The sequence below is a fragment of the Lycorma delicatula genome, chromosome 12 (genome assembly GCF_047948215.1).
Source record: "Lycorma delicatula isolate Av1 chromosome 12, ASM4794821v1, whole genome shotgun sequence".
In the NCBI taxonomy this organism is placed as follows: domain Eukaryota; kingdom Metazoa; phylum Arthropoda; class Insecta; order Hemiptera; family Fulgoridae; genus Lycorma; species Lycorma delicatula.
Window position 1 is genome coordinate 19,277,658 of NC_134466.1, and position 256,179 is coordinate 19,533,836.

The 256,179-nt window shown below is 32.9% G+C and overlaps 4 protein-coding genes and 1 long non-coding RNA gene across 6 annotated transcripts; 4 read left to right on the forward strand and 1 right to left on the reverse strand.

Moving 5' to 3' along the window:
• The first annotated feature begins 1,402 nt into the window (after window positions 1-1,402).
• LOC142333364 (uncharacterized) lies at window positions 1,403-105,450 on the forward strand. Its single transcript, XM_075380386.1, has 12 exons — window positions 1,403-1,480; window positions 2,020-2,169; window positions 3,643-3,795; window positions 11,001-11,150; window positions 21,829-23,440; window positions 62,751-62,769; window positions 64,484-64,490; window positions 67,032-67,181; window positions 70,928-71,077; window positions 71,834-71,986; window positions 75,413-76,217; window positions 105,296-105,450. The coding sequence occupies exons 2-12, from the start codon at window positions 2,023-2,025 to the stop codon at window positions 105,448-105,450; spliced, it is 3,501 nt and encodes a 1,166-aa protein (XP_075236501.1). The 5' UTR covers window positions 1,403-1,480; window positions 2,020-2,022.
• Window positions 105,451-115,175: 9,725 nt separating this feature from the next.
• On the forward strand, window positions 115,176-134,533 carry LOC142333365 (uncharacterized). The gene is made up of 5 exons (XM_075380387.1): window positions 115,176-115,205; window positions 116,037-116,186; window positions 117,673-117,825; window positions 122,093-122,242; window positions 132,000-134,533. Exons 1-5 carry the CDS (start codon window positions 115,176-115,178, stop codon window positions 133,815-133,817), a joined length of 2,301 nt encoding a protein of 766 aa, XP_075236502.1. The 3' UTR covers window positions 133,818-134,533.
• A 16,025-nt stretch (window positions 134,534-150,558) lies between these two features.
• Window positions 150,559-164,469, forward strand: LOC142333264 (uncharacterized). Of its 2 annotated transcripts, none has more exons than XM_075380275.1 (6): window positions 150,559-150,609; window positions 152,056-152,205; window positions 154,398-154,547; window positions 158,736-158,885; window positions 159,641-159,793; window positions 161,119-164,469. In XM_075380275.1, the coding sequence occupies exons 1-6, from the start codon at window positions 150,592-150,594 to the stop codon at window positions 162,682-162,684; spliced, it is 2,187 nt and encodes a 728-aa protein (XP_075236390.1). In that variant the 5' UTR covers window positions 150,559-150,591; the 3' UTR covers window positions 162,685-164,469. The 2 variants fall into 2 exon arrangements, with proteins under 2 accessions (XP_075236390.1, XP_075236391.1); XM_075380276.1 differs by lacking the exon at window positions 150,559-150,609 and adding an exon at window positions 150,748-150,889.
• A 21,240-nt stretch (window positions 164,470-185,709) lies between these two features.
• LOC142333366 (uncharacterized) lies at window positions 185,710-207,607 on the forward strand. The gene is made up of 6 exons (XM_075380388.1): window positions 185,710-185,768; window positions 186,312-186,461; window positions 187,931-188,083; window positions 189,576-189,728; window positions 194,077-194,226; window positions 204,202-207,607. The coding sequence occupies exons 2-6, from the start codon at window positions 186,315-186,317 to the stop codon at window positions 206,434-206,436; spliced, it is 2,838 nt and encodes a 945-aa protein (XP_075236503.1). The 5' UTR covers window positions 185,710-185,768; window positions 186,312-186,314; the 3' UTR covers window positions 206,437-207,607.
• A 10,011-nt stretch (window positions 207,608-217,618) lies between these two features.
• On the reverse strand, window positions 217,619-239,565 carry LOC142333233 (uncharacterized). The gene is made up of 4 exons (XR_012758561.1): window positions 239,428-239,565; window positions 238,368-238,527; window positions 225,414-225,560; window positions 217,619-217,841 (listed from the first exon to the last, which is right to left on the reverse strand). It is a non-coding gene; the product is annotated as an uncharacterized LOC142333233 (long non-coding RNA).
• Window positions 239,566-256,179: the final 16,614 nt, after the last annotated feature.

The window sequence follows — 256,179 nt, forward strand, 5'->3', positions numbered from 1 at the left end:
GACTATCTTTTATAATTTTTGGAAAATCTTTAGTATAAAAAGAAGTTTTAATATCACCACTAGTAATCCTTAACTAACCCAAAAAGAGAAGCAAAAAAATCCTTCAAATGAATGATACTATACTCAAAACCTATATAACAATTTAAACACAAAGTACAAAAAAAGTTATGAATTTTAGTAACAACATTGATTTCTTTACTTACAAGAATACCTGTTAAGAAATTGAACGTCCTATTTCATGTCCGAATAAGGGCATCTCAGAGAAATATGCCTAATTATCCTACTTCACAGGGTATAAGGAAAAGGCCTCACTTTGTCCTTGAACTACCGTATTTGACAAGACAAGAAATTGCATAATCCTAAAACTAGGCCCCTCTCTATCAGGTGTTCTGTCCGATTTATTTTAGGTTAGGCAAGAATATGACACCAGAAGACAATAGTCAGAAGTAAGATTCTTGCATACTTTATTTTAGGAGGGGTACGAGATTACCAGACCCGGAAATGAGCTACTGCGGTGAGGTAAGTCACAGATGTGACACCGAATGAAAACACTGGAAGCTCTGACAGTCAGAACGTAAGATTTTTAAATCCTATATGTTGTACTTGGTGTACAGAGATACAATCAAGTGAGGACACCGGAGAATTTCAAGTTTGACTGCGTGTTAAAAAGGTAAGATTCCAACATTGTGACGAATCGTAAATAAACCTGAAATCAATAATTAAATAATTGTCCCAAAAGTCATCAGGTATCATTTCTTCCCCTCAAAAACAAAAATTTCTGTAATATAAATAAAACAGTTTTTAACAAATGATATTGATATCAAAAAAAGTAAGACATTACATTTCTATTATCAAAATCTGTTATTATTTAGAATTTTGTTTAAAAAAATACATTTTAAATATGTGTAATAGACAATAGATATACAATAATAGATAATAAACAATGTTTAAGCATTCTATGCAAAAAATTGAAAAATTTGTTACAAAACTCTTACCAGTCTGACTTCATTTATTAAACAACGAATAATTGTATTATTTCTGTAAGTGTGATAGGTATTATTCTCTGTTTAATAAATGAAATTAGTTGTAATGATATGAAGTTATGGTGGCGTGGAATGTTGAAAGCCACTTTTATTAATAAGCTACTAAGTACATTCTTGCTTAAGCAGTAATGTTCATAACTATAGCAATTAATGTTTTCGACCAACGAGTAATTTATAATTCTATGTAAAAGCAGTTCATTAGATTGAATTTTTTATGTTGTAAATAATATTATAAGAATGTTAAGTAGTTGACAACTACTAATTTTCAAAAATTGGTCGTTTAATACATATTTGCATGTTGTTAAATAAATCGATTAATTTTAATAATCGAATAGTACGACTAATTTTAGTCGAACTATTCCCATGGTTGTATGTTACCGTGTAAGATTATGTTTAAAGTTTTTACAGAGTGAAAAAAGTTATATTATTTACGTGTCGTAAGTATATTTATATAAATAAAATTCAAAAATATATAATAAAAATAATAACGTAGTAATAATAATAGAAACCTAAAAATAAATATATAGTAATAGGACTAATATTAGTATTGTTCATCCCGCGATTGTTTGCTAGTGGTTAAGATTATGCCTACAGATTTACCAGAGTGAAAGAAGTATTTATTATTTACGTGTTCTAAGCATATTAATGTAACAAAAAATAATAATATAGTAATTTCTACAGTAAATCATTTCTATACGTAACCGACTCAGGTTGGTGCTTTGGAACACTGATCAATAAATTGTCATGAAATATCTTTGATATAATAGTTAGCTCCAAGCTTTCCACTTCATCAGATGTTACATTTCAGTAATTTATCATTAACCACACTATTTAACTATTATTAAATAAATATTACTATTATTTAATATTAGTATAATATTATTATTATTATTGAAACCACGTGGTTTCATTAACCACGTTATTTTAAGTTCCAGTATTATAATAAAATATTATCAAATATTTTTTTTTTTTGCAGAGTATGGATGCACAAACTTGTAATTCATTTTTGGAAGAAGATCCATTTTCCTTGCCTGTTAAAAAAGAAAATGTGCATGAAACAGAGCAGACAGAATATTTGTTTGTACCTCCTGCCAAGACAGATGATGAAGAAACAATATTTAAACAAGTAAGCCATTTTCTATTTTATGTTGATGTAAATTATAAATATAAGACCTAGTTATTGTAAGAATTCTCAATTTTTTATTCATCAGTATATATTTATTTACTGTTTATGGCCCTCATATGGTTTAGCATTCATGTCTGATATGAGATTTTTTGATTTATAAGATTTAAAAAAGTTATTAACGAAGTGTAGGGAGATAAATAGCTATGATAAACAGATTGTTCTTAACATGTTAAGGTAGATAAACATTTTGATGACAGTACATAACAAAGAAAGTACAGTGAGCCTCATGTTGTAAACAAATCTGCCTAAACATTATTCTTTCTAGACCCAGATTCAATGTTTTTTACAAAAACTGTACAAAACTATCCTTGGTTTGGTGAAACATGTTCAGTTACAAGAAGGTTTATTATACTTTTTGATAATCTTCATTTTAGGTCACTGCATAATTATTTTCAAACAAGACTGATTATTTATATATGTTTCCAGCAGTGACATTATTTTATACAAAACCATTTAGATTGCACTTAGGTGCAAACATTTTTCTATTGGTTGATAGCTAAATGCCAATACCTACAATATACGTGTGTTCCAGTGCTATCAAGTCTGATTATATAATGAAAGATGCCAGTTGCAAACTTCGAGGGCAGCTCAGTAAGTAGCTTACATTATTTAATAAAAAAAAATAGTTATCTAGTTGAAAGGGACAATCTTAAAATTGTTCTATATAGTCACCATTTAAATTGCACTTATCATAACAATGCATGAGCTTTCCAAATCCTTCTTTGTAGAAATCTGCTGCCTTAGATTTTTGGCACTTATCTTGCCCAAAAGTTATGATAAGCAAGCTTTCCTGATACAATAAATTGCAGTAGACTTTTGTGAAAATTGAGGTAAATAAAGGGACAGTTCTGTAATCGTAATGCAGCGATTTTCACAAATTTTATCGTAGATTACCATTGTCAGTTCATCAGTCACAAGGCTCGGCCAACCACTGAGGTCCTCATCATGAATATTGGTGCGGCCATTTTTAAACTGAATGCACCACTGCCTCATTCCACCATCACTCATTATTCCATCTCTGTACACCTCATGAAGTTGCAGATGAATTTCAACTCGTTTGAGGTTTTTTGCCAGTAAAAACCTAATCACTGAACACACCTCACAACTTGCAGGATTTTCTGCTGAAGCGCACTTTTTAATAATTCACAACAAATACAGTAGGAAAGTCATAGTCCACAAGGCTATGACAACTTGGTGCGTACTAAGTGTAGGAAGGTTTTGACACCAATGGCAGCTCTATCCCCATCATCTCCATGCTAGACACAAACGTAAGTTACTTTTTGGACCGCTCTCATTGTTACCTCCAAGCTCTTGACTTCGTCAGATGTTACATTTCAGTAATATTTCATTAACCGCACTTATTTTACGTTCCACTATTATAATAAAATATTATTACTTTATATTTTTTTGCAGAGTATGGATGCACAAACTGGTAATTCAGTTTTGGAAGAAGTTCCGTTTTCCTTGCCTATTAAAATAGAAAACATACATGAAACAGAGCAAAAAGAATATTTGTTTGTAACTCTTTCCAAGACAAATGATGATGGACAGACAGTATTTAAACAAGTAAGCTATTTTGTATTTTTTGTTGGTTTAAGTTATAAATATAAGACCTAGTTATTATATGAATTCTCAACTTTTTATTCATCATGATTCATTTATTTACTATTTACGGCACCCATATCTTTAGTAATTGTGTCAGACACAAGATATTTCGATTTATAGTATATAAAACAGTTATTAATGGAGAATAGGGAGAGAAATAGTTATGATAAACAGATTGCCCCTAACACTTTATGGGAGATAAACATTTTGATTACAGTATGTAACAATGGAAATACAGTGTGCTGATGCCTCATGGTATAAACAAAGCTGCCTAAATGTTATTTATTCTATACCCAGATCCAACATTGTTTACGAAAAGAGTACAAAACTATCCTTGCTTTTGTGGAGTATGTTCAGTTACTAAATGGTTTATTATAGTTTTGGATAATCCTCCTTCTAGGTCTCTGTATTTTTTTTTCAAACAACGTTGATATGTTTCCAGCAGTGGCATTGTCTTATACAAAACCATTTAGATTGTGTTTAGGTGGAAACATTTTTTTTGTTGATCGATTTATAAATGCCAATGCCTATAATATCTTTGTATTCCATTGCTATCAAGTCTGATCATATACTGAATGATGCCACTTGCAAACCACGAGGGCAGTTCAGGAAGTAGCTTATGTTCTTTAATAAAATACCAACCAAATGAAAAAAAAGAAATGTTATGTATTTGAAAGGGACAACCTAACAATTTTTCTACATAGTCGCCATTTAAATTGAGGCTTTAATCATAACAATGCATGAGCTTTCCAAATCCTTCTTTGTAGAAATCTGCTGCCTTAGATTTTTGGCACTTATCTTGCCCAAAAGTTATGATAAGCAAGCTTTCCTGATACAATTAATTGCAGTAGACTTTTGTGAAAATTGAGGTAAATAAAGTGACAGTTCTGTAATCGTAATGCAGCGATTTTCACAAATTTTATCATTGATTACCATTGTCAGTTCATCAGTCACAAGGCTCGGCCGACCACTGAGGTCCTCATCATGAATATTGGTGCGGCCATTTTTAAACTGAATGCACCACTGCCGCATTCCACCATCACTCATTATTCCATCTCTGTACACCTCATAAAGTTGCAGATGAATTTCAACTGGTTTGAGGTTTTTTGCCAGTAAAAACCTAATCACTGAACACACCTCACAACTTGCAGGATTTTCTGCTGAAGCGCACTTTTCAATAATTCACAACAAATACATTAGGAAAGTCATAGTCCACAAGGCTATGACAACTTGGTGCGTACTAAGTGTAGGAAGGTTTTGACACCAATGGCAGCTCTATCCCCATCATCTCCATGCTAGACACAAACGTAAGTTACTTTTTGGACCGCTCTCATTGTTACCTCCAAGCTCTTGACTTCGTCAGATGTTACATTTCAGTAATATTTCATTAACCACACTTATTTTAAGTTCCACTATTATAATAAAATATTATTACTTTATATTTTTTTGCAGAGTATGGATGCACAAACTGGTAATTCAGTTTTGGAAGAAGTTCCGTTTTCCTTGCCTATTAAAATAGAAAACATGTATGAAACAGAGCAAAAAGAATATTTGTTTGTAACTCTTTCCAAGACAAATGATGATGGACAGACAGTATTTAAACAAGTAAGCTATTTTGTATTTTATGTTGGTTTAAGTTATAAATATAAGACCTAGTTATTGTATTATGAATTCTCAACTTTTTATTCATCATGATTCATTTATTTACTATTTACGGCACCCATATCTTTAGTAATTGTGTCAGACACAAGATATTTCGATTTACAGTATATAAAACAGTTATTAATGGAGAATAGGGAGAGAAATATTTATGATAAACAGATTGCCCCTAACACTTTATGGGAGATAAACATTTTGATTACAGTATGTAACAATGGAAATACAGTGTGCTGATGCCTCATGGTATAAACAAAGCTGCCTAAATGTTATTTATTCTATACCCAGATCCAACATTGTTTACGAAAAGAGTACAAAACTATCCTTGCTTTTGTGGAGTATGTTCAGTTACTAAATGGTTTATTATAGTTTTTGATAATCCTCATTCTAGGTCTCTGTATTTTTGTTTTCAAACAACGTTGATATGTTTCCAGCAGTGGCATTGTCTTATACAAAACTATTTAGATTGTGTTTAGGTAGAAACATTTTTTTTGTTGATCGATTTATAAATGCCAATGCCTATAATATCTTTGTATTCCATTGCTATCAAGTCTGATCATATACTGAATGATGCCACTTGCAAACCACGAGGGCGGTTCAGGAAGTAGTTTATGATCTTTAATAAAATACCAACCAAATGAAAAAAAAAGAAATGTTATGTATTTGAAAGGGACAACCTAACTATTTTTCTACATAGTCGCCATTTAAATTGAGGCTTTTATCATAGCAATGCATGAGCTTTCCAAATCCTTCTTTGTAGAAATCTGCTGCCTTAGATTTTTGGCACTTATCTTGCCCAAAAGTTATGATAAGCAAGCTTTCCTGATACAATTAATTGCAGTAGACTTTTGTGAAAATTGAGGTAAATAAAGGGACAGTTCTGTAATCATAATGCAGCGATTTTCACAAATTCTATCGTTGATTACCATTGTCAGTTCATCAGTCACAAGGCTCGGCCGACCACTGAGGTCCTCATCATGAATATTGGTGCGGCCATTTTTAAACTGAATGCACCACTGCCTCATTCCACCATCACTCATTATTCCATCTCTGTACACCTCAAAGTTGCCGATGAATTTCAACTGGTTTGAGGTTTTTTGCCAGTAAAAACCTAATCACTGAACACACCTCAAAACTTGCAGGATTTTCTGCTGAAGCGCAATTTTCAATAATTCACAACAAATACAGTAGGAAAGTCATAGTCCACAAGGCTATGACAACTTGGTGCGTACTAAGTGTAGAAAGGTTTTGACACCAATGGCAGCTCTATCCCCATCATCTCCATGCTAGACACAAACGTAAGTTACTTTTTGGACCGCTCTCATTGTTACCTCCAAGCTCTTGACTTCGTCAGATGTTACATTTCGGTAATATTTCATTAACCACACTTATTTTAAGTTCCACTATTATAATAAAATATTATTACTTTATATTTTTTTGCAGAGTATGGATGCACAAACTGGTAATTCAGTTTTGGAAGAAGTTCCGTTTTCCTTGCCTATTAAAATAGAAAATACGCATGAAACAGAGCAAAAAGAATATTTGTTTGTAACTCTTTCCAAGGCAAATGATGATGGACAGACAGTATTTAAACAAGTAAGCTATTTTGTATTTTATGTTGGTTTAAGTTATAAATATAAGACCTAGTTATTGTATGAATTCTCAACTTTTTATTCATCAGAATACATTTATTTACTGTTTATGGCCCTCATATCATTTAGCATTCGTGTCTGATATGTGGTATTTTTATTTATAGTGAAATAAACAGTTACTAATGGAGTGTAATGAGGTAAATAGCTATGATGAACAGATTGTTCCTTACACTTTATGATACATAACCATTTTTCCAACAATACACAATACAGAAAATACAGTGAGTTTGATGCCTGATGGTATAAACAAAACTGCCTAAACATTATCCATTTTATTCCCGGATTCAACATTGTTTACCAAGATAGTAATACAGTACAAAGCTATCCTTTCTTTTGTGAAGCATGTTCAGTTACAATAAGGTTTATTATAGTTTTCGATAATCTTCATTCTTGGTCACTGCATTTTTGTTTACAAAAAAAGATTCGTATGTTTCTTTATGTTTCCAGCAGTGACATTGTCTTATACAAAATGATTTAGATTGTGCTTAGGCACAAACCTTTTTCTATTGATCGATTAATAAATGCCAATGCCTACAACATATTTGTGTTCTGATGTTATCATGTGTGATTGTATACTGAAAGATGCCAGTTGCAAACTGCAAGGGCAGTTCAGGAAGTAGCTTATATTTCTAAGTAAAAAAACCCAACCAAATAAAAAAAAGAAATGTTATCTATTTGAAAGGGACAATCTAACTATTTTTCTACGTAGTCGCCATTTAAATTGAGGCTTTTATCATAACGATGTATGAACTTTCCAAATCCTTCTCTGTAGAAATCTGCTGCCTTAGATTTTTGGCATCCATCTTGCCCAAAACATATGATAAGCAAGCATTCTCAATATAATTTCATGCAGTAGACTTTTGTGAAATTTGGAGTAAATAAAGGGACAGTTCTGTAATCGTAATGCGGCGACTTTCATTAATTTTATTGGTGATTACCTTTGACAGTGCATCAGTCACAAGGGTCGGCCAACCACTGAGGTCCTTATCATGAATATTGGTGCGATCATTTTTTAATGCATCACTGCCTCACTCCATCATCCCTCCTTCCATTTCTGTACATCTCACAAAGTCGATGAATTTTAATTGGTTTGAGGTTTTCTGCTAGTTAAAACGTAATCACTTAATGCACCTCACAACTTGCAGGATTTTCTACTGAAGCGCTTATTTCAATAATACACAACGAACAAAGTAAGAAAAATCATAGTCCACAAGGTTACAACACCTTGATGCGTACTAAGTGTAGAAATGTTTTGACGCCAAGAAGATAGCTCTTTCCCTAACATCTCCTTGATAGGCTCAAATGTAAGTTACTTTCTGGATCACCATTGTAATAATGAATGGAGGCCCTTTTAAACTTATGAGACTTTTTCCCTTCCTTTACTCTGGAAGTAGTACAGACTTTTTCCCCTTGAATAATTGTATAGAAGTTAATAGGTTGAGAGTTAACTTAAGAGTAGCAGATAATTCAGTAGAAGGAAATTCTTATATACTGTTAAGTGCCGGTAGACGAGAAAGTGAATACAATTTAGTGGTAATCATTTTTCATTATACGTCCACATTGTTGAACTACTTTTAACATGCAATAAAGGATGGGTTATATCTATTTTCTTGATAATTTATTTGAATTTTCAAATTAATTTTTAGTAACTAATTTACTTAAGATCTTTATAAAAGCATTCACTTGCTACATTGTTCAAATAGAATGTATAGAAAATTTCAAGCATTATATTTGATAAGTCTTTTTTGATTTATTCTCTAACCAGTACAATAAAGTAATTAACACATTAGGTGTCGCAAGGAACTCATTGATTCTTCACACGACTGTTCAGTACAGGCCTTCAGGATCCATGGTGGTTGCTAACTCAGCCTTATTCATTGCTTTTACATATATTGTGGACTGTGATGTATGATTATGAACACCCCTGTCGCACAGTAGGAATACTAATATATACTCCTTTCACGTGCTGTCATCTTTTGACACCCTCAGTAACCAATATATGAAATCTATTCTGTTAGATGGTGTTTGTTAGTGATTAAGATTATGTTTACAGTTTTTACAGAGTGAGATAAGTGTGCATTATTTCCATGTTTTAAGTATATTAATATATTTAAAAATAATAATATAGTAATTTCTAAAATAACCCATTTAATCATTAATCATATTTGAGGAGCTAGGAGCTAAGTAAACGTTATGTATTTTTTTATGAAATAATGGAATCTCATCTGCTACAGAGTCAGACTCGCCCTGTTAGCAAACAGGAAATTGTTCATGAACAACAGACAGATATTTAGAATGATTCTATAAGCGAAATACGGGGGATATTCAATAATTAAAGAGATAAATTGATGTAGAAGTGAAACAGTTTGTAGGAGGAGTTTTGTATTTTCATGACTTTAGTTTCACATCACTGGGATTATCTGAGAACAGGTGATGGATAAAAATCTTTTTGTTTATAACCTCAAAGTTGCATTTAACAATGGTGTGCCCACTTAAAGTTTCCACATTAGTAAAGAATGTTCAGTGATCTGTTTCTTGAATAATTTTACAGTATGGTGAAAGTTGTATGAACCGCAGATATTTTTGTAAGTGGGTAGAACAGTTAAAAAATGGTCAAACCTCAATGACTGAAGAGCAGTGTCCTGGCCGGCCAGTTGAATTGTCAATTCCTTCACTTGAAACCTGCCATTGATGACATTTTTCGTGAAGACTGACATATTACAGTTGAACAAATAGAAAAAAGTTACAGTACGTGTTGGCACAGTTCATAATGTTTTCAGTAACAAGCTCATGTACAGCAAAACAATTGCAAGGGGGGTCCTGAAGGAGTTAACGCAACAAGGAAACAAGACTCAAAGTGTGTGCTGATTTGAAAAAACATTATGAAAGGGAAGGTGATCCTTTTCTAAACAAGATTTTAACGTGTAATGAAACTTGGGTTCACTATTTTGTACCAGAGTCTAAAAAACAAAGCATGGAATGAAGGCATACCAGCTGACCTGTCCGAAAGAAATTCAGAATGCAAGCATCAGTGGGAAAAGTCATATTGACCGTCTTTTGGGATGCGCAAGCCATCTTTTGTGATTATTTGGAAAATAAGCGTATTTCTGGGAAAACCAGTGTGCCTCCATTCTATGGGCTGTCATTTTGTTTCACAGTTGACATGCTTTACCCAGGTCTCATTTTCTGTTATGTCACGATCAAGCAGTGCATTACCATCCTCGTTGTAGGCTTCGAGGTAATTCAGCGATGCAGCAGGAAGCTATTTTTTTTTGGTCTTTCAAGATTTTTGGCACCCATCTTGCACATAACTTGTGATAGCTAAGCTTCCCTGTTACAATTTCTTGCAGTAAACTTCGTGAAATTTGGGGGGAAATGAGCAATAGTTTTTTGTAATCATAAAATAGTGATTTTCATGAGTTTTATCGTTGATTTTAATTGTCATTTCATCAGTCAAAAGGCTAAGCCGACCACTGCGGTCCTTATCATGAACATTGGTGTGACCATTTATAAACTGAATGCACTACTGCCTCACTCCAATGTTACTCATTATTCCATCTCCATACACCTTACAAAGTTGCTGATGAATTTCAATAGCTTTGAGGTTTTTTGCCAGTAAAATCCTGATAACTGAACGCAACTCGCAGGATTTTCTACCAGATTTTGACCCAGGATAGTCTATCCCCATCAATCTCCATGCTAGGGACAAATGTAAGTTACTTTTTGAACTGCTCTCATAGTTAGCTCCAAGCTCTTGACTTTATCAGATGTTACATTTCAGTAATATTTAATTAACCACACTTATTTTAAGTCCCACTATTATAAAAAAATATTATTATTATTTTATATTTTTTGCAGAATATTGATGCACAGACCGGTAATTCATTTTTAGAAGAAGATCCATTATCATTGCCCGTTAAGAAAGAAAACATGCATGAAACAGAGCAAAAGGACAATTTGTTTGTACCTCTTGCAAAGACAGATGATGAGCAGACAATATTTAAACATGTAAGCTATTTTCTATTTTCTCTTTGTTTATGTTATAATTATAAGATCTAGTTATTGTAAGAATTCTCAATTTTTCTATTCATCAGGATACTTTTATGTAGTGTTTATGGCCCACATATCATGTGGCATTCTTGTCTGACATGAGATATTTTATTTATAATATAAAAAATATATTATATGGAGTATAGGGAGATAAATAGCTATGATGAACAGATTGCCCCTAACACTTTATGGTAGATAAACATTTTTTACAACAGTACAAAACAAAGAAAATACAGTGAGATGATGCCTCATGGTATAAACAAAGCTGCCTAAACATTATTAATTTTATACCCAGATTCAAAATTGTTTAAATTGTACAAAGATAGTAAAACAGCACAAAGCTATCCTTGCTTTTGTGAAACATGTTCAGTTACAAGAAGGTTTGTTATAGTTTTTTATAATCTTCATTTTTTTATATATAAGATTGGTCTGTTTCTTTATGTTTCTATCAGTGACATTGCGTTATACAAAACTATGTAGATTGTGCTTAGGTGAAAATATTTTTCTTTTGATCGATTATTAAATGCCAATGCCTGCAATATATTTGTGTTTTGGTGCTATCAAATGTCATTATATACATAAAGATGCCAGTTGCATACTATTATGGAAGCACTCATACAGATGAGTTATTTGTGTGGAAATCAATTTATTTTATAACTAAGAAATATAGATGTTTTTGGGCTCTTGGATTCTGTATAGCATTGCAATAAATGAATGAATGCAGGCCATGTTTATGAGGCTTTTCACTGCTTTCAGTCTGATAACAGTACAGACTTTCTCCCCTTGAATAATAGTTTTAATAGGTTGATAGATACTAAAACATAAAGAAGAGTAGAAGGAAATCCTTAAGTTCAGATAGACCGGATAATGAATACAATTCTGTGGTATTCATTTTTTAATTGATGTCCACAATGTTGAACTATTTTTTACATGCCATAAAGGATGTGTTATATAAAATCTTTTTTCTCTATAATTTATTTGAAGTTTCAAGTTAATTTTTTTTTCTACAGTCATTTGACTTGTTTGTTGCAGCTCTCCAATATTCCCTGTGTAGTACCAGTTGTTTCATTTTGGTATACTCCCTACATCGCACTTCCCTAACAACTTGGTTTTGATATTCCAACTGTTGCTTCCTGCACAATTTTTCGCATGTACCTGACCCTCCAATATCAAAGCTACTATTCCAGGATGCTGTAATATGTGGTCTGTAAGTCTGTCACTATCCAACCATTTGATTTTTATCATGCTATAGCACCACATTTCAAAAGCTTCTAATCTTTTCTCCTCAAGTAGTTTGATTGTCCAAGTTTCACTTGCATTTAAAGTTATGCTCCAAGCATATACTTTCAGAAATGATTTCCTGATGTTTAAATTAATTTTTGATGTAAGCAAATTATATTTTTGACTGAAAGCTCGTTTGGCTTGTGCTATTTGTCAGTTATCACTGCTGCTTCATCCATCTTTTAGTAATTCTACTTCCCAAATAACAGAAGTCTTTTACCTCCATAATCTTTTCATATTTTTATACTCAGTGGTCCATTTACATTATTTAGACTATATTCCATTACTTTTGTTTTGTTCTTGCTTATTTTCATGCGGTAGTTCTTGCGAAGGACTTCATTCATGCCATTCATTGCCTGTAATAAATCATTCTTACTCTCTGCTAGAATTACTATATCATCAGCAGATCGTAACATCTTTATCTTTTCAACTTGTACTGTTACTCCGGATCTAAATTGTTCTTTAACATCATTAACTGCTAGTTCTATGTACTGACTAAAAAGTAACGGGGATAGGGAACATCCTTGTCAGACTCCCTTTTTTATTACGGTTTTTTTCTTATGTTCTTCAATTATTACTGTTGCTGTTTGGTTCCTGTAAATGTTAGCAATTAATCTTGTATCTCTGTATTTGAACCCTAATTTATTTAAATGCTGAACATATTATTCCAGTGTACGTTATCGAATGCCTTTTCCAGGTATATAAATTCCAAGTATGTTGGTTTGTTTTTCTTTAATCTTCCTTCTACTATTAATCTGAGCTCTAAAATTGTTTCCCTTGTCCCTATACTTTACCTGAAACCAAATTGATCCTTTTCTAATACTTTTATAAAAAGTATATAAATACTTGGTATATAAATTCCAAGTATGTTGGTTTGATTTTCTTTAATCTTCCTTCTACTATTAATCTGAGCTCTAAAATTGTTTCCCTTGTCCCTATACTTTACCTGAAACCAAATTGATCCTTTCCTAATACTGCTAGTTATATGTAAAAATTAAAAAGTAACGGATAGGGAACATCCTTGTCCGACTCTTGTTTTTATTACTGCTTCTTTCTTATGCTCTTTGACTAATAATATTGCAGTTTGGTTTTCCTGTATAATTGTTATCAAATATTCCATTCTTCTATTACTAAACTTGAATCCTAAATGTTTTAAAATGCTGATCATTTTATTTCAGTCTAAGTTATCAAATTGCTATTGCTTTCTCACCTGCGCTGGGCAGTAATTCTGCAGGTATTCCGGCTATCCCAGGAGCCTTTCTTCCATTCATATCTTTTAATGCTCTCTTAAATTCAGATCTCCCCTTTCATCCTCTTTGACTTCCTCTTCTTCCTCATTATCACCATTTTCTAATTCATTTCGTCCGTATAACTCTTCAATATATTCCACCCACCTATTGACTTTTCCTTTCGCATTATAAATCAGTGTATCATCTTTGTTTAACAAATTATTAGATTTTAATTTATGTACCATAAAATTTTCCTTAACTTTTCTGTATGCTCCATCTATTTTACCACAATTATCATTTCTCTTTCCATTTCTGAACATTTTTCTTTAATCCAGTCTTCTTTCACTAGTTTGCACTTCCTGTTAATAGTATTCCTTAATTGTCGATAGTTCCATTTACTTTCTTCATCACTAGCATTCTTATATTTTCTACGTTCATCCATTGGCCGCAATACATTGTCTTGTCAATCTGTTTTTTACTAGTTCTCTTTGTTCCACCTACGTTCACTTCTGCTGATTTAAGAATTTCCTTTTTAACATTCTCCCATTCTTCGTCTACATTTTCTATTTTATGTTTTTTACTCAGATCTCTTGCCACAAATTTTCACCTCAAATTCCACCAATTCATCTGACACTTTTTCTTCACGTTTTTAAACCCCAACCACATTTCATGTTACTAAATTATGGTCGTTATCAATGTCTGCTCTAGGGTAAGCTTTGCAGTCTATGAGTTGATTTCTAAATCTTTGCTTAACCATGATATAATCTATCTGATACCTTGCAGTATCTGTTCGCTCGTGGAAACAGCCTGGTGGCTTTTTCCAAGAGTATATTCTTCTATTATAATTGTTAAACTGGGTGTTGGCAATTACTAAATTTTACTTCATGCAAAACTCAATAACTCAGACCCTTCTTTCATTCATTTTGCCCAGCTCATATCCACCGACAATATTAGGTCAATCAAATTAAATTTTAAGACTTGTATAATCATGTAAAGATATGGTAAGACATGTAAAAAATAGGAAAACCTGTAGAAATGAATGAATGATGAACTACTTTTCCATCTTCTTGTTCTTCAAAATGGCACTCAAAGTTGGAGAAAAACAATTTTTTTTGTTTTAAAGAAAAACTAGATATTTTGCAAAAAAGAGTTTTTGGTTCACAGACTAGCTGAGGACACCAAGCCAAAGTCTATCGTCCCCCACAACACACATCAACGTGCCGAATCTAATAAATATTTTACGGTGTTCAACATGATTTAGCTTACAGAGAAGAAAATGATCGCTGTGGAATAATTTTTATATTAAACTACAAGTATTTGAGTACAACGTGTGTATGTGTATCTGTACGTACTACTGACCAAACCTCCACCCCTTGCTGCCCACCCCCTTCTGGTACCACTAACAAAGAATTTTATCAGGAGGGGGGATCACCCTCACACTCAGTCATACGCTACATCACACTGTGCCAACAGTGACTAACTTCACACAAACTGCACAGCACAACCATGCACACACTAACACACAGCTTACAAACATATACCATTAACTTACCAAAGCCTTCATCAGACCCAGAGGTGGAGTCCCCCCAACCTCATCACACCCAGGTGAACCCTACAAGCTCAGGAAGCTCCCTAGCCACTCAGCCGGGGGCCTGTCTGTCCCCGCGCCCTCCATCACCTCACTCTGCGTGTCTCATCCTAGCTATTCAATTCCTTCATCACTGCTCTAGAGAAATTAGTAATTGCGTTCTAAACTTCCTCCGCATTCAGTAGGAGGTCTTGCACCTCTCAGGTTCAAATAGGTCTTCCCTTTCCATAGTAGTTAACTGATCTTTGTTCACCTCCGTGAATTTAAGGCACTCGAAGAAAACATGAAAGGGCGTTTCCTCCTCCTGACACACAAGGCAGGTCTTTGTGTGGTCCAGGTCAAACCTATACAAGTAGGACCTGAACCCCCCCATGGCCTGCCAGAAACTGAGTTAAGCAGAAATCCAGTGAACCATGGGGTCCCACGGTACTTCACGTAACCGACAGCATCTGCCCATACTTTAGCACTGTACAGAAGCACAGAACAAATCCCGCTTGCTAAAATCTTTTTGTTATGGTTTCTTGGCCTTTCTTTTTCCTGTTTAGCCTCCGGTAACTACCATTTAGATAATATTTCAGAGGATGAATTAGGATGATATGTATGAGTGTAAATGTAGTGTAGTCTTGTACATTCTCAGTTCGACCAATCCACAGATGTGTGGTTAATTGAAACCCAACCACCAAAGAACACCGGTATCCACAATCTAGCATTCAAATCCATGTAAAAATAACTGGCTTTACTAGGACTTGAACGCTGGAACTCTCGGCTTCCAAATCAGCTTATTTGGGAAGACGCGTTCACCACTAGACCAACCCGGTGGGTATGTTTTCTAGGCCTGTAATTATTAGGCAGGAGCATAACAACAAGCTCCATCTCCCTGTCAGCCCTTTTAGCAGCCTCCAGTGCATGTGTTCCAAAATGTGCCCGGGCAAAATCTATCCAAGTACTAAATCTAGCCCAAGTACTCCAACGCCGGGCTAGATTCAACTTGCTGTCCTTCCAGTGTAAGGATCAATCTGAGCCTCTTGGCCACAGTTATAGACACGACCTCTGTTTTCTCCGGGGCCGTCCGCAATTCAACCCCGCTCATCCAGTCTTTAATGATACCATATACGATGCTAACTTTTCCAGCTGCCTCTCTCTTCATAGCCGCATCAACCACAATCATAAGGTCATCAGCTAATGCCATAAGGGTGACCTGGCAGCATTGGGAGGTGGAATACCTTATCATATGCAACATTTCATTGGGTCGGTCCAAGTACCGAGCCCTGAGGGACCCGCCCCTTTTTAGAGCATCCTCTATTAGTTTCCCCTCCACCTCGTAGATCAGTCTGCAACCAGACAAATAAGACAGCATCGGCCTAATCAGATAATCTGGTACTGAGTTCTACCAAGGCACAGAGAATAGCAGCGTGTGTAATGCTATTAAAAGCATTCTGCACTTCGACAGTTACTAGAACACACACATCCTTCTTGCAGTCTGTTCCCCACGACCTTGAATAATGCTGTTCGCCATCTGGCTAACAGCAGAGACAGCATCAAGGGGCGGACCTATGCCAGCAGAACACAAAGTGGCTTGCAGAGAGGCCGTCCACATCCTCCACAGCCCCGGCCAGTCTTCGCACCAGCATTCGCTCGAAAAATTTTGCCAGTGCGTCGATCATAGCCAGAGGCCTATATGATGATGTGTTTCCTTGTAATACACATTATACACCTATTAGGGAGTCTAGGCGCGCACGCATTGTTCTTCTCTTGTGCCGATGGCACTTCTTCCTTTTGCGTCCAATTTCTTCCGTCCACCAATACACAGCTGCGTGGTCTCCACCCACGTACCTGCGGGGGAGTGACCCATTACAGGCGCTAGTGAGGGACTCAACAAGAGAGGCCATCTTCTCCTCGGCTTTCGGGAGTCAAACAACTCCCCAAAGATTGATCACCCCAGCAAATGCCTCTGCATCCATATTTCTGGTACTCTACCTCATTGTCGCAGATCGTCGTACTCGTCACATATCAATCTCCGCAATCACCTTAATAACAGCCCATTGATCACTAGCCGTGAATCCTTCCCATACCTTCCACTTCGAAACCCTGCTAGCCAGATCAGGGGTAGCGAATGTGAGGTCCACCATAGATCCTGTCCCTCCTCTCCTGAAGGTGTATGTGCCCCGCAGTTAGACAAACTAACCCAAGCACCGCCACCGTGTCGTTCAGGGTGGTTCCAACGGCGTTGGTTTTCGTTGAAACCCAGGAGGCCGACCAGTCGTTAAAATATCCCGCCAGCAGTGCAGGACGACACCAAACCACATCTCGGAAAATCGAGGACACCAGTATCTCTCCAGAATGATGTTGGGCCCTCTCCTAGTTTTCTTTGTTGTCCTTCTTCTTTTTAGGGCATGCAGCGCTATCTGTCCTGTGCCCCTCTCCACCAAAGTTGAAACATCAAGCCACCCTGTCTGTGTCCTCACAGTTCCTCGCAAGGTGGCAAGTCTCCAGGCATCTATAACACCGTTGTGGGAGCTCGATGTATTTCCACTCTGTAAGAGACTCTCTCAGCCCAATATTGACTCATCCCTGTTGAGCAACAGCTGCAACGATGGTCGCCGGATGCCACCATGCCAGTCTCCCCATTTCCCGGCCTGACTGCCTACACATAGATCATCTGACAATACCTGCCCAGCGACCGCCACCAGCACCTTGAAATTCTCTCCCTGTTGATGCCTTTCTCCAAATCACGAATCCGGAGAACGGCCAGAATCCTCGTTTTCTTAGCGATAGACCCAACCTTTAAGATGGAAATCAGATTTTGGCTTAGAGTACCAGACTTCTCTCTCAACCTTAACTTTAATTTTCATTCTGTTGTCTGCATTCCTCACAGAAGTCATATCATATTGTCTTTCCTGACCGACTTAATCCGTTCTGCATAGGTAGCCGCAGACTTTACTTAGATCATTTCTCCTCTATTATCCTCTACTGGTTCTCCGTGCTTCCATGCAGAAGGGCGACTTCCAGTCGGAGCGATTATGTGACATCTGTAAGCCAGTCGACCTCCACTCACACCCTAAAATCTTGCACGCATATACGGCAGTGTCCTTCAAATTGATCTCTGCCTGGAGAGGCCCAAGGTCATCTCCACAGTTCTTCTTGATTCTGGCGGATACATGTACTAGGGCCTGTTCAAGGTCCCCTCCATCATCAGAATCAACACATGTTGGAGACCGATGTTTCATCTGTTTCTGTGTCTCCCAACAAGTCTTACCTCTAACATAGCCAGCACTACATTTCCAGCCCTAATGGGAGACTTACTAAGGAGCCAGGCCACCTGCAGGTGCCTGGTGGCCAGGGAATCCAATACCTTACTTTCTGCCAGAGCATTTATTTTGATAACTGCAACCATATTTAGGGCCCTGTATCTCCGATCCAGAGTTCCTACCTGTGTGTTCCTGAAGGACTTTTTAGGCCAGTCCTTAATAAACTCAGTAACCTAGGGTGCAGGCACCTTGTTATCCAGTGCATCCATAGTCGGACACCAAGTAACAACAAGCTTTTGAGCGGTCGCATCCGATGTGATTCTCTTTGTAGTGTCAACAGAGATTTCATTTGCCGTTTTTCTAAGATCTGACACCATTTAGACAGTTTACTGTTTAATGGCATAACTAATATGTGGCAATTCTTGTTTAACATTAGATACTTTGATTAAAAAGAATGATGAAAACAGTATGTGGAGGATTGTAGCTGACATGATACTAGTCATAAGTCACTTTTGAAAAAGAATAAACATTCCGTGCCAGGTTTTATAAAAGGTTTCTTGTTTCTTTCTTCGTAGTCCCAAAATATACTGTTGTTCATCACATAACAAACCTACTGAAATGCAGCTGATAGATTCTTGCAGTGAATTTATAATCTATTCACAGAAACCAGGTATATGATGAACATTGTTGTCCTTACAAAAAAGTACTTTGATGTATCTCTTATGGTGCTGTACATGTGTCAGTTATAACAAATTGTTTATCTTCTAACAGACAGTGTGTTGCATTATTGCTGTTGAAACATTGATGAAACACAGAAATAAATAAATGTAAGAAATATTATACTTCTTTATGCCAATCCTATTGGTCTTTGATAAGAGCCATGAGGCTTCTTTTCCCGGATCTATACTTTATGTGTAGTTTGTAGTGTGAAATTTATGAGGTTTCTGAGGGTTCCTAAGAATTTTTAATGTGGTTTTATGCCATTTCTCTAAGGTTTTCATTACTGATTGATTAGAATCTTTTTTTCATGTACACTAAATTATAATCTGTAATTATAATAAAATGACTATTTAGTATCGTAATATAAGAATTGCATAATATAAATCTGAAAATTATTGGATTGTATTGAAATGTCGCTACTTTTAAGGAAAACAAAATTTGACTTTTTGAAGCTGTAGAGCGCATCAGCTTTCACAAAATAAGGGAAACTTCTTAGTTTCCTTTCACAGAAATTTTAATTCATATTTAAATGGCAGTTTCAATTAAAGTTGTGCTTATAAATCGTTGGCAGTCCATAAATATTCTATAGAAACTGTTGAAACCATTCCTAGTATTGAATTCACTATCCACAGTCTCTGGACAATAACTTTTATCGCTTTATATGGGATAAAACGGAGCTTCTTATAAATTGCCTTGTTGAAGTTGTTTTTTGTGTTGAGCTAACTTTTGCACAGGTTTGTTGAAACTACTTCATATAGTAGTTGATATGTTTTAGTTTTTTCAAATACTGATAGTCTATCATTTCACTCATATATCTTTATTGATCCAATCTTCCAAAAGTCTTCAATTAGTGTTCTTACAGTACATCGATTAGGAACCGGTGTACCTGGAAGTCTAATAAAATACTATTCTTTTACTTTCTGATACTCTCGATGTTTATGAACACCGATTAAATGAGAAATTTTCACTGTTCTGTGTGCACATGGAAAGACAGCCTCAGTCATTCAAAGACAATGAACAAACAGTGACAACAAAGAATCACATCTTCTTATGTTAAGACACATCTTGTCTCAACATCGTGATTGGCTCATGGAAGCTAACTGCACGCAATACAGGATTACCAACCTTTGTGAAAGCATTACTCTTAGTGCATAGAATAAAATTCTTCAGCCTTTAATCATGTTTATATAGGTGTGCAGTTACTTTTTGAATGCACTGGATTATGAACATCCTGTCAGAACTCATGCTTAGAATGATACATTTTCAGGTTAGATGGTAGCAATGAATTTACACTGACAAAATGTGATATTGCTAAATATTTTGTCTACAAAGATGCTAATAATGTCACCAAAATAGCTGTGAAAGAAATAGTCTGTGACTTTGTGCGAGCTATAGAGTAAGAAAAATTCTTCGTCCTTTAAAAATTTACTATATAACATAATCATCAATTCAGTGATTGGTTTGCCCTATTAACCAATTTTAGGGAACTTAGCAGTGAAATTTATAGAATTTATTTATGCTTTCATCATTACTACAAATTTGGTTGATATTGACTGAAGAAGAAAAATAAGTAACTTCATAATCTAGTAATTTTCTCCAAATCATTTCTTATAAAATTTCCATATCAGGTGTAAAATACATGCTAAGTTGCTGCTGTTGTACATTTTATCACATTGTTTGGCCAAAACTGTGCCGGAGTTTTTTTGCCAAACCCTGACACAATGAGCTGCAGCGTTGATGAAAACAAAAATCCACAGATGAGTCGAAATGATGTTCAGTAGGTAACACCAAATGTTTATTGTTAATGCTGCATGTTAATTAATTTTTTTATGCTTGAAACGATCTAAATCTTATTACTCATAGTAGTGTTCTCTTGAAATCAGAAAAATAGTTAAAAAGTTTTTAAATACGACATCTAAAAGTAAATTTTTTTTTATTTTTACCAAACGCTCAGCAATTATCATAAGTATACTTTTCTATTCTGTCACGAAATTAAGTTAAAACCTGGAACCAAAATTTGTCAAAAAATAAATAATTTATAAATTATGCCTCAGCAGGTTATAAATTGCATTACATACTTCTGGTATGAATTTGAATATATGTGATTTAGAAACAAAACATTTCTCAAGAAACATGTAGCTTACTCCTGTAGATAAATACTAAACAATTATTTTAAGTTTCAGCTGACATTGCTTTTCCTATGGCACCCATTTTTTGTGTATCAGAATTGATTAAAAATTTATATATTTTTGGCTAAATTCTTAATTATTTTTTTATAATTTTCTTTTTTTTATTTGTCATAAAATTGTCTGTAGCAGACTAGTTTTAGTTCTATACTATGTAGCACACAGTTTACGGATTGTATTACATTTTGATAATTATTTTTTAACTGCATTTACTAAAGGAATTTTTATTTTTGCTTCGTATAAACAAACATATTGTGCTTGGTTACATATGAAGATGAGATATTTATTATTAGAGTATAAGTTGTCAATTTGTAGTTGTAATTGTTAAAATTAACATAGTTTTCTGATTGATTTTTAAATTAAAAATTATTGTAATTTTTTTAGGATAATGAAAAAACTATTGGTGATGTGGAGGAAAGAAGTACTGAAAGTATTTTACTGACATCAAAATGTATGGTTTGCTTTGAAATAAAAAAAAACTGTATATGTGATAATGTTGTTGGTGAAGAATATGGTAATTTAAACAGTTTTGCTTTTAAAGAAAAATGCTTGCAAATTACTAATAAAACAGATGAAGAAATGAACTTCATAACTTCTCATCTTCCTATTCATAGATGTACTTTTTGTCAGGAGTCTTTTACTCGAAGATGTACCTTAGAGTCACATTTATCTATTCATGTTGTCAAAAAAAACTTAACATGTAATTTTTGTAAAAAAACTTTTAGCAAAAGCAATAATTTAAAGACACACCTCTCTACTCACACTGGTGAGAAAAAATTCACCTGTAATTTTTGTAAAAAAGGTTTTACTCAAAGCAGTCATTTAAAAACACATCTCGCTATTCATACTGGTGAGAAAAAATTCACTTGTAATTTTTGTAAAAAAAACTTTAATCTAAGCAGTAGGTTAAAAACACATCTCGCTATTCATACTGGTGAGAAAAAATTCACTTGTAATTTTTGTAAAAAAACATTTTATCACGGTGGTAATTTAAAAAGACATCTCTCTATTCATACTGGTGAGAAAAAATTCACTTGTAATTTTTGTAAAAAAACATTTAATCAAAGCAGTAGTTTAAAAACACATCTCTCTATTCATACTGGTGAGAAAAAATTCACTTGTAATTTTTGTAAAAAAACCTTTAATCTAAGCAGTAGGTTAAAAACACATCTCTCTATTCATACTGGTGAGAAAAAATTCACTTGTAATTTTTGTAAAAAAACATTTAATCAAAGCGGTAATTTAACAACACATCTCTCTATTCATACTGGTGAAAAAAAATTCACTTGTGATTTTTGTAAGAAAACATTTAATCGAAAGAGTCATTTAATAACACACCTCTCTATTCATACTCGTGAGAAAAAATTCATTTGTAATTTTTGTAAAAAAACATTTAATCAAAGCAGTAGTTTAAAAACACATCTCTCTATTCATACTGGTGAGAAAAAATTCACTTGTAATTTTTGTAAAAAAACCTTTAATCTAAGCAGTAGGTTAAAAACACATCTCTCTATTCATACTGGTGAGAAAAAATTCACTTGTAATTTTTGTAAAAAAACATTTAATGACGGTGGTAATTTAAAAAGTCATCTCTCTCTTCATACTGGTGAGAAAAAATTCACTTGTAATTTTTGTAAAAAAACCTTTAATCTAAGCAGTAGGTTAAAAACACATCTCTCTATTCATACTGGTGAGAAAAAATTCACTTGTAATTTTTGTAAAAAAACATTTAATCACTGTGGTAATTTAAAAAGACATCTCTCTATTCATACTGGTGAGAAAAAATTCACTTGTAATTTTTGTAAAAAAGGTTTTACTCAAAACAGTCATTTAAAAACACATCTCGCTATTCATACTGGTGAGAAAAAATTCACTTGTAATTTTTGTAAAATAACATTTAATCAAAGCAGTAATTTAAAAACACATCTGGCTATTCATACTGGTGAGAAAAATGTTGCATGTAATTTTTATCTAAAAACTTTTACATGCAAGTCAAGTTAAGTTGACAGAGTGATATAAATTGTCTTTATTAATGTTTGTGGTTTTTTTTTTACATTGTTGTATACACTATTCAAAACAAATTAGTTTATAAACAAGATTATTCAGAATCATTTATGTAATTTATGTACAATTCATTAATAAAGTTTTGTAGTAGCTTATATTTTACATGATTCATATTTCCTTTATATCAGGTTGTCTAAAAACTTTTGAGCCGTTGGAGGCTAAAATTGAGAATACATGTATTGTTTTTGAAATATAACATTTTGAGACCACGTGTACAATTTTTTTTGATAACGTTTTCCCATTTTTCCATCAACACCATATACCATGAGCTATGAACGTCTGTGGTTTCTGTTCATAAAATTTCAACACATGGTTTTCACAGGCCTTTTTTGAAACTAATTTAACACCGTTCAGGGAGTTGTTGCATAGATTGAAACAATGATATGCTGATTGTGCTAGGTCTGGGCTATATAATGAATGCATCAAAACCTCCCAGTCAAGTTCTCTGAGTTGCTGACTGGTCGTTAAAGATGTATGCAGTCGGGCAGTCTGGCGTGGTGTATGGCATCCTTTCTGTTGACCAATTCAGGTTGTTTCTTTTGAATTGCTCGCACCTAGCTTTGCATGATTGCACCAAACGCACTAATTGTCGACAGTACATGCCTGAATCTATCATACTTTGTCAGATCATGTGGCACTCAAACGTCTAGCTTCTTTTTGTAGCTAGCTTTATCCGATGGTTTAACAATGTTTGGTGATGGGTGTTAGGTCACTGGCAATGTCATGTAGTTTTGCACGCTTAGACTTAGCCAAAATATCATTCACTTTCTCTGTTTTGGCCATCCGCTGCTAGAAGCATCTTGGACTTCAAAATTCCCAAAACAAAAGCGACTGAACAATCTTTTGGCTGTTGCTCAGCCAGTTCAAAAACAAAAATTATTCAGTTGTTGCTAATATTCTAAATATTCAGTATGTTGATAACACCGATAATTATATTATATTTATTATAATCCTGAAGATTAATCCTGAAGATTCAAGGCGAGTAGACTCGCCTTGAATCTTTTTTGTTCTGTATTTCCTCCTCCATTGTCATCGTACATTGTACGTTACAGATATTTTCATATGTCCAATATCAGTTCACAATGTTTTTTTCTTGTCTCGAATGACAGTCGTGTTTGCAGCATCGCTACACTTTCTCAACTGATTACATCTCATCGCATTGATTAACTATTGTTGACCCGGGTATTGGTTTTTGTAAAAAGAAAACAAAAAATTAAATCCATCACCTGAAAAATAAATTGTACTAAGCTTTCCAAAATGATTGGCAAGAGTGGGGATTCATATGACAAAAGAAAAAACCGAGACAAAGTGAGACAGGTACGAACACTGACTGTTAGAATAGAAAAATTGTTCCACCGTATCAATCTTTTTTATGTCGACAGGGGAAAAATACAAGCCACTGCAACAAATTTTTGAACATTTATCGGAAGACAGTCTTTGATAATTTTTTGAAACTCTAATGGGTATAAAACGAAGTTTCAATATTGCCATCTGCAACCCTTACTAACTCAAAAAAGAAAATCCAAAAAATATCCTTCAAGACGTTACAAAACATTTACATACTAACTTAACCGTGAAGAAAAACATAAACAAGTTAAGAAGTTTTTGTAAACACTTTCAGTGTGAAGTGAAGGACACAAAACTTGAAAGCAACGTAGTAATGTAGCAGAAATTCTCATGTTGAAAAGACTCCATGTCAAGGAGGACACAGAATCAGAGAATAAGAAATCATGACATTATAAGCAAAAGAAAAAAGAAACCTCTCCAATCTAATGGAATGGCTTCAAAATACCCAAGTTTCCAGTATACTATAAACAAAGATGTACTTGTATAGTCTTAAAGCCTATATGGCAATTTCAACAAAAATTACAAAAAAAAAACATACGAACATTAGTAATAAACAAAGCTGATCTCTTTATATTCAAAAATATCTGTGAAGAAATGGACCATTCTATTCCAAAAAAATCCGAATGTTACATTTGTTCTCACACATAGCAGACTCTGGGACAGGTCACCGTATCCGAACACTAGCATTTCAGAGATATCTGCCTACAGGATCCTACCCCCACAAGGTGTAAGGCCTCACGATGTCCTTGATGAACCACTGTGATTGACAAGATGAGAAATCGGATAATCCCAAACTATGTCCAAGGGCCTCCCATCGGCTGTTCTGCTCCTTTTTGGCGGTAGGCCCGAGCATGACACCGGAAGCCTCCAATAGTCAGAAGGTGAGATTCTTACATACGTTCTGTTTGATTTGGTGAACGAGATTATCAGGCCGGGAGCCATGCTATCGCGGTTAGGTAATGGACGGATGTGATACCGAATGAAAACACCGAAAAGACTCCAACAGTCAGAATGTAAAATTTGTAAATCCTTTACATTGTAGATGGTGTACAGAGATACCATTAAGTGAGGACACCAGAGGACTTCAAGTTTGACGGTGAATTTAGTAGGTAAGATCCCAATTCTTTACCAAGAATCTTGAAAAAAAATCTATTTTCGGTCTGTAAGCTGTCTGCGTTCACTGCGTAAACTTAAGTGTTTATTTCATCTATAGTTGATTAATTCATTCATCTCGCCCTTGGCGTTAGGCAATTGTTCCTTTTCTTTTGTTTCATGTCAATTACAGTTGCCCGACTGAAGAGGCCTGTACTTTCCCTTGTGCTGCCTTTTCAGGCATCACAGATGTTTCTAAGGTTACGGTCTGTAATTATTTACAACTGGAAATACGAAAGGCAGACTAAAGAAGAACGAAGAATTAACTACATCCCATGGAATCGAATCAGGTCCAGCCGTGACCGGGACTCGACCGATGCAAGTCGAGGAAAATGGCGAGAGTAAAGAACAGCCTAAGGATGTTAGTTAATTCACAACTAATCGACTTTCCTCTGCCATAGAATTTTGGCTTACTGTTAGGATGCGCGACTCCCTCTGAAGAAGGGAGTACAATGACTAGCAACCCATTTTCATTATATCTCGCTAAAAACGGTTCCTTTGCTTGAAATACTTTGGAATGACTTGGTGATTTACTGTACGGCCTTACAAAATTATCTATTTGATGTAATAATATCAACATTCTAAGACAAATACTGAACAACTGTAAAATTTTTCAGGAGGTAGAGACTACATAATTTATTTCATTTCGAAAACTGATAACATTTTTTTCTAATGAAAATCTGTTGTACATTTACTATGAAACAAACATAGAAATTATTTTACCGAGTAATAATTTAATTAAAAATGTTATACATCTTAATAGATGTAGGCGCCAGAATGATACGTGTGATAGTAATTGGTAATTAATTTAACCAGCTTATTCATTCAACAATTTTCAATTTATTCAATATTTTTTTATTATTCTAAATTCAAGTTCCTGTCATTCTAGATAATTAGAGAAGTGACTTAAAGAAATTTTAATCAATGCTAAAGTAAAGTTCAACAATCCAGAATAATTTTAAAAAACCCACCGGGTTGGTCTAGTGGTGAACACGTCTTCCCAAATCAGCTGATTTGGAAGTCGAGAGTTCCAGCGTTCAAGTCCTAGTAAAGCCAGTTATTTTTACACGGATTTGAATACTATACTTTGGTGGTTGGGTTTCAATTAACCACACATCTTAGGAATGGTCGAACTGAGGAAGTACAACACTACACTTCATTTACACTCATACATATCATCCTCATTCATCCTCTGAAGAATTATCTAAACAGCAGTTACCGGAGGCTAAACAGGAAAAAGATAGAATAATTTTAAAATTCAATTAGTTGAGTGTTAGTTTAAAATCAGAGTAAATATAAAGAAGAGTCTTTATTATTATATTTATTATATCGTTAAAAAATAAAAATTAAATATTCTGCAGGGTTTCTATTAGACTGGTATCAGAAAGTTCTTTATTATTATTTTTTTTTTTTAAAGATGAAGAAATAAGGTGCCAAAAGTTATTCAATTGTAGGACGATGTTATTCCTGGAAATTTAGTTTGTTAAATAGAAAATACATGTAATACCTAATTGAAGCTGATGGTCTGTTCGATTAAAATATTAAATTAACTGAAGTATTAACCTCTAGACGTGAATAGTTCTCGTAATAGATTCATATCTATGAACTTGATTAGTTCAGTATCGAAAAATTATCAGTTATGAAAGTGCTATTTAAATAGAATATAAAAATATAGGGATTGCTACGGTACAAAATGCATAATTTTTCTACCCTGAAGTAGAAAGATAGTTGAAATAATGCTTGCTATGTCGGACAGGTATGAATGTTTTAAAAATAATCTGAATGATTTTCGTTTAATTAATGCGCTTTTATTCAGCCCGAATGATTGAAATCAAGTTTTGTAATAATCTATGTAAAGTGATGAATTATACAAAACAGTTAATTTTCTAGCTGCCAATAAATAAGTTGGCAGCACTGTCTGTTTATTCTCGACTCAATCACTCCACCGATAATTTTTAATTTTACTTAGTTTGATAATTTTTTATCTTGAATTCAGTAAAATTTTAATAAAAAAATTATGTTTAATTACAAACATTTCTCTAAAAATGTGAATACACACTGAACAAATGACAGTCATACACAACTGAACTGATACATCACGATCAAAATTAAAAAATTAAGTTTCAGTTAATAAAACTTAGCTTTATTTATTTATCTTACTGAGTTTTTTTAATTATTTCATTTCAATTACATTATTAATTTTTAAATAAGATAATATTATTAATAATAATGTGAATTTTTCCACCATTCCAAAACAACAGATGTTCAAAATGCTGTGGCAAGGTTCTTAGGCAACATTCCAGAAATGTTAACCAGCAGTGGGTAAAGCGTGGAGTAATGGTGTGTAGGCAAACGGGAACTGCAAGTACTTAGAAGGAAATTACACTACAGCCGATTAAAAACATAAGTAACAATTTTTATCGCATCAGTCTTGTAACTTTATTGTTGCACCTCGTATGATATCAGTTAAAAGTTTCATTAAACCAAAAAATATATTTGAACATAGTAAAACTTATGTAGTAAAGTCTCTATTTAGTGATATTGAAGTTATATTGAATATATTTTTGTAGAAATATAAAGCGATGTAATTCAGTTTTCTTGAATTTAATTGCATTGGGTGAAAAATTTTGAAATTTATTGCATGCAATCCGTGTCCAAGAAGGAACCTTTTACACCCCTCTCGGAATTTTTTTAATTTATTGTTGTTTATTTAAATTTTATACATTTTTTTACTTTTTTTCTTTTAAATAAACTTAACCTTATTAAGTTTCCCGCTATGAATTAATTATACATTTTTTATTGCTATTAGTTTTAAGTTTTTTAGTGATATTTTATCTGTGCTATTAGTTGTAAGATTTAGCTTTTAATTTTTAATATAGGTTTAGTTATTTTTGTTTAAACTTCCCGTTATCCGGGTTAAGGCCCCTTTACACCCTTCTTGGACTTTATTAAATTTTTTTATTTTTAGTTTTACGCTTATATTTTTAATTTTATTTTTACAGCTGTGAAGTGTGACATTATATGTCATACGTTGGGCATTAACGGCTTATATTAAAATTAGATCATTTATATGTGCAGTGCTATTAATAAATGATATTACTGATATGACAGAAGAGGGTTGCTCTAAAATTGCAACTTCAGCAATAGTCTTGTGCTACTTTTGAAAATTAAGACTCTTAAAAAATACTATGCCAAAAATAATTCCGGTTGTTACAATTAAAAGTATGAGGTAAATATACATTTTTTATGGTAAGCATAATTTACCTTACTGCTAAACATAGCGAAGTAAAAACGTAGGAGTAGTACGGAAATGGTGGTACGGCGTCAAAAATGACGTCATTCCAAGATGGCGGCTGTCCGCCATCTTGGATTCCAAGATGGCGGCCGTCCGCCATCTTGGAAACGTCACTTCTGACGTCACTAATTCAAGATGGCTGTGGTCAGCCATCTTGGATTGTGACGTCATTGACGCCGGTACCCCGTCAGTGTTGCCAACTTGATTTATTTTATGTCGACAGCGAGTCAGTGTTACCAACTTGATTTATTTTTTGTTGACATGTTTATATATTGAAGAAATATTTCAAAGGTTGGTATCACTGTTGTGTGGCGGTCGATTTGAATTAAATAAATAATATTTAAAGTGAAAAAAATTCTGTCGGCTAGAGTATTCGAACCCGGTCATGACGGGACGCGACCGACTGACGCCTTAAACCAATCGGCTGCGGTGACTCCCTGATGTAATGAGTGAAAAATGTTCTACGTAAGCTGTGAATTTTAACGTAACATCAGTCTGTACACACACACACATACACATGCACACACACACGCGCACACACATACATATACACACAAGTGAATATAGACGTACCTCGAGGATGATCCTGGTCGTCCAGGCGATGACGTCGGGAGGCGTAACCTCGAAGGAGAGAGGTTCTCGTCGTAGATCGTGCACCGGGAGGCGGTGGCGGCGATGTCTGCTGCGACACACAAACACACACGCACACACACATGCGCACACACATACATATATATACACACAAGTGAATATAGACGTACCTCGAGGATGATCCTGGTCGTCCAGGCGATGGCGTCGGGAGGCGTTACAGGTTCTCGTCATGAATCGTGCACCGGGAGGCGGTGGCGGCGATGTCTGCTGCGACACACAAACACACACGCACACACACACGCGCACACACATACATATACACACAAGTGAATATAGACGTACCTCGAGGATGATCCTGGTCGTCCAGGCGATGGCGTCGGGAGGCGTTACCGCGACGGAGAGAGGTTCTCGTCGTGGATCGTGCACCGGGAGGCGGTGGCGGCTGTGTTTGTGTGCGTGCGTCAGCGGAGTGACGTAGAGGTGTTTACCGTGCGAGATGCGGCGCTCGACTGAAGAATTGTGGGACCGACGTGGTCTGAAGTTGTCCGATTGACCAATCGCAGCGTTGGAATTCGAATCGGCGCATGCGCACTAGCCGGTAGTGCGTACGTGCGAACTCGAACGTCGTCTCTAATAAGAGCGGATGCGATAAGGAAAATGTTTTTTTTAATAATTATCGGATCACTAATACAAAAGTGACTTGAGTTGTTGTAACTGGTTAAATCCGGTTGTGTCTGGATCTGTAAAAGGAAAAAAAAAAGTTATGAAATGAATTTATGTGTTGGAACACTCTCCTCACCATTCGCAAGTGTAATTCGACAACAGATGGTGAATCTGACATCGGATTACACCGCAGGCCTTGGAACCTTCATCCAGTAATGCCGATCGACTAAATTTTATTTCTAAAAAATAGTTTTACATTACTGTATGGGGGTTTAGAGTGTTGTTGCATTTCCACACCACCCCAAAGGTAGCAACCGCGGTGCGTTGAGATTTTTTTTTTAGAGTGATATCTCTCCCCAGTAGGCCTACAAAACACTCGACTATATATATATCTTAAGAAACGTCTTCATGATACTTCTTTACAAGAAAGAACATCTATGTTAAACAAAAAAAAATCCCAAGATAACTCTAATTTATGTTGTAGTCCTTAAAAGAACTTATTTAAACATCGTAGAAATTAAAAAATTCGTTGACGGTTTTCTTTATACTCTTCTTTGCGTTTCGTATTCTTGTATAAAATAAAATAAAGAGAAGCGATGTGACGTCCTTTCATATATCGATTGGTTTTAACGTAATCGAATTCTGAATTTTCATTTGTGTCGTACGCCACCAACAGCGGTTGGGTATCATCGTCACAACCATCGGCAGAACAATCTACCTCATCACGACCTCTGAAGAAAAGTCCTCCGTCCTTCGCTACATTAGCTGTTACTCTTCTTCTTTCGTTTGCAGCAAACACGTTTACAGCGAGTACGTTATTTTTTCGATGCGACGTATTGAGATTTTTTAACACGGACGCATTCAACTTCATATTCGACGAACGATTTAATTTGAACGCCTTTACGTTACCGTCGTCACCGTAGAATCCAGAAAACAGTACTTCTTTGCTGTGAATAAGTGCGATAGCTTGTTCACCGCATTCAAATTCGCAATAATATTTTCGTCCATATCCAAAATCATCATCATTGAAAACCACTCTTATGGTCAAGTTATCACCGTTTTTATCAAAATCATGATCAGATAAATCGACAATATATAGGTAACTGTGTTTTAATTTAAAACACATAGTCGTCAGTTGTTGGTCACCAACGCGCACGCGTACATCTTCTTCACTAAACTGAATCATGTTTACAACTCGAACGTTTCTCAACAAATAAACTGCTTCACTCAGTTACACTGTATTTATAAGCTCCTCCCCACCACCACAACTACCACACCCTACTATCAACGAATCAGAATGTCACATCCTCCCCTCCACAATTCAAAAAAAATTCATCTGATAGGTATGGTGATATCCTGACAAGTGCATTTTGTATGATTTGAAGCTACAATTTTTCAATTTATTGTTAAACACTCTCCTCACCATTTGCAACAAAATCCGATAGTAGATAAATCTATTACCAGATCGTGTCGCGGGCCTTGGAACCACTACATTCAATAAACGTAACTAAATATCGTTTTCTATCTTGTTTACTTTAAAAGAAAACATTTTTTAAAAAACAATAATTAGTTACAAATTTATTGATGGGGGTTTAAAGTGTTTTTTGTTTTGTGTATGTATGTGTAATTTTGTGTTGTTTGTTTAATGTGTTGTTGTCCTGAAAAGGACAGTTTAAATAGCTACCTGGTATTACTCGAATGCTACATCGAAAGCTTTACCAATTAGTCCTTTATATACGAGTTTTAATTTCATAGATACCATTTTTTCTAATTCATCCTCATTAAGCATTTCGGTAAAACGTCTTGGTAAAACAACGTTAAATGGTTGTTCTTCTTCACCATCTCGTAAACGACATACTATGCTCTTCCCATAACGTGTAGCGATTTTCCTTAACCATACAATTTCATAAGGTTTACCGATAGTGAGATCACCAACGCTTTTTGTTTCGAAGTTGGTAGCAACAAGTCGCTTATTCAAATGATGAATAAAATCTTTTCTGTTACCGTCAGTCATGATGATGTTGTTTGTCCAAGAGTTAGCTTTAGAATGAGACTACGGCGATTACAAATGGCTATTTATACCCACACATCTGCTTATCAACATCCGCAATCGGTATTCCAAGAATCGACAATTAATATTTATTTTAATTGCTTAACAACATCTGGTTGAGCCAATTATTTTTTCTTATCAAAGCCATAAATTATTTTTATTTTAAGTTCTTATCTACTAATCACATCCGGTCGAGCCAATTATTTCTTATCAACGCTATAAATAATTTTTTATTGTTATCGTCACGATAAATAATCCCACGTGTCAATTAAAATTATCGTCACGATAATTAATTCCACGAATTGAACCAATTATTTTTTTTATCAAAGTCATAAATTATTCTTATCAATATTTATTTTAATTGCTTAACAACATCTGGTTGAGACAATTATTTTTATTTTAAGTTCTTATCTACTAATCACATCCGGTCGAGCCAATTATTTCTTATCAACGCTATAAATAATTTTTTATTGTTATCGTCATGATAATTAATCCCACGTGCCAATTAAAATTATCGTCACGATAATTAATTCCACGAATTGAACCAATTATTTTTTTTTATCAAAGCCATAAATTATTCTTATCAATATTTATTTTAATTGCTTAACAACATCTGGTTGAGCCAATTATTTTTCTTATCAAAGCCATAAATTATTTTTATTTCTTATCAACGCTATAAATATTTTTTTTTTATTGTTATCGTCACGATAAATAATCCCACGTGCCAATTAAAAATTATATTTTCCTTATAAAACAGTAATCACAAATAAACAAACATTTACCACCACCAAAAAAAAAATACATTTGTTTGAGTTGCGTTTCCACACCACCCAAGAGGTAGCAACTGCAGCGCGTTGAGATTTTTTTTATGCGAGTGATATCTCTCCCCAATAGGCCTACAAACACTCGTGCAAAATTTTACAAACTGATTTTTATATCCTCGTTGAACTCGTCAACGTCACCGTTGGCGAGTTTTTTCTTTCCATAATAAGTTAATTTCATCGAATGATTTTTTACAACGTTCAATTCATCGTCGGTAAATCTGTTTGTATACGTCTTTGGTAATAAGGGTTGAAAGCTGTCCGGTTCATCCGATTCGCTGTCGAACAATATTACGCAAATACGGAGTTCGCCGTATTGAGTAAATATCTTTCTCATTTCCAACAGTACGTAGCTAACACCGATATCAAGATCGGTCAACCTCCTGAACGGTATCTTCTTTAGAAAACAATATTCATCGTTGAAAATGTTAATAAACGCTACGGTGTCCATCTTAACATTCGCAGTGCTCACACTCGAATGGCAATTGCAAGTGTTATTTACCTTCTTACCCCCTATTTCCACGACAATTTTGCAAAACAACCGATAGACTTCGTTACAATCGATAACTGTACAGGCGAACGGACTTTCCCATAACACTTCGTATTTATTTGCACGTACCATAGCGTGCATTCTTTTCACGTTTTCAATAATCAATTCGCACGAACATAAGTATTCTGGTAGACCACGACCGCAGTAGTCGAATTTCTTACAATCGAAAGCATGTATTTCATCATTAACATCGTAGTGGGTGGTAAGCATCATAAAACAATATTTGCAAATATACGATGCAATAAACCTCAATTCGTTTACCGAATCGCTAAACGTTTTCATCGCTGCTATATTGGATCGTCACTATAGTGAATATAATGTCTACACAATCCGTCTACAGTATCTATTTTTAAACTGTCTAAATATTCTTGTAAACCGTCGTGAAGTTCAGCGTAAGTGGCGTCGTAATTGAAAACCACTCTAACCGTATTGAAACGGTGTATGTCTGCGGTAATACTTGTTGCGTGAGGAAACGCAGCAATTGTAAGTTTCATAAGATGACGCAACGTTCTTACGCGACGATTTGGAAAAAATCTAATCGTCCACACCGATGCGGCTATGTCAACGTCCATCGCTAAACTGCGGATGGAATTACACATCGGAAGGTTTTTTAAGGGGAAAAAATAGGTTTACTATAAAACACTCTCCTCACCGTTTGTAACACAATTGATAGTGGATAAATCCAATATCATATCGTGTCACGGGCCTTGGAACCACTACATTCAATAAATGTAAATAAATATCGTTTTTTTTTTTTAAATTAAAAAAACAATAATTAGTTACAATTTATTGTATGGGGGTTTAAAGTGTTTTTTGTTTTGTCTACGCGTGTAATTTTGTGTTGTTTGTGTAATGTGTTGTTGTCCTGAAAAGGACAGTTTGGGAAAGACGGTGAGGTGACTAGTTGAAATAGATTTTTATATAGCCAGTCACCGCTTGTCTACACATCCCACATGGAAGGTTGTGTTGTATTAAATACCGTACACAATCTATGCAGAATGTGTGACCACACGGTAGTATCGTTGCTCCTACACGTCCAATCAGACATATTTTACATCGCAGTGTACTGGTCAAATCTTCATCCCGTATAACACCTCGTTCTACTGCACATTTCACATTTCTTAATGCCTCACTAAGCGATTCTAAAAAGGGTACATCTGCACCTTTCACACTTGAGATACTACGCACCAAGTTTCTAATACTGGTAACCACTCTTGCTTTAGCAAGTTCGAATGATGTCGATGTTCTCTCACCCATGTTCGTCTGATGTGCAGCTGTGTTGTGAAATGAATGATGTAGTGAGCAGAGCGACAAATATATATACCTTATCAGTGCTATGGACCCTGTACTTCCTGTTATTTCCCGCTTGTTATTTTAAATTAAAAAAAAACGGTTACGTTTCCACACCACCCAAGAGGTAGCAACCGTGGCGCGTTGAGATATTTTTTTACATGAGTGAAATCTCTCCCCAATAGGCCTACTGTAAAACACTCGAATCTTTTTTTATATTTTTTTTAATTTTTTTTTTTATTTTATTTATTTTTTATTTTTTTCATCAACATCTTGCAGCAGACTGAGCTCTACAGCGGTATTCGACGTGGAACAACATATTCAAACGAAAGCGGTACGTTTTCCTTGATGCAGTTTTGACAACGAGTTGAGTGGTGATGCACATCCATCCTTTCGTTACACCAACAACATTTTACACACAATTCGTTGAAGGAATAGTAATAACCGTTTTTTGCCAATTCCTCTTTGTTTTCCGCGTTTGTGTTCGCAAACGATCGCAATCGATCGGCTTCTCTCACCAGATCCAACGGCTTTTTACACATCTTCAACCACTCCATGTAGAAACAACCGGTTTGTAACGCACATTTTCCACTCTCCTTGTGCGTGTGGTACGGACAATTTACGATATAATTTGAATTAGGTTTCGGTGCGCCGTCCGGTATCTGACGAACATCGTTATGAAACCGTCGCAAAAATTCCACTTTCTCCAAACCTTTGGTGTGTATTGTGGCAAACTGCGAACATAACGCCTTCATGATATCGTCGTTGTATACGACTTCGCCGTAATTCCAATCGATTTTGTGAAAATTCCTCTCCAACCATCCGACCATCCGTTTGTATTTAGATGTCAACTCAGACTTTGGGTACGGTGATCGAAAGTGAAGAATCATATAGTTTCCATCACCAACAACAGCAAGTTCTTTAACTATAAACTCACCTCGTTTGCCGAGAAAGCCGTGATACTCGATAACTCCTTCCATGACGATCGCTCATCCGTGTATGAGGATGGCGATATGTAACCACCAACGATGTCTATGAAATCACAATGTTGGTGGGGGATATCCCTTCGTTCCCCTTATCCGCCTTCTTTTTGTCCTTCTTCTTCTGCTTCTTATTGGTCTTGGTCTTTGTGATCGTGTGTTCAACTGAAGAAGGTTTATCATAAGATTTTTTACGCGGATTTCTCCTTTTGCGGATCTTCGTTGGTTTCGATTTAACCTCCTTCTCAGTCGGTTTCGTAACTTCAGGATGGTGATTGATGTTATGCAAAGAATCGTTCATGAATAGAAACGATTGAACGTCGTCTGGCGAATATACACCACTTCCTTCCATGACGGATGCTCAACAACTACTGATTTGTATGCGTGCAGTCGGATTAAGCCTTTTTATACTTTCAAAGTAGAAGTGGTGGGGGTTACCCCCTCCACATCTTCTTCTTCCTCGTTTAGAGGACCATCATAGTCATCATCACCATGTGCATGTAACGTCATGTTACGTAATGAGATTTTGGTAGCGTTTACCTTTGGTAACACTGTTGTCCTCGCTGAAGGTAATGATGTCGTTACATTCACTATGTTTTTCCTCTTCAATGCGGTTTTGTCGATGTTTACCTTTGGTAATACTGTCGTCTTCGCTGAAGGTAACGATGTAGTGATGTTGCTAACTACGTCAGCAGACAGGTTTTTTGAAGATGATGGTGGTGATACGGTAGCGTTGTAAAAAATGGACAACACCTCCACAGACGATGAATTACACCATACTAACGGTATGTTAACCGGTGATTGTGTAGAAAAAGTCACTCTACACCGTATCGGTTTGATCGTTGTACAAGATTCATGCGAAAAGTCACCCAGTAACAGTGTTACGATTATTCCAACTGCAATACCCGTTTTAAATATGCTAAATGTTATCAACCATTTCGTAAACTGTCGCCACGTAGCTAATATTTGCTTTTTACCTTCCTCTCCCCGTCCACCACCTAATTGATCCATCTCAAATACCACCGGCATTACATACGTTTTTTCACTATTCCACTGAGCGGAGTGTACGTGACGATGCTATCATGTATAATGAGACAGTAGGCAGTCGTGTTGGTCGGTATATTGTTTTTAGTATCGAAATCGATACGTACATCTACTGTTCCTGTTTTAAGCGATTCGTTCTGACGGGAACAGTCGATAACTATTAACGGTACACTGGTCTTGAAATCCGCCAAACTGTAAGCGGGACATTCGTCCTGCGGTTTGTTATAATACCCGGACCGAAAGCTGGCGAACATTTCATACATCATATTCACATCTCCCTGTAGATTGTCGTACGGATAGTATTGCGAATTCAAATACAGACGAACGTTTACCAACTCGCACATATCGAAGTTCGTCAATGATTTTGTAGCTTTATCTTTTCTGTCGGTCTGTAAACCGAATATCACGTATCTTGGTCTCTCTGTTTGCGCACATGTTTTTACCGTCCATGAATGTATGTTTGTTTGTGGTAGAGCCGGATATTCGTGGATCTGCCATGTACGAAAAGCAATAGCTAACGGTCTATCTCGTTCTACTACCTTCAACAAATGCAATCGCATCGTATCGGCAACGTGAACATACGGAATTTTCCACGCTATCTTAGTCACTTTCAACTTGGAATCAGGCGCCTCTTTTGAAGACACTAATGCGTTCACGTCGTTGGAAGATCTAAGCAAAACCAATTCTTGTTTGACGTTCAATATTATGTGTCTGTAGTCTTCGGCGAAACCCATAAGCATACGCAGCGGTACGTAGAAGCAAAATCTTCCCGTGTTTTCTTCCAAATCGAACTTATCCGACGCTTTGAACTTCCACCCGAAATTTTCCAAAATATTTTCTTCGCTTTTACGCAACGAAAGAATATTCTTTATCGTTGTCGTTATTCCTAGCTTTTGTACGCGACACATTTCCGTACCGTTTATCTCGTATCGTATCTCTTCGAAGAGAAACGGTATCGCGTTGTTTGTTAACCACGATTCCGTTGCCTTTTTATCGCCTGCTTTAGTAGTTAACGCACCTTCGACCATCAAATAGCTTTTATGCGGTAAAGTGTACACATCTTGTTGGTGTATCGGAATCCGGATTTCATCGTTGTTGTTGTAAGTCGACGAAGCGTACGGTAGATGGGTATGATATTCGTACTGTGTGATCGTGTTATCGAACGAAACACTTTCACCGACGTCCAACATATTCGCTCCTGCCATTACTGTTCACCAAAACTGTAAAACCAAGTTTACGAAGAAACAACACGTTACGCGATGTTAACGCTTTGGTGTTTGCACGTCGACTGATCGGTTTGCGTGTCGTTTCGCTACTAGTACCAACGCTGTTGTATATTAACCCCATCTATTGGCTTTCTTTTTTACTTCGTTTTCCTTTGTAAATGCAATCTCACCGTAACGGTTTCACCGCGAAAATTAATCGGTTTTCCGTCTTGATCGGTAAACTTTATAGCGATATCGTCTAAGCTCTTCGTATTCACCGGTAGATAGATTATATTCTTCGGCGATTCGATTATTTTGAAACCTGGCGGTACGCTTAGCGTGAATTCGTGCAACACGTGTCCCTCTGATCCGTTTGTGTAGGAGCCTCGTATAAGGTTGCATTCGACCCGTACGGTGTTCACGTTGTTAATGGCAACTGGCTTCGATGACTCGTGCCATATATTCGCCGTCAGATTAGTTTTCTCGAACCCCAACAACGGTGCTAAACTATCCGTTGATGTCAAATCGATGGCAGCGCTGCATTTAAGTTCGCATTTTAATGTGTTGTTATTCGGACGCATAAGTAAATCTATTTTGCTTTTGTCTTTGAGTTCATCGCTCAAGCGTTTGGCGATATCATCCACTTCGTACGATCCGGTCGCTAGTGTCAGCTTAATCGGTTTTTGAGGTTTCTTTGGTACAACAGTAAATGTGTTGTTGATTCCCTCTTCGACATTTGGAATCGAGTTGTATGTGGTTAAGTTTATCAACGCCAATTCCCAATCGCCATCAGACAAATCCAATGGCGGAAAGAATGTAGCGTGTAAGAACGACGTAGTTCCACTTATGCAAAACATGTTTACCTGTAGGCTGACGAATCACGACTGAGAAATTCAAGACATAAATGACCGCAGATAACCGTGTTTATACTCTGTCTGGCGTTATAATTGAAATTTATAATCGAATCGAGTGGAAAATAACGTATCAATTCGTTAGGTGGACGCAGATTACCGAAACTGTCGAAATAGTCCACCATCCGTCCACGTTTTCTATAACATACCCAGTGTGTTCCATGACCAGTACTGCGGTCAAGATTAACTATCGCAGTTTCGTTAATCTTCGGTTGTGTAGGTAATGCGTCCAACATGAAGACCCCTCGAAAATCGGTTATATTTAGTCTTCTCGCGTACCACATTAGTTCTATGTTCGATAGCGGTCGCACTGGTATTCCCTTTATTGGAGACGACGACGACGGCGACGACGTTTTTTTTTACCGCCCATCCCCGATCCCGTCAAAGGGTAGGGCTTAAGGTATAATCCCTGCCCTGCAGCGTCCGCTTTTCGTTTCATCATTTCGACAAGGCGTTTTATATTATTCCTTTTTGTTCGTCTTCTTCGTCTTCGTACTCTTCCACCGCCGAACTTTGCTTTTAATTTCATCGCGTTTGTAACCGCCAATGCCGTAGCTTTTTCCGCGATACTCGAATCCTTAGCTTTAACTCTTTCCCAAGCGCTTTCGGCTAATTTACGATCTGCTGCCGCTCTTCTTTCGTTGTCGCTGTACGTTGCGTATGCGATATCGTGTTCTTTACAAGCGGCGTCCAACTTGTTTACACCGGGATCGCCTCTCTTTAATCGTTTTTTTAAATTCGTTCCAGGTCCGCAGTACTGATATCCCGGAATATGTAACTCTATCGGTAATAAATCGACCCCTTTGTTTACGACCGTACCCACCACCTTTTTGACACCTTTTAATGCTTTATCACCGATATAGGATCCTAACGCTCCTGCAGCTCCTGCTGTTAGAGTTGTTAACAGTCCACCGCCTCGTTTAAGACTGGCTATTCGTTTAGATCTTCTCACCTTACCCTTTTGAACGGGAGAACATTTTGACCTCCTCACTCTTGCCATGTCGGATAGACAATGAACTTGTTTACAACATTCTACCATCTTACATTGGATCCATGTTCGACAATCATACCATATTTTTATTCACATCATCCGAGACCGGGGGACGTATCATATTTTTATTCACATCCTCATTCTTCAATGTCTTATCAGTGATCGGAGGACGCACCATATTTTTTGTCACATCCTCGTCCTCCGAAACCGGGAGACGTATCGTATTTTTATTCACATCATCATTCTTCATTGTCTTATCAGCGATTGGAGGACGCACCATATTTTTTGTCGCATCCTCATTCTCCTTTGTATCTTTACTATTTAGATCTGTGTTTGCAGAATCGCTTTGGTGATGATTGTCAGCGGTTAATATACGCATAAGCGATATTTGATTTAAGTTTCTGTTAGCGCTGTCATTAATGTTTAATACAAATTTGTAAAAATTAAATAGTGCGCGTGTTAAAAGCAAATTAATTATTTGCTTTTCATCGAAAAGTTTTTTTTGTAAATAGTTGACAGTAACGACGTCCGTCTTTTCGACAGGATCACCGACTCTACATATTCGCTTAATTTGGATATCCACAACACCGTTTTTAATCGTTAAAATCCCATTTGTCAATTTGTCTACGTATGACTTAACCACTTGTAGTGAGATCTGTGGTATTAATTGGTGCACCAGCATTTGCGATAACGCACCCTCTCGCGTTAATTCTCTCATTTGTACCGAAAAGGTTTTTCCGTAAATAGTCGACAGTTACGGCGTCTGTTTTTACAATTGGATCGGCGATATCGCACAATCGCCTCTTTGAAAAGGAGAGTGCGTTGTTGTCCATCGGTGAAACCGTCGGTAAGTATTTATTATTCAACTCGCTTTGCTTTACGAACATTTTCTTAACGTGACCGATTGTTGCACCATCATCATCTTCAACAGGCGGTCCGACGTTGCACAAACGTCTTTTTTTGATATCGAAATCTCCATCGGCGGTTTTGTCAAACGTTTCAACAATCCGAGTTGGTGGTGGTTGGGCGGTTGCACTCCCAACGCGAGAACGTCCGAACTTGTCGATACTCATCTTCAGACTGTTTAAAATAAAAGGTTCCCTGTACTACCTTCCTTTATGTATCCGCCTTCTTGCAGTTCTTCTACGATTGAAACTATTTCGTTATTATGACCGGTATGACCCGCACGTTTCGAAGCCAATAAAAGTCGCAGTCTATCGCACAGTTCATTCGGATCGTCCCAGTAAACGTAATCCGGTCTAACCGTTTTCTTCGCTCTCATCAACAGACCCGATCCAGTTATTGGACTTTCGTCGTCATGACCGCTTTCCGACGAAAGATGCGTACGAGGAAACAGTCTTTTGATAATATTCTTGTACTTTAACGATCGACTGGAAATTATGCGACCGGTATTTTGACTTTTATGCGCCTCAGTAGTTTCTAATATTTTCTTATAGTTATTTAAATCTTTGGTTGTATAATCTACAGGCTCATTCAAAAAAATCAATTGATATAAACCTTTGGAACCGCTATACGTCTTGTTGTCGATAACTATTTTATTTCCTTTGAACTGGAGTGGTTTTGTTCCGATCATCCATTGATCGTCAATGTTTTTAACTCCGTAGACGTTGTCTATTTTTTTACCTTTATCCGTTACGGTAAGATCCAAGAAATGTTTTGCACGAAACCCCATCGTTTTCGGTGTCGACGGGTCTACAGGTTTCACGAACTGTTTTTCCGACGTCGGTGTTTTAAAGAGTCTTCTCATAACCGTTGGTGTCTCTTCCACCTCCTCCTTTGCATTCTCTTCTTGTTCTTTTTTAACATCGTACTTTTGTTTAAACGATTGATTAAGTTCTCGGAGCGGTTCGACAATAGGCTTAAATTCCTTTTCAATATCTTGTTCCGATTCTGTTATTCCTTGCGTAATAGCGCGATGTTTTCGTTTAATCGAATCTCGTATTCTATCGATTTCCATTACCAACTTCGCAGACGACGACGAGGATGGCATATCGACCTCGTTCTTGTTCGACATCGTGGTTACGAATGATCGGAAAACAGTCGATCACATCACCATCCTAGTTCCACCGATCTAAAGAACACTGCATGTTTTTTGGTTCTGCGTAGAAAACGTATAACATCGATTAACGAAACATTCATTCTTGTCAGACGACGATTGGTATTGCACAATTCGCGGTAATATTGTGTCACACCCTGATCGATAGACGGTATCATGAGTTTCGTGCTTGTGTCTTTAAAGACAGCAGCCCTTTTTACATTTCCAACCCACAGCGGAATATCCACAACCGTTGAGTGATCGCGTTGTGGTACCTTTGTCAAGTACCGTGTGGAAAGTCGTCTGATCGGATGACGGTCACCTTCCGAATGTAAATGCAACAGATAGCTATTCAACAACCAAAATTCGTCCGGTTTCGCTCCTGCATATTCGCACCATTTTCGCAGCAGATCTTCGTTTTGGATTTCAAACAGTTCGCGTCGTTCGTTGTACCTCAATCCGAACGAATCGGCGTATAATCGCAACGTAGGTAGCGCTTCGTTTAGAAATTCGCCAGAAAAGAGCGCCTGCGCCCTGTTGTTCACGATGTCGAACGGTAATCCTCCTCGTCTTATCGGTAATGTTTCCGGTACGTCGTCGGTAAATTGTACTCCGTAAGCCGTATCCACAAAACATTTTCTACCGTATGATAACGCTAAGCGGTAAAACGTTTTTGGCGACCTGATCGGAATAGTTCGTTCCGTGATCACTATACAGCATCTCGCTCCTTCTAGACGACTACCGTATTCCAACATGTGCATGTAAACGTTTGTGTAGTCCATAGATGCATGTCGGTTTTGAAGTTCCAATAAAGGCTTTTTGTACACGAGCGGAGAGGGTCTAAATCTTGAAATAAAGTTCCATCCGTGTCGAATTGTGGTGTTGAACATGTTTTTATCGTATATCACCAGTTCAATTGGCATCTCGTATTTGTCACATTCTTCTAAAAATTTTAACCATATACGCTTATTGAAAATCGTACCTTCGCTAGTAATCATCAACAGAACGACCAACGGATAGTCACGATTCATTCTTTTTACATGTCGCCAACATCGTCGGTCTTTATTTTCACAGTAGTTCACTTTACGACAGACGTAGTTACCGCAAAACTTCTGACGGTCGCTAAAATATTTGGAACACAAGTTGTTTTGCGGTTTTTGCCTAAAACGTATCGCGTTAGCGTACGGTGTTCCGTCCTCGTAGGTGTGTATGCTTGCCATTGTTACCGACTATCAACTGATCTCTTTTACAAAATCATCAAAGCCTACTCTATATCGTCCACCGTCGATATCGCTCTCCTTATCCACAACCAAAAATCCATGAGGTTTTCTCCATGCAACACCACACAGACTTTTAAACCGATCGAATTTCATATCGGTATTTACATGATCTTGATATATGTGACGTAAGTTGAGATCGTCTTGTTTGAATATAAGAAGGAGATTTGCGTTGTCCCGTACAAGGTGTTTCCCGACACTGGAATATGTCTGAGTCAAATAAAAGCTATCGATGTTGTTGTGTCGCCCCATCGCAAAGTACTTGCGAATATTATGTTGCTTTTCGCAAGCTACATCGTCGAAAATCATTATCGAGTTCGGTTCCGCTTCGTCGGGTGCCATCACATGATCGTTTTCTGAGTATGCAAAAAAGCCGATCTCCGGGACACCAGTCATGACTTGTTCTAGAAACTTATATTTCGGTTGGTACAGCGATTTAGAAAACACGTAAATATTTCTGAATCGTAAACCGTCCGGTGAGAACAGCAAGTTGAATAGGACATTTGTTTTTCCGCAATTAGACGGTCCACAGATAATACATCTGATTGTATTCGGTAGAAGAGGTCCATGACGAGTCCTTTTTCGCTCTCCACACCCGGCTCCTGTATATTCGTCGAAGTTTTCTAGCGTAATATTACCGACCTGTTGACGTTCCAACTGCATGTTTATGACTGATCGATTCACTACACCAAATCCGCCTTATGTATCCAACTGTTGTGTTTTCCATCGAACCCTTGCCACTTTACAAATAGCCTATCGCCTTTTCTTCGTAAGACTTTCTCGACTAAATAAACATTATTTGTAACGTTAGTTTTAGTGAGCTCTTCAGCGTAAAATTTACCGCTCACCACCTCACCGTGAACATCGATCAACGTGTAAGTACACGGACGCGTATTATCATGTACCTTATGTACGATAAATATTTCATTCGTCCAATTCGGTAGATATCCTTTGGCGAATGTCTTTTTAAATTTGCTTATACGCACTCGATCGCCGACATTGTATTTCGGTAAAGTAGGTTTTCGATAGAGTACCGTATTTAACCGCTGTAAAACAGCGGCTTGGTTTCGCTTATTTACATCTTTCGGTTTCATTCCGATAGTCCGGAGACTGGTGTTGTTGTATTTTGCGATCAATTTCGGTAGTAATTCTAACCACCTGTAGGTTCCTTGTTCGGTAAATTTTCTCCACATCATCGTTTTCAGTGTTCGATTAAACCGTTCGACTATCGACGCTTTTTTATCCGAATGTGTGGAATAGTGATTTATATTGTACGACTGTAATAGTCGTTTAACCGACGGATTGTAAAACTCTTTACCCAAATCGGTTTGAAAATGTCGCATCTTGTGTTTATCCAATATGGGTTTGAGGGCTTTAGCGATCTCCGTACCGGTTTTGGTTTTAATCGGTACGGCAAATGCTAGTTTAGAAAAACAATTTATCATCGTCAGTATGTAACGATAACCTTTGTTCGATTTAGCATACGGTATCATCTCAACAAGGTCAGCTTGATATAGGTCTGAAATACCTTTAAGTTCAACGCGTCTTGTGGGGTAGTTTCGACGCGCCTGTCGATGGAGCTCTTTAGCTATTGACGCCTTGACGTTCATTGTTGTACTGACCGTATTTCGTGTGTGTTTGTTTTTATATTATTAGATATATACTTTATTTCATATTTTTTTACATTAAATTTTTTTGAAAAAAGTGATTTATGTAATAATTTTAAAAAGTCATTTATATTATTAGATATATACTTTATTTCATATTTTTTACTTATAATTTTTTTTTCACTTATAATAATTTATTACATAATGGTTTTATTTTAAATAAAAGAAAGGCAATATATATCCTCATGATAAAAAAATTAACAATAGTCATGATCGTGGGCTATTAGGGTTTCGTTTACGGTTCTTGGTCTACAATAGTCATGACCGTGGGCTATGAGCACTTCGTTTACGGTTCTTGGTCTTTTTTGCGGAGTGTTGTCGTTATTGTTGGGTGGGAGTTTACGTTTCTTTTTGTTTATACTGTAATGTCCGTATGGAACTGTGTTGATTTTATTTTCTAATATGTAACGTTTATCGTCGTAAGGTGAAAGCGATTTCTTTGACTTGTTAATGGAAAATATATTGTGCAAAGTGCTTATGATTCCGTACGCGCTTGTATACGTAACGGAATCATTAAAAAGACTTTTTTTGTACAGATCGTGTCTAAGATCCTTTGCAATGGATACTCTAGGAATACCCTTTGCTACATTCTTCTCTTTCTTGTCGAATTCGAGAATGCTATACATCTTAGCACGAAGTCCGACAAATTCACGAATAGCTTTTCCATTCATTTCGTCTTTGAATTTACCAAGTTTTTTCTTATTGGTATTACTAAAACATGCGTGATCGCGAGGGTAATCTGAAGTATCGAACCGATCGATATCGTGAAGAATATCGTTGTAAACGTTATCGGTCACGATATGATACATCAGACTGTCCGTATCGGTCATTAGAAGATTTATATTATGACCGTACTTTTCCACCATGTAGTCATAGTGGAATTCGTACATGATCATTTTGCTAATGTCCAATACGGTAAATCCGATGTAGATCGGACGATTAAGGAATATCTCCGTTTTCTTTAGACTTACCCCAACGACATCCTTGTTATAGATGTACCAAGCCTTAACTCTCGGTTTTGCAATCACCTTATCCAATTTACGTTCGTTAGTGACCAGTTGGAAGTCTATTCTGTTTCGTACGTTTTCTAAGGACTTACCGTACACCGCGTTGTTCATCAACTTAAAAAAGTCCTTTTCAAAACTGTTTCGTGCTTGTGCACGCTTTTCAGTATTGAAGTCGATGTACGGTTTCAACCAAGGCGACTGGGAGAATTCCAGAACTCTGTGAATGTTTTTCACTTTCAGTCCTAGTCGAGTGTACAACTTTAGGTTTCTGTAATGTAAAACGTATTTTTGTTTGTCGTACAATGTGGTCATTAATTTTTTTACGGGACATCTCTTTATGTCCTTCAAATAGGGGGACAGCATATCATCGGTTGGTACTAATCGTTCTGGTGCAAGAGGGTAATCCTTGTGACGATCGTGCAATTCTTGTGGATACTCAAGATCCACTTCTAAGATGTAGCCCTTTTCACCACGATCGCAAACGCTGTTAATATCGAGATTGTCAATCTCTTCAGTACTCAACCACCTAAAATTAGCGTGTGGCAAGGGCTCAACCATGGCTGTCCCGTAAAGGTTGTTGCAATCGTAATATTGAACCCAGGATGTGGGTTCGGATGGGTCATACTGATCTGGAATGTTGGGATTGTTCGCCTTAGCGTACCTGTTTGAAATCATGGCTACACCACCTCGTGTTCCTTTTTCGACAAACAGATGCATATCTATGTCGGTCAACAGTTCCAATTTTTGTCGGGTAAATTTTAACATGGCATTCCACGTGAAATGGGGGGTGGAGTAAAAGTGACAGGGGTCCAAACCGTAATATTGCATAGACGTACTTCGGAAATTTTCAAAGACGTCTGCCAACAATAATACGTCGCTAAGAAGATAAAGATCGTGGTAATCGCCTAACGTATTGCAGTCAAACGATTCCCACACGTTTTGAGCGTGGACGTAATCATCGTCCGTTATGTTCTCTCTTCTTAGCGTACTGTAGAATGCCGTCTGTGGTGGAAGTTGGGTTTCGAAAAACCTGTTTATATGGGTCATGTACTCGTACGGGTAAACGCCTTTACGGATTAAACAATCTCTTTTCTCGGGTAGCGGGTAACAGTTTGTGAGACGTTTAAATACGGTGTCTTTGTCCTGACAATCTTTTACAAGATTTTCCACAAGTTTTTCGAGCGATGACGAAAGAAATTGTAAAGAGTCCAAGAACCTCAACGGACCGACAGACAGTGACTGTAATCGCTCGGACGTGTTGGCGATACAGTTTATTTTTACATCGTCCTTATATTTTCCCAGAGCTTGAACTATATGATGACTATCGTAACCGCGGAGGTTATGAAAAAATACTGGAATATGCTCGGTGCGCTTACAATTTAAATTGCACTCGTTATGACATGCACCGAGAAACCGTCCTGTGGTATGCGAGTGATGACGTACACGATCGTCGTTCAACTCACAATGACAAAGAAAACACTCGGTAGCCCTTTGAAATGTTTCAGTGTCTTCGGGAGTCATCACCATCGGTTTTTCGGTAATCATAATTTTGTGCAATCTATCGGCGTGATCGAGCAATTCATCCAGCATCTTTTCAACGATATTTTCACCATCGGTTCTCGTTCGGTAGACTACAGGACCTTCACAAATCTCCCCTTCCTCGTCGACGATTACATAGGCGTAACCGGACGGAAGATGATGGGCTACCTCATCGGTAAAACTAGTGTTGGGTTTAGGGGTGGCAGTGTCCATCGGATGTACAAATGATTCAAAGTCTGCATACACCGTATACGGAACGCGTAGCGTGGACGAGTAGTCCCTGAACTTCATCACGCATTCCTTTTCTTTAGCGGGATCGGGTACTCTTATCCTTTGTGCACCGTGTCGCTTACACTCGATCAAATGTTGGTTTAGGTTTTGTGTAGCGACATGTGGGTCTGATGAACTGAAACGGTGCAAACAGTAAGGGCAATATTGGCTGCTACCACCATGTTTTGTAAGACCTGAAAGGAGACGAGATAGCCCATTTTTACCTGGTTTGGTATTTATAAGGCAGTAGTGAAATTTATCTCTCGTCTCCCCTGCAAGCAGCAATAGGTGTATGCAGTGGGTACGATCGCGGTTTTCGGTAACACGCACCGGGTACACGCGATCGTTATCTTCCTCATAGCCGTAAACATTGATGCTTATTGTGGGGTTCAACACCTCGAAGCGATCAATGTCTTTTACCTTTACTGGATATGATATCCCGTTCATGTTAATTTCATGTTCAAAGCGTGCATACCAACTCTGACGATAGTTACGACCTGGTTGGTCATGCAGGTATGCTAGTACGGACTATAGGAAACATTTTTCATCATGCGGATTTTTTACATTAACTATTGCCTCTCTTTTTACAAGTTTTTTTGGTGTTTTTATAAATGTGCTAGAGGCGCCATATAACGGACGGTAACGGATAATATTTAAATCAATATAAATTATTTTATTCATTACCCATCCGCTGCCGTTGTTGATGAATTTGGTTAGTATCTCTATAATTTTCTCCACTGATTCTATCCATGATTCTTCAACAACGTTGGTGTTATCGTCCAAATTTATCACCGTTCTAGTTTTTCCATGCAAGTACAAATTGATGAATGTTGTTTCTACTCCGTCTTCCAGATGTGTCCGCTTCATCAATTCAACATTTGCTGCAACGTACCTGTAGAAACAGAATAATTTTAGTACATATTGACTACTTTAAAAAAAACAGTATTTACAAAAAAAATTAACGTTTTTTTTTAATTACTATTTTATGTTGCCATCAAAGCGTCTGCCTTCTTCCTTCAAACAGTTCAGGATGTTCTTCTGATACCGTAGAAGAGTTGAAAGGAGATACATCTCCTCAGAGTCAGACAGGTCCCATCGAAGACGGATGACGTTGTTATTTATTGCGTGGATAACTACCGGTGATACCATTTTTTTTTTTAATATCTGAAACAAATTAAAATAACATATATCGTAACATTGTTTTTTTGTGTGTTTCAGTGAATAACAGAAGAAGAAGAAATTTTTTTCATTATATATATTATTTATTTTATTTGTTTAAAAGTATTTTTTATTGTATTTATTTTAATTGTATAAAGTATTTTTTTAATTGTATTTATTTTAATTGTTTGAAAGTATTTATTTTTTTAAAGTTATAAAGTATTTTTTTAAATTTAATTAAATAATTTATTTGATTTGATTTGGTTGAAAGTTATTTGATAATACCATACTGTTCCATTAGTATTTATTTTTTTCATTATATATATTATTTATTTTATTTGTTTAAAAGTATTTTTATTGTATTTATTTTAATTGTATAAAGTATTTTTCAATTGTATTTTTTTTAATTGTTTAAAAGTATTAATTTTTTTTAATTTATAAAGTATTTTTTTTTTAATTTAATTAAATAATTTTTTTGATTTGATTGAAAGTTATTTGATAATACCATACTGTTCCATTAGTATTTATTTTTTTAATTAATTAAAGTAAAACTTACCTTGCTAATTAAGATGAAAATGTAATGATCTCTCTCCGATCGATGTATTCACTTTCAATAACAGATTGCGAATGATGAAATCAAATGATCTCTCTGCGATCGATGTATTCACTTTCAATAACAGATTGCGAATGATGAAATTACACAAATTTTTTCACTTATTTACAAACACAACCGGATTTAACCAACACAAGTTATAGATAAGAAATTAAAATAAATACGATTCGTGGAATTATTTATCGTGTCGATAAGAACAAAAAAAAAAAATAATTGGCTTGTGGTTTTAATTATTAAAAAAAAAACATTTTCCTTATCGCATCCGCTCTTATTAGAGACGACGTTCCAGTTCGCACGTGCGCACTAACGGCTACTGCGCATGCGCCGATTCATATACAAAAACGGCTCGAAAGAGAGAAGAGAGAAAATGAAGAGGGAAGGGGCAGGATAGGCAATCGCGTATCGGAGACTGCAACGATGGTATAGAAACGGTGGCTATGTGTGTGTGTATTAATATTACTGTACCATAGCAAATACGATTCTTGGAATTATTTTTCGTGACGATAAGAATATTTTATGGCTTTGATAAAAAAATAATTGGCTCAATTCGCGGAATTAATTATAATGACGATAACAATAAAAAATTATTTATAGCGTTGATAAGAAATAATTGGCTCGACCGGATGTGATTAGTAGATAAGAACTTAAAATAAAAATAATTTATGGCTTTGATAAGAAAAATAATTGACTCAACCAGATGTTGTTAAGCAATTAAAATAAATATTGATAATAATAATTTATGGCTTTGATAAGAAAAAATAATTGGCTCAACCAGATGTTGTTAAGCAATTAAAATAAATATTAATTGTCGATTCTTGGAATACCGATTGCGGATGTTGATAAGCAGATGTGTGGGCACGTACGCACTAACGGCTAGTGCGCATGCGCCGATTCGAATTCCAACGCTGCGATTGGTCAATCGGACAACTTCAGACCACGTCGGTCCCACAATTCTTCAGTCGAGCGCCGCATCTCGCACGGTAAACACCTCTACGTCACTCCGCTGACGCACGCACGCAAACACAGCCGCCACCGCCTCCCGGTGCACGATCCACGACGAGAACCTCTCTCCGTCGCGGTAACGCCTCCCGACGCCATCGCCTGGACGACCAGGATCATCCTCGAGGTACGTCTATATTCACTTGTGTGTATATGTATGTGTGTGCGCGTGTGTGTGTGCGTGTGTGTTTGTGTGTCGCAGCAGACATCGCCGCCACCGCCTCCCGGTGCACGATTCACGACGAGAACCTGTAACGCCTCCCGACGCCATCGCCTGGACGACCAGGATCATCCTCGAGGTACGTCTATATTCACTTGTGTGTATATGTATGTGTGTGCGCGTGTGTGTGTGCATGTGTGTTTGTGTATGTGTGTGTGTGTACAGACTGATGTTACGTTAAAATTCACAGCTTACGTAGAACATTTTTCACTCATTACATCAGGGAGTCACCGCAGCCGATTGGTTTAAGGCGTCAGTCGGTCGCGTCCCGTCATGACCGGGTTCGAATCCTCTAGCCGACAGAATTTTTTTCACTTTAAATATTATTTATTTAATTCAAATCGACCGCCACACAACAGTGATACCAACCTTTGAAATATTTCTTCAATATATAAACATGTCAACAAAAAATAAATCAAGTTGGCAACACTGACTCACTATCGACATAAAATAAATCAAGTTGGCAACACTGACGGGGTACCGGCGTCAATGACGTCACAATCCAAGATGGCTGACCACAGCCATCTTGAATTAGTGACGTCAGAAGTGACGTTTCCAAGATGGCGGACGGCCGCCATCTTGGAATCCAAGATGGCGGACAGCCGCCATCTTGGAATGACGTCATTTTTGACGCCGTACCACCATTTCCGTACTACTCGTAGGCCATGTTTATGAGAAAAGTAGAGATGGATTTTTGTTGTGAAATGCAATATTTTTAAAAATATCATTTGTATTTTTAATTACAACCATATATACATAAGACAATACATAATTTAAAACAGTAATTCACAGTATGGGACATGTATTCCAATAAGACATTGAGTGTGGCAAGACAGCCATACTCAATTGCTGTTGCAGTGGGATATTACAGGTAAGCACGGAACAAAGCTGGATATGATCTTTCTCTACTATATACAAAAGCTATTTGTCTAGAAAACGAAGGAAGCTGGAGAATGGAGCAATATACTATTGTTAAATAACAATAAAAACTAATGAAGATAAATTGTTAAAAATTTGTATATACATTTTTCTTATGGTGCAAGTATGGACTAAGAAAGGATTTTTTGAAATTCAGAGTTTAGAGTTAAACTGGAGCAACAGTAATATATATATATAAATAATATATATCTTTTTAATTCCTACTACTAGATATCACCTTAATTTTTGGTATGTAAAAATCTTCATGTGAATATCTAAAGTGCCGAAGATGTACGGTACGGTGGGTCAACAAATACGCTACTGCCACTGTTATTGTAGGTGCGACGTGCCTAACTGCACCTTCCTTTGATTTATGTAATAAAATAAAAATATTGACTGCAATGTAAAATGCAAATAACCATATAGCGACCGGGATGCTTGTTTAATTTAGTAATAGACTGACGCCCATTAAAAATTACTGAAGAATGATAATAAATTTTATGCAATGAAAAAAATCCAAGCCTGACTGGGATTCAAAACCAGAACCTTCCAAATGAATTTCAGATGCTCCGCCACTGTTATAACAACAGTACTAGTTATAATTTCAGTTCCGGTAATTCAATAAAGTTGGAAGCATAATCTATCCTTAATAACACATTACAAATTAATTGCGTTAAAAGAAATTGAATATTTTAAAAATTGTTCCAATAATTTTTAAGTTTATTATTTTAATTTATTCATATAATATACATTTGAAAATATTCAAGCAGTTTTATTTTACGTCTCGTTTGAGTTTAAAAAATATCTTCAATATCGGCTTGGAAAAAATTATGGATATTGTTTAGCGCGTAGATACAATTTTCGCAGAAGAGAAATTAACTAAAATCGTTATGAAAATCGGTGCAGCAGTTCTGTAGTTACAAAGAATATAAAAATATTAAATGGAGACCCCCCCCCCAAAATCCCCACAGATGCACAGATTTTTTGAAACTGGTGCCAAAAATCTTGGCACCAGTTTCAAAAAATCCCCACAGAATTAGATAACTTACCCGGTAAAATTACGGGTGCAGAGAGTTTTACTCTCAAAGGACTTACTATTTAGGAGAAAATTAAGCGGAACATTCAAGAAGTTTCTTTGCTAGTTATCAGAGAAAGTAATTCACATTATGTATTAAGTATTAAATAAAGTATAAATTGAAATTACCATTTTCATCTAAATCGACTTTATTTTTTCCACTAATCCATCCCGCTATTTCGGCAGATGTCAACATAGAATTTGTCATTGAAAGAGCATTTTTTATAACAGTTGTCACGCCTACATTTCTCACCGAAGCTACTTCGTGCGCGTTAATAAGATATCGTATGTCCTGGAATAAGAAGGCCACACCAAAATTAACTAATTCTGAAGTAGTCGATTTTTTTTCCGTCTGTTCCGACGAGTTTGCCGGAAACAATCAAATAACTTTCACCTGCAACGGTATACACGTCCGGTTGATTTATAGGGATTTTAATCTCCTTTTCGATTTTATTCACTAAGGAATAATGATTGTGAAATTGATTATATGTTAGGGACTCATCTGAACGCGCTACTTTATTAACTGTTAAATAATTCATCTCTATAGACAAAGTTTAATTTCTTATTTTAATAACGTAATGTGGCTTTTAAGTTTCCCGTCGACGATTTCAAAACCTAAAGTCGTAAATTGCTCTCACATCTACCGGCAGAAATTCAATATAAGGAGGATATTCTTCAATCATATCGCCCGGATCTACACTCAGTGTAACTCATGTAAAATGCGGTCTTGATTTTCATTTCTATAATAACTGCCCGAAATAATGTTACATTTCACTCGTACTACATTCACGGGAGCGATATTTATTATTTGATCCGAAAGATGCGTCGTATTCGCTTTCAGAACTCTCGGCGCTTAGCCCAACAGACTGCCGATACTGCATTCTGAATCCGAAAAGTCTATCCATACAGTGCTTTTAATTTCACACTGTAACGTATTTGGGTTTGCTTGCAATGTGATGGTTTGATTAATTTTATTCTGTGTATAGTTACTGATATCTTCAATTTCATAACTACCTGTTGGTATTGTTATGTATTGCTTTTTTGTCAACACATAATTATTATTTTCATCTTTCTTGACATCCTTTTCCAAAGCGAAACAAAATTTGTTATTTTTGTTTTCCTCGACGTTCGGGATAGTGTTGGCAGTCATCAACCATTTGAGACCCAATTCGTATTGACCTTTTGAAAGTTCGATCGGCGGAAAAAATGATTTTTTAATCATCGAACTGTTATCATCAATCGATAATAGACACGACATATCTATTCAGAAAAAATAAAAAACAAAAAACGTATAATTTATTCGGATAAAAATTCTAAACATAATCGACCGCAAACCACATCATCGTCGGTTTGATATCTATTGTAATTGTACGTTACGTTGGAGTTTCTGAAATAATTCATCAGTTCTGGAGGCGGATGCGGATCGCCTATACTATCAAAATAATCTACGTTTTTGTCGATTTTTCGGAAACAAACCCAATGCGTACCGCGGCCGTTTGAAGTGTCTAAATTCTCTATCTAGCATTCATTTTTCCAAATCTTTTTCGGTAAAGCGTCCAACATAAAAACACCGCGGAAGTGTGGAATTTTCAATTGTTTCGCATATTCAATCATTTCGTGATCGTACAAAGCGCGATTTGGTATTGAATTGATTTTTGTTTTCTTAGCCGTACCGCCGCCTTTCTTCAATCTGAATCGACCGCCAAATTTGGATTTAAGTTTCATCGCGTTAGTAGGCGTTAGTAGGCGGCCGCTCTTTCAGTCAAACTGCTATCCGGCGCGAGCACACGTTCAGCAAGCGCTTTATCGGCTTGGGATCTTGTTTTATTCGAATAAGCTATATCGTGCAGTTTACACGCCTCATCTAATTTATTTATGCCTCTATCACCACGCTTCGACCTCTTATCCAAGTTCGTGCCCGGACCGCAATAATTGTAACCTGGAATATGAGCAAACGGTAATAAATCTACAGCCTTATTGATTACTGATCCGATTATACCGCGTCCACCTTTTTTCTTGGAAATATTTTTCTTCTTCACCTTCATATCTCTATATATAAAAAAATTATTTTTTCATTCAAATACATTATTCATCGTGACGAACCAAATTTATTTTTACGCCATTATTATTGTTTTTATAAATCGCTTCCGAAATTTCCTTAATGGCCGTCTCTATCGCATCATCTATATATATCTATCAACTTTTGTTTTAAGCTTGACGTTTTCATCATTTATAAATTGTAAAGTATCGTTAGCAAGCCTTTCCATTTCATCTTCTATGTACTTTCTAATAACCGCATAGTATGCATTTAATCTTTCCAAACGTATAAACTTTTCATAGAAATTGATTGTGTATTCATCAAACATACTTTTGGTTCGACGCAGATTCAACACGTCCGCATCATCGATAGGATCGCACATGTTACACAACCTATGATTTTTTATATCGTAGTTTCCATCGGTTATGATGGGGAAACCCAACGACATTTGTTTGGCATGTTTCAAATTCACCGCATCCGAATCACCGATAGGATCGGACACGTTGCACAATCTATGGTGATTTATATCATAATTTCCATCACTAGTCAACGAAAAACCTTCCCCAGGAGGCCCTCGTTTTCCCGCTGTTCGACGTCCATTACGACCTAATCTTAATCGTGACATTTCTATATTTGCAAAAATTAAAATTAAAAACAAATAATCTATTCTTCAAATTCAACTTGTTTCAATTCTTTAATTATGGATATCAGTTCGTTAGAAACGCCCTTGTTTCCGGCGTCATATTCACCTACAAGAGTATGCAATCTAGCTACCAGATCGTTTGGATCGTGCCAATATAAATAGACCGGATTATAATTGAGTTGCGCGTGCAACAGCCCGGTGCCGCTGAACGATGTTGATGGTGTTTTATATGGTGAAATTGATCTGACGGGTCTTTTTGAAGGGAACAGCTTTCTGATGACTTCGTTGTATTTGGAAGATTTATTCGTTTTTACTGCGCCAGCGTCCGTCAAGTGAGCACCGGTACGCTTCAACATTTCACCATAAGTTTGCATATCTGCCGTGTGAACTTTTGTCAGATCTGGATTTTGAAACAACAACAGCTGGAGGACGCCCGGTGTGGCCGAATATATCATCTCTCCCAAATGCATTTTATCACCGACTAATTCAATTTTAATACCGCCCAATGTAGCCGTATCTGTATTTTTCTCGTATTTCCCACCGTATCTAGAGATACTTTTGGACCAGTCCTCAACATTTGTATGTATGGTTTTATAGCTTCTGAATAATCTTCACTTGTAATTGTTTCTTGCGTCTCAGAAATTTGTGTAGATGGAGTGTCTGGCAAAACATCTATATATTTAACAGGCTCTTCGCCACCTTCATACGCAGTTTGAGTTCGTTCGCATGGTGGAGTTGTTTGTCGAGATAACATGGTAGTAGAAGCTACAAATTCTTCATCATTTGAAAGTTCTAAATCTTGTTCCAATATACTCTCTTCACATCTCTCTTGATGTCTCTCTAAATTACTCATCAGTCTATCGCCCAATTCGCGTCCTACTCTATTTATATCAATTTCTCCATCGGTTGGAGATGAAGGAGACGGTTTTGGTTCATCTATTTTTTCTCTAATTTCTTGGATCGGTTCGATTATCGGTTTGAAACGTTTAGCGAATAAAGCTTCCTCTTCGGCTAAACCCAACATGAAAACCGCATGTTTACGTTTAAAATCTTTATTCAATCTATCAATTTCCATCATTTGTTTCTCCTTCTTATACATTGTTCTATATATAAAAAAATAAAAAAATTGAAACAAATAATCTATTCATGTTCAACGCTGCGTTCAATATAGCATCGCTGCGTTCAATCGATGATGATAAATTTATCCATACCGTTCCGATAGCGACCCTTATTTTTATCGCTTTCTTTATCGATAACTAGAAAACCATACCGATTCGCGTTCCAAACATGTTCGCATTAAGATTTAAAATCGTCAAAGGACATGTCGATGTTTACGTGTTCATCGTAAATGTGTTGTAAATTTAAACCGTCTTGTCTGAACAGAATTAGAAAATTGCAATTGTCCCGCACGAGTTGTTTTGGTATTTTCGAATACGTTTGCGCCAGATAGAAGCAAACAATTTTATTGTGACGACCTCTCGAAAAATAATCACCGATATTGTTTTGCTTTTGTTTGATTACATCGTTGAACACCATTATCGAATGTGGTTGAATCGATCCGGTTGTGGAAACTGATCGTTTTCACTGTATTCATAGTAACCCAATTCTGGATTCAACATTATCAGGTTTGATAACATTCTATATAGCGGTTGATGGAGAGATTTAGAGAAAATGTACAAGTCGTGAAAGCGTACTCCGTTTTCTTGAACTAAAAGATTGAAAACAAGATTTGTTTTACCGCAATTCGATGAGCCGCATACAATACATCTGATAGTGTTTGGCAAGAGGGAACCATGCTTACTTCGTTTTTTCAATCCGTATCCTTTCATTACGTTCATGATGGGAAATTTTGTTTTCTGTTGCACTTCCTTCATATCTCTCTCTTGTAAAAATATTTATGAATTTTTAACAAACTATTAGTTTGTTAAACTCACATCAATTTCGTTGACTTATGATAAAATTATTGTGAAATTTGTTATCATATGTCAAAATCATACGGATAAAACAGTGCTGTTTTATGCGAAATGGAGGCATCTCTATATATACAACATCATTTCATTTGTCATGAAATATTGAAAATCATATCCTAAACATCAGTAAAATCAAAATTACCAAAACAATAAATTCCAACATTATAATCGAATCTATATTATGAAAAAATAATTTTCCACGTAACAATATATTCACACTACATCATTCAAATCTATCCATGAATTGTAAGATTTATCAAAACCTAACCATTTTACATAGGCTTTGTTGCCGTTTCGTTTGAGAATTTTCTCAATTTGATATATGTCTTTGTGTTTTGTTTTTTTGCAATTCGTGTTGATAAAAACGACCTTTTAGAATTTTATTTCTGGAATCGATCAGTTCATAGGTTTCGGGTCGAGATTCCGAGTGAACAGTGTGTATTTTGAATATTTCACTCGTCCAATTGGGCAAATAATCCTTGTCGAATATCTTTTTATGTTTGCTTATACGAACGGGATCGTCGACTTGAAATTTAATCTTAACAATATTCGTTTTCCTGTTGTATTTTTCATATAAATTTGTGAGAACTTGCTGTTCATTTTTTTGATTTACATCTTTCGGTTTAAATTTTGTAGCCGAATGCACCGTATTATTGTATTCATCGACGAGATTTTGCAACATATTAATCCATTTAAAGTTTCCGGTATTTATATAACGGTATAGCGTATGCAAACTTACTAAAACAATCGATAACGGTCAAAAAGTATTTGTAGCCGTTGTTTTGTCGTGAATAAGGTATCATTTTGACTATGTCTGTTTGGACTAAGTAATTTAGACTTTTTAATTCCGTTTTTCTGGATGGATAATTGCATCTGGCAGGCTTGTGGAGTTCTTTCGCCAAAACAGCTTTAATGGACAGCTTTAAAAGAAAAAAAATAATAACATAAATAATAATATATTAAAGCCAAAAAACTGGTATTTGTATCGATAATCACCAAATAGTTGTGTTTTATCTGTTCATAACAAACTCATTTCACATTTAAATAAATATTTTTTAAATTAATAAAATACTAATTCTAAGTTTCATTACTTTTATATATAGAATCATAAAAATGTCTAATATCTTCGATAAATTGAATAGCTTAAATTATAGCAATACTATTAAAAATATCGGTGAATTTGCCTGTAATAAGGAATACAGAATTGAAAAGATGGAGTTTATGAATACTAGAAACGGTAAATCGATTATTGCGTCAATTGAAGGATTCGGGAAAATATTTTTACCACAAAGATTTAATAATCTTACAGAATCGGATTTGGACGAAATCAATAAAAATAAAGAACTTTATATAGTATATAACGGATTAAAGAAAATGAATAATGGACACAATTATCATGACATAGAATTTACATGCGGTATTGACATTGCATATTAAGTTGTACATATTTTAGATGTAATGTATTCGTTTTGTATGAAATGTAGATTTATCTATCTATATCTTTATTCTATCGCGTAATTGCGTCGTTGTTGAAAAAAATAAAATACGATCAAATTGCAGTATTTGTAAGGAAACTAAATTAACGTATATTAAAAAAACTAAACTAATTAACAAAATCGATTGCGGTAACAAAATGACATGAACGGACGTGTGCATGAAAGAAACGCAACGTAATCTCTATACATAGACATTTATTTATTGATATGAAACATGTAATAACATATATAAAATAAAAGAAACATATTTATTGACATACAATATAATATCAAACATTCAATTTTTTCTTTTTTGCTAAATCTGTTTTATTTTTTCATGACCGTATGGAAGTGTACCTATATTATTTTCCAATACAAATCGTTTATCGTCATATGGTGATAGTGCCTTTTTACATTGATCAATCGAGTATATTTTATGCTCAAAACTACGTAATGATTTCGAAGTGGAATATGAAATGTTTCTATTGAACAAACAATCTTTATACATTTTATGGTCTAAAGCAGTCAGACTATTATCTTTATCGAATATGCGAAAACCCTTTTTAATTCCCTTGGCTGTCATTTTTTGACTGAAACCATAAGACTGATGCTTCTTCAAAGTAAAGAATACATTTTAGCTCTTAACCCAACAAATTCGTAGATTGGTTCTCCTTTCATTTCATCCTTATTTATTCCTATTTACTCGATGCGTAAACGTTTTGATCTTGTTCATTCAATCGTTTATTATCATCATCACCAAAAGAATGATCAAAATGTTCCTCTTTTGTTGGTATAATAGAGTATAATAACGAATCTGTATCTGTCATTAGCAGTTTTATGTTTTCATGTCCGTATCTAGATAAGAAATGATTGTAATGATAATCATACATGGTTAATTTTGCTAAATCCGTTACTGTCAAACCTACATATATGGGTTTGTTTAAGTATATATTTTTCTTCAACATTGATATTCCAACCACATCGTTTCCGTAAATATAATAATGTTTAAGTCTTGGACTGGCGTTTAATTTTTTAAATTTTGATTCGTCATTGATCATTGATATCGATTCGTTTTCTTACATTTTCAATAGTTTTACCGTATACACTGTTGATCAGAAGTTTATACCCTTTTTTTTCAATTTCATCTTTTGTTTCACACCATGCATAGAAGTTTTTCTCAACGTAATCTTTCATCCACGGAGATTGCTTGAAGGCTGGTGGGGGATGGCTACTGACATTAACCTTAAGGATTATATATTGTACAGGTATAAAGAAAGAATTCAAGAAAAAAGAACTCATATTAAATGTTGCCGAAGTGGAAGTAGGAGGTACTGCAATTTCACAATTCCTATACGCGAGCCGCCACTGTTCAATTCGTTAAACTTTATGCTTCAACCGGCAAATCTCCACCACTACATGTTGATATATATTTTCGAGATGAAATATATGTAAAAACCTTCTCAGTTATGCCAAGAACCATGGGTAAAAACATGGTCGCGACTGATTTGGTTGTTATGTAGAAGTACAGATAGAGATACATTTAAAGATGATTTCTAAGTCGAGAGTTCTAAGGTACAAATCCTTGTAAAGGCACTTTTATACGGGTTTAAATGCTAAATCGTCGATACCGGTGTTCTATGATGTTGAATTTCAATTAACCACACATCTTAGGAGTGGTCGACTGAGATTGTAGAAGACTACGCTTCATTTACACCATACATATTATCCTCATTCAGGCTCTGAAGTACTATCTGAAAGGTAATTACCGGAGGCTAAACAGGAAAAAATAAAAAAAAGTAGTGGGCAACGACTATTTTCAAAATAAGTCGACTAATATTTTTGTGTTGTTAAATTAGTCGACTAATTTTAATAATCGACTAATACAACTAATTTTGGTCGATCTACTCCCATGATTGTTTGTTAGTGATTAAGATTATATTTACAATTTTTATGGTGCTGAAAGTATGAATTATTTACGTGTTGTAAGTATAGTAATGAACTTGTTAAATCTCTGTTTAAATAAACACACGGATTTTCAAATTATAGAACTATATATATATTTATATTAATTAAAACATAATAAACAATTATAGAAGTGAATATTGAAAGTTCATCTTAATTACTCCAAAACCCAGGTCGATAGTCTACATACATTGATGAATCGAACGTTGTGGTACTGGGTATAACAAAACGTAAAAATTATTATATAGTAATTACTATAATAACGCATTGGATATTGAACCATATTTAAGTAGCCAGGAGGTAAGTTAACCTTACTAATTTTTTTGAAATAATGGGACGGATTCAAACTTGCCTTGTTAGAAAATAGGAAATTAGTCTTTAACAACTACAGACAGGTATTCAAAATGATTCTGAAGGCGAAATACTTTAATATATTCTCAAACAAGTGTAATAAAACTTTTGCTAAAGGTAGTTGTGGAAGGTTCTTGTAAACTTTACATAAGAAGATATCTCGTATTTTTTTGTTAAATTTTTAACATTTTCGTAACGGCCTCTGTGTACCACACAAAATATATCCAGTCCAGCGTAACCAGAAACAGTTATAAATTTAGATGTTTAATTAATTGTTAGCTTCTCCTGAAATCTTCATCCATAAAATCCGTAATTTGTTGATTAATGGTTGATAATGGCATATGAGAGGCTGTAGTTTTACAAGTTTTCACATCACATGTTACTTTAATGAAAAGGAAAAGAAGCTTGTCAATGAAATTAGGCAAGCTGAGTAGCACGCTTGTGTTAAAAACATGGTATAACACTAAAATGTCATGTTATATCATGCTGATCAATAATTATTAACATTTGCATTTATCAGCCCAAGATGGTTGTATAAGGAAGTTATAACTAAAGTCAGGTTAGGATACCCCCATTTGACTTATAATAGCTCATGGAAGACTGCCTTATTTTAGGTTACTGGTGTCATACTTTTTGGTTATTGTTTCTTGTTTCATTTTGTAAAAATTAACTTTTCTTCCTTTTTACAACTACATTGCCTTACATTAATACGTAGAAAAGGTGTAATATTCTATGTTTAATTAAGCATCAAAGTGTATATACCCAGTTAAAACTTTTCTTTTGCCAAAAATGTATCTTTTTAGGCAAAAAAAACAACCTCTACTGTTGATCCATACTTGTGTATATTTTTTGAGATTTAGAAATTCAATGATCATTCAGTTATGACATAGACTCTGGTTTTCTTGTTATAGTAAATCATTTCCTTACATAACTCACATAGGTTGGTGCTTTGGAACGTGCTCCGATCCGTAACATTTCTTAAATTGTGTTTGACATTATTGTTAGCTCCAAGCTCACGGGATCAGATGCTATATTTATGTAATATTTCATTAACTATGCTTATTTTAAGTTCACTATTATAATAAATATTATAATTACTTTATATTTTTTTCAGAGTATGGATACACAAACTGGTACTTCATTTTTGGAAGAAGATCCATTATCGTTACCTATTAAAAAAGAAAATATGCATGAAACAGAGGAAACTGAATATTTTTTTGTACCTCTTGCCAAGACAAATGATGAAGTGACAATATTTAAACAAGTAAGCTATTTTATGTTTTATATTGATTTAAGTTAAAAATATAAAACCTAGTTATTGTAAGAACTCTGAATTTTTTCTATTCATTAATATATTTTTATTTACTTTTGTAGCCAACATAATGTTTAGCATCTATGTCTGACATGAGATGTTTTGATTTATAGTGTAAAGAAACAATTATTAATGAAGTATAAGCAGGTAAATAAATACCTTTGATGAACAGATTGCACCTAATATTTTACAGTAAACATTTTTTGCATATCAAAGAAAATACATTGTACTGATGCTTCATGCTATAAACAAAGCTGCCTAAACATTATTATACCCAGATTCAACATTGTTTACAAAGATAGTAGTAAAACAGTACAATGGTATCCTTGCTTTTATGAAACTTGTTCAGTTATGAGGAAGCTATTTTTATAGTTTTTGATAATCCCTATTCTAGGTTACAGCATTTTTGTTTTCAAACAAGATTGATGTGTATTTTTTTTTACCAGTTATACCAGTGACATGTGACTTACCAAACCAGTTAGAGTGTGTTTTCTATTGATCATATTGTGTGTATTATTCTATTGTGATCGATTAATTAATGCCAGTGCCTACAATACATTTGTGTTCTGGCGGTGTGATATCTGATTATATACTGAAAGATGCCAGTTGCATACTAATATGGAAGCACTCACACAGATGAGTTATTTCTGTGAAAATCAATTTATTTTATGACTTAAAAAAAAATACATGTTTTTGAGCTTTTGGATTCTGTATAGCAGTGCAATAAATGAATGGAGGCCCTCTTAAACCTATGAGGCATTTTTCCCTCCTTTCTTTGTGAAAAGAGTGGACTTTCTCTTCTTGAATACTAGTTCAAAAGTTCATATGTTGATTAGTACAAAAATATAAACAAGAGTAGCAAAAAATTTAGTAGAAGTCAATTCTTATGTAAGGTTAAGTGTTTAGTGCAGATATAATTCAGTAGTATTTTTTTACATGCAATAAAGAATGTGCTATATCTACTTTGTCTATACTTTATTTGAAGTTTCAAATTAATTATTGGAATCTAATTAACTTAAAATTTTTATAAAAGTATTTGCTTGAGTTTATACATTGTTCAAATAGAATGTATAGAAAATTTCAAGCAATATTTTGGATCTGTCTGTTTTGAAATATTTTCTAACCAGTATAATAAAATAATTAACATTAGCTGCTACAAAAAACTGATTGGTTCCTCACATAACTTGCTAGTACTGGCCTTGAGAATCCACGGTAGTTTTTAACTCACAACCTTATTTCATTGTTTTTTACATATATTGTGGACTATGATGTATGATTATGAACACCCCAATAGCACAGTAGAATAATATTACACATTCCTTTCATGTGCTGTCATCTGTTGACACCCACAGTAAGCTATATATGAAATCTGTTATGTCAGATGGGGTTTGTTAGTGATTAAGATGATGTTTACAGTTTTTACAGAGTGAAAGAATTGTTTATTATTTATGTGTAGAAAGTATATTAGTATACCTAAAAATGATGATATATAATTTCTATAATAACTCATTTAATAATTAATTATATTTGTGTAGCCAGGAGGTAAGTAAATCTTATGTATTTTTTGTAAAGTATTGGAACCTCATCCAGGACTGTCATACTCACCCCATAACAAATGTGAAATTAATCATGAACTATAGCAGATAGATATTCAGAATGATTCTGAAGGCGAAATGCTTTGAATTATTCTTAAAAAAGTATAATTAAAACATTAAACATATTTATGGAAATAGGCAGGTTTCCATGTGCGTTTGGTTTTTCAGTTGAAATCATATCATTCATATAAATTACATTTTTGATGAAAATTTGGTGTATTGGTACAGATTATTTAGTTCTCTGTAAGATAGTTGTAGAAGGTTCTTGTGAACTTATGTGTAAGAAGAGATAATCTCATATTTTTCTGTTAAATTTTTAACACGTTTGTTGCGGTATGCCACATATACATGCCATAATAGGAAGTTGTTATGTTATTGTTGTCCTATGCGTAATTTCAGTACTGTCCTGAGCTGTAAGTTATTTAACTTAATTCTTGTGCTGTACAGGCGTCATTGTTGCCATATTGTACTTTACAACTGTGTGTTACAGCTCATAATGTGCTATGTGTAATGAATGCTTTATTTCTCTTTATAATTAAAAGTATTTTTTAAAATGATTTTGTAGTTTACGTTATCTTTCAGGAAACATATGAACTAAGTCTAGTTGAAACAGTTGTTTTATACATATTCTTATTTAGCATCTCTTCATAATAATTATTACAGGTAATTTTGCTGGCTTGTTCCGTGCTATCATCATTTCTTTTGTTAAAATATGACAAATTTTCTAGAAGAAAAAACTTTTTATTGTAATTTATGATTGTGTATAATTAATTTAAGAAAGATGAAAAATAAAATTACGAATTTCAGACTACAAATGATAAAAGAGCATTCGATATTTATGAATTTAAAAAAGCTGTTTTACAATCACATCTTCAAAATGTAATATTATGTTAACAAATAGTAATTAATCAAGTCAAAAGTAAATCAAATTATTAATTAATAATTTGGATGATGTTTATATGAAAGTGTGTAAACATATTATGTGAAGCGATTAAGACCCAAATTATCTGGAAATAAATTGTATGTTTCGTTCAGTACTTATATTATTAAAATATACACTTTAATGGAGGTTTTTTTTTTAAAGAAAAATAAATCAACATTAACTTCATTTAGGAATATTAAGATGACAAATCAAAACAGTGAGTAATGGATTAGAAAATATAGTATAATTTAATTTATAAATAAAAACCAGCATTTATAAAATTAAGTAATATTATGAATGTTTTATTGAAGAATTTATTGAACAACTTATGATAAAGATATATGAAAAGGAAATAAAATTGACAGAAAGAGATTAAAAAACAATGTGATATGTGGTATGGAACAACTGTATACTGAACAAAAATGCAAGGTCAAACAGTTCAGCATATAGAGTAAATTAATGTAAAAACTACACAGTTTTGAACTGTGTATCAGGACGGCCAATATGCCACATAATGCATAATTACCTATCACATAATGCATGGTAGGTAATTACTATACGGCATCATAATAGCCCATACAGCAAGATGGTTAAGATCCTTTATTATATGCCGCAGCAAAATTGGTTCTGTGTACCACAAAAAATATGTGCATCCTGGTATTACCAGAAACAGTATAATAAATTTAGATTAGTTAATTGGTTGCTTCTCCTGAAATCTTCATCCAAAAAATCAGTAATCTGTTTATTAATGGTTGATAATAGCATCTGAGAGGCTGTAGTTTTACAAGTTTTCACATAACATGTTACTGTGTCAGATGCTTGCAAATGAAATTAGGCAAACTCAGTGGTATGCTTGTGTTAAAACCATGACATCACATTGAAATATCATGTCATATTATGTTGATCCATAAGTGTTAATGCTGGCATTTATCACTCTGAGATGTTTGTGTGAGGAAGTTATAACTAGGGCCAGGTTAGGACACCCTCTGTTGACATGTACTTCTAATAGCTCATGGAAGACTGCTTTATTTTATGTTACTGGCATCTTACTCTTAGATTATTGTTTCTTATCTGTAAGAAATAAATTTTCTTCTTTCTTTTTTGCAACTACATTGCCTTATATTAATACTTACAAAATGTGTAAATAATCTTGGTTTATTTAAGCATCAAAGTGTACATACCAGTTAAAACTTTTCTTTTGCCAAAAATTGTATCCTTTTAGGTAATAAAAAACAATGAACTCTACTGTTATTACACACTCATTTATATTTTATTTGAGATGTAGAAATTCAATGATCATTCAGTTATACCATAAGACTGGTTTTCATGTTGTGTTTGTTATTAACATAAATTATATTTATAGTAAGTTACTTCCATACATAACTCACATAGGTTGGTGGTTTGAACATGCTCTGATCCGTAACATGTCTTAAATTATCTTTGACATTATATTTCGCTCTAAGCTCTTGAGATCAGGTGTTACATTTATGTAATATTTCATTAACCACGCTTATTTGAAGTCCCACTTTTATAATAAAATATTATGACTACTTTATATTTTTTCAGACTATGGATTCACAAACTGGTAATTCATTTTTGGAAGAAGATCCATTATTGTTGCCTATTAAAAAAGAAAATATGCATGAAACAGAGGAACCAGAAAATTTGTTTGTACCTCTTGCCAAGGCAGATGATGAAGAGACAATATTTAAACAAGTAAGCTATTTTATCTTGGTTTAAGACATTAATATAAAACCAGTTATTATAAGAACTCTGAATTTCTCTATTCATCAAGATATTTTTATTTACTGTTTATGGCCCACATAGCGTTTAGCATCCATGTCTGAATGAGTTATTTAATTTATAGTGTAAAAAAAACAATTATTAATGAAGTATAGGTAGGTAAATACCTTTGATGAACAAATTGCCCCTAACATTTTACTGTAAACATTTTTTGCAATGATACATATCAAAGAAAATACATCAAACTGATGCTTCATGCTATAAATATAGCTGCCTAAACATTATTCATTTTATACCCAGATTCAACATTGTTTACAATGATAGTAGTAAAACAGTACAAAGTTATCCTTCCATATATGAAGTGTGTCAGTTACGAGGAAGCTTAGTTGTAATTTTTTATAATCTCCATTCTAGGTCACTGCATTTTTTGTTTTCAAACAAGATTGATGTGTACTTTTATGTTTACACCAGTGATGTGTGTCTTTTACCAAACCATGAAGTTTGTGTTTGGGAGGAAATATTTTTCTATTGATCGATTAATTAATGCCAATGTCTACAATATACAGGGCGTTTCATAATGTTCTTCGGCGTTTTGAAAATTCGTTAACAAAAAACTATTTCACTCGTAAGAATAAAACATGTACTGTACGAAAGAGTACTTCAAATAGTTTTTTCAACATATACTTGGCTATTAGTAAACCATTTGCTTGCTAGGCATTGACAGTAGAGAAAATGGCTGCCACGGGAAGCAAGAAGTCGTTATGTCTGTTAGAATTTCACTTGTCAAAGTCAGTAATTTTTGTGCAACGTGTGTTTCGGTTGAAATTTCATAAGGAGCCATCAAGTGACAATTCAATTCGTGCATGGTATAAACAATTCAGTGAATGCTTGTATAAGCGAAAATCAACTGGTCGTCCATCAACCTCAGAAGTCAATGTCGAATGTGTGCGTGCAAGTTTCATTCGCAGCCCGTCAAAATTGACTGCGGCTGCAGGCAGAGAATTAGGAATTCCGAAACGTAAACGTTTATTATGCAAACCGTACCATCTTCAATTAAGCCAGTGTCTTTCTGATGGAGATAAAACATGTAGGCTCGATTTTTGTTTACAGTTACAGGAAAAGATGTTGTTAGATGAAGGTTTTCTAAACAAGATAATTTTCAGCTATGAAGCTACTTTCCATATTAGTGGCAAAGTAAACCCCAAACGTGCGAGTTTGGGGAACTGAAAACCCACACGCTTATGTGGAATACATTCAGGATTCTCTGAAAGTAAACGTTTTTTGTGCGATCTCTCGTGAGGCAGTGTATGGGTCGTTCTTTTTTATAGAAACGACAGTAACCAGCATGATATACCTGGATATGTTACAATTACGGCTTATGCCTCAGCTACTCAACGACTTCATTTTCCAGCAAGATGGTTGTCCTGCCAATTTTCTTAACAAGGTTCGACAGTACCTTAACACAACATTACCTCGGTGCTGGATAGAACGTGCGTCTGAAGAAGACCAACACATTATGGTTTGGCCACCAAGATCACCAGACCTCACGTCATGTGATTTCTTTCTCTGGGGTTACGTGAAAGATAAGGTGTTTATCCCATCAATGCTGCACGATATCTCTGAGGTAAAGGATTGCATAATCAATGCAGTCAACTCTATCGAAAATGACATGTTAGAACAAGTTTGGCAAGAGCTAGACTTTCGTGTTGATATGTGTCATGTCACTAGAGGAGCACATATTGAACATTTATAGATTTTAACAAAAACTGTTTGAGTCCCTGCATCACTTCGTACAACTTTCATTTAGGTAAGTGAAATACTTTTTTTGTATTGACTTTTTTTAACTCCTAAGGACATTATGAATCACTGTATTTGTGTTCTATGCGGTGTCAAGTCTGATTATATAATGAAAGATGCCAGTTGCATACTACTATGGAAACAATAAGACACATGACTTATTTCTGAGAAAATCTATTTATTTTATGACTTTAAAAAAAATTAGATGTTTTTGAGCTCTTGGATTCTGTATAGCATTGCAATAAATGAGTGGAGGCCCTCTTATACTTACAAAGCATTTTTCTCCCCTTTCAGTCTGAAAACAGTGAACTTTCTGTCCTTGCATACTCATTTAAAAGTTAATATGTTGATTGGTACAAAAATATAAAACAAGGATAGCAGAAAATTCAGTATAAGTCAATTCTTATATAAGGTTAAGTGTTTAGTGCAGATAGAATTCAGTGGTATTCACTTAAAATTTTTATAAAAGTATTTGCTTGTGTTTGTACATTCTTCAAATAGAATGTATAGAAAATTTCAAGCAATATTTTGGGTCTGTCTGTTTTGAAATATTTTCTAACCAGTTTAATAAAATAATTAACATTAGCTACTACAAAAAACTGATTGGTTCCTCACATGACTTTTCAGTACTGGCCTTGAGAATCCATGGTGGTTGTTAACTCACAACCTTATTTCATTGTTTTTTATACATATTGTGGACTGTGATGTATGATTTCAAACACCCCAATGGCACAATAGAATAATAATACACATTCCTTGCACGTGCTGTAGTCTGTTGACACCCTCAGTAACGTATATATAAAATCTGTTCTGTCAGATGGTGTTTGTTAGTGATTAAGATGATGTTTACAGTTTTTACAGAGTGAAAGGTTTGTTTATTATTAACGGGTTGTAAGTATATTAATATACCTAAAAATAATAGTATATTAATTTATATAATTACTCACTTAATAATTCATTATATTTGAGTAGCCAGGAGGTAAGTAAATCTTATGTTATTTTTGGGAAATATTGGAACCTCATCCAGGACATCATACTCACCCCGTTAGCAAATGGGAAGTTAGTCATGAACTATAGCAGACAGATATTCAGAATGACTCTGAAGACGAAATGCTTTGTAGTATTCTTAAACTAGTATAATTAAAACATTAAACATATTTATGGAAATAGGCATGTTTCCATAAAATTGTGGTTTTTCAGTTTAAATCATATCCTACATGTAAATTACATTTTTGATGAAATGTTGTGTCAGATTATGGTGATCAATAAGTTTTAATGCTGGCATTTGTGAATCCAAGATGTTTGTGTGAGGAAGTTATAACTATGGCCACGTTAGTTCTTTTGACTAACGTACTTCTAATACCACATGGAAGACTGCTTTATTTTATGTTGCTGGCATCTTACTCTTAGATTATTGTTTCTCATCTGTAAAAATTAACTTTTCTTCTTTCTTTTTTGCAACTACATTGCCTTATATTAATACTTACAAAATGTGTAATTAATCCTGGTTTATTTAAGCATCAAAGTGTACATACCAGTTAAAACTTTTCTTTTGCCAAAAATTGTATCCTTTTAGGTAATAAAAAACAATGAACTCTACTGTTATTACACAGTCATTTATATTTTATTTGAGATGTAGAAATTCAATGATCATTCAGTTATACCATAAGACTGGTTCTCATGTTGTGTTTGTTATTAACATAAATTATTTTTGTAGTAAGTTACTTCCATACATAACTCACATAGGTTGGTGCTTTGGAACATGCTCTGATCCGTAACATGTCTTAAATTATCTTTGACATTATAGTTCGCTCCAAGCTCTTGAGATCAGGTGTTACATTTATGTAATATTTCATTAACCAAGCTTATTTGAAGTCCCACTATTATAATAAACTATTATGATTACTTTATATTTTTTCCAGAGTATGGATTCACAAACTGGTAATTCATTTTTGGAAGAAGATCCATTATTGTTGCCTATTAAAAAAGAAAACATACATGGAATAGAGGAAACAAAATATTTGTTTGTACCTCTTGCCAAGACAGCTGATGAAGTGACAATATTTAAACAAGTAAGCTATTTTCTATTTTATCTTGGTTTAAGTCATTAATATTAAACCAGTTATTGTAAGAACTCTGAATTTCTCTATTCATCAAGATATTTTTATTTACTGTTTATGGCCCCCATAGCGTTTAGCATCCATGTATGAATGAGATATTTTGATTTATAGTGTAAAAAAACAATTATTAATGAAATATAGGTAGGTAAATACCTTTGATGAACAAATTGCCCCTAACATTTTACCGTAAACATTTTTGCAACGATACATATCAAAGAAAATACATCAAACTGATGCTTCATGCTATAAACATAGCTGCCTAAACATTATTCATTTTATACCCAGAAAAAATTATTAAGTCATTTTAAGTAAAACAGTACAAATTTATCATTGCATTTATGAAGCATGTCAGTTAAGAGGAAGTTTTGCTATAATTTTTGATAATATCCATTCTAGGTCACTGCAGTTTTTTTTCAAACAAGATTAATGTGTTTTTTTATGTTTACACCAGCGACTTGTTTCTTTTACCAAACTATTTAGATTATGCTTAGGTGCAAACATTTTTCTATTGAGCTATTAATTTTTTGCCAATGCCTACAATATTTCTGGGTTTTGGCATTATCAACTATTCCAGTTGAATACTATTATAGAAGCACTCATACAGGTGACTTATTTCTGTGAAAATTAATTCATTGTATGATTGTAAGAAAAATTGGTGTTTCTTTTTTTGCCTATAAAGCTTATAAATTATTATTATTATTGTCGCAGAATATGGATGCACAAGGTGGTAGTTCAGTTTTGGGTGAAGATCCATTATCCTCCAGTATTAAAAAAGAAATCAAGCATGAAACAGAGCAAACAGAATATTTGTTTGAACCTGTTGTCATAACAGATGATAAACTGATGACAACATCTAGACAAGTAAGATATTTTCATTTCCTGTTTAATAGTTTACTTAATATTTAGCATACTTGTTTAGAACTAGATATTTTGATTAAAAGTGTAAAACAAATTACAAACAGTTTGTGGAGGATTGCAGCGGATTTGACACAAGTCAGTCCTGAAAACTCATGGCTTTTGAAAAAAAATAAACATTCTGTGCTGGGTTTTTATAAAAGGTTTGTTGTGTCCTTCTTCATAGTGCCAAGGTATACTGTTGCTTATCACACAACAAACCTACTGAAATGCAGCTGATAGATTCTTGCAAGTGAATTTATAATCTATTCATGGAAACCAGGTTTATAATGAACATTGTTTTCATCACAGTAAATAACTTTGATGTTTCTCTTATGGTGCTGTACATGTGTCACAGCGCAAAAAAATTCTGTAACACAACAAATTGTTTATCTCCTCACAGACAGCATGTTGTTATATTACTACTGTAAAAACATCTGTAAAACACAGAAATTAATAAATGTAAGAAATATTGTACGTAACGTAAGTAATATTATATTATTTCTGAGGGTTTCTAGGGATTTTTAATGTGGTTTTATACCATTTCTCTAGGGTTTTTCAATACTCATTGATTAGAATATTTTTTCATGTTTAGAAATTGTAATTGGTAATTATAATAAAATGATTGTAATATAATAATATGAACATTACATAATATAAATCTGAAAATTAGTGGAATATTTGAAATTTCACTACTTTTTAGAAAAAAAACTTGCCCTTTTTAAGCCATAGAGCATATTGACTTTCTCAAAAAATGGAAACTTTTTAGAGTTTCCTTTCACTGAGAATTTAATTTGTATTTAAATGGCAGTTTAAATTAAATTTCTTCTTAAATTGTTGGCAGTCCATAAATATCCATTAGAAAATGCTAAACCATTCCCAGTATTGAATTCACTGTCCACAGTCTGGCCAGTAATCTTTGAATCGCTTTATTTGGGATGAGACTGAGCTTCTTACAAATTGTCTTGTTGCAGTTATTTTTTCTGTTGAGCTAATTTTTGCATGGGTTGTTGAGACTGCATCACATAGTTGTTGGCATGTCTTAGTTTTTTCATCAAAGTGTCTACTACTTCACTCATATTTCTTTACTGATCCAATCTTCCCAAAGTCTTCGATTAGTGTTCTTTCACTATGTCAATTAGGAACCAGTATACCTCTCTTTCTTTTTTCCCGTTTAGCCTCTGGGAATTACCATTAAGATATTACTTTAGTGGATGAAAGAGGATGGTATGTATGAATGTAATCTTGTACAGTCTCAGTTCAACCATTCTTGAGATGTGTTGTTAATTGAAACTCAACCACCAAAGAACACTGGTATCCACCATCTAGTATTCAGATCTGTATAAAAGTAACTGACTCTTCTTGGACTTGAACACTGGAACTCTTGACTTCCAAATCAGCTGATTTGAGAAGACGTGTTCACCACTAGACCAACCTGGTGGGTAGGAACTTGTGGTAGTTCACTATCTGTGTATACTCTTTATGCTTATGAAGATGTATTAAATGAGAAATATTCATTGTTCTGTGTGCACGTGGAAAGACAATGAACAAACAGTGACGACAAAGAATCGCATCTTCTTGTGTTGAGACACTTCTTGTCTCAACATCCTGATTGACTCATGGAAGTTAACTCTACTCAATACAGGATTACAAACTAACCTTTGTAGAAAACGTTACTCATAATGTACAGAATAAAATCCCTCAACCTATGTTCATGTTTATATAGGTGTGTAGTTACTTTTCAAATGCACTGGATTATGAACTTCCTGTTAGATCTAGTGCTTAAGAATGGTACATTTTCATCAAGTTATATGGTAGCAATGAATTTAATTGACATAATGTGATATTTCTGAATATTTTGTCTGCAAAGATGTTAATCATGTTACTCAAAATATTATATATGTATTGTATATATATTATATATAATATAATATTATATATAATATATATATTATATATATTGTGGGAGCTATAAAGAGTGGGAAAAATTCTCCTTCCTTCTTTAACAATTTTACCATAAAGAGTTCAGTGATTGGTTTTCCCTATTAACCAATTTTAGAGATCTTAGCAATGAAATATATTGAATTTATTTATGCTTTCATCATTACTGCAAATAAGATCAATATTGACTGATGAAGAAAAATAAGTAACTTCATAATCAATTAATTTTTTCTAAACGATGTCTTATCGAATTTGGATGTCGGGTGTTAATTTCATACCAACATGCTGTTGTACTGTTTTATCACAATGTTTGGCCAAAACTTTGCAGAAGGTTTTGCCAAACCTTGACACAATGAACTGTGGTTTTGATCCTACAATAAATCCACTATTGATCCGAAATGATTTCACTAACACCAAATGTCAATAGTGCATGTTAATTAATTTTTTTGTTTGCTAAGATCTAAATTCTATTGCTGATAGTATTCTCTTAAAATCAGAAAACAGTTAAAAAGTTTTTAAATAAGACATCTAAAAATTTAAGTTCTTTTACTTTTACTATTTTTACTAAACACTCTGGAATTATCAGAAGTATACTTTTCTATTCTGTTACAAAATTAAGAAGTTAAATCCTAGAACCACAATTTATCAAAAACGAAATAGTTATCTGTAAATTATTTCTTAGCAGATTTTAAATTGCATTACTAACTTCTAGTACGAATCTTTACGTGATTTAGAAACATGATAACATTTCTCAAGAAATGTGTAGCTCACTCCTGTAGGTAAATTATATATATTTATTTCAAGTTTTATTGCAGCACTCGTTGCTTTTCTCATGGTACTCTCATTTTTGTGTAGCAGAATGGATTGAAAGAAATTAAAATTCTTCGTTTGACATTTTCATGGACAATATATATATTTTGGATCTTCAGTGTATAATTCTTTCATTGTTAAGCTGATTCACATATCTAGTACTAAACCTGTTTTCTAATTTTTCATATAAATTGATGTTAATACTGTTCTCTGTGTTTGATTTTGTAAGACGAAATGCAGGGACCAGTAACTTAATCTAGGGATGAGTTAAGGAAATATTTACACTTATTGCCAGATTTCATTTTCATTCAGTTAATATTAACAAAACTAAACTACAGTAATTTTTTTTTTTTTTTTTTTTTATTTGCTATTACAAAAATTGTCTCTAGTCAGTCCAGCTTTAGTTTCTATACTATGTAGCACATAGTTTGGGAATTGTGTTATATTTTGTTCCTTATTTTTTAACTTCTTATACAAATGAAATTTTTATTTTTGCTACTTACAAACAAAGATATTGTGCTTACTTTAATATGAAGATAAGATATTTAATGTTAGAGTGTAAGTTGTCAATTTTTAGTTGGCATTATTAAAATTAACAAAGTTTTCCGATAGATAACTTAACAGTTATGTTAATTTTTTTAGGATCTTAGTGAAAAAGCTATCGATGATGTGGACGAAAGAAGTACTGAAAGTAGTTCACAGAGTTCAAAATGTATGGTTTGCAATAAATTAAAAAATAACTGTATATGTGATAATGGCAATGATAAAGAATATGATGATGTAAACAGTTTCTCTATTAAAGAAAAATACTTGCAAATTACAGAAAAAACCGTTAAAGAAATGGACATAATATCTTCTCATCTTCCTATTCACACATGTGTTTTTTGTCAGGAGTCTTTCACTCAGAGATCTACTTTAGAGTCACACTTAAATATTCATGTTGTCAAAAAAAACTTAATATGTGATTTATGTAAAAAAACGTTTACTCAACGCAGTAGTTTAAAAACACATCTCTCCATTCATACTGGTGAGAAAAAATTCAGTTGTAATTTTTGTAAAAAAGGTTTTACTCAAAGCAGTCATTTAAAAACACATCTCGCTATTCATACTGGTGAGAAGAAATTCACTTGTAATTTTTGTAACAAAACATTTAGTGTCAAGTGCAATTTAAAAACACATCTCTACATTCATACTGATGAGAAAAAGTTCACTTGTAATTTTTGTAAGAAAACATTTAATCAAAGAAGTAATTTAAAAAGACATCTCTCTATTCATACTGGTGAGAAAAAATTCACTTGTAAATTTTGTAAAAAAACTTTTAATCAAAGCGGTAGTTTAAAAACACATCTCTCTATTCATACTGGCGAGAAAAAATTCAGTTGTAAATTTTGTAAAAAAACTTTTAATCAAAGCGGTAGTTTAAAAACACATCTCTCTATTCATACTGGTGAGAAAAAATTCAGTTGTAAATTTTGTAAAAAAACTTTTAATCAAAGCGGTAGTTTAAAAACACATCTCTCTGTTCATACTGGTGAGAAAAAATTCACTTTTGTAAGAAAACATTTAGTGTTAGTGGTAATTTAAAAAAAACATCTTTCTATTCATACTGGTGAGAAGAAATTCACCTGTAATTTTTGTAAAAAAGGTTTTACTCAAAGAAGTCATTTAAAAACACATCTCGCTATTCATACTGGTGAGAAAAAATTCAGTTGTAATTTTTGTGAAAAAACTTTTAATCAAAGCAGTAGTTTAAAAACACATCTCTCTATTCATACTGGTGAAAAAAAATTCATTTGTGATTTTTGTAAGAAAACATTTAATCAAAAGAGTAATTTAATAACACACCTCTCTATTCATACTGGTGAGAAAAAGTTCACTTGTAATTTTTGTAAGAAAACATTTAATCAAAGAAGTAATTTAAAAACACATCTCTCTATTCATACTGGTTAGAGAAATTTCACATGTAATTTTTATCGAAAAACCTTTACACAGAAGTCAAATTAGGTTGACAAAGTGGTATAAATTCTTTATTTGTTATAAAGTCTTTGCAGTTTATTGTGAGTATTTTTTATTTATTTATTTTTTTCATTGTATACAGTATTCAAAACTTTATACAAGTTTATAAATAAGATTTTTTGGAATTATTTGTATAATAGTATCCACTTACCAACAATCTTTTAATGTTATGTTATAGTGCTTTTGGATATTAATCCATTCTTAGGAACACTGATGTCTAATGCATTATATTTCCTTCACATACCATTAAAATACTAAACGAATTTTGAATTTTTAAATAAAAAATTATAAATATAACAATTGATTGTCAAAAGGTAAAAATAATATCAACATTATCTATCATGTCAGTATGAAGGCCTCAATTGTTATGTAACAAATAACAATTGAGTAACCAACCATCAGGACCCTCCATGCTGAATTAATTTATAAAATATTTCAAGTTTTATAATTAAAAATAAAAGAATAAAAAAGTAGAAAATCTTACCTTATGTCAGGAAAAAGAAAACTGATGACCAAAAACATTAAATTTTGATTTTCTGACATTCAATAAAAATTCAGGGTTTTCCGTGACAGTCTAAGATACACCTCACCTTATAAAGCACAAGGCTTGTTTTTCACTGTTTTGTACTAATAAATTCTGACTAGCCACTTCCATCAACAAATTTACTTGTTTTTTGTATATATAATTTTGTAATAAAATTATATATACAAATAATATATAATTATATATTATAATTATAATTATAATATGTCCGTAACAGTAAAAAAGATTACTCTGAATAACTTACACAGTAATATATATTATCATTACCAATAAAATAAGTAATCGGAATATTTCGAGCACAGCAATGACTAAATAATATGGCGCACTCAAAATATTTCGAGCGCAGCAATGATTAAATGATACGAAGCACTCGAAATATTATGAGTGTAGCAATTAAAAGGTTAATGATATGTGAAGGATGTAATTATAATGTATAACACATCAATGTTCCTAAGGATGGATTAATATCTGAAAGCGCTAGAACATAATATTAAAGATTGTTGGTAAACGGATACTATTATATAAATAATTTATAAAAAACCAACGGGCCATGATTAGTAATAAAATTCATTTATATAATGTGTGTACAATTCTATCAATAAAGCTTTGTAATAACTTATGTATTACATGATTTTCTTTATTTCACGTTGTCTAAAAAGTATTAAGCCTTTGGAGGCCAAAATTGAAAATACATTTATTGTTATTGAAAAATAACATTTTGAGACCACATGCACAATTTTTTTTCAATAACCTTCTGCCATTTTTCCTTCACACCATAAACCTTACACTATAGAACTTCTGTGGTTTCATAAAATTGTGACGCATGTTTTTCACAGGCCTTTTTTGAAGCTAATTGAAACCATTCAGAGAGTTGTTGCAGAGACTGAAACAAATGATATTCTGATGGTGCTAAGTCCATTCTATGTGGTGGATGCATCAAAACCTCCCAGTCAAGTTCCCTTAATTGTTGACAGGTCATTAAAGATATACGCGGTCTGGCGGTTTTCCGCATGGTGTATGACATCCTTTCTGTGGACCTATTGAGACTGTTTCTTTTGAATTGCTAGTTGCAATCATGCTAACTGATGACAGTACTGTTCTGAGTCTATCATCTGCCTGGTGGCAGCAGCTTGTGATGCACAATACCCTTCCACTCTCACCAAACACACTGCAAAATTTTCCTGATTCTCCTCGCTTCAGTCACAATCTTTTTTGCATGTTGTTGTCTTAGGATATCCACTTTGCATCACTGGTTATTCATTTGGCTTCAGTGGCTCAATTTCATTACGTTTCAGCCGAGAATCAGAGACAGAAATTCGATCGAGTAAAGTTTTCTCAGTCAGATGATGTGGCACTGAAACGTCGAGCTTCTTTTTGTACCCAGCTTTCTCCAAATGGTTTAACAATGTTAGGTTATGGGTGTTAGGTAATTGGCAATTACATGCCTAGACTATTGGCAGAATATAATTCACTTTCTCTGTAGTTGGTCGTCCACTGCAAGGAGCATCTTGGACATCAGAATTTTGAAAACAAAAGCGACTGAACAATCTTTTGACTGTTGGTTTTGGTAACATATCTTGCCCATAAACAACACAAGTTTCTTCACGGGCCTGCATGGCATTTGCATTTATCAAAATAAAATTGTAAAATGTTCATCAGTTTTGCAGAAAGCCCACTCATCTTCACAGCGCAATACCTTATATCCTAGTATAAGAATTGCAAATTTTTTGCATATCTACTAGTTTCAACTGCCAGCTGTCTAGTGATGTTTGGGCTGACCCACTGCAACTCATATACGCTGAGATTTGGGACACTAAACTATCTAGTGTGCAAAATGCTCAGTACTCTTTAGACTACCTATTATTAATCCCTAACAAACTAAAACTACAAGTTTAAGACATTGTTAGAAAGATATTCATTAAGTTAAGAGTATATTAGATGTAATTGAGAAAGAATATTAAAAACTGTGTGTTTATATATATCTATAAATATAAAATAACATGTGAGTCATTTATAATCAACGTCCAGAAATCACTAATTAAGATTAATTGATGGAAGTTTGTATACACGTTTTTGTTACAGTGTAAGCAAGCACTAACAAAGAATTCTTTGAAATTTCGAGTTTAAAAGTTCAAATCGAGTAACATTGAAATTTACTATTTTTTAAATTTCTCTGTAACAAATGTAGATATCTACTTGATTTCTGGTGTGTGTGTAATCTTCATGTGAATATCAAAAGTGCCGATGATATACAGGGTGGCAGCTCAACAAATACAGCAGCCACTGCCACTCTTATTGTATTTATAATGTGATTGGCTGCACCAGCCTCTGGTTACTTGACTAAAAAACATAAAATTAAAAATAATTGACCGTGATTGGAAAGCAAGTAACCATGATGTGTCGGCAACGACGCGACAGGGATGACACTTAGTACAGTTACTAATGGATGATAATAAATTTTAAGTGTAATGAAAAAAATATAAAGGCTGACTGTGATTCAAAACTAGAACCTTCCCAATGAATTTCAGAGACGTTACCACTTTGTTAGAATGATAACAGCAACACTACTAATAATAATAGTATAAATATAGTTATAAATATTTCAGTTCTGATGATCCAACTAAGTCGAAGAATAATCTGTGTGCAACATCAGATAAAATTAAAAATTGTACAAATAATTTTTAAGCTTAATATTGTTAATTATTTGTTTAATATACATTTGAAATCATTCAGGCAGTTTTTCATTTCATTTAATTCCATTGCAAAAACTTTTTCTACATCGGCTTGGAAATAAATATTGGTGTGTAGTTTAGTCTGTTAGATGTGTACTTCGTGAAAGTGAATTGTTTACAATCTTTATAAAAATTGATGAAGCTGTTCTGTAGTTAAAGAATTTCAAAATTTTAAAAAAGAGACCCCAACATGTTTATCTATAATATTTACTGTCACATTCGAATAAAATTAAAGAAAACATTAGTTTTAAGCTAAATAAATTGAATTTTTTGAAACTGTTCAAATTTAAAAAAAAAAAATCTTTACTACAATTAACTCTGCGCTGATTTCAAGAAATGTTTGCAGAATTGGATAACTTAAAAGGTAAAGCCAATAAAATTCTGCCTACTGAGATTTTTACTCTTAAAAGACTTACTATTCAGAAGAAAATTAAGTTGAACATTGATGTAAGTAAAATAATTATTTGCATTAAATTTAAAAATACAGAACACATGGTGGATCGTAACTTCCTGCACCTTTGACCGATTCTAACAAAGAATGAAATGGCATTAGTGACCCGTATTCAGATTTTCAAATAGGTTTTTCAGAAAATTTTCAAAAAATTGGTTAACTTATTCCGAAGATATCAAGGAAAATAAATAATTCATGAAAAAATTAGGCTTATTACATCCTCAGTAATCCCAAAAAGAAATTTCAAAAATCCATAACCAAAGTGACAATAAAGTAATTGAATTCTCCAATTTGTATAAGAATCTAGAAACTAGAAAAAAAAAATTAAAAAAGGTTTTTTTTATCAGATACCACTTTATTTGGATTTGAAGAAAACTAAACATCATCAGAAAGTATCCTATTGTCAAGGGTAAAAATATTTTTTTTAAATTTAGCTGCCGTTCAGGTAAATGTTGATGTACAAAATATTAACCCCTTCACCTTTTAAGACTACCGAAATTAAATGATATTAATGACCTGTGTACAGAAATTATCATGTGAATTTTCATCCAGATAGGTCCAAGAAGAAAAAGGTAGCTAACGTATACAACCTTCCAAAATTTTTCAATAATAAAATTATGTTTTTATTTTTTGAAATGTAATTGTTGACCTGATCCTTTCTATTATATGGTATACTATATAACTATTTACCGGGGAAACTAAAAAAGGAACAAGTAAAACCATTCCTACAATAAGCTGCATACCTTTTGCTAATGTTTTAAAAAACAATTTTTGATGTAAAAATGGGTAGGGTAACATTCTCCTGATGAATTTTTAAAATGCATTTATTTAAATATTTCAGTAGTTATACATAACAAAAAAGTCTATTTCTGTATACTTACATTATTTTATGACATTCAAGTCAATTCTGGCTATGCCAGTCATGTACCTTGCCTAGCTTTTATTATGTTATATTATTATGTATAATCATTTTTATATTACATAATAATAATAATAATAATAATATTATAATTGTAAGTAAATTAAAAAAATAAAATTTTCAAAAATATTTTCTACATTTTAGGTTTGGGTCTATAATAAAAGTCTTATTAAAATAAAAGTTGTACAAATCTATATATGAAGTGTAAACCTTCAAAAAATTTTGAAAAATATTTAAACCAAAGGGAGGTGGGACATAAGAACAAAAAATATGTATTTCAATTTTAAGAGTTGATTTTTTGAAAAATTTTCCCTAAAATGTCCCTGAACAAAATCGAAATCGGTTTTTCTGTCATATCCCTCTACATTCTGCACAAATTTTCATGTATAGAAGTAAATATTTGAGCCAAATTTGATAAAAATGGTTCAGTCAATTCTAAGATGCAAGGCCAAAATCAGTACGATTCACATGCATAATTATGTTTTTTTAGTCTAAATGAACTAGTTTGACCCTAAAATGTAAAGATATAAAAAAAAACCTGATATCCTATATTTGACATGATCACTGTACGTTCCCTTTTAATACAGTTATTCTAGCCATATTCACTGGAAAAAAAAAAATTCATTTATAAATAACTATAAGTTAAAAACATATTATAGTAAGACCATTGTTGAAAACTTTATAAGTACATGTCTTCGCATAATTTAATTCAACTTTGATAGCTAAGATTCTTTCTAATTGTATTTGATATTGATCAAACCCCTGTAAAGAGATGTGGGGAAAACTTCTTTTGTTTGTTCTTTCTGGGTTCAAATTCTCATCCTTGAATTTTATTACATCAATATATTCTAAAACATTGGCAGGCAGCAGGTACCATATAGTTTATGAAAACAAATTTTATATTGACATATAGTAGTAGTTCATAACACATCAACTAATATTTATTTCTAACTATAATTTTAACTATTAAAATACTTAGAAATTTTTTTGTTAAATGAATGTTTGCAAAGTTCATATTACATAAAAAAAATAAAATAAAAAATATCAATCTAAGAGTGTGATATTTGACATTGCATTTCATCGGCCAGTGCCTCATAATTAGTTCTGTATGATGATATTCCGTTCATAAAAAATCAGCAGGTGCTCATCAGCAAGTCAAGATCTACATATGTTATTATATTTATGGTCAAAGATATGTAGTACCGAAAAACGATTCTGTTTTGTAAGCTGCTTCTTTTAAGAATGAGAATAGTTCAATACAAAAGCTCTTACCTGATATGTAGGATTTAGCATAATGTCATGAAGATCCAAACTTTCTAGCCCCACTTTTTACTTTAAGAAGATAAGAAATGTATGCACTCATTTCTATTATACTCGGCGAGTAAAAGGATCGTTTAAAAAGCCATCGGCTTGATGACAGCCTGTTGAAATCTTTTTTCAAACTGTTCAAGTATTTGAAGAACTTTATGACAGTTAAATTTACTCTGGCCTTTATATTTGGGAAACGCACAAAATATCCCCTTCTAGAATGTAATATTCATAAAATACAGTTTATTTTAATGAGTTTATCGAGCCTATCGTTTTAGCAATATGTGTTTGTCTTCTTTTTTTTGCAATTCTGTGTTTAAAGGATACAATTCTTACATGATGTCTGTGAGAAAGCCTAAATCCACCGGCCAGCAAAAGTCATTTAGTCCATCGAAATTATCATTTTTGTCGATAGGATATTTTTCTATTTCTTCAATCGAGCTTAAAAATCATAAAATGCAGGATAACGAATAACGTCAGCCGTTATCACTACCCTCTTGTAACAAGTTTCTTTATTTTTCTACGCTACTTCATCATCGTAATCTCTTCTAGGCCTTTACATAAAAGATAAGTTTTTTCTTAAGTGTTATAAGATAAGGAAAGGCTGTCTTCATTGTCCTGAATTGAATTGAATTATTAGTATATGGTTACTGGAATGAGATAGTTGGAGTCAGTCGTGAATTTAGCTACACGCATCCTCAAAACTAAAGATCGAGATACTAGAAGTGGGACGGCGTATGATAGATAGGGACTTCGAGGGGAGCTTTGATCAGGAGAAGGTGGATCGCCTTCTGCTGATCAAGATGAGTGCCCAACGTAGTCCCGGCTGGAACTCTCTCACGGGGAGGCAACGGTTAGAGTATGGAGACTCAAATGACCGAGTCCCGGCCAACGAGGTGATCCTCCGTAGGGCACAGCATAGCCGGATCTGACAGGGTCATCGAGGGGGTTAGAGGCCATGGCACCCGCTGAAGATGCGAAATTTTTCGCTTTGCACAACAATTGCACTTGCCATGTTGCCAGATTTTTTTTTTTTTTTTAAAGTAGTAGTATTACATGTTTTGTAAAAGCGGTCAACATTTTTGTGCATTTTAAGTATAAATAAGTAAGATGCCTTGAGAAGATTCGTGTATTAAATGTGATAAATAATTTAACAAGTTACTACATAAATCTACTTTCGTGGTAGTAGAGTAATATTTTACACCCTTTATTATTAAGGACAAATTTTATTTTGTTTGCACCTCAAAAATGCAAATATCAAAATACAGACTACTCTTTAATAGTACTAATTCTAGTTTGATTATATCTCCTGTGTCCATTTTCTTTGATAACTTTATCTCGAAATTATATTTAGTAATTTAGCTGATTACTTAGTATCTAGAAGAAAAGCATATATTTGAAGCGGTCAGAAACGTTAATAAATAACGCATAATCTATATATATATATAAATGTGAAGTTCGTTTGTGTACGGCTTCAAAAACTCAAAAATGTTGTGCACCGATTGAGCTCTAATTTTAGCACGATATATAACCTGCATCAAAGATTGTTTTTATCTATTTTTAATAAATCTATCTATCTATTTTTAATTTGTACATTTTTAATTTGAAAATGTAAACAAAGAAAAACGAATCAGATCAATGCAAGATGGTCGCTGTCAAACACAACGACCAAATTTCTTTGAATTATATTTAACATCTGTCTTTTATTTAAAAAAAAAAAAACACGATAAAAAATTTTTTTCGCACGATATATACCGCATCAAAGTTTGTTTTCATCAATTTTAATAAATCTATCTATTTTTAATTTATACATTTTTAATTTGTAAATGTAAACAAAGGAAAACCAGTCAGATCAATGCAAGATGGCCGCTGTCAAACACAACGACCAATCACAAAAGAGCCCGTATGGCCGTTGCCAATGTAAATAAAATCACAACTGATTAAGTAACAAATTTCTTTGAATTATATTTAACAGCTAAAACATCTGAATTTTATTAAAAAAACACCAAAACAAAAAGAAAAGCCACCAAGGACAACCGCAGTTGGTGATGATATGAATGATTTATAGCGTATGAAAATGCCATGCCTGACCGGGATTCCAACTCGGAACCACCGGATTAAAGTCCGAGACGTTACCACTCGCGTCACGGAGGCCGGCAAACATATTCGTTAGTAGCCGAATAAAAACACGACTTACCAATATGGCGTTGTGTGTCAAACCAATTTTATACGGACTATAATACCTTTTAATGCGCGAAACCCTTTGCAATGATTGAACATTAAATTAAACCTCTTCAAAAATTATTCCTTTTGAACTAAGCCACATTTTGATATCATCGTTTTACTATAACACGGCTGGAATTCTTTTCGTTTAATGATAAGAAGCGTTGTCGAAGACAATAACCGAATTCTCTTCCAAAGGACATAATACACCGCTAAACTATTTCTTAAATAATTCAAATTCGTGTAATTTTTTACGAATTTATCGTTTAAATTCGCTAAAACGAATAAAACGTTTATCGCTAAACGAATTTAGCGTTTTTATCAAAATCTCACTTTTTTCTAATTGACCTGCGGGGTTTTGTTTTCTTTGGAGACCGTAATTGATTTGTAGATTCATACTCAAGAATCACGTTGTACACTGAACCAGCACAACTTCTACTTACGTTAGCAGTTTATTAACATCTGAAATCAACGCCGTTTGATTATTCTGTAATTTGTAAGCATTACTCTGCTTTTGTAAGCATTTAAAATGATGTGTTTTTTCGCACGACAAGGGCTTTTTTCGCAGCCCACAAATCTTTATATATAAAAATGTTAAGTTTGTTTGTGTACGCTTCAAAAACTCAAAATGTTCTACACCGTTTCAGCTCAAATTTCAGCACGATATATAACCAGCATCAAAGATTGTTTTTATCTATTTTCCGCATCAGTCACATACCCGCGACCGCGAGAAAACAGGTTTTTAACGGTCAGTTATGTACCAGTGACCGCGCCATCAGCCGGAAGCGAGGGGAACACTTGCCATACTAGCTAACAACCGCAGTCACATGTGAAACAATACCTGATCCCCAATTAAATATTCACTTTAATCGAGGTACTTTTGTGTGATCGTGTCGTGATTGAGCTGCGCCTTTCACCAAGCACTGAATTTATTAGAAAACGACCAACAGTGGGATATATGTATTAATGACGCGTGCAACAGTGCACATCCAAACCAAATTTGCGCATTATTCACAATTATATTGACCGCTTGCTTCCTTCATCTCCCACAGAGTTACGGGAAAGATATCGATCGCATATGGCTGAGGATATTCTTGCATAGAGTACGCCTACAAAATACCAATATCACCATGGAATTTACAGAAGCCATTTACAACGAAGCATTGATAAATATTGAAGACAAGTGCTTAGCTATTGCAAATAAAGTTCTTAGTCAATTGGGAATGCCAGCACCCACCCGAGCTGCGATTGCTTCATTTGATGTGGATTTACGCCATGAACAGAGTTACAACATCGGTGATCTTCAGTCATATGTCCAATCAAACATTCCCAAATTAACGCGTGAGCAGAAAGGCATTTATGATCGCATAATGCAAATGACGGAGTTGGGGGGGGGGACCTTCTTCTTGGATGCGCCAGGGAGGAATTGGTAAAACATTCCTCATTAGATTGATTCTAGCAACAGTTCGATCAAAAAATGACAATTATCCTGTTGCGGAATATTAATCAGCCAAAACTCTGCAACGGCACGCGACTTGCAGTTAAGAAATTGATGAATAACGTAGTGAAAGCAACGATTTTAACGGGGCCTTTCAAAGGTGAAGATGTCCTCATTCCTCGAATACCCATAATCCCGACCAATACACCATTTTAATTTAAAAGATTACAATTCCCAATTTGATTGGCATTTGCAATCACAATCAATAAAGCTCAAATTGTGTGGTTTAGATTTAGATGCGGATTGCTTCTCACATGGGCAACTGTATGTTGCATGTTCCCGAGTCGGCAAACCAAATAGCCTTTATATCTACGCAGACAGTGGAAAAACAAAAAATATTGTATATCCACAAGTATTGCAAAATTAAACTTCTATGAAATGTATACTTTGTTTTGTTTCTCATTTCTCATCCATGCAATCACAATGTGCTACAGCACAATTGCAACGCAATGTGTAGGGTAGAGCTAGTTAATTTAATAAATGGGCAAACATTTATCACTATTAAGCTGTTTCTACAGCTTTTTCTCCCATGGGAACGCCAACCCCCAAAGTTTAAAAGAATAAGTCTCCCCATCGGGGTGTGTTATATTACTGCTGTAGAAACATCCGTAAAACACAGAAATTAATGAATGTAAGAATTATTATACTTCTTTATACCAATCCTATTAGTCTTTGAGAAGAACCATGAGGCTACTTTTCTAGGATCTGTACTTCATGTATAGTTTTTAATGTGGTGTTTATGATGTTTCTGAGGGTTCCTAGGGAATTTTAATGTGGTTTTATGGCATTACTCTAAGGTTTTGCAGTATACATTGATCAGAATATTTTTTTCATATATATAAAATTCCTCCTCTATGAATCATGAGACCTTGCCGTTGGTGAGGGGGCTTGAGTGCTCAGGGATACAGAGTAGCTGGACCGAAGGTGCAACCATATCGGAGAGGTATCTGTTGAGAGCCAGACTAAGGAATGATTCCTGAAAGAGGGCAGCAGCTCTTTCAGTAGTTGTTAGGGGCGTGAGTCAGGACGACTTAAACGGCCGTATCAACATCACTCAGTCCTCTGAGTACTGCGCAGCTGAATGCAATGGAAAACTACAGCTGCTTTTTTTTTCCAAGAAAATGTGGCTCTGCATTTTCACATAACAATAATGGAGGCGCCTTCCTTGGTAAAATATTCCGGAGGTAAAATAGTCCCCCGTTCGGATCTCCGGGTGGGGACTACTAAGGAAGGGGTCACCAGAAAATTAAAAAATAACATTCTACGAGTCGGAGCGTGGAATGTTAGAAGCTTAAAAAAGGTTGGTAGGCTAGAAAATTTAAAAAGGGAAATGGATAGGGTGAATGTGGATATAGTAGGAATTAGTGAGGTTCGGTGGGAAGAGGAAGGCGACTTTTGGTCAGGTGATTTTAGAGTAATTAACTCAGCGTCAAATAATGGGCAGGCAGGAGTAGGTTTCGTGATGAACAAGAAGATAGGGAGGAGAGTGGAGTATTTCAAAACGCATAGCGATAGAATCATTGTAATAAGGATAAAATCAAAACCTAAACCGACAACGATTGTTAACGTCTATATGCCTACAAGCGCCCATGATGATGATGAGGTAGAGTGTGTATACGAAGAGATTGATGAAGCAATTAAACACGTAAAAGGAGATGAAAATTTAATAATAGTTGGAGATTGGAATGCAAGCATTGGAAAAGGCAAGGAAGGGAATATAGTGGGTGAATACGGGCTGGGCAAAAGGAATGAAAGAGGGGACCTACTTACAGAGTTTTGCACGAAGTATAATTTAGTAATTGCCAACACCCAATTTAAAAATCATAATAGAAGAATATACACTTGGAAAAAGCTAGGCGATACTGCAAGGTATCAGATAGATTATATCATGGTTAAGCAAAGATTTAGAAATCAACTCGTTGACTGCAAAACTTACCCTGGAGCAGACATTGATAGCGACCATAATTTGGTGATAATGAAATGTAGATTGGGGTTTAAAAACCTGAAGAAAAGGTGTCAGATGAATCGGTGGAATTTAGAGAAGCTTGAGGAAGAGGAGGTAAAGAAGATTTTTGAGGAGGACATTGCAAGAGGTCTGAGTAAAAAAGATAAGGTAGAAAATGTAGAAGAAGAATGGGAGAATGTTAAAAAGGAAATTCTTAAATCAGCAGAAGCAAACTTAGGCGGAATAAAGAGAACTGGTAGAAAACCTTGGGTTTCAGACGATATATTGCAGCTGATGGATGAACGTAGAAAATATAAGAATGCTAGTGATGAAGAAAGTAAAAGGAACTATCGGCAATTAAGAAATACTATAAACAGGAAGTGCAAACGGGTGAAAGAAGAGTGGATTAAAGAAAAGTGTTCAGAAGTGGAAAGAGAAATGAACATTGGTAAAATAGACGGAGCATACAGGAAAGTTAAGGAAAATTTTGGGGTACATAAATTAAAATGTAATAATGTGTTAAACAAAGATGGTACACCAATATATAATACGAAAGGTAAAGTCGATAGATGGGTGGAATATATTGAAGAGTTATACGGAGGAAATGAATTAGAAAATGGTGTTATAGAGGAAGAAGAGGAATTTGAGGAGGATGAAATGGGAGAAACAATACTGAGATCTGAATTTAAGAGAGCATTAAAAGATTTAAATGGCAGAAAGGCTCCTGGAATAGACGGAATACCTGTAGAATTACTGCGCAGTGCAGGTGAGGAAGCGATTGATAGATTATACAAACTGGTGTGTAATATTTATGAAAATGGGGAATTTCCATCAGACTTCAAAAAAAGTGTTATAGTTATGATACCAAAGAAAGCAGGGGCAGATAAATGTGAAGAATACAGAACAATTAGTTTAACTAGTCATGCATCAAAAATCTTAACTAGAATTTTATACAGAAGAATTGAGAGGAGAGTGGAAGAAGTGTTAGGAGAAGACCAATTTGGTTTCAGGAAAAGTATAGGGACAAGGGAAGCAATTTTAGGCCTCAGATTAATAGTAGAAGGAAGATTAAAGAAAAACAAACCAACATACTTGGCGTTTATAGACCTAGAAAAGGCTTTCGATAACGTAGACTGGAATAAAATGTTCAGCATTTTAAAAAAATTAGGGTTCAAATACAGAGATAGAAGAACAATTGCTAACATGTACAGGAACCAAACAGCAACAATAACAATTGAAGAACATAAGAAAGAAGCCCTAATAAGAAAGGGAGTCCGACAAGGATGTTCCCTATCGCCGTTACTTTTTAATCTTTACATGGAACTAGCAGTTAATGATGTTAAAGAACAATTTAGATTCGGAGTAACAGTACAAGGTGAAAAGATAACGATGCTACGATTTGCTGATGATATAGTAATTCTAGCCGAGAGTAAAAAGGATTTAGAAGAAACAATGAACGGCATAGATGAAGTCCTACGCAAAAACTATCGCATGAAAATAAACAAGAACAAAACAAAAGTAATGAAATGTAGTAGAAATAACAAAGATGGACCACTGAATGTGAAAATAGGAGGAGAAAAGATTATGGAGGTAGAAGAATTTTGTTATTTGGGAAGTAAAATTACTAAAGATGGACGAAGCAGAAGCGATATAAAATAGGCCACATACTAAGGCATCCTGGAATAGTCGCTTTAATATTGGAAGGACAGGTAGAAGGGAAAAATTGTGTAGGCAGGCCACGTTTGGAGTATGTAAAACAAATTGTTGGGGATGTAGGATGTAGAGGGTATACTGAAATGAAACGACTAGCACTAGATAGGGAATCTTGGAGAGCTGCATCAAACCAGTCAAATGACTGAAGACAAAAAAAAAAAAAAAAAAAAAATATATAAAATTATATTGGTAATTGAAATAAAATGATTATACTATAGTAATATGAATATTGCATAATATAAATCTGAAAATTAGTGGAATGTTTGAAATTTCATTATCTTTTTAGCAAAATAAAACTTGCCCTTTTGAAGCCATAGAGAACATCAACTTTCTCAAAACAAAGGAAACTTCTTAGAGTTTCCTTTCACAGAGAAATTAATTTGTATTTAAATAGCAGTTGAAATTTAATTTCTGCTTAAACTGTTGGCAGTCCATAAACATCAACCAGAAAATGTTAAATCATTCCCTGTATCAAGTTTACTTTCCACAGTCTCTGGCCGATAACATTTGAATCCCTTTATTTGGTACGAGACTGAGCTTCTTACAAATTCTGTTGTTACAGTTGTTTTTTCTGTTGAGCTAACTTTTGCACAAATTTTTAAGACTGCATCACGTAGTAGTAGTAGTTGATATGTCTTAGTTTTTTCTTTATCATGTTGGTTTACCACTTCACTCATATTTCTTTATTGATCCAATCTCCCCAAAGTCTTCGATTAGTTTTCTTTCACTATATCGATTGGAACCAGTGTACCTGGAAATCTAATAAAATACTAGTCTTTCACTGTCAGTGTATACTCTTTATGCTTATGAAGATGTATTAAATGAGAAATATTCATTGTTCTGTGTGCACGTGGAAAGACAGCCTCAATCATTCAGACAATGAACAAACAGTAACAACAAAGAATCACATCTTGTGTTTAGACACTTCTTGTCTCAACATCCTGATTGACTCATGGACATTAGCTGCACTCAATACAGGATTACCAACCAACCTTTGTAGAAGACATTACTCGTAGTGCACAGAATAAAATCCCTCAACCCATTATTTTGTTTATATAGGTGTGTAGTTAGTTTTGAATGCACTGGATTATGAACTTCCTGTTAGAACTAGTACTTTAAAATGGTACATTTTCATCAAGTTAAGTGGTAGCAATAAATTTAATTAACAGAATGTGATGTGCAACAAATCCACAGTTGACCCGAAATGATTTCACTAAGTAACAGCAAATGTCAGTGGTTCTTGTTGATTAATTTTCTTACGTTTGATAAGGTCTAAATTTTATTGCTGATAGTGTTCTCTTAATGTCAGAAAACAGTTAAAAATTTTTTAACTAAGACATCTAAAAGGTTAACATCTTTTTTTACCTTTACTATTTTTACTAAACACTGTGGAATTATAAGTAGTATACTTTTCTATTCTATCACTTAATTAAGTTACATCCTAGAACCAGAATTTTTCAAAAAAGAAATAGTTATCTATAAATTATTTCTCAGCAGTTTTTAAGTGCATTATAAACTTCTGGTATGAATCTGAATATACGTGATTTAGAAACATGATAACATTTCTCAAGATGTGTGCAGCTCACTCCTGAAGATAACTACATATAATTATTTCAGGTTTTATTGCAGCAGACATTGCTATTCTCATGGCACTCTCATTTATGTGTATCAGAATGAATTAAAAAGAAATTAACGTTCTTTGTTAGACATTTTCATGGTCAGTTTATATATTTTTGATTTTCAGTTTATGATTCTTTCTTAATTAAATTTACACGCCCATCCAATACTAAATCGGATTTCTTATTTTTCATTTTCTTTTATTCTTCCAATGCATTAAAATATAATAAAAATTATAAACTGGTCTTTTTATTCTTCTCTGTGTTTGATTTTATAAGAAGAAATGTAATGAACAATATCTTAATCTAGGCATGAGTTTTGAAAATATGTACACTTATTGCCAGATTTCTATTTTCAGTTAATTTTAACAGAACTGAACTACAGTAATCTTTTTTATATTTGTTTTTTTTTTATTTGCCATTTTAAAATGGCAAATAAAAGCTTGTATGTTGTCAGACAAGCTTTGGTTTCTATACTGTGTAGCACATAGTTTGGGTATTGTTGCACTTTTTGTTCCTTATTTTTTTAACTGCTTATACTAATGAAATTTTCATTTTTGCTTGCTAAAATTTTTAAACATATTGTGCTTGCTTAAATATGAAGATATTTAATATTAAAGTTGTAAATTTGTAGTTAGCATCATTAAAATTAACAAAGTTTTCCAATTGATTTTTAACTTAATAGTTCCGTTAATTTTTTTACGATCTTGAAGCTATAGATGATGTGGAGGAAAGAAGTACTGAAAGTAAGTTTACAGACATAAAAATGTGTGGTTTGCAATAAATTAAAAAATAACTGTATATGTGAAAATGTCATAGGTAAAGAATATGATGATTTCAACAGTTTTCCTTTTAAAGAAAAATTCTTGCAAATTACAGAAAAAAAAGTTAAAGTAAGGGACATTATACCTTCTCATTTTCCTATTCACACACGTGTTTTTTGTCAGGATTCTTTCATTCAGAGATCTAATTTAGAGTCACACTTACATATTCATGTCAAAAAAAAACTTAATATGTGATTTTTATAAAAAAACGTTTACTCAACGCAGTAGTTTAAAAACACATCCCTCCATTCATACTGGTGAGAAAAAATTCAGTTGTAATTTTTGTAAAAAAACTTTTAATCAAAACAGTAGTTTAAAAACACATCTATCTATTCATACTGGTGAGAAAAAGTTCACTTATAATTTTTGTAAGAAAACATTTAGTCAAAAGAGTAATTTAAAAACACATCTTTCTATTCATACTGGTTAGAGAAATTTCACATGTAATTTTTATCTAAAAAGTTTTACACAAAAGTCAAATTAGGTTGACAGACTGGTGTAAATTGTCTCTATTTGTTATAAAGTCTGCAGTTTGTGGTGAGTTTTTTTTTTAATTTATTACACTGTATACATTATTAAAAACTAATTAGTCTACAAATAAGATCATTTGGAATTATTTATACAATTATTTATATAATACTATCTCCTTACCAACAATCTTTCAATATTATGTTTGAGCACTTTCGGATATTAATCCATCCTGAGGAACACTGATGTGTTATGAATATATTATAACTTTACGTATATCCTTATATAAATATATTATATCTCCTTATATTATATTTCCTTCACATATTATTAATGTAGTATATAAATTTTGAAATAAAAAATTATAAATAACAACTGATTGTCAAAAGGTAAAAATAATATCTGCATTATCCATCGTGCGAGTATGAAGGTCTTAATTGTTATGTAACAATTGAGACCTTCATACTGACATGATAGGTAACATCGACATTATTTTTACCTTTTTATAATCAATTGTATTTATAATTTTTTATTTTTAAATTCAAAATTCATTTAGTATATTAACCTTTTCATTGTGATATGGTAACCAAACATCAGGACCCTGTGAGCTAAATTAATTTTTTAAATATTTCAAGTTTTATAATTAAAATAAATAAAAGAATAAAAAGTAAAAAAAATTTACCTTATGTTTAGAAAAGAAAACTGATGACTAAAAACATTAAATTTTCACTTTCTGGCACACAATAAATATCCAGGGTAGACCATGACAGTCTAAAATACATACCACCTTATAAAACACAGGTCTTGTTTTTCAGTGTTTTGTACTATAATTTCTGACCAAGCAGTTTCATCAGCAATTTTTTTTTTTTTTAATTATAATTTTATAATAAAATCAGGGTTGTGCATAATGGTAAAAAAATTACTCTGAATAACTTAGACTGTAATATACGTTATCACTACAATAAAATAAATAATCACTACTAATAAACTAAATAATCTGGAATCATATTATTTACAAATTGAAATAAGAATTAGGGTTGTCGAAAATAAAGAAAATAGTATAAAATTTTTTAAAACATTATTAAACATCTCTTTCTATCAGTTTGTATTTACACAATGTTGCGATCGGAATATTTCAAGTGCAGCAATGCCTAAATGTTATGACGCACTCAAAATACTTAAAATATTAAATTAGCAATTAAAATGTTAATGATGTGTAAAGGAAATAATTGTAATGTATAACACATCAATGTTCCTAACGATGGATTAATATCCGAAAGCGCTAGAACATAATATTAAAGATTGTTGGTAAACGGATACTATTATATAATTTATATCAATACCAATAGGCCATGATAAATAATGAAATTCATTTATATAATGTGTATACAATTCTATCAAGAGAGCTTCAAACTAACTTTTATATTACTTGATTCATATTTCCTTTATTTCAGGTTGTCAAAAAGTCCTTTGGAGGCCAAAATTGTGAATACATTTATTGTTATTGAAAAATAACATTTTGAGATCACAAGCACCATTTTTTTCTATAACCTTCTGCCATTTTTCCTTCATCACCATAAACCCTACGCTATAAAACTATGGTTTCTGTTCAAAAAAATTGTGACACATGGTTTTCACAGGCCTTTTTTGAAACTAATTTAAACCATTCAGGGAGTTGTGGCAGAGATGAAACAAATGATATGCTGATGGTGCTAGGTCCAGGCTATATGACGGATGCATCAAAACTTTCCAGTCAAGTTCTCTCAATTGTTGGCAGGTCGTTAAAGATGTAAGCGATCTGGCGGTTAACAGCATAGTGTATGACATCCTTTCTGTTGACCTTTTCAGGGTATTTCTTTTGAATTGTTAGTGCAATTGTGTTAATTGTCAACAGCACTGATCTGACTCTATCATACTGCCTGGGGGCAGCAGCTTGTGATGCACGATGCCCTTCCAGTCTCACCAAACAGAGCAATATCTTCCTGGTCTTCGGTGCAGGCAAGGAGTTTCTCCTCGCTTCAGTCACAATCTTTTTCACACATTGTTGTCTTAGGTTATCCACTTTCCAATACTGATGATCATCTGGTTTCAGTGGCTCAATTTCATTATGTTTCTGTTTCAACAGAGATTCGCAGACAGAAATTCAAACTTTTGCCATAATATCATTCACTTTCTCTGTGGTTGGTCATGCACTGCAAGAAGCGTAACGTGCAATAATAACGGAATTTTAGACCGGATGTTTCTCTTTTTGCATAGTACCAGGTTACTGTAAAGAGTTTAATATTATCATATATATTTTTCTGTAAGAAGAGTTTTTAAATAATTAACCTAATAATAATAATTTTAACCTTTACTTTCAATTTTGATTTTTTTAGTTCTATGTATTTAATTTTACTATCCGGAGAGGGGACTTTTGCACAACCCATCGGAATTATGTAAGTTTTATATAGTTTCTTTATTCGATTATTTTAACTTTTATATTTTATCAACTTCGTCTGTGGTAGTAGTTTTGAGTTTTATTTTGCCTTTTTTGCTTGTTTTAATAAATTTTTATTATATGAATAATATTACGTTTACACCTTATATACTTTATTATTTTGGAGTTATTTTACCCTTTTATTAATAAAATTCAGGGCGATGATAACGCCCAGGTGTTTTTCGCTCACAAACAACAAAAAAAAAAGAAAAAAGAAGCATCTTGGACAACAGAATTTCAAAAACAAAAGTGACTGAACAAACTTTTGGCTGTTGTTTTTGGTAAGATATCTTGCCCGTAAACATCACAAGTTTCTTCATGGGCCTGTGCAGCATTTGCATCTATCGAAATAAAAATATAAATTCTTCATCAGTTTTTCGGCAACTCCACTCATCTTCACAGCACAGTACCTTATGTCCAAGTATTAGAATTGCAAATTTTTTGCACATCTACTAGTTTCAACTGCCTGCTCTCAAACAATGTTTGGCTTGTCCAATTGTGACTCATATACTTGAGATTTGGGACACTAAACTATCTAGTGCGCTAAACGCTCAGTACTCTTTAGACTACTTATTATTATATATATTAAATTATATATTACTATTATATTGTTACGATTTACAAACTAAAACTTCAAAGTTAAGACATAAAGATGATCATTAAGTTAAGAGTATATTACAAGTAATTGAGAAAGAATATTAAAAACTTTGTTCACATATATCTATAAATATAAAATAACATGTGAATCATTTATAATCAACATCTAAAAATCACTAATTAAGATTAATTGATGGAAGTTTGTATACATGGTTTTGTTACAGTTTAAGCAAGCACCAAGAGAATTCTTTGAAATTTTGAGTTTAAAGGTTCAAATTGAGTAACAATGAAATTTATTATTTTTTTAATTTCTCTGTAATAAATGTAGTAGGTATCTACTTGATGTTTGATGCGCGCATGCGTGTGTGGGTGTGTGTGATGAATTTGCGATGTGATTTGCTACACCAGCCTTGGGTTATTCGACTTAAAAACCTAAAATTTAATATAAATGACCATGATGGGAAATGCAAATAATCATGATGCGCCGGTGACGACATGACTGGAATGACAACCACTAACAGTTACTCATTAGTAACTGTTGATAATAAATTTTATATGTAAAAAAAAATTACCAAGCCTGACTGGAATTCGAAACTATTCAGAATTTCAGAGAAGTTACCACTCTGTCACGGAGATTGAATTTTTTAGAATAATAATAACAGCACTAGTAGTAATGATAGAATAAATATTTCAGTTTAATCCAACAAAGTCAAAGCATACTATATCTGTAACAGCAGATAAATTTGTATAGAGATAGATAGAACAGAGATAGATATTATACAGAGATAAGTAGATTATGCAGATATATTAAAACAGAGTTTTCAGACCCATCAAGTTCTTTAATTTTTTAATAATATACAATAGAAATCACATCAATAATAAGTAGAAATTTTAAAACCATGGATACAAAATGAAATTGACAAATCCATTTGGGTGGATGGACCAAGGAATACCAAAGTAAAAAATAAGCAATTTTAATTTACTTACATCTCTGAATTGCTTACAAAATAAATAAATAATAACAGATATTAGATCAAGTTAAGTTTAAAAATTATTAATATTATAAACAAAACAATAATTGTTCATTACATTATAAATAAAATTGTATAGTTTTTTTAATTGAAAGTTGAACTTATGCCTGAATAGGAATTATAACCTACAACATAAAAAGTTAATGAACTTTCTGAATTCAGGTGGTGATTATAATTTTTTCCATGAATAAAACATACTTCATTTAACACAACGGCATATTCTGCTAAAAATGAAAAAAGTGTGTAAATGAAATTTCAACTCTGAATGATAAAACTTATTAAAAAGCCAGTTAAAATAACTTTTCCGTCAATGGCCTTGTCAGATTTTTATTTCAAATACAACATATGGTTTTCCTTCCTTGTATGAAGTAAAGGAAGTATTGTGATGACAAAAAATTCTGGTTTTCAGATTTCAACGAAAATATCCATTTGACCATCCTTGAATCCATTTGACTAGTTTCGGCATGATGTTTGTATGTATGTACATATCTCGCATAACTCAAAAACGATTTGCCGTAGGATGTTGAAATTTTGGATTTAGGACTGTTTTAACATCTAGTTGTGTACATCCCCCTTTGATTGCAATCTACTGAACCAAAAGTATCCAAAAAAGTCCAAAATCCCCAAAAAATTGAATTTTGGACTTTTTTTGCAGTAATGACCTTGTTGAGAGCAAGTGGTACTTATTTTCATTGTTATTTTCCAGAGTTATAGCCAAATAAAATTTTAATTAATGAAATATGTAGATCAAGGGGGAAGGCCACATCAGTTCAAAAAAGACTTCATCTCCTTTTTTTTTATAATTTAAATAGCTTGATTTATTAATAATTATTAACCTGTGATTGTAAAAAATAATTACAATAAATAATAGTTCAGAAATAACAATAAATAAATAAAAAAAATATGTGAAGTTATTACTGAAATAAAATTTTATGTACTTTTCATTAAAAAAATGTGTATATGTAATTTAGTAGGTGTACAAGAAAGTCATTTGGTGTCCACATCAATTTTTTTTTATTGCTATTATTGAAGATTATTAACAGTAATTTTTTTTTTGCAATAATAAGTTAATAATTATCAATAAATCAGTCTATTTAGATTAAAAAAAAAATTAAAAAAAAGAGATGAAGTTGGATTTGAACCAATGAACCGATTCGTTACATAAGACTATAAATTGTGATTGACATAATATGCGAAACCAAACAATAGTCAAATAAACTTTGGAAACATATAATGTGTTATAATCTGAGTTAAGGAGGAAGGAGTATACATTAAAAAGCTATTTTTTTAAATATAAGACTTGTTATACAATTTTTTGTCATACATTTTCAACAGTAGTGAGTAATATATAGCATAATTTTCAACCCCAATTGTTATTTACAAACCCTGATGTAGGGATTGCAGAGGCAGAAACAGTGATTTGCTTGAGAAATCATAATTTCATTGGTATTATATCATTGATATCATAATTTCATAATCATAATTTCATTTCACTTTTTAATCTTTACATGGAACTAGCAGTTAATGATGTTAAAGAACAATTTAGATTCGGAGTAACAGTACAAGGTGAAAAGATAAAGATGCTACGATTTGCTGATGATATAGAAATTCTAGCCGAGAGTAAAAAGGATTTAGAAGAAACAATGAACGGCATAGATGAAGTCCTACGCAAAAACTATCGCATGAAAATAAACAAGAACAAAACAAAAGTAATGAAATGTAGTAGAAATAACAAAGATGGACCACTGAATGTGAAAATAGGAGGAGAAAAGATTATGGAGGTAGAAGAATTTTGTTATTTGGGAAGTAAAATTACTAAAGATGGACGAAGCAGGAGCGATATAAAATGCCGAATAGCACAAGCTAAACGAGCCTTCAGTAAGAAATATAATTTGTTTACATCAAAAATGAATTTAAATGTCAGGAAATGATTTTTGAAAGTGTATGTTTGGAGTGTCGCTTTATATGGAAGTGAAACTTGGACAATCGGAGTATCTGAGAAGAAAAGATTAGAAGCTTTTGAAATGTGGTGCTATAGGAGAATGTTAAAAATCAGATGGGTGGATAAAGTGGCAAATGAAGAGGTATTGCGGCAAATAGATGAAGAAAGTAGCATTTGGAAAAATATAGTTAAAAGAAGAAACAGACTTATAGGCCACATACTAAGGCATCCTGGAATAGTCGCTTTAATATTGGAAGGACAGGTAGAAGGGAAAAATTGTATAGGCAGGCCACGTTTGGAGTATGTAAAACAAATTGTTGGGGATGTAGGATGTAGAGGGTATACTGAAATGAAACGACTAGCACTAGATAGGGAATCTTGGAGAGCTGCATCAAACCAGTCAAATGACTGAAGACAAAAAAAAAAAAAAAAAAATTTCATTGGTCTAGATGCTTTGCTGTTTTGCTTCAGAATTAAAATAAAAATTAAAAAAGAAAGAGAGTTAAAGGATAGTTATTAAAACACTCTCTGTTACTTCTTTTTAAATTTATTGAAACAATAAAGTATTAATTTGCTTTAAAACACTCTCTGTTACTTCTTTTTAAATTTATTGAATCAATAAACTATTAATTTGCTACATAATTACACTTTTCATTTATTTTTATTTTAATTTTTTGGATAACAGCTGTAGGATACTAGCTTCTACTACTAAACAGAATCGTTCATCAATAGCATTTTTAACTCCTTACATAAAAATAATTTCTTTAATTTCTAAGTCATATAAAAAGTCCTTTGAAATCTCGACCTTTGAAGGAAAATCCTAAAATTAAACAAAACACATGTAAAATGAAGTAATGTACAATTTATTATATTGTTTACAATTAATTAAATTAAACTTTTTGATACTGATAAAACCAATACTAATAAGAAATTTAAATGAAAGAAGCATCAAATATAAGTGGTAGAAAATTGTTAGAGTAGTCTGAAAATTTTTCATAATTGATAACGGTAAGGTAACAATTAGTAGACCTTCTTATGTGAAGTTGGATCTTTCATAATCTATTTGCATTGTCTTTAATGTTATATATAGGGTTATGTTAATTTTCAACAGGGTGGGATTTTTTCTGATCGCTTGGAGTTGGAAATTTCCTTGGAGAATGTTGTGTGTAATAATGCTTTGCACTTGTAAATTGATTACTCCTTGAGGAGTTTATGTAATAGCGTGGGGTATTTTTGTTCATTGTTGCCACTCTATGAATGCTGAATCAGTTTCCATGAAATATTTATCAAATTATTCCTACTGTAATTATGTCAGCAATGGAGGATGATGATTTGAAACAAAACAAAGTAGCAGTCATCCGGATGCAAGTTTTTCCTATTACACTTCTCAAAGATTTTATTCTGGCATTTGTAGCTTACTTCTATATTTACTATTTATTTGAATCTATGTTCCAAATTTATATGGCAAGATAACTGACTAGTATGCTTTGTAAGCGGTTTGAAATCTGAAGGCACTTATCTGTGTCTCAACAACTCTTGAAGAATGTTTGAACTGGCTCACCTTTTGTATTCTTGCCCTTTAAACCTTCTTCTATTTTCTGTCATGACTGTATCCAAATATATGAATTCCCCTTTTACATTGCTCTGCCATGTCTACACTATTATTACCTTGCGTATCTTTGTACTAATTTCTTTATTCCAGATGTCCAATACTCTTTGAATTTCCTCTTGACTTTCACAATGTCCATATTATGAAATCAGTAGCAAATAATGTACAAGATGGAATTTCTTTCTTACATTTTTGCTTCAATCTTTTACATATATCATTCATAGCTGTTAAAATAGCAACAAAGTTGACTATTTATAAGCCATGGAATATTACTCTCCTGGACTAAAGTTTGTTAAATCCAAAACTATTCAGTTTCAACTAAATAATTTCATGTCTTTATTTTTATATACAGATAATTATAATTTTTTTCCTAATCTGGTTTTATTTATTTTTTGTCTTTTATGAATAACATTTACTTGGGCAGCAAGTGTAAGCAGCTCCCTTGAATACTTAAAATATATTTTACACAATAGCTACAGATGAAATAAAAATTTTTAAATGTTGTAAATTTTGAAAACTTCATCATTTAAATTACTGAAAATTTTGTCTGATATTAGAATTCGGAAATTTAAATCTGCAAGTACAATGACAATATGCAAAAGGAAGAAGGTTAGCTAAAGCACTGTTACGCAGGTGTTATTTAAAGTGGCTACTACAGGACAAATTCCTTGCCCAAACTGGATGTTATAGGAGGTTATTTATTTTCATTCACTTTAGCATTTTAAATTCTGTTAAAAATATGATTTATTTGTACTGATTCATTTTTGTAAATGCAACTGTTATATTTAATTTTGTAGACATAGAAGTACGCAGTGAATTTGATAAATGTTGCATTGGTACTGTTTTTTTTCTTCAGCTTTTCAAATGAAAGGAACATTACAACATAAAAAGGCATGGCATTCATGAATCTTTATACTATTTCTGAATGATTGTATGTAGTTATATTATAATAATAAAAAACATAATTTATCTTCTTTTATTTTAATAAATGCAATGAATCAATAAAGTTTTGTAATGTTCCTTAGACAGATCAGATAGACATGTGAGCTAATATGATGTGAGCTAATAAGAGTTATTGAATCTGTGATGTAAGTTGAAATCATCTACCTCTAAGGTATGAATCTAATATGTAAAAAAAACGATTCTTCGATTTGAAAAGTGATTTGAACTTTTCACAAAGTTAAATGATAGTGTGAAGGATTTTGGAAGTTTGTAAAATATGAGAAATGAACAAGATATAGCAGAATAAAAGGAATTCTTAAAAATAAAAGGTATTAAAATAATGTTGTTTTAATCTGTTCTTCAATGGCATGCTAGGTTTGAAAGCTAAACTGATGTAATGTTTTCACAGCTCATCATCATTGTCATACCTGCCTGATATACGGTCCTTGCACCATGTATGATTTTTATTGGTTTATATTTTCAACTAAAAATTTTAGTTCTTTGTAGATCCAATGTCTTTTAACTTTTATCATTCTTGATCGTTTAGGTCTCTCATCTTTTCACCTTCTACTGATCCTTCTAGCAATGTTTTAATCAATCTTTCTCATGATATCTCTTAACCGATTAGATTTCCTATTCTGAATTAAGCTTGTCCATATTTTAATTCAGATTCTAAAATTGTTCACTCTCTTCATTACTTTTTCATTTTCTGATTGATGCTCCTATTTCATCCTGTTTCATTTTTACTTGATCTATTATGGGAAAATTATTTGGTTTTCTACTACATCAGTATACTTCTGTATATTTCTTCCACCTTTCAAATTTATCAGTTTCATTTTTTCCTTTTTTTTATACATAGATCACATCATTCATTTTTTTTTTAAATCTTCTCTATCTGATAATTCATCTGCAAGACATTTATCATTTGCTTTTTGAATCTTATTGATTCATTATTCAATTTGCTGTAGAACATCTCAACTTCCTCAACCTTACTGTTATTTTATTGCCTGTTTTTTCTACATGTTCAAACACTATCTGATAACCCACAGCTTCTTTATTCTTCTTCTCTTAATAAAGCTAATTGTTTTATGCCATTGGTGTTTATATGACATCCTTAATATTTAGAAAAAATTCATCTGAACAATGGTCTTGTGCAATTCTTTTTTCTAATTCTTAAGGTAACTTCTTATCCAACTGATGTAATTTATTCAATCCTCCATTTAGTTAATTTCTCAGCTCTTTTAACTAACTGCCTTCAATATTACTTTTATTTCTACTACCAGAAAGAAGTACAGTGCATTAGGAAAGTTGCTGTGCACTGGAATTATGGGAGTTTAATGATGAAACTTTCTTAATTATAACTTTGCATTTTTATTTCATTATTTTATAGAAACAGATATTACAGTAATTGGAATAGTTTATAAAAGGTGTTGAAATTCACCTCTTCAAACATCAATACAACATTGCACATGTTGTAGTTTGTTTTCATACACTGTAACTAACTGATTTATTGGAATGTCTTGTACTTATGCCATTATTGCAGTTTTTAGTTTGTTAATTGTGCATGGTCTGTTGTGATACACTGCTCTTTTTGCAGTCCCCATAGAAAGTAATCTGAGGGAGTCAGATTGGGCTATTGTGCAGGCCAAAAACCCCTCAGAATGATTCGTTTACCAAAGACATTTTATAAAAAAGTCATTGACTTGTTAGCTGTGGCACCATCTTGTTGGAATAACAGTGATTGCTTTCCACTTCTGTTAACTGAGTAATGAAGGTTGTTAAAATATCACAATAATGATCACTGTCAAGTAAAATTTCAAAAACGATTGGACCCACAATGCACATTCTGTTCACATCAAACCAGACTCCAATGTTTGCATCATGTAAAGATTGTTCATGCAATTCATAAGAGGTTACTAGTCAACCACAGTTGTATATTTTGTAATTTAATATATCCTCCCAGTTGAAACCACTCTTTCTGTAAAAAACATAATGTTCTGTATACCTATGCAGTTTTGGTCAATAAAACGTTTAAACCATTGACAATAAATTAGTCTTTTGACGTGATCTGTTGCTTTCAGTTTTTGAACACACATTATTTTGTAGGGGAAGAGTTTCTTTTCCTTTCTTGCACTTTTCTGTGCGGCATCAAGTCTAATATCTAGCTACTGTGGTAACTTACTCATTAGCTTTGGTGGACTTTCAGCCATAGCATCTGAACTTTATGTGGTTTTCTGTTTCGATCAGCATCTTCAACAGAGCCTGTTGCCTGAAACTTTTTGATATTAGTTCAAAATGCATTGTGGTGAGGAACAGCAAGTATTAGCTAATTTTTCAGAAAAATTGTGCTTCACTAAATCACTATAATTGTCGCTTTCACAAAAGGCATATTCAACGTTTTTCGTGAAAAATGTATTCTTCTATAAAAAGAATCATTACTTTTCTCAATACTATTGATTCTGATAAATGAAACAACATAACTCAACATCTAATGTCTTGGTTTATCACTGAACAATACACAATGAACCAAGGGCAACCAATCTAACACCAAAAGACCAGAATGCAGCAACATAATTCTAAAGTATACTGTACAGTGACTTTCTGAACGCACTGTTATGATCACTATCAATAAAAGCACCTGGCCATCTACATATCTGATTCATTGCATTTCTCAATTTCTCTTCTGCAAATATATAGTCAATTTTTTATCTGTTTTTATCTCCATCACATTTCCAAAAACTACCAAAGAATTTGGAGATTTTGAAATCTCCAGCCTCTTTTATAGTTTTTTTACCAGCCTATATTATTACCATTTTCATTAGTCTTTTTTGTAGTATTTATTATCCTTCTTCCACTTTCATTTCATGTTCTCAGTTGTTTCCTTTCACCTTTTCATCCCTCCAAAGTACGTTTGGGTGCCCTACAGCACCAATTTCCTTATTATTATTCTACAACAATGTTTATCTTATTCTTCCATAATTTTCTCTTTCTCTTAATACAGTACTTCAATTGTGTCATCTTCAGATTGATTAGTTGGCATATAAACTTGTATTAAAAGCATGTCCCTGGGTTTATTCTTATTCTGATAGAAATTTTCCTATCATTAGTAAAAACTGTCCTAAGTACAATACTATTTCTTTTTTTTAGAATTTTCTTACATTATGTCTTCCTTTTTATTTCCTGAATTGTAAAATTATCCTCTAATAACTTCATCCTTTCTTTTCATTTCATTTTATTTATCCAATTCCATTACTATTATGTTTATGTTCATCTCTCTTTTAAAATTTTCTAACTTCTTTGTTTGCAAAAATGTTCCTACATTACATATTTCCGTTCCAGTTTTTGCTGATTTCCAGTTGTTGATTACCTCAACCAGGTTGATAAAACATAATATTTGAGTTATTAATTTTTTTAATATCGAAAATGTATTTGAATGAATACAAAATTTTTATATATTTAGATATGAAGGTAAAGAAAAATACGCAGAAAGGAGGTGGTATTATCGGTTCTTTAGTGAATTAGTCTAGATTTATTACCATTTTAAGCACATATCACGGGTTATAATCATGTCGGACCGGGTTCTAAATAAGATAAACGATTGAAACGTGGTGATAAAGGCGTTAATAAATTGGATGATGCATGTAAACTGCATGCTTATTCGAAATATTCAGATAACAAAACCAGATCTCAAGCCGATAAAGCACTTACTGAACGAGCTTGGGAACGTGTAATCGTCCCAGATAACAGTCTAACTGAAAGAGTCGCCGCCTTTGAAGTAACTAACGCGATGAAACTTAAATCTAAATTTGGCGGTAGACAGACTTAAGAAAAGTGGTGGGCAATTAAAATTAAAGAAAGGTGGGGGTACTGCTAATAAAAAGAAAAAATAATCGATTCAATACCATAACGCGCTTTATACGATCACGAATTGATCGAGTACGCGAAACAGTTGAATATTCCACATTTTAGAGGTATTTTATGTTAAACGCTTTACCAAAAAAATTAGTAAAAATGAATGCGTTATAGTTAATTTAGACACTTCAAACAGTCGTGGTACGCATTGGATTTGTTTCTTATTAGTATTACTTTATATTTTTTTGCAGAGTATAGATTCACCAATTGATAATTCATATTTGGATGAAGATCCATTATCGTCCATTATTAAAAAAGAAATCAAGCATGAAACAGAGCAAATAAAATATTTGTTTATACCTGTTGCCATGACATCCATATTTAATATGGGTGTATTATGACAAAGCTTACAAGAAGCTTTGTCGTAGTTTTCAATAATCCCCATTCTAGGTTACTGCATTTTTGTTTTCAAACAGGATTGCTGTGTTTCTTTATGCATCCACCTGTGACCTGGGTCTCTTACCAAATAATTTACGTGGTGCTCAACCCCACACATTTTTCTATTGTTCTATTATTTTTAATGCCTTCAATATTCTTGTGTTCTGGTGCTATCAAGCGTGATTATATTGAAAGATGCTAGTTGTACATTATTAAATAAGCATTCATACAAACCAGTTACTTTGTGAAAATCAATTTATTTTCTGGCCATATGAAAAGTAAGTGTTTCTCAGCCCTTAGAATCTGCATGGCATGGCAATAAATGAACTATGGCCCTCTTAAACTTATGAACTTTTCCCTCTTTCAGTCTGATTACTGAAAAACTGTAAATTCTGAATGCACAGTCTGAACACAGACTTTCTCCCTTTTTGTACTACTATAAAAGTTAATGGATGGATTGGTACATAAAGCATCTAGAGAAGTAGAAAATTCATTGGACTAAGATTGTTTTATACAGTTATCAGGTCAGTGCAGGTAGTCCGGATGGTGAATATAATGCAAAGGTTTTGGTTTTTTTAATTAACCTCCACATTGTAAAATTATTATTTTTTTCACAAAAGGATTTGTTAATTTTATTTTCTCTATGAACTATTTGAACTCTTATGGGCGATTTCATAAACCTCTGTTTTGTCTCTTGTACAAGCCACGATGCAGCACTCGCTGTAAGAAAGATATCGAATCAAGTTTGGCGTGGAACTTGGCAAGTCTGTCAAAGAAACTTTTGCAGTGGTTCAACAGGTCTTTGGGATGAGTGTTTATCATAAAGGCAAGTATACAGATGAAACAAGGAGATTTTGGAAGGCCTTGAAGAGGTTGACGATGAAGCCCACACTTGATGCCCATCAATGAAAATGCCCTCAAACAACAAAAATGGTACTTGTGTAAAAGAACTTTTGCAAGCAGATTATCAGATGGATGTTTGTTTAATGGCCAACATTTTAAATATTCCAAAAATGATCATCTATGTGATTGTGACCAAGGATTTACATATGAGAAATAAGTGCATGAAGCTTGTCCAAGAATTTTGACCGATGACCAACATTCTCGCCGTGGAAATTTTTCAAGACATTTTGGAAAGGTGTGAAATGATCCTCACATTTTGGACAATGTTATGTTTTGGTGATGAAAAATGGATATTCCAGTACAACCCTGAAATGAAAATGCAAAGTGCCGAGTGGCACACCTCGGCATCCCCTCACTCCAAAAAGGCTCAAATTAGCAAATCAAAGATCAAGACCATGCTCATCGTGTTTTTTGACATCAAGGGATCGTCCACCTTGATTTTATACCTCCTGGGACAACCATTAACTCTAAACTTTATGTAGAAGTCCTCAAGAGACTGAGAGCAAGGATCTGGCACATCAGACCAAACATCAGTGGTGACAGGAAACTTCACCATGACAACATGCTAGCCCACACTGCCTTCACCATGAACCACCTATCCGGCCAAATCTAACATGACAATGCTGCCCCAGCCAGCCTACAATCCTGAACCAGCTTTATAATCGTCATTGTGATCCTCGGAGAAAACTACTTCAATGCTTCTCTTACACTACTGTACACATGTCACAGCCATAACAAATTCTGTAACAAATTTTGTAATAAATAGTTTATCTCCCAACAGACGGAATTTTCTATTACAGCTGTTAAAACATCCATAAAACACACAGAAATGAATAAATGTAAAAAATATTATACTTATTAAAACCATTCCTATCAGTCTTTGATAAGAGCCATAAGGCAGCTTTTCCAGGATCTGTACTTTGTGCATAATTTTTATTATTATGTTTATTAGGTTTCTATGAGTTACTAAGCATTTTTAATGTGGTTTTATGGTGTTTCTCTCAGGTTTTTCTGTACTCCCTTGTTGTGAATCATTAATAATATAATTTAATGTACAACACAAACTGATTTACGCAATATATATTAGTACTGGACAAATCATTTTGTTAGCTCCATTTCTGTGGAGTTTTTCAGTACTGGTTTTAATCATTTTGTGTATTATATTATGGGATAATTATATTACAATAAAATGATTATGTTAAGGTAATATAATTATCGCATAATATAAATCTGTAAATGAGTGGAAAATATTGAAATTTATGCATTATTATTTGAAACCATGAAGAATATAGTACTTTTGCTGTTAATACTGTGGACCCAACTGTCACAGAACCAGAGCTGAAAGTAGAAAAACTGAAAGGACAGACTCACCTGTAAACCACCAACTGGTTTTACAGTTACCTCCCAAATAACAAAAAATTTCTAATGAAATTGATGGTTTATTTTCCATCCAAGAAAAGCTTATTTCACTTTTCTTGCTTATTTCACTGTTGATAACAAGAAAACTGCATATCTTAATACAGTATCCAAAAATTGGCAAAACCTGAACCCTAACGCCTGACCTTCCACCTGCTGAGGTGCGGGCACAAGTCTGAGAATCAGTGAAATTTTCAGAACGGTTTCACTCTTGTGCCTAAGAAGTGAACTGGGACTTGCTGTAATTCACTGACAGTGACACCCACTACATTCAACACTGTGAATACACATACCACTCTCTGGTCGTTATAACAGTCATGTGATTAAGTCCCAGTTCTTGTTGACATTCACCAACTGCCAGTAAGCATTCTGAAAGAATATAATTATGGTTTTTGTCGCACACACACTGCCACCTAACTCATTTCAGCTGAACTTACAATCTGAGAATATTATGTTATTCCCATTGGAGGTGACCAGAAATGTATTGGGGATGGAAAGGAATAATGGAGTTCAGCATTTTTTCCCAAACCAAGATGTGTTCCATTACTATTCTAAAGCTTGGAAAGATTTTTTTTTTTGAAGCTGAAAGAATAATTGTTTACATTCTGCACATATGTTACTTGAAAAAGTAATTGATACAAGTTTCTCCACTTCTGTTGATCTTTTATACAATCTTTATAGGGTTCTTTTTTCCCTAATTTATGACACTAACCCTACAGTTCTACATTATTGCAATAAGAAACAAACAATATTTTTGCATAAATTATATAGCTAGTCAACAAAATTTCAAAGGCAAGTGTCAACAGTAGAAGAATATTTTTGCACTGTTTTTATTTTTCACAAAGCTTCCATCTCCAATCCAGTGGCCTTCGGTGTATGTACATACTTTGTACTTCACTGTTTTTTTTTCCTCTTTAAGCACCCCTATGGAAATCGTTCCCCGCCGTTAAGCAAATGCAGTTCCCATAGGCATGCCGTGGCTGCAGACTACCACCCCCTGGCTTGAGTTTTCTACTAGGGCTTCTCCCAACGGGGTCCCCACGGTATCGACAGAGACCATAGACATCCCTCTTCTAGCACGCCCATGATCCCCTCCCCCATAGGACAACCCTTCACATCCTATCCTATAATGGGCGACATGTCCTCATTACCCCTCGCGACCCATCTTCTTACCTCGAATGTCCCTAGTGCTTCATCGAGTAGCGCCGACCCACCTTCCTCTTACATGGCAGGTGGACCTTCACCCTTTCCACAAGAGGGCTGCCTCCCTGTCCCTAGACGTCGCCACGCTTCATCCCCATGCCCTCTCCACTGCTTTTTTTTTAATTTTTTTTGTATATTTTCATATGTTTTTTAATTTTTTTGTATTTTAAGATTTTATATTTTTATTAGATTTGTCTTTTCCTCCTTTTTTTTGTGCAGTGGACCCGGCTTTCTTCCCTCCTGGGTGCGACTTGTAACCCCCCCGTTATAAGTCAATGTCGATTGGGTGGAAGCAACTCGCTTATATCTACCTTAATTCTAATCACACTAATTAGTGCAGCTCGCAGGCCGCCTAACTTAACCTACACACTAATTTAATCTAATCTATGCTTGTTCATTGGTCAGGATGGTGCTCCTGACCAGCACAAGTCCTTTCCTTAAAACCTATTAGAGCTCGCAGGCTCATTACCTAATTGTTATGTCTAACCATGCCTATTGAGTGTGGATGATACGGTCTTCTATCCTTTACACCCAGCACACGTTCATCATAGCACTCTTGCAACTAAGCCACAGCACGCAGGCTGCCTTTTATCTGCTTACCTATTGAGTGGTAGTGAAAGGCATCTTTTCACTATCACTCAGCATAAGTGCTCCACTCCAAACCTAATAATGACACACAGGTCATTAAGGAAGTGCTTACCAATTGAGAACTGCTGAGGATACCCCACAATTCCTAGCACAAATCCTTCCTACCCACTCAAAGCACTCTATTTAACTTTCACACTCGGCATATCCATCGGGATGAACAGGTACCCCTTCCTGCTCAGCCCAGCGTACGTCCATTAGTGCCTATATCTATCCTTATGACTAAATGAAACATGCAGGCTTCCTAATTCTATACTTAACATGCTCGTTGGGAGACCCAGGTACACCTCCCTGTGCCTCCCAGCGCATGTCCTTTGTACTAATACTAGACTTTAATCTAATATTTCTTATGCCTACCCTATCTAAGGGTCATACTCTAAAGTGACCCTTGCGAACATGCTTCTCCTAACAACTAACTAATTTGGGAAAATGGGCTGCCTGCCCATCAGGGCAGGTCTAGCCCCACAGCCAGACTAGCATGACTCTCAGCAAAGAGTCTACTTCGCTAAAACTTTATGTTTCAAACCGGCAATCACCCATACTCATCATCCGCAAAGGTGGACACAAAAAAAATAAAACAAAACAGAAGTAAAACAAAACAACCTTAATGTAAATATAACTTTCGCACCTCATATCTAAGGTGCCTAAAGACCCTGGTTAAGTGGGCGAAGCATGTTCACCCATATTAATCTACTCACATATCATGTCATTACACAATGAGACACCGGCTTCCACCCTTGCACCCTTCATTTGCTTCCGGAAACCACAATTAGAAATACCATAGAGCCCCAGGACCATCCTACCCGGATTCCTACCCGATGGCACCCCTCAAGCAACACAAAGACATATATTAAAATGATTCTTAAACCTAGCATACTTCCAGCCTGAGCCTGGCCTCACGCAGACGTCCCTCACCTTCCTTTGTTCTCAGGATTGTGCATACCAGCTTCTCCACCTGGCTCCACTGCCTATTTCCCGCCAGCATGTACGGTACCGTGTTGTCAGGGGTGAGCCATATCAGGCCCTCTCTCCTCCTGACATGCTCCCACTTCTGACACTCATAGATAGTGTGGTGTACCCTATCAACTACTTCACAATACGGACAATCTGCCAGTATCCTCTTCCCGAACCTGCATAGGTATGCCTCAAAATCAACGTGCCCAGACAAGAACTGTGTGAGGCAGGGTATTACCTCACACAAATGAAGTAACTTGATAGTTTTTTTTGGTTGTTCAGTTTTACTGACAAAGAAATTTGAAAAAAAAAATTGTTTGATGGTGCCTTTTTGGCTTATTATATATAATATATATTATGAAGTTCAATATTATAATATTTTTTAAAGTAACTGACTTTTAAACCAGTTTTAAAAATAACTTTTAGACAAACTACTCAATTTGTCATACTAATAAATAATATAAAAATAAATTTACAGTAGTTATTCTGTTTAATGCCTAAAATAATAAGCTTACAAAAAAAATCAAAAAGGAGGTTTAATTGAGTTAAAATAAATTACATATTTTAAAAATTGTTCCAATAACTTTTAAGTTTAGTATTTTAATTTATTCATATAATATACATTTGAAAATATTCAAGCAGTTTTATTTTACGTCTCGTTTGAGTTTAAAAAATACTTTCAATATCGGCTTGGAAAAAAGTATTGATATTGTTTAGCTTGTAGATACAACTGTCACGGAACAGAAATTAACTAAAATCTTTATGAAACTTTGTGCAGCAGTACTGTAGTTACAAAGAATATAAAAATATTAAATGGAGACCCCCCCCCCCCTCAAATACATGTTACTAAAATTTTTCCTGTCGCACTCGAATAAAACAAAAAAAATTTTTAAACTAAATTAAGTTTTTTGAAAAGCTTTAAATTTAAAAAAAAATTTACTACACTAAATCTTTGCACCAATTTCAAAAAATCCCAACAAATTAGATAACTTATCCGGAAAAGGGAGTAAAATTCTAGCTACAGAGAGTTTTACTCTCAAAAGACTTACTATTTAGGAGAAAATTAAGCAGAAAATTCAAGTAAGTTTCTTTCCTAGTTATCAGTGAAAGTAATTCACATTATGTATTAAGAGCAAAAAGTTAAAATAGAAAAACAAATAAATACATTTAAAAAAATCTATTTAGCGAAATAATCAGGTGACAGTTTAATTTCGATTTGATTTTGTAAGACTTTATTTACAGACACAGGAATTGCTTCCCAAGCCATTTCAATTTCATTGTGTAGTTCCACTAGTGACTGGCTTTTTACTGTACACTACATTCTTGACTGTCCCCCACAAGTAATATTCTTGGGGGGTTAAATTAGGCAAATGGAGGTGTACACAATCGGGTACCTTTGTCCTGTTCATTATGGAACAATATTATCCAGGCAGGTGTGACGCACATCTGAATGAAAGTGTGTCAGCACTTTACAGACATTCTTGAACACCCAATACCAGTTGGTAAAAAAACTGACAAAGTGTTACAAGAACAAATACTGAGAGAGAGAGAGCAGAAAAATTGTTCCAATGTCAATCTGTTGTATGTAAACAAGGAAAAAATACAAGCCACGGCAACAAATATTTGAAAATTGATCGGAAGACTATCTTTTATAATTTTTGGAAAATCTTTAGTATAAAAAGAAGTTTTAATATCACCACTAGTAATCCTTAACTAACCCAAAAAGAGAAGCAAAAAAATCCTTCAAATGAATATCATTGAAGATGTCAATAACTTATGAAGGAAATCACAAACAAGTACTACATGTCAAATAGTACAGCGAGTCTATACTCAAACCCTATATAACAATTTAAACACAAAGTACAAAAAAAGTTATGAATTTTAGTAACAACATTGATTTCTTTACTTACAAGAATACTTGTTAAGAAATTGCACGTCCTATTTCATGTCCGAATAAGGGCATCTCAGAGAAATATGCCTAATTATCCTACTTCACAGGGTATAAGGAAAAGGCCTCACTTTGTCCTTGAACTACGGCATTTGACAAGACAAGAAATTGCATAATCCTAAAACTAGGCCCCTCACTATGAGGTGTTCTGTCCGATTTATTTTAGGTTAGGCAGGAATATGACACCAGAAGACAATAGTCAGAAGTAAGATTCTTGCATACTTTATTATAGGAGGGGTACGAGATTGCCAGACCCGGAGATGAGCTACTGCGGTGAGGTAAGTCACAGATGTGACACCGAATGAAAACACCGGAAGCTCTGACAGTCAGAACGTAAGATTTTTAAATCCTATATGTTGTACTTGGTGTACAGAGATACAATCAAGTGAGGACACCGGAGAATTTCAAGTTTGACTGCGTGTTAAAAAGGTAAGATTCCAACATTGTGACGAATCGTAAATAAACCTGAAATCAATAATTAAATAATTGTCCCAAAAGTCATCAGGTATCATTTCTTCCCCTCAAAAACAAAAATTTCTGTAATATAAATAAAACAGTTTTTAACAAATGATATTGATATCAAAAAAAGTAAGACATTACATTCTAATTCTATGTAAAAGCAGTTCATTAGATTGAATTTTTTATGTTGTAAATAATATTATAAGAAGGTTAAGTAGTTGACAACTACTAATTTTCAAAAATTGGTCGTTTAATACATATTTGCATGTTGTTAAATAAATCGATTAATTTTAATAATCGAATAGTACGACTAATTTTAGTCGAACTATTCCCATGGTTGTATGTTACCGTGTAAGATTATGTTTAAAGTTTTTACAGAGTGAAAAAAATTATATTATTTACGTGTCGTAAGTATATTTATATAAATAAAATTCAAAAATATATAATAAAAATAATAACGTAGTAATAATAATAGAAACCTAAAATTAAATATGTAGTAATAGGACTAATATTAGTATTGTTTATCCCGCGATTGTTTGCTAGTGGTTAAGATTATGCCTACAGATTTACCAGAGTGAAAGAAGTATTTATTATTTACGCGTTCTAAGCATATTAATGTAACAAAAAATAATAATATAGTAATTTCTATAGTAAATCATTTCTATACGTAACCGACTCAGGTTGGTGCTTTGGAACACTGATCAATAAATTGTCATAAAATATCTTTGATATAATAGTTAGCTCCAAACTTTCCACTTCATCAGATGTTACATTTCAGTAATTTATCATTAACCACACTATTTAACTATTATTAAATAAATATTATTATTATTTAATATTAGTATAATATTATTATTTTTATTATTATTATTATTATTATTGAAACCACGTGGTTTCATTAACAACGATATTTTAAGTTCCAGTATTATAATAAAATATTATCAAATATTTTTTTTTGCAGAGTATGGATGCACAAACTTGTAATTCATTTTTGGAAGAAGATCCATTTTCCTTGCCTGTTAAAAAAGAAAATGTGCATGAAACAGAGCAGACAGAATATTTGTTTGTACCTCCTGCCAAGACAGATGATGAAGAAACAATATTTAAACAAGTAAGCCATTTTCTATTTTATGTTGATGTAAATTATAAATATAAGACCTAGTTATTGTAAGAATTCTCAATTTTTTTATTCATCAGGATATATTTATTTACTGTTTATGGCCCTCATATGGTTTAGCATTCATGTCTGATATGAGATATTTTGATTTATAATATTAAAAAAAGTTATTAACGAAGTGTAGGGAGATAAATAGCTATGATAAACAGATTGTTCTTAACATTTTAAGGTAGATAAACATTTTGATGACAGTACATAACAAAGAAAGTACAGTGAGCCTCATGTTGTAAACAAATCTGCCTAAACATTATTCTTTCTACACCCAGATTCAATGTTTTTTCCAAAAGCTGTACAAAACTATCTTTGATTTGGTGAAACATGTTCAGTTACAAGAAGGTTTATTATACTTTTTGATAATCTTCATTCTAGATCACTGCATAATTATTTTCAAACAAGACTGATTATTTATATATGTTTCCAGCAGTGACATTATTTTATACAAAACCATTTAGATTGCGCTTAGGTGCAAACATTTTTCTATTGGTTGATAGCTAAATGCCAATACCTACAATATACGTGTGTTCCAGTGCTATCAAGTCTGATTATATAATGAAAGATGCCAGTTGCAAACTTCGAGGGCAGTTCAGTAAGTAGCTTACATTATTTAATAAAAAAAAAAATAGTTATCTATTTGAAAGGGACAATCTTAAAATTGTTCTATATAGTCACCATTTAAATTGCACTTATCATAATGATGCATGAGTTTTGCAAATCCTTCTCTGTAGAAATCTGCCCCCTTAGATTTTTGGCACCTATCTTGTCCAAAACTTGTGATAAGCAAGCTTCCCCAATACAATTGCTTGCAGTACTTTTGTGACTTAAGTGAAATTTGGGGGAAATGAAGCGAGAGTTCCGTAATCGAAAAGGCGCGATTTTCACAAATTTTATCGTTGATTATCATTGTCCGTTCATCAGTCACAAGACTCGGCCAACCACTGAGATCTTCTTGATGAATATTTTTGCGGCGATTTTTAAACTGAATGCACCACTGCCTCATTCCACCATCACTCATTATTCCATCTCTGTACACCTCATAAAGTTGCCGATGAATTTTAACTGGTTTGAGGTTTTTTGCCAGTAAAAACCTAATCACTGAACACACTTTACAACTTGTGGGATTTTCTGCTGAAACGCACTTTTCAATAATTCACAACAAATACAGTAGGAAAGTCATAGTCCACAAGGCTATGACAACTTGGTGCGTACTAAGTGTAGAAAGGTTTTGACACCAATGGCAGCTCTATCCCCATCATCTCCATGCTAGACACAAATGTAAGTTACTTTTTGGACCACTCTCATTGTTACCTCCAAGCTCTCGACTTCGTCAGATAATACATTTCAGTAATATTTCATTAACCGCACTTATTTTAAGTTCCACTATTATAATAAAATATTATTACCATATATTTTTTTGCAGAGTATGGATGCACTAACTGGTAATTCAGTTTTGGAAGAAGTTCCGTTTTCCTTGCCTATTAAAATAGAAAACACGCATGAAACAGAGCAAAAAGAATATTTGTTTGTAACTCTTTCCAAGATAAATGATGGACAGACAATATTTAAACAAGTAAGCTATTTTGTATTTTATGTTGGTTTAAGTTATAAATATAAGACCTAGTTATTATATGAATTCTCAACTTTTTATTCATCATGATTCATTTATTTACTATTTACGGCACCCATATCGTTTAGTAATTGTGTCAGACACAAGATATTTCGATTTATAGTATATAAAACAGTTATTAATGGAGAATAGGGAGAGAAATAGTTATGATAAACAGATTGCCCCTAACACTTTATGGTGGATAAACATTTTGATTACAGTATGTAACATTGGAAATACAGTGTGCTGATGCCTCATGGTATAAACAAAGCTGCCTAAATGTTATTTATTCTATACCCAGATCCAACATTGTTTACGAAAAGAGTACAAAACTATCCTTGCTTTTGTGGAGTATGTTCCGTTACTAAATGGTTTATTATAGTTTTTGATAATCCTCATTGTAGGTCTCTGTATTTTTGTTTTCAAACAACGTTGATATGTTTCCAGCAGTGGCATTGTCTTATACAAAACCATTTACATTGTGTTTAGTTGGAAACATTTTTTTTGTTGATCGATTTATAAATGCCAATGCCTATAATATCTTTGTATTCCATTGCTATCAAGTCTGATCATATACTGAATGATGCCACTTGCAAACCACGAGGGCAGTTCAGGAAGTAGCTTATGTTCTTTAATAAAATACCAACCAAATGAAAAAAAAGAAATGTTATGTATTTGAAACCTAACTATTTTTCTACATAGTCGCCATTTAAATTGAGGCATTTATCATAACAATGCATGATCTTTCCAAATCCTTCTTTGTAGAAATCTGCTGCCTTAGATTTTTGGCACTTATCTTGCCCAAAAGTTATGATAAGCAAGCTTTCCTGATACAATTAATTGCAGTAGACTTTTGTGAAAATTGAGGTAAATAAAGGGACAGTTCTGTAATCGTAATGCAGTGATTTTCACAAATTTTATCGTTGATTACCATTGTCAGTTCATCAGTCACAAGGCTCGGCCGACCACTGAGGTCCTCATCATGAATATTGGTGCGGCCATTTTTAAACTGAATGCACCACTGCCTCATTCCACCATCACTCATTATTCCATCTCTGTATACCTCATAAAGTTGCCGATGAATTTCAACTGGTTTGAGGTTTTTTGCCAGTAAAAACCTAATCACTGAACACACCTCACAACTTGCAGGAATTTCTGTTGAAGCGCACTTTTCAATAATTCACAACAAATACAGTAGGAAAGTCATAGTCCACAAGGCTATGACAACTTGGTGCGTACTAAGTGTAGAAAGGTTTTGACACCAATGGCAGCTCTATCCCCATCATCTCCATGCTAGACACAAACGTAAGTTACTTTTTGGACCGCTCTCATTGTTACCTCCAAGCTCTCGACTTCGTCAGATAATACATTTCAGTAATATTTCATTAACCGCACTTATTTTAAGTTCCACTATTATAATAAAATATTATTACCATATATTTTTTTGCAGAGTATGGATGCACAAACTGGTAATTCAGTTTTGGAAGAAGTTCCGTTTTCCTTGCCTATTAAAATAGAAAACACGCATGAAACAGAGCAAAAAGAATATTTGTTTGTAACTCTTTCCAAGTCAAATGATGATGGACAGACAGTATTTAAACAAGTAAGCTATTTTCTCTTTTATGTTGGCTTAAGTTATAAATATAAGACCTAGTTATTGTATGAATTCTCAACTTTTTATTCATCAGGATACATTTATTTACTGTTTATGGCCCTCATATCGTTTAGCATTCGTGTCTGATATTTGGTATTTTTATTTATAGTGAAATAAACAGTTATTAATGGAGTGTAATGAGGTAAATAGGTATGATGAACAGATTGTTCCTTACACTTTATGATACATAACCATTTTTCCAACAATACACAATACAGAAAATACAGTGAGTTTGATGCCTCATGGTATAAACAAAACTGCCTAAACATTATCCATTTTATTCCCGGATTCAACATTGTTTACCAAGATAGTAATACAGTACATAGCTATCCTTTCTTTTGTGAAGCATGTTCAGTTACAATAAGGTTTATTATAGTTTTAGTGATAATCTTCATTCTTGGTCACTGCATTTTTGTTTACAAAAAAAGATTCGTATGTTTCTTTATGTTTCCAGCAGTGACATTGTCTTATACAAAACGATTTAGATTGTGCTTAGGCACAAACCTTTTTCTATTGATCGATTAATAAATGCCAATGCCTACAACATATTTGTGTTCTGATGTTATCATGTGTGATTGTATACTGAAAGATGCCAGTTGCAAACTGCAAGGGCAGTTCAGGAAGTAGTCGCCATTTAAATTGAGGCTTTTATCATAACGATGTATGAACTTTCCAAATCCTTCTCTGTAGAAATCTGCTGCCTTAGATTTTTGGCATCCATCTTGCCCAAAACATATGATAAGCAAGCTTTCTCAATATAATTTCATGCAGTAGACTTTTGTGAAATTTGGAGTAAATAAAGGGACAGTTCTGTAATCGTAATGCGGCGACTTTCATTAATTTTATTGGTGATTACCTTTGTCAGTTCATCAGTCGCAAGGCTCGGCCAACCACTGAGGTCCTTATCATGAATATTGGTGCGATCATTTTTTAATGCACCACTGCCTCACTCCATCATCCCTCATTCCATTTCTGTACATCTCACAAAGTTGATGAATTTTAATTGGTTTGAGGTTTTCTGCTAGTTAAAACCTAATCACTTAATGCACCTCACAACTTGCAGGATTTTCTACTGAAGCGCTTATTTCAATAATACACAACGAACAAAGTAAGAAAAGTCATAGTCCACAAGGTTACAACACCTTGATGCGTACTAAGTGTAGAAATGTTTTAACGTCAAGAAGATGGCTCTTTCCCTAACATCTCCTTGATAGGCTCAAATGTAAGTTACTTTCTGGATCACCATTGTAATAATGAATCGAGGCCCTTTTAAACTTATGAGACTTTTTCCCTTCCTTTACTCTGGAAATAGTACAGACTTTTTCCCCTTGAATAATTGTATAGAAGTTAATAGGTTGAGAGTTAAGTTAAGAGTAGCAGATAATTCAGTAGAAGGAAATTCTTATATACTGTTAAGTGCCGGTAGACCAGAAAGTGAATACAATTTAGTGGTAATCATTTTTCATTATACGTCCACATTGTTGAACTACTTTTAACATGCAATAAAGGATGGGTTATATCTATTTTCTTGATAATTTATTTGAATTTTCAAATTAATTTTTAGTAACTGATTTACTTAAGATCTTTATAAAAGCATTCACTTGCTACATTGTTCAAATAGAATGTATAGAAAATTTCAAGCATTATATTTGATAAGTCTTTTTTGATTTATTCTCTAACCAGTACAATAAAGTAATTAACACATTAGGTGTCGTAAGGAACTCATTGATTCTTCACACGACTGTTCAGTACAGGCCTTCAGGATCCATGGTGGTTGCTAACTCAGCCTTATTCATTGCTTTTACATATATTGTGGACTGTGATGTATGATTATGAACACCCCTGTCGCACAGTAGGAATACTAATATATACTCCTTTCACGTGCTGTCATCTTTTGACACCCTCAGTAACCAATATATGAAATCTATTCTGTTAGATGGTGTTTGTTAGTGATTAAGATTATGTTTACAGTTTTTACAGAGTGAGATAAGTGTGCATTATTTCCATGTTTTAAGTATATTAATATATTTAAAAATAATAATATAGTAATTTCTAAAATAACCCATTTAATCATTAATCATATTTGAGGAGCTAGGAGCTAAGTAAACGTTATGTATTTTTTTATGAAATAATGGAATCTCATCTGCTACAGAGTCAGACTCGCCCTGTTAGCAAACAGGAAATTGTTCATGAACAACAGACAGATATTTAGAATGATTCTATAAGCGAAATACGGGGGATATTCAATAATTAAAGAGATAAATTGATGTAGAAGTGAAACAGTTTGTAGGAGGAGTTTTGTATTTTCATGACTTTAGTTTCACATCACTGGGATTATCTGAGAACAGGTGATGGATAAAAATCTTTTTGTTTATAACCTCAAAGTTGCATTTAACAATGGTGTGCCCACTTAAAGTTTCCACATTAGTAAAGAATGTTCAGTGATCTGTTTCTTGAATAATTTTACAGTATGGTGAAAGTTGTATGAACCGCAGATATTTTTGTAAGTGGGTAGAACAGTTAAAAAATGGTCAAACCTCAATGACTGAAGAGCAGTGTCCTGGCCGGCCAGTTGAATTGTCAATTCCTTCACTTGAAACCTGCCATTGATGACATTTTTCGTGAAGACTGACATATTACAGTTGAACAAATAGAAAAAAGTTACAGTACGTGTTGGCACAGTTCATAATGTTTTCAGTAACAAGCTCATGTACAGCAAAACAATTGCAAGGGGGGTCCTGAAGGAGTTAACGCAACAAGGAAACAAGACTCAAAGTGTGTGCTGATTTGAAAAAACATTATGAAAGGGAAGGTGATCCTTTTCTAAACAAGATTTTAACGTGTAATGAAACTTGGGTTCACTATTTTGTACCAGAGTCTAAAAAACAAAGCATGGAATGAAGGCATACCAGCTCACCTGTCCGAAAGAAATTCAGAATGCAAGCATCAGTGGGAAAAGTCATATTGACCGTCTTTTGGGATGCGCAAGCCGTCTTTCGTGATTATTTGGAAAATAAGCGTACAATAAACAGTACAATACTCAGACATGCTGATGAAAAATGTAAAGCCAACAATGAGAGAAAACATCACGGATCTCAAAGAAAAGGCGGATATTGGTACACGACAATGCTCGCCGTCACACCGCATAGCTGACCCAAGAAACCATTGGAAAGATGGGTTGTGAAATATTACCACATCCTCCCTCTTGTTTTGTATCGCTCTCCATAGATTTATCAATGTCTCACAATATCTTTCTGAGTTAATTGTGTTGCTATGTTCAAGGAAATCAGTGAAAGCACTCCCTTAGCGGCCCAAAACATAGTTGCCATAATCTGTATGGCTGACAATGGTTGAAAACATTTTACTGGATTTCTGGGAGAACCAGTGTGCCTCCATTCTATGGGCTGTCATTTTGTTTCACAGTTGACATGCTTTACCCAGGTCTCATTTTCTGTTATGTCACGATCAAGCAGTGCATTACCATCCTCGTTGTAGGCTTCGAGGTAATTCAGCGATGCAGCAAGAAACTAATTTTTTTTGGTCTTTCAAGATTTTTGGCACCCATCTTGCACATAACTTGTGATAGCTAAGCTGCCCTGTTACAATTTCTTGCAGTAAACTTCGTGAAATTTGGGGGGGGAAATGAGCAATAGTTTCGTAATCATAAAATAGTGATTTTTATGAGTTTTATCGTTGATTTTAATTGTCATTTCTTCAGTCAAAAGGCTAAGCCGACCACTGCGGTCCTTATCATGAACATTGGTGTGACCATTTATAAACTGAATGCACCACTGCCTCACTCCAATGTTACTCATTATTCCATCTCCATACACCTTACAAAGTTGCTGATGAATTTCAATTGCTTTGAGGTTTTTTGCCAGTAAAATCCTGATAACTAAACGCAACTTGCAGGATTTTCTATTGAAAAGTACATTTCAATAGTTCACAATAAAAAAAGTAGAAAAATCACAGTTCATACGCTATGACATCTTGATGCGTTCTGAGTATAAAAACATTTTGACCCAGGATGGTAGTTCTATCCCCATCAATCTCCATGCTAGGGACAAATGTAAGTTACTTTTTGAACTGCTCTCATAGTTAGCTCCAAGCTCTTGACTTTATCAGATGTTACGTTTCAGTAATATTTAATTAACCACACTTATTTTAAGTCCCACTATTATAAAAAAATATTATTATTATTTTATATTTTTTGCAGAATATTGATGCACAGAACGGTAATTCATTTTTAGAAGAAGATCCATTATCCTTGCCCGTTAAGAAAGAAAACATTAATGAAACAGAGCAAAAACACAATTTGTTTGTACCTCTTGCAAAGACAGATGATGAGCAGACAATATTTAAACATGTAAGCTATTTTCTATTTTCTCTTTGTTTATGTTATAATTATAAGATCTAGTTATTGTAAGAATTCTCAATTTTTATATTCATCAGGATACTTTTATGTAGTGTTTATGGCCCACATATCATGTGGCATTCTTGTCTGACATGAGATATTTTATTTATAATATAAAAAATATATTATATGGAGTATAGGGAGGTAAATAGCTATGATGAACAGATTGCCCCTAACACTTTATGGTAGATAAACATTTTTTACAACAGTACAAAACAAAGAAAATACAGTGAGATGATGCCTCATGGTATAAACAAAGCTGCCTAAACATTATTAATTTTATACCCAGATTCAAAATTGTTTAAATTGTACAAAGATAGTAAAACAGCACAAAGCTATCCTTGCTTTTGTGAAATATGTTCAGTTACAAGAAGGTTTGTTATAGTTTTCGATAATCTTCATTTTTTTATATATAAGATTGGTCTGTTTCTTTAGGTTTCTATCAGTGACATTGCGTTATACAAAACTATGTAGATTGTGCTTAGGTGAAAATATTTTTCTGTTGATCGATTATTAAATGCCAATGCCTGCAATATATTTGTGTTTTGGTGCTATCAAATGTCATTATATACATAAAGATGCCAGTTGCATACTATTATGGAAGCACTCATACAGTTGAGTTATTTGTGTGAAAATCAATTTATTTTATAACTAAGAAATATAGATGTTTTTGGGCTCTTGGATTCTGTATAGCATTGCAATAAATGAATGAATGCAGGCCATGTTTATGAGGCTTTTTCACTGCTTTCAGTCTGATAACAGTACAGACTTTCTCCCCTTGAATAATAGTTTTAATAGGTTGATAGATACAAAAACATAAAAGAAGAGTAGAAGGAAATCCTTAAGTTCAGATAGACCGGATAATGAATACAATTCTGTGGTATTCATTTTTTAATTGATGTCCACAATGTTGAACTATTTTTTACATGCCATAAAGGATGTGTTATATAAAATCTATTTTCTCTATAATTTATTTGACGTTTCAAGTTAATTTTTTTTCTACAGTCATTTGACTTGTTTGATGCAGCTCTCCAATATTCCCTGTGTAGTACCAGTCGTTTCATTTTGGTATACTCCCTACATCGCACTTCCCTAACAACTTGGTTTTGATATTCCAACTGTTGCTTTCTGCACAATTTTTCCCATGTACCTGACCCTCCAATATCAAAGCTACTATTCCAGGATGCTGTAATATGTGGTCTGTAAGTCTGTCACTATCCAACCATTTGATTTTTATCATGCTATAGCACCACATTTCAAAAGCTTCTAATCTTTTCTCCTCAAGTACTTTGATTTTCCAAGTTTCACTTGCATTTAAAGTTATGCTCGAAGCATATACTTTCAGAAATGATTTCCTGATGTTTAAATTAATTTTTGATGTACGCAAATTATATTTTTGACTGAAAGCTCGTTTGGCTTGTGCTATTTGTCAGTTATCACTGCTGCTTCATCCATCTTTTAGTAATTCTACTTCCCAAATAACAGAAGTCTTTTACCTCTATAATCTTTTCATATTTTTATACTCAGTGGTCCATTTACATTATTTCGACTATATTCCATTACTTTTGTTTTGTTCTTGCTTATTTTCATGCGGTAGTTCTTGCGAAGGACTTCATTCATGCCATTCATTGCCTGTAATAAATCATTCTTACTCTCTGCTAGAATTACTATATCATCAGCAGATCGTAACATCTTTATCTTTTCACCTTGTACTGTTACTCCGGATCTAAATTGTTCTTTAACATCATTAACTGCTAGTTCTATGTACTGACTAAAAAGTAACGGGGATAGGGAACATCCTTGTCAGACTCCCTTTTTTATTACGGTTTTTTTCTTATGTTCTTCAATTATTACTGTTGCTGTTTGGTTCCTGTAAATGTTAGCAATTAATCTTGTATCTCTGTATTTGTACCCTAATTTATTTAAATGCTGAACATTTTATTCCAGTGTACGTTATCGAATGCCTTTTCCAGGTATATAAATTCCAAGTATGTTGGTTTGTTTTTCTTTAATCTTCCTTCTACTATTAATCTGAGCTCTAAAATTGTTTCCCTTGTCCCTATACTTTACCTGAAACCAAATTGATCCTTTCCTATTACTTTTTCTATTCTTCTCTCAATTCTTCTATACAGAATTCTAGTTAAGATTTTTGATGCATGAGTAGTTAAGCTAATTGCTCTGTATAATTCACATTTATCTGCTCCTGGTTTCTTAGGTATCATGACTATAACACTCTTTTGAAGTCTGACGGAACTTCCCGTTTTTTGTAAATATTACACACCAGGTTGTATAATCTATCCATTTCTTCCTCACCTGCACGTGCAGTAATTCTGCAGGTATTCAGTTTATTCCAGGAGCCTTTCTGTCATTCAGATCTTTTAATGCTCTCTTAAATTCAGATCTCAGTATTGCTTATTCCCTTTCATCCTCTTCGACTTTATCTTCTTCTATAACACCATTTTCGAATTTATTTCTTCTGTATTACTCTTCAATATATTCCACTCGCCTATCAACTTTTCCTTTCATACTATAAATCGGTGTACCATCTTTGTTTAACACATTATTAGATTTTAATTTATGTACCCAAAAATTTCTTGTTCATTACGAAAAACATTCCTGCCTGCACATTATTTGAAGCTCAGTTGATTATTGTGAAATCTCTAACCAAATGTCGTTTTCCTGTTCTATAGAATTGCTATATCAGAAAATTGTAGCATCATTATCTTTTCACCTTGCACTGTTACTCCAGATCTAAATTGTTCTTTAACATCATTAACTGCTAGTTCTATGTAAAAATTAAAAAGTAACGGATAGGGAACATCCTTGTCCAACTCTTGTTTTTATTACTGCTTCTTTCTTATGACTAATCTTTGACTAATAATATTGCAGTTTGGTTTTCCTGTATAAATGTTATCAAATATTCCATTCTTCTATTACTAAACTTGAATCCTAAATGTTTTAAAATGCTGATCATTTTATTTCAGTCTAAGTTATCAAAATGCTATTGCTTTCTCACCTGCACTGGGCAGTAATTCTGCAGGTATTCCGGCTATCCCAGGAGCCTTTCTTCCATTCATATCTTTTAATGCTCTCTTAAATTCAGATCTCCCCTTTCATCCTCTTTGACTTCCTCTTCTTCCTCATTATCACCATTTTCTAATTCATTTCCTCCGTATAACTCTTCTATATGTTCCACCCACCTATTGACTTTTCCTTTCGCATTATAAATCAGTGTATGATCTTTGTTTAACAAATTATTAGATTTTAATTTATGTACCATAAAATTTTCCTTAACTTTTCTGTATGCTCCATCTATTTTACCACAATTATCATTTCTCTTTCCATTTCTGAACATTTTTCTTTAATCCAGTCTTCTTTCGCCAGTTTGGACTTCCTGTTAATAGTATTCCTTAATTGTCGATAGTTCCATTTACTTTCTTCATCACTAGCATTCTTATATTTTCTACGTTCATCCATTGGCCGCAATACATTCTCTGATATCCAAGGTTTTCTACTAGTTCTCTTTGTCCCACCTACGTTCACTTCTGCTGATTTTAGAATTTCCTTTTTAACATTCTCCCATTCTTCGTCTACATTTTCTATTTTATGTTTTTTACTCAGATCTCTTGCCACAAATTTTCACCTCAAATTCCACCAATTCATCTGACACTTTTTCTTCACGTTTTTAAACCCCAACCACATTTCATGTTACTAAATTATGGTCGTTATCAATGTCTGCTCTAGGGTAAGCTTTGCAGTCGATGAGTTGATTTTGCTTAACCATCTTTGCTTAACCATGATATAATCTATCTGATACCTTGCAGTATCTGTTCGCTCGTGGAAACAGCCTAGTGGCTTTTTCCAAGAGTATATTCTTCTATTATAATTGTTAAACTGGGTGTTGGCAATTACTAAATTTTACTTCATGCAAAACTCAATAACTCAGACCCTTCTTTCATTCATTTTGCCAAGCTCATATCCACCGACAATATTAGGTCAATCAAATTAAATTTTAAGACTTGTATAAACATGTAAAGATATGGTAAGACATGTAAAAAATAGGAAAACCTGTAGAATTGAATGAAGAACTACTTTTCCATCTTCTTGTTCTTCAAAATGGCATTCAAAGTTGGAGAAAAACAATTTTTTTTTTTTAAAAGAAAAACTAGATATTTTGCAAAAGTTATAGCCACGACCTCTGTTTTCTCCGGGGCCATCCGCAATTCAACCCCGCTCATCCAGTCTTTAATGATACCATATACGATGCTAACTTTTCCAGTCGCCTCTCTTTTCATAGCCGCATCAACCACAATCATGAGGTCATCAGCTAATGCCATAAGGGTGACCTGGCAGCATTGGGAGGTGGAATACCTTATCATATGCAACATTTCATTGGGTCGGTCCAAGTACCGAACCCTGAGGGACCCGCCCCTTTTTAGAGCATCCTCTATTAGTTTCCCCTCCACCTCGTAGATCAGTCTGTAACCAGACAAATAAGACAGCATCGGCCTAATCAGATAATTCGGTACTGAGTTCTACGAAGGCACAGAGAATAGCAGCGTGTGTAATGCTATTAAAAGCATTCTGCACTTCGACAGTTACTAGAACACACACATCCTTCTTGCAGTCTGTTCCCCACGACCTTGAATAATGCTGCTCGCCATCTGGCTGGCTGGCTGGGGCGGACCTACGCCAGCAGAACACAAAGTGGCTTGCAGAGAGGCCGTCCACATCCTCTTCCCGTCCCGGCCAGTCTTCGCACCAGCATTCGCTCGAAAAATTTTGCCAGTGCGTCGATCATAGCCAGAGGCCTATATGATGAAGTGTTTCCTTGTAATACACATTATACACCTATTAGGGAGTCTAGGCGCGCACGCATCGTTCTTCTCTTGTGATGGCACTTCTTCCTTTTGCGTCCAATTTCTTCCGTCCACCAATACACAGCTGCGTGGTCTCCACCCACGTACCTGCGGTGGAGTGACCCATGGCGCTAGTGAGGTACTCAACAAGAGAGGCCATCTTCTCCTCAGCTTTCGGGAGTCAAACAACTCCCCAAAGATTGATCACCCCAGCAAATGCCTGTGCATCCATATTTCTGGTACCCCACCTCATTGTCACAGATCGTCGTACTCGTCACATATCAATCTCCGCAATCACCTTAATAACAGCCCATTGATCACTAGCCGTGAATCCTTCCCATACCTTCCACTTCGAAACCCCGCTAGCCAGATCAGGGGTAGCGAATGTGGTGTCCACCATAGATCCTGTCCCTCCTCTCCTGAAGGTGTATGTGCCCTCGCAGTTAGACAAACTAACTCAAGCACCGCCACCGCGTCGTTCAGGGTGTTGCCATGGGCGTTGGTTTTCGTTGAAACCCAGGAGGCCGACCAGTCGTTAAAATATCCCGCCAGAAGTGCAGGACGACAGCAAACCACATCTCGATAAATCGAGGACACCAGTATCTCTCCAGAATGATGATGGGCCCTCTCCTAGTTTTCTTTGTTGTCCTTCTTCTTTTTAGGGCATGCAGCGCTATCTGTCCTGTGCCCCTCTCCACCAAAGTTGAAACATCAAGCCACCCTGTCTGTGTCCTCACAGTTCCTCGCAAGGTGGCAAGTCTCCAGGCATCTATCTATAACACCGTTGTGGGAGCTCGATGTATTTCCACTCTGTAAGAGACTCTCTCAGCCCATTATTGACTCATCCCTGCTGAGCAACAGCTGCAACGATGGTCGCCGGATGCCGCCACGCCAGTCTCCCCATTTCCCGGCCTGACTGCCTACCCATAGATCATCTGACAATACCTGCCCAGCGACCGCCACCAGCGCCTTGAAATTCTCTCCCTGTTGGATGCCTTTCTCCAAATCACGAATCCGGAGAACGGCCAGAATCCTCGTTTTCTTAGCGATAGACCCAACCTTTAAGATGGAAATCAGATTTGGCTTAGAGTACCAGACTTCTCTCTCCACCTTAACTTTAATTTTCATTCTGTTTTCTGCCTTCCTTACAGAAGGAATCACAGAAGTCGGCAGCATCATATTGTCTTTCCTGACCGACTTAATCCGTTCTGCATAGGTAGCCGCAGACTTTACTTTGATCATTTTTCCACTTTTTTCCTCTACTGGTTCTCCGTGCCTCCATACAGAAGGGCGACTTCCAGTCGGAGCGATTATGTGACATCTGTAGCCAGTCGACCTCCACTCACACCCTAAAATCTTGCACGCATATACGGCAGTGTCCTTCAAACTGATCTCTGCCTGGAGAGGCCCAAGGTCATCTCCACAGTTCTTTTGATTCTGGCGGATACATGTACTAGGGCCTGTTCAAGGTCCCCTCCATCATCAGAATCAACACATGCAGTATGAAACATGTTGGAGACCGATGTTTCGTCTGTTTCTGTGTCTCCCAACAAGTCTTACCTCTAACATAGCCAGCACTACATTTCCAGCCCTAATGTAAGACTTACTAAGGAGCCAGGCCACCTGCAGGTGCCTGGTGGCCAGGGAATCCAATACCTTACTTTCTGCCAGAGCATTTATTTCGATAACTGCAACCATATTTAGGGCCCTGTGTCTCCGATCCAGAGTTCCTACCTGTGTGTTCCTGAAGGACTTCTTAGGCCAGTCCTTAATAAACTCAGTAACCTAGGGTGCAGGCACCCTGTTATCCAGTGCATCCATAGTCGGACACCAAGTAACAGCAAGCTTTTGAGCGGTCGCATCCGATGTGATTCTCTTTGTAGTGTCAACAGAGATATCATTTGCCGTTTTTCTAAGATCTGACAACATTTAGACAAGTAAGATATTTTCATTTACTGTTAAATGCCGTAACTAATATGTGGCAATTATTGTTTAACATTAGATACTTTGATTAAAAAGAAAGATGAAAACAGTATGTGGAGGATTGTAGCTGACATGATACTAGTCATAAGTCACTTCTGAAAAAGAATAAACATTCCGTGCCAGGTTTTATAAAAGGTTTCTTGTTTCTTTCTTCGTAGTCCCAAAATATACTGTTGTTCATCACATAACAAACCTACTGAAATGCAGCTGATAGATTCTTGCAAGTGAATTTATAATCTATTCACAGAAACCAGGTATATGATGAACATTGGTGTCCTTACAAAAAAGTACTTTGATGTGTATCTCTTATGGTGCTGTACATGTGTCAGTTATAACAAATTGTTTATCTTCTAACAGACAGTGTGTTGCATTATTGCTGTTGAAACATTGATGAAACACAGAAATAAATAAATGTAAGAAATATTATACTTCTTTATGCCAATCCTATTGGTCTTTGATAAGTGCCATGAGGCTACTTTTCCCGGATCTATACTTCATGTGTAGTTTGTAGTGTGAATTTTATGAGGTTTCTGAGGGTTCCTAAGAATTTTTAATGTGGTTTTATGCCATTTCTCTAAGGTTTTCATTACTGATTGATTAGAATCTTTTTTTCATGTACACTAAATTATAATCGGTAATTATAATAAAATGACTATTTAGTATCGTAATATAAGAATTGCATGATATAAATCTGAAAATTATTGGATTGTATTGAAATGTCGCTACTTTTAAGGAAAACAAAATTTGACTTTTTGAAGCTGTAGAGCGCATCAGTTTTCACAAAATAAGGGAAACTTCTTAGTTTCCTTTCACAGAAATTTTAATTCATATTTAAATGGCAGTTTCAATTAAATTTGTGCTTATAAATTGTTGGCAGTCCATAAATATTCTATAGAAACTGTTGAAACCATTCCTAGTATTGAATTGGACAATAACTTTTGAATCACTTTATATGGGATAAAACGGAGCTTCTTATAAATTGCCTTGTTGAAGTTGTTTTTTGTGTTGAGCTAACTTTTGCACAGGTTTGTTGAAACTACTTCATATAGTAGTTGATATGTTTTAGTTTTTTCAAATACTGATGGTCTATCACTTCACTCATATATCTTTATTGATCCAATCTTCCAAAAGTCTTCAATTAGTGTTCTTACACTCCATCGATTAGGAATCGGTGTACCTGGAAGTCTAATAAAATACTATTCTTTTACTTTCTGATACTCTCCATGCTTATGAACACCGATTAAATGAGAAATTTTCACTGTTCTGTGTGCACATTGAAAGACAGCCTCAGTCATTCAAAGACAATGAACAAACAGTGACAACAATGAATCACATCTTCTTATGTTAAGACACATCTTGTCTCAACATCGTGATTGGCTCATGGAAGCTAACTGCACGCAATACAGGATTCCCAACCTTTGTGAAAGCATTACTCATAGTGCATGGAATAAAATTCTTCAACCTATAATCATGTTTATATAGGTGTGCAGTTACTTTTTGAATGCACTGGATTATGAACATCCTGTCAGAACTCGTGCTTAGAATGATACATTTTCAGGTTAGATGGTAGCAATGAATTTACACTGACAAAATGTGATATTGCTAAATATTTTGTCTACCAAGATGCTAATAATGTCACCAAAATAGCTGTGAAAGAAATGTCTGTGACTTTGTGTGAGCTATAGAGTAAGAAAAATTCTTCGTCCTTTAAAAATTTACTATAAAACATAATCATCAATTCAGTGATTGGTTTGCCCTATTAACCAATTTTAGGGAACTTAGCAGTGAAATTTATAGAATTTATTTATGCTTTCATTATTACTACAAATTTGGTTGATATTGACTGATGAAGAAAAATAAGTAACTTCATAATCTAGTAATTTTCTCCAAATCATTTCTTATAAAATTTCCATATCAGGTGTTAAATACATGCTAAGTTGCTGCTGTTGTACATTTTATCACATTGTTTGGCCAAAACTGTGCAGGAGTTTTTTGCCAAACCCTGACACAATGAACTGCAGCGTTGATGGAAACACAAATCCACAGATAAGTCAAAATGATGTTCAGTAGGTAACACCAAATGTTTATTGTTAATGCTGTATGTTAATTAATTTTTTTATGCTTGAAACGATCTAAATCTTATTACTCATAGTAGTGTTGTAGTGTTCTTTTGAAATCAGAAAAACAGTTAAAAATTTTTTATTTAAGACATCTAAAAGTAAAGTTTTTTTATTTTTACCAAACGCTCAGCAATTATCATAAGTATACTTTTCTATTCTGTCACGAAATTAAGTTAAAACTTGGAACCAAAATTTGTCAAAAAATAAATAATTTATAAATTATGCCTCAGCAGGTTATAAATTGCATTACATACTTCTGGTATGAATTTGAATATATGTGATTTAGAAACAAAACATTTCTCAAGAAACATGTAGCTCACTCCTGTAGATAAATACTAAACAATTATTTTAAGTTTCAGCTGACATTGCTTTTCCTATGGCACCCGTTTTTTGTGTATCAGAATTGATTAAAAATTTATATGTTTTTGGCTAAATTCTTAATTATTTTTTTTATAATTTTCTTTTTTTTATTTGTCATAAAATTGTATGTAGTCAGACTAGTTTTAGTTCTATACTATGTAGCACACAGTTTACGGATTGTGTTACATTTTGTTAATTATTTTTTAACTGCATTTACTAAAGAAATTTTTATTTTTGCTTCGTATAAACAAACATATTGTGCTTGGTTAAATATGAAGATGGATATTTATTATTAGAGTATAAGTTGTCAATTTGTAGTTGTAATTGTTTAGATTAACATAGTTTTCTGATTGATTTTTAAATTAAAAATTATTGTAATTTTTTTAGGATAATGAAAAAGCTATTAGTGATGTGGAGGAAAGAAGTACTGAAAGTATTTTACTGACATCAAAATGTGTGGTTTGCTATAAAATAAAAAAAAACTGTATATGTGATAATGTTGTTGGTGAAGAATATGGTAATTTAAACAGTTTTGCTTTTAAAGAAAAATGCTTGCAAATTACTAATAAAACAGATGAGGAAATGAACTTCATAACTTCTCATCTTCCTATTCATAGATGTACTTTTTGTCAGGAGTCTTTTACTCGAAGATGTACCTTAGAGTCACATTTATCTATTCATGTTGTCAAAAAAAACTTAACATGTAATTTTTGTAAAAAAACTTTTAGCAAAAGCAATAATTTAAAGACACACCTCTCTACTCACACTGGTGAGAAGAAATTCACTTGTAACTTTTGTAAGAAAACATTTTGTCTAAAATGTAATTTAAATACACATCTCTCTATTCATACTGGTGAGAAAAAATTCACATGTAATTTTTGTAAAAAAAACTTTTATCTAAGCAGTAGGTTAAAAACACATCTCGCGATTCATACTGGTGAGAAAAAATTCACTTGTAATTTTTGTAAAAAAACATTTAATCAAAGCGGTAATTTAAAAAGACATCTCTCTATTCATATTGGTGAGAAGAAATTCACTTGTAACTTTTGTAAGAAAACATTTCGTCTAAAATGTAATTTAAATACACATCTCTCTATTCATACTGGTGAGAAAAAATTCACATGTAATTTTTGTAAAAAAAACTTTTATCTAAGCAGTAGGTTAAAAACACATCTCGCTATTCATACTGGTGAGAAAAAATTCACTTGTAATTTTTGTAAAAAAACATTTAATGACGGTGGTAATTTAAAAATACATCTCTCTATTCATACTGGTGAGAAAAAATTCACTTGTAATTTTTGTAAAAAAACATTTTATCACGGTGGTAATTTAAAAAGACATCTCTCTATTCATACTGGTGAGAAAAAATTCACTTGTAATTTTTGTAAAAAAGGTTTTACTCAAAACAGTCATTTAAAAACACATCTCGCTATTCATACTGGTGAGAAAAAATTCACTTGTAATTTTTGTGAAAAAACTTTTAATCAAAGCAGTAGTTTAAAAACACATCTCTCTATTCATACTGGTGAGAAAAAATTCACCTGTAATTTTTGTAAGAAAACATTTCGTCTAAAATGTAATTTAAATACACATCTCTCTATTCATACTGGTGAGAAGAAATTCACCTGTAATTTTTGTAAGAAAACATTTCGTCTAAAATGTAATTTAAATACACATCTCTCTATTCATACTGGTGAGAAAAAATTCACATGTAATTTTTGTAAAAAAAACTTTTATCTAAGCAGTAGGTTAAAAACACATCTCGCTATTCATACTGGTGAGAAAAAATTCACTTGTAATTTTTGTAAAAAAACATTTAATCAAAGCGGTAATTTAAAAAGACATCTCTCTATTCATATTGGTGAGAAAATATTCACTTGTAATTTTTGTAAAAAAACATTTAATCACGGTGGTAGTTTAAAAACACATCTCTCTATACATACTGCTGAGAAAAAATTCACCTGTAATTTTTGTAAAAAAGGTTTTACTCAAAACAGTCATTTAAAAACACATCTCGCTATTCATACTGGTGAGAAAAAATTCACTTGTAATTTTTGTGAAAAAACTTTTAATCAAAGCAGTAGTTTAAAAACACATCTCTCTATTCATACTGGTGAGAAAAAATTCACTTGTAATTTTTGTAAAAAAACATTTAATCAAAGCGGTAATTTAAAAACACATCTCTCTATTCATACTGGTGAGTAGAAATTCACTTGTAATTTTTGTAAGAAAGCATTTTGTCTAAAGTGTAATTTAAAAAACATCTCTCTATTCATATTGGTGAGAAAAAATTCACTTGTAATTTTTATAAAAAAACATTTAATCAAAGCAGCAATTTAAAAACACATCCCGCTATTCATACTGGAGAGAATAAATTCACTTGTAATATTTGTAAAAAAACATTTAATCTAAGCAGTACTTTAAAAACACATCTCTCTATTCATACTGGTGAGAAAAATGTTGCATGTAATTTTTATCTAAAAACGTTTACATGCAAGTCAAGTTAAGTTGACAGAGTGATATAAATTGTCTTTATTAAAGTTTGTGGTTTTTTTTTTTTTACGTAATTGTATACACTTTTCAAAACAAATTAGTTTATAAACAAGATTATTAAGAAACATTTATGTAATTTATGTACAATTCATTAATAAAGTTTTGTAGTAGCTTATATTTTACATGATTCATATTTTCTTTATATCAGGTTGTCTAAAAATTTTTGAGCCGTTGGAGGCTAAAATTGAGAATACATGTATTGTTTTTGAAATATAACATTTTGAGACCACGTGCACAATTTTTTTTGATAACATTCTCCCATTTTTCCATCAACACCATATACCATTAGCTATGAACGTCTGTGAATTCTGTTCATAAAATTTCAACACATGGTTTTCACAGGCCTTTTTTGAAACTAATTTAACACCGTTCAGGGAGTTGTTGCATAGATTGAAACAATGATATGCTGATTGTGCTAGGTCTGGGCTATATAATGAATGCATCAAAACCTCCCAGTCAAGTTCTCTGAGTTGCTGACTGGTCGTTAAAGATGTATGCAGTCGGGCAGTATGCATTTTGGCAGTGTGGCGTGGTGTATGGCATCCTTTCTGTTGACCAATTCAGGTTGTTTCTTTTGAATTGCTCGCACCTAGCTTTGCATGATTGCACCAAACGCGCTAATTGTCGACAGTACACGCCTGAATCTATCATACTTTGTCAGATCATGTGGCACTCAAACGTCTAGCTTCTTTTTGTAGCTAGCTTTATCCGATGGTTTAACAATGTTTGGTGATGGGTGTTAGGTCACTGGCAATTTCATGTAGTTTTGCACGCTTAGACTTAGCCAAAATATCATTCACTTTCTCTGTTTTGGCCATCCGCTGCTAAAAGCATCTTGGACTTCAAAATTCCCAAAACAAAAGGGACTGAACAATCTTTTGGCTGTTGCTCAGCCAGTTCAAAAACAAAAATTATTCAGTTGTTGCTAATATTCTAAATATTCAGTATGTTGATAACACCGATATTTATATTATTTTTATTAATTGTAGAAAAAATGTATCGATAAACATTATCCTTTACCATTATCGCAAAATTATGAATATAAAAACATATTTATTAATATATACAATACAAACAATTTATTTATTCGGTGTACTAATATTGGGTTACTGTTCATAGGAGTTCATAACTGCTGTATTTTTGTTATAAATAAATTTATGTTGATAATTTATTTATTTAAAGTTGTTTTTATTTTATTATGTTGATAATTTATTATATTAATTAAAAAAAAAATTCAGATATAATTTTAAATAAAGAAAAAAATTTAAAAGATTATTAAACAACTTGTCATCACATAATATACTGCCTCCCGTCAAAAATCATATGATAATTTATTTACTGTAAAGTGAAATATTACAATTATAATATGAAAATTATAATAATGTTATTATTGCAAATGTAAAGTGAAATATTACAATTATAATATGAAAATTATAATAATGTTATTATTGCAAATGAATGTATTATATAATGGTATATTTTTTTCAACAATGTAAATGAAGTTACTGCCAATATATTACAAGTAATAACACGATTAGAAATTACAAATAAGTTATATACAATGTATAATATAAGTGTGAAATACAAATATGTAAATTAAATTATGAGTATGTTGACATACATATAAAAATATAAATAAAATGAAATTACAATTACTTAGGAAATATTATTTAAATCGACAAATTGAAATTGTTAACAGGGCTTATTTTATGCAGATCTTAGACCTCTGCCCATCATGATGAATCATAATCGGATGATTTGAAAGAATTTGTTTGCGTTAGTGGTAGTGCATCATTAAAATCAATGTAGTTCTGTTCTTTGTTTGAATGTTTTGATTGTGTCCTTACATCTTGATTAGGATTATGTTTATTATTACTATCACTATTATTATCATTTGCATTTTTATTATTTTGATAAACAGGATTCTATTGTCATCGTACATTGTACGTTACAGATATTTTCATATGTCCAGTATCAGTTCATAATGTTTTTTTCTTGTCTCGAATGACAGTCGTGTTTGCAGCATCGCTACATTTTCTCAACTGATTACATCTCATCGCATTGATTAACTATTGTTGACCGGGATATTGGTTTTTGTAAAAAGAAAACAAAAAATTAAATCCATCACCTGAAAAATAAATTGTACTAAGCTTTCCAAAATGATTGGCAAGAGTGGGGATTCATATGAAAAAAGAAAAAACCGAGACAAAGTGAGACAAGTACGAACACTGACTGTTAGAATAGAAAAATTGTTCCACCGTATCAATCTTTTTTATGTCGACACTGCAAGCCACTGCAACAAATTTTTGAACATTTATCGGAAGACAGTCTTTGATAATTTTTTGAAACTCTAATGGGTATAAAACGAAGTTTCAATATTGCCATCTGCAACCCTTACTAACTCAAAAAAGAAAATCCAAAAAATATCCTTCAAGATGTTACAAAACATTTACATACTAACTTAACCGTGAAGAAAAACATAAACAAGTTAAGAAGTGTTTGTAAACACTTTCAGTGTGAAGTGAAGGACACAAAACTTGAAAGCAAAGTAGTAATGTAGCAGAAATTCTCATGTTGAAAAGACTCCATGTCAAGGAGGACACAGAATCAGAGAATAAGAAATCATGACATTATAAGCAAAAGAAAAAAGAAACCTCTCCAATCTAAAGGAATGGCTTCAAAATACCCAAGTTTCCAGTATACTATAAACAAAGATGTACTCGTATAGTCTTAAAGCCTATATGGCAATTTCAACAAAAATTACAAAAAAAAAAACATACAAACATTAGTAATAAACAAAGCTGATCTCTTTATATTCAAAAATATCTGTGAAGAAATGGACCATTCTATTCCAAAAAAATCCGAATGTTACATTTGTTCTCACACATAGCAGACTGTGCGACAGGTCACCGTATCCGAACACTAGCATTTCAGAGATATCTGCCTACAGGATCCTACCCCAACAAGGTGTAAGGCCTCACGATGTCCTTGATGAACCACTGTGATTGACAAGATGAGAAATCGGATAATCCCAAACTATGTCCAGGGCCTCCCATCGGCTGTTCTGCTCCTTTTTGGCGGTAGGCCCGAGCATGACACCGGAAGCCTCCAATAGTCAGAAGGTGAGATTCTTACATACGTTCTGTTTGATTTGGTGAACGAGATTATCAGGCCGGGAGCCATGCTATCGCGGTTAGGTAATGGACGGATGTGATACCGAATGAAAACACCAAAAAGACTCCAACAGTCAGAATGTAAAATTTGTAAATCCTTTACATTGTAGATGGTGTACAGAGATACCAATAAGTGAGGACACCAGAGGACTTCAAGTTTGATAGTGAATTTAGTAGGTAAGATCCCAATTCTTTACCAAGAATCTTGAAAAAAAATCTATTTTCGGTCTGTAAGCTGTCTGCGTTCACTGCGTAAACTTAAGTGTTTATTTCATCTATAGTTGATTAATTCATTCATCTCGCCCTTGGCGTTAGGCAATTGTTCCTTTTCTTTTGTTTCATGTCAATTACAGTTGCCCGACTGAAGAGGCCTGTACTTTCCCTTGTGCTGCCTTTTCAGGCATCACAGATGTTTCTAAGGTTACGGTCTGTAATTATTTACAACTGGAAATACGAAAGGCAGACTAAAGAAGAACGAAGAATTAACTACATCCCATGAAATCAAATCAGGTCCAGCCGTGACCGGGACTCGACCGATGCAAGTCGAGGAAAATGGCGAGAGTAAAGAACAGCCTAAGGATGTTAGTTAATTCACAACTAATCGACTTTCCTCTGCCATAGAATTTTGGCTTACTGTTAGGATGCGCGACTCCCTCTGAAGAAGGGAGTACAATGACTAGCAACCCATTTTCATTATATCTTGCTAAAAACGGTTCCTTTGCTTGAAATACTTTGGAATGACTTGGTGATTTACTGTACGGCCTTACAAAATTATCTATTTGATGTAATAATATCAACATTCTAAGACAAATACTGAACAACTGTAAAATTTTTCAGGAAGTAGAGACTACATAATTTATTTCATTTCGAAAACTGATAACATTTTCTTCTAATAAAAATCTAATCGTGATCTGTTGTACATTTACTATGAAACCAACATAGAAATTATTTTACCGAGTAATAATTTAATTAAAAATGTTATACATCTTAATAGATGTAGGCGCCAGAATAATACGTGTGATAGTAATTGGTAATTAATTTAACCAGCTTATTCATTCAACAATTTTCAATTTATTCAATATTTTTTTATTATTCTAAATTCAAGTTCCTGTCATTCTAGATAATTAGAGAAGTGACTTAAAGAAATTTTAATCAATGCTAAAGTAAAGTTCAACAATCCAGAATAATTTAAAAAATCCACCGTGTTGGTCTAGTGGTGAACACGTCTTCCCAAATCAGCTGATTTGGAAGTCGAGAGTTCCAGCGTTCAAGTCCTAGTAAAGCCAGTTATTTTTACACGGATTTGAATACTATACTTTGGTGGTTGGGTTTCAATTAACCACACATCTTAGGAATGGTCGAACTGAGGAAGTACAACACTACACTTCATTTACACTCATACATATCATCCTCATTCATCCTCTGAAGAATTATCTAAACAGCAGTTACCGGAGGCTAAACAGGAAAAAGATAGAATAATTTTAAAATTCAATTAGTTGAGTGTTAGTTTAAAATCAGAGTAAATATAAAGAAGAGTTTTTATTATTATATTTATTATATCGTTAAAAAATAAAAATTAAATATTCTGCAGGGTTTTTATTAGACTGGTATCAGAAAGTTCTTTATTATTATTTTTTTTTTTTAAAGATGAAGAAATAAGGTGCCAAAAGTTATTCAATTGTAGGACGATGTTATTCCTGGAAATTTAGTTTGTTAAATAGAAAATACATGTAATACCTAATTGAAGCTGATGGTCTGTTCGATTAAAATATTAAATTAACTGAAGTATTAACCTCTAGACGTGAATAGTTCTCGTAATAGATTCATATCTATGAACTTGATTAGTTCAGTATCGAAAAATTATCAGTTATGAAAGCGCTATTTAAATAGAATATAAAAATATAGGGATTGCTACGGTACAAAATGCATAATTTTTCTACCCTGAAGTAGAAAGATAGTTGAAATAATGCTTGCTATGTTGGACAGGTATGAATGTTTTAAAAATAATCTGAATGATTTTCGTTTAATTAATGCGCTTTTATTCAGCCCGAATGATTGAAATCAAGTTTTGTAATAATCTATGTAAAGTGATGAATTATACAAAACAGTTAATTTTCTAGCTGCCAATAAATAAGTTGGCAGCACTGTCTGTTTATTCTCGACTCAATCACTCCACCGATAATTTTTAATTTTACTTAGTTTGATAATTTTTTATCTTGAATTCAGTAAAATTTTAATAAAAAAATTATGTTTAATTACAAACATTTCTCTAAAAATGTGAATACACACTGAACAAATGACAGTCATACACAACTGAACTGATACATCACGATCAAAATTAAAAAATTAAGTTTCAGTTAATAAAACTTAGCTTTATTTATTTATCTTACTGAGTTTTTTTAATTATTTCATTTCAATTACATTATTAATTTTTAAATAAGATAATATTATTAATAATAATGTGAATTTTTTCACCATTCCAAAACAACAGATGTTCAAAATGCTGTGGCAAGGTTCTTAGGCAACATTCCAGAAATGTTAACCAGCAGTGGGTAAAGCATGGAGTAATGGTGTGTAGGCAAACGGGAACTGCAAGTACTTAGAAGGAAATTACACTACAGCCGATTAAAAACATAAGTAACAATTTTTATCACATCAGTCTTGTAACTTTATTGTTGCACCTCGTATGATATCAGTTAAAAGTTTCATTAAACCAAAAAATATATTTGAACATAGTAAAACTTATGTAGTAAAGTCTCTATTTAGTGATATTGAAGTTATATTGAATATATTTTTGTAGAAATATAAAGCGATGTAATTCAGTTTTCTTGAATTTAATTGCATTGGGTGAAAAATTTTGAAATTTATTGCATGCAATCCGTGTCCAAGAAGGAACCTTTTACACCCCTCTCGGAATTTTTTTAATTTATTGTTGTTTATTTAAATTTTATACATTTTTTTACTTTTTTTCTTTTAAATAAACTTAACCTTATTAAGTTTCCCGCTATGAATTAATTATACATTTTTTATTGCTATTAGTTTTAAGTTTTTTAGTGATATTTTATCTGTCCTATTAGTTGTAAGATTTAGCTTTTAATTTTTAACATAGGTTTAGTTATTTTTGTTTAGTCTTCCCGTTATCCGGGTTAAGGCCCCTTTACACCCTTCTTGGACTTTATTAAATTTTTTTATTTTTAGTTTTACGCTTATATTTTTAATTTTATTTTTACAGCTGTGAAGTGTGACATTATACGTCATACGTCGGGCATTAACGGCTTATATTAAAATTAGATCATTTATATGTGCAGTGCTATTAATAAATGATATTACTGATATGACAGAAGAGGGTTGCTCTAAAATTACAACTTCAGCAATAGTCTTGTGCTACTTTTGACAATTAAGACTCTTAAAAAAATACTATGCCAAAAATAATTCCGGTTGTTACAATTAAAAATATGAGGTAAATATACATTTTTTATGGTAAGCATAATTTACCTTACTGCTAAACATAGCGAAGTAAAAACGTAGGCCATGTTTATGAGAAAAGTAGAGATGGATTTTTGTTGTGAAATGCAATATTTTAAAAAATATCATTTGTATTTTTAATTACAACCATATATACATAAGACAATACATAATTTAAAACAGTAATTCACAGTAGGGGACATGTATTCCAATAAGACATTGAGTGTGGCAAGACAGCCATACTCAAATGCTGTTGCAGTGGGATATTACAGGTAAGCATGGAACAAAGCTGGATATGATCTTTCTCTACTATATACAAAAGCTATTTGTTTAGAAAACGAAGGAAGCTGGAGAATGGAGCAATATACTATTGTTAAATAACAATAAAAACTAATGAAGATAAATTGTTAAAAATTTGTATATACATTTTTCTTATGGTGCAAGTATGGACTAAGAAAGGATTTTTTGAAATTCAGAGTTTAGAGTTAAACTGAAGCAACAGTAATATATATATAAATAATATATATCTTTTTAATTCTTACTAATAGATATCACCTTAATTTTTGGTATGTAAAAATCTTCATGTGAATATCTAAAGTGCCGAAGATGTACGGTACGGTGGGTCAACAAATACGCTACTGCCACTGTTATTGTAGGTGCGACGTGCCTAACTGCACCTTCCTTTGATTTATGTAATAAAATAAAAATATTGACTGCAATGTAAAATGCAAATAACCATATAGCGACCGGGATGCTTGTTTAATTTAGTAATAGACTGACGCCCATTAAAAATTACTGAAGAATGATAATAAATTTTATGCAATGAAAAAAATCCAAGCCTGACTGGGATTCAAAACCAGAACCTTCCAAATGAATTTCAGACGCTCCGCCACTGTTATAACAACAGTACTAGTTATAATTTCAGTTCCGGTAATTCAATAAAGTTGGAAGCATAATCTATCCTTAATAACACATTACAAATTAATTGCGTTAAAAGAAATTGAATATTTTAAAAATTGTTCCAATAATTTTTAAGTTTATTATTTTAATTTATTCATATAATATACATTTGAAAATATTCAAGCAGTTTTATTTTACTTCTCGTTTGAGTTTCAAAAATATCTTCAATATCGGCTTGGAAAAAATTATGGATATTGTTTAGCGCGTAGATACAATTTTCGCAGAAGAGAAATTAACTAAAATCGTTATGAAAATCGGTGCAGCAGTTCTGCAGTTACAAAGAATATAAAAATTTTAAATGGAGACCTCCTCACACATGTTACTAAAATTTTTCCTGTCGCACTCGAATAAAATATAAAAATTTTTTAAAGTAAATAAATTTTTTTGAAAGCTTTAAATTTAAAAAAAAACTTTACTACAACTAAATCTTGGCACCAGTTTCAAAAAATCCCCACAGAATTAGATAACTTACCCGGTAAAATTACGGGTGCAGAGAGTTTTACTCTCAAAGGACTTACTATTTAGGAGAAAATTAAGCGGAACATTCAAGAAGTTTCTTTGCTAGTTATCAGAGAAAGTAATTCACATTATGTATTAAGTATTAAATAAAATATAAATTGAAATTACCATTTTCATCTAAATCGACTTTATTTTTTCCACTAATCCATCCCGCTATTTCGGCAGGTGTCAACATAGAATTTGTCATTGAAAGAGCATTTTTTATAACAGTTGTCACGCCTACATTTCTCACCGAAGCTACTTCGTGCGCGTTAATAAGATATCGTATTGTCCTGGAATAAGAAGGCCACACCAAAATTAACTAATTCTGAAGTAGTCGATTTTTTTTCCGTCTGTTCCGACGAGTTTGCCGGAAACAATCAAATAACTTTCACCTGGAACGGTATACACGTCCGGTTGATTTATAGGGATTTTAATCTCCTTTTCGATTTTATTCGCTAAGGAATAGTGATTGTGAAATTGATTATATGTTAGGGACTCATCTGAACGCGCTACTTTATTAACTGTTAAATAATTCATCTCTATAGACAATGTTTAATTTCTTTTCAATAACGTAATGTGGCTTTTAAGTTTCTCGTCGACGATTTCAAAACCTAAAGATTTTAATTTTTTAACGCTTTCTTCGGTCAATTTGTAACGTTTTTTAACATCAATTTCATCATCACTTTTAAATACTAGCGGCATGTCTATCTAAAATAACAAAAATAAAAATAAAATTACAATAAACTGTTCAGAAATTCCGATGGGTCCTTGATTCTTTTAAATCTAACATCATGTTTACTCGTTCGCCGCGCAAATTTAATAAATTATCATTTTCATCGGTCAACGATATAACTAAATCGTAAATTGCTCTCATACCTACCGGTAGAAATTCAATATAAGGAGGATATTCTTCAATCATATCGCCCGGATCTACACTCAGTGGAAACTCATGTAAAATGCGGTCTTGATTTTCATTTCTATAACTGCCCGAAATAATGTTACATTTCACTCGTACTACATTCACGAGAGCGATATTTATTATTTGATCCGAAAGATGCGTCGTATTCGCTTTCAGAACTCTCGGCCCTTAGCCCAACAGACTGCCGATACTGCAATCTGTATCCGAAAAGTCTATCCATACAGTGTTTTTAATTTCACACTGTAACGTATTTGGGTTTGCTTGCAATGTGATGGTTTGATTAATTTTATTCATTTTATTCTGTATATAGTTACTGATATCTTCAATTTCATAACTACCTGTTGGTATTGTTATGTATTGCTTTTTTGTCAACACATAATTATTATTTTCATCTTTCTTGACATCCTTTTCCAAAGCGAAACAAAATTTATTATTTTTGTTTTCCTCGACGTTGGGGATAGTGTTGGCGGTCATCAACCATTTGAGACCCGATTCGTATTGACCTTTTGAAAGTTCGATCGGCGGAAAAAATGATTTTTTAATCATCGAACTGTTATCATCAATCGATAATAGACACGACATATCTATTCAGAAAAAATAAAAAACAAAAAACGTATAATTTATTCGGATAAAAATTCTAAACATAATCGACCGCAAACTACATCATCGTCGGTTTGATATTTATTGTAATTGTACGTTACGTTGGAGTTTCTGAAATAATTTATCAGTTCTGGAGGCGGATGCGGATCGCCTATACTATCAAAATAATCTACGTTTTTGTCGATTTTTCGGAAACAAACCCAATGCGTACCGCGGCCGTTTGAAGTGTCTAAATTCTCTATCTAGCATTCATTTTTCCAAATCTTTTTCGGTAAAGCGTCCAACATAAAAACACCGCGGAAGTGTGGAATTTTCAATTGTTTCGCATATTCAATCATTTCGTGATCGTACAAAGCGCGATTTGGTATTGAATTGATTTTTTTTTCTCAGCCGTACCGCCGCCTTTCTTCAATCTGAATCGACCGCCAAATTTGGATTTAAGTTTCATCGCGTTAGTTACTGCGTAGGCGGCCGCTCTTTCAGTCAAACTGCTATCCGGCGCGAGCACACGTTCAGCAAGCGCTTTATCGGCTTGGGATCTTGTTTTATTCGAATAAGCTATATCGTGCAGTTTACACGCCTCATCTAATTTATTTATGCCTCTATCACCACGCTTCGACCTCTTATCCAAGTTCGTGCCCGGACCGCAATAATTGTAACCTGGAATATGAGCAAACGGTAATAAATCTACAGCCTTATTGATTACTGATCCGATTATACCGCGTCCACCTTTTTTCTTGGAAATATTTTTCTTCTTCACCTTCATATCTCTATATATAAATAAATTATTTTTTCATTCAAATACATTATTCATCGTGACGAACCAAATTTATTTTTACGCCATTATTATTGTTTTTATAAATCGCTTCCGAAATTTCCTTAATGGCCGTCTCTATCGCATCATCTATATATCTATCAACTTTTGTTTTAAGCTTGATGTTTTCATCATTTATAAATTGTAAAGTATCGTTAGCAAGCCTTTCCATTTTATCTTCTATGTACTTTCTAATAACCGCATAGTATGCATTTAATCTTTCCAAACGTATAAACTTTTCATAGAAATTGATTGTGTATTCATCAAACATACTTTTGGTTCGACGCAGATTCAACACGTCCGCATCATCGATAGGATCGCACATGTTACACAACCTATGATTTTTTATATCGTAGTTTCCATCGGTTATGATGGGGAAACCCGACGACATTTGTTTGGCATGTTTCAAATTCACCGCATCCGAATCACCGATAGGATCGGACACGTTGCACAATCTATGGTGATTTATATCATAATTTCCATCACTATAAACGAAAACCCTTCCCCAGGAGGCCCTCGTTTTCCCGCTGTTCGACGTCCATTACGACCTAATCTTAATCGTGACATTTCTATATTTGCAAAAATAAAAATTAAAAACAAATAATCTATTCTTCAAATTCAACTTGTTTCAATTCTTTAATTATGGATATCAGTTCGTTAGAAACGTCCTTGTTTCCGACGTCATATTCGCCTACAAGAGTATGCAATCTAGCTACCAGATCGTTTGGATCGTGCCAATATAAATAGACCGGATTATAATTGAGTTGCGCGTGCAACAGCCCGGTGCCGCTGAACGATGTTGATGGTGTTTTATATGGTGAAATTGATCTGACGGGTCTTTTTGAAGGGAACAGCTTTCTGATGACTTCGTTGTATCTGGAAGATTTATTCGTTTTTACTGCGCCGGCGTCCGTCAAGTGAGCACCGGTACGCTTCAACATTTCACCATAAGTTTGCATATCTGCCGTGTGAACTTTTGTCAGATCTGGATTTTGAAACAACAACAGCTGGAGGACGCCCGGTGTGGCCGAATATATCATCTCTCCCAAATGCATTTTATCACCGACAAATTCAATTTTAATACCGCCCAATGTAGCCGTATCTGTATTTTTCTCGTATTTCCCACCGTATACATGATCTAGAGATACTTTTGGACCAGTCCTCAACATTTGTATGTATGGTTTTATAGCTCCTGAATAATCTTCACTTGTAATTGTTTCTTGCGTCTCAGAAATTTGTGTAGATGGAGTGTCTGGCAAAACATCTATATATTTAACAGGCTCTTCGCCACCTTCATACGCAGTTTGAGTTCGTTCGCATGGTGGAGTTGTTTGTCGAGATAACATGGTAGTAGAAGCTACATATTCTTCATCATTTGAAAGTTCTAAATCTTGTTCCAATATACTCTCTTCACATCTCTCTAAATTACTCATCAGTCTATCGCCCAATTCGCGCCCTACTCTATCTATATCAATTTCTCCATCGGTCGGAGATAGAGGAGACGGTTTTGGTTTATCTATTTTTTCTCTAATTTCTTGGATCGGTTCGATTATCGGTTTGAAACGTTTAGCGAATAAAGCTTCCTCTTCGGCTAAACCCAACATGAAAGCCGCATGTTTACGTTTAAAATCTTTATTCAATCTATCAATTTCCATCATTTGCTTCTCCTTCTTATACATTGTTCTATATATAAAAAAATAAAAAAATTGAAACAAATAATCTATTCATGTTCAACGCTGCGTTCAATATAGCATCGCTGCGTTCAATCGATGATGATAAATTTATCCATACCGTTCCGATAGCGACCCTTATTTTTATCGCTTTGTTTATCGATAACTAGAAAACCATACCGATTCGCGTTCCAAACATGTTCGCATTAAGATTTAAAATCGTCAAAGGACATGTCGATGTTTACGTGTTCATCGTAAATGTGTTGTAAATTTAAACCGTCTTGTCTGAACAGAATTAGAAAATTGCAATTGTCCCGCACGAGTTGTTTTGGTATTTTCGAATACGTTTGCGCCAGATAGAAGCAATCAATTTTATTGTGACGACCTCTCGAAAAATAATCACCGATATTGTTTTGCTTTTGTTTCATTACATCGTTGAACACCATTCTCGAATGTGGTTGAATCGATCCGGTTGTGGAAACAGATCGTTTTCACTGTATTCATAGTAACCCAATTCTGAATTCAACATTATCAGGTTTGATAACATTCTATATAGCGGTTGATGGAGAGATTTAGAGAAAATGTACAAGTTGTGAAAGCGTACTCCGTTTTCTTGAACTAAAAGATTGAAAACAAGATTTGTTTTACCGCAATTCGATGGGCCGCATACAATACATCTGATAGTATTTGGCAAGAGGGAACCATGCTTACTTCGTTTTTTCAATCCGTATCCTTTCATTACGTTGATGATGGGAAATTTTGTTTTCTGTTGCACTTCCTTCATATCTCTCTCTTGTAAAAATATTTATGAATTTTTAACAAACTATTAGTTTGTTAAACTCACATCAATTTCGTTGACTTATGATAAAATTATTGTGAAATTTGTTATCATATGTCAAAATCATACGGATAAAACAGTGCTGTTTTATGCGAAATGGAGGCATCTCTATATATACAACATCATTTCATTTGTCATGAAATATTGAAAATCATATCCTAAACATCAGTAAAATCAAAATTACCAAAACAATAAATTCCAACATTATAATCGAATCTATATTATGAAAAAAAAATTTTCCACGTAACAATATATTCACACTACATCATTCAAATCTATCCATGAATTGTAAGATTTATCAAAACCTAACCATTTTGCATAGGCTTTGTTGCCGTTTCGTTTGAGAATTTTCTCGATTTGATATATGTCTTTGTGTTTTGTTTTTTTGCAATTCGTGTTTATAAAAACGACCTTTTAGAATTTTATTTCTGGAATCGATCAGTTCATAGGTTTCGGGTCGAGATTCCGAGTGAACAGTGTGTATTTTGAATATTTCATTCGTCCAATTGGGCATATAATCCTTGTCGAATATGTTTTTATGTTTGCTTATACGAACGGGATCGTCGACTTGAAATTTAATCTTAACAATATTCGTTTTCTTGTTGTATTTTTCATATAAATTTGTGAGAACTTGCTGTTCATTTTTTTGATTTACATCTTTCGGTTTAAATTTTGTAGCCGAATGCACCGTATTATTGTATTCATCGACGAGATTTTGCAACATATTAATCCATTTATAGTTTCCGGTATTTATATAACGGTATAGCGTATGCAAACTTACTAAAACAATCGATAACGGTCAAAAAGTACTTGTAGTCGTTGTTTTGTCGTGAATAAGGTATCATTTTGACTATGTCTGCTTGGACTAAGTAATTTAGACTTTTTAATTCCGTTTTTCTGGTTGGATAATTGCATCTGGCAGGCTTGTGGCGTTCTTTCGCCAAAACAGCTTTAATGGACAGCTTTAAAAGAAAAAAAATAATAACATAAATAATAATGTATTAAAGCCAAAAAACTGGTATTTGTATCGATAATCACCAAATAGTTGTGTTTTATCTGTTCGTAACAAACTCATTTTCCATTTAAATAAATATTTTTTAAATTAATAAATATATAATATTTAAAGATATTATATAAATTATAATATATATAGAATCATAAAAATGTCTAATATCTTCGATAAATTGAATAGCTTAAATTATAGCAATACTATTAAAAATATCGGTGAATTTACCTGTAATAAGGAATACAGAATTGAAAAGATGGAGTTTATGAATACTAGAAACGGTAAATCGATTATTGCGTCAATTGAAGGATTCGGGAAAATATTTTTACCACAAAGATTTAATAATCTTACAGAATCGGATTTGGACGAAATCAATAAAAATAAAGAACTTTATATAGTATATAACGGATTAAAGAAAATGAATAATGGACACAATTATCATGACATAGAATTTACATGCGGTATTGACATTGCATATTAAGTTGTACATATTTTAGATGTAATGTATTCGTTTTGTATGAAATGTAGATTTATCTATCTATATCTTTATTCTATCGCGTAATTGCGTCGTTGTTGAAAAAAATAAAATACGATCAAATTGCAGTATTTGTAAGGAAACTAAATTAACGTATATTAAAAAAACTAAACTAATTAACAAAATCGATTGCGGTAACAAAATGACATGAACGGACGTGTGCATGAAAGAAACGCAACGTAATCTCTATACATAGACATTTATTTATTGATATGAAACATGTAATAACATATATAAAATAAAAGAAACATATTTATTGACATACAATATAATATCAAACATTCAATTTTTTCTTTTTTGCTAAATCTGTTTTATTTTTTCATGACCGTATGGAAGTGTATCTATATTATTTTCCAATACAAATCGTTTATCGTCATATGGTGATAGTGCCTTTTTACATTGATCAATCGAGTATATTTTATGCTCAAAACTACGTAATGATTTCGAAGTGGAATATGAAATGTTTCTATTGAACAAACAATCTTTATACATTTTATGGTCTAAAGCAGTCAGACTATTATCTTTATCGAATATGCGAAAACCCTTTTTAATTCCCTTGGCTGTCATTTTTTGACTGAAACCATAAGACTGATGCTTCTTCAAAGTAAAGAATACATTTTAGCTCTTAACCCAACAAATTCGTAGATTGGTTCTCCTTTCATTTCATCCTTATTTATTCCTATTTACTCGATGCGTAAACGTTTTGATCTTGTTCATTCAATCGTTTATTATCATCATCACCAAAAGAATGATGAAAATGTTCCTCTTTTGTTGGTATAATAGAGTATAATAACGAATCTGTATCTGTCATTAGCAGTTTTATGTTTTCATGTCCGTATCTAGATAAGAAATGATTGTAATGATAATCATACATGATTAATTTTGCTAAATCCGTTACTGTCAAACCTTCATATATGGGTTTGTTTAAGTATATATTTTTCTTCAACATTGATATTCCAACCACATCGTTTCCGTAAATATAATAATGTTTAAGTCTTGGACTGGCGTTTAATTTTTTAAATTTTGATTCGTCATTGATCATTGATATCGATTCGTTTTCTTACATTTTCAATAGTTTTACCGTATACACTGTTGATCAGAAGTTTATACACTTTTTTTTCAATTTCATCTTTTGTTTCACACCATGCATAGAAGTTTTTCTCAACGTAATCTTTCATCCACGGAGATTGCTTGAAGGCTGGTGGGGGATGGCTACTGACATTAACCTTAAGGATTATATATTGTACAGGTATAAAGAAAGAATTCAAGAAAAAAGAACACATATTAAATGTTGCCGAAGTGGAAGTAGGTGGTACTGCAATTTCACAATTCCTATACGCGAGCCGCCACTGTTCAATTCGTTAAAGTTTATGCTTCAACCGGCAAATCTCCACCACTACATGTTGATATATATTTTCGAGATGAAATATATGTAAAAACCTTCTCAGTTATGCCAAGAACCATGGGTAAAAACATGGTCGCGACTGATTTGGTTGTTATGTAGAAGTACAGATAGATACATTTAAAGATGATTTCTAAGTCGAGAGTTCTAAGGTACAAATCCTTGTAAAGGCACTTTTATACGGGTTTAAATGCTAAATCGTCGATACCGGTGTTCTATGATGTTGAATTTCAATTAACCACACATCTTAGGAGTGGTCGACTGAGATTGTAGAAGACTACGCTTCATTTACACCATACATATTATCCTCATTCAGGCTCTGAAGTACTATCTGAAAGGTAATTACCGGAGGCTAAACAGGAAAAATAAAAGAAAGTAGTGGGCAACGACTATTTTCAAAATAAGTCGACTAATATTTTTGTGTTGTTAAATTAGTCGACTAATTTTAATAATCGACTAATACGACTAATTTTGGTCGATCTACTTCCATGATTGTTTGTTAGTGATTAAGATTATATTTACAATTTTTATGGTGCTGAAAGTATGAATTATTTACGTGTCGTAAGTATAGTAATGAACTTGTTAAGTCTCTGTTTAAATAAACACACGGATTTTCAAATTATAGAACTATATATATATTTATATTAATTAAAACATAATAAACAATTATAGAAGTGAATATTGAAAGTTCATCTTAATTACTCCAAAACCCAGGTCGATAGTCTACATACATTGATGAATCGAACGTTGGGGTACTGGGTATAACAAAACGTAAAAATTATTATATAGTAATTACTATAATAACGCATTGGATATTGAACCATATTTAAGTAGCCAGGAGGTAAGTTAACCTTACTAATTTTTTTGAAATAATGGGACGGATTCAAACTTGCCTTGTTAGAAAATAGGAAATTAGTCTTTAACAACTACAGACAGGTATTCAAAATGATTCTGAAGGCGAAATACTTTAATATATTCTCAAACAAGTGTAATAAAACTTTTGCTAAAGGTAGTTGTGGAAGGTTCTTGTAAACTTTACATAAGAAGATATCTCGTATTTTTTTGTTAAATTTTTAACATTTTCGTAACGGCCTCTGTGTACCACACAAAATATATCCAGTCCAGCGTAACCAGAAACAGTTATAAATTTAGATGTTTAATTAATTGTTAGCTTCTCCTGAAATCTTCATCCATAAAATCCGTAATTTATTGATTAATGGTTGATAATGGCATATGAGAGGCTGTAGTTTTACAAGTTTTCACATCACATGTTAATTTAATGAAAAGGAAAAGAAGCTTGTCAATGAAATTAGGCAAGCTGAGTAGCACGCTTGTGTTAAAAACATGGTATAACACTAAAATGTCATGTTAAATCATGCTGATCAATAATTATTAACATTTGCATTTATCAGCCCAAGATTGTTGTATAAGGAAGTTATAACTAAAGTCAGGTTAGGATACCCCCATTTGACTTATAATAGCTCATGGAAGACTGCCTTATTTTAGGTTACTGGTGTCATACTTTTTGGTTATTGTTTCTTGTTTCATTTTGTAAAAATTAACGTTTCTTCCTTTTTACAACTACATTGCCTTACATTAATACGTAGAAAAGGTGTAATATTCTATGTTTATTTAAGCATCAAAGTGTATATACCCAGTTAAAACTTTTCTTTTGCCAAAAAATGTATCTTTTTAGGCAAAAAAAACAACCTCTACTGTTGATCCATACTCGTGTATATTTTTTGAGATTTAGAAATTCAATGATCATTCAGTTATGACATAGACTCTGGTTTTCTTGTTATAGTAAATCATTTCCTTACATAACTCACATAGGTTGGTGCTTTGGAACGTGCTCCGATCCGTAACATTTCTTAAATTGTGTTTGACATTATTGTTAGCTCCAAGCTCACGGGATCAGATGCTATATTTATGTAATATTTCATTAACTATGCTTATTTTAAGTTCACTATTATAATAAATATTATAATTACTTTATATTTTTTTCAGAGTATGGATACACAAACTGGTACTTCATTTTTGGAAGAAGATCCATTATCGTTACCTATTAAAAAAGAAAATATGCATGAAACAGAGGAAACTGAATATTTTTTTGTACCTCTTGCCAAGACAAATGATGAAGTGACAATATTTAAACAAGTAAGCTATTTTATGTTTTATATTGATTTAAGTTAAAAATATAAAACCTAGTTATTGTAAGAACTCTGAATTTTTTCTATTCATTAATATATTTTTATTTACTTTTGTAGCCAACATAATGTTTAGCATCTATGTCTGACATGAGATGTTTTGATTTATAGTGTAAAGAAACAATTATTAATGAAGTATAAGCAGGTAAATAAATACCTTTGATGAACAGATTGCACCTAATATTTTACAGTAAACATTTTTTGTATATCAAAGAAAATACATTGTACTGATGCTTCATGCTATAAACAAAGCTGCCTAAACATTATTATACCCAGATTCAACATTGTTTACAAAGATAGTAGTAAAACAGTACAATGGTATCCTTGCTTTTATGAAACTTGTTCAGTTACGAGGAAGCTATTTTTATAATATTTGATAATAGAAGAAAAAACTTTTTATTGTAATTTATAATTGTGTATAATTAATTTAAGAAAGATGAAAAATAAAATTACGAATTTCAGACTACAAATGATAAAAGAGCATTTGATATTTATGAATTTAAAAAAGCTGTTTTACAATCACATCTTCAAAATGTAATATTATGTTAACAAATAGTAATTAATCAAGTCAAAAGTAAATCAATTTATTAATTAATAATTTGGATGATGTTTATATGAAAGTGTGTAAACATATTATGTGAAGCGATTAAGACCCAAATTATCTGGAAATAAATTGTATGTTTCGTTCAGTACTTATATTATTAAAATATACACTTTAATGGAGGTTTTTTTTTAAAGAAAAATAAATCAACATTAACTTCATTTAGGAATATTAAGATGACAAATCAAAACAGTGAGTAATGGATTAGGAAATATAGTATAATTTAATTTATAAATAAAAACCAGCATTTATAAAATTAAGTAATATTATGAATGTTTTATTGAAGAATTTATTGAACAACTTATGATAAAGATATATGAAAAGGAAATAAAATTGACAGAAAGAGATTAAAAAACAATGTGATATGTGGTATGGAACAACTGTATACTGAACAAAAATGCAAGGTCAAACAGTTCAGCATATAGAGTAAATTAATGTAAAAACTACACAGTTTTGAACTGTGTATCAGGACGGCCAATATGCCACATAATGCATAATTACCTATCACATAATGCATGGTAGGTAATTACTATACGGCATCATAATAGCCCATACAGCAAGATGGTTAAGATCCTTTATTATATGCCGCAGCAAAATTGGTTCTGTGTACCACAAAAAATATGTGCATCCTGGTATTACCAGAAACAGTATAATAAATTTAGATTAGTTAATTGGTTGCTTCTCCTGAAATCTTCATCCAAAAAATCAGTAATCTGTTTATTAATGGTTGATAATAGCATCTGAGAGGCTGTAGTTTTACAAGTTTTCACATAACATGTTACTGTGTCAGATGCTTGCAAATGAAATTAGGCAAACTCAGTGCTATGCTTGTGTTAAAACCATGACATCACATTGAAATATCATGTCATATTATTTTGATCCATAAGTGTTAATGCTAGCATTTATCACTCTGAGATGTTTGTGTGAGGAAGTTATAACTAGGGCCAGGTTAGGACACCCTCTGTTGACATGTACTTCTAATAGCTCATGGAAGACTGCTTTATTTTATGTTACTGGCATCTTACTCTTAGATTATTGTTTCTTATCTGTAAGAAATAAATTTTCTTCTTTCTTTTTTGCAACTACATTGCCTTATATTAATACTTACAAAATGTGTAAATAATCCTGGTTTATTTAAGCATCAAAGTGTACATACCAGTTAAAACTTTTCTTTTGCCAAAAATTGTATCCTTTTAGGTAATAAAAAACAATGAACTCTACTGTTATTACACACTCATTTATATTTTATTTGAGATGTAGAAATTCAATGATCATTCAGTTATACCATAAGACTGGTTTTCATGTTGTGTTTGTTATTAACATAAATTATATTTATAGTAAGTTACTTCCATACATAACTCACATAGGTTGGTGGTTTGAACATGCTCTGATCCGTAACATGTCTTAAATTATCTTTGACATTATAGTTCGCTCTAAGCTCTTGAGATCAGGTGTTACATTTATGTAATATTTCATTAACCACGCTTATTTGAAGTCCCACTTTTATAATAAAATATTATGACTACTTTATATTTTTTCAGACTATGGATTCACAAACTGGTAATTCATTTTTGGAAGAAGATCCATTATTGTTGCCTATTAAAAAAGAAAATATGCATGAAACAGAGGAACCAGAAAATTTGTTTGTACCTCTTGCCAAGGCAGATGTTGAAGAGACAATATTTAAACAAGTAAGCTATTTTATCTTGGTTTAAGACATTAATATAAAACCAGTTATTGTAAGAACTCTGAATTTCTCTATTCGTCAAGATATTTTTATTTACTGTTTATGGCCCACATAGCGTTTAGCATCCATGTCTGAATGAGTTATTTAATTTATAGTGTAAAGAAAACAATTATTAATGAAGTATAGGTAGGTAAATACCTTTGATGAACAAATTGCCCCTAACATTTTACTGTAAACATTTTTTGCAATGATACATATCAAAGAAAATACATCAAACTGATGCTTCATGCTATAAATATAGCTGCCTAAACATTATTCATTTTATACCCAGATTCAACATTGTTTACAATGATAGTAGTAAAACAGTACAAAGTTATCCTTCCATATATGAAGTGTGTCAGTTACGAGGAAGCTTAGTTGTAATTTTTTATAATCTCCATTCTAGGTCACTGCATTTTTTGTTTTCAAACAAGATTGATGTGTACTTTTATGTTTACACCAGTGATGTGTGTCTTTTACCAAACCATGAAGTTTGTGTTTGGGAGGAAATATTTTTCTATTGATCGATTAATTAATGCCAATGTCTACAATATACAGGGCGTTTCATAATGTTCTTCGGCGTTTTGAAAATTCGTTAACAAAAAACTATTTCACTCGTAAGAATAAAACATGTACTGTACGAAAGAGTACTTCAAATAGTTTTTTCAACATATACTTGGCTATTAGTAAACCTTTTGCTTGCTAGGCATTGACAGTAGAGAAAATGGCTGCCACGGGAAGCGAGAAGTCGTTATGTCTGTTAGAATTTCACTTGTCAAAGTCAGTAATTTTTGTGCAACGTGTGTTTCGGTTGAAATTTCATAAGGAGCCATCAAGTGACAATTCAATTCGTGCATGGTATAAACAATTCAGTGAATGCTTGTATAAGCGAAAATCAACTGGTCGTCCATCAACCTCAGAAGTCAATGTCGAATGTGTGCGTGCAAGTTTCATTCGCAGCCCGTCAAAATTGACTGCGGCTGCAGGCAGAGAATTAGGAATTCCGAAACGTAAACGTTTATTATGCAAACCGTACCATCTTCAATTAAGCCAGTGTCTTTCTGATGGAGATAAAACATGTAGGCTCGATTTTTGTTTACAGTTACAGGAAAAGATGTTGTTAGATGAAGGTTTTCTAAACAAGATAATTTTCAGCTATGAAGCTACTTTCCATATTAGCGGCAAAGTAAACCCCAAACGTGCGAGTTTGGGGAACTGAAAACCCACACGCTTATGTGGAATACATTCAGGATTCTCTGAAAGTAAACGTTTTTTGTGCGATCTCTCGTGAGGCAGTGTATGGGTCGTTCTTTTTTATGGAAACGACAGTAACCAGCATGATATACCTGGATATGTTACAATTACGGCTTATGCCCCAGCTACTCAACGACTTCATTTTCCAGCAAGATGGTTGTCCTGCCAATTTTCATAACAAGGTTCGACAGTACCTTAACACAACATTACCTCGGTGCTGGATAGAACGTGCGTCTGAAGAAGACCAACACATTATGGTTTGGCCACCAAGATCACCAGACCTCACGTCATGTGATTTCTTTCTCTGGGGTTACGTGAAAGATAAGGTGTTTATCCCACCAATGCTGCACGATATCTCTGAGGTAAAGGATTGCATAATCAATGCAGTCAACTCTATCGAAAATGACATGTTAGAACAAGTTTGGCAAGAGCTAGACTTTCGTGTTGATATGTGTCATGTCACTAGAGGAGCACATATTGAACATTTATAGATTTTAACAAAAACTGTTTGAGTCCCTGCATCACTTCGTACAACTTTCATTTAGGTAAGTGAAATACTTTTTTTGTATTGACTTTTTTTAACTCCTAAGGACATTATGAATCACTCTGTATTTGTGTTCTATGCGGTGTCAAGTCTGATTATATAATGAAAGATGCCAGTTGCATACTACTATGGAAACAATCAGACACATGACTTATTTCTGAGAAAATCTATTTATTTTATGACTTTAAAAAAAAATAGATGTTTTTGAGCTCTTGGATTCTGTATAGCATTGCAATAAATGAGTGGAGGCCCTCTTATACTTACGAAGCATTTTTCTCCCCTTTCAGTCTGAAAACAGTGAACTTTCTGTCCTTGCATACTCATTTAAAAGTTAATATGTTGATTGGTACAAAAATATAAAACAAGGATAGCAGAAAATTCAGTATAAGTCAATTCTTATATAAGGTTATAAGGTTAAGTGTTTAGTGCAGATAGAATTCAGTGGTATTCACTTAAAATTTTTATAAAAGTATTTGCTTGTGTTTGTACATTCTTCAAATAGAATGTATAGAAAATTTCAAGCAATATTTTGGGTCTGTCTGTTTTGAAATATTTTCTAACCAGTTTAATAAAATAATTAACATTAGCTACTACAAAAAACTGATTGGTTCCTCACATGACTTTTCAGTACTGGCCTTGAGAATCCATGGTGGTTGTTAACTCACAACCTTATTTCATTGTTTTTTATACATATTGTGGACTGTGATGTATGATTTCAAACACCGCAATGGCACAATAGAATAATAATACACATTCCTTGCACGTGCTGTAGTCTGTTGACACCCTCAGTAACGTATATATAAAATCTGTTCTGTCAGATGGTGTTTGTTAGTGATTAAGATGATGTTTATAGTTTTTACAGAGTGAAAGGTTTGTTTATTATTAACGGGTTGTAAGTATATTAATATACCTAAAAATAATAGTATATTAATTTATATAATTACTCATTTAATAATTCATTATATTTGAGTAGCCAGGAGGTAAGTAAATCTTATGTTATTTTTGGGAAATATTGGAACCTCATCCAGGACGTCATACTCACCCCGTTAGCAAATGGGAAGTTAGTCATGAACTATAGCAGACAGATATTCAGAATGACTCTGAAGGCGAAATGCTTTGTAGTATTCTTAAACTAGTATAATTAAAACATTAAACATATTTATGGAAATAGGCATGTTTCCATAAAATTGTGGTTTTTCAGTTTAAATCATATCCTACATGTAAATTACATTTTTGATGAAAATTTGGTGTACTGGTACAGATTGTTCGATTCTCTGTAAGATAGTTGTATAAGATTCTTGTAAACTTTCTTTCTGTAAGAAGAGATATGTCATATTTTACTGTTAAAAAACATTTTCACAATGGCTTTGTGTACCACACAAAATTCATGGAGGCCGACATTACCAGAAACAGTGTAATAAATTTAGATGTTTAATTAACTGTTAGCTTCTCCTGAAATCTTCATCCAAACTATCTGTAATGTGTTTATTAATGGTTGATAATGGCATATGAGAAGCTTTAGTTTTACACATGAAGATGTAAAACATGTACATGTGAGAAGTTTTCACATCACATGCTGCTATTTCAGATTAATGAACAGGGAAAAAAGATTGTCAGTGAAATTAAGCAAACTGTGTATTATGCTTGTGTTAACAACACAGTATAACACTGAAATGTTGTGTCAGATTATGGTGATCAATAAGTTTTAATGCTGGCATTTGTGAATCCAAGATGTTTGTGTGAGGAAGTTATAACTATGGCCACGTTAGTTCTTTTGACTAACGTACTTCTAATACCACATGGAAGACTGCTTTATTTTATGTTGCTGGCATCTTACTCTTAGATTATTGTTTCTCATCTGTAAAAATTAACTTTTCTTCTTTCTTTTTTGCAACTACATTGCCTTATATTAATACTTACAAAATGTGTAATTAATCCTGGTTTATTTAAGCATCAAAGTGTACATACCAGTTAAAACTTTTCTTTTGCCAAAAATTGTATCCTTTTTAGGTAATAAAAAACAATGAACTCTACTGTTATTACACACTCATTTATATTTTATTTGAGATGTAGAAATTCAATGATCATTCAGTTATACCATAAGACTGGTTATCATGTTGTGTTTGTTATTAACATAAATTATATTTATAGTAAGTTACTTCCATACATAACTCACATAGGTTGGTGGTTTGAACATGCTCTGATCCGTAACATGTCTTAAATTATCTTTGACATTATAGTTCGCTCTAAGCTCTTGAGATCAGGTGTTACATTTATGTAATATTTCATTAACCACGCTTATTTGAAGTCCCACTTTTATAATAAAATATTATGACTACTTTATATTTTTTCCAGACTATGGATTCACAAACTGGTAATTCATTTTTGGAAGAAGATCCATTATTGTTGCCTATTAAAAAAGAAAACATACATGAAATAGAGGAAACAAAATATTTGTTTGTACCTCTTGCCAAGATAGCTGATGAAGTGACAATATTTAAACAAGTAAGCTATTTTCTATTTTATCTTGGTTTAAGTCATTAATATTAAACCAGTTATTGTAAGAACTCTGAATTTCTCTATTCATCAAGATATTTTTATTTACTGTTTATGGCCCTCATAGCGTTTAGCATCCATGTCTGAATGAGATATTTCGATTTATAGTGTAAAAAAACAATTATTAATGAAATATAGGTAGGTAAATACCTTTGATGAACAAATTGCCCCTAACATTTTACCGTAAACATTTTTGCAACGATACATATCAAAGAAAATACATCAAACTGATGCTTCATACTATAAACATAGCTGCCTAAACATTATTCATTTTATACCCAGAAAAAATTATTAAGTCATTTTAAGTAAAACAGTACAAATTTATCATTGCATTTATGAAGCATGTCAGTTAAGAGGAAGTTTTGCTATAATTTTTGATAATATCCATTCTAGGTCACTGCAGTTTTTTTTCAAACAAGATTAATGTGTTTTTTATGTTTACACCAGCGACTTGTTTCTTTTACCAAACAATTTAGATTATGCTTAGGTGCAAACATTTTTCTATTGAGCTTTTAATTTTTTGCCAATGCCTACAATATTTCTGGGTTTTGGCATTATCAACTATTCCAGTTGAATACTATTATAGAAGCACTCATACAGGTGACTTATTTCTGTGAAAATTAATTCATTGTATGATTGTAAGAAAAATTGGTGTTTCTTTTTTTGCCTATAAAGCTTATAAATTATTATTATTATTGTCGCAGAATATGGATGCACAAGGTGGTAGTTCAGTTTTGGGTGAAGATCCATTATCCTCCAGTATTAAAAAAGAAATCAAGCATGAAACAGAGCAAACAGAATATTTGTTTGAACCTGTTGTCATAACAGATGATAAACTGATGACAACATCTAGACAAGTAAGATATTTTCATTTCCTGTTTAATAGTTTACTTAATATTTAGCATACTTGTTTAGAACTAGATATTTTGATTAAAAGTGTAAAACAAATTACAAACAGTTTGTGGAGGATTGCAGCGGATTTGACACAAGTCAGTCCTGAAAACTCATGGCTTTTGAAAAAAAATAAACATTCTGTGCTGGGTTTTTATAAAAGGTTTGTTGTGTCCTTCTTGACACAATGAACTGTGGTTTTGATCCTACAATAAATCCACTATTGATCCGAAATGATTTCACTAACACCAAATGTCAATGGTGCATGTTAATTAATTTTTTTGTTTGCTAAGATCTAAATTCTATTGCTGATAGTATTCTCTTAAAATCAGAAAACAGTTAAAACGTTTTTAAATAAGACATCTAAAAATTTAAGTTCTTTTACTTTTACTATTTTTACTAAACACTCTGGAATTATCAGAAGTATACTTTTCTATTCTGTTACAAAATTAAGAAGTTAAATCCTAGAACCACAATTTATCAAAAACGAAATAGTTATCTGTAAATTATTTCTTAGCAGATTTTAAATTGCATTACTAACTTCTAGTACGAATCTTTACGTGATTTAGAAACATGATAACATTTCTCAAGAAATGTGTAGCTCACTCCTGTAGGTAAATTATATATATTTATTTCAAGTTTTATTGCAGCACTCGTTGCTTTTCTCATGGTACTCTCATTTTTGTGTAGCAGAATGGATTAAAAGAAATTAAAATTCTTCGTTTGACATTTTCATGGACAATATATATATTTTGGATCTTCAGTGTATAATTCTTTCATTGTTAAGCTGATTCACATATCTAGTACTAAACCTGTTTTCTAATTTTTCATATAAATTGATGTTAATACTGTTCTCTGTGTTTGATTTTGTAAGAAGAAATGCAGGGACCAGTAACTTAATCTAGGGATGAGTTAAGGAAATATTTACACTTATTGCCAGATTTCTATTTTCATTCAGTTAATATTAACAAAACTAAACTACAGTAATTTTTTTTTTTTTTTTTTATTTTTATTTGCTATTTCAAAAATTGTCTCTAGTCAGTCCAGCTTTAGTTTCTATACTATGTAGCACATAGTTTGGGAATTGTGTTATATTTTGTTCCTTATTTTTTAACTTCTTATACTAATGAAATTTTTATTTTTGCTACTTACAAACAAAGATATTGTGCTTACTTTAATATGAAGATAAGATATTTAATGTTAGAGTGTAAGTTGTCAATTTTTAGTTGGCATTATTAAAATTAACAAAGTTTTCCGATAGATAACTTAACAGTTATGTTAATTTTTTTAGGATCTTAGTGAAAAAGCTATCGATGATGTGGAGGAAAGAAGTACTGAAAGTAGTTCACAGAGTTCAAAATGTATGGTTTGCAATAAATTAAAAAATAACTGTATATGTGATAATGGCAATGATAAAGAATATGATGATGTAAACAGTTTCTCTATTAAAGAAAAATACTTGCAAATTACAGAAAAAACAGTTAAAGAAATGGACATAATATCTTCTCATCTTCCTATTCACACATGTGTTTTTTGTCAGGAGTCTTTCACTCAGAGATCTACTTTAGAGTCACACTTAAATATTCATGTTGTCAAAAAAAACTTAATATGTGATTTATGTAAAAAAACGTTTACTCAACGCAGTAGTTTAAAAGCACATCTCTTGATTCATACTGGTGAGAAAAAATTCACTTGTAATTTTTGTAACAAAACATTTAGTGTCAAGTGCAATTTAAAAACACATCTCTACATTCATACTGATGAGAAAAAGTTCAATTGTAATTTTTGTAAGAAAACATTTAATCAAAGAAGTAATTTAAAAAGACATCTCTCTATTCATACTGGTGAGAAAAAATTCACTTGTAAATTTTGTAAAAAAACTTTTAATCAAAGCGGTAGTTTAAAAACACATCTCTCTATTCATACTGGCGAGAAAAAATTCAGTTGTAAATTTTGTAAAAAAACTTTTAATCAAAGCGGTAGTTTAAAAACACATCTCTCTATTCATACTGGCGAGAAAAAATTCAGTTGTAAATTTTGTAAAAAAACTTTTAATCAAAGCGGTAGTTTAAAAACACATCTCTCTATTCATACTGGCGAGAAAAAATTCAGTTGTAAATTTTGTAAAAAAACTTTTAATCAAAGCGGTAGTTTAAAAACACATCTCTCTATTCATACTGGCGAGAAAAAATTCAGTTGTAAATTTTGTAAAAAAACTTTTAATCAAAGCGGTAGTTTAAAAACACATCTCTCTGTTCATACTGGTGAGAAAAAATTCACTTGTAATTTTTGTAAGAAAACATTTAGTGTTAGTGGTAATTTAAAAAAACATCTCTCTATTCATACTGGTGAGAAAAAATTCAGTTGTAATTTTTGTAAGAAAACATTTAGTGTCAGGGGTAATTTAAAAACACATCTCTACATTCATACTGGTGAGAAAAATTTTACTTGTAATTTTTGTAAAAAAACTTTTAATCAAAGCAGTAGTTTAAAAACACATCTCTCTATTCATACTGGTGAGAAAAAATTCAGCTGTAATTTTTGTGAAAAAACTTTTAATCAAAGCAGTAGTTTAAAAACACATCTCTCTATTCATACTGGTGAGAAAAAATTCAGTTGTAATTTTTGTGAAAAAACTTTTAATCAAAGCAGTAGTTTAAAAACACATCTCTCTATTCATACTGGTGAAAAAAAATTCATTTGTGATTTTTGTAAGAAAACATTTAATCAAAAGAGTAATTTAATAACACACCTCTCTATTCATACTGGTGAGAAAAAGTTCACTTGTAATTTTTGTAAGAAAACATTTAATCAAAGAAGTAATTTAAAAACACATCTCTCTATTCATACTGGTTAGAGAAATTTCACATGTAATTTTTATCGAAAAACCTTTACACAGAAGTCAAATTAGGTTGACAAAGTGGTATAAATTCTTTATTTGTTATAAAGTCTTTGCAGTTTATTGTGAGTATTTTTTATTTATTTATTTTTTTCATTGTATACAGTATTCAAAACTAATTAGTTTATAAATAAGATTTTTTGGAATTATTTGTATAATAGTATCCACTTACCAACAATCTTTTAATGTTATGTTCTAGTGCTTTTGGATATTAATCCATTCTTAGGAACACTGATGTCTAATGCATTGTATTTCCTTCACATACCATTAATATACTAAACGAGTTTTGAATTTTTAAATAAAAAATTATAAATATAACAATTGATTGTCAAAAGGTAAAAATAATATCAACATTATCTGTCATGTCAGTATGAAGGTCTCAATTGTTATGTAACAAATAACAATTGAGTAACCAACCATCAGGACCCTCCATGCTGAATTAATTTATAAAATATTTCAAGTTTTATAATTAAAAATAAAAGAATAAAAAAGTAGAAAATCTTACCTTATGTCAGGAAAAAGAAAACTGATGACCAAAAACATTAAATTTTGATTTTCTGACATTCAATAAAAATTCAGGGTTTTCCGTGACAGTCTAAGATACACCTCACCTTATAAAGCACAAGGCTTGTTTTTCACTGTTTTGTACTAGTAAATTCTGACCAGCCACTTCCATCAACAAATCTACTTGATTTTTGTATATATAATTTTGTAATAAAATCAGTGTTGTCCGTAACAGTAAAAAAGATTACTCTGAATAACTTACACAGTAATATATATTATCATTACCAATAAAATAAGTAATCGGAATATTTCGAGCACAGCAATGACTAAATAATATGGCGCACTCAAAATATTTCGAGCGCAGCAATGATTAAATGATACGAAGCACTCGAAATATTATGAGTGTAGCAATTAAAAGGTTAATGATATGTGAAGGATGTAATTATAATGTATAACACATCAATGTTCCTAAGGATGGATTAATATCTGAAAGCGCTAGAACATAATATTAAAGATTGTTGGTAAACGGATACTATTATATAAATAATTTATAAAAAACCAACGGGCCATGATTAGTAATAAAATTCATTTATATAATGTGTGTACAATTCTATCAATAAAGCTTTGTAATAACTTATGTATTACATGATTTTCTTTATTTCACGTTGTCTAAAAAGTATTAAGCCTTTGGAGGCCAAAATTGAAAATACATTTATTGTTATTGAAAAATAACATTTTGAGACCACATGCACAATTTTTTTTCAATAACCTTCTGCCATTTTTCCTTCACACCATAAACCTTACACTATAGAACTTCTGTGGTTTCATAAAATTGTGACGCATGTTTTTCACAGGCCTTTTTTGAAGCTAATTGAAACCATTCAGAGAGTTGTTGCAGAGACTGAAACAAATGATATTCTGATGGTGCTAAGTCCATTCTATGTGGTGGATGCATCAAAACCTCCCAGTCAAGTTCCCTTAATTGTTGACAGGTCATTAAAGATATATGCGGTCTGGCGGTTTTCCGCATGGTGTATGACATCCTTTCTGTGGACCTATTGAGGCTGTTTCTTTTGAATTGCTAGTTGCAATCATGCTAACTGATGACAGTACTGTTCTGAGTCTATCATCTGCCTGGTGGCAGCAGCTTGTGATGCACAATACCCTTCCACTCTCACCAAACACACTGCAAAACTTTCCTGGTTCTCCTCGCTTCAGTCACAATCTTTTTTGCATATTGTTGTCTTAGGTTATCCACTTTTCATCACTGATTTTTCATTTGGCTTCAGTGGCTCAATTTCATTACGTTTCAGCCGAGAATCAGAGACAGAAATTCGATCGAGTAAAGTTTTCTCAGTCAGATGATGTCGCACTGAAACATCGAGCTTCTTTTTGTACCCAGCTTTCTCCAAATGGTTTAACAATGTTAGGTTATGGGTGTTAGGTAATTGGCAATTACATGCCTAGACTATTGGCAGAATATAATTCACTTTCTCTGTAGTTGGTCGTCCACTGCAAGGAGCATCTTGGACATCAGAATTTTGAAAACAAAAGCGACTGAACAATCTTTTGACTGTTGCTTTTGGTAACATATCTTGCCCATAAACAACACAAGTTTCTTCACGGGCCTGCATGGCATTTGCATTTATCAAAATAAAATTGTAAAATGTTCATCAGTTTTGCAGAAAGCCCACTCATCTTCACAGCGCAATACCTTATGTCCTAATATAAGAATTGCAAATTTTTTGCATATCTACTAGTTTCAACTGCCAGCTGTCTAGTGATGTTTGGGCTGACCCACTGCAACTCATATACGCTGAGATTTGGGACACTAAATTATCTAGTGTGCAAAATGCTCAGTATTCTTTAGACTACCTACTATTAATCCCTAACAAACTAAAACTACAAGTTTAAGACATTGTTAGAAAGATATTCATTAAGTTAAGAGTATATTAGATGTAATTGAGAAAGAATATTAAAAACTGTGTGTTTATATATATATCTATAAATATAAAATAACATGTGAGTCATTTATAATCAACGTCCAGAAATCACTAATTAAGATTAATTGATGGAAGTTTGTATACACGTTTTTGTTACAGTGTAAGCAAGCACTAACAAAGAATTCTTTGAAATTTTGAGTTTAAAAGTTCAAATCGAGTAACATTGAAATTTACTATTTTTTGAATTTCTCTGTAACAAATGTAGATATCTACTTGATTTCTGGTGTGTGTGTAATCTTCATGTGAATATCAAAAGTGCCGATGATATACGGGGTGGCAGCTCAACAAATACAGCAGCCACTGCCACTCTTATTGTATTTATAATGTGATTGGCTGCACCAGCCTCTGGTTACTTGACTAAAAAACATAAAATTAAAAATAATTGACCGTGATTGGAAAGCAAGTAACCATGATGTGTCGGCAACGACGCGACAGGGATGACACTTAGTACAGTTACTAATGGATGATAATAAATTTTAAGTATAATGAAAAAAATATAAAGGCTGACTGTGATTCAAAACTAGAACCTTCCCAATGAATTTCAGAGACGTTACCACTTTGTTAGAATGATAACAGCAACACTACTAATAATAATAGTATAAATATTTCAGTTCTGATGATCCAACTAAGTCGAAGAATAATCTGTGTGCAACATCAGATAAAATTAAAAATTGTACAAATAATTTTTAAGCTTAATATTGTTAATTATTTGTTTAATATACATTTGAAATCATTCAGGCAGTTTTTCATTTCATTTAATTCCATTGCAAAAACTTTTTCTACATCGGCTTGGAAATAAATATTGGTGTGTAGTTTAGTCTGTTAGATGTGTACTTCGTGAAAGTGAATTGTTTAAAATCTTTATAAAAATTGATGAAGCTGTTCTGTAGTTAAAGAATTTCAAAATTTTAAAAAAGAGACCCCAACATGTTTATCTATAATATTTACTGTCACATTCGAATAAAATTAAAAAAAACATTAGTTTTAAGCTAAATAAATTGAATTTTTTGAAACTGTTCAAATTTAAAAAAAAAAAAATCTTTACTACAATTAACTCTGCGCTGATTTCAAGAAATGTTTGCAGAATTGGATAACTTAAAAGGTAAAGCCAATAAAATTCTGCCTACTGAGATTTTTACTCTTAAATACTTACTATTCAGAAGAAAATTAAGTTGCACATTGATGTAAGTAAAATAATTATTTACATTCAATTTTAAAATACAGAACACATGGTGGATCGTAACTTCCTGCACCTTTGACCGATTCTAACAAAGAATGAAATGGCATTAGTGACCCGTATTCAGATTTTCAAATAGGTTTTTCAGAAAATTTTCAAAAAATTGGTTAACTTATTCCGAAGATATCAAGGAAAATAAATAATAATTCAAGAAAAAAATTAGCCTTATTACATCCTCAGTTATCCCAAAATGAAATTTCAAAAATCCATAACCAAAGTGACAATAAAGTAATTGAATTCTCCAATTTGTATAAGAATCTGATTGAATCTAGAAACTAGAAAAAAAAAAAAAAATTAAAAAAGGGTTTTTTTATCAGATACCACTTTATTTGGATTTGAAGAAAACTAAACATCATCAGAAAGTATCCTATTGTCAAGGGTAAAAATATTTTTTTTAAATTTAGCTGCCATTCAGGTAAATGTTGATGTACAAAATCTTAACCCCTTCACCTTTTAAGACCACCGAAATTAAATGATATTTATGACCTGTGTACAGAAATTACCATGTGAATTTTCATCCAGATAGGTCCAAGAAGAAAAAGGTAGCTAACATATACAACCTTCCAAAATTTTTCAATAATAAAATTATGTTTTTATTTTTTGAAATGTAATTGTTGACCTGATCCTTTCTATTATATGGTATACTATATAACTGTTTACCTGGGAAACTAAAAAAGGAACAAGTAAAACCATTCCTACAATAAGCTGCATACCTTTTGCTAATGTTTTAAAAAACAATTTTTGATGTAAAAATGGGTAGGGTAACATTCTCCTGATGAATTTTTAAAATGCATTTATTTAAATATTTCAGTAGTTATACATAACAAAAAAGTCTATTTCCGTATACTTACATTATTTTATGACATTCAAGTCAATTCGTGCTATGCCAGTCATGTACCTTGCCTAGCTTTTATTATGTTATATTATTATGTATAATTATTTTTATATTACATAATAATATTATAATTGTAAAATAAATTAAAAAAATAAAATGTTCAAATATATTTTCTACATTTTAGGTTTGGGTCTATAATAAAAGTCTTATTAAAATAAAAGTTGTACAAATCTATATATGAAGTGTAAACCTTCAAAAAATTTTGAAAAATATTTAAACCAAAGGGAGGTGGGACATAAGAACAAAAAATATGTATTTCAATTTTAAGAGTTGATTTTTTGAAAAATTTTCCCTAAAATGTCCCTGAACAAAATCGAAATCGGTTTTTCTGTGATATCCCTCTACATGCTGAACAAATTTTCATGTATAGAAGTAAATATTTGAGCCAAATTTGACAAAAATGGTTCAGTCAATTCTAAGATGCAAGGCCAAAATCAGTACGATTCACATGCATAATCATGTTTTTTTAGTCTAAATGAACTAGTTTGACCCTAAAATGTAAAGATATAAAAAAAAACCTGATATCCTATATTTGACATGATCACTGTACGTTCCCTTTTAATACAGTTATTCTAGCCATATTCACTGGAAAAAAAAAATTCATTTATAAATAACTATAAGTTAAAAACATATTATAGTAAGACCATTGTTGAAAACTTTATAAGTACATGTCTTCGCATAATTTAATTCAACTTTGATAGCTAAGATTCTTTCTAATTGTATTTGATATTGATCAAACCCCTGTAAAGAGATGTGGGGAAAACTTCTTTTGTTTGTTCTTTCTGGGTTCAAATTCTCATCCTTGAATTTTATTACATCAATATATTCTAAAACATTGGCAGGCAGCAGGTACCATATAGTTTATGAAAACAAATTTTATATTGACATATAGTAGTAGTTCATAACACATCAACTAATATTTATTTCTAACTATAATTTTAACTATTAAAATACTTAGAAATTTTTTTGTTAAATGAATGTTTGCAAAGTTCATATTACATAAAAAAAATAAAATAAAAAATATCAATCTAAGAGTGTGATATTTGACATTGCATTTCATCGGCCAGTGCCTCATAATTAGTTCTGTATGATGATATTCCGTGCATAAAAAATCAGCAGGTGCTCATCAGCAAGTCAAGATCTACATATGTTATTATATTTATGGTCAAAGATATGTAGTACCGAAAAACGATTCTGTTTTGTAAGCTGCTTCTTTTAAGAATGAGAATAGTTCAATACAAAAGCTCTTACCTGATATGTAGGATTTAGCATAATGTCATGAAGATCCAAACTTTCTAGCCCCACTTTTTACTTTAAGAAGATAAGAAATGTATGCACTCATTTCTATTATACTCGGCGAGTAAAAGGATCGTTTAAAAAGCCATCGGCTTGATGACAGCCTGTTGAAATCTTTTTTCAAACTGTTCAAGTATTTGAAGAACTTTATGACAGTTAAATTTACTGTCGCCTACCATTTTCTTTATATTTGGGAAACGCACAAAATATACCGTTCTAGAATGTAATATTCATAAAATCCAGTTTATTTTAATGAGTTTATCGAGCCTATCGTTTTAGCAATATGTGTTTGTCTTCTTTTTTTTGCAATTCTGTGTTTAAAGGATACAATTCTTACATGATGTCTGTGAGAAAGCCTAAATCCACCGGCCAGCAAAAGTCATTTAGTCCATCGAAATTATCATTTTTGTCGATAGGATATTTTTCTATTTCTAATTTATCGTTTAAATTCGCTAAAACGAATAAAATGTTTATCGCTAAACGAATTTAGCGTTTTTATCAAAATCTACCTTTTTCTAATTGACCTGCGGGGTTTTGTTTTCTTTGGAGACCGTAATTGATTTGTAGATTCATACTCAAGAATCACGTTGTACACTGAACCAGCACAACTTCTACTTACGTTAGCAGTTTATTAACATCTGAAATCAACGCCGTTTGATTATTCTGTAATTTGTAAGCATTACTCTGCTTTTGTAAGCATTTAAAATGATGTGTTTTTTCGCACGACAAGGGCTTTTTTCGCAGCCCACAAATCTTTATATATAAAAATGTTAAGTTTGTTTGTGTACGCTTCAAAAACTCAAAATGTTCTGCACCGTTTGAGCTCAAATTTCAGCACGATATATAACCAGCATCAAAGATTGTTTTTGACAGAGTTACGGGAAAGATATCGATCGCATATGGCTGAGGATATTCTTGCATAGAGTACGCCTACAAAATACCGATATCACCATGGAATTTACAGAAGCCATTTACAACGAAGCATTGATAAATATTGAAGACAAGTGCTTAGCTATTGCAAATAAAGTTCTTAGTCAATTGGGAATGCCAGCACCCACCCGAGCTGCGATTGCTTCATTTGATGTGGATTTACGCCATGAACAGAGTTACAACATCGGTGATCTTCAGTCATATGTCCAATCAAACATTCCCAAATTAACGCGTGAACAGAAAGGCATTTATGATCGCATAATGCAAATGACGGTGTTGGGGGGGGGACCTTCTTCTTGGATGCGCCAGGGAGGAATTGGGAAAACATTCCTTATTAGATTGATTCTAGCAACAGTTCGATCAAAAAATGACAATTATCCTGTTGCGGAATATTAATCAGCCAAAACTCTGCAACGGCACGCGACTTGCAGTTAAGAAATTGATGAATAACGTAGTGGAAGCAACGATTTTAACGGGGCCTTTCAAAGGTGAAGATGTCCTCATTCCTCGAATACCCATAATCCCGACCAATACACCATTTTAATTTAAAAGATTACAATTCCCAATTTGATTGGCATTTGCAATCACAATCAATTAAGCTCAAATTGTGTGGTTTAGATTTAGATGCGGATTGCTTCTCACATGGGCAACTGTATGTTGCATGTTCCCGAGTCGGCAAACCAAATAGCCTTTATATCTACGCAGACAGTGGAAAAACAAAAAATATTGTATATCCACAAGTATTGCAAAATTAAACTTCTATGAAACGTATGCTTTGTTTTGTTTCTCATTTCTCATCCATGCAACCACAATGTGCCACAGCACAATTGCAACGCAATGTGTAGGGTAGAGCTAGTTAATTTAATAAATGGGCAAACATTTATCACTAATAAGCTGTTTCTACAGCTTTTTCTCCCATGGGAACGCCAACCCCCAAAGTTTAAAAGAATAACTCTCACCATCGGGGTGTGTTATATTACTGCTGTAGAAACATCCGTAAAACACAGAAATTAATGAATGTAAGAATTATTATACTTCTTTATACCAATCCTATTAGTCTTTGAGAAGAACCATGAGGCTACTTTTCTAGGATCTGTACTTCATGTATAGTTTTTAATGTGGTGTTTATGATGTTTCTGAGGGTTCCTAGGGAATTTTAATGTGGTTTTATGGCATTACTCTAAGGTTTTGCAGTATACATTGATCAGAATATTTTTTTCATATATATAAAATTATATTGGTAATTGAAATAAAATGATTATACTATAGTAATATGAATATTGCATAATATAAATCTGAAAATTAGTGGAATGTTTGAAATTTCATTATCTTTTTAGCAAAATAAAACTTGCGCTTTTGAAGCCATAGAGAACATCAACTTTCTCAAAACAAAGGAAACTTCTTAGAGTTTCCTTTCACAGAGAATTTAATTTGTATTTAAATGGCAGTTGACATTTAATTTCTGCTTAAATTGTTGGCAGTCCATAAACATCAACCAGAAAATGTTAAATCATTCCCTGTATCAAGTTTACTTTCCACAGTCTCTGGCCGATAACATTTGAATCCCTTTATTTGGTACGAGACTGAGCTTCTTACAAATTCTGTTGTTACAGTTGTTTTTTCTGTTGAGCTAACTTTTGCACAAATTTTTAAGACTGCATCACGTAGTAGTAGTAGTTGATATGTCTTAGTTTTTTCTTTATCATGTTGGTTTACCACTTCACTCATATTTCTTTATTGATCCAATCTCCCCAAAGTCTTCGATTAGTTTTCTTTCACTATATCGATTAGAACCAGTGTACCTGGAAATCTAATAAAATACTAGTCTTTCACTGTCTGTGTATACTCTTTATGCTTATGAAGATGTATTAAATGAGAAATATTCATTGTTCTGTGTGCACGTGGAAAGACAGCCTCAATCATTCAGACAATGAACAAACAGTAACAACAAAGAATCACATCTTGTGTTTAGACACTTCTTGTCTCAACATCCTGATTGACTCATGGACATTAGCTGCACTCAATACAGGATTACCAACCAACCTTTGTAGAAGACATTACTCATAGTGCACAGAATAAAATCCCTCAACCCATTATTTTGTTTATATAGGTGTGTAGTTAGTTTTGAATGCACTGGATTATGAACTTCCTGTTAGAACTAGTACTTTAAAATGGTACATTTTCATCAAGTTAAGTGGTAGCAATAAATTTAATTAACAGAATGTGATATGCAACAAATCCACAGTTGACCCGAAATGATTTCACTAAGTAACAGCAAATGTCAGTGGTTCTTGTTGATTAATTTTCTTACGTTTGATAAAGTCTAAATTTTGTTGCTGATAGTGTTCTCTTAATGTCAGAAAACAGTTAAAAATGTTTTAACTAAGACATCTAAAAGGTTAACATCTTTTTTTACCTTTACTGTTTTTACTAAACACTGTGGAATTATAAGTAGTATACTTTTCTATTCTATCACTTAATTGAGTTACATCCTAGAACCAGAATTTTTCAAAAAAGAAATAGTTATCTATAAATTATTTCTCAGCAGTTTTTAAGTGCATTATAAACTTCTGGTATGAATCTGAATATACGTGATTTAGAAACATGATAACATTTCTCAAGATGTGTGCAGCTCACTCCTGAAGATAACTACATATAATTATTTCAGGTTTTATTGCAGCAGACATTGCTATTCTCATGGCACTCTCATTTATGTGTATCAGAATGAATTAAAAAGAAATTAACGTTCTTTGTTAGACATTTTCATGGTCAGTTTATATATTTTTGATTTTCAGTTTATGATTCTTTCTTATTAAATTTACACGCCCATCCAATACTAAATCGGATTTCTTATTTTTCATTTTGTTTTATTCTTCCAATGCATTAAAATATAATAAAAATTATAAACTGGTCTTATTATTCTTCTCTGTGTTTGATTTTATAAGAAGAAATGTAATGAACAATATCTTAATCTAGGCATGAGTTTTGAAAATATGTACACTTATTGCCAGATTTCTATTTTCAGTTAATTTTAACATAACTGAACTACAGTAATCTTTTTTATATTTGTTTTTTTTTATTTGCCATTTTAAAATGGCAAATAAAAGCTTGTATGTTGTCAGACAAGCTTTGGTTTCTATACTGTGTAGCACATAGTTTGGGTATTGTTGCACTTTTTGTTCCGTATTTTTTTAACTGCTTATACTAATGAAATTTTCATTTTTGCTTGCTAAAATTTTTAAACATATTGTGCTTGCTTAAATATGAAGATATTTAATATTAAAGTTGTAAATTTGTAGTTAGCATCATTAAAATTAACAAAGTTTTCCAATTGATTTTTAACTTAATAGTTCCGTTAATTTTTTTACGATCTTGAAGCTATAGATGATGTGGAGGAAAGAAGTACTGAAAGTAAGTTTACAGACATAAAAATGTGTGATTTGCAATAAATGAAAAAATAACTGTATATGTGACAATGTCATAGGTAAAGAATATGATGATTTCAACAGTTTTCCTTTTAAAGAAAAATTCTTGCACCTTACGTTTACACCTTATTACTTTATTATTTTGGAGTTATTTTTACCCTTTTATTAATAAAATTCAGGGCGATGATAACGCCCAGGTGTTTTTCGCTCACAAACAACAAAAAAAAGAAGCATCTTGGACAAGAGAATTTCAAAAACGAAAGTGACTGAACAAACTTTTGGCTGTTGTTTTTGGTAAGATATCTTGCCCGTAAACATCACAAGTTTCTTCATGGGCCTGTGCAGCATTTGCATCTATCGAAATAAAAATATAAATTCTTCATCAGTTTTTCGGCGATTCCACTCATCTTCACAGCACAGTACCTTATGTCCAAGAATTAGAATTGCAAATTTTTTGCACATCTACTAGTTTCAACTGCCTGCTGTTAAACAATGTTTGCTTGTCCCATTGTGACTCATATACTCGAGATTTGGGACACTAAACTATCTAGTGTGCCAAACGCTCAGTACTCTTTAGACTACTAATTATTATATACATTAAATTATTTATTACTATTATATTGTTACGATTTACAAACTAAAACTACAAAGTTAAGACATAAAGTTGATCATTAAGTTAAGAGTATATTACAAGTAATTGAGAAAGAATATTAAAAACTTTGTTCACATATATCTATAAATGTAAAATAACATGTGAATTATTTATAATCAACATCTAAAAATCACTAATTAAGATTAATTGATGGAAGTTTGTATACATGGTTTTGTTACAGTTTAAGCAAGCACCAAGAGAATTCTTTGAAATTTTGAGTTTAAAGTTTCAAATTGAGTAACAATGAAATTTATTATTTTTTTAATTTCTCTGTAACAAATGTAATAGGTATCTACTTGATGTTTGATGCGCGCATGCGTGTGTGGGTGTGTGTGATGAATTTGCGATGTGATTTGCTACACCAGCCTTGGGTTATTCGACTTAAAACCTAAAATTTAAAATAAATGACCATGATGGGAAATGCAAATAATCATGATGCGCCGGTGACGACATGACTGGAATGACAACCACTAACAGTTACTAATGGATGATAATAAATCTTATATGTAAAAAAAAAATTACCAAGCCTGACTGGAATTCGAAACTATTCAGAATTTCAGAGAAGTTACCACTCTGTCACGGAGATTGAATTTTTTATAATAATAATAACAGCACTAGTAGTAATGATAGAATAAATATTTCAGTTTAATCCAACAAAGTCGAAGCATAATATATCTGTAACAGCAGATATATTTATGGAGAGATAGATAGAACAGAGATAGATATTATACAGCGATAGATAGATAGAACATAGATAGGTAGATTATGCAGATATATTAAAAAAGAGTTTTCAGACCCATCAAGTTCTTTTAATTTTTTAATAATATACAATAGAAATCACGTCAATAATAAGTAGAAATTTTAAAACCATGGATACAAAATGAAATTGACAAATCCATTTGGGTGGATGGACCAAGGGATACCATTGTAAAAAATAAGCAATTTTAATTTACTTACATCTCTGAATTGCTTACAAACAAAACAATAATTGTTCATTATAAATAAAATTGTATAGTTTTTTTTAATTGAAAGTTGAACTTATTCCTGAACAGGAATTATAACCTATAACATAAAAAGTTAATGAACTTTCTGAATTCAGGTGGTGATTATAATTTTTTCCATGAATAAAACTTTCTTCATTTAACACAACGGCATATTCTGCTAAAAATGAAAAAATTGTGTAAATGAAATTTCAACTCTGAATGATAAAACTTATTAAAAAGCCAGTTAAAATAACTTTTCCGTCTATGGCCTTGTCAGATTTTTATTTCAAATACAACATATGGTTTTCCTTCCTTGTATGAAGTAAAGGAAGTATTGTGATCACAAAAAATTCTGGTTTTCAGATTTCAACGAAAATATCCATTTGACCTTCTTTGAATCCATTTGACTAGTTTTGGCATGATGTTTGTATATATGTACATATCTCGCATAACTCAAAAACGATTTGCCGTATGATGTTGAAATTTTGGATTTAGGACTGTTTTAACATCTAGTTGTGTACGTCCCCCTTTGATTGCAATCTACTGAACCAAAAGTATCCAAAAAAGTCCAAAATCCCCAAAAAATTGAATTTTGGACTTTTTTGCAGTAATGACCTTGTTGAGAGCAAATGGTATATATTTTCATTGTTATTTTCCAGAGTTATAGCCAAATAAAATTTTAATTAATGAAATATGTAGATCAAGGGGAAGGCCACATCAGTTCAAAAAAGACTTCATCTCCTTTTTTTTATAATTTAAATATCTTGATTTATTAATAATTATTAACCTGTGATTGTAAAAAATAATTACAATAAATAATAGTTCAGTAATAACAATAAAAAAAAAATAAATAAAAAAAAATATGTGAAGTAATTACTGAAATAAAAGTTTATGTACTTTTCATTAAAAAAATGTGTATATGTAATTTAGTAGGTGTACAAGAAAGTCATTTGGTGTCCACATCAATTTTTTTTTATTGCTATTGTTGAAGATTATTAACAGTAATTTTTTTTTGCAATAATAAGCTAATAATTATCAATAAATCAATCTACTTAGATTAAAAAAAAAATTAAAAAAAAGAGATGAAGTTGGATTTGAACCAATGAACCGATTCGTTACATAAGACTATAAATTGAGATTGACATAATATGCGAAACCAAACAATAGTCAAATAAACTTTGGAAACATATAATGTGTTATAATCTGAGTTAAGGAGGAAGGAGTATACATTAAAAAGCTATTTTTTTAAATATAAGACTTGTTATACAATTTTTTGTCATACATTTTCAACAGTAGTGAGTAATATATAGCATAATTTTCAACCCCAATTGTTATTTACAAACCCTGATGTAGGGATTGCAGAGGCAGAAACAGTGATTTGCTTGAGAAATCATAATTTCATTGGTATTATATCATTGATATAATAATTTCATAATCATAATTTCATTGGTCTAGATGCTTTGCTGTTTTGCTTCAGAATTAAAATAAAAATTAAAAAAGAAAGAGAGTTAAAGGATAGTTATTAAAACACTCTCTGTTACTTCTTTTTAAATTTATTGAAACAATAAAGTATTAATTTGCTTTAAAACACTCTCTGTTACTTCTTTTTAAATTTATTGTAACAATAAAGTATTAATTTGCTACATAATTACACTTTTCATTTATTTTTCTTTTAATTTTTTGGATAACAGCTGTAGGATTCTAACTTCTACTACTAAACAGAATCGTTCATCAACAGCATTTTTAACGCCTTACATAAAAATAATTTCTTTATTTTCTAAGTCATATAAAAAGTCCTTTGAAATCTCGACCTTTGAAGGAAAATCCTAAAATTAAACAAAACACATGTAAAATGAAGTAATGTACAATTTATTATATTGTTTACAATTAGTTAAATTAAATTTTTGTTACTGATAGAACCAATACTAATAAGAAATTTAAATGAAAGCAGCATCAAATATAAGTGGTAGAAAATTGTTAGAGTATTCTGAAAATTTTTCATAATTGATAACGGTAAGGTAACAATTAGTGGACCTTCTTATGTGAAGTAGGATCTTTCATAATCTATTTGCATTGTCTTTAATGTTATATATAGGGTTATGTTAATTTTCAACAGGGTGGGATTTTTTCTGATCGCTTGGAGTTGGAAATTTCCTTGGAGAATGTTGTGTGTAATAATGCTTTGCACTTGTAAATTGATTACTCCTTGAGGAGTTTACGTAATAGCGTGGGGTATTTTTGTTCATTGTTGCCACTCTATGAATTTTGAATCAGTTTCCATGAAATATTTATCAAATTATTCCTACTGTAATTATGTCAGCAATGGAGGATGATGATTTGAAACAAAACAAAGTAGCAGTCATCCGGATGCAAGTTTTTCCTATTACAAAGATTTTATTCTGGCATTTGTAGCTTACTTCTATATTTACTATTTATTTGAATCTATGTTCCAAATTTATATGGCAAGATAACTGACTAGTATGCTTTGTAAGCGGTTTGAAATCTGAAGGCACTTATCTGTGTCTCAACAACACTTGAAGAATGTTGAACTGGCTCACCTTTTGTATTCTTGCCCTTTAAACCTTCTATTTTCTGTCATGACTGTATCCAAATATATGAATTGCTTTTACATTGCTCTGCCATGTCTACGCTATTATTACCTTGCGTATCTTTGTACTAATTTCTTTATCCCAGATGTCCAATACTCTTTGAATTTCCTCTTGACTTTCACAATGTCCATCTTATGAAATCAGTAGCAAATAATGTACAAGATGGTATTTCTTTCTTACATTTTTGCTTCAATCTTTGACATATATCATTCATAGCTGTTAAAATAACAACAAAGTTTACTATTTATAAGCCATGGAATATTACTCTCCTGGACTAAAGTTTGTTAAATCCAAAACTATTCAGTTTCAACTAAATAATTTCATGTCTTTATTTTTATATACAGATAATTATAATTTTTTTCCTAATCTGGTTTTATTTATTTTTTGTCTTTTATGAATAACATTTACTTGGGCAACAGGTGTAACCAGCTCCCTTGAATACTTAAATTATATTTTACACAATAGCTACAGATGAAATAAAAATTTTTAAATGTTGTAAATTCAGAAAATTTCATCATTTAAATTACGGAATATTTTGTCTGATATTAGAATTCGGAAATTTAAATCTGCAAGTACAATGACAGTATGCAAAAGGAAGAAGGTTAGCAAGAAGGTTACCCATTTTTCTTGTACATAAGTCCTTCAAGCAGAAGATAATATTTTTTTACAATATGTAACTAAGAAAATACATTAAGCTGATGTCTCATTCTATCCACAAATTTTTCATAATACACCCATATTTAATATGGGTGTATTATGACAAAGCTTACAAGAAGCTTTGTCGTAGTTTTCAATAATCCCCATTCTAGGTTACTGCATTTTTGTTTTCAAACAGGATTGATGTGTTTCTTTATGCATCCACCTGTGACCTGGGTCTCTTACCAAATAATTTACGTGGTGCTCAACCCCACACATTTTTCTATTGTTCTATTATTTTTAATGCCTTCAATATTCTTGTGTTCTGGTGCTATCAAGCGTGATTATATTGAAAGATGCTAGTTGTACATTATTAAATAAGCATTCATACAAACCAGTTACTTTGTGAAAATCAATTTATTTTCTGGCCATATGAAAAGTAAGTGTTTCTCAGCCCTTAGAATCTGCATGGCATGGCAATAAATGAACTATGGCCCTCTTAAACTTATGAACTTTTTCCCTCTTTCAGTCTGATTACTGAAAAACTGTAAATTCTGAATGCACAGTCTGAACACAGACTTTCTCCCCTTTTGTACTACTATAAAAGTTAATGGATGGATTGGTACATAAAGCATCTAGAGAAGTAGAAAATTCATTGGACTAAGATTGTTTTATACAGTTATCAGGTCAGTGCAGGTAGTCCGGATGGTGAATATAATGCAAAGGTTTTGGTTTTTTTAATTAACCTCCACATTGTAAAATTATTTTTTTTTTCACTAAAGGATTTGTTAATTTTATTTTCTCTATGAATTATTTGAACTCTCATGGGCGAATTCATAAACCTCTGTTTTGTCTCTTGTACAAGCCACGATGCAGCACTCGCTGTAAGAAAGATATCCAATCAAGTTTTGCGTGGAACTTGGCAAGTCTGTCAAAGAAACTTTTGCAGTGGTTCAACAGGTATTTGGGATGAGTGTTTATCATAAAGGCAAGTATACAGATGAAACAAGGAGATTTTGGAAGGCCTTGAAGAGGTTGACGATGAAGCCCACACTTGATGCCCATCAATGAAAATGCCCTCAAACAACAAAAATGGTACTTGTGTGAAAGAACTTTTGCAAGCAGATTATCAGATGGATGTTTGTTTAATGGCCGACGTTTTAAATATTCCAAAAATGATCATCTACGTGATTGTGACCAAGGATTTACATATGAGAAAAAAGTGCATGAAGCTTGTCCAAGAATTTTGACCGATGACCAACATTCTCGCCGTGGAAATTTTTCAAGACATTTTGGAAAGGTGTGAAAATGATCCTCACATTTTGGACAATGTTATGTTTTGGTGATGAAAAATGGATATTCCAGTACAACCCTGAAATGAAAATGCAAAGTGCTGAGTGGCACACCTCGGCATCCCCTCACCACAGAAAGGCTCAAATTAGCAAATCAAAGATCAAGACCATGCTCATCGTGTTTTTTTGACATCAAGGGATCATCCACCTTGATTTTATACCTCCTGGGACAACCATTAACTCTAAACTTTATGTAGAAGTCCTCAAGAGACTGAGAGCAAGGATCTGGCATGTCAGACCAAACATCAGTGGTGACTGGAAACTTCACCATGACAACATGCTAGCCCACACTGCCTTCACCATGAACCACCTATCCAGCCAAATCTAACATGACAATGCTGCCCCAGCCACCCTACAATCCTGAATTGGCTTCCACAGACTTCTTTTTGTTTTCCGATTTGAAATTCCCCAGAAAGGACATTGTTACAGAAAATTTGACAAAGTGAAAGCAGTTTATAAAATGTCTTTTATAAACTCTTCAGGGCCTTCTAGGATGCCTTTGCAGATTGGAAATACAATCTGCAAAGATATCCTCGAAATCCTGCTGGCAAAGATGTACTGACACAGGGTACATTATTTTGAAGAATTTTAAAGTACAGATATTATATAAATAAATTTTTTTTTAATACTTGTGGACTTGGTGACATTACTTTCTGTACAGACCTTGTATGCTAAATGCTTGGTGTACCCTGGCATCTGGCAATCCAAGATGTTTGTTAATGATTGCTATTAAAAATGAAATTAAGCATGAAACGGAGCAAACAAAATATTTGTTTATACCTGATGTTACGACTGATGATGAATTGATAATATCTAAACAAGTATTTTCCATTTCAACTTTGCCTAAGATAAAAATGTAAAACCTTATTGTAAGAATTTAAAATTTTTCTGTTTTAAATTATTTTCGTTTATTGTTTGATGGCCTATCTAATGTTTAGCATTCTTGTTTAACACTAGTTATTTTGATTAAAAGTGTAAAAAAAAAGTGATTAAAACAGTATGTACAGGTTTGTTGCTGAACTGACACAAATCACAAGTCACTTCTAAAAACCCATTGCTTTTTAAAAAAAAAAGTATAAACATTCCATTCCAAGTTTCTTGTTGATAAATAGAGTTAAAATATACTGTTGCTCATCACACACCAAACCTATTGAACTGCAGCTGATCAAGTCTTGCCAATGAACTTAAAATCTATTAACAGAAACCAGCTTTATAATCATCATTGTGATCCTCGGAGAAAACTACTTCAATGCTTCTCTTACACTACTATACACATGTCACAGCCATAACAAATTTTGTAATAAATAGTTTATTTCCCAACAGACGGAATTTTCTATTACAGCTGTTAAAACATCCATAAAACACACAGAAATGAATGAATGTAAAAAATATTATACTTATTAAAAACATTCCTATCAGTCTTTGATAAGAGCCATAAGGCAGCTTTTCCAGGATCTGTACTTTGTGCATAATTTTTTTATTATGTTTATTAGGTTTCTATGAGTTACTAAGCATTTTTAATGTGGTTTTATGGTGTTTCTCTCAGGTTTTTCTGTACTCCCTTGTTGTGAATCATTAATAATATAATTTAATGTACAACACAAACTGATTTACGCAATATATATTAGTACTGGACAAATCATTTTGTTAGCTCCATTTCTGTGGAGTTTTTCAGTACTGGTTTTAATCATTTTGTGTATTATATTATGAGATAATTATATTACAATAAAATGATTATGTTAAGGTAATATAATTATCGCATAATTTAAATCTGTAAATGAGTGAAAAATATTGAAATTTATGCATTATTATTTGAAACCATGAAGAATATAGTACTTCTGCTGTTAATACTGTGGACCCAACTGTCACAGAACCAGAGCTGAAAGTAGAAAAACTGAAAGGACAGACTCACCTGTAAACCACCAACTGGTTTTACAGTTACCTCCCAAATAACAAAACATTTCTAATGAAATTGATGGTTTATTTTTCATCCAAGAAAAGCTTATTTCACTTTTCTTGCACATTTCACTGTTGATAACAAGAAAACTGCATATCTTAATACAGTATCCAAAAATTGGCAAAACCTGAACCCTAACGTATCTCAGCATGAGAACCAACACTAAGAAGTCTTGAAAAATGGGAAACTGTTAGGAGCAACATAAATGCACTCTAAAACTGTTGATGCTGTCCATTAGGAGATACAAGTTGAAAAAAGTGGAAAAATCTTTTTGGCAAAACAAACTTGCCTTTTTGAAGCCATGGAGAGTATCAGCTTTCTCAAAACAAGGGAAACTTCCTAGAGTTTCCTTTCACAGCAAATTAAAACACATTTCAATGGCAGTTTAAATTAAATTTAAGCATAAATTGTTGTTAGATCATAATCATGTTCTGTGTATGCACATATGCTGAAAAATGGAACCATGATTCATCAGTGTAGAAAACATAGTCCAAAATATAATCGTAATTTTCCACTAGGAACTGTTGAAACCATTCACAGTATCAAATTCATTTTCCACAGTCTGTGGCCAATAACTTGTGAATTGCTTTCAATTTATATGGATGAGACTGACTTTCAAATTGTCTTACTGCATTTGTTTATTCTGTTGATGAGACAATTTTTGCATGGATTTGTTGAGACTACATCACATAGTAGCTGATATGTCTTAGTTTTTTCTTCATCGACTATTGTTGGTCTACCACTTCATTCATAGCCCTTTACTGATCCCATCTCCCTGACATCTTCAATTAGTGCCTTACACTACATTTATTAGGAACCAGTGTACTGGGAAATCGAATGAAATACTAGTCTTTCACTGTCTGTGTATACTCTCCATGCTTATGAAGATGGATTAAATGAGAAATATTCACTATTCTATGTGCACATGGAAAGACATGACTGTGTGGCTTTGTTTATAAAGGGTGAGAAAGATTCTTCCTCTTTATTTGCAATTACCCTGGAACATAATCTTCAATTCAGAGATTGGTTTGCCCTATTAACAAATTTTACAAATCTCAAAAAAACAAAATTTACAGAATTTATTTACCAAGAGATACTTTCATCATTACTGCAAATGTGGTTAATATTCATTCATTGGTTAAGAATAAAAAAGTAACTTCATAATAAAAAATTTTTTCTAAAAGAGGCCTCTTTAAATTTGAATATCGAGTGGTAATTACATGCTAAGATGTTTTTCTGCTATATTATCACATTGTTTGGCTAATATTGAGCAGGAGTTTTTTACAAAACCTTGACACAATGAACTTGACGATGTTGCCACAAGAGATCACCAATTGATGTGAAATGATGTTCACTAGGTACCAGCAATGTCTATTGTTAATGCTATAGCAATGCTGAATTAATTAATTTTTTTGTATTTGAAAAGATCTAAATCTTGTTGGCCACACTATTTTGTTAAAATCAGAAAATAGTTATAAATTATTTAAATAAAAACCAAATTAAAAATTAGCTTTTTTGACTTTACTATTTTTTTCTTAATACTCCAGAACTACCAGAAGTATGTTTTTCTATTCTGGCACAAAATTAAGATACATAGTAGGACCAAAATGTGTCCAAAATAATAGTTACCTGTAAATTATTATTGTCCAGTGAGTCAATTGCATTACAAAATTCTGGTACAAATCTGGATGTATGTGATAAAGAAAGATAATAAAATTCCACAGTTTGGTGTTTGGGTTTAATTTTGTTCCTTTATTTTAACTGCTTATACTAATAACATTTTTATTTTTGCTATGTACAAACATATTGTGCTTGCTTTATTATGAACATAAAATAATAAGTATTAGAGTACAAGTTATCATTTGTAGTTGGCATTATTAAAATTAACAACACTTTCCGATAGATTTTTAACATAACAGTTAAGTTATTTTTTTAGGATCTTAGTGAAGAAGCTATCGATGATGTGGATGAAAGAAGTACTGAAAGTAGTTTACAGACATCAAAATGTGTGGTTTGTAATAAATTAAAATGTAACTCTATATGTGATAATGTCATTTGTAAAAAATATGATGATTTCAACAGTTTTTCTTTTAAAGAAAAGTGTGTGAAGATTACAAAAAAAACAGTTAAAGAAAGGAACATCATATCTTCTCATATTCCTATTAACACATTTGTTTTTAGACAGGAGTTTTCCGTTCATAGATCTGCTTTAGAGTCACACTTATCTATTCATGTTCTTAAAAAAAAATTAACTTGTAATTTTTGTCAAAAATCTTTTACATGGAGAAAAGTTTAAAGGCTCACCTCTCTATTCATACTGGTGAGAAGAAATTCACATATAACTTTTGTCAAAAGACTTTCAGACAGAGTTAAAAAACACATCTATCTATTCGTACTGGCGAGAAAAGATACACATGTAATTTTTGTCAAAAATCTTTTAGCCAAAGTTTTGGTTCAAAAGTTTTGGTTCAGCCAAAGTCATCTCTCTGTTCACACTGGTGTGAAGAAATTTGCATGTAATTTTTATAAAAAAAAACCTTTACACAGAGCTGTCATTTAAAGACACATCTTTCTATTCATACTGGTGAGAAAAAGTTCACTTGTAATTTTTGTCAAAAAACGTTTAGTCATACCTCTAATTTAAAAGCACATCTTTCTATTCATACTGGTGAAAAAAATACACGTGTAATTTTTGTCAAAAATCTTTTAGATGGAGAAGTAGTTTAAAGGCTCACCTCTATTAACACTGGTAAGAAATAATTAATTTATATAAAAATGTAAATTAAAAAAAGATCTCTCCATTCATACCAAAGGTCATTTAGGCAGGATAATCAATCAGTGATTGAAACATTTCATTTCAGTTTTTGTTAGTTTTTTTTTTTTTTTGAAAGAGATGTGATCACCAATATTTATACTGAGGAAGAGTTTGAAAAATATCTCCACCTATAGCCAGATTTATGTTTTCAGTGATTATTGTATGTTGAGAACTAAACTACAGAAATTTTTGTTTATTGCATTTGGTAAATTTTGTATGTTTTAAAATATTTTCTAAGATTTATGTTTTCAGTGATTATTGTATTCTTAACTAACCCAAAAAGAGAAGCAAAAAAATCCTTCAAATGAATGATATCATTGAAGATGTCAATATCTTATGAAGGAAATCACAAACAAGTACTACATGTCAAATAGTACAGCGAGTCTATACTCAAAACCTATATAACAATTTAAACACAAAGTACAAAAAAAGTTATGAATTTTAGTAACAACATTGATTTCTTTACTTACAAGAATACCTGTTAAGAAATTGAACGTCCTATTTCATGTCCGAATAAGGGCATCTCAGAGAAATATGCCTAATTATCCTACTTCACAGGGTATAAGGAAAAGGCCTCAGTTTGTCCTTGAACTACCGTATTTGACAAGACAAGAAATTGCATAATCCTAAAACTAGGCCCCTCTCTGTCAGGTGTTCTGTCCGATTTATTTTAGGTTAGGCAAGAATATGACACCAGAAGACAATAGTCAGAAGTAAGATTCTTGCATACTTTATTTTAGGAGGGGTACGAGATTACCAGACCCGGAGATGAGCTACTGCGGTGAGGTAAGTCACAGATGTGACACCGAATGAAAACACTGGAAGCTCTGACAGTCAGAACGTAAGATTTTTAAATCCTATATGTTGTACTTGGTGTACAGAGATACAATCAAGTGAGGACACCGGAGAATTTCAAGTTTGACTGCGTGTTAAAAAGGTAAGATTCCAACATTGTGACGAATCGTAAATAAACCTGAAATCAATAATTAAATAATTGTCCCAAAATTCTTGCAGGTATCATTTCTTCCCCTCAAAAACAAAAATTTCTGTAATATAAATAAAACAGTTTTTAACAAATGATATTGATATCAAAAAAAGTAAGACATTACATTTCTATTATCAAAATCTGTTATTATTTAGAATTTTGTTTAAAAAAATACATTTTAAATATATGTAATAGACAATAGATATACAATAATAGATAATAAACAATGTTTAAGCATTCTATGCAAAAAATTGAAAAATTTGTTACAAAACTCTTACCAGCCTGACTTCATTTATTAAACAACGAATAATTGTATTATTTCTGTAAGTGTGATAGGTATTATTCTCTGTTAAATAAATGAAATTAGTTGTAATGATATGAAGTTATGGTGGCATGGAATGTTGAAAGCCACTTTTATTAATAAGCTACTAAGTACATTCTTGCTTAAGCAGTAATGTTCATAACTATAGCAATTAATGTTTTCGACCAACGAGTAATTTATAATTCTATGTAAAAGCAGTTCATTAGATTGAATTTTTTATGTTGTAAATAATATTATAAGAATGTTAAGTAGTTGACAACTACTAATTTTCAAAAATTGGTCGTTTAATACATATTTGCATGTTGTTAAATAAATCGATTAATTTTAATAATCGAATAGTACGACTAATTTTAGTCGAACTATTCCCATGGTTGTATGTTACCGTGTAAGATTATGATTAAAGTTTTTACAGAGTGAAAAAAGTTATATTATTTACGTGTCGTAAGTATATTTATATAAATAAAATTCAAAAATATATAATACAAATAATAACGTAGTAATAATAATAGAAACCTAAAAATAAATATATAGTAATAGGACTAATATTAGTATTGCTTATCCCGCGATTGTTTGCTAGTGGTTAAGATTATGCCTACAGATTTACCAGAGTGAAAGAAGTATTTATTATTTACGTGTTCTAAGCATATTAATGTAACAAAAAATAATAATATAGTAATTTCTATAGTAAATCATTTCTATACGTAACCGACTCAGGTTGGTGCTTTGGAACACTGATCAATAAATTGTCATGAAATATCTTTGATATAATAGTTAGCTCCAAGCTTTCCACTTCATCAGATGTTACATTTCAGTAATTTATCATTAACCACACTATTTAACTATTATTAAATAAATATTACTATTATTTAATATTAGTATAATATTATTATTATTATTATTATTGAAACCACGTGGTTTCATTAACCACGTTATTTTAAGTTCCAGTATTATAATAAAATATTATCAAATATTTTTTTTTTGCAGACTATGGATGCACAAACTTGTAATTCATTTTTGGAAGAAGATCCATTTTCCTTGCCTGTTAAAACAGAAAATGTGCATGAAACAGAGCAGACAGAATATTTGTTTGTACCTCCTGCCAAGACAGATGATGAAGAAACAATATTTAAACAAGTAAGCAATTTTCTATTTTATGTTGATGTAAATTATAAATATAAGACCTAGTTATTGTAAGAATTCTCAATTTTTTATTCATCAGGATATATTTATTTACTGTTTATGGCCCTCATATGGTTTAGCATTCATGTCTGATATGAGATATTTTGATTTATAAGATTAAAAAAAGTTATTAACGAAGTGTAGGGAGATAAATAGCTATGATAAACAGATTGTTCTTAACATGTTAAGGTAGATAAACATTTTGATGACAGTACATAACAAAGAAAGTACAGTGAGCCTCATGTTGTAAACAAATCTGTCTAAACATTATTCTTTCTAGACCCAGATTCAATGTTTTTTACAAAAACTGTACAAAACTATCCTTGGTTTGGTGAAACATGTTCAGTTACAAGAAGGTTTATTATACTTTTTGATAATCTTCATTTTAGGTCCTGCATAATTATTTTCAAACAAGACTGATTATTTATATATGTTTCCAGCAGTGACATTATTTTATACAAAACCATTTAGATTGCACTTAGGTGCAAACATTTTTCTATTGGTTGATAGCTAAATGCCAATACCTACAATATACGTGTGTTCCAGTGCTATCAAGTCTGATTATATAATGAAAGATGCCAGTTGCAAACTTCGAGGGCAGCTCAGTAAGTAGCTTACATTATTTAATTAAAAAAAATAGTTATCTAGTTGAAAGGGACAATCTTAAAATTGTTCTATATAGTCACCATTTAAATTGCACTTATCATAACAATGCATGAGCTTTCCAAATCCTTCTTTGTAGAAATCTGCTGCCTTAGATTTTTGGCACTTATCTTGCCCAAAAGTTATGATAAGCAAGCTTTCCTGATACAATTAATTGCAGTAGACTTTTGTGAAAATTGAGGTAAATAAAGGGACAGTTCTGTAATCGTAATGCAGCGATTTTCACAAATTTTATCGTAGATTACCATTGTCAGTTCATCAGTCACAAGGCTGAAACCACTGAGGTCCTCATCATGAATATTGGTGCGGCCATTTTTAAACTGAATGCACCACTGCCTCATTCCACCATCACTCATTATTCCATCTCTGTACACCTCATAAAGTTGCAGATTAATTTCAACTGGTTTGAGGTTTTTTGCCAGTAAAAACCTAATCACTGAACACACCTCACAACTTGCAGGATTTTCTGCTGAAGCGCACTTTTCAATAATTCACAACAAATACAGTAGGAAAGTCATAGTCCACAAGGCTATGACAACTTGGTGCGTACTAAGTGTAGGAAGGTTTTGACACCAATGGCAGCTCTATCCCCATCATCTCCATGCTAGACACAAACGTAAGTTACTTTTTGGACCGCTCTCATTGTTACCTCCAAGCTCTTGACTTCGTCAGATGTTACATTTCAGTAATATTTCATTAACCGCACTTATTTTACGTTCCACTATTATAATAAAATATTATTACTTTATATTTTTTTGCAGAGTATGGATGCACAAACTGGTAATTCAGTTTTGGAAGAAGTTCCGTTTTCCTTGCCTATTAAAATAGAAAACATACATGAAACAGAGCAAAAAGAATATTTGTTTGTAACTCTTTCCAAGACAAATGATGATGGACAGACAGTATTTAAACAAGTAAGTTATTTTGTATTTTTTGTTGGTTTAAGTTATAAATATAAGACCTAGTTATTATATGAATTCTCAACTTTTTATTCATCATGATTCATTTATTTACTATTTACGGCACCCATATCTTTAGTAATTGTGTCAGACACAAGATATTTCGATTTATAGTATATAAAACAGTTATTAATGGAGAATAGGGAGAGAAATAGTTATGATAAACAGATTGCCCCTAACACTTTATGGTAGATAAACATTTTGATTACAGTATGTAACAATGGAAATACAGTGTGCTGATGTCTCATGGGATAAACAAAGCTGCCTAAATGTTATTTATTCTATACCCAGATCCAACATTGTTTACGAAAAGAGTACAAAACTATCCTTGCTTTTGTGGAGTATGTTCAGTTACTAAATGGTTTATTATAGTTTTGGATAATCCTCCTTCTAGGTCTCTGTATTTTTTTTTTCAAACCACGTTGATATGTTTCCAGCAGTGGCATTGTCTTATACAAAACCATTTAGATTGTGTTTAGGTGGAAACATTTTTTTTGTTGATCGATTTATAAATGCCAATGCCTATAATATCTTTGTATTCCATTGTTATCAAGTCTGATCATATACTGAATGATGCCACTTGCAAACCACGAGGGCAGTTCAGGAAGTAGCTTATGTTCTTTAATAAAATACCAACCAAATGAAAAAAAAGAAATGTTATGTATTTGAAAGGGACAACCTATCAATTTTTCTACATAGTCGCCATTTAAATTGAGGCTTTTATCATAACAATGCATGAGCTTTCCAAATCCTTCTTTGTAGAAATCTGCTGCCTTAGATTTTTGGCACTTATCTTGCCCAAAAGTTATGATAAGCAAGCTTTCCTGATACAATTAATTGCAGTAGACTTTTGTGAAAATTGAGGTAAATAAAGGGACAGTTCTGTAATCGTAATGCAGCGATTTTCACAAATTTTATCGTTGATTACCATTGTCAGTTCTTCAGTCACAAGGCTCGGCTGACCACTGAGGTCCTCATCATGAATATTGGTGCGGCCATTTTCAAAGTGAATGCACCACTGCCTCTCATTCCACCATCACTCATTATTCCATCTCTGTACACCTCAAAGTTGCCGATAAATTTCAACTGGTTTGAGGTTTTTTGCCAGTAAAAACCTAATCACTGAACACACCTCACAACTTGCAGGATTTTCTGCTGAAGCGCACTTTTCAATAATTCACAACAAATACAGTAGGAAAGTCATAGTCCACAAGGCTATGACAACTTGGTGCGTACTAAGTGTAGAAAGGTTTTGACACCAATGGCAGCTCTATCCCCATCATCTCCATGCTAGACACAAACGTAAGTTACTTTTTGGACCGCTCTCATTGTTACCTCCAAGCTCTTGACTTCGTCAGATGTTACATTTCAGTAATATTTCATTAACCACACTTATTTTAAGTTCCACTATTATAATAAAATATTATTACTTTATATTTTTTTGCAGAGTATGGATGCACAAACTGGTAATTCAGTTTTGGAAGAAGTTCCGTTTTCCTTGCCTATTAAAATAGAAAACACGTATGAAACAGAGCAAAAAGAATATTTGTTTGTAACTCTTTCCAAGACAAATGATGATGGACAGACAGTATTTAAACAAGTAAGCTATTTTCTCTTTTATGTTGGCTTAAGTTATAAATATAAGACCTAGTTATTGTATGAATTCTCATTTTTTTATTCTTCAGGATACATTTATTTACTGTTTATGGCCCTCATATCGTTTAGCATTCGTGTCTGATATGTGGTAGTTTTATTTATAGTGAAATAAACAGTTATTAATGGAGTGTAATGAGGTAAATAGCTATGATGAACAGATTGTTCCTTACACTTTATGATACATAACCATTTTTCCAACAATACACAATACAGAAAATACAGTGAGTTTGATGCCTGATTGTATAAACAAAACTGCCTAAACATTATCCATTTTATTCCCGGATTCAACATTGTTTACCAAGATAGTAATACAGTACAAAGTTATCCTTTCTTTTGTGAAGCATGTTCAGTTACAATAAGGTTTATTATAGTTTTCGATAATCTTCATTCTTGGTCACTGCATTTTTGTTTACAAAAAAAGATTTGTATGTTTCTTTATGTTTCCAGCAGTGACATTGTCTTATACAAAACGATTTAGATTGTGCTTAGGCACAAACCTTTTTCTATTGATCGAATAATAAATGCCAATGCCTACAACTTATTTGTGTTCTGATGTTATCATGTGTGATTGTATACTGAAAGATGCCAGTTGCAAACTGCAAGGGCAGTTCAGGAAGTAGCTTACATTTCTAAGTAAAAAAACCCAACCAAATAAAAAAAAGAAATGTTATCTATTTGAAAGGGACAATCTAACTATTTTTCTACGTAGTCGCCATTTAAATTGAGGCTTTTATCATAACGATGTATGAACTTTCCAAATCCTTCTCTGTAGAAATCTGCTGCCTTAGATTTTTGGCATCCATCTTGCCCAAAACATATGATAAGCAAGCTTTCTCAATATAATTTCATGCAGTAGACTTTTGTGAAATTTGGAGTAAATAAAGGGACAGTTCTGTAATCGTAATGCGGCGACTTTCATTAATTTTATTGGTGATTACCTTTGTCAGTTCATCAGTCACAAGGCTCGGCCAACCACTGAGGTCCTTATCATGAATATTGGTGCGATCATTTTTTAATGCACCACTGCCTCACTCCATCATCCCTCATTCCATTTCTGTACATCTCACAAAGTCATAATTTTTAATTGGTTTGAGGTTTTCTGCTAGTTAAAACCTAATCACTTAATGCACCTCACAACTTGCAGGATTTTCTACTGAAGCGCTTATTTCAATAATACACAACGAACAAAGTAAGAAAAATCATAGTCCACAAGTTTTCAACACCTTGATGCGTACTAAGTGTAGAAATGTTCTGACGCCAAGAAGACGGCTCTTTCCCTAACATCTCCTTGATAGGCTCAAATGTAAGTTATTTTCTGGATCACCATTGTAATAATGAATGGAGGCCCTTTTAAACTTATGAGACTTTTCCCTTCCTTTATTCTGGAAATAGTACAGACTTTTTCCCCTTGAATAATTGTATAGAAGTTAATAGGTTGAGAGTTAAGTTAAGAGTAGCAGATAATTCAGTAGAAGGAAATTCTTATATACTGTTAAGTGCCGGTAGACCAAAAAGTGAATACAATTTAGTGGTAATCATTTTTCATTATACGTCTACATTGTTGAACTACTTTTAACATGCAATAAAGGATGAGTTATATCTATTTTCTTGATAATTTATTTGAATTTTCAAATTAATTTTTAGTAACTAATTTACTTAAGATCTTTATAAAAGCATTCACTTGCTACATTGTTCAAATAGAATGTATAGAAAATTTCAAGCATTATATTTGATAAGTCTTTTTTGATTTATTCTCTAACCAGTACAATAATGTAATTAACACATTAGGTGTCGCAAGGAACTCATTGATTCTTCACACGACTGTTCAGTACAGGCCTTCAGGATCCATGGTGGTTGCTAACTCAGCCTTATTCATTGCTTTTACATATATTGTGGACTGTGATGTATGATTATGAACACCCCTGTCAACAGTAGGAATACTAATATATACTCCTTTCACGTGCTGTCATCTTTTGACACCCTCAGTAACCAATATATGAAATCTATTCTGTTAGATGGTGTTTGTTAGTGATTAAGATTATGTTTACAGTTTTTACAGAGTGAGATAAGTGTGCATTATTTCCATGTTTTAAGTATATTAATATATTTAAAAATAATAATATAGTAATTTCTAAAATAACCCATTTAATCATTAATCATATTTGAGGAGCTAGGAGCTAAGTAAACGTTATGTATTTTTTTATGAAATAATGGAATCTCATCTGCTACAGAGTCAGACTCGCCCTGTTAGCAAACAGGAAATTGTTCATGAACAACAGACAGAAATTCAGAATGATTCTATAAGCGAAATACGGGGGATATTCAATAATTAAAGAGATAAATTGATGTCGAAGTGAAACAGTTTGTAGGAGGAGTTTTGTATTTTCATGACTTTAGGTTCGCATCACTGGGATGATCTGAGAACAGGTGATGGATAAAAATCTTTTTGTTTATAACCTCAAAGTTGCAGTTAACAATGTAGTCCCCACTTAAAGTTTCCACATTAGTTAAAGAATGTTCAGTGATCTGTTTCTTGAATAATTTTACAGTATGGTGAAAGTTGTATGAACCGCAGATATTTTTGTAAGTGGGTAGAACGGTTAAAAAATGGTCGAACCTCAATGACTGAAGAGCAATGTCCTGGCCGGCATGTTGAATTGTCAATTCCTTCACTTGAAACCTGCATTGATGACATTTTTCGTGAAGACTGACATATTACAGTTGAACAAATAGAAAAAAAGTTACAGTAAGTGTTGGCACAGTTCATAATGCTTTCAGTAACAAGCTCATGTACAGAAAAACAAGTGCAAGGTGGGTTCTGAAGGAGTTAACGCAACAAGGAAACAAGACTCAAAGTGTGTGCTGATTTGAAAAAAAACATTATGAAAGGGAAGGTGATCCTTTTCTAAACAAGATTTTAACGTGTAATGAAACTTGGGTTCACTATTTTGTACCAGAGTCTAAAAAACAAAGCATGGAATGAAGGCATACCAGCTCACCTGTCCGAAAGAAATTCAGAATGCAAGCATCAGTGGGAAAAGTCATATTGACCGTCCTTTGGGATGCGCAAGCCATCTTTTGTGATTATTTGGAAAATAAGCGTACAATAAACAGTACAATACTCAGACATGCTGATGAAAAATGTAAAGCCAACAATGAGAGAAAACATCACGGATCTCAAAGAAAAGGCGGATATTGGTACACGACAATGCTCGCCGTCACACCGCATAGCTGACCCAAGAAACCATTGGAAAGATGGGTTGTGAAATACTACCACATGCTCCCTATTGTTTTGTATCGCTCTCCATAGATTTATCAATGTCTCACAATATCTTTCTGAGTTAATTGTGTTGCTATGTTCAAGGAAATCAATGAAAGCACTCCCTCAGCAGCCCAAAACATAGTTGCCGTAATCTTTATGGCTGACAATGGTTGAAAACATTTTACTGGATTTCTGGGAGAACCAGTGTGCCTCCATTCTATGGGCTGTCATTTTGTTTCACAGTTGACATGCTTTACCCAGGTCTCATTTTCTGTTATGTCACGATCAAGCAGTGCATTACCATCCTCGTTGTAGGCTTCGAGGTAATTCAGCGATGCAGCAAGAAGCTATTTTTTTTTGGTCTTTCAAGATTTTTGGCACCCGTCTTGCACATAACTTGTGATAGCTAAGCTTCCCTGTTACAATTTCTTGCAGTAAACTTCGTGAAATTTGGGGGAAAATGAGCAATAGTTTCGTAATCATAAAATAGTGATTTTTATGAGTTTTATCGTTGATTTTAATTGTCATTTCTTCAGTCAAAAGGCTAAGCCGACCACTGCGGTCCTTATCATGAACATTGGTGTGACCATTTATAAACTGAATGCACCACTGCCTCACTCCAATGTTACTGATTATTCCATCTCCATACAGCTTACAAAGTTGCTGATGAATTTCAATTGCTTTGAGGTTTTTTGCCAGTAAAATCCTGATAACTGAACGCAACTCGCAGGATTTTCTATTGAAAAGTACATTTCAATCGTTCACAATAAAAAAAGTAGAAAAATCACAGTTCACACGCTACGACATCTTGATGTGTTCTGAGTATAAAAACATTTTGGCCCAGGATGGTCTATCCCCATCAATCTCCATGCTAGGTACAAATGTAAGTTACTTTTTGAACTGCTCTCATAGTTAGCTCCAAGCTCTTGACTTTATCAGATGTTACCTTTCAGTAATATTTAATTAACCACACTTATTTTAAGTCCCACTATTATAAAAAAATATTATTATTATTTTATATTTTTTGCAGAATACTGATGCACAGACCGGTAATTCATTTTTAGAAGAAGATCCATTATCCTTGCCCGTTAAGAAAGAAAACATGGATGAAACAGAGCAAAAAGACAATTTGTTTGTACCTCTTGCAAAGACAGATGATGAGCAGACAATATTTAAACATGTAAGCTATTTTCTATTTTCTCTTTGTTTATGTTATAATTATAAGATCTAGTTATTGTAAGAATTCTCAATTTTTATATTCATCAGGATACTTTTATGTAGTGTTTATGGCCCACATATCATGTGGCATTCTTGTCTGACATGAGATATTTTATTTATAATATAAAAAATATATTATATGGAGTATAGGGAGGTAAATAGCTATGATGAACAGATTGCCCCTAACACTTTATGGTAGATAAACATTTTTTACAACAGTACAAAACAAAGAAAATACAGTGAGATGATGCCTCATGGTATAAACAAAGCTGCCTAAACATTATTAATTTTATACCCAGATTCAAAATTGTTTAAATTGTACAAAGATAGTAAAACAGCATAAAGCTATCCTTGCTTTTGTGAAACATGTTCAGTTACAAGAAGGTTTGTTATAGTTTTCGATAATCTTCATTTTTTTATATATAAGATTGGTCTGTTCTTTATGTTTCTATCAGTGACATTGCGTTATACAAAACTATGTAGATTGTGCTTAGGTGAAAATATTTTTATGTTGATCGATTATTAAATGCCAATGCCTGCAATATATTTGTGTTTTGGTGCTATCAAATGTCATTATATACATAAAGATGCCAGTTGCATACTATTATGGAAGCACTCATACAGATGAGTTATTTGTGTGGAAATCAATTTATTTTATAACTAAGAAATATAGATGTTTTTGGGCTCTTGGATTCTGTATAGCATTGCAATAAATGAATGAATGCAGGCCATGTTTATGAGGCTTTTTCACTGCTTTCAGTCTGATAACAGTACAGACTTTCTCCCCTTGAATAATAGTTTTAATAGGTTGATAGATACAATAACATAAAAGAAGAGTAGAAGGAAATTCTTAAGTTCAGATAGACCGGATAATGAATACAATTCTGTGGTATTCATTTTTTAATTGATGTCCACAATGTTGAACTATTTTTTACATGCCATAAAGGATGTGTTATATAAAATCTTTTTTCTCTATAATTTATTTGAAGTTTCAAGTTAATTTTTTTTTCTACAGTCATTTGACTTGTTTGTTGCAGCTCTCCAATATTCCCTGTGTAGTACCAGTTGTTTCATTTTGGTATACTCCTTACATCGCACTTCCCTAACAACTTGGTTTTGATATTCCAACTGTTGCTTCCTGCACAATTTTTCCCATGTACCTGACCCTCCAATATCAAAGCTAATATTCCAGGATGCTGTAATATGTGGTCTGTAAGTCTGTCACTATCCAACCATTTGATTTTTATCATGCTATAGCACCACATTTCAAAAGCTTCTAATCTTTTCTCCTCAAGTACTTTGTTGTCCAAGTTTCACTTGCATGTAAAGTTATGCTCCAAGCATATACTTTCAGAAATGATTTCCTGATGTTTAAATTAATTTTTGATGTAAGCAAATTATATTTTTGACTGAAAGCTCGTTTGGCTTGTGCTATTTGTCAGTTATCACTGCTGCTTCATCCATCTTTTAGTAATTCTACTTCCCAAATAACAGAAGTCTTTTACCTCCATAATCTTTTCATATTTTTATACTCAGTGGTCCATTTACATTATTTAGACTATATTCCATTACTTTTGTTTTGTTCTTGCTTATTTTCATGCGGTAGTTCTTGCGAAGGACTTCATTCATGCCATTCATTGCCTGTAATAAATCATTCTTACTCTCTGCTAGAATTACTATATCATCAGCAGATCGTAACATCTTTATCTTTTCACCTTGTACTGTTACTCCGGATCTAAATTGTTCTTTAACATCATTAACTGCTAGTTCTATGTACTGACTAAAAAGTAACGGGGATAGGGAACATCCTTGTCAGACTCCCTTTTTTATTACGGTTTTTTTCTTATGTTCTTCAATTATTACTGTTGCTGTTTCGTTCCTGTAAATGTTAGCAATTAATCTTGTATCTCTGTATTTGAACCCTAATTTATTTAAATGCTGAACATTTTATTCCAGTGTACGTTATCGAATGCCTTTTCCAGGTATATAAATTCCAAGTATGTTGGTTTGTTTTTCTTTAATCTTCCTTCTACTATTAATCTGAGCTCTAAAATTGTTTCCCTTGTCCCTATACTTTACCTGAAACCAAATTGATCCTTTTCTAATACTTTTTCTATTCTTCTCTCAATTCTTCTATACAGAATTCTAGTTAAGATTTTTGATGCATGAGTATTTAAGCTAATTGCTCTGTATAATTCACATTTATCTGCTCCTGGTTTCTTAGGTATCATGACTATAACACTCTTTTGAAGTCTGACGGAACTTCCCGTTTTTTGTAAATATTACACACCAGCTTGTATAATCTATCCATTTCTTCCTCACCTGCACGTGCAGTAATTCTGCAGGTATTCAGTTTATTCCAGGAGCCTTTCTGTCATTCAGATCTTTTAATGCTCTCTTAAATTCAGATCTCAGTATTGCTTATCCCCTTTCATCCTCTTCGACTTTATCTTCTTCTATAACACCATTTTTGAATTTATTTCTTCTGTATTACTCTTCAATATATTCCACTCGCCTATCAACTTTTCCTTTCATACTATAAATCGGTATACCATGTTTGTTTAACACATTATTAGATTTTAATTTATGTACCCAAAAATTTCTTGTTCATTACGAAAACCATTCCTGCCTGCACATTAATTGAAGCTCAGTTGATTATTGTGAAATCTCTAACCAAATGTAGTTTTCCTGTTCTATAGAATTACTATATCAGAAAATTGTAGCATCATTATCTTTTCACCTTGCACTGTTACTCCAGATCTAAATTGTTCTTTAACATCAATAACTGCTAGTTCTATGTAAAAATTAAAAAGTAATGGATAGGGAACATCCTTGTCCGACTCTTGTTTTTATTACTGCTTCTTTCTTATGACTAATCTTTGACTAATAATATTGCAGTTTGGTTTTCCTGTGTAAATGTTATCAAATATTCCATTCTTCTATTACTAAACTTGAATCCTAAATGTTTTAAAATGCTGATCATTTTATTTCAGTCTAAGTTATCAAATTGCTATTGCTTTCTCACCTGCACTGGGCAGTAATTCTGCAGGTATTCCGGCTATCCCAGGAGCCTTTCTTCCATTCATATCTTTTAATGCTCTCTTAAATTCAGATCTCCCCTTTCATCCTCTTTGACTTCCTCTTCTTCCTCATTATCACCATTTTCTAATTCATTTCCTCCGTTTAACTCTTCAATATATTCCACCCACCTATTGACTTTTCCTTTCGCATTATAAATCAGTGTATCATCTTTGTTTAACAAATTATTAGATTTTAATTTATGTACCATAAAATTTTCCTTAACTTTTCTGTATGCTCCATCTATTTTACCACAATTATCATTTCTCTTTCCATTTCTGAACATTTCTCTTTAATCCAGTCTTCTTTCGCTAGTTTGCACTTCCTGTTAATAGTATTCCTTAATTGTCGATAGTTCCATTTACTTTCTTCATCACTAGCATTTATATATTTTCTACGTCATCCATTGGCCGCAATACATTCTCTGATATCCAAGGTTTTCTACTAGTTCTCTTTGTTCCACCTACGTTCACTTCTGCTGATTTACGAATTTCCTTTTTACCATTCTCCCATTCTTCGTCTACATTTTCTATTTTATGTTTTTTACTCAGATCTCTTGCCACAAATTTTCACCTCAAATTCCACCAATTCATCTGACACTTTTTCTTCACGTTTTTAAACCCCAACCACATTTCATGTTACTAAATTATGGTCGTTATCAATGTCTGCTCTAGGGTAAGCTTTGCAGTCGATGAGTTGATTTCTAAATCTTTGCTTAACCATGATATAATCTATCTGATACCTTGCAGTATCTGTTCGCTCGTGGAAACAGCCTGGTGGCTTTTTCCAAGAGTATATTCTTCTATTATAATTGTTAAACTGGGTGTTGGCAATTACTAAATTTTACTTCATGCAAAACTCAATAACTCAGACCCTTCTTTCATTCATTTTGCCCAGCTCATATCCACCGACAATATTAGGTCAATCAAATTAAATTTTAAGACTTGTATAAACATGTAAAGATATGGTAAGACATGTAAAAAATAGGAAAACCTGTAGAAATGAATGAATGATGAACTACTTTTCCATCTTCTTGTTTTTCAAAATGGCATTCAAAGTTGGAGAAAAACAATTTTTTTTGTTTTAAAGAAAAACTAGACATTTTGCAAAAAAGAGTTTTTGGTTCACAGACTAGCTGAGGACACCAAGCCAAAGTCTATCGTCCCCCACAACACACATCAACGTGCCGAATATAATAAATATTTTACCGTGTTCAACATGAATTAGCTTACAGAGAAGAAAATGATTGCTGTGGAATAATTTTTATATTAAACTACAGGTATTTGAGTACAACGTGTGTATGTGTATCTGTACATACTACTGACTAAACCTCCACCCCTTGCTGCCCACCCCCTTCTGGTACCACTAACAAAGGATTTTATCAGGAGGGGGGATCACCCTCACACTCAGTCATACGGTACATCACACTGTGCCAACAGTCACTAACTTAACACAAACTGCACAGCACAACCATGCACACACTAATACACAGCTTACAAACATATACCATTAACTTACCAAAGCCTTCATCAGACCCAGAGGTGGAGTCCCCCCAACCTCATCACACCCAGGTGAACCCTACAAGCTCAGGAAGCTCCCTAGGCACTCAGCCAGGGGCCTGTCTGTCCCCGCGCCCTCCATCACCTCACTCTGCGTGTCTCATCCTAGCTATTCAAGTCCTTCATCACTGCTCTAGAGAAATTAGTAATTGCGTTCTAAACTTCCTCCGCGTTCAGTAGGAGGTCTTGCACCTCTCAGGTTCAAATATGTCTTCCCTTTCCATAGTAGTTAACTGATCTTTGTTCACCTCCGTGAATTTAAGGCACTCGAAGAAAACATGAAAGGGCGTTACCTCCTCCTGACACACAAGGCAGGTCTTTGTGTGGTCCAGGTCAAACCTATACAAGTAAGACCTGAACCCCCCCATGGCCTGCCAGAAACTGAGTTAAGCAGAAATCCAGTGAACCATGGGGTCCCACGGTACTTCACGTAACCGACAGCATCTGCCCATACCTTTGCACTGTACAGAAGCACAGAACAAATCCCGCTTGCTAAAATCTTTTTGTTATGTTTTCTAGGCCTTTCTTTTTCCTGTTTAGCCTCTGGTAACTACCATTTAGATAATATTTCATAGGATGAATGAGGATGATATGTATGAGTGTAAATGAAGTGTAGTCTTGTACATTCTTAGTTCGACCAATCCACAGATGTGTGGTTAATTGAAACCCAACCACCAAAGAACACCATGTGTTCATGTGTGCATGTGTTCCAAAATGTACCCGGGCAAAATCTATCCAGACGCCCAAGTACTCCAACGCCGGGCTAGATTCAACTTGCTGTCCTTCCAGTGTAAGGATCAATCTGAGCCTCTTGGCCACAGTTATAGCCACGACCTCTGTTTTCTCCGGGGCCATCCGCAATTCAACCCCGCTCTTCCAGTCTTTAATGATACCATATACGATGCTAACTTTTCCAGTCGCCTCTCTCTTCATAGCCGCATCAACCACAATCATGAGGTCATCAGCTAATGCCATAAGGGTGACCTGGCAGCATTGGGAGGTGGAATACCTTATCATATGCAACATTTCATTGGGTCGGTCCAAGTACCGAGCCCTGAGGGACCCGCCCCTTTTTAGAGCATCCTCTATTAGTTTCCCCTCCACCTCGTAGATCAGTCTGCAACCAGACAAATAAGACAGCATCGGCCTAATCAGATAATCTGGTACTGAGTTCTACCAAGGCACAGAGAATAGCAGCGTGTGTAATGCTATTAAAAGCATTCTGCACTTCGACAGTTACTAGAACACACAAATCCTTCTTGCAGTCTGTTCCCCACGACCTTGAATAATGCTGTTCGCCATCTGGCTAACAGCAGAGACAGCATCAAGGGGCGGACCTACGCCAGCAGAACACAAAGTGGCTTGCAGAGAGGCCGTCCACATCCTCCACAGCCCTGGCCAGTCTTCGCACCAGCATTCGCTCGAAATTATTAGGGAGTCTAGGCGCGCACGCATCGTTCTTCTCTTGTGCCGATGGCAGTTCTTCCTTTTGCGTCCAATTTCTTCCGTCCACCAATACACAGCTGCGTGGTCTCCACCCACGTACCTGCGGGGGAGTGACCCATTACAGGCGCTAGTGAGGGACTCAACAAGAGAGGCCATCTTCTCCTCGGCTTTCGGGAGTGAAACAACTCCCCAAAGATTAATCACCCCAGCAAACAAATGCCTCTGCATCCATATTTCTGGTACTCCACCTCATTGTCGCAGATCGTTGTACTCGTCACATATCAATCTCCGCAATCACCTTAATAACAGCCCATTGATCACTAGCCGTGAATCCTTCCATACCTTCCACTTCGAAACCCTGCTAGCCAGATCAGGGGTAGCGAATGTGAGGTCCACCATAGATCCTGTCTCTCCTCTCCTGAAGGTGTATGTGCCCCCGCAGTTAGACAAACTAACTTAAGCACCGCCACCGCGTCGTTCAGAGTGGTGCCATGGGTGTTGGTTTTCGTTGAAACCCAGGAGGCCTTTGGCCTCCTGGGTTTCAACGAAAACCCAGGTTTCAACGAAAACCCAGGTTTAGGCCTCCTGGGTTTCATAGAAACCCAGGAGGCCTTTGGCCTCCTGGGTTTCTATGGGATTCCTGGGATGAAACCCAGGAATCTTTTGATTCTTGCGGATACATGTACTAGGGCCTCTTCAAGGTCCCCTCCATCATCAGAATCAACACATGCAGTATGAAACATGTTGGAGACCAATGTTTCGTCTGTTTCTGTGTCTCCCAACAAGTCTTACCTCTAACATAGCCAGCACTACATTTCCAGCCCTAATGGGAGACTTACTAAGGAGCCAGGCCACCTGCAGGTGCCTGGTGGCCGGGGAATCCAATACCTTACTTTCTGCCAGAGCATTTATTTCGATAATTGCAACCATATTTAGGGCCCTGTGTCTCTGATCCAGAGTTCCTACCTTCCTGAAGGACTTCTTAGGCCAGTCCCTAATAAACTCAGTAACCTAGGGTGCAGGCACCCTGTTATCCAGTGCATCTATAGTCGGACACCAAGTAACAACAAGCTTTTGAGCGGTCGCATCCGATGTGATTCTCTTTGTAGTGTCAACAGAGATATCATTTGCCGTTTTTCTAAGATCTGACAACATTTAGACAAGTAAGATATTTTCATTTACTGTTTAATGGCGTAACTAATATGTGGCAATTCTTGTTTAACATTAGATACTTTGATTAAAAATAATGATGAAAACAGTATGTGGAGGATTGTAGCTGACATGATACTAGTCATAAGTCACTTTTGAAAAAGAATAAACATTTCGTGCCAGGTTTTATAAAAGGTTTTTGTTTCTTTCTTCGTAGTCCCAAAATATACTGTTGTTCATCACATAACAAACCTAGTGAAATGCGGCTGATAGATTCTTGCAAGTGAATTTATAATCTATTCACAGAAACCAGGTATATGATGAACATTGGTGTCCTCACAAAAAAGTACTTTGATGTATCTCTTATGGTGCTGTACATGTGTCAGTTATAACAAATTGTTTATCTTCTAACAGACAGTGTGTTGCATTATTGCTGTTGAAACATTGATGAAACACAGAAATAAATAAATGTAAGAAATATTATACTTCTTTATGCCAATCCTATTGGTCTTTGATAAGAGCCATGAGGCTACTTTTCCAGGATCTATACTTTATGTGTAGTTTGTAGTGTGAAATTTATGAGGTTTCTGAGGGTTCCTAAGAATTTTTAATGTGGTTTTATGCCATTTCTCTAAGGTTTTCATTACTGATTGATTAGAATCTTTTTTTCATGTACATTAAATTATAATCGGTAATTATAATAAGATGACTATTTAGTATCGTAATATAAGAATTGCATAATATAAATCTGAAAATTATTGGATTTTATTGAAATGTCGCTACTTTTAAGGAAAACAAAATTTGACTTTTTGAAGCTGTAGAGCGCATCAGCTTTCACAAAATAAGGGAAACTTCTTAGTTTCCTTTCACAGAAATTTTAATTCATATTTAAATGGCAGTTTCAATTAAATTTGTGCTTATAAATTGTTGGCAGTCCATAAATATTCTATAGAAACTGTTGAAACCATTCCTAGTATTGAATTGGACAATAACTTTTGAATCACTTTATATGGGATAAAACGGAGCTTCTTATAAATTGCCTTGTTGAAGTTGTTTTTTGTGTTGAGCTAACTTTTGCACAGGTTTGTTGAAACTACTTCATATAGTAGTTGATATGTTTTAGTTTTTTCAAATACTGATGGTCTATCACTTCACTCATATATCTTTATTGATCCAATCTTCCAAAAGTCTTCAATTAGTGTTCTTACACTACATCGATTAGGAACCGGTGTACCTGGAAGTCTAATAAAATACTATTCTTTTACTTTCTGATACTCTCCATGCTTATGAACACTGATTAAATGAGAAGTTTTCACTGTTCTGTGTGCACATGGAAAGACAGCCTCAGTCATTCAAAGACAATGAACAAACAGTGACAACAAAGAAGCTCATCTTCTTATGTTAAGACACATCTTGTCTCAACATCGTGATTGGCTCATGGAAGCTAACTGCACGTAATACAGGATTACCAACCTTTGTGAAAGCATTACTCATAGTGCATAGAATAAAATTCTTCAGCCTATAATCATGTTTATATAGGTGTGCAGTTACTTTTTGAATGCACTGGATTATGAACATCCTGTCAGAACTCATGCTTAGAATGATACATTTTCAGGTTAGATGGTAGCAATGAATTTACACTGACAAAATGTGATATTGCTAAATATTTTGTCTACAAAGATGCTAATAATGTCACCAAAATACTTGTGAAAGAAATGTCTGTGATTTTGTGTGAGCTATAGAGTAAGAAAAATTCTTCGTCCTTTAAAAATTTACTATAAAACATAATCATCAATTCAGTGATTGGTTTGCCCTATTAACCAATTTTAGGCAACTTAGCAGTGAAATTTATAGAATTTATTTATGCTTTCATCATTACTACAAATTTGGTTGATATTGACTGATGAAGAAAAATAACTAACTTCATAATCTAGTAATTTTCTCCAAATCATTTCTTATAAAATTTCCATATCAGGTGTTAAATACATGCTAAGTTGCTGCTGTTGTACATTTTATCACATTGTTTGGCCAAAACTGTACCGGAGTTTTTTTGCCAAACCCTGTCACAATGAACTGCAGCGTTGATGGAAACAAAAATCCACAGATGAGTCGAAATGATGTTCAGTAGGTAACACCAAATGTTTATTGTTAATCCTGCATGTTAATTAATTTTTTTATGCTTGAAACGATCTAAATCTTATTACTCATAGTAGTGTTCTCTTGAAATCAGAAAAACAGTTAAAAAGTTTTTAAATAAGACATCTAAAAGTAAAGTTTTTTTATTTTTAACAAACGCTCAGCAATTATCATAAGTATACTTTTCTATTCTGTCACGAAATTAAGTTAAAACCTGGAACCAAAATTTGTCAAAAAATAAATAATTTATAAATTATGCCTCAGCAGGTTATAAATTGCATTACATACTTCTGGTATGAATTTGAATATATGTGATTTAGAAACTAAACATTTAACTAAACATTAAACAGTTTACGGATTGTGTTACATTTTGTTAATTATTTTTTAACTGCATTTACTAAAGAAATTTTTATTTTTGCTTCGTATAAACAAACATATTGTGCTTGGTTAAATATGAAGATGAGATATTTATTATTAGAGTGTAAGTTGTCAATTTGTAGTTGTAATTGTTAAAATTAACTTAGTTTTCTGATTGATTTTTAAATTAAAAATTATTGTAATTTTTTTAGGATAATGAAAAAGCTATTGGTGATGTGGAGGAAAGAAGTACTGAAAGTATTTTACTGACATCAAAATGTGTGGTTTGCTATGAAATAAAAAAAAACTGTATATGTGATAATGTTGTTGGTGAAGAATATGGTAATTTAAACAGTTTTGCTTTTAAAGAAAAATGCTTGCAAATTACTAATAAAACAGATGAGGAAATGAACTTCATAACTTCTTATCTTCCTATTCATAGATGTACTTTTTGTCAGGAGTCTTTTACTCGAAGATGTACCTTAGATTCACATTTATCTATTCATGTTGTCAAAAAAAACCTAACATGTAATTTTTGTAAAAAAACTTTTATCAAAAGCAATAATTTAAAGACACACCTCTCTACTCACACTGGTGAGAATAAATTCACTTGTAACTTTTGTAAGAAAATATTTAGTCTAAAAGGTAATTTAAAAACACATCTCTCTATACATACTGCTGAGAAAAAATTCACCTGTAATTTTTGTAAAAAAGGTTTTACTCAAAGCAGTCATTTAAAAACACATCTCGCTATTCATACTGGTGAGAAGAAATTCACTTGTAATTTTTGTAAGAAACCATTTCGTCTAAAATGTAATTTAAATACACATCTCTCTATTCATACTGGTGAGAAAAAATTCACTTGTAATTCTTGCAAAAAAAACTTTAATCTAAGCAGTACGTTAAAAACACATCTCTCTATTCATACTGGTGAGAAAAAATTCACTTGTAATTTTTGTAAAAAAACATTTAATGACGGTGGTAATTTAAAAAGACATCTCTCTATTCATACTGGTGAGAAAAAATTCACTTGTAATTTTTGTAAAAAAACATTTAATCAAAGCGGTAATTTAACAACACATCTCTCTATTCATACTGGTGAGAAGAAATTCACCTGTAATTTTTGTAAGAAAACATTTCGTCTAAAATGTAGTTTAAATACACATCTCTCTATTCATACTGGTGAGAAAAAATTCACTTGTAATTTTTGTAAAAAAAGATTTAATGACGGTGGTAATTTAAAAAGACATCTCTCTATTCATACTGGTGAGAAAAAATTCACTTGTAATTTTTGTAAAAAAACATTTAATCAAAGCAGTAGTTTAAAATCACATCTCTCTATTCATACTGGTGAGAAAAAATTCACTTGTAATTTTTGTAAAAAAACCTTTAATCTAAGCAGTAGGTTAAAAACACATCTCTCTATTCATACTGGTGAGAAAAAATTCACTTGTAATTTTTGTAAAAACACATTTAATCAAAGCGGTCAGTTAAAAACACATCTCTCTATTCATACTGGTGAGAAAAAATTCACTTGTAATTTTTGTAAAAAAACATTTATTGACGGTGGTAATTTAAAAAGACATCTCTCTATTCATACTGGTGAGAAAAAATTCACTTGTAATTTTTGTAAAAAAAAATTTAATCAAAGCAGTAGTTTAAAATCACATCTCTCTATTCATACTGGTGAGAAAAAATTCACTTGTAATTTTTGTAAAAAAACCTTTAATCTAAGCAGTAGGTTAAAAACACATCTCTCTGTTCATACTGGTGAGAAAAAATTCACCTGTAATTTTTGTAATAAAACATTTAATGACGGTGGTAATTTAAAAAGACATCTCTCTATTCATACTGGTGAGAAAAAATTCACTTGTAATTTTTGTGAAAAAACTTTTAATGAAAGCAGTAGTTTAAAAACACATCTCTCTATTCATACTGGTGAGAAAAAATTCACTTGTAATTTTTGTAAAAAAACATTTAATCACGGTGGTAATTTAAAAAGACATCTCTCTATTCATACTGGTGAGAAAAAATTCAGTTGTAATTTTTGTGAAAAAACTTTTAATCAAAGCAGTAGTTTAAAAACACATCTCTCTATTCATACTGGTGAGAAAAAATTCACTTGTAATTTTTGTAAAAAAACATTTAATCGCGGTGTTAATTTAAAAAGACATCTCTCTATTCATACTGGTGAAAAAAAATTCACTTGTGATTTTTGTAAGAAAACATTTAATCAAAAGAGTAATTTAATAACACACCTCTCTATTCATACTGGTGAGAAGAAATTCACTTGTGAGTTTTGTAAGAAAACATTCAGTCAATTGAGTAATTTAAAAACACACCTCTCTATTCATACTGGTGAGAAAAAGTTCACTTGTAATTTTTGTAAGAAAACATTTAATCAAAGAAGTAATTTAAAAACACATCTCTCTATTCATACTGGTTAGAGAAATTTCACATGTAATTTTTATTGAAAAACCTTTACACAGAAGTCAAATTAGGTTGACAAAGTGGTATAAATTCTTTGTTTGTTATAAAGTCTTTGCAGTTTATTGTGAGTATTTTTTATTTATTTATTTTTTTCATTGTATACAGTATTCAAAACTAATTAGTTTATAAATAAGATTTTTTGGAATTATTTATATAATAGTATCCACTTACCAACAATCTTTTAATGTTATGTTCTAGCGCTTTTGGATATTAATCCATTCTTGGGAACACTGATGTCTAATGCATTATGTTTCCTTCACATACTATTAATATACTAAACGAATTTTGAATTTTTAAATTAAAAATTGTAAATATAACAATTGATTGTCAAAAGGTAAAAATAATATCAACATTATCTATCATGTCAGTATGAAAGTCTCAATTGTTATGTAACCAATAACAATTGAGTAACCAACCATCAGGACCCTCCATGCTGAATTAATTTATAAAATATTTCAAGTTTTATAATTAAAAATAAAAGAATAAAAAAGTAGAAAATCTTACCTTATGTCAGGAAAAAGAAAACTGACGACCAAAAACATTAAATTTTGATTTTCTGACATTCAATAAAAATTCAGGGTTTTCCGTGACAGTCTAAGATACACCTCACCTTATAAAGCACAAGGCTCGTTTTTCACTGTTTTGTACTAGTAAATTCTGACCAGCCACTTCCATCAACAAATTTACTTGTTTTTTGTATATATAATTTTGTAATAAAATCAGTGTTGTCCGTAACAGCAAAAAAAAATTACTCTGAATAACTTACACAGTAATATATATTATCATTACCAATAAAATAAATAATCGGAATATTTCGAGCACAACAATGACTAAATAATATGACGCACTCAAAATATTTCGAGCGCAGCAATGATTAAATGATACGAAGCACTCGAAATATTATGAGTGTAGCAATTAAAAGGTTAATGATATGTGAAGGATATAATTATAATGTATAACACATCAATGTTCCTAAGGATGGATTAATATCTGAAAGCGCTAGAACATAATATTAAAGATTGTTGATAAACGGATACTATTATATAAATAATTTATAAAAAACCAACGGGCCATGATTAGTAATAAAATTCATTTATATAATGTGTGTACAATTCTATCAATAAAGCTTTGTAATAACTTATGTATTACATGATTTTCTTTATTTCACGTTGTCTAAAAAGTATTAAGCCTTTGGAGGCCAAAATTGAAAATACATTTATTGTTATGGAAAAATAACATTTTGAGACCACATGCACAATTTTTTTTCAATAACCTTCTGCCATTTTTCCTTCACACCATGAACCTTACATTATAGAACTTCTGTGGTTTCATAAAATTATGATGCATGTTTTTCACAGGCCTTTTTTGAAGCTAATTGAAACCATTCGGAGAGTTGTTGCAGAGACTGAAACAAATGATATTCTGATGGTGCTAAGTCCATTCTATGTGGTGGATGCATCAAAACCTCCCAGTCAAGTTCCCTTAATGATATTTTTCTATTTCTTCAATCGAGCTTAAAAATCATAAAATGCAGGATAACGAATAACGTCAGCCGTTATCACTACCTTCTTTTAACAAGTTTCTTTATTTTTCTACGCTACTTCATCATCTTAATCTCTTCTAGGCCTTTACATAAAAGATAAGTTTTTTCTTAAGTGTTATAAGATAAGGAAAGGCTGTCTTCATTGTCCTGAATTGAATTGAATTATTAGTATATGGTTACTGGAATGAGATAGTTGGAGTCAGTCGTGAATTTAGCTACACGCATCCTCAAAACTAAAGATCGAGATACTAGAAGTGGGACGGCGTATGATAGATAGGGACTTCGAGGGGAGCTTTGATCAGGAGAAGGTGGATCGCCTTCTGCTGATCAAGATGAGTGCCCAACGTAGTCCCGGCTGGAGCCCTCTCTCACCGGAGGGCAGCGGTTACAGGCAAGGCAATGTAAAGACTAGAGTCCCGGCTGGAACTCTCTCACGGGGAGGCAACGGTTAGAGTATGGCGACTCAAATGACCGAGTCCCGGCCAACGAGGTGATCCTCCGTAGGGCACAGCATAGCCGGATCTGACGGGGTCATCGTGGGGGTTAGAGGGTATGGCACCCGCTGAAGATGCGAAATTTTTCGCTTTGCACAACAATTGCACTTGCCATGTTGCCAGAGTTTTTTTTTTTTTAAAGTAGTAGTATTACATGTTTTGTAAAAGCGATCAACATTTTTGTGCATTTTAAGTATAAATAAGTAAGATGCCTTGAGAAGATTCGTGTATTAAATGTGATAAATAATTTAACAAGTTACTACATAAATCTACTTTCGTGGTAGTAGAGTAATATTTTACACCCTTTATTATTAAGGACAAATTTTATTTTGTTTGCACCTCAAAAATGCAAATATCAAAATACAGACTACTCTTTAATAGTACTAATTCTAGTTTGATTATATCTCCTGTGTCCATTTTCTTTGATAACTTTATCTCGAAATTATATTTAGTAATTTAGCTGATTACTTAGTATCTAGAAGAAAAGCATATATTTGAAGCGGTCAGAAACGTTAATAAATAACGCATAATCTATATATATAAAAATGTGAAGTTCGTTTGTGTACGGCTTCAAAAACTCAAAATGTTCTGCACCGATTGAGCTCTAATTTTAGCACGATATAAACCTGCATCAAAGATTGTTTTTATCTATTTTTAATAAATCTATCTATCTATTTTTAATTTGTACATTTTTAATTTGAAAATGTAAACAAAGAAAAACGAATCAGATCAATGCAAGATGGTCGCTGTCAAACACAACGACCAAATTTCTTTGAATTATATTTAACATCTATCTTTTATTTAAAAAAAAAAAACACGATAAAAAATTTTTTTCGCACGATATATACCGCATCAAAGTTTGTTTTCATCTATTTTTAATTTCGAAATGTAAACAAAGGAAAACCAGTCAGATCAATGCAAGATGGCCGCTGTCAAACACAACCACCAATCAAAAAGAGCCCGTATGGCCGTTGCCAATGTAAATAAAATCACAACTGATTAAGTAAAAAATTTCTTTGAATTATATTTAACAGCTAAAACATATGAATTTTATTAAAAAACAAAAAAACACCAAAACAAAAAGAAAAGCCACCAAGGACAACCGCAGTTGGTGATTATATGAATGATTTATAACGTTTGAAAATGCCATGCCTGACCGGGATTCCAACTCGGAACCACCGGATTAAAGTCCGAGACGTTACCACTCGCGTCACGGAGGCCGGCAAACATATTCGTTAGTAGCCGAATAAAAACACGACTTACCAATATGGCGTTGTGTGTCAAACCAATTTTATACGGACTATAATTACTTTTAATACGCGAAGCCCTTTGCAATGATTAAAAATTAAATTAAACCTCTTCAAAAATTATTCCTTTTGAACTAAGCCACATTTTGATATCATCGTTTTACTATAACACGGCTGGAATTCTTTTCGTTTAATGATAAGAAGCGTTGTCGAAGACAATAACCGAATTCTCTTCCAAAGGACATAATACACCGCTAAACTATTTCTAAATAATTCAAATTCGTGTAATTTTTTTTACGAATTTATCGTTTAAATTCGCTAAAACGAATAAAACGTTTATCGCTAAACGAATTTAGCGTTTTTATGAAAATCTCACCTTTTTCTCAATTGACCTGCGGGGTTTTGTTTTCTTTGGAGACCGTAATTGATTAGTAGATTCATACTCAAGAATCACGTTGTACACTGAACCAGCACAACTTCTACTTACGTTAGCAGTTTATTAACATCTGAAATCAATGCCGTTTGATTATTCTGTAATTTGTAAGCATTACTCTGCTTTTGTAAGCATTTAAAATGATGTGTTTTTCGCACGACTTAAGGGCTTTTTTCGCAGCTCACAAATCTTTATATATAAAATTGTTAAGTTCGTTTGTGTTCGCTTCAAAAACTCAAAATGTTCTGCACCGTTTGAGCTCAAATTTCAGCACGATATATAACCCGCATCAAAGATTGTTTTTATCTATTTTCCGCATCAGTCACATACCCGCGACCGCGAGAAAACAGTTTTTTTAACGGTCAGTTATGTACCAGTGACCGTGCCATCTGCCGGAAGCGAGGGGAACACTCGCCATACTAGCTAACAACCGCAGTCACATGTGAAACAATACCTGTTCCCAATTACATTGTTTATTAACAAAAAAAAAACGTATCCACTTGCATCTGATTCAGATTATTTTACAATCTGAATTACATATTCACTTTAATCGAGGTACTTTTGTGTGATCGTGTCGTGATTGAGCTGCGCCTTTCACCAAGCTCTGAATTTATTAGAAAACGACCAACAGTGGGATATATGTATTAATGACGCGTGCAACAGTGCACATCCAAACCAAATTTGCGCATTATTCGCAATTATATTGACCGCTTGCTTCCTTCATCTCCCACAGAGTTACGGGAAAGATATCGATCGCATATGGCTGAGGATATTCTTGCATAGAGTACGCGTACAAAATACCAATATCACCATGGAATTTACAGAAGCCATTTACAACGAAGCATTGATAAATATTGAAGACAAGTGCTTAGCTATTGCAAATAAAGTTCTTAGTCAATCGGGAATGCCAGCACCCACCCGAGCTGCGATTGCTTTATTTGATGTGGATTTACGCCATGAACAGAGTTACAACATCGGTGATCTTCAGTCATATGTCCAATCAAACATTCCCAAATTAACGCGTGAGCAGAAAGGCATTTATGATCGCATAATGCAAATGACAAAGTTGGGGGGGGGGACCTTCTTGGATGCGCCAGGGAGGAATTGGAAAAACATTCCTTATTAGATTGATTCTAGCAACAGTTCGATCAAAAAATGACAATTATCCTGTTGCGGAATATTAATCAGCCAAAACTCTGCAACGGCACGCGACTTGCAGTTAAGAAATTGATGAATAACGTAGTGGAAGAAACGATTTTGACGGGGCCTTTCAAAGGTGAAGATGTCCTCATTCCTCGAATACCCATAATCCCGACCGATACACAATTTTAATTTAAAAGATTACAATTCCCAATTCGATTGGCATTTGCAATCACAATCAATAAAGCTCAAGGTCAATCTTTAGAGTTGTGTGGTTTAGATTTAGATGCGGATTGCTTCTCAAATGGGCAACTGTATGTTGCGTGTTCCCGAGTCGGCAAACCAAATAGCCTTTATATCTACGCAGACAGTGGAAAAACAAAAAATATTGTATATCCACAAGTATTGCAAAATTAAACTTCTATGGAACGTATGCTTTGTTTTGTTTCTCATTTCTCATCCATGCAACCACAATGTGCCACAGCACAATTGCAACGCAATGCGTAGGGTAGAGCTAGTTAATTTAATAAATGGGCAAACATTTATCACTAATAAGCTGTTTCTACAGCTTTTTCTCCCATGGGAACGCCAACCCCCAAAGTTTGAAAGAATAAGTCTCCCCATCGGGGTGTGTTATATTACTGCTGTAGAAACATCCGTAAAACACAGAAATTAATGAATGTAAGAATTATTATACTTCTTTATACCAATCCTATTAGTCTTTAAGAAGAACCATGAGGCTACTTTTCTAGGATCTGAACTTCATGTATAGTTTTTAATGTGGTGTTTATGATGTTTCTGAGGGTTCCTAGGGAATTTTAATGTGGTTTTATGGCATTACTCTAAGGTTTTGCAGTATACATTGATCAGAATATTTTTTTCATATATATAAAATTATATTGGTAATTGAAATAAAATGATTATACTATAGTAATATGAATATTGCATAATATAAATCTGAAAATTAGTGGAATGTTTGAAATTTCATTATCTTTTTAGCAAAATAAAACTTGCCCTTTTGAAGCCATAGAGAACATCCACTTTCTCAAAACAAAGGAAACTTCTTAGAGTTTCCTTTCACAGAGAATTTAATTTCTATTTAAATGGCAGTTGAAATTTAATTTTTGCTTAAATTGTTGACAGTCCATAAACATCAACCAGAAAATGTTAAATCATTCCCTGTATCAAGTTTACTTTCCACAGTCTATGGCCGATAACATTTGAATCCCTTTATTTGGTACGAGACTGAGCTTCTTACAAATTCTGTTGTTACAGTTGTTTTTTCTGTTGAGCTAACTTTTGCACAAATTTTTAAGACTGCATTACGTAGTAGTAGTAGTTGATATGTCTTAGTTTTTTCTTTATCATGTTGGTTTACCACTTCACTCATATTTCTTTATTGATCCAATCTCCCCAAAGTCTTCGATTAGTTTTCTTTCACTATATCGATTAGAACCAGTGTACCTGGAAATCTAATAAAATACTAGTCTTTCACTGTCTGTGTATACTCTTTATGCTTATGAAGATGTATTAAATGAGAAATATTCATTGTTCTGTGTGCACGTGGAAAGAAAGCCTCAATCATTCAGACAATGAACAAACAGTAACAACAAAGAATCACATCTTGTGTTTAGACACTTCTTGTCTCAACATCCTGATTGACTCATGGACATTAGCTGCACTCAATACAGGATTACCAACCAACCTTTGTAGAAGACATTACTCATAGTGCACAGAATAAAATCCCTCAACCTATAATTTTGTTTATGTAGGTGTGTAGTTAGTTTTTTATGCACTGGATTATGAACTTCCTGTTAGAACTAGTACTTTAAAATGGTACATTTTCATCAAGTTAAGTGGTAGCAATAAATTTAATTAACAGAATGTAATGTGCAACAAATCCACAGTTGACCCGAAATGATTTCACTAAGTAACAGCAAATGTCAGTGGTTCTTGTTGATTAATTTTCTTACGTTTGATAAAGTCTAAATTTTGTTGCTGATAGTGTTCTCTTAATGTCAGAAAACAGTTAAAAAATTTTTAACTAAGACATCTAAAAGGTTAACTTCTTTTTTTACCTTTACTATTTTTACTAAACACTGTGGAATTATAAGTAGTATACTTTTCTATTCTATCACTTAATTGAGTTACATCCTAGAACCAGAATTTTTCAAAAAAGAAATAGTTATCTATAAATTATTTCTCAGCAGTTTTTAAGTGCATTATAAACTTCTGGTATGAATCTGAATATACGTGATTTAGAAACATGATAACATTTCTCAAGATGTGTGCAGCTCACTCCTGAAGATAACTACATATAATTATTTCAGGTTTTATTGCAGCAGACATTGCTATTCTCATGGCACTCTCATTTATGTGTATCAGAATGAATTAAAAAGAAATTAACGTTCTTTGTTAGACATTTTCATGGTCAGTTTATATATTTTTGATTTTCAGTTTATGATTCTTTCTTATTAAATTTACACGCCCATCCAATACTAAATCGGATTTCTTATTTTTCATTTTGTTTTATTCTTCCAATGCATTAAAATATAATAAAAATTATAAACTGGTCTTATTATTCTTCTCTGTGTTTGATTTTATAAGAAGAAATGTAATGAACAATATCTTAATCTAGGCATGAGTTTTGAAAATATGTACACTTATTGCCAGATTTCTATTTTCAGTTAATTTTAACATAACTGAACTACAGTAATCTTTTTTATATTTGTTTTTTTTTATTTGCCATTTTAAAATGGCAAATAAAAGCTTGTATGTTGTCAGACAAGCTTTGGTTTCTATACTGTGTAGCACATAGTTTGGGTATTGTTGCACTTTTTGTTCCGTATTTTTTTAACTGCTTATACTAATGAAATTTTCATTTTTGCTTGCTAAAATTTTTAAACATATTGTGCTTGCTTAAATATGAAGATATTTAATATTAAAGTTGTAAATTTGTAGTTAGCATCATTAAAATTAACAAAGTTTTCCAATTGATTTTTAACTTAATAGTTCCGTTAATTTTTTTACGATCTTGAAGCTATAGATGATGTGGAGGAAAGAAGTACTGAAAGTAAGTTTACAGACATAAAAATGTGTGATTTGCAATAAATGAAAAAATAACTGTATATGTGACAATGTCATAGGTAAAGAATATGATGATTTCAACAGTTTTCCTTTTAAAGAAAAATTCTTGCACCTTACGTTTACACCTTATTACTTTATTATTTTGGAGTTATTTTTACCCTTTTATTAATAAAATTCAGGGCGATGATAACGCCCAGGTGTTTTTCGCTCACAAACAACAAAAAAAAGAAGCATCTTGGACAAGAGAATTTCAAAAACGAAAGTGACTGAACAAACTTTTGGCTGTTGTTTTTGGTAAGATATCTTGCCCGTAAACATCACAAGTTTCTTCATGGGCCTGTGCAGCATTTGCATCTATCGAAATAAAAATATAAATTCTTCATCAGTTTTTCGGCGATTCCACTCATCTTCACAGCACAGTACCTTATGTCCAAGAATTAGAATTGCAAATTTTTTGCACATCTACTAGTTTCAACTGCCTGCTGTTAAACAATGTTTGCTTGTCCCATTGTGACTCATATACTCGAGATTTGGGACACTAAACTATCTAGTGTGCCAAACGCTCAGTACTCTTTAGACTACTAATTATTATATACATTAAATTATTTATTACTATTATATTGTTACGATTTACAAACTAAAACTACAAAGTTAAGACATAAAGTTGATCATTAAGTTAAGAGTATATTACAAGTAATTGAGAAAGAATATTAAAAACTTTGTTCACATATATCTATAAATGTAAAATAACATGTGAATTATTTATAATCAACATCTAAAAATCACTAATTAAGATTAATTGATGGAAGTTTGTATACATGGTTTTGTTACAGTTTAAGCAAGCACCAAGAGAATTCTTTGAAATATTGAGTTTAAAGTTTCAAATTGAGTAACAATGAAATTTATTATTTTTTTAATTTCTCTGTAACAAATGTAATAGGTATCTACTTGATGTTTGATGCGCGCATGCGTGTGTGGGTGTGTGTGATGAATTTGCGATGTGATTTGCTACACCAGCCTTGGGTTATTCGACTTAAAACCTAAAATTTAAAATAAATGACCATGATGGGAAATGCAAATAATCATGATGCGCCGGTGACGACATGACTGGAATGACAACCACTAACAGTTACTAATGGATGATAATAAATCTTATATGTAAAAAAAAAATTACCAAGCCTGACTGGAATTCGAAACTATTCAGAATTTCAGAGAAGTTACCACTCTGTCACGGAGATTGAATTTTTTATAATAATAATAACAGCACTAGTAGTAATGATAGAATAAATATTTCAGTTTAATCCAACAAAGTCGAAGCATAATATATCTGTAACAGCAGATATATTTATGGAGAGATAGATAGAACAGAGATAGATATTATACAGCGATAGATAGATAGAACATAGATAGGTAGATTATGCAGATATATTAAAAAAGAGTTTTCAGACCCATCAAGTTCTTTTAATTTTTTAATAATATACAATAGAAATCACGTCAATAATAAGTAGAAATTTTAAAACCATGGATACAAAATGAAATTGACAAATCCATTTGGGTGGATGGACCAAGGGATACCATTGTAAAAAATAAGCAATTTTAATTTACTTACATCTCTGAATTGCTTACAAACAAAACAATAATTGTTCATTATAAATAAAATTGTATAGTTTTTTTTAATTGAAAGTTGAACTTATTCCTGAACAGGAATTATAACCTATAACATAAAAAGTTAATGAACTTTCTGAATTCAGGTGGTGATTATAATTTTTTCCATGAATAAAACTTTCTTCATTTAACACAACGGCATATTCTGCTAAAAATGAAAAAATTGTGTAAATGAAATTTCAACTCTGAATGATAAAACTTATTAAAAAGCCAGTTAAAATAACTTTTCCGTCTATGGCCTTGTCAGATTTTTATTTCAAATACAACATATGGTTTTCCTTCCTTGTATGAAGTAAAGGAAGTATTGTGATCACAAAAAATTCTGGTTTTCAGATTTCAACGAAAATATCCATTTGACCTTCTTTGAATCCATTTGACTAGTTTCGGCATGATGTTTGTATATATGTATACACAAATGTATATATATCTCGCATAACTCAAAAACGATTTGCCGTAGGATGTTGAAATTTTGGATTTAGGACTGTTTTAACATCTAGTTGTGTACGTCCCCCTTTGATTGCAATCTACTGAACCAAAAGTATCCAAAAAAGTCCAAAATCCCCAAAAAATTGAATTTTGGACTTTTTTGCAGTAATGACCTTGTTGAGAGCAAATGGTATATATTTTCATTGTTATTTTCCAGAGTTATAGCCAAATAAAATTTTAATTAATGAAATATGTAGATCAAGGGGAAGGCCACATCAGTTCAAAAAAGACTTCATCTCCTTTTTTTTTATAATTTAAATATCTTGATTTATTAATAATTATTAACCTGTGATTGTAAAAAATAATTACAATAAATAATAGTACAGTAATAACAATAAAAAAATAAAAAAAAATAAAAAAAAATATGTGAAGTAATTACTGAAATAAAATTTTATGTACTTTTCATTAAAAAAATGTGTATATGTAATTTAGTAGGTGTACAAGAAAGTCATTTGGTGTCCACATCAATTTTTTTTTATTGCTATTGTTGAAGATTATTAACAGTAATTTTTTTTGCAATAATAAGGTAATAATTATCAATAAATCAATCTATTTAGATTAAAAAAAAAATAAAAAAAAAGAGATGAAGTTGGATTTGAACCAATGAACCGATTCGTTACATAAGACTATAAATTGTGATTGACATAATATGCGAAACCAAACAATATTCAAATAAACTTTGGAATCATATAATGTGTTATAATCTGAGTTAAGGAGGAAGGAGTATACATTAAAAAGCTATTTTTTTAAATATAAGACTTGTTATACAATTTTTTGTCATACATTTTCAACAGTAGTGAGTAATATATAGCATAATTTTCAACCCCAATTGTTATTTACAAACCCTGATGTAGGGATTGCAGAGGCAGAAACAGTAATTTGCTTGAGAAATCATAATTTCATTGGTATTATATCATTCATATCATAATTTCATAATCATAACTTCATTGGTCTAGATGCTTTGCCGTTTTGCTTCAGAATTAAAATAAAAATTAAAAAAGAAAGAGAGTTAAAGGATAGTTAATAAAACACTCTCTGTTACTTCTTTTTAAATTTATTGTAACAATAAAGTATTAATTTGCTACATAATTACACTTTTCATTTATTTTTCTTTTAATTTTTTGGATAACAGCTGTAGGATTCTAACTTCTACTACTAAACAGAATCGTTCATCAACAGCATTTTTAACGCCTTACATAAAAATAATTTCTTTATTTTCTAAGTCATATAAAAAGTCCTTTGAAATCTCGACCTTTGAAGGAAAATCCTAAAATTAAACAAAACACATGTAAAATGAAGTAATGTACAATTTATTATATTGTTTACAATTAGTTAAATTAAATTTTTGTTACTGATAGAACCAATACTAATAAGAAATTTAAATGAAAGCAGCATCAAATATAAGTGGTAGAAAATTGTTAGAGTATTCTGAAAATTTTTCATAATTGATAACGGTAAGGTAACAATTAGTGGACCTTCTTATGTGAAGTAGGATCTTTCATAATCTATTTGCATTGTCTTTAATGTTATATATAGGGTTATGTTAATTTTCAACAGGGTGGGATTTTTTCTGATCGCTTGGAGTTGGAAATTTCCTTGGAGAATGTTGTGTGTAATAATGCTTTGCACTTGTAAATTGATTACTCCTTGAGGAGTTTATGTAATAGCGTGGGGTATTTTTGTTCATTGTTGCCACTTTATGAATGCTGAATCAGTTTCCATGAAATATTTATCAAATTATTCCTACTGTAATTATGTCAGCAATGGAGGATGATGATTTGAAACAAAACAAAGTAGCAGTCATCCGGATGCAAGTTTTTCCTATTACAAAGATTTTATTCTGGCATTTGTAGCTTACTTCTATATTTACTATTTATTTGAATCTGTGTTCCAAATTTATATGGCATGATAACTGAGTAGTATGCTTTGTAAGCGGTTTGAAATCTGAAGGCACTTATCTGTGTCTCAACAACTCTTGAAGAATGTTTGAACTGGCTCACCTTTTGTATTCTTGCCCTTTAAACCTTCTATTTTCTGTCATGACTGTATCCAAATATATGAATTGCTTTTACATTGCTCTGCCATGTCTATGCTATTATTACCTTGCGTATCTTTGTACTAATTTCTTTATTCCAGATGTCCAATACTCTTTGAATTTCCTCTTGACTTTCACAATGTCCATATTATGAAATCAGTAGCAAATAATGTACAAGATGGTATTTCTTTCTTACATTTTTGCTTCAATCTTTTACATATATCATTCATAGCTGTTAAAATAGCAACAAAGTTTACTATTTATAAGCCATGGAATATTACTCTCCTGGACTAAAGTTTATTAAATCCAAAACTATTCAGTTTCAACTAAATAATTTCATGTCTTTATTTTTATATAAAGATAATTATAATTTTTTTCCTAATCTGGTTTTATTTATTTTTTGTCTTTTATGAATAACATTTACTTGGGCAACAAGTGTAAGCAGCTCCCTTGAATACTTAAATTATATTTTACACAATAGCTACAGATGAAATAAAAATTTTTAAATGTTGTAAATTTTGAAAACTTCATCATTTAAATTACTGAAAATTTTGTCTGATATTAGAATTCGGAAATTTAAATCTGCAAGTACAATGATAGTATGCAAAAGGAAGAAGGATAGCTAAAGCACTGTTACGCAGGTGTTATTTAAAGTGGCTACTACAGGACAAATTCTTTGCCCAAAGTGGATGTTATAGGAGGTTATTCATTTTCATTCACTTTAGCATTTTAAATCTGTTATCGTAATATATCTAAAGATATTTTGAGCAAAAAAGCGATTAAATTCTTTGTGTTGATACAGCTACTGCTTAATCTAAAAATGCTCAATTGTAATTTTTTAGTAAATTCTGTTAAAAATATGATTTATTTGTACTGATTCATCTTTGTAAATGCAACTGTTATATTTAAGTTTGTAGACATAGAAGTACGCAGTGAATTTGATAAATGTTGCATTGGTACTGTTTTTTTCTTCAACTTTTCAAATGAAAGGAACATTACAACATAAAAAGGCATGGCATTCATGAATCTTTATACTATTTCTGAATGATTGTATGTAGTTATATTATAATAATAAAAAACATACTTTATCTTCTTTTATTTTAATAAATGCAATGAATCAATAAAGTATTGTAATGTTCCTTAGACAGATCAGATATAATGTGAGCTAATATGATGAAGAGTAGTTATTGAATCTGTGATGTAAGTTGAAATCATCTACCTCTAAGGTATGAATCTAATATGTAAAAAAAAACGATTCTTCGATTTGAAAAGTGATTTGAACTTTTCACAAAGTTAAATGATAGTGTGAAGGATTTTGGAAGTTTGTAAAATATGACAAATGAACAAGATATAGCAGAATAAAAGGAATTCTTAAAAATAAAAGGTATTAAAATAATGTTGTTTTAATCTGTTCTTCAATGGCATGCTAGGTTTGAAAGCTAAACCGATGTAATGTTTTCACAGCTCATCATCATTGTCATACCTGCCTGATATACGGTCCTTGCACCATGTATGATTTTTATTGGTTTATATTTTCAACTAAAAATTTTAGTTCTTTGTAGATCCAATGTCTTTTAACTTTTATCATTCTTGATCGTTTAGGTCTCTCATCTTTTCACCTTCTACTGATCCTTCTAGCAATGTTTTAATCAATCTTTCTCATGATATCTCTTAACCAATTAGATTTCCTATTCTGAATTAAGCTTGTCCATATTCTAATTCAGATTCTAAAATTGTTCACCCTCTTCATTACTTTTTCATTTTCTGATTGATGCTCCTATTTCATCCTGTTTCATTTTTACTTGATCTATTATGGGAAAATTATTTGGTTTTCTACTACATCAGTATACTTCTGTATATTTCTTCCACCTTTCAAATTTATCAGTTTCATTTTTTCCTTTTTTTTTTATACATAGATCACATCATTCATTTTTTTAAAAATCTTCTCTATCTGATAATTCATCTGCAAGACATTTATCATTTGCTTTTTGAATCTTATTGATTCATTATTCAATTTGCTGTAGAACATCTCAACTTCCTCAACCTTACTGTTATTTTATTGCCTGTTTTTTCCACATTTTCAATTAATATCTGATAACCCACAGCTTCTTTATTCTTCTTCTCTTAATAAAGCTAATTGTTTTATGCCATTGGTGTTTATATGACATCCTTAATATTTAGAAAAAATTCATCTGAACAATGGTCTTGTGTATTTCTTTTTTCTAATTCTTAAGGTAACTTCTTATCCAATTGATGTAATTTATTCCATCCTCCATTTAGTTAATTTCTCAGCTCTTTTAACTAACTGCCTTCAATATTACTTTTATTTCTACTACCAGAAGTAGAATGCATTAGGAAAGTTGCTGTGCACTGGAATTAAAGGAGTTTAATGTCGAAACTTTCTTAATTATTACTTTGCATTTTTATTTCATTATTTTATAGAAATGAATATTACAATAACTGGAATAATTTATAAAAGGTGTTGAAAATGACCTCTTCAGACATCAATACAACATTGCACATGTTTCAATTTGTTTTCATACACTTTAACTGAGTTATTGGAATGTTTTGCATTTATACCATTATTGCAGTTTTTAGTTTGTTAATTGTGCATGGTCTGTTGTGATACACTGCTCTTTTTGCAGTCCCCATAGAAAGTAATCTGAGGGAGTCAGATTGGGCTATTGTGCAGGCCAAAAACCCCTCAGAATGATTTGTTTACCAAAGACATTTTATAAAAAAGTCATTGACTTGTTAGTTGTGGCACCACCTTGTTGGAATAACCGTGAATGATTTCCACTTCTGTTAACTGACTAATGAAGGTTGTTAAAATATCACAATAATGATCACTTTCAAGTACACTTTCAAAAACTATTGCACTTACAATGTACATTCTTTTCACATCAAACCAGACTCCAATTTTTGCATCATGTAAAGATTGTTCATTCATAAGATGTTTGTAGTCAACCACAGTTGTATATTTTGTAATTTAATATATCCTTCCAGTTGATACCACTCTTTCTGTAAAAAACATAACGTTCAGTATACCTATGCAGTTTTGGTCAATAAAACGTTTAAACCATTTACAATAAATTAGTCTTTTGGCATGATCTATTGCTTTCAGTTCTTGAACACACATTGCTTTGTAGAGGAAGAGTTTCAGTTCTTTTCATGCACCTTGATTTGTGGCAGCAAGTCTAATATCTTGCTGCTGTGCTAACTTACTCATTAGCTTTGGTGGACTTTCAGCCATAGCATCTGAAATATCTGTCTTAATTTACGCGGTTTTCCATTTCGATCAGCGTCTTCAACAGAGCCTGTTGCCTAAAACTTTTTGATAATAGTTGAAAATGCATTGTGGTGTGGTGAGGAACAGCAAGTATTTGCAAATTTTTCAGAAAAATTGTGCTTCACTAAATCATCACTATACTTGTTGCTTTCACAAAAGGCATGTTCAACGTTTTTCGTTTAAAATGTATTCTTCTATCAACAGAATCATTACTTTTCTCAATACTATTGATTCTGATAAACGAAACAACATAAAATGAAACAACATAACTCAACATCTAATATCTTGGTTTTTCACTGAGCAATACCCAATGAACCAAGGGCAACCACTCTAACACCAAAAGACCAGAATGCAGCAACATAATTCTAAAGTATACTGTACAGTGACTTTCTGAATGCACTGTTATGATCACTATCAATAAAAGCACCTGGCCGTCTACCTATCTGATTCATTGCGTATTTCAATTTCTCTTCTGCAAATATAGATTCAATTTTTTATCTGTTTTTATCTCCAGCACATTTCCAAAAACTACCAAAGAATTTAGAGATTTTGAAATCTCCAGCCTTCTTTTGTAGTTTTTTTACCAGCCTATATTATTAGCGTTTTCTTTAGTCTTTTTTGTAGTATTTATTATCCTTCTTCCACTTTCATTTCATGTTCTCAGTTGTTTCCCTTCACTTTTTCATCCCTCCAAAGTTTATTTGGATGCCCTAGAGCACCAATTTCCTTATTATTGTACAACAATGTTTATCTTACTCTTCCATAATTTTCTCTTTCTCTTAATACAGTACTTCAATTGTACCATCTTCATATTGATTAGTTGGCATATAAACTTTTATTAAAAGCATGTCCCTGGGCTTATTCTTATTCTGACAGAAATTTTCCTATCATTAGTAAAAACTGTCCTAAATACACTACTATTTCTTTTTTTTAGAATTATTCCTACATCATATCTTCCTTTTTATTTCCTGAATTGTTACATTATCCTCTAATAACTTCATCCTTTCTTTTCATTTCACTTTATTTACTCCAATTCCATTACTATTATGTTTATGTTCATCTCTGTTTTAACATTTTCTAACTTCTTTGTTAGCAAAAATGTCCCTACATTACATATTTCTGTTCCATTTTTTGCTGATTTCCAGTTGTTGATTACCTCAACCAGGTTGATAGAACATAATATTTGTAGTTATTAATTTTAATTCATTAAAATTTGCTATTGCATTCAAAAGTAAGATAAAAAGAATCATGAAAAACATATCCCTATTTAAAATTCGTTACTGGTTCCTTTTTGTGCTCTATAGTACAAATGGTTTTGAATATGCCAAGACTCAAAAGTCTTACATTCTTGAAAACACTGCAGAAACCACTCTACATCATTCTGTTCAACATATGTCAGTGAGTATAACAGTCGGTGATTATAAAAATCTTCAACAATTTAAAAACTGAATATAATCTTTATCTTTTAGACTAGTAATACAAAAGGACATCATAATATTAAATCCTAACAATGAATATTTATACTTCCTTCCTGTTCTTCCACCAGTTGACCTTCATTAAATAGTTAATTCCTTTTTCCATCACCACTTTCATTCCTCTTCAGTATCATCTTTAAAACCCCCCTTACTTTATACCCTAGCATTCATTATCACTTTCCAGCATTGTCCTTGTCACCTGACTGCAGTTTTAATTTACTGATCGGGACAATCACTGTTCTATTCACTGCTAAATGATCACTGACAAAAACACATACTAAACAATCCATTATCAATAATACGTACTTTCAGAGCTCTTCCTGCATGTTCAACAACAAAGACCTTCTTGCCATGTATCTGGATAAAAGTCATTATGGGTTATTTAATTATTATTTGTATAATTCAAATCATCATCTGAATTGCGTATGAGAGGTATAATAAGTCTGTTACTTTAGCAGCTCCCAAACCATGCACATGGTTATCAAGAGCCTCTTAAAATTTTTGACAGTAATTGTGCACAATAGATGTATAAGTAGCATCGTTCATGTTATAGTACACCTTTTAAATATTAAGTTGCTGTCTACTTTTATTTTTGAATTCATTAATGCGATCTTATTTGAATTGAATTCATCAGTTCACTACGATATTCTGTTTTTATCAGGTCCCAACATGTTGACTAATACAACTGGTTTGGTTATTTTTGTTTCTCATAACAGTTCTGAAGAACTGTGGGAGGTGTCTCTTTTCGCAGCATTTATTAATAATTTATACTGCATAGATAAATTGGTACCAATATTGTGAGTAAGTTGCATACATTTTATTACAGTACTGAATAGTTAGAAATAAAATCAATAATTTTATTGTAATATTACATAAACGGAGGAGTAAAGAAGTACTAAACTGTATCGACTGAATTCTAGTGAATACGCTACCAAATCTTCATCGATGTCCATCAAGTGACACTGGATTAAACAAAATTTTGAAATATATTGATTGATTTTTTGAAAGAATAAGATACTGTGGTTTAATGTAACTGTAAAACGTGATTTAAAGATTACCACACTGAAAGCTTGTGAATAGCACTGGAAACTGTTGAAGACATGAAAGGTTGGAAGGGATAAATGCTGAAATAGTATAACAAGTACTTATTGTTTTATTATTTAATAACTTATACAGTTTGCACAAGTCAACCCAACAAGCAGCACCTGATTTAAACATTCCTCGTTAAATTATTCATAATGTGTTAAGGAAACCTTTCAAAATTTGTTCTTGTAAAGTAGGCACTACTTTACAAGAATTGTAAAATTGTGCGATTGGTGGCACACCAATCGCACAAGAATATGGCATTAATCTTAAGAATTCTGCTCGATTTGTTTGATGATTACATTACCTTAATGAAATAGCTCATTCTTATGAGGCTACTTTTCATCTATTTTTAAAGGTAAATAAAACATCAGATTCAAGGGTTCAGAAAACACCCGTTTCAAGATGCTGAGCGTGATCAGGGCAGTTTGAAAATTAACATATGATGATGTGTGACAAGTGACATGGTGAGATCGCTCTATTTTTCCTTATGAACATTTAACTCAGTTTATTGGAAAATTTTGCCTTTCCTCATCTACAACATTTACAACTTATATTCTAGCAATTTGGAGCCCACCACTGCCACATGGATTATAACCGTTTGTAAATTTCTGAAGAACAGATTTCTTGGTTGGTTGATTATAAAATAAAAGATTACAACGGCTGTAGGTTTTAACTAAAATGTTACAGCAGCTTTTTAACTTTATTTAACAAATAGATTTTTGGACTGAACAAATATACATCAGGGTAGAGAATATAAAAGTTATGGAAAAAAATTTGTGTTTTTTTTGAATAGCAGTGACCATTTTCATATATTGATTGGACTATCTAAATAAAATAGTTCACTAAATGGGAAGTCTTTCTTAGATATTATTTTACACAAAATATACAATGTAAATCATTATAAGTAAATCTTTTGTTATAATGCTATTAACCATGAAGATAAGGCTAACTTACATAAAGTTTAATATATTCATGTTTTAAACAGTACGTTAGACCAATACATTTAGGTTCTGAAAATACAGTTTTTTTTAACTGGTAACCACTGACGGTGAAGTTTAATATTTTATATTGCAATATCCGGCTGTTTGCAAAGACCTGCAACTGAACAGTTTTATATATTAGAAATAAATAATTAAAGTGTATTTACATAAACAAATTAAGATATTAAATAAGGCACCTAAAAAAATTAATGGTCACGGGAATTAATAAAATAAATAAATTTTTTAAACAATAGGTGCATTTGATGTGATAATTTAATAACTGCATATAACAAAATTGTGTTTATAAAATACATACACATATATTGTGTATGTATTTTATGTATGTATTATATACTGGTATGTGTGTTTAAGTATGGTCCGTACAATATTAGTTTGAGATAGTCTATGGGCAGATCCATAGTCAAAGATGTACTGATCAAATCCTAAAAATACCAGGGTACATCAACTCAATCTGATCCTCTTAGTGATCTCGGTATGGATCCTACTGCCATCTGTCTGAACACTACATTGAGGTATGATCTCAGATAAGGAAACAGTAGATAAGGGACCAAATCCTTACGTTGACCACAAAACAAGCTCCTCCAAAGGAGAACTTAAGACACTTGTCAAGCACTAGCCATCTATTTAATCAATATTTCTGTAAGGAAATTGGGGTATATGTATCAGGGTATGTATCAGTGTATTGGGGTATGTATCAGGGTATGTTTGCCCATTTATTAAATTAACTAGCTCTACCCTCCACGCTTCACTGTGGCACATTGTGGTTGCGTGGATGAGAAATGAGAAACAAAACAAAGCATACGTTTCATAGAAGTTTAATTTTGCAATACTTGTGGATATATAATATTTTTTGTTTTTCCACGGTCTGCGTAGATATAAAGGCTATCTGGTTTGCCGACTCGGGAACACGCAACATACAGTTGTCCATGTGAGAAGCAATCCGCATCTAAATCTAAACCACACAATTTGAGCTTTATTGATTGTGATTGCAAATGCCAATCGAATTGGGAATTGCAATCTTTTAAATTAAAATGGTGTATTGGTCGGGATTATGGGTATTCGAGGAATAAGAACATCTTCACCTTTGAAAGGCCCCGTTAAAATCGTTGCTTCCATTACGTTATTCATCAATTTCTTAATTGCAAGTCGCGTGCCGTTGCAGAGTTTTGGCTGATTAATATTCCGCAACAGGATAATTGTTATTTTTTGATCGAACTGTTGCTAGAATCAATCTAATAAGGAATGTTTTCCCAATTCCTCCATGGCGCATCCAAGAAGAAGGTCCCCCCCCAACTCCGTCATTTGCATTATGCGATCATAAATGGCTTTCTGTTCACGCGTTAATTTGGGAATGTTTGATTGGACATATGACTGAAGATCACAAATGTTGTAACTCTGTTCACGGCGTAAATCCACATCAAAGGAAGCAATCGCAGCTCGGGTGGGTGCTGGCATTCCCAATTGACTAAGAACTTTATTTGCAATAGCTAAGCACTAGTCTTCAATATTTATCAATGCTTCGTTGTAAATGGCTTCTGTAAATTCCATGGTGATATTGGTATTTTGTAGGCGTACTCTATGCAAAATATCCTCAGCCATATGCGATCGATATCTTTCCCGTAACTCTGTGGGAGATGAAGGGAAGCAAGCGGTCAATATAATTGCGAATAATGCGCAAATTTGGTTTGGATGTGCACTGTTGCACGCGTCATTAATACATATATCCCACTGTTGGTCGTTTTCTAATAAATTCAGAGCTTGGTGAAAGGCGCAGCTCAATCACGACACGATCACACAAAAGTACCTCGATTAAAGTGAATATTTAATTCAGATTGTAAAATAATCTGAATCAGATGCAAGTGGATACGTTTTTTTTTTTTTGTTAATAAACAATGTAATTGGGAACAGGTATTGTTTCACATGTGACTGCGGTTGTTAGCTAGTATGGCAAGTGTTCCCCTCGCTTCCGGCTGATGGCGCGGTCACTGGTACATAACTGACCGTTAAAAACCTGTTTTCTCGCGGTCGCGGGTATGTGACTGATGCGGAAAATAGATAAAAACAATCTTTGATGCGGGTTATATATTGTGCTGAAATTTGAGCTCAATCGGTGCAGAACATTTTGAGTTTTTGAAGCGTACAGAAACGAATTTAACATTTTTATATATAAAGATTTGTGGGCTTCGAAAAAAGCCCTTAAGTCGTGCGAAAAAACCACATCATTTTAAATGATTACAAAAGCAGAGTAATGCTTAAAAATTACAGAATAATCAAACGGCGGCGATTTCAGATGTTAATAAACTGCTAACGTAAGTAGAAGTTGAGCTGCTTCAGTGTACAACGTAATTCTCGAGTATGAATCTACTAATCAATTACGCGGTCTCCAAAGAAAACAAAACCCCGCAGGTCAATTGAGAAAAAGGTGAGATTTTGATAAAAACGCGATTCGTAAAAAAATTACACGAATTTGAATTATTTAGAAATAGTTTAGCGGTGTATTATGTCCTTTGGAAGAGAATTCGGTTATTGTCTTCGACAACGCTTCTTATCATTAAACGAAAAGAATTCCAGCCGTGTTATAGAAAAACAATGATATCAAAATGTGGCTTAGTTCAAAAGGAATAATTTTTGAAGAGGTTTAATTTAATGTTCAATCATTGCAAAGGGTTTCGCGTATTAAAAGTAATTATAGTCCGTATAAAATTGGTTTGACACACAGCGCCGTATTGGTAAGTCGTGTTTTTATTCGGCTCCTAACGAATATGTTTGCCGGCCTCCGTGGCGCGAGTGGTAACGTCTCGGACTTTAATCCGGTGGTTCCGAGTTGGAATCCCGGTCAGGCATGGCATTTTCATACGGTATAAATCATTCATATCATCACCAACTGCGGTTGTCCTTCTTGGTGGCTTTTCTTTTTGTTTTGGTGTTTTTTTTGTTTTTTTTTTTTAATAAAATACAGATGTTTTAGCTGTTAAATATAATTCAAAGAAATTTGTTACTTAATCAGTTGTGATTTTGTTTACATTGGCAACGGCCATACGGGCTCTTTGTGATTGGTCGTTGTGTTTGACAGCGGCCATCTTGCATTGATCTGATTGGTTTTCCTTTGTTTACATTTCCAAATTAAAAGTGTACAAATTAAAAATAGATAGATAGATTTATTAAAAATAAATTAAAACAAACTTTGATGCGGTATATATCGTGCTAAAAATTTTTATTAACGTGTTTTTTTTATTTTAAATAAAAGACAGATGTTAAATATAATTCAAAGAAATTTGGTCGTTGTGCTTGACAGCGACCATCTTGCATTGATCTGATTGGTTTTCCTTTGTTTACATTTCCAAATTAAAAATGTACAAATTAAAAATAGATAGATAGATTTATTAAAAAAGATGATAACAATCTTTGATGCAGGTTATATATCGTGCTAAAATTAGAGCTCAATCGGTGCACAACATTTTGAGTTTTTGAAGCCGTACACAAACGAACTTCACATTTTTATATATATAGATTATGCGTTATTTATTAACGTTTCTGACCGCCTCAAATATATGCTTTTCTTCTAGATACTAAGGAATCCGCTAAATTACTAAATATTATTTCGAGATAAAGTTATCAAAGAAAATAGACAGAGGAGATATAATCAAACTAGAATTAGTACTATTAAAGAGTAGTCTGTACTTTGATATTTGCATTTTTGAGGTGCAAACAAAATAAAATTTGTACTTAATAAATGAGGGTTTAAAATATAACTCTACTACTACGAAAGTAGATTTATGTAGTAACTTGTTAAATTATTTATCACATTTAATACACGAATCTTCTCAAGGCATCTTACTTATTTATACTTAAAATGCACAAAAATGTTGATCGCTTTTACAAAACATGTAATACTACTACTTTAAAAAAAAAAAAAAACTCTGGCAACATGGCAAGTGTAATTGCATAATAACATAGACATAGCCAGAATTCTCTTCAAGGAGGCAAAAATAAGATAACGTTTTTTGTTAAAAAATGATTTTATTTGAACATTTGAAAACGCTGAAAGTAATTGGTCGCAGTGCTATCTAAATTTTTATTCAGCACTAGCCTATAAGAGTTCAGGCTAATTCTTAAAATTTCCTCCTCAAATTTATTTTTAGCTTCCGGTCCCTCTTTTTATGCACACTCATCATCCAAAGACCGACAAGCCGATATTCTGCCATTGTTGACGGTAACCAAGTTTTTACCCTGCGTAAGGTGCTGAAGGAGTTTTCGATAGTGCACGTTGTGCAGGGCTGTGCAAGTGAGGTAAATAGCGTTTGTTTTGTGGTTAGATTCTATCTTCTTCAGTTCGGCATTTGGCACATTTCTTCCTTTCCATTGGTAGTACCAAATTTCAGCTTCACGAGGAAATCATTAAAATTGTGTTAACTACCATACTTGTGCTTTTTTAAAAACATTCCTCATGTGTCATTTCAAGCATTACGTTAGGGTGCAAGCATTACGTGAGGGTGCAAGCATTAAGTGAAGGTGTTGGCAAGTTCTCCTCAGAAAACGCTGTTCCAGAGATATTATTAATGAATCTATGTACTCAGTAATTAGCGATATTGTACAAAATTCACTAGGAGTCTATGCTTGTGGATTCGCACGATGTTTCTACTGATTTATGACTCGCGGCATATTGAAACTCGTTCCAAGAAGCTCAGCGATTGTTTATGCTATGACACTTTCACTTTCAACAACAGAATTTCCACGCTTTTTCTCATGATGTCAGTGATTGTTATTACGTGATTTGCATATTGAAGTAAATCCGTACTTGTTGAATGAAGAGCACCGGTTGCAGGAGTGCCGAATATTTTGCTATGAGACAGACACTAAAACGAATTTTGCAGCAGCGCAATGCATTTCAAAAGCAGCTTTTCTTGTTGCATTGTTCCCTTCTGATGATAGTTTTTCAAGCCCCATAACGATTTGAACATAATGTTTCTTGAATGTGACGATACTTTTGATTTTTGAGACCAGCGGGTTTCATGGAGCATTGGCTTATTCGGTATGCATTTTCGAGAATGGCCGATTTTTGGAAGAATCATATTTATTTTATTGTGAAGACCGTATTTCGTATCACTGCTATTTTGTTTGTCATTTACAACTAAGTTCAGTTTGTGACTAAACAGTGAAAGTGTAACGCTCTCGTATACTTTTCTCTAATGATTTTCTTGACACCATCCTTCCCTGCCATACTGGAACACCCATCGTATCCTTGTCCAATGCACTTTTGTGGTTCAAGACCTACCTTTTCTATAAAGTTGTTAATTGCAGATTTTGCATCGTGTCAGTCAACTGGGCAAAAACTAGAAATTCCTCATGAACCATTATCTTTCCTTCGTCAAAAATGTAACCCAAATGGAAAGTTGCTCTTTACCTAACATTTCGCGCTCTTGCCTGTAGGATACTGTAAGCACATGCTTTCTTTACGTCAGTAGTGTTGTCTTATCTAGTGACGTCGCCACATAAACCGATTATTTCATTTTAAACCCATGGTGACAAGTAAGTGGGATTTTTTTTGCGTTATTTTCTCTGTACTCTTTTTAAAATGTGGTCACCAGGGTCAATATGGAATTTGATAAAGTTTTCAACGACTCCTTCATGATTTTTCTGCCCTTCAAAGGTAGGTAATGTGTACCACAAAATATCCCAGTCGAAATTAATAATGCAAACATCTTCTTGTTGTCTTCTATTTTTTATCGGAGGACAGAAATCAGCACGTAAACGGTTATATTTACAACAAAAAGTTTGTTGCTGTGGCCGCCGATTTGTGTCGCTGAGATGATGTGTGAGATTTTGCAAATTTGTGCCTATCTTTATACCGAATAAAGGGCCTTACTTTGAAAGAACCCAAAACACCATGCACATTAGTTGGTGGAGACAACTCACAATAAACGCAAAACTAGCCAAATAATTTCTTGGAATACACCAGCCAAGGAGCATAATCCGCTAACCAGCTGTATTTGAATTTTTTTTTTTTAATTACACAGCATCCTTAGCAAAGTCATAACATGGAGTTGGTGACCAACAGTTTTTTAAAATTTCCATTTTTCGAGATGTTATAGTGTATAGTATCATAATGTACACGATAAATTATCTCGCTATATTAAAGAAATCTGTTCATTAACTTCATTTAAAACTTAAACTTGGTTTTCTGTTTTCAAAAATGATAGAAGATAATCTATTGATTTCAGACTGAAACAATTTTGTTCTGTTGAGAAAAAAAATTATAAAATGCTACTGGAATTAGCTTACTGTTTTGCTTTTGTTTTAGTAATTTAAGGTACCTTCTTACCCCTTTGTGACGATTTCTGTCACTACACCACTTCCTTCGTTACTAGCCCTGATGGCTTTTACCAAAGTTCGTCTTATTGATCCTCTGACTGATATTGCAGTCATCAGTTTGACATATGTCAGGATGCCACCAATGTAAAATGCCTCTGTTGACATTTCCATCAGTGTTAACTCAATTAAAGGTACTGCGTAGTCGCATATATTTTATAAAGTAATTAATCGAATAATAATATATTGATTAATAAAAGTAATTAATCAAAGTAAATTACTACAACGAATCTAATACAAAAGATATTTAGTATTTAATGATTTATATAAAAAAAAGAAGAATAACGACTTATATCACTGACAAAGTTTGATTTCATATATTCTTTTTATGATACAGTACCGGACAATAATGCATTCGATATCACATTATTGAAATAAGGCAAAGTATTAGACCAAAGTACGAACTTAACTAAACCTGGCTTTTATCAACAATCTAGAATAAAATCGGTGGATTTATTTGAGGCACAGGTTGCACTGCTACTAATCGATGTTATCAAATTAGCCTATATATAATTTTCATTCTAACTTAGAAACGCATTGTTTGTAGTATTTTCATAGTAAATAAATATACATATTTTTTTTCAGTTCGTAATTTTTATCCTACCCCCTGAATCTGTACATGCAAGTAAGCATAAACACAGCTCCAGAGGGGGGCCATCGCCTCAAGCTACCTCGACTTATGGGGGAATCCCAAAGGAAACCCCCCCACCGGGAATCTGTCTTTACGCCACGCCTCAAGTGAGGAACTTCAAAGACCGTAGTCCCGCACCGGGACTACGGTCTTAATTTACCCTCCGATACGAAGTTCCAAGAAAATCCCAGGGGAGTCCCCGCCCAATCATCGGCTGTGAGACATCTAAGCGGCCCCCCCCTCCTGGACGAGGCTGTGCAAACACAGGTCTTCTCCAAGGCACAGGCGACGGGTCTCATTTGTCGAAGCTGGTCCTGCAGCCATGTCCCCCCAAAGAGGGACCCCGAACATTACACAGGGATCACTTTGCTTCTGTCGGACAATCCGCTCAATGATGTCTCGTAATCCCACAGTTGAAACAATGACCCCGTTTATCGGGACCGTTGCAGGAACCAGCTCGGTGCCCGATCCCCCAGCACCGATAACAACGTTCCTTCACGGATCACCTCAGAACTCGGCAAGACACCCACCCAACTCGGGATACGGCCGTCCTTCAGCAGTTTGTCGGCCAGCAGCGGAGGAACCGCCACCGTTGCCATTTTTTTATCCCAAAACGAGAGCCGTAGGGAGAGGATATCAATCGTGACCGATTCCCCCGCCGTCATCTGTGTATCACGCACAATTCCTCCTCGGAGGTAAGGGTGTCGACATCCTTAACCAACAGATGGACTCGCCGAACGCCCCTACCGGCCGTAGCTGTAGTTCCCTCCACTTTGTCCATTATTTGCCTGCGTAACTGCTCAGCTGTGTCCCCAGTATCCTGGATGAAATGATGGTCCTCACTCTTACCCCTTCTTGCTTCGCCTGATAATACTCGTTTCGCCTGGCGACACGGTGAATTTCACTGAACGGAGGAGGTCCGTATATGAGCGACCCGCCGCCTTTACAACCACTGTCGCAGTTTGTGAACCCGCCGGCTTTCTCATCGGGACCTGACCCCCACTGGCCACCAACGGGGGACACCTCTATATGCACCCGCAACTTATTTGAATGTCTCCACGCCATATATTCGGTAACCTTCTGTAGATGAAGCTCCATCTTCCTTTGAGGCCCACAAAAACAGACATTCGGGTTCTCGGCCAGAACCAACCGACTGACTCAATCGAGTTACTGACTGCTTGTCGCCCCCAGAGGAGTCGACCGTCATCATAAAATTCATCCCGCCAACATTAACAGTTCTACCCGCCAAATTCACGGCACGGGTACTGCTGATCATCACCTGGCTCACTTGCACCGAGCCCGTCCAAAGCATCTACCAGGCCCAGGGCAACTCCACCAATAACTTCGAATGTGACCAACCGTCCGCACTCCCGGTTAGGTCGACTACCCAAGCCAAACCATCGATACCACAGACATCCTCAATCACAGCAGTGGACGTAAATACCTCTTTCGGCCACCGCGGGATGACCAATCGGAGCAGGTCACCATCATCACCCCATTATTGAGGGACTGCCGCATCTCAATACGAGGTCGGAAACCACTGCCTTCTGTCTGTGTAGCCACATCAGAGATAACAAAATATGTTTGGATGGCTTCCTCCACCACATTAACAGTCTTCAGATACTTGCGTAGCTCCAGCAAGCTGATCCTCCAGAACTTCACGGAACATTTCCACCGTTCCAGCTAATCCGTCCATATTCCGTGAGCAGTCTTTTATCTCAGTCTTAGTGTCAGCATACTTGCGGACCAAGTCGCTCCCCTCTTTAACGCATCGAAGAAGACAAGACACGTTAAAGGCAAGACACTTTCCCCTCTTAACCCTTCTCGCCGATAGATCCATTTCTATAGAGTCGATCCACCAAAACCTCGACCAGACCTCTTAGACACAGAAGAGCCTACAGCTGCCGCTCGAGGATTCTTCTGTTCCTCCGCTATTAGGGAGAGAGCCGCAACCGCCCCTTAGATGGTTTCCTCACCGGTAAAGACTCCACCTCCTCGCAGGCAGAAACCTCCGGAAGCGGGGGAAAATCCAACATCACATTCGTTGACGACATCGTTGTCACTTAATTCCATGTACAGGGCTTCAGCTCGTTTTTGGCGATGTCCCGATACATCCATTCACCTGCACGGATTTCCTCGTCGAAGCCTCCATTTGCCTAGCGAAAGACTGCCGGTGTGACTCACGGCCAGCACTATCCACATTGTCGGTACCACTGTTCCCAGAGAAACTGTCGCGGACAATCCCAACACTCTGCGTCCTATCGGATCGCTGCCTCCCCATTGGGGTAAACGTCCTCTCCGTGGGCGGGGGCGTACACCCGGACTTTTCGGGTTCAGTCATGAGATCAACAGAAAAAAAAATCCAAAAAATCGAGTAAATTTAAAAAGACTTCTCAAGTCCGAGAATTCGACGAAGTAAATTCTATAGCTCGAATATAAACAACCGATGAAAACAAACCGATTAGCTGTGGTTGCCGATTAAACAGCCCCTGACAACCGTTCGTCAATTAATATAAAACAAAAATAAACAGAATAATTAATACAATAAGCAAAAAAAAAAAAATGCAATAAACATAAACAGAACGACTAATTAACGTCAATTAGAAGGAAAACTAACTGCAATAAGTCCACTAGTAATAAAATAAATTAGTCCGCAAGGTATACTAATCAATGCGGCACTAACTTAGACGAACTAATTAACACAAAACGAAAGAAAACTTAACGGAACTAACAGAATAACATAAAACAACGAACGAAACAATCAACAATACAAATAAACGACGAAACATAAAAAGAGATACTCAACAAAATTAGAAAACAGAGAGCGCTAACAAACACATCTGTGCTCACTCACAAAAAAGTCACCTACAGTAAATATACTTCTTTTTTCATTTAAATTATTTACATAGTTTAGTCTAACAAACTAACCTGAAGAAAAGTTGTCAGATGAATCGGTGGAATTTAGAGAAGCTTGAGGAAGAGGAGGTAAAGAAGATTTTTGAGGAGGACATCGCAAGAGGTCTGAGTAAAAAAGATATGGTAGAAAATGTAGAAGAAGAATGGGAGAATGTTAAAAAGGAAATTCTTAAATCAGCTGAAGCAAACTTAGGCGGAATAAAGAGAACTGGTAGAAAACCTTGGGTTTCAGACGATATATTGCAGCTGATGGATGAACGTAGAAAATATAAGAATGCTAATGATGAAGAAAGTAAAAGGAACTATCGGCAATTAAGAAATGCTATAAATAGGAAATGCAAACTGGCGAAAGAAGAGTGGATTAAAGAAAAGTGTTCAGAAGTGGAAAGAGAAATGAACATTGGTAAAATTGACGGAGCATACAGGAAAGTTAAGGAAAATTTTGGGGTACATAAATTAAAATCTAATAATGTGTTAAACAAAGATGGTACACCAATATATAATACGAAAGGTAAAGTCGATAGATGGGTGGAATATATTGAAGAGTTATACGGAGGAAATGAATTAGAAAATGGTGTTATAGAGGAAGAAGAGGAAGTTGAGGAGGATGAAATGGGAGAAACAATACTGAGATCTGAATTTAAGAGAGCATTAAAAGATTTAAATGGCAGAAAGGCTCCTGGAATAGACGGAATACCTGTAGAATTACTGCGCAGTGCAGGTGAGGAAGCGATTGATAGATTATACAAACTGGTGTGTAATATTTATGAAAAAGGGGAATTTCCGTCAGACTTCAAAAAAAGTGTTATAGTTATGATACCAAAGAAAGCAGGGGCAGATAAATGTGAAGAATACAGAACAATTAGTTTAACTAGTCATGCATCAAAAATCTTAACTAGAATTTTATACAGAAGAATTGAGAGGAGAGTGGAAGAAGTGTTAGGAGAAGACCAATTTGGTTTCAGGAAAAGTATAGGGACAAGGGAAGCAATTTTAGGCCTCAGATTAATAGTAGAAGGAAGATTAAAGAAAAACAAACCAACATACTTGGCGTTTATAGACCTAGAAAAGGCTTTCGATAACGTAGATTGGAATAAAATGTTCAGCATTTTAAAAAAATTAGGGTTCAAATACAGAGATAGAAGAACAATTGCTAACATGTACAGGAACCAAACAGCAACAATAACAATTGAAGAACATAAGAAAGAAGCCCTAATAAGAAAGGGAGTCCGACAAGGATGTTCCCTATCTCCGTTACTTTTTAATCTTTACATGGAACTAGCAGTTAATGATATTAAAGAACAGTTTAGATTCGGAGTAACAGTACAAGGTGAAAAGATAAAGATGCTACGATTTGCTGATGATATAGTAATTCTAGCCGAGAGTAAAAAGGATTTAGAAGAAACAATGAATGGCATAGATGAAGTCCTACGCAAGAACTATCGCATGAAAATAAACAAGAACAAAACAAAAGTACTGAAATGTAGTAGAAATAACAAAGATGGACCACTGAATGTGAAAATAGGAGGAGAAAAGATTATGGAGGTAGAAGAATTTTGTTATTTGGGAAGTAAAATTACTAAAGATGGACGAAGCAGGAGCGATATAAAATGCCGAATAGCACAAGCTAAACGAGCCTTCAGTAAGAAATATAATTTGTTTACATCAAAAATGAATTTAAATGTCAGGAAAAGATTTTTGAAAGTGTATGTTTGGAGTGTCGCTTTATATGGAAGTGAAACTTGGACAATCGGAGTATCTGAGAAGAAAAGATTAGAAGCTTTTGAAATGTGGTGCTATAGGAGAATGTTAAAAATCAGATGGGTGGATAAAGTGACAAATGAAGAGGTATTGCGGCAAATAGATGAAGAAAGAAGCATTTGGAAGAATATAGTTAAAAGAAGAGACAGACTTATAGGCCACATACTAAGGCATCCTGGAATAGTCGCTTTAATATTGGAAGGACAGGTAGAAGGAAATAATTGTGTAGGCAGGCCACGTTTGGAGTATGTAAAACAAATTGTTGGGGATGTAGGATGTAGAGGGTATACTGAAATGAAACGACTAGCACTAGATAGGGAATCTTGGAGAGCTGCATCAAACCAGTCAAATGACTGGAGACAAAAAAAAAAAAAGTCTAACAAAATAAGATCGGTCAGATTATTGACTTACGTGTCAAGTCAAGTAAATTAATGAATTTCATTCCAAAACTGTGTTCCTTACTAAACAACCTGTCGTAGTTTAAAAAGTATATTTCATATGTTGTTCCCGATTGAACCACTCTCATAATCAAATCATGGTAAACCAATTGAGCAGTCGCCGAGCATTACTGATTCATTCAGCGAAGTGTTATTTTCTATTCAATCAGTTATTTAATTAACATCACATTAATAGTTATATAAAAAAGCTTTTTATATTCGGCTTTTTTGGACACTTTTGGTCCAGTCGATTGCAATCAAAAGGGGAGGTGCACAACTAGATGTTACAACAGTCCTAAATCCAAAATTTCAACATCCTACGTCTAATCGTTTGAGTTATGCTCGCATAATTCAAACGATTAAACGTACGATGTACAGACGTCACGCGGGAACTGTCAAAATGAATTCAGGGATGGTCAAAATTGATATTTCCGTTGAAATCTGAAAACCGAAATTTTTCGCGATCACAATAGTTCCTTAGTAAAAACAGTAAATTTATCACCTTGAATTCCATATCAAAGGTAGAATAATATTTTTTATAATTTTTTACACGCATTATGTTTTGCTTAAATTTCCTTGTACGTATCAGTCTGTCTTGGGCTAAGCCCTCGATAATCAGAGAGTTACGTAACTTTCCCAGATTATCTGTGTGTGTGTGCACGCGCGCGCGTGCATTCACTAGAGCGATTGAAACAAATCTATTTTTTATATTTTTATTTTCCCAAATACTTGTATTTATAGCTTTTTCGTTTTTAATCGCTACATATGCATGTTTGAATAAGAGTATACTTACAGGGCTAACAAATTCACATATATATGAAAAATATAATTCAAACTGTATATGGGAATTAAACATCGATTCCAACTTGCTTTGTGATTTTTTATCTAAAACAGGAGATATTTCAGTTTCAATATCCTTTATTTTGTCCTCGGTGTTTAAACGTAAAGTACATCTGAAACCAAACAACAATAAACAAAACTTATTAAATTATATAATTTTTGTTCACTATTTAACACACAAATTTAGGTTGTTGGTATATTATGCATAAATATGATAATTATATTTTTTTGTTTTTTTTTTAAATATATTATTTAAAATATTTAACATCCAAAAAATTTCATTCAAGTAAAATTGCAGATAACAACATACAATTAAATTAATGACTAAAAAAAGAAAATATTAAAAGCGTGTCCAGGAAAAGTAAGCAATCGCTATTTTCAATTCTTAACTTTTCAAAAGAATTAACCTAGAAAAGGGTGGTGAGTCCAAAATAGTTAAAAACTTGAAATTAATTGGACAATTCCATTAGATAATAAGCTACTGTTAACAGATATTTTTCTCACTTATACTCAGAGTGACGGGTACCGATCGATGGTAAATATTGAATTGTGGAATATTCAATTTCAGTGCAGGATAACATTTTAATTGTATGACTATATTTTCGAAATTATTCTTACAAAGATAATAGTTTCAGTGTAGTGTTCATTATACCACCTCGAGAATTAAAAAAGAATAACTTCTCTTCTAAAAGAATAGAAATAAAACCCTACCTACGTTGTTTAATCGAATTATGAGAGGTTATCTCTTAAGTAAAGACCGTTTCATTGCCAAAAAATTTATACTACATACCTTATACTACTTCTCTATATAATCGCCACATGAATTAAGATATTAATCGTAGCGATACACCAGCTTCAATATGCTCTCGTCGTATTCTTCTGCCGCCAGTCTATTTACCCACTGATTAACAGTATTTTTAAGTTCATCATCATGAAAGTAATATATAACAGTATATAACCTCACAGATTTTTTATTTTTTTATATTATTTCACTGAAAAAAAAAATGACTTACGGTATTGCAATTTTCTGAATTATTTTTGCTTCTGTTTCTTCAGGTCTGAAACACAAACAGAAATTAATGAATTAGAATTCTGAATAATACACAGAACTATTATTCGTACTCTAGTCGCACTATATCTTTGCTGATGAGTTTGAAGCTTAATGAGTTGCTTCATACGTATATTAAAAATTTTTATTTATGATATTCCTGATATGTTCGTTGTAATCTGGTCAACTAGTGAACAATAAGTAACACCCCATGCTCAATCGAGAGATGGATGATTAAAAAATTAGGTGTAGTCTTGTACAGATTCAGGCCGACCGTTCCTAAGGTGTGTAGTTAATTGAACCCCGATTACCAAAGTACACCGGTATCCATTGTCTAGTATTCAAATCCGTATACAAGCAACTAAACTTTACTAGGAATTGAACCACAGAACCTTCGACTTCGAAAATCACCTGTTAAACAACTGATCTTGACCAGCCTTGACTAGACTTGACCTAAATTTAAACATATTTTTTACTTATTCATAGTTTCTTTCGATATTTTATTTATTAACAAAAAAGTTTAAAGATTTTAATATTTTGTGCGGAATCGTTTTAATAAACCAGTGAGATGGAACTGAGCATAATAATCTAGAATAATTTGTTGTTATCTAAGTTATCGAATGGAGAATCGATCTCTAATCGCATTTGTGATGAATGGGCTATATCTTTAGTATAGTGCATTTGGAAAGTTGCTGTGCACTGGAATTATGGAAGAGCAATGAGGAAAATTCCTTAATTATTACTTTGTATTTTTATTCCGTTATTTTATAGAAACGGACATTACAATAACTGGAGTTGTTTATAAAAAGTGTTGAAAATACCTCCTCAAACATCAATACAACATTGCAAACGTTTCAATTTATTTTCAAACACTTTAACCAACTGATATACTGGAATGTCTCGTACGTAGGCCGTTATTGTGGTTTTTAGTTCGTCAATCGTGCGTGGTCTGCTGCGATACACTTCTCTTTTCACTAATCCCATAGAAAGTAATCTGGGGAAGTCAGATTGGGCAATCGTGCAGGTCACAAATCTCTCAAAAGGATTCGTTTACCAAAGACATTTCATAAAAAAATCATTTACCTTTAAGCTGTGCGCGCTGTGGCACCATCTTGTTGGAACCAACTGTGATTGATTTTCACTTCTGATAACTGACTAATGAAATTAAAACAGTACAGTAATGAAAATTATTATCTGAATTTTCAAAAAAGACTGGACCACAATGTGCATTCTATTCACATCGACCAGACTCCAATTTTCGCTTCGTGTAAAGACTGTTTGTGTAATCTATGGGGGTTAGTTGTTGACCGCAGTCTCATATTTCGTGAGTTAACTTACCTTCCCTGATGAAACCATTCTTCACCTGTAAAAAAACGTAACTTCGAGGATACCTACGGAATTTTGATCGATAAAACGTTTAAACCATTGAAAATAATTTAGTCTTTTGGCATGATCTGTAGGTTTCAGTTCTTGAATACATATTACTTTGTAGGGGATACGTTTTAGTTGTTTTCTTACTGCTTTATGTGCCGTAGCAAGTCTGATACCTTGCTGCTGTGCAAACTTATGCATTGGCTTTGATGATTTCATCAAATCTTTGTGATATCATCCGAAATATCAAGTAGTTTCTGTTTGTTTAGTTTAGGTGGTTTCACAATTCGATCAGCGTGTTCAACAGAGACTGTTGCCGGAATTTTTTTCGAGAAGATTTCGAACCGCATTGCGGTGAGAAACAGGAGTATTTGGAAACTTTTCTGAAAACTTGTGCTTCGCTAAATCAGTATACTTGTCAACTTCACGTTAGAGGTGTTGTGAGAAAAAAATGCGTTCCTCTACTGCATACTATTTTTCGCAACTATTGATTCCAATAAACGAAATAACACGAAACAAACTTCAGCATGTTCAGTCGCAACTTAACTGACGTCTTGGTTTATTAGCGAGCAACGTCAAACAAACCCGCAGTGCAGCCAACCTAATGCCAAAACAACAAAATGCAACACATAATTCTAAAATATACTGCACAGCGACTTTCCGAGCGCAGTGTATAATTCTGAATACCGATTACCATATCTATTATGCAACTAATATATTGTTCATTCAACATTTTTTTTCACCCGATTCGACTTCACTTTTTTTATTCAGATTATCTTCACTTTTGTTTGTTTCAGTTGTACTAATTTATGCAAATAAAATCTTTATAAAAATGTCATAAGAAAGGCTTGCATCGTTGGTTTTTAATATCCCTTTTGGAAGGAGATATACAGGTAAACCAAAATTATGATGGGTGTCAGAGTAGAAATATTGATAATACTAAAATATAGCCTAATATTTTACAGATGATAAAATAAACTTTGTTTAATTCAGGTTCACGAGGTGCTGTCACAAATTTAAGAATTTATCATTTAACCGCTTTTAAATTATTTTATACACTTAAGTTTAAACTCTTTTTTCCGACGCAGTATGGTCCTTAATTTTTTATCGATAAAAGGCGTTCCACAATATTTTACTTCTGTAGTAGTTAGTAATAAAACGAAAATTTATAATTTGACGTTAAATTTGACAGAATAGTTTTAAAAGAGAGCTCCTACAGTGTCATTTCTCAATTCTCACTTAAGAGATTTATTTTTTAATCGGCCATTTGACTGTTCGGAAATGGATGAATCAACTGACAGTCACGGTTAAGAGTATTTATTTTTTTAATTATTTATTATATTTATTTCTTATTGTCATCAAGATAAATTTACAAAAAAAAAAAAACAAAAAAAAACAGCTATAATTATGAATTGGACTTTGTTTTAATCGTTATTATTCTATTTTTTGCTTTTATTAATATAATTGGTTTAAAAAAAACGCAAATGTATTTTTACTATTATTTACCGAGTTCCATAAAAAGAATTGTTCAATATTAATTGCAATATAACTGTGGGATCACTTTTTTAAATTTATTCAGTCTAATTAAATTTATAAACGTCATACGTTGATTAATTATTAACGTTCTCAGAAACTGCAGTACTGCCTCGCCTTGTATTTGGAGCATAAGTTTAGCCAAACCTTTTTCGAAACAATTAAAAAACCGAACGTAATTAGATACAAGTTTATATAAAATATTTGCTTTATTTTAAATTGTAAAATGTACATCGTTTATGAAGTTTAAATCTTTTTCAGCGGACTTCTGATAAACATTTTTTGGTACTTATGTATTAACGCCACCGCAGCTACAGCTTTTTTAAAAACAAAGTAGTCAATCGGATTTCGGTGGAAAATGAACACTCTCTTTATTAATTTTAATAAATGGTTATTTATATTTATTTATTTTATAAATATAATTTAACTAAACTTAACCTACGCTTGCTTCGCTCGCTAACCTTGACTAATTAACACCGTAATTTTTTGAGTATTTATTTAATAAATTCAGTAATTATTGCAATTATTTATTATTTAAATAATCAAATCACTCCTGTTAATTAGTCAAGGTTAGCGAGCGTAGGTTAAGTTTGGTTAAATTATATTTATAAAAAAAATAAATATAAATAACCATTTATTAAAATTAATAAAGAGACTGTTTTGAATCTATGTTAAACTTTATATCAGCCCATATTCCACCGAAATCCGATTGACTACTTTGTTTTTAAATAAAGCTGTAGCTGCGGTGGTGTTAATACGTAAGTACCCATTTTTTATAATATTGAAAACAAATATTATTATGCACCTAAAATTTTGTTAAAATAATGCTTACCTTAACGAAAATTTCATTATGCGCATCGAATTTTCACTGAAAAAATATTAAATGGTAACCGGTTATGGAGGTGAAATACTTATTGCATCATTAACATATCACTTATTTAGTAATTAAAAATAATTTTCTTTTCGTTTACTCTAATAAATGGAATACGGTTCAGACTTTAAAATAAAAATAAATCACCTTTTAATCGATAGAAATACGTATGCTGCAAGGGCAAAATTATAGTGTAAAATTTATAAAACATAAGTAGGCCTATTCTAATTGTAAATAAAAGATGTTTTGACTAAATATTGTTAGCAAAAATATATTATTACAGACTGATTTACTTGTTAGAAGATTTTAATAATTTCGTTATTAAAGTGATAATTGTTGAATGTCTTATCGACTCCATTTTATCACGCATGGTTTCGTATAATCTTTAAAACTACTGTATTAAAAACATAAGTTACTCTAAGATTGTCATATTTGAACGGGCAGTGAAGCACGCACAGGCTAACATAAATCACAGAAACACCTGGTTATGAAGGCCCAACATACTGCCAAATATATTTATAATATTGTAACAAGACCGGTATAACGAGCCTGAGTAACGGATTCCTACCAATTATTATGAAAGTAATATAAAGTTTAATAATGGGAGGAATCCAGGAACGAACAAAAAGAACTCTTTTTGTAAAGTATAGGTCCGTTTTACAATCGTCTTTTGTTAAACTGCCTGCTAACACACAATAAACACGTGTTGTATATTACGAATGAAAGGCCTTTATTAAAGGCTTCTCATTCGTAATAACATGAGAGGCTTCGCAATATTATAAGAGTCATCCGTGATATGATTCTACCATTGGAACTCTACTAAATATGAATCCAAACAATAATTTACATTTGTTTCTTTGGTCGTTTCATTTCCTATGACTTTCGTTTTTTTTGGGTTATTTATATGACTCTCTTGTTTGTAAAATAATGCCAGTAGTTAACCGTTTCAAATGTGGTAATATAATTCACTAATCATAAACACGAACATAGGTTTTCTTTTTTGTATTTATGAACTGAAAGAACAATTCTTCTCCTCTAAGGACAGTAAATCCAAAATCATTAAATAAAAAAAAATCACTTGAAAATACGTAGTAGGCCCTATTTAATGTCCGTAAAAGAGTTATCATATTACTGACTGTGTTGAATCGATTGTAAGAAATCCCTATAAATTAAAAGTCCTCTTAATTAATTTACAGTATCAATAAATAATCATTAAAAACTAGTTAGATAAAGCACTGTTATACTGCATTACAATATATATTCTTCTTTTAATTCACCATTTAGTATAGACGTTAAGGCGATACGGAGCATGTGGTGACATCGTATTATATAATGATATAAATGTCGGCAGACAAGGAATGCGGGAGCACCTATAGAGAGGATTGTAAAACTAAAATTTGTAACATAACTTTTAACTCTTCTGTTAACAGGTAACTACAGAAAGCACTTATTTTTACAATATTAACTATACTTTACGTAAAATAAATAGTCGAGTGGATTATCATTTCCATACAAATTGTTGTTGAAGTCTGCCTGAATCCTATTTTTTTGTTATTCTTTGAGATCATTCTCGTGTTTAATTAAATTAAATGCTAAGGAAGCATTAGGTATATATTAACTGAGACGACAATAAAAATAATAAAGATAGATTAAAACTTAAAAATATGCTAGAAAAACATAATGAGATTATGAGATATCATTAAAACATTTCAGTGACAATAGTTTTATTAATGTTTAATTGATAGGATATAATAAGTCGATAATACATTTTTTTATTATCATGGAAATTAACTCGTGACTCATTAAATTATTTTAATGAATAAATTATTACGTCAGTTTTAAAATTTTTCAGCGATACTCTACGTCAGAGGTAGGCAAACCTTTTGTCAGTAAGAGCGCAAAATAAATTCAAAAGTTTTGCCATACTATTATTACACAATAAGCAGATACATTTGCCTTTAAAGTCAATAAAACAAAATTGTTCTTCCCAGTCAACATTAAGTTAATAAATCATTTTTTTTACAATTATTCGTTACGGTTTTTTTTATAAAATTCGTTTAATTAGTACAATACGTATTTGATAGTGAAAAGCGCTACTATCTTGCGTGATATAGTTACTAATAATGCGTAAATAAAATATAGTCAATAATAACACTCAAAATACGTAGCACTCAGAATACGGTAACATACAACCAAATTTATCAGAAGCGAGAATATTTCTACGTGCTAAGTAGCAAGTGTGTCAGTGTATGACCTTGATTGCTGTTTGCTGACAATGAGCATGCGCAATATTGTCTTATATACGCGCGACGCCGATACGGTTATTGGGCTTAGTAGGTGTGCAATATAATGAGGGAGTATAAAAATCTCATCGAGAACGCTATGGCACCCGCGGGCGCTGCGTCGCCGTCCCCTTTTCTTTTTCCTGTTTAGCCTCCGGTAACTACCGTTTAGATAATACTGAGGATGATATGATAGATGAATGAGGATGATATGTATGAGTGTGAATGAAGTGTAGTCTTGTACATTCTCAGTTCGACCATACCTGAGATGTGTGGTTAATTGAAACCCAACCACCAAAGAACAACGGTATCCACGATCTAGTATTCAAGTCTGTGTAAAAATAGCTGGCTTTACTAGGACTTGAACGCTGGAACTCTCGACTTCCAAATCAGCTGATTTGGGAAGACGCGTTCACCACTAGACCAACCCGGTGGGTGCGTCGCCGTCCCCTGCTCTACGCGATTTTACAGAATTCACAATAAAGTTGGCTCGAGTAAAGCATCATTATATACTGGATTTATATTACTCGACCTAAAGGTAGTCAAAAACAATAGTACAAAAACAAAAGAATTACCCTGAAATAGATTAAAATCACATTTATTCAATTACTTCATAGCTGTGGTCATTTTAATCGGAAGATGAAGTTTTGATGATATGTAGGGATGTCATGCCGGTTCATACACCAACAATTGAGCATTATTAGAGATAAAAAACATTCCCACCGATTATTTATTTTACATAACACTTTCATTCTTTATGAGCAGTATTTTGTTTCACTTTGTTCTGTTCATGATAACTATAACCTTGAAAAATGTAAAATTATTTTTTACAATATTTATTATTATTATATGACTGACTTTTGGTCAGGTGATTTTAGAGTAATTAACTCAGCGTCAAATAATGGGCAGGCAGGAGTAGGTTTCGTGATGAACAAGAAGATAGGGAGGAGAGTGGAGTATTTCAAGACGCATATCGATAGAATCATTGTAATAAGGATAAAATCAAAACCTAAACCGACAACGATTGTTAACGTCTATATGGCTACAAGCGCCCATGATGATGATGAGGTAGAGTGTGTATACGAAGAGATTGATGAAGCAATTAAACACGTAAAAGGAGATGAAAATTTAATAATAGTTGGAGATTGGAATGCAAGCATTGGAAAAGGCAAGGAAGGAAATATATTGGGTGAATACTGGCTGGGGAAAAGGAATGAAAGAGGGGACCGACTTATAGAGTTTTGCACAAAGTATAATTTAGTAATTGCCAACACCCAATTTAAAAATCATAATAGAAGAATATACACTTGGAAAAAGCCAGGCGATACTGCAAGGTATCAGATAGATTATATCATGGTTAAGCAAAGATTTAGAAATAAACTCGTTGATTGTAAAACTTACCCTGGAGCAGACATTGATAGCGACCATAATTTTGTGATAATGAAATGTAGATTGGGGTTTAAAAACCTGAAGAAAAGGTGTCAGATGAATCGGTGAAATTTAGAGAAGCTTGAGAAAGAGGAAGTAAAGAAGATTTTTGAGGAAGACATCGCAAGAGGTCTGAGTAAAAAAGATAAGGTAGAAAATGTAGAAGAAGAATGGGAGAATGTTAAAAAGGAAATTCTTAAATCAGCAGAAGCAAACTTAGGCGGAATAAAGAGAACCGGTAGAAAACCTTGGGTTTCAGACGATATATTGCAGCTGATGGATGAACATAGAACATATAAGAATGCTAGTGATGAAAGTAAAAGGAACTATCGACAATTAAGAAATGCTATAAACAGGAAGTGCAAACTGGCGAAAGAAGAGTGGATTAAAGAAAAGTGTTCAGAAGTAGAAAGAGAAATGAACATTGGAAAAATAGACGGATCATACAGGAAAGTTAAGGAAAATTTTGTGGTACATAAATTAAAATCTAATAATGTGTTAAACAAAGATGGTACACCAATATATAATACGAAAGGTAAAGTCGATGGATGGGTGGAATATACTGAAGAGTTATACGGAGGAAATGAATTAGAAAATGGTGTTATAGAGGAAGAAGAGGAAGTTGAGGAGGATGAAATGGGAGAAACAATACTGAGATCTGAATTTAAGAGAGCATTAAAAGATTTAAATGGCAGAAAGGCTCCTGGAATAGACGGAATACCTGTAGAATTACTGCGCAGTGCAGGTGAGGAAGCGATTGATAGATTATACAAACTGGCGTGTAATATTTATGAAAAAGGGGACATTCCGTCAGACTTCAAAAAAAGTGTTGTAGTAATGATACCAAAGAAAGCAGGGGCAGACAAATGTGAAGAATACAGAACAATTAGTTTAACTAGTCGTGCATCAAAAATCTTAACTAGAATTCTATACAGAAGAATTGAGAGGAGAGTGGAGGAAGTGTTAGGAGAAGACCAATTTGGTTTCAGGAAAAGTATAGGGACAAGGGAAGCAATTTTAGGCCTCAGATTAATAGTAGAAGGAAGATTAAATAAAAAAAAACCGACATACTTGGCGTTTATAGACCTAGAAGGCATTCGATAACGTAGACTGGAATAAAATATTCAGCATTTTAAAAAAATTAGGGTTCAAATATAGAGATAGAAGAACAATTGCTAACATGTACAGGAACCAAACAGTAACAGTAACAATCAAAGAACATAAGAAAGAAGCCGTAATAAGAAAGGGAGTCCAACAAGGATGTTCCCTATCTCCGTTATTTTTTAATCTTTACATGGAACTAGCAGTTAATGATGTTAAAGAACAATTTAGATTCGGAGTAACAGTACAAGGTGAAAAGATAAAGATGCTACGATTTGCTGATGATATAGTAATTCTAGCCGAGAGTAAAAAGGATTTAGAAGAAACAATGAAGGGCATAGATGAAGTCCTACGCAAGAACTATCGCGTGAAAATGAACAAGAACAAAACAAAAGTAATGAAATGTAGTAGAAATAACAAAGATGGACCACTGAATGTAAAAATAGGAGGAGAAAAGATTATGGAGGTAGAAGAATTTTGCTATTTGGGAAGTAGAATTACTAAAGATGGACGAAGCAGGAGCGATATAAAATGCCGAATAGCACAAGCTAAATGAGCCTTCAGTAACAAATATAATTAGTTTACATCAAAAATTAATTTAAATATCAGGAAAAGATTTTTGAAAGTGTATGTTTGGAGTATCGCTTTATATGGAAATGAAACTTGGACGATCGGAGTATCTGAGAAGAAAAGATTAGAAGCTTTTGAAATGCGGTGCTATAGGAGAATGTTAAAAATCAGATGTGTGGATAAAGTGACAAATGAAGAGGTATTGCGGCAAATAGATGAAGAAAGAAGCATTTGGAAAAATATAGTTAAAAGAAGAGAGTGACTTATAGGCCACATACTAAGGCATCCTGGAATAGTCGCTTTAATATTGGAAGGACAGGTAGAAGGGAAAAATTGTGTAGGCAGGCCACGTTCGGAATATGTAAAACAAATTGTTGGGGATGTAGGATGTAGAGGGTATACTGAAATGAAACGACTAGCACTAGATAGGGAATCTTGGAGAGCTGCATCAAACCAGTCAAATGACTGAAGACAAAAAAAAAATTATTATTATTTTTTTTTTTAAATCTGACGTTCAAGTGTGGATGTGAATGTTAAATTTTACTAATAGGATTTGCCTCATTCTTCGACAAAAGACAATTAATAATAATGTTGTCATAAAATATCACTTTGTTAATAAATTTTATTGTTTTTCATTACGATAAAATAAGCTTATTTATTAACTTACCATTTGTAATATAGATAAAGATTACTGCCGTCCATTCTAGAACAAAGAATAATTAAAGATTATATTATTTCACTGATATTGTATCTTGTAAACAACATAGTGGAGAAATTTAATATTAGAGAAAGAAAAAAGTCTGTCAAATTAAATAACAAAATGTTTACGTAATAAGCTTGGTGTTTCACTACCGTTGTAGTGAAACACGGACGACAGATAAAAATGAAAACAAGAATGGAAGTCTTTGAAATGTGATGTTAAATGAAAATTATGACAATTAGGTTACGAATTTGATGATAACATGGTTATAGTATATAAATACTTACCTTGCATATTCAACATCACCATATTTACTGTTTGGATCCCTGTAACAGAAATATTCCAAGATAAAAATGATAATAATATTCATTTGTATCTCTTTTTTGCTGATGATTCCGCAGCACCTGAATTATCTTTTTGAATCTTTAAAAATGAAAGCTGTAAAATAAAATTAATTAATAATAGTAATCAACATGAACAATATAATTAACTTTCACATTTAATGAAAAAAAAAATAACAAAAAAAAAACAATGAATTGCATAAATTTCTCGGCTAAGCCGGTCAAGTTACTCGATTCGTTTTTGAATTATAACAGTTATAAAGCGATAACTTAAATTTTTAATATTAGTATATTAGCATCAACATTTTGAAAAAAATGTTTTTGACCTTTGAAAATTTGAGGCTCATTAATCAAGACGTTTTTTTGATTAAAATATTCCCTAAAATTGATTTTAAATAAATTAAATTATTTAAAATTTGGGAGTTCCCAATCAGGAGAGAGGTATTGTGGCAATTATTTAACAAACTACGATTTGAATATTAAACATTTTAAATCGGATAAACATGTTTTCTGTATTTTGGGGATTCCCATACTCAAAGGAAGTGTTCGGGTAAAATCACTTTTTAAGAAAATAATCCGTAAGTGGTGATAATAAAGTGGAAAAATGTCATGATTCTAAATAAACAAAGTTTTAATTTTCTAGGAAGGGGGTTAAAATTTTGGCTGATATTTTTTTTCTAAGAAACACTAAAGAATAATGGCTATAACAAAATTAAGATTTTTACATTTTAAATGCAGTGTTTAACTTTCGAGATGGATTTTGGTTTAAAATAATTTTAAAAAAGTTACCTTTCATTAGAAACACTATCTTCAATGCAACGAAATTACAAAAAAAAAGATACTTTTGAAAATATCTAAATATCAGGCAGTACAATATGGTTATAAAACTACAATGTTTTTACGGCTGCGAATGCTTAAATTTAAATTTAAAAACGGAAGACTTAAAAATTAGAAAGAAGAGTAATTCAGAAAATTCTAGGCCCAGTTTATGAAAACGGCAATTATAGACAGAGACATAACTAAGAATCTACAGAAAATTTAATAACAACAATGAAAAAACAAAGGTAATTTTTCTTGAAATAACTAAAATGAAATTAGTTGGGTGAAACAGACTAAAATCGTTATAAAAAACCAAAACATCTCAGAAAATGAAATATCAGACAGAAAGGTTTATAGACAGAAAATTAAATCAGTAGTGGGTTTTCATAAAAAAAAGGAAAAGATAACGGTGCTCAAGAATTGTCGAAAAAGAAGAGAACAGTAAGAATGAGACAAATTTTGGGGAAAGAGAAAAGTGCAAAGAAGGTAAAGATTAGTATGTGGTCTTTTGGAGGCCAAAATCGAAAAGAAAAAGTCTCCTTACAGTACATAATAACTAAAAAAAGAACAATTTTTTCATTTTTTTTTTTTTTTAACTAATCTATATACTTTTCCGTAGCAGCATTCATCGCTGTCAATGGGAAAGTAAAAAATATTGAAACACATACTGTTTTAGTGAATTTCTCACCATCAACATAAAAATAAAAAAGCACTATCACACCGAAGCATGCTTAAAAAAGACATTCAAACGCAAATTAACACAGATAACAAATTTTAAATACAAAAACTGAAGTCATAATAGGAACAATTTAAGTATCAAATTCAATAAGAAATATTTTTGTGAAGCCATAACTCCAGATTAATATCATATAACAAAAATCATGAATTAGTAAGCGCTATTAAATATACAGAGTTGTAAAGGTTGATTACAATATTTGCAGTGTTTACGTATGGCTAATTGCAATATTTGCATATTGAAATATATAGTATTTGCAAAACATAAAAATTCACTAAGAATTATTGAATGAATGAAGTTTGAACATGACTTTTTGAGTTTGTGATGAAGGGACAGTCAAAAGGATTTTTCAATTTTAATAAAATTTTTCAGTAAGACTCTTTGCTATTAGATGAAAGCTGTTCGTTATGACTCTTCGCAAAATTTTTCATTTCAAAATGGTGACTAGTGTTTTTTCTCAGAGTGTGATGGAAGTGATGTAGTCGAGATGAAGTTTTCTTCACCAAAAGAAAATAAAAAAATAGAAAATATTAGTCGAGTTGCAGCCATAAGTTTACATATTTCTATCAAGTAAATATTTTGTTATGCTGATCACAAAACTCATCATAACTGAAGGGAAAAAAAATTCAATTATGGCAATATTTCTAATTTGATCGAGAAGGCTTGGAAACTAGATGCCCTTCAGCTGCAAGAAAGCTTGGAACTCCCAGATAATATATTGTACATTTCTTTTGCAGTAGATTGTAATTTGACAAAGATCAATTCAAATATCAATATTCCATATTTTTAGTGATTAGGGAGGATGACCAAAAAAAGAAGACTTTAGAGATCAAAGAAAACTAAAACCATTGTTCACCATCATGTCTTCTAATTCTTTCTGAAGTTGAGTACACTCTAAAGAAGAATAGTCCATGAATCAGCATTCAATACACTATAATTATAATTTTCCTAATCTCCTAATATATTCAGTAAATAGGGTTAGAAATTTAATGATTAATATTTTAATTGCTTATTACGTCAAGCAGTTTCTTCAAAAAAGTAAACTTAATTTATAAAAATTAACACCATAGAGATTTGAAGTAAAAGATTATTTAAAACTACTAATTATTAAAGCTATATTATTAACTTATGGTAGATATTATTATTTCAGTTAAAATTATCTACATACCGGGGTTGACACGGTAGTCTGGAAGAAATATCTTTACCGCTGAAAAAATGTCATAAATAACTATTAAAATAAATTATAATAAATAAAATGTAACAATGTTTTTTTCCCTTTTTACTGACAAAATTATTTTATAACTGTATAGGAAGCTGAAGTTGCAGTATATGAAACAGAATGTGGTTGTGAAAGAAACATATTGATAATCAACAATCCAATCTCTTAATTGTGACCATAATAAAACAATATCTGCAGTGCTAAAATAAAGTAATTATGCAAATAATTACTAATAAACTAATTCTAGCGTTATTTTGTGGCATAGAAATCATTATTCTAGGAAAAGTAACATATTCTGCTAGAAATTGAATGTAATAATTATTGGATATCAATCTACAATAATTTTTTTTCATCTTTTATGACCACATACGATCACTTTAATCAGTCCATTATCCAAGTTTCTTTGAAGGACTGTTCGGGCCTTGCAGTCCTCCCAGTACTTTTTCATACGTTCCAATCTTCGTGTCCTTTCTGGTGTTGAAAAGGTTTGTGTTGTGAATCTCTTTCTTGTGAGTGTGAAGCGAGTGTTTTTGTGTTTGATTTTTTGTTTAATTTTTTCTTGTCTGTGGTGTCTTCTGGTGTAAGGCCAATTTCCTTTAGATCCTCTCTTATTTATCTGATCCATCTGCATCCTGTCTTGCTGTTTTTCGAGTCGAGATTGGATTATAACAGCTGTTTCAGAAATCTGAAATCTTCATTTGAGACATAGTCTCCTCTTATGCATGATATCAGTGATAGATTCTAACTCTGTACACGGTGTTGTTGGGCACAATCAACCAATTCCTATCATTTTGGTACTTTTTGTTGATGCAGGTTCTTCCAATTCTTCTTTCGATTTTCCGGATTCTGTCGGTCTTTGATTGTTCGTTCAGGTATTAGTATTTCTGCTGCATATGTGATTTTCGGTTTTATAATTGTGTTGTAGTGTGTTGCTTTTGCATTTATGGATAGACATTTTTTACTGTAGGTGTAACAGGTTAATTTTTTTGCATCAGCTAGTATGTTTGTTGTTGTTTGGATTCAGGTTTTTTTGTTTATCTTGTTTGTTATTATTTCTTCACATTATTTAAATTGGGTTATCATTTTGACTTTAAGTTTACTTATGTTTACTTCTTTTAATTTTTTTGGTTTTTGGGTCATAATTTCTGTCTTTTCAAATGATATTTTGAGGCCAGTTTTATTTGCAATATTTTGAAGTCCTAATATCTGTTAGCTTTGCCTGTGTAATTTGCTAGCACTGCCAAGTTGTTGACAAAACCAAGGCAGTTTGTTTTGACTTTTTGAGCTATTTTATTTTATTTTTAGAGGGCATTTTTTGAGCCATTCCCTCATTACAATTTTCAGAGTGGAGTTAAATAGTAGCGGTGAGAGTCCGTTCCTTGGTACCGTCCTGTATTTTGAGAGTTTGCTTCTGAATTTCAGTTTTGACTTAGGGTTTATGTGGGTCAGTTTTACCACGTTTATTAATTTGGAATGTAGTCCGAGGTGTCTCAGAATTTTTAATAACAATTCTCTGTGACTTTCTTGAAGTCCACAATTGTTATCACCATGTCTCTGCTTCTTTTACTGTTGTAATCTATTATTAACTTGAGAGTCATGATCTGGTCTGGATAGCTCCTCCAAAGTCTGAAACCTCCCTGGTGTTCTAGTTCTTTCTCAAGTTGTAGACTGATCCTATTAAGGATGATTCTTGAAAGAATTTTTTTATGTTGTGTCTAGGAGTGAGATTCACCTGTAGTTATTAGGGTCTGTTTTTTCCATTTTTTTGTTTAGTGGGTATAAGAGGGCTGTCATCCAGTGTTCGTTTAGTTCTGTTGACAAGCTGTTGATGAAGGGCGATTTTTTCTGGTCTCCTGAATGTCTCCAGATCTTTACAAAGGTACTGATCTTCTCCCGCCTCTTTGCTTTGTCTTCATCTCACGTAATGCACGGTAGACTTATTTTATTGCAGGAGGGTTAATGTTTGGTGATGGTTCTGTTATTGGGTTCGGTCAGTTCTTCACAATTGAAGAGTTTGTTGAAATACTTAGCGTGGTTACTTTTCCTTGTTTTACTAGGTTTTGTAAGGATGTTTCTGATTTTTGAAATTGGTGTAACAGTTATGCTTGATATCTCTTCTCCACTGTTTCGTAGCACTTGCTGTTCCACCACTGATATGTTTTTTGAGGTTTTATTGAGGCCAATTCTTTTGCAATTTGTTTAAGATTGTTACCTTATTAATATTTTAAAATAATACTTTAAATTCCTCTGTCAGTAAATTTTTAAGTAATACTTTTCGTAATTAAAAATTCCTGTATTTGGTGCATCTTTCTTTACCTTGTAAAAATAATATGTTTCCGAATTATTTTCATTAATCTCTTCCATAAAGTTTAATCATCTTACACTTTATTTTTTATTTAGAAGGTTCACAAATTTAATTTACTGTTTATTATTTATTAGTATTACTATGTACTTTAATGAACAACATTTTTTATTTTATAAGTAATTCTGTATTTTATGATGCTACTCTGATCAAGGTTTAACTACGATTCCCCTTGATCCATCCAGGAAAATAACTGAGCAATAATATGTTTATCCACAGATTAATTAACCTTCTTAATCCTGACATGATCTGTGTTATATCAGAATTAAAAAAAAATTATTTATTCATTAATAACATTATGACTACCAGCATCACATGTTTGTCTGTTGTGGCAAAGAAACATTTCTTCTGGTCAGAAAGAAGTATTTGTTAATGGTAAAAAATGGACAATTAATAAATACTATAAATTGTCTGATATATATATATTATATTATATTAATATATATAATATATATTTATTTTACTTTTGTAACTTTAATTCTATCATCATTCAAAGAAATGAACTTAATGAAGTACAACCTAACCATAATGAAAATGACTATTATCACTAATACACAGTAGAAGGCTAATATTACACACATGGTACGAGTATTTATGCTAAAGCGGTTTATACAATGAATTCAGAAGCACGTTCTGTAATTCTGATGCAAGTACAATGCTGCATGCATTGAACTTGCTCTTACTCATTTGCTACTGTTTAAGAGAAGATTAGTAAACATTTAATCATAGCACTGTTTATATCAAGATAGAACTAGAAATAAATAAGACCAATCTAATGTAACAATTCTACTTAAATCTAGTGTGATATTTTTTTTTTATGAAGTTTAAAAAAAAATAAATATGAAAATATTACAGTCACTTATTGTTGCTGATTTATAAAAGCAACTCATGTGTTTTGATGCCAACTACCCTCCCCCTTCCCTCCCCCACGCACACATATTCAATATGAGAAAACTTCAATAAATTATAAATTGTACTTACGTATGTATGAAGTTACTTTTAGGTAGATTTGAAATTCTGAAATTAGAATAATATTTTACAAGAATCCAATCTATTTAACTAATACAATGAAATTTTGTGATGAGTTTAATAGTAAATATATAAAAAGTTATTAAAACTGATGTATAAACAATAATTTTTAATTTATCTGTACGTAAAAAAATCCATTAAATTTGAAAACAACTCTTAAAATCTGTTTAATCATGCCTGTCTAAAAATGCAGTTTAAAATACTTTTATTTTAGTTTCTCCGAGTAACGCACAAACCAATCAGTTTATTATTCATTGGAAAAATTGGTGAAATAGGATAAAGAAGAAAATCATTTTTATTGTTAAAAAAAGGAACAATTATTTTTTTTAATGCGTAATAATTACACATTACAAGA

Bases quoted from the DNA above. Each gene is read 5' to 3' on its own strand.
- LOC142333264 (XM_075380275.1), top strand. The intron at 152,206-154,397 runs GTAAGCTATTTT...ATATTTTTTCAG, and splicing joins AAGTGACAATATTTAAACAA to ACTATGGATTCACAAACTGG. The intron at 159,794-161,118 runs GTAAGATATTTT...TAATTTTTTTAG, and splicing joins TGATGACAACATCTAGACAA to GATCTTAGTGAAAAAGCTAT.
- LOC142333365 (XM_075380387.1), top strand. From the start codon at position 115,176: ATGCCAGTTGCAAACTTCGAGGGCAGTTCA. The intron at 115,206-116,036 runs GTAAGTAGCTTA...ATTTTTTTGCAG, and splicing joins CAAACTTCGAGGGCAGTTCA to AGTATGGATGCACTAACTGG. The intron at 122,243-131,999 runs GTAAGCTATTTT...TAATTTTTTTAG, and splicing joins AGCAGACAATATTTAAACAT to GATAATGAAAAAGCTATTAG.
- LOC142333364 (XM_075380386.1), top strand. From the start codon at position 2,023: ATGGATGCACAAACTTGTAATTCATTTTTGGAAGAAGATCCATTTTCC. The intron at 2,170-3,642 runs GTAAGCCATTTT...ATTTTTTTGCAG, and splicing joins AAGAAACAATATTTAAACAA to AGTATGGATGCACAAACTGG. The intron at 76,218-105,295 runs GTGAGAAAAAAT...CGAAATATTCAG, and splicing joins ACATCTCTCTATTCATACTG to ATAACAAAACCAGATCTCAA.
- LOC142333366 (XM_075380388.1), top strand. From the start codon at position 186,315: ATGGATGCACAAACTTGTAATTCATTTTTGGAAGAAGATCCATTTTCC. The intron at 186,462-187,930 runs GTAAGCAATTTT...ATTTTTTTGCAG, and splicing joins AAGAAACAATATTTAAACAA to AGTATGGATGCACAAACTGG. The intron at 194,227-204,201 runs GTAAGCTATTTT...TAATTTTTTTAG, and splicing joins AGCAGACAATATTTAAACAT to GATAATGAAAAAGCTATTGG.